Below are 243,793 nucleotides of genomic sequence, written 5' to 3' on the forward strand. Positions count from 1 at the left end.
CAGGTACATTGCTGCCCCAGAGTCCACCAGCGCTTGCCCCTGATGTTGGCCGTTTCTGGGTTTCTTCCAGCAGATGGTGATGGGAAGTGAGCTGCAGGTGGTTGCTCTGGGAAGAGCCTTGGTGCTCACCAGGGGGCTCCGAACCTCGGGCAAGCAGGGGGGGTTTCCCGACGGTTGTGGTTTGATTCAACGGTTGAGACAGATGGCGGTGAGGTGGTTTAGGCCTCCACAGTAATAGCACCCTGCTCTTTTTGTCACCTTTGTTCCTGGGAAGTGAGCGGAGGTCGTGCTCGGCTGACTTGCATGGGTTCTTCAGATACAAGGGGGGGGCGGAGCCCTAGGGGCGTTGGGCAGGCGCGCTGCGGGGGGCACAGTGGAAAGGGCCATGTCGGTGCCGCTCTTGGCTGCTCTCTGCGAGATGTTGGTCTATGGACGTGGCCAGCGCGATTCAGCGTGTTGCCCCAATCGCGATTCACCATCCCATCTTTCACCGCCTCCCGGAGAGTGCGGCGGGGAGGGCGGCGTTGGTCCACTCACTGTCGTTTGCCAGGGTACGGAATTCAATTGCGTAATCGCTCATGCTCAGACTTCGATGGTGTAATGACATGGCCCAGTGTCTCCTGCATGGTTGCAGTGTCTGCTGCGTCAGTAGAGTGCCAGCTCTTATGGTCACTGTGCGAGTTCGGGGACACATTCGCAGGCATGCTTGGAGCAAGGGGACAATTTGTCATATAGGAGAGGACACTGGACGAGCTGAACAGAAGGACCGGAGGCGTTTGGTCAGTGAGAGGGAGGTGAGTTGGAATGAGAGTGTAACCGTGGAAGCGTGAGCGTTAGCGGGGAAGGAGACGAGGGAAGGAGGCTGGACGGGAGGACGTCTGGGAGGGCAGGAAGGTAGGGTAACATGGGAGATTGTTTTAACAAAATGGGCAGGCAGACTCAGGATTAATGGCGGGCGAAGGTCATAGTCATAATGTAGAATCTGTCAGGAGATTGTCGTCACAGAAGGGGCAGGCAAAGCTCGAGTTCAGGGACAGGCAAATGTCGTGGTTAACGATAATAATCAGTCGGGCGTGAGTAAATTAGTCTAGCGTCTTCTCGGGATCACCTGGCTTTTATACTCTGCGCTGCCCGCTCTCACTTTCGTTTCCTGGTCACTGTCTGGCGCTCTCTGGTGGGCTGGTGGTGTATTGGCCATGACATCCACCATTGTCATTGGCTGGGTGTCTTTAATAGCTATGTTAACTATCTATCATCTTTTTCCTGGAATCTAAAATACAAAGAAGATATTTCAGTAAAATAGGTTGATTTGATGACATTTAAAACAGATACTTGCTTTTGCTTGTGCCTGCTCTGTGCCTGCTCTATGCATTGATGATGTATTCTTATTATATACCAGTTCCTTTTGGCATAGCAAACACTTCACCTTAAACCATGAAAATGCTACATAAATAAAATTGTCATAAAATCTTGCACTAAGAAATAAGTTACAATAATAATTTACAGCTACATGCCTTATTGGGAGGAATCATTTCAAAATGTTCCCACAATATTTTTTCTTGTGTGTTGGTTGTGTCTGACACAATACAATCTCCAACAAAACCGCCCACAAAGCCCCAGTGGGATTCACCACCATTTATACAGGAAGCGACACTTGGGATGAAATGCTGACACAACAAACCGAGAGTTCATTTGTCATTGGTCATGTGGTTTTCTAGATAAACGATACACACCTCAAAGTGGGGCTTCAACTGCCATGGACACTTATACTCAATATGCACTTTGGAGCCTTGCCTTCAGATTGCCCATCACTACTGATTTGTGTTCATAGATTAAAAACGCCATACTCCTTTGAGCCATTCTGTAATTGGGTTTACCGGTAATGGCGAATAGTTCTGGGGTGTGGGGGTCAATGATTGTTGCTGATGCTGATGTTGCTGAAGCTGCGTTTAGAATATGCCCCCAAAAGGCCGCCTTTTATGCCGTCGAGTATCACACAGGACAGCATTCTGGCTGTGAGCCCCACATCTTCATGCTAGGATTAATACAAACAAAAAAGCTGCATTCTGGGGGTGCCAACTAAAATGCCTAGGGCTTAAAATGTGTTATTGCTGGCCTTACCGCCATTGTGTGCCTGAGAAGACACCTAACCCTCAGTGTCTAGGGGATCTAATGAATGAAGGGAGGAAAATTAATTAATATCATCCTGAATCAAGAAACAAGTGAAGATCTGCAGCTGTCATCACTTTGAAAGGCCACTGTGCTTGTGTAAGGTAATATGTTTCAGATTAAGGTAATCTGTGTTGTAGTCTCTGATGGAGTCTGTGATGAGACAGAGTCTGTGAAGTCCCCAGACTGTGTTTGAGCTCCTCTGTCAGGATGCAGACAAGTGCCTGAGGATCTTTGCTGAATTCCAGAGCTTCAATGGTGGGATCAACATTTGCTAGTGTCCTTTACTGCAGCCACAGTATAAATGAATTATTTCCTGAATTAGTTTAAGGGCTTCATTAAGTTGGAACTCTTTACACCATAATCAAATTTCCATTTGACTTACAGGGAACCCAGATGTGGTCAATGTTTTATATCAAATATAATATGTCAACAGATATGTTTAATGTTTTATTTTATGCTCTCTGACGCTTTCGAAGCTAAAATAGTAACAAGACTTAACTGCAGTTGCAGTTTACGGATGTCAATAGGTTTTACCAGTAGAGGGCAGTAATGCTTTTAATACGTTTCTGTTAAAGCATGAATTTATAAGGGTGGTGCAATCACAACATAAACAGCAGCAAGAACAACAGTAATATCAACAGTAAATATAATTACTGTTGCTATTACTGTTATTGTTCTTGCTGCTGTTTATGTTAATATATAATATTATAATATAATATAATAATATTACTAATCATAATTGACAGTTTAGAGTTCTTGGTTTCAAAGCCCCTTTGTTAATGTCACAACTTTTCTACTCCCCTGTCTTCATCATGTACTACCAGCAGAGTTTTTTTTGTATGTGAGTGTTCATTTTATGAAAGCTAAATCCCCCTTTGGCTCAGAGGCAGGGCTACAGGTCAGCTGCCAAATGTTCCACCTCTTCAACACTGCCTGACATTAGTCACCACGGCAGCTGATGCCCGCTGATGCTCTCTCCCTGTGGGTTAGCACCTTATTGTACCATCTGCCCACTTTCCCTGTTGCCACCACCAAGACTTAATCATTGACTCCTTTATTATAAAACTCCTGTAAACCCACTCTTCCTAGCTGTATCCGAAATAAACATGGAAAATAACCATATTAACTTCATTTGGATCAAGATGAACAATTACATGCACTGCTCTGATTTCATTATCAAATTCAAACAGACTGTTGCTGTTATTCAAGCAAAAAATACACAAGAGTGAAGGGATTCTGTGATGGCCTATTAATGCTCACCACTAAACTAAACAAATTGTAGTTTGAGGAATATGACAAGGTGCTGATATTGCTACCAAATATCCTAGATCTCAGTGTGATCAAGCGTCTGCAGGATGTACATGACCAACAGAATATTTTGCAATGACATCTTGTTAGATTCATTAAGACTGACATTAGTTGACTGATCTACCCGACTGCACTGATCCAAGACGAGGTAGACAAGTTTTTTGGGGGGGGGGGTGAAGTTCAGGTTGGGGGCTCCTCCTGAGGGGATGGTGGGTGGACATGCGACGGAGCCGTCCAGGGGGCTCTATTGTGCTCCGCCCCTTTGGAGGACCCAGCTCCGTCGCTGGGACAGGCAGGAAGAGGCAAAGCCCCCACATCGGCACCAGGGACGTGCAACAAGAGGGGCTGCATGTGCCCAGAAGGCATTAGCCTGGAGTGCCGTAAACTGTCGCCGGACGGTCCGAGACCACTCTTCCAGCGGGGATGTGCAGTGAGAGGGGCTGCATGATCCCAGAAGGCACCAGACAGGGGTGCCGTGAATGGTCCCTGGAGGCTCCGGGAGAAAAGTTCTGTGCTGTTCTGTTGGTCATGGGCTGTTAATTCCAGCAATTGTGGCAGATGTTTTTCTTGATACATGTTAAAATCTATATTTTTTTTGTTTTATTTTTTTGGAATGAATACTATCAAATTTTCATCTGATGACTTAAGCATGCTTTTTTGGCTATTTTCGCAAACACAAATTTTCACTCTACACACAAATTTAAAACTCCAAATCAGCAAAACATTGTATGTATTGCGCAAAAGCTAACAAATCTACCTTAACACAGACCATCATACGACCGCCTGATCCTTCAGCCAATTTATTACAACCGACTGCCTTCTCCTTTGGTCACTTTATTAAGACCATCTTGTCAATCAGCCACTTTACTATGAATGCTTGGTCCTGCGCCCAAGTGACTAAGTGACCGCTTTAGGGCTGCAACAACGAATCGATTGAATCGATAAAAATCGATAAAAATCGATTACTAAAAGAGTTGGCAACGAATTTCCTAATTGATTCGCTATGTCGCACGACGCGGAGACGTTTGATTATTAAAAAAAAAAACTTTACTTGAGCGCGGAGCGGAGTGAACACACTCGGTCTCTCTCGCGCCTCATAGACAGCGCGGAGCAAAAAAAAAAAAAAAAAAACAGGTAGAGGACAGATACATGGCAGAGGCAGAGAAATCTGCGCGAAAATATGCAAAAGCGACATGGCACGGAACGGGAGCACCACGGCAATGACCCTGCACCTGAAACGCAAACATGTTGGAGTGTTTGATGAGGAAGAAGAGAGTTCAGCAGCAGGTCACTACAGAATCCTACTTTTGTTCCGTTTTGAAGTGAGGAACGTAATGTCCCTGGTGCTGGTGTTTAACTCGCCGCGGAGGAGAACTAGACGGGGACTTACAGCGCCACCTACAGGTGTGGAGGGGGGATGAAACAACGTTCGGACTGTTCTCTGCGTCTCCGCGTGGACGACGGAGGGTGGTAGTAGCCTAGCTGGTAACACACTCGCCTATTGTGTCCCTGATCAAGACACTTAACCCTAAGTTGCTCCAGGGGGACTGTCCCTGTAAGTACTGATTATCGCTCTGGATAAGGGCGTCTGATAAATGCTGTAAATGTAAATGTTTACCCGTCATCCAGCTTGACAAGCATGACAAGTTAGCGTTAGCGCGTTAATAACAGTAGTAAAGCAGGGGTGCTATAGTTACTTTGCATTAAAAGACTAAAGACATGTTTTTATTCAGTAGCCTTTTTTGGACCATTCATTTTTCAATCTGTTGTCATGTATACCTACACTGCAAAAAAAAAAACCTTTCTTACCTAGTAATTTTGTCTCGTTTCCAGTCCAAATATCTAAAAAATCTTAAATCAAGATTACTAGACAAGAAAAATGGCATGAGAAAATTAAGTGATGCTTAAAACTTCGGTTTGAAATTATATCTCATTAAGATTAGTTTTCTTGCCCCATTGGCAGATAATTTTGCTTGTTTTAAACAAACAATCACTTAATTTTTAGATGTTTTATCAGAAAACAAGACATAATTTCTTATGCTATTTCATGCGTCTAGTAAATGTATCTTGATTTAAGATTTTTTTGAGATTTGGACAATCGGTACAAACTACTAAGTTAGAAAAGCATTTTTTGCAGTGTGTGTGTGTGTGTGTGTGTCAGTGTGAGAGTTTGTGAGTGTGTGCGTCTGTGAGTGTGCATCTGCAGTGTAGTGTAGAGAACAAGTTCTGACATTCAAACAAATCCTGTTAAATTTTCTGATTTGTATTGTTCTTTATTTTTTTATAAATTATTTATCGTTCTGGCAGCTCAGGTGGCACTTTATTTAAAAAAAAAGTCTATATTTGGCAGATGTAAAGCATACATGTGTGTTTTTTGTGTTAGTCAATTTTTATTTTATTTTATTATTATTATAACAGCTCAAGGAGCAACATGTTTGTGCACTTTCTAAAGATTCTGGTGCTGTTGTTGAATAAAGGGTTGGAAACGAATGCTTTTCTTTTTTTTTTTATCCGATTCTACGATTAATAAAAAAAAAAATAATCGACAGATTAATCGATTGTTAAAATAATCGTTAGTTGCAGCCCTAGACCGCTTAATGGGTAAAGCCCGTTCCTGCAGAAAAAACCTGGACAGGCCCATTAAAATTTCTTCTAGAATTTTGGTTTCTAGTTTATTCATGTATTCTTGTACTCACATACAACTGCAGCGAAAAAGTTTAGTATATAAAAAAAATATTTTACAGCATATCCAAATAATTTATTCTGCCTCAGCATCACACCTCTGTGCAGGGTGAAGTCACATGACTTCATCCATATCACATGCTATGTTCTCTCTTGCAAAAGCATGCCAAATCCAGCCCTGACAAGATTTCACTCCTATCTCATGATATGCTCCATTCATTGCTTGTATAGTATATTCCGAATATTGTTTTTATACAAAACACACAAATACATAGTACATTTACATTTTACATTTACATTTATGGCCTTATCCAGAGCGACTTACAATGTGCTTTCAAGATACCATCAATGAAGAGATCAATTCCGGTTCACTAGGACCCCCAACTATGAATACAATCTTTTTATTCACTCTGTTGTAGATTCTGTACACAAGTTCGACAATAAGAAAGTTACAAGTTAATCTAAATATTCTTTAAAGAGGAAGGTCTTGAGCTGTCCTTTGAAAATACTCAGTGACTGAGCTGTTCTGACCGCGAGGGGAAGTTCATTCCACCACCGAGGGGCCAAGACGGAGAAGAGTGTAGATGAATGTTTTCCTTTTACCTTAAGCAATGGAGGGACCAGGCGAGCAGTACTCGAGGCTCGGAGAATACGAGGTGCAGGTGCATGGGGCTACTCCATGTTTGGCTTTGTAGGCCAGCATCAGTATTTTGAATCTGATGCGTGCAGCTACTGGGAGCCAGTGGAGGGAACGTAGCAGAGGGGTGGTGTGGGAGAATTTGGGAAGGTTGGAGATCAGTCGTGCTGCTGCATTTTGTATGAGTTGTAGAGGTTGGATGGTACATAGTGGTAGACCAGCTAGAAGGGTCCAATAGTCCAGTCTTGAGATTACTAAGGACTGAACCAGTAGTTGGGTGACCTGGGTTGACAGATAAGGGTGGATTCGTCTGATATTGTAGAGAAGGAATCTACAGGAGTGGGAAAGGTTGCTGATGTGACCTCAGGAGAGAGCTGTGAGTTGTCCAGGTAAATATCAAGATCCTGATGTGGTGAAGAATCTGCTGGAATGAATATTAGTTCAGTTTTGGTGGGATTGAGTTGGAGGTGATGGGCTGCCATCCAAGACGAGATGTCGGTTGGACATGCAGAGATTTTGGAAGCAGCATGTAGATCAGCGGGACGAAAAGGAGAAGAGGAGTTGTGTATCATCCTCATAGCAGTGGTAGCATAATCCATGTGAGGAAATGACTTCAGTGATCTTGTGTAGAGGGAGAAAGATTACATTCCTTGGCCTTCCTTGTCCTCGTTGTCCTCCTCCTCTTACTCTCACTCCTCTGGGTCTGCCTGTTTCCAACGTTGGCATCTATTGCTCCAAAACAGAAAAACTCACCTGTTGCCCTTTTATAAAACTATGTGCACAGATATTTATATTTTACACAAGCTTACACAATCACAGGCTGGCTCCATGGCCTGAATGTGGGGCATATGGTGGTAGAGCTGAAGGTCATATACCTTCCATTACCATGCAGGTTTCCACTCCTGGTGGATATGATCATCCTCCCCAGCTCTTCCAGTGTCCACTCCCCGTACAACGACTTGTGTCCCCGCTCCAAGCATGTCTGCAAGTGCGTCCCCAAACTCGCTTATTGACATATAAGACCGTGCCATCATATGATACAATTTTTTCATAAGTGTGGTCATTGGGAAACCAGTGCTTCTTTTTGATAAGTAACCTCCCAAACCTTATCTGTGTGTAAGGTTGTCACGGCCAATGTACCACCTCCAGCCCACCAGAGGGAGCAAGATCAGCTGGGGAGACAGCGACCCGGAAGCAGAAGTGAGAACGGGCAGCACCCAGTATACCCATGCTGGGTATACTGCATACCATGCAACCCATGCTATGCTCCCTGGCCAACCCAATGCCTCCGGCCCAGAACTGCAGTAGCCATTCTCCCAAACCCAACCACGCCCATGTCCAAGCAAAATACTATGTTGACCATGCCCCTGAATAAAACCCCATCCATACCCAATGTAAAGACCAGATTCACCATGCCCACGTGCAGAAGCATGCCCATGTCCAACCCAGTACCATGTTAACCATGCCCCCATGAGTAACCATGACCAAGCCATGCCCATTGACCAAAGCCATGACCCTTGAACATGACTTAACCCATGTTCTTTCATCTGCCACGTTCTCCAAACAGCGCCTTCCCCTTCTTACCGGGGGTCTCAGACTGTTACCATTACCATAGCTCCCATCTTGCTCCACCCAGACCCCCAACTCCCTTTCATCATCAAAGTTGACACATCTAGTCGTTAGAGTACCAACGTACCACCTTAGAGCAGTACTGTCTCAATGCAATCCCCTAGACAATAAATTACACCCCTGAACCCTTTTTTTCCCAAAGACTCAACCCTGATGAGCAAAATTATGATGATGGAAACAGGGAACTCCTGGCCATAAAATTGCCACTGGAAGAATGGCACCTACATATCTACAAGAGGCATATCTACAAGATGCACGATGCCTCAATCCATACCAAGCAAGATAGGCCTTATTCTTCACATGCTTTGAGTTCACCGTGGCCTAGATCGCCAGCACCAAAAATGCTAAAGCTGATGCCCTGTCCTGCCGATATGTACCGGATGCTGAGGACAATCTGTCCTCCTCCATCCTCACACAGCCCTTCCTACTGGCACCCGTGCACTGGACCCTCATGCAAGATATTATCACCGACCACACACACCACCCCCCACCCTGAATAGTACCTCCCAAACTCACATATGTCTCACCCCATCTCTGTCCACGCGTCCTACAATGGGGGCATGACGCACCACTCTCCAGACACCCTGGACGTCAGCGCACCCTGACCAACATTCGCCAGATGACCCAGAGACCACAAGGCCTTCTCCTTCCTCTACATCCCCCCTGGTCCCATGTCTCCATCAATTTTGTCACCAGACTGCCACGATCCAGGGACATGACAACCATTATGGTCCTCTTCGACCGCTTTTCAAAGATGGCCTGGTTTGTTGCCCTTCCTGGACTTCCCACCACTGCCAAGACAGCCGACATCATCCTCCAGTAAGTGATACGACTGTTCGGGCCCCCAGTAGACCTCCTATCTGTCCAAGGCCTCCAGTTCATCGCCAGGCTCTGGCATTTCTGGGGACAACTGGGAGTGTCAGTCAGTCTGTCTTCTGGGTACCATCCCCAAACCAATGGCCAGACTGAGAGGATCAACCAGGAGATGGAAATGTACCTCCAATGCTACTGTTTGGCCCAACCCACGTTCCAACAACTACTCTTGGCGGAGTTCGCATGGAACCAACACTGTTACTTGGCCATGGGCATTCTCCCTTCGAGGTGGTCACAAGCCTCAAACCCACCTGGTTCCCCACATTCACGATCAAGGTGCCGGTGCCAGCAGTCAGCAGCCTACTCCACCAACTCCACAAGTTCTGGTTCCAAGTCCACTGGGCCCTCAACCGCACAGCCGAGAGCATGAAGCGACAGGTGGAATGCAGTTCAGGTGCCTGTCCTAGGAGGGGGGGGCTTTGTCATGGCCAACGTACCACCTCAAGCCCACCAGAGGGAGCAAGATCAGCCAGGGAGACAGCGACCTGGAAGCAGAAGTGAGAGCGGGCAGCGTGCAGTATAAACGTCAGGTGGCTAGGTGGAACACTGCCTGCTCTTTGTTCAATTTTATTCCCATACAACCCACGCTCCAGGACCGTCCTCAAGCCAGCTATCTCCTCTGCCCCAGTTCACCCCAGCCTCATCCTCTCGCCTCTTACCCCGCTGCTCCCCACGGAGCCAGAGTTCCCTCCCCGTCGCGCTGCAGCGTGTCCACTGCTCCACTCCCATTCCCACTCACCCTTCTGTCAACTCGCGCTTTGACAAAGGTGTTTAAGTATGTATAGTGGACCAGACATTCTGTGAAATTTTGTGCAGATCAGCAGAGGTGCTTTGCTCTTTGAGTGCAAAGCACTCAAAACACTATTTAGTGTTTTAGCAATTCAGAAAAACTGATGCACCAACACACAATGCACCAACTACACACTGATGGTATGAAAGGCTTTTGTTTTTTTTTCACACAGGGATTCAAATTTTAAGTATGAATGTTTACTCACACACAAGAAAACATATAATTTCATTGAAAGAAAGTTTTCACTAAAGTTCTATGGGTTCGGTCACAGAATTTCATCAACATTGCATGCAAGGTCTACTAGACCATGGCACCAGGGAAAATATTTCTTGGAGTACTTCAATCGGTTAAAGAATGGAGAGTATGGAGGTTGAGTATGGTGAAGAGTGGGTGATCTGTAAATCAGCCCTATGAAAACAAACATCAAACAAATAAAATGATGTACAAGCGTCTGTTCTGGTAAGTGAGTATAAGTCCAAGAATGTAATAATGTGTGCACTGTTATATGGGCTCAGGGTTGCAATTTCAGTTTTAAATGAACAGTATTGTTGTGTTACTAACAGTTACTATTGGTATGGTACTACTAAAAACTGTTAAGTAACTGTACCTACCGATTCTCAATTAAAAATGTTCTTATGATACTTGTTACAGTGAAACAGCATGGTTTAGGCTAAACCCATGTACCAGCTTCCCTCAGGGTCAGTCCATGGTTACATCAGTAATTCTATTTCTTCTTACCCTTTCTCATACCTCTTCACCTCCTTGGCCTCTTCCTCTAAATTCACCTCTAGCCTCTGTCCTGTTTTTAATTTTGCGAACTCAGTGAGTGATTAAACTATTTAACTATTAATGCTTTTAGAAATTGTGCTGTGTGCTGTTAGTGCTTGAAAATTCACAAAAGCCTGTAAAGGTCAGATTTTTATTTATTTCTTCAACTACAGTTTGACTACACTTGTGGCCATAAGTTTTGAGAATGACAAAAAATACTAGTTTTCAAAAACGTTGCTGCTTTCGTTTTTATTATGGCAATTTGCATGTACTCCAGAATGTTGAAGAGTAATCAGATGAATTGCAAAATCCATCTTTGCCATGAAAATAAACTTTATGCCAAGCAAACCAATTCCACTGCATTTCTGCTGCTCTCATTCATCATTGCGCTATATAAAAAAGGCTTCACAGGCAAGGATATTCCTGCTACATAGATTGCACCTAAATCAACCATTTAACGGATCAATAAAAACTTCAAGGACAGAGGGTCAAGTGTTGTGAAGAAGGCTTTAGAGTGCCCAACTCAAGTAAGTGCCAAGCAACTGATTCATTGACAGGATTGGGGTTCCAACAGTTCAGCGCTTGCTCAGGAATGGCAGCAGGCAGGTGTGAGTGCATCTGCATACACCGTGTGGTGAAGACTTTTGGAGGATGGCCTGGTGACAAGAAGGCCAGCAAAGAAACAACAAAAAAAACATCAAGGACAGATATTCTGCAAAATGTTCAGGGATTGGACTGCTGAGGACTGGGATAAAGTAATTTTCTCTGATGATGCCCCATTCCATTTGTTTGGGGCATCTGGAAAAATGATTGTCTGGAGGTGAGTGCTACCACAATTCCTGTCTCGTACCAACAATAAAGCATCCTGAGACCATTCATGTGTGTGACTGCTTTTCATCCAAGCAAGTGGGTGCCCTGAATAAAGAATGGTACCAAAATATCCTCCATCCTCTGACTTCTCACAACCATCCAAGAACAGCTTGGTGAAGAGCAATTCCTTTTCCAGCATGATGGAGCACTAATGCTAAAGTAATATCTAAGTGGCTCAGGGAACAAAACATTGAAATTTTGGGTCCATGACCAGGAAATTCCTAGGACCTTAATCCAACTGAGAATTGGATAAACAAAACCCCACAAATTCTGACAAACTCAAAACACTGATTATGAAGCTAAATCAGTCAGGATTTGGCCCAAAGTTCATTGACAGCATGCCAGGGCAAATGGCAGAGGTCTTGAAAAAAAGGGCCCACACCGCAAATATTGACTCATTGCATACATTTTATGTAATTGTCTGTAAAAGCCTTTGAAACTTATAAAATGTTTGAAATTATACTTCAATAGACAGAAACAACTGAAAAAAGATCTAAAATCACGAAGTAGCAAACTTTGTGAAAACTCGTATTTGTGTCATTCTGAAAACATTTAGTCACGACTCTACAATTAACTCTTTAAAACATAAAGAAATCAAGTATTACCATGCTCAGTACAAAAAGTGTGTTTATGTGTGTTGTGTGTGTTGTACAGCTTGTGTGTTTAAGATGCTTGTGCCTGCATGAGCATGAGCTGGTAAGATGTCTTCTGGAACAGGGCAGCTTTGGGAATAGGGTGAGGGGTTTTGTAGCATGTGTGTGCGTGTGTGTGTGTGTGTATGTGTACATGTGGAGAAGGGAAATAGGGAAATAGTTGCAGGACAGCAGGAGTAGTCTTCTGGAAGCCTCCAAGCGACTCCAAATAGATTTCCAGGCAAAACATATTTGCATACGCAAGACATCACTGAGAGCCACCCTGGTTGGCCGAGCATGTGTGCTGCAGACAGATGGAGCAGAGCTCTCCATCACCCAGCCTCCACCGCACTTCATGATTCATTGAACAGAACAGAAGAAACAATGTTTGATTGTGCAAGTGTAATAGATTTTTTTATTCCAAATTTTTGCTTTTTCTATGTGATATGATTAAAATGAATTCATAGTAATAAAACAATGAAAGTGTCTTTTTTCTTTTAGCTCAAAATAAAGAACTTAATACAGTACAGTCACAAGCATACAGACCCTAAGTTTTTTTTACATGATGAATAAATCTGTTTATTCATATACATAATGACAAAAATAAATTGCTATCCAAATATCTCTTCTTCCTCTGGCACCCTAAACATATTACCATTGAAGGAGAATGTTTTCTTTCACTCTGCTATATCATAATGTACCATGCCAAGTGCAAATTGTTATTTTTTTTATTGTTTGTAACAAATGTCATAAATAGTAGAACATTGACTACCAACAGACAGGAATGTTTCATTTAAATATTGTCCTTCTGAAAAAAACTTGTCCTGAATCAATGTTGTGAAAACGTAGAAAATATTGTAACTTTCTACACTGCAAGCCAGTGGTGGCCTCACGGGTAAGGAAACAGACTTGCAAGTTCAGTTCCCAAACTTCCAAGGTGCCACTGAGATCTGCTTGAGCAAGGTACTGTCCATGCACACTGCTCCTTAGGCGTCTCAGTTTCATATCTTTGTTTGCTCGTGTATCCTAATGATCCTAATGATCACTTTACCATCCATCTTGTAAGCAGTGTTTGGCCTAGTGGGTAAGGAAGCAGACCCGTAATTGGAAGGTTGCTGGTTCGAATCCTGAACCACTAAAGTGACACTGAGTAAATCTCATCTGGTTGCTCATCTGGTTTGCATCACTTATGAATAAGCATGTGTTTTAGTTAGTATTTTTGGGTCCCATACTTGTTTTTGTTTTTACAGTTATGTGTTTGTTTCTTAAAAATATTTCTTAAAATGTTTTGCATTTTGTCTTATAGAAAATGTGAACAACAAAGGGAAGGGAATAGGTGACTGGAACGCAAAACACAACCAAAGTGCAATAATAGTGCTTATGTTTACAGTGCAGGCAAGTGAAGCAAAACAACAAACCAAACCAAAGACTAGTGCTAATCAACAACCAACAGGAGGAACACTCCATACACACAACAGGGACATTATTTACAAAGGGAGAGAACACACAAGGAATAGGCAAAACTACTACAACACAGACAGAACTCCAAATCCCTTCACAAGAACGCAATAATCTCTGTCTGATTGTGTCATTCTGTCATGGCCATCAGCACGTCACCAGGGGACCCAGTGACGTCCCAGGGGAAGCCCGCCTAGACATGGTAGACAGCGGAAGCACTGAATTGGAAATGGAAAAGGCCAAGTTCAACCCATATAAAAACACAACAAGCCATGTATTCACTGCCTGTTCATTGTTTGCTTTACTTTAGTGCTGCTAGCCTTGTCCTTGCCCACATCCCTTGTCCTTGCAGTTTTGCCTGAACCACATTCTCGACGTGTAGATATGTGTATTTTCCCTCCTAGGACTCTGTCCTCACTTGGTAAGACATTGGAACAGAAAAAAGTTTTATCAAATAAAAAAAAAACTCTCTTATATCCTTACATATTAAACGTGTTCTCAGATCTCCACTCATATGCTCTCACAAGCATCTGTGAAGGTGTCAGGGCTTCTTGCACCCAATTTTTTTTGTCACACTTGCTGTGTGTGAAGTGTGACCTTTCCATGATGCACGGAAATTTCTTGTGTTTGTATGTATATATAAAATATCCACACACAAAGTCATACATGTTTTAACAGTAGTATTATAACTCACCTTGTGCTGTCCGGGCACATTGTGGTGTGTCAGTGTCTCCAAAGTAACAATTGATTTAAAATGTTATGATATGCTATGGTGTAGGCACGTTTGTTGGCACGTTGCTATTTCTAGGTTGCTTTTATGAACAACAAAAAACAAGTCTTTGAATGTGTTTGAATGAAACTTGACATGGACACAATAAAAGTGCTGAAAAGATAGATAGATAGATAGATAGATAGATAGATAGATAGATAGATAGATAGATAGATAGATAGATAGATAGATAGATAGATAGATAGATAGATACAAACAAACAGCGCACACACACAGAGAACACTCAACTTGTTTTACTTCATTGCACTGTGGCTTTTAGCGCTAAATCCCCTAGTTGCCCTCTTTCTCTCCTGTGAGCATATGAGAACTGCCAGGGCTGGCAGCCAGGGGGGAAGTTCATTAAATATTACAGACCTTTCAATGAAGAGAGATTATTCACTGTGGGAATGTTAAGCCTTAATGTGCCCCATAGACAAGAGACAAGAGGAAACCAATATCTACACGCACCAAATCAGAGCCTGCAAATACACACCAGCTTGTCACATGCAATCAAGACATGCTTATAGACACATGCATAATAACACACATTCACTGAAACTCATTAAAGGCTTTTGTTTTGTATTATGTGACTCTTGTATTAAGTTAAACTCTGCTCATTTTATGGTGGGTAGAATGAATATGATTATCACAAACATGTCTTAATGCCACTGGCCAGATGCACCTGATTTTGCCTTCTTTTGTTGGTGCAGGACATTTTTCCCTAGACTTATTTTGGGATGGATGACATTGTTATTACTTAGTAAAGGACAGGTAGGTCAAATCATCATGCCATGTGCCTTTTAGAGAGGAGTGGCTTTTGTCAGGCCACTCTACCATAAAGGCCTGATTGGTGGAGTGGATTAGAAATGGTTGATCTTCAAGATGGCTCTTCCATCTCAAGGAAAATACTGGAGCTCTGCCTTATTTCTAAATCTCTGAAGGTTCTAGTGAACAGGTCCTTTTGGGACCACGATACAGAAGCAAAAAGAACAGAATTCACCATAAACTGGACACGACTAGGTCTTCCCCACCAGATTTCAGACAGAGGAGTGAAAAGAATTATCATAAAAGTTGTCATAAGTTAAAGTTAAGTGATTGTCATACACTGCAGCATATCATACGGTGCACACAACAATATGTTTGCTCTGCTTTTAACCCGTCACCCTCAGTGAGCAGTGGGCAGCCCTGACAGGCACTAAGGGAGCAGTGTGTGGGGACGGTGCTTTGCTCAGTGGCACCTCAGTGGCACCTTGACGAATTGGAATTCGAACAATAGGTAGTGTACTCAACCATCATGGTCTGTATGCAGGCTCACCACACAAGACTCCTCCACATAGGACTGGGGGATTATAGTCTGGTCAGCATTTTTTATGAAAAATCTTCTGCCCTCAACCCAATTATGGCCATGAATCAAGGGTGGCCATCCAAACACACAGGTGATGCTACAAGACATCATACCTGAGCAATGCATGCGTTTCTCCATGCAGGAGTAGTCTTGAAGATTGTAAAAAAAGATTGTAGTGATGATAATACCACTGATAATCACCAACTTTTGTACAAACAATTAAATACATTTCAGTAAGTTTGTTAAATTTTATTACATTTTATTAAACATAATTTAATTTATGGACATGGAGTTCTTTGCCGGTCAATAACATTTAGAAATATATTTAGAAAATTTGTGATTTTGCAATGATTTTTTGTTGAGAATTACTTATTTTATTTCACTATATCAAATGAAAATGTACAAAAAGTTTCACTATTCATACGGTCATCAATGTGTTTAAAGAAAGTGATATCAACACAAACTTTTTTTCTATCAATACAGTCTCTGACAAAAGTCTTGTCGCTTATCTGTTTTGTAGAAACACCTGTAGAAACACGGACTTTTGATTAATCAATGGGTGTTAGAAATAGATAATCTGTAAAGCTAAAACCCTACCAAATGATGTTTAATACATTGAAATTAATTAGTTTCACTGAAAAAAGATTTATCATTTAATCAAGACAAACGTTTTGTCGCCTATACAGAAATTGAACAAATTTACCACAAATGCAAAAATATGCCAGCAAATTAAGTAGTGGTGCTGTGAGATCCAAATTTAATATCTTGTATGACTTCCATGAGCTTGAAGGACTGCATCCATGCGGTTTGGCAAAGATTCATACAATTTATTGATGAAGTCATCAGGAATAGCAAAGAAAGCAGTCTTGCATACCTTCCAGAGTTAATCAATATTCTTTGGTTTCATCTTTCATGCTTCCTCTTTCATCCTACCCCACACATGCTCAATGATGTTCATGTCTGGTGAGTGGGCTGGTCAGTCCTGGAGGAACTTTGATGTGGAGATGGAAGTATGTGATGGAGAATCATCCTGCTGCAGAATTTGGCCTCTTTTATGGTTGGGAATATAAAAGGTATCTAAGATATCTTGTATTTCAGACTATTTATGTTGCCTTCCACCCTGCAGATCTCTCGCACACCCCCATACTGGATGTAACCCCGAACCATGACTTCACAATTTTCTGGGTGAATCTCGGATCCATGCAGGCTCCAGTAGGACTCTGTGGTGTAATTCAACAGAAGATTCATTTGAAAAATCCAGCGTCCATCCTTTTAGCAGGCTGTGGGTCTTGCAAATGCCACACATTTTTTTCAATTGTCTTTTGTTTAGTGCTGTCTTCTGGGCACTGATTCGACCATGGAGGACAAAATCCGACAAACTGTTCTGGTTGACACAGGGACTTCAGGTGACCAGGTCTGGTGGAGCTCTGCTGCAGTGGAAAATGGGCTGGCCTTTGATTTTTGAGTCAACAAACGGTCCTCTCAAGCAGATGTCTTGCGGGGTCTGCCTGACCTGGGCTTGTCAAAGCTGTCTCCAGACTCTTAAAATCCTCTGTTTTTATTTTCTTATTTTTTATCCTCTGTTCTTGACGCTGAAACATATTGAAGGTGTCTACCACATCAGCAGTGGATCTGGTCTTCAGCCTCTTGATAATCAACACTTTAGTCTCAGGGTGAATCTTAGGCATGATTGCAGAGGTCTTGTTGCAGTTGATTGAAGGTCTAGTGTACTGGGGTTCTTTTTATACACACCTGAGAACTAATGGATCCATTATTAGTCACAAGTGAAGCTCAAATGACAAGGCGCTTATGTCTTTGCAAAAATTTACTCAATGGGCTTTACCAAACATTGAATATTAGAATAGTTTTTGACAGTTTTGTTTTTCACTGAAACATTATTACAAAAGTTGTTGGGAATAAAATGTTGATTAGAAATATATTTCACTTGAGGTCAATTTGTACACAAGCAACAAGACTTCTGTCAGGGACTGTATATAAATGGAGGAGGAGCAAACTAAAAGCAGGTGAATAGAAAAGCCTTAAAACAAGCGGTTACCAGGAACATGACAATTAGAGGTAAGGCAGTTTTATCGAAATAAATAATGGTAAATTTATGGTAATTGTATTGTGTAATTCTTTTTTTTTGTTGTTGTAGTGTGAGTAGTCTAAAACAGACCGACCTGCATTATGAAACTAAATAACTATAACACTTTACTCCACTGCATAAAGAGCAGACAAATACACACATGCATGCACACACACCAACAGAAACACACAGCACTCTCTGCCACTGGGCAAGGACTTGCCTGAAAGATTGAAAGCAATTAAAACTATCATCTGCAGTGGCTCAGGGCAACCCTGTAGCTGCAAGAGGAGCTGCCACTGTACATCAGTATCTCCAAGAGAAAGAGAGGGAGGGAGCAGGAGTGAACTGGGGAAGTGAACGTCTGTCCAAATTCACTTTTTTCTCCCCATGGCCAGTCCAGACTCTCATATCCCTAATCCCTCCATCATTCAAGGGAAGAAAAGAAACTGACAAAGTCAAGACCGGGATATATTGTCCAGAGAGACTACAAAAACAAAATAGGTTCATTAGTACACTGATGTGTGTGTGTGTTTGTAAGTGTATTTGTGAGGATGAGGGAGTGGATTGTACACTCTGTGACCAGCCTAACCCAACCTTACACCTGATGCCTCTGACTTTTTTTTTTTTAGCTGTAGCACCTCTCTCCTTTTCTTTACCGTATCAAACTCTCTGAGACTCTCCCTTAGATTACATTTCTCCCTCTCCCTCATTCTCCCTCTGTCAACTTCAGTTAGTATCTACATTATCTCTGTTAGTCTTCCTTTCTGTGCAGTCTTCCTTTCTGTGTGTGTGTGTGTGTGTGTGTGTTTGTGTGTGTGTGTGTGTGAGAATCTAAGTTTGTGACAGCTCTGCTTTCTCGTGCTGACAGGCTGATCTATGACCGGTAATGTGTGTGTCCGTCCCACCAGCAGTACCAGCCCAAGTTGCCCCAAACACGCCAACGTCAATCACTATCTTTGTATCCTGCGGCAACCAGACAGGGGGATACTGGGCATTAACCCTGTCAGATCATCACCACTCCTACCCTGACACAAACACACACACACATATACACACATGCAGGAAGCAGGGAAAGAGCAGCCACTGGATATGTCTGCATCCTCCACACATCATCACCAAGGCAATGGGCGAGACCCCCCTAGAGATCTCCATGTTGACAAGGGAAACAGAGATGCACACTGGGACCAAGACACCATGCGCCAGCTGTGCCCCCACAATATTCAAGGCTTAGCGTTCCCCCACCTGCCCACCCACTAACCCGTTTTAGGAGCATTAGTGACAGAACTGGTGTCTGCAGGTACCACACTGGCAGACAAACTACACTAAAACCAATCTGAAGGATTTGGTTCAGTGTCAGACACAACAGCCACCAGACAGAGAGGATTTTGCAGAACAGATGCACACAGACTCACAACTAACCTGTTTATAGGAAATTTACACAGACCAGAAAACTAGACAAAAATAGTGAAAACTCTTTCAAACGTATATGGCTTTATTTAAATAATTTTCCAACCCATATTCACTATACATCCATAAATGTTCTGGGGAAAACCAGAGTAGCATGGCTGAAAAGTGGGCAGTAATCAACAGAATGATGGGTGAATCTGATCTATTAAATGAAATATGCTTGAACTGGGAACTAATCAATCCCTCAAAAGTTCTATAATAAATATAGCTTTAGTATATAGGTTTTTGCTGATTTTAAAATCAAAATTCCCACAGTGAGTGTGTTTATAGGACATGGAGAAAGTGACAGACTGATATGTTTAGACACGATGCTCTGGAGGTCAGACTGTAGTAAATTATTGAAGGTTACTGATCTCTCCATAAACGGTTCTTTGTTCTGCCCATTACCATCCTGTCATATCCTCTCTGTCCTCATGCACACTCTCTTACCAATGACAGACATTCAGCACACACACACACACACACACACACACACACACACACACATACAATTTCATTGTCTTCTATTCCAGCTCACCCATACTCTCATGCACCAGGACAAATGCACTTTAGATGGAGACCACAGGGGAAGGGGGGTGGGGTTGGTCCTTAGCACTTAATTATGGCTCGTGTGAATGTCTGTAAGGAGCCATCAGCAAATCTGGAGACATCCTAAGGGCATATACTGCAAATGTTCATATATATATATATATGTACCCACTCTCTTCCTACTGACAGAGCATCTGGCAGGGAGTACAAACATAACCACCTCTAACATTTCTCCTGTAGTCTTTTAGCCAAGATCCAGGAGCCTTACTGTTATCCTCTCTTAATAAGTGACTGTAATATGTTCACATATTGTTTTTTAGGATCATTCAAATGGGTTGTGCCAATGGCTGGTTTGAAACAACAGACTACACATGTAGATGCATCTGGATATCTACCTGTGAATGACAAATATGAAAATGCATGGACACCAGAGGCACTGCTCTCCTCTCCTCTCCTCTCCTCGCCTCTCCTCTCCTCTCCTCTCCTCTCCTCTCCTCTCCTCTCCTCTCCTCTCCTCTCCTCTCCTCTCCTCTCCTCTCTCTGCCTGACTGCATGCCTGCCGGTCTCTCTCCGTGGTCTCGACAGCCGAGCTGGTCGTTGCCGTGAGCGATGAGGAACTGTCGCCTCTCATTAGCGTCTCGGCAGTGAGCAAGCTTCCTGTCTCTCTGCCTCCTTGCTTGTGGGGAGGAGTGAGGGTGGGGTTGTTCAGGGTTTGCTAGGGGAAAGGAGAAGGGGCGTGAAATCCCACCCCCCTTTACCCCAACACCATATACCCTCTGAGCTCCTCCTAAAGATCAGTGATTTGGTCAATTGGTCTGGCACATCTAATCCTATGTTAACACAGAGATCAACCAACCAACCATACTGACAGACAGCCTGTCACAAGAATATATGTGTGATCTATTAGGTTATCACTATAATGTACCACTATGCACCTGTTTCCATTACTCATAAGGTATGCGGCCATCAGTAATCACCTATAGTGCTCCAAAGAAGGACAAAAAGTGAATTTGTGACAGTAACAGCTGCGCATTATAAATTATCAATTTAATGTTGTTCTGGACAGAAATGTGTCAGAACACACATTGCAGTGCAGCTCTATAGTACTGTGTAACAGCAGACCATGTTGCCCACTGTCCACTACCAAAAGCTCCTACAAATGGGCACATGAGCATCGTAATTTGGACAATGACAGTGGAGCATTGATGTTTAAGACCAAATGATTTGCTAATTCAGTATGCAGTATTTATTTGGGGAAGAAAGGGCAGAAGGATGCAATATATAAACAATAACATTTACTTCTTATTTAACGTAAAATGGGATGGGATTGAACAGCCTCAAATCATCATTATAATAATCCATATTGATGTCACAAATGAATGCAAATCTCTGTTAGGATAACAATAAAAGCCATCTTAGGTGGTGTGATGCTCAGAACAAGAATGATTTCCTGTGTAACTCAACAATCAGATCCAACACAGTGTGGAATAAATATATTTCTACTATATTTTCTGCTTTCATCCAATGTTTCAGTAACACCTCCTGCGTCATTCCCTCTTTCCTCACCCAACTACTGATCACCTGCACTTGATCAGCACTGTCCTGCATTAAAAAAAGATGTTGATCCTGCCTCACAAATTGGAATGCTTCTTACATATAATTGCTTTTGGGGTCGCATTCCCCTGTTTATTTTGTGCGCCTTTTGTGCTTTTAAAACTCACAATGAAAGGCTTATTTTATTCACTCTTGGGTTCTCTATTTCCTTAAATTCAAAAAGTGATTTAACAATTCATTCACAATAATCTGGAAACACTCCAGAAAACATACTGCAAATATGCAGTTTACAATCTCAAGTCTTTAATGATGCAAAGTCAGCAACACCAGCTCCCACTCTCACCTGTTCCCAATCATCATTCCCATTCAACTCATCCCAAGCCACACCCATTCCTCATCCCTTGTAGCTGATTCTCACTCAACAAAAGGTCCTCCTGTGTCATTGTTCTTTGTCTGGTCTTGCGCTGGTCATGTACAGTTGTGTGTACGTGTTCCTAGTCAGCGTTCGACGGCCAAGTCGGTGCAGCTTTGTCAATGTTCTCTCCCCAGGTTGACGTTCTCCCTGTACCCCATTTGGTGTTTTAATTAATTCTGTATTTCACATTATCGTGTGTCTGCCTTCCCTACTTCCTGTACTAATACCTGAATGTCATTTGTCTCACTTTTGTGTATTTCAGTAACAACCCACTGAGCACATCTGATTTCAACGTTTGTTTGTATTGTGACAAATGAATCATCTTGATTTCTTGACCTCATAATTCCTACATTTATTTTTTTTAATTCCTGCTATTTCTTGTAACATTTAAACTTTAGTAATTCATACTTCAAAATATATAAAATGTGCTATAGGGACCAGCAAACTGGTTCAGACTGTCTGATGTTTTCCAGTCCTTTATTCTAGCCCCAAGGCATGGCTGTCTGTCATTTTACCAACCCAGTGGCCATACACAATCTGGTCCATCTGTCCAGTCCTGTCCATCAGTCAACCTTCCTCTCCCACTGTTTGCACAGCTACAAAAGTCAAACGTAATCTGTAAAAGCATTACGGAAAGTAAAGTGTAGAAACAGAAACTCACTGCTGATGAACATGTCCACTCTGCAGGATCAATATGTAACAACGACACAGAGTATATGAGTGACTGAACTTTCACATGTACTTTATAAGACCATTCAAATAGCTGGTTGTAGAGATAAGAGACTGCACATGTAAATGTATCTGGAATCTGTGAATCTCAAAACTTCAGCCAGAATGATTGGAGTATACGGCTTCACAGTGTGAACAAGATATTGGAAACAGGGAAAACTGAATTTAAACAGGATATTTAAATGTAGGCACTATTTCAACATGAACAAACTAAGTAAGTTAAGTAAGTAGGGTAAGTGAATGGGAAAAATCTAATTTCAAATGTGAAGATGCACAGACAACAGAAGTAACTGCAATTTATTAATGGAATAAACTCAGGAAACTGGTATCAATCGATTAAAAATATGCTGTATTTACCACACATTTTGACACAAAAACGCTGTGAAATGTGTCACATAGTATGGCTTGCATTTAAATATTTTCATCTGGTCATGCTTGATGCTGCAATTAGTTGCAATTATAAAAATGAATTTTAGCGTGTTAACATTTATATATTAATGTGTTACTTTTGACAGCCCTTATTATAATATAATATCATATATGTGAATATAATATATCACCAAATCACCAAATTAAGGTGTTCACTCTGATTTATGAGATGGTTGATGATTCTCCATGGCGTAAAGTTCATTCTTATGGAACTACAATTACTCAAATAGTCTCCACCCCTGGAAATGCTTCAATGAGTGGGGACCCCAACAATTTGTAACAGAAGACACAAAATGACACCCACTGGTTTGATCCCTACAGTTTATGTACAAATCCAGACATTATATCTGCAAGGTTACAAAAAGAGGACTGAGAGCACTGGGTCAAAAAAGACAAGAACTAAAACCAGAAAAAGAAATATCCCATAAAAATTTAGTGTAAGATGCTGTTTGTGTGTGTGTGTGTGTGTGTGTGTGTGTGTAGGAGTGTCCCTCTGGCTATGGCTTCCTGATGTGTTTGTTTGCTGGGGGCTGAGGGAGGGGGTCGGTTGAACATATGGTTCGCTAAAGCAGGACTTGTATGGTAAGAGCTGAGGGGGGTCTCTGCTGGGGGGAAGAGGGGTGCTGTCTCACTGCATAACTAACGCATGGCCAACCATCCTCGCACTCTCGTGTGCTCATTCTCGCTCTCCCTTGCTCCATCGCTCAGAGAGGGGCTAAAGCAGGTCGCTAGAGCCCAGCTGAGCCCAACACCACCACTACCAGTCAAACAAACACATACACAAAGAGGTGGCACCAAGTCAGTACAGAAGGAACAAAGCAGAACTCAGAATATGAACTGAGAGTTGGAATCCACATATACTTGCAGAGTGACACACACACACATATTCCCTGCAGGTGATTTTGTTGTCACACACATACATTCCCTGCAGGTTGTTTGGCTGAGGGATGCACACCCTGCAGGTCTGTGCTTTGATTGACAGTTCTCCTGATGCCATGCGACAGGAACGGCTGTTTCCCTTCACTTTCTGCTTCTCTGTGGGTCAGGTGTGTGTGTATTAGATAACAGCTGCCTCTCATCACTGTCACTCATGGCTTGTACATTGATGCCAAAGCTCATGGCTGTGTGTGTGTGTGTCTGAACTGAACTGTGTCTCAGGTCTCACTGTGTTATTTCAGTTTGGAGCACTTCCACAACTTGTCCACCATCACTATGATGATTCTGTGAGTGTATCAAAGCGGAACACTGGAAATGTCTGACACACGCGCACACACACACACACACACACACACACACACATACACACAGGGGTGACTTGACACTTGTCTGATTCTGTGAGTTTATCAAGGCGGAATGCTGTAAATGTCTTAAACACACATGCAGACACCCACACACACACGGGTGACTTGTCATTCCTAACTGGTATTATTTTGTGAGTGTATCAAGGAAGAATGTTCTTAATGTCTCTGACTCCTGATATCCGCTTCAAGGCTCCTAAGCGTGTGTGTGTGTGTGTGTGTGTGTGTGTGTGTGTGTGCGAGGTGGTGGGATTTTCTTTTACAAAAATATATTTTGTAAATATAATTTTAAAAATAATTAAAAAAAATTCTATAATGGTAATAGTTAACAAATCAGTATTGTGATGCATATGGGATATTCAGACAGTGGTTCCTGTATCAGAAAGCCTGTTTTCATTGAGCTTCTGTATGTTGCAGTGCCTGGTGGTACAAGGCTATGGTTGCATCAGCCAAGATGTTGGATTTAAAATAAACTGTGATTATCTCTTCCTGGAATTTGTCAGAATTCCTGCCTGGTCACATGAACAGAGAGTACACTCCCCAAATATTGACTTTAATTTATGAGAAGTATAAATGATTGACCGTGGTCCTCTCATTAACTTGCAATAATCTAGTCCCAATCTGTCTATACAAACCTTTTCTTGAACAGCACATCTTTTTGTATCTAACCTGCAATTAAACCCAAACAACATTAAATGTCAAAACGTATAACACAGACAGCAATTCATTCAAAACAGTAAATTGCTTTTTATTAACAGAAACATAATTTCAACCTAAACTACAACAAAATGTAAAGAAATTACATCAGTTTTAGCACAATACCAAGCCAGGTTGATAGCACTATTAAATCAATTACATCTCTAACCACAGAGATAGGGTGCAATTCATTGTTAAATTAAATATTGTGTTATATGGTAATTTGGTGTGAAAAAGTATGCCAGATTTACCAGATTTATTATTTTTTCCAAATATTAGTCACATTTAAATGATAATCCAAATAAATATTTGTCAAAACACAAGTAAACACCAAATGTGTTTTTAAGTGAAGGATTATATTATTAAGAGAAAAAAGAAAAATCAAACCTATATGACCTAGTGTGACAAAGTTCAACATAACTTTAACTGTGGTAGCCACTCCTGTACTCAATCAATAAATCACTTAAACAAGACCTGCTTGTGAGAGCCATTGACACAGTGAGTGCCATTATCCTTAAATGTCAAAAACATGGAACAGTGGTGAACCTTCCCAGGAGTGGTCTGCTGACTAAAATTATCCCAAGAGGTCACAAACCCCCCCGCAACTTCAGGCCAAGCTCAATGCTCATGAAAGAGACTGGGCAAAATGGCCTGCATTAGCGCCAACATGAAAACCACTGCTGAGCAAAAAGAACATATCGATCTTGCCAGAAAACATCTTGATGATCCCCAAGACTTTTGGTAAAATACTGATAAGATTTAGACAAAAGGATAAGACAAATACTGAATGCAGACTTTGGAGTGGCCTAGTCAAAGTCCTGACCTGAATCCTATTGAGATAAAAAGCCAGCTCATGCTCCAATGTGGCTGAACCACAACAATTCTGCAAAGATGAGTGGGACAAAATTCCCCCCACAGTTCTGTGAAAGACTCAAGTTATCGCAAATGCTTGATTGCAGTTGTTACTAATAATGATGGCCCAACCAGTTAATAGGTTAAGGGGGCAATTACTTTGTCACACATGTAGGTTTGGAATTCTTCCTTAATAATAAAACTGTTCACTTAAACACATTTTGTGTTTACTTATGTTATCTTTTGACTAATATTAACATTTATTGAAAAAAGTAAAAAATTTGAGAGTGTGGACACACTTTTTTTCCATCACTGAAAATATACAAACCTCTTTCCCAGGATGGGCTCCAGCTGCCACAATACATGCTGCTAATGAACTTTTTGGCCATGATACACACTCTTTTTCACTTTAATACTGTAGTAAAAATGCATCTTATAGATGGAACACAATTTACCTATAGCATAGAATGGAAAATGAGGAGTTCACTTAACATCCCACTTGAAGTGCATGTGAGCTTGGGATCCTGTAGGCAAGCTCTAGAGGGTTGCAGATTACTTAGGGATTGATGTGTATTTCTCTTTCCTTTGAAAACAGGGCAAATAGTGTAAAGAGAAAGGAAAAGAAGGAAGGGAGATATGCTAAATAATTAATACTAGCTGTGAGCGATATAAGTTTACTTAATGTGCCTTGCAGCACTAGCTAAGGGTACTGCTGTTAGCCTGCCCTCCTTGGGGTAACAAACGCACACTCTTACTTACTCACTGTAAGGAGGACATGAAGATCCCCCTGTGCAGAACAGCTGAGTGTTGATGGTGACAGGGATGAAGACACACAGTGGTTGCTGTTCAGAGGCAGACTCCATTTATTAAAATATATTTTTAAAAACTTCAATAAACACAGTTTTAAAAATATAAATAACAAATGTAAGTAAATCTCAAAAATCGGCAATAGAACTCCTCTCTCTTCTCATCTCAAACATTTGTCTAACAAACAATAAATCAATTACATTCACCAGAAACTTAAATTGTCATAATACACATAATGTACATTCATATTATAAATTAAATAATAAATTAAATTGCATTCCTAAAACATCAAATTAGATTTACTATGTCAACGGCATTTTTGTAAATTCTTAGCTCTGCCCCTTCCACAGAACCCAGGAACCATTTAAAACTCCCCACAGTCCCTTCCTATCCATAAACATTGGTTTGTTCTTGCCTGGTCGTTTCACATCACAACTGACCAAATGATTATTTAATTGGAACATTGCACACTGGTGAGGCAAGAACAATAAAATCAACACAAATAGTCACTTTTTTAGGGCTGATCAGAGTGTTGATCAGAGGCCCCAGCTCTGTTACACTCACACAGAAACATACATCTACTACTGGAAACATGCACACAGGCCTAAATACACCCTCAAACACACACACACCACCCAAACAGAAAAGTTACTCTTCACCTGGCTGCCCTTTACCTGAGAAAATTGGAATCCATTAAATGCTCTCTCATTCTTTATTTATTTATGAACAAATGTTCTGAAGGTAAAAGAACACAAAATATTCTGTGTGGAAGCTGTACAGCAAGTGATTTTTCTGAGCTGTGCTGTGTGTGACTCTGCATCTCTGTGTGTGCATGTGTGTATGTGAATGTACATCTCGAGCACAGCTGTATCGCTCCAGCGGATTCAACATGTCCCCATGCCTCAAGTGTGTGTATGTGTGTGTGTGTGTGTGTGTGTTTGATGGAGGGGGATACAAAAAGTGATAATGGAGGGGTGCTGTCATACACACAGCTGGTTGGCCAGCAGTTGCCTAATGCACCTCTGGTTCATGTTTAAGGGCGTTTTCCCTCGGAAACACTGATAGATGAAAAAACATCATCGTACACTATGTGCGGTGCCAGGCCACTGTTTTAAACATGCAGGTCACGTGACGCGACCGCAGGACCGCTGTTTAACAGCGGGAGTTCGCGCGCTGTGGTCGCGGAGGTGTAATCCCTCCATCTTCGGCAGCAGCGGGTCAGATCGCACATATAACTGGCGAGCTTGACATAAAACTGTACAAATTGTAAAACGTCTCTCTCTGTCTTGAAAAGTTTATGCAGGATAGGCGTAAACCATAAATAGTATTAATACGTTGCTTTCCGTTGTTCGGGTCACTCTATTCGTGTATTTTTCGGATTCGGCACTCTTTTTTCATGAAAATTACAATCAAGAAGAAAAAAATTCTCAAAATTGTAATTAGTGTAACGTGGGTTTTTCAACTTCTGTAAGCTGTAAGTCTGTTAATTATCTTTACTAATAACTGATAAGAACAGGACTGCGTAGTTTTAGTGTGTTTAGAGTAATAAGAGCGAGACGACCATTTATCTTGATTTAGTTTGCATTATCCGCAATTAAATCGAGTGTGTGCGTCGTTATCCTCCAATTGCAAGGTGGGACCTCCAGGATTGTACTGCCCAAAGGCGTCCCTCCCGGTCACTCGGTATGTGCCACTCTCTCATAGGCTCCAGAGAGCGCGCACAGAGACGCGCGCGCATTTAGCGGAACGCTCACCTCGCGCCCGACGCCAGCCGAGACACCACACGCGTTGGAGCGGCAGCCGCGCGCGATGCACAAGGTGAGTCCCGCTACACGCCGAATTCGTTCTGCTATTCATTTTTCTGCACTTGTAGTCTTATTCTGACGATGTTTAAACAATATTTTAATAGAAAAAATGGTTAAGTCACAAATACTTTTACAATTAGTTATGTATTTGTTTAGAATTGTATATTATAATATTTTCAGATTTTTGTCATTTGTTTCCTTATTTATGGTTTAATTTTATGACTCATTAAATTTACTTTATTTTGTACATTTATTTAAGTTCATTCCATGAATGTAATTATCAAAATTATTATTAGAAATTAGTTTTTTCAAACTCATTCAACTACAGCCAATCAAATATAATACCACAGTAATGAAAAAGATTTAATTTTAGAAGTCTGTGTATCTATACTGAACAAAATTAAATAAATGATCAGTAATCACACGACAGTCTGCGTAATACTAGGAGTTTAAAAGGATTTTATGGTTTAATTTTGGTTTCTGTACTCTTTCTTAGAATCCTTGTCAGAAATTCTGAACTTTCAATGAGCCGTGGAATACTTTACTGAATTACACACACTTAAGGAAAATAGACTGAAAAAACACACACATTCACTGAAGTTGCATGAACACTAGAGAACCATAGACATGTTAGTGGTCTTTTCAGCACAATGCCTCCGCCTTTCCATGCTGTCACATGCCTGTTGTCACACAGTTAGTCGATGCTTTTAGTGGGATGGTGGCATTTAATTGAGGTGATTGATCTTTAATTAAAAGCAATCCGTGGTCTGGCCGAGCGTGAACATAAAAGCTTGGGATGGGGCTTAAGGGCTTGGAGACAACCCTGCCTGTGTGTGTGTCTGTAGGTGGGGGTGAACACACATGGGGTCATAGCGCTAACAGTGTCCTGCAGTGAAATAAAAAGCTCTGCAAAAATAATATTTATCGATCAAGTATAAAAGCAGCTTTAGGGGCATCTTTATTTCTGATGTCATGTGGGACATGGCAGACTTTTTAAAATCTCAAAAAAGCAAATTATTCATAGTCACCTAGGCACATAACTGTAAAGCAGCAACTCATTCTGTCAGATGAGCCAAGAAACAAAACACACAGATGCACACACATAGACACATAGACCAGTGGGTGTGTACGGGTGCTGTAAGAGATGAAAGCGAAGTTGAAATCGGTTGCTGCTTCCCTTCCTCATCCTTGATCTGCTTCTAGGCCTGTATCACTCCATCCCGCCTGAGGAAGAGAAAGGAACACACTGCCTCACAGCAGGGCCTTTCCCTCTCTTTCGCTTGTACTTGCCCCTTCTCTCTATATTACCTTTACGTTCTCTTCCTCTCGCCCCAAGCCCTTTGCCAGAGGACAGGGGAGAAGAGTTTCTTTTTGAAAAAAAAACTTTCTCTAATTTGCGTTATTTTTAATTGTGTGCACATAAAATCATTTGTCATTGAAAAATTAGAAGCCACAGTTCAATACCTGTCATTAGACTAAATTCAAAACCCTTTTTATCCAATAAGATTTTTAGGTAAATGAATTTCACAATATTTGGAACAATGGCAAACGTTGTTTAGTCTTTTGCACGTAATTGTAGCCACTCTTGTAAATACAGTGTATTGAGTCCTGGACATTGATTGATGCTGACATGCGATGGGTACAACTGACAAAGACGTTTTATCTCCCGGGGCCACTGACTAATTACACCAACACAGGGGGTGGGGCCAGATAATTGGATTTCTAATGCTTTATATTCATATGACATTCTATGCCTGACAAATGCACATTTTCTGATTCTGAAATTCTGATATTCTGAAATTCTGATAGCTATTATTCTTTCCCCACTTTAATTATACACTTTAATTTTAAAGCTTTTATTTGTCCTTGATTTATCAATTTTGCTGTTATTTGAATTTATATTTACACACTTAGGTGAATAATAATTTAATTAAAAACATTTAAAACAATTAAAAAAACAAATGTTTTGAACAATAAAATAAATGTTATAAAAAATATATATTCGAAACATTGCTGTACAGAAGAAAAAAAAGAAATATAGTCCCAAACAGCAGTATTTCAGCGATGACCCATATCTTGCCACCATGGCACTAACGATGCCCTATGGGTGCAGTGCCAACTTCTCATTAATACGCACACACACGCATGGACGGTGCCAATAGCTGTTCTGCATGGGGCTATCCTAGAACCCAACACTGCACAGGTGCAGGGTCCCCAGGCCCCCTGTATACTTGGACACACACACACAATTCCTATGTGTCTAGTTCTGGAAATAATGAAGTCTGGCAGGTACATTGAGAATAGAGCTGAATTCCCCAAAGTCAAGCAATTAAACACACACACAAACATTTTAAAAGCTTTTTTAAAGCGATGTCAACTTACTATTGTTTTTTTCTCTTTACAGCTGCACTAGGGAAACCCAGCCCCAAACCAAAGACACCAGTTCACAGAAGCGACAATAAGTTCTAACACACCATCAGACAGAAAGATAATTCCTCTTTTACTATTCGTTGGCCATGTCAAAAGACGCCCACAGATGTAAGGTGAGTTCTGCGTGCAGTAAGCACAAAGAGCGCAAGCCCAAGAAACCCCACTACATACCCCGGCCCTGGGGCAAACCATACAACTACAAGTGTTTCCAGTGTCCTTTCACCTGCATGGAGAAGTCCCACCTTTATAACCACATGAAATACAGTCTGTGCAAGAACTCCCTCTCTCTGCTTATTGAGTCTGACTGGCCCTATAAGAAGGGAAACCTTCTCCATCCGGACCAGCTGAGGCTTCAGGGAGAGCTGGGCAGTCACTGCCCAACCAAGCACGATCCTGAGCGGTCAGCCATAGCTGGGCAGAGCCCTCCAACCTCAAGAACACCAGATGAGGAGAAGAAAGAGCCCAGTGTCAGAGATGTGCTAGAGAGAAAAGGAAGACTTGGCGAGTGCCTAGAGGAGGTAGAGAGTGGAACCAGAGATGAGGCAAAGCGCACAAAGCAGGAGGCAGATGTGGTGATGGCTGATGCCTTCTCATTAGACAAACAGATGCTGCGAGCGCACTCAATAGAGGCCAACAGCCAGCTGCGCCAGTATCGGATACCCAAGGCATGCCTATCCAGTCCTGCGCTACTGTCTGATCCATGGCGTCTGCTGGCCTATCCAACTCAGATTAAGACTAAAAGCGAAGGCCAGGCTGGAGAATTGCCGTGCTACCCTCCTCCACCTCTGGAACCCCCTGCCCTCAACCTCTCACTTCTGGGCCTCAGTTACCCCCTCACCCCTGGCCTGTTCTCCTACCTCAACCCTGCCTCTTCCAACGCTCAAGTCGCACCCCTGCCATACCTTGCCCATACCCATGCACATTTGCCCACCGACCACACCGTGCTTCCTCCCCGACTCTACTACCCCTTTTTGTGTGAGCACGCGCTCTCTGCATCCCCCAAAATGTTCAAATCCCCACAAAGTGGCAGCCAAGACCCGGCCTCAACGACCACCAAACCCAGTGTGTGGGGTCTTCATAAGGCTCAGTCCTCATCCAGTCAAGCTTCACCCTCAGCCTGGGTGTTCTCGGATAGCGCATCCCCTCAACCAGCACACGGCAGCGGGGACAGTCTGAAGGCCGCATGGGTACATGAGCAGACAGTCAAAAACTCACCAGCACCCCCAGAGCCTCTGGACGATTCACCTGAGAAGAATGCAGTGCTTGGGGGGATGTCTGTGGACCTGCTTGAAAACCTGCACAGGACCATGCCCAGCATGGCCACAGCAGACAGTCTGTTCCTACACAGGTAACAGATCATAACTGAGCAAGGCATGGCACTTTTTTCTTAAAAAACTGTTGTAGTAACCATGTCTGCCTTCTTTCTAAAGTTCTGCAGATGAGTGGTACGCTGACCGGAGGAGAGCCACGTCAGAGAGCCCCTCTGCGGAGGTGACCTCCTCGCCCCTCTCCAGCCAACGGAGGGAGTGGGAGGACCAGGAGAAGCAGAGGGATCTGCTGAAAGATCTCTTCAGTGCTCTGCAGGAGTACCGGCAGGCCGAACACAGGGCAGCAGCCATCTTGGCTCGGGACAGCGCACCAGCCCAGCTTTTGTGGGACCATCTGACCCAGATCCGCTCACAACTTTCACACATAACACAGGCGCTGCAGCAGAGCACCCCACTAGCTGAAGGACCCCTTGACCTGTCTGTCAAGAAAGACATGGGGACGGCAGCCTCATTGACACAGGCACAAATCATCTCAGGAGACACCCTGAAAGATGATGTGTGCAGCGTCACAGAAGAAATGGAAGAGGGAGAGATGGAGGAAGGAGAAGAAGAGATGGGGGACAGAGGGCGGGACCTGAAGGAGAAGAGGAAGTGCTCTTTAGATCTACTCATCAAACTGAACCAGACAGGCATTACCATGGTGAAGGCTGAAGGACTGTGGGCTGGTAGGACCACCAAATGTGAGGCAGACTCTAGTGTCCTGCTGTGTCCTAAACATGCACACGCACCCAACACACACACACCGCCAGCCAGTCACCCACACAGCCCCCTTACTGATCCCTGAAGCCAGCAAGAAACACATACACATACACTCACCCTCACACGCATCACAGTTCCACTTGCTATGAAGCCATTCGTCTCCTACCTACCATATGGGAGAGTATCATGACTCTGGCTTCCTGGAAACAGAAGTAGAGCCCATGTCACCCATTCTCAAGATGTGACAGAGATCAAGGAATCAGATCAGGAAATAAAACAACCTGTCTGTACTAGAACTGGATTGTAGATAAGCTTGAACTGATTTACACTATTTTATGTATTATGTAAGTACTTTAAATATGTATGCAATTATTTGATGAATAAAGATGCTTTATTCACCCTCCTCTTCACACATAAGCATTTACTTTACATGTTTACTGTCATGTTAAAATCTGCACTCAATCACACTCGTACACTATGTGTGTCTCACAGGTTTCTTGAATTGTTACACTGTGGTTGTATCTTCTCTTGTGCTCAGTTTAACTTCCATTCCCAAACAGAAATATGTTTTAGTGACATGCACAAATATTTGACTCTTGTTTCCAATAAGCCTTGTTTCCTGTTATACGGTATGTGTTACTGTATTAAAAAGTTTCAATAAAGAAAGCTCAGTTCTAACGCTGAAGATTTTTGGGGGTGGGGGGAGATGGCTGTGGAGAATCTGTGGAGACAGGTCGTGCTAAAGGAGAATTTCCTCCCAGAGCTAAATGGATGTCAACAGCTCTGCTGGGGGCTTGGGGTAAAGGTCAAAGCCACCAAACAGTAGTACAAAGGCAGGGTACCAGCAGCCTTTGACTCAACAGAAAGGAGTAAGACTTTTGTCCACATAGCACACAGCTGGTCCCTTTATTCACAACTCCAAAGGTTACCTGCCAAGTGCATTGTACAAGACACTGTCATTTACAGCCACAATGTGGTCAGCAGAAAGCAAGGGAACGTATGCTTCTTCTATGGCTTGTCATAACGGGAATGAAAGAGCATTTGACAATTGCAGCCTTTTGGCTGGCAATTACATTTTTAATCAGTCTCAAAATTACTTATGTGGATCCTGATTAGGTCCAAATGTATTTCTGATACGTGCATTTAAGATGAACCTTTAAATAAAAAGGTTTAGAAAAAAACAGTAGAAATTAAAACACGCATTGACAATAAATAATATTTATTATAAAACATTAATAAATATGTCAATATGTAGTCAAATTTTATGACCAAGCTGTGAATAAATTGATAGAGAAGCGAAAATATAGCATCATTTTATGTTTAAAATGTAATCTGCATAAAGGTATTTTTTCATTCAAAATAAACCAAAACTACACTTCTACTACATTCAGAACAATGCAAAGGATTTGTAGAGAACTATAGAATATGAAATGTACACACTACAAAAATTTAATATATTTTATATGTAAATGTTCAATATTCAAAATTGTGTTTATTGAAGTATAATAAAGTATAATTAAAATTTTGATTTCAGCCGCTCATCAATACTTTACTTTACTTTATTTAGCAGACGCTTTTATCCAAAGCGACTTACAAGAGGAATAGTTTTATTTCTTTAAAGTTGTTCACCACAGACACCCATACCATTCCACTGAATATATCTTTATTTATATTTAATAAATTAAAACAATATAAGCATGAATCAGCATAAACAGTCAAAAAATCATTGCACTGGCATAAGGAATCTAAGACTTAATAGGTCGCATAGATCTTTTTAAAAACAGAAATAAACTCTAAATGCAGAGACAGCATTTATACTTTTTTCTACTACTCTCTTACTCAACAAAAAGCCAATAGGCCCATTTTGTCCCTAACATTTTCTAAAAAACAGTACCAAAGGAAAATGTAAAATAAGAAAGAATGACAGCCCATTCATCATCATCCAGAAGCTCTTGTAATCTGTGGAATTTTCTTTCTGCTCGAATACAGCAGCCGTAGAGCAGTGTGGCATGCGCATACGCAACATTTAGGGTAAGGTTTGGTTTAGGCGTAGGGTTTGGTTTAGGCCTGTGGCTACCCGATTTTGACTGTGCATGTGCAATGGATAGTTTTAGGACTAGGGTTAGCTTTAGGACTAGCCTTAGGTTTAGGCAGTACCACAATGGCTTTTCAAATACACACGCTCACACGTGGGCAGTCCAAATTGTGTTTCCGGTACAAAATAGGTAGCGACAAGGCCTTACCATGGAGTATGCTTGTGCACACCTGCGCAGTCCAAATCGACTTCGGTAATGACTGGCCCAAAAAAAACACATAGATGACACAATGTTTTAAGATGATTTGAGAACGTGTGCCAGTGAAAGGCTAAATTTGGGAAAATGCAGGGTCAGTTCACCAGGTCATTCACAGTACTTGTACTTAAATGTATAGTTGAAGTGTTTTAATTTAATTTTCATGCAGGAACATAAAATGTATCCTGAAATTATTCAGTTTGTTTGTTGCAGCGAGTTGCACATTATTTTCTGGATTAGACACTATCTAATGAGTTTCACCATACTGCCATACTGATGACTGCAAACAGATTCTGGCACAGTTACCAGCTCCACTAATGACAGGACAAGGTATGGTGAGTCAAAACACTTTGAAATTCAGTGGGTAGTACCAATGCAACCCTAATTGATCTAATGACGTAATTTCAGATCGATTTTATATCTTCTAATGCTTTCCTAAGTCACAGACTTTTAACCGCTGTCCGGATTCGGCACAGGTGATGTGTCCACAGTCAATCCTGACAGAGCCCCCCCATCCAAGGGCTACGTCCTCAGAGCCCCAGCAGCACCATCAGTGGAGGCGGTGGGGCCGACGGCAACAAACACAGGGCTCCTGCCCTGCTGTGTCCTCCCCTTGGAGGACCTGGACCCTCTGTCTGGCTTCCCGGTGTGGTTCCGCATGGCGGCCCCGGTCCCTCGGGCTGGCTCCCCGACGTGGTCCCGCATGGTGGCCCCGGTCCCTCAGGCTGGCTCCCCGGCGTTGGCAGAGTTCGGAGGTGGGAGGAACAGTACACCACAGTACACCAAATCCTGAAATGACATTACAGTTATGTAAAGCTGTTCAAAACAGTTCACCTGTAAAATGATATCTAAAATGAGTTTAAATGTCATGAAGAAAAGACGTTCACAATGACCTCATTTGGACTAGAATTAGACCTGATACATAGCTCCTGTGGAGGATCAACAGAAGACATGCAAGAATGACCTGAAAAATGACATGTGTCATTGCACAGTGGCTGGGTCTTGTGAAGAATGTATTTTACATTCTAACTTTATTAGCTGATTTATTTATTTCATGTTGTGTGTTTAATTGATTAAAAATACATTTTATAAAATATGACATTTCGAAGTGCTATCACTAATCGTGAATTAATTATTCCTGGAAAATATAAATAAAACATGTTTAAATTAAATTTTGGGAATCTGCGTCTGTGTCAACCAGAACATACTTCCTTACTAAAATCTATAATATCTATAATATTTTATCATAATGTTGTACTATTTTACAATTGTAATATTTCATGATCAAAACTCCGAGGTCATATTTACGTAAATTCATTTTCAGATATGTAGAAAGATTTTTTTATACTATTTGTGTAATTTTAAGGTTGGACCTCCCCCAGTGGCTTCATGGTGAAATTACATATTGTGAAATGATATATTTAATTTCACCCAATACCAAAAAAGGTAAAATGCTGGGTAACATGTCAATAAATACACACAGAACACAATAATACAAAGTAACACTTTGCAAATGGTAAACCTAAAACAATATGGTTGTTCATTGTGGGTAACATTTTGCTGTTTGTTAGGTCTGCGAGCTGACGGGGTAAGGAAGCACAGAGGCAGGACATAATATAAACAATGATTTAATAATACACTGAAATAAAAACACAATGGTTGAAAACGGGAAATAAAGGGGATCAACATAAACTAGCCCGATTCCCAGAACTGAAAACACTACTTAACACAAACGCTTGAAATGTCCAAAATGAGTTCATGAAAATGCCAGAGGGCGGAAACACAGCAACTTATCAAACGCCGTCCTGATTGGGCACCCTCTCCAAGGGCTACATCCTCAGATCCCCAGCAGTACCATCAGTGGAGGCGGTGGGGCAGACGGCTGCAACCACAGGGCTCCTGTCTTGCAGTGTCCTCCCACTGGCAGACCCAGACCCTCAGGCTGGCTCCCTGACATTGTTCCGCATGGTGGCCTTGGTCCCTCCAACCTGCACACAGAAAACAGGGCTAACATTTCCGGGTACATGCAGGGCCGGACCCTCCGGCAACCGCATACTGCACCCCTGTCTAGTGTCCTCTGGGCACATGCAGCCGCTCTTGCTGCACGTCCCTGCTGGCAGAGTGGACAGCTTCTCTCCTTGCACTGCACAGGGAGGCAGTCTCGGACCCTCCGTCATCTGTTTACGGCACCCCTTTCTGGTGCCTTCTGAGCACATGCAGCCCCTCTCACTGCAAGTCCCCATTGGGAGTGCGACCAGCTTCTCTCCCTGCACTGCGCAGGGAGGAGGTTCTGGTCCATCCGGAGACCGTTCACTGCACCCCAGGACATAATATAAACAATGATTTATTAATACACTTTCCCAAAAATGGGAAATGGGGATCAACATAAATGATCCCACAGGCATGTGGCGATTGCCAGAACTCAATACACTACTTAACACTAAGGTCCAAAAAGAGGTCACGAAAATGTCGGAGCCACCAAAGGGCGAAAACACAGCGCCTTATCAAACATAGTCCTGATTTGGCACAGGTGCCGTCAATCCTGACACTGTTACTTTATTAATGCTGCAAAATTATGTGGTTGGCAGAAGCTGAATAGGCATGGCTCAAAATATTTCTGATAATAATCAAGATTTTTTTAGGCATTACAATTTTAGACACACAAATAAAATGACAATACTATAAAACTATTTATATCTTTATTTGTATATGAAAGAAAAATATGGAGCATGCATTTCAGAACCTGAACATGTTAAAACTTGACCGTAACATTTTTTACAGCCTTATGTCATTTGAAAAAATGTAGACATGGTTCGAGAGTGCTTTGCTTTGTTCAGCCAATCAGACAGCTCAGTATCAGTTGCATGAAGGTTGATAAATGACTACTGTAATATGTCTATCAGTTTTGGCAAATGTACATCTATTATTGATTTTCCACCCACAACTGGTCATCTCATAGGCTATTATGACATTAATGAAAACAAAATTAAGACAGTCTATCACAAAAATATGCACATTTTATCTGTGCATCTGCTTTAGAGGAAAATAAAATCCCAACAAATCCCAGTTAACATATATCTATGAATTCATCTTAAATTCACCACATTATCAGTACATCGCTCTCATCAATGCACACAGTTTCCTGTGTCTATCACAGATCCAAAACAGGCATAAACAGGTACAAGAACATTGACCACAGGACACAGGTTCTGGAGCTCAGCCACTGATGTGAGAAATTGGCAGGTAAAGAGATGGTGGGCTTTGGGGATGTAGATAGTGTTGTTGTCGTTGGTTGTGGCCTGCACAAAAAAAGTTTAGACAAACAAAAAAACAAAAGCAAAAAAGATTATTTCTGCTGCTAACATAAAGTGCAGCCGTTTCATTGTGAAAATAAGCAACCCTCACCCAAAAATGCCCATAAAACGTGTCTCAGCACAGATTGAGCATTTGGGCTGCCCTGTACATTTTTGTAGTGGTACATCACCCTCACATATGTAATTAAACCAATCTAGAGTCATTTGTGTGTTGAGAATTTGGCCTGCAGCGGTATAGAGCACTGATGCCAGAAGAACACAGCTTTACACTTCACAATTCTGAAAGAATGCATGCCACATATATAAGAAACAGCTGTTGTATCATTTACAAATAGTGTTTCATAAAATGTCTCACTTACGTGGGGAACAGAATGCAGCCACTGGGAGGTGGGGCCGACCATGTGTGGTTTAGCACAATGACTTTATCACAGTCACTTATGGTCTTCACATCCACCACTGAAAAGACCTCCAAGGGTGATATGAGCAGCTCCAGTTCATCAGGTAGGCATGCATATGTTTCCAGGTCAACCACAGAACATGTATAAATATTGAATAAGGTCCCCCCATCTGCACAGTTCTCTACAGCATCAGTCCTTTTTGTATTTGCTGAAGTGAACCTCCCAAAGCGCACCTTATCACCTACCGTAGCGTCGTATGATTTCTCTGTGCCACGGAAAACTGCACGGCAGTCAGAGCCATTGTTTAAGAGCCACATAGAATCCAGCAGCAGAAAGTCGAGAGATTTGAAGAAAAACTCAGTTTGGTAGAGACTCATGTTTCCACCTTTGCTTGCCACAAATTTGTTGAAGTTTTGTCGGAATATTCTTTTTGCATGTGAATAAGTCACAAGGGCTTCTGTGTGCTCTTCCAGTCCTCCGGGAAAGATGTTACATTTAATTTGAGTCCACTCAGCACTAAGCTCACTGTTGTTCTTCAGCTCCTCCTCAAGAAGGCCATTGGGACTAATGACTTTGGATAACATCTTCTCACGACATTCAGAGAAAGTGTAGTCCACTGCTGTGGGGGCCATGTCCATTTTTGCACAAGTCCCCTGGAGGAGAAGAACAACACCTCAATATGAATGAATACACATTGTTACAAATGTCAAAACTGTTCAAAACTGCAACAGAAAAAAAGAAAAAAAATTATAAAAAATATATCTTACCATGTATACCATGGCTGCAATAAACAGGATTGAGAAGAATACTGTATGCAAGCATCCCATTGTTTTGGCAATTCTGTTGACTGAAAATGAAAAGGTATGAAAAGGAAGAAAATGCTTGGTACATAAATCTGGATCTGTCTTATAAAGGATAAGATTTCAAACATTCATCACTTACCCTGCTAGTAGAATATTTCATGTAATGTTCCAGAAAGTAGGAATTCAGTAGATTGTCTTTATAGGAAATACACAGGACTTGAATCAGTCTTTTACAATACCAGTCTGTCTTATCTTGACAAGATGTAACATGCATGGGAGTGGATTTCCTCCCACAAATCCTCCGGAAATACGTCCACCAAAATTCTAAATGGACAAACCCTCTAATGCAAAAATATTGCATATGGTGTACCCGAAAACGTCAATTTAACCATACTAACTAAAATAAAAGAATTCAAAACAGATACTAAAACCAATGAAAGAGAATAAACATTCAATAAAAAAATCTAAAAAAATAAACAAATCTTTAAAAACATGTCTCACCCTGTTGAATTCAAACATTTATGTCCATTTAAAATATTATAATATACTGACACAAGGAAAAACATCTGGCAAAAAGGAGAATATGTAAAAGGCATGTTTGTACGAGCTTGATACAAAATGACTCACATATTTTACTTGCCTCAGTCTTCTTGGCAAGGTATTGGAAGTTGTTTCACTGTTGGTTGCTAGAGAAACAGGCAAGCCTTAACATATTACTGAAATCTGTGGGTTCTGTATCTGGTTCTAAAAGACCAGCTGTGACATTTTATCAACTGTATATTGAAAACATTGTCTGAGTTCTGGAGGAAACTTGAATTTATTGGACTATATGGGAGAGTAAAGTTACTCACTTAATCCCTTGATTTCATGCCTTTTAGAGAAGATCATCTGGTCAAGGTTTGCAATTCAGTCCCTGGGTCTGCAGAACAGAGCTTGTACAAAAGCTGATGTGATATTTCTTGTGCTTTTCTTCTCTTGAGCCCGTACCATATTTCCTGTTCCCCCTTTCTTAACCCTTTCACATTAAGAACAAGGAGGGGTGCTACTAGTGCTTCCTCTTTCACTCCCCTCTGTTTCCCCTCTCCCCTCCCCTCCCTTTGTGATTTTGAGTCATCCTAAGACCCAGGAACAACTCTTTAGGTATCTATAACTAGAAGGACAAAATAAAGAAAAAATTGTGATAACATAACCACATCAAACTCACATAATAGTTATTTATTGTAGTAGTTGAAGCACTTAAGTCAACTTCACTCTTACAGAAAATTATTAAAAAAAAAAAACATGTATAGGGTGATACTTATATGCATGATAAAAGTTACCATGTCATTCGTTTTCATTTTAATATGAGGCAGGCCTAATTTAATTAACAGAGCTTATGTTTTTAAATAACCCAGCCACTGGGGATGCAGGTGACTTTGGCACTTTTGCCAAATCAATCTAATAGATCAGCTGATCCACTGTGGCAAACCCTAATGGGAGCAGCTGGAAGATAACACGCTCATGTCTTAAATCTTAATAACAGTTTAATGTTTATTAACTGCCCTTTGGGACACAATAAAATAACAAGCTATTTTATTTTTATTGATGAAAAGTGATCAAATTATGTCAAATTTACTTTTAGGTCATAAATCGTAATCAGAAATCACTTACATCCTGATGTGTTTGCAATTCATGTATTACAATAAAGGACTCTAATAGATGTGGTTATCATTTTAAATATTAAAGTCTATAATATATTATAGTAGCACTCAGTCTTTATTTTTTTTAAATGAAGTAAAGGAGATTCTGTGAAGGATTTTCCTGTGGAGAAATGGAGCCCATTTGCTATCTAAAAGATCATACTTCCTCTAGACTATTTCCTTCCTTTCTCTCCCTTTCACAACTGATTGATGCAGTTCATTCGTTCTTTAGCTAGATAGTACGGGTGTATATACCAAACCTAAATAATAATTTATGGAGATAAAACATGTGGTGGATTGGTGCCGGAGCAACCTGACTCTCAATGTCACCAAGACCAAAGAGATGGTTGTCAATTTCAGGAAGAAATCGACTGTCCCCACCCCACCCACACATTGATGTTGAGATCATCAGCAGCATGAAGTTCCTGGTATGCACATGACAGACGACCTCTCCTGGAACATCAACACCACCTCCACCACCAAAAAATCCCAGCAACGTCTGCACTTCCTCAGGAAGCTGAAGAAGGCCAGCCTCCATCCTCCCATTCTCACATCATTCTACCGGGGAACCATTGAGAGTGTTCTCTGCTGCTACATCACTGTCTGCTACAGGAACTGCACTGTTTCTGAGCAGAAGGCCCTGCAGCGTATAGTGAAAAAAGCAGAGCGCATCATCAGTGTTCCACTTCCACCAGTTATTGTCCAGTTATATCCTGTTCAACCTGTTCATTGTAGAGAAAGATTTTTCTTTTCACCTATAACCTGTACACTATTTAAGTTTTAGTTAGTATAGTTTTGTTTAGTGTGTATATACATATATATTTTCTTTTGTGATTGCACTATGGGGGGGTCTGTGTGAAACATTATTTCAATGCACAGTATACCCTGTATGTGGAGGTGGTAGTAGCCTAGTGGGTAACACACTCGCCTATGAACCAGAAGACCAAGTTCAAAACCCACTTACTACCATTGTGTCCCTGAGCAAGAAACTTAACCCTATGTTACTCCAGGGGGACTGTCTCTGCGGTGCCCTTGTGTTGCTCAGGATTATCTAAGTGGACATGCTGTGTAGTCTGTAATCGAGGCTACCATTGGGGAGTCCACCTGCATTTCATGTAGAACTCCAGATATCTGGGCAGCACCTGTGTTTTTCCAGTGTTGATCTGGAGGTATGTTGTGACCGCAACAATTAACACAAATTCAGCCTATCTATGCAAATTATTTGCATTTACTACTTTTGTCACTGGAATGTTTTTGCAGTTTTGACCTATGATAGCACTATCACAGTGTCACTCAAACATAATCAGTTTCACTTGCATGTTACTGAACAAGGAGGCAGTGGGGGCCTAGCGGGTAGGGAGAAGGACTGGTAATCGGAAGGTTGCTGGAGTTAGTTCTGCTGTCTCCAGTGTACAAAGTTCTGGGTCAGTTTGCTATATTCCTTGTCATCCTCATCAGTGATGAGGCCGACTATTATAGTGTCATCAGAGAACTTTTGAGCCATTGGTGGAGTTGTAAGAGTCTGCAGTGTAGATGGTTGAGGAATGGCACCAGAGCCATTTCCTGCAGGGCCCCTATAATGCAGACCACCCTGTCTTACACATAGCCCTGAGTTCTCACATACTGTGGTTGGTTAGTGAGGTAGTCCAAGTCCCATGTGGTGTGGTGATGGTCCACCCCTGTCTGCTCAAGCTTGTCCCTCAGGATTGTGGGTATGATGGTGCTGAAGGCATTAAGCAGTCCCTCCAGGAATTTGCGATGTCGTGATCGCAACAATTAAGACAAATTCAGCCAATTTATGCAAATTACTTTTATTTATCACTTTTGTCACCGGAACGTTATACAGTTTTGACCTATGACAGCACTATCACAGTGTCACTCAAACATAATCAGTTTCAGTTCCATGTTACTGAACATGGAGGCAGTGGGGGCCTAGCAGGTAAGGACATGGAGCTGTAATTGGAAAGTTGCCGATTTGAATCCCAATCCACCACTGAGCAAAGTACCGTCTTAACACACTGCTCCCCGAGTGCCTGTCATGACTGCCCACTGCTCACTAAGGTGATGGGTTAAATTGCATAATTTGAATGTATTCATTTAAAAAATAATTACTTTCCATAGTAGAGGCATTGGTAGTAATTAGTTTTGAAAATGTCAAAGATAAACAAAATTGAATTGATTGCATTATTATTTTTGAGTATGGTCCCTCTTTTACCCCAAATGCTCCATTCACTTTAATGAAAATCTCAGATCCTTTCACTTTGTATGATTTCTAATTAATTCCTAATTAGCTAACAGTTATGGTACAGTTGCCGTTGAGTAATTTTGCCTATAGATGGCGGTGTTGGCCTTTGTGTGAGTGTTCTGTCGTTGAGAACACGACAGAACAGGAGTCTTCTTTTTTTTGTATTTGCTGAAGCACCGATGGAGAAGAAAGAAACAGTAGCAGCAATTTACTATATGTGTTGTGATGCCGTTTATTATATAAAGGACAATTAAATTAAAGGACAATTAAATTCAAAGGTCTGTCTCTGTACAGACATTTGTTTGCGATAGATTTTAGCAGCTGACAACTGAACAGCTAAAATATATTGTATTACACTCCTGCCCTCTCACAGACATATTAATTAAAGCACACTGATTAAAATGACATCAAACACTAACATTTCTGGTGATTAACCTTTTGGTGATATGTCTACACCCACATAAATGAGAACAGATATTACATGAAAGGTAATGTCATATACATTCAACAGGAGGGCAATCATGTCCAAAATGTCCTACATATTCCCAAAGGCTCCAAAACTCAGTGAGGTGAGATTAAGTGCAACAGATTAATTTTGGATGTGATAACTGAAATTACAACTGATTTCATGAGCAACGATAGCATAATGTAGGCTGGAGACTGTGTAGATTAAGGCTCTGTCGTCAAGTATTTGGTGATGGTAGCTCTTAGTGGTAACTGTTTGTTATTCTACAGATTCTTCCTCAGAGCTGTCCTCTTTGCTAACTTTAACTTTGCTATTTACGTCCTGGTTGTCCACCTCATCCAACCTTCTGTCTCTCATTTTCTTAATTTGTGAGTTGGTTATTTTCTATAAATGCTTTGTCTGTTTATAAATAAGTGTGGAAGTATTCTAGTGGGTAACACACTTGCCTATGAACCAGAAGATTTAGATTCAAATCCCACTACTGTTGTGTCCCTGTGCAAAGGATGCTGCCCATTCTTCTCAGTGCAAGGACAAAAGGGAAGTGGGCCCTTTCCAGCAAGTTTCAGGACCGTGTACAGTGACCGCACCTCAGGACCACGGACATTACCTCTACAGGCAAACTGATCTGTGGGGTGTATACATATACATTTTACATTTATGGAATTTGGCAGAAATTTACAAGTTAGTCTAAGTATTCTCTAAAGAAAAAAGTCTTAAGATGACATTTGAAAATATGCAGCGACTATGCTGACCTCAAGGGGAAGTTCATTCCACTACCTAGGGGCCAAGACAGAGTCTACATGAATGTCTTCCTTGTACCTTCAGTGGTGGAGAGACCAGGCAAGCACTATTGGAGCATTAGAGAGTGCGAGGTTTACATGTGTACAAAGTCACATGATGCAAATTACATAGTCATAAATAAAAGATTCCAATCCAATTTTGATTGAAAAATCCTAGTGAAGAATATATCTTACCACTGTGAGATCAATAACTGTATATCGGTCTGAGCCATCAACCCCAGGTTGGCCAGCACTGTCTCTCTAATATCCACATAGTCCCTGAGGATGAGGGACCACCAAGTTTTTGTAGTCCCTTGGATTAGTGTTGGAATGGGGTGTAGACGGCAGAGCTGTCTGCAAATGGCCTCCACCAGGCTGCAGGCACCAACTAAGAGATGAGTTGCAGGGTGCTACACATTTTTGCTACTTATGATATTAAGCACAAATGTGTTTAAAATGAGTCTTACTGTTGGAGTAACATGGAACTTATGCAAAAAGGAACTAAGCCCTTTCCTTGCTTGCATCAGGAATCACATTTGTTCTTAGACAAGAGGAGGTTGTAAAGGATGAGTCTGACATAAACCAGATGATCCAACGCTGGCCAGCGCTTTTCACTGAAAACCAGGTTTGTGGATGTGTCCTTTAATGTTTTTTTTTCTTATTTGTTTTACATACATCATGTTCAGAGAGTTTTATTTTATTTGCTTTCTTTCCCAGGACAGGAAGTTGTAAGATAGGAAATCCCAGGTCCATGGCATTTTGTGATTTTGTCTTTCGTGAGGGTCCCCGTCTGTATCTTTGTCAAGCTGTGACATCCCCCAAACAAGAGGTGTCAAAAGAGGTGTCTTGATGAGAAAGACGAGGCAGAGACATCAAAAGACCAATCCTGATTGGTCTGTGGGAACTTTTTGGGAGTCAAATGTATAAACTAATTTTCACTTGTGGGCTCTTCTTTTCTTGAGTCTCTTCTTTTCACTTCCTGCTCCATTGGGAGCTGGAGGGTATCTCCCCCAGTTTCTGAGTCTTGCTTTCTCTCCCTGTTTCTCTGCAGCTTGGCTCCTGGCTTTTCAACTCAACTTCCTGATAAATCCTGATAAAACCAGGATTTGTGACATTTTAGATTACCGGTACTACATTGAACATCATAAACAACGTAAACATACATGGCAGCAGTAATGATCTTGCTTTGTAAGAAACAGTAAAATCAAGTAAGAGTATTGCATTAACATGCTGCCCAGAGTGAAAAATTTGACAATAACTGATCAGGAATTGAAATTTGCACAGTTAAAATCTGAAATCCTTTCAGTTCATTTTCAGTATGATTAACATGTTTAAGATCATAGATGAAAATTGCACATCAGTTTCACATGGCGTTCCTATGTAAGCAGCAGGTTTGGTGATGTCCTTAACCATCTGGAGGCTAACCCTTCTGGTTAAGGATGTTATTGAGGTGGCCTCTGCACTCTAAAAAATGCTGGGTTGTTTTTTCAACCCAAATGCTGGGTTGAGTCTGTTGTTGGGTTGATTTAACCCAATTTGGGTTGAAAATCGGCCTTGATCTGTAACCCAGCGGTGCTGGGTTGGGAACGCGGACCTGAAAGAGAGCATGCATGTCACGTCAACTACCTGGGACATCAGCTCTCTACTTCTCTACATACAGTTTTGTAGAATTCAAATTATTTCAATGTAGCTTTGAAAAAGTAAACACCCACTTTCAACATATGCCAGTTTTTTTGCACTACTAGTTTTGTTTAAAGCCACTTTAAAATGCTTTGGAAAGGCAAGTACTATCTGCGAGAAGAGCACAGTTTTTTAAACATTACAGGCTAAAACATGGAACTTATGCAAAAAGGAACTAAGCCCTTTCCTTGCTTGCATCAGGAATCACATTTGTTCTTAGACAAGAGGAGGTTGTAAAGGATGAGTCTGACATAAACCAGATGATCCAACGCTGGCCAGCGCTTTTCACTGAAAACCAGGTTTGTGGATGTGTCCTTTAATGTTTTTTTTTCTTATTTGTTTTACATACATCATGTTCAGAGAGTTATAAATAACTCTGCCTGAATATCAAAACTGAGCATATTTAATATTTTTCAGGTTTACCTGGAGTTTAACAGGATTGTTGGTAGAAATTTTAAAGAAGAGTTCTTTGGTGTTCTTGATGGGTTGTGTCCAATTTTGATGGAAATTTCAAGAGGATAGGAAAGCAATTAGCTCACCTGCTACAACACAATGGTGGGATGATATTTCTGTTTTCTTCTCATAATGGTATTGATGGTTAGTTCAATACATAAACTTGTTCTCTTGTGGTATTTCTCTATATGGACAAATAAACTGATTTAAGATGTATTTCCTTTGTTCTACATTCAAGTGTGTTTTATACCACTTTGCAGAGCACAGAGCCAACAGCCATTAGATGCCTTGTCCTGAGAGGACTTCCAATAATTCTTGGAGATGACGCATCTATGTTCTTCAAGAGCAGTGAGTAAACCCTTTTAGGGCTGCAACAACGAATCAATTGAATCGATAAAAATCGATTACTAAAAGAGTTGACAACGAATTTCCTAATCGATTTGTTATGTCGTGCGACGCGGAGACGTTTGATTATTAAAAAAAAAACTTTATTTGAGCGCGGAGCGGAGTGAACACACTCGGTCTCTCTCGCGCACAGATGCTAGCAGAGTTTGGCGCCTCATAGACAGCGTGGAGCAAAAAAACTAAAAAAAAACAAGCGGAGGTAGAGGACAGATACATGGCGGAGGCAGAGAAATCTGCGCGAAAATATGCAAAAGCGACATGGCACGGCACGGGAGCACCACAGCAATGATCCAGCACCTGAAGCGCATGTTTCATGAGGAGGAAGGGAGTTCAGCAGCAGGGTAAGTCGCTACAGAATCCTACTTTTATTCTGTTTTGAAGTGAGGAACATAATGTTCCTGGTACTGGTGATTAACTTGGCGCGGAGGAGAACTAGACGGGGATGTACAGCGCCACCTACGGGTGTGGAGGGGGGATGAAACAGCGTTCGGACTGTTCTCCGCGTCTCCGCGTGGACGACTCACCTATTGTGTCCCTGAGTTGCTCTGTTGTGTCCCTGCTCTGGATAAGGGCGTCTGATAAATGCTGTAAATGTAAATGTTTGCCGGTCATCCAGCTTGACAGGCATGAGAAGTTAGCGTTAGCGCGTTAATAACAGTAGTAAAGCAGGGGTGCTATAGTTACTTTGCATTAAAAGACTAAAGACATGTTTTTATTCACTAGCCTTTTTTGGACCATTTATTTTTCAATCTGTTGTCATGTATAGCTACACTGCAAAATATATATATAAACACACAAAATAGCTTGTTTACGGTGCCTAAAATAAAATCACATTGAATTACAAAAATTATAATATTAGATAATTCTATACAGTTGATTGTAGACAAATTGCTGTTAACCTGAATATTCTCTTTTTGTCTTGTTTCTTGCACTATGTAGAGTCTATGGAGACTCCATGGACATCCCAGTGGGAATCCTCTATTATGAGGACAACAGTTCAGCAAGCCCAGCATTGCCATAACTCAACCCCTCAAGACTGGGCATCATACGAGAGGGCAACCTGGCAAGGGAAGCACTCACCAACCTACCTCAAGCAATGTGCCTCTTGTTTGGCTTAACCTACGCACTTCACCTGCAGCACCCAAAGTGCTTGAAAACACTTTTACCTTCATACAGCAGGCAATGTGAAATTAAGGTAGAAGTGAGCTACCTACAAAGGTTCAGAAGCTGAAGAATGAGCTAACAGGGTAATACACAATTATGCTTATAGCACAGCTCTTCATGCCTGATTGTTGCACAATTACTTTGCAGTGATTAGAGCAAATAGGCTTGCAACTAGACCTCTGCCTGTGATTCAGCCTGAGACTGAACTCTGGATTATCAAGAGGCTGAAGACCAGATCCACTGCTGATGTGGCAGACATGATGTTGCCTTCAACGTGTCTCAGTGTCAAGTACAGAGGATAAAAAATATATCTTTGAAGAGACTGAAGATGTTTTTGACAAGCCCAGGTCAGGCAGACCCTGCAAGACAACTGCTCGAGAGGACCGTCTGTTGGCTCCAAAATCCAAGTCCAGCCCATTTTCCACCACAGCAAGTCCCTGTGTCAACCAAAACAGTTTGTTGTATTCTGTCTCGAAATGGCCTCCATAGTCGAATCAGTGCCCAGAAGACAGCACTAAACAAAAGACAATTGAAAAACTGTGTGGCAGATGGATGTGGACAAAGTGTCAGAAGGTGGATTTTTCAGATGAATCGTCTGTTTAATTACACACAGTCATCGCAAATATTGCAGGAGACCTACCGGAACCTGCATGGACCCAAGATTCACCCAGAAAACATTGAAGTTTGGTGGCGGAAAAATCATGGTCTGGGGTTACATCCAGTATGGGGGTGTGCGAGGGTGTTCAGGGTAGAAGGCAACATAAATAGTCTGAAATACAAGAAATCTTAGCTACCTTTTATGTTCCAAACCATAAAAGAGGCCAAATTCTGCAGCAGGATTGTGCTCCATCACATACTTTCATCTCCATATCAAAGTCCCTCAAGGCGAAGAAGATCAAGATGCTTCAGGATTGGCCAGCCCAGTCACCAGACATGAACATCATATAGCATGTGTGGGGTAGGATGAAAGAGGAAGCATGGAAGACGAAACCAAAGAATATTGATTAACTCCTGGAGGCATGCAGGACTGCTTTCTTTGCTATTCCTGATGACTTCATCAATAAATTGTATGAATCTTTGCCAAACCGCATGCATGCAGTCATTCAAGCTCATGGAAGTCATACAAGGTATTAAATTTGGATCTCACAGCACCACTACTTAATTTGCTGACATATTTTGGCATTTGCAGTAAATGTCCCTGTGTCATGATCCGGACCGGCAGGGGTTACTCTGAATCCGTAGTTCGGACCGGAGTTTCATGTTAGTCTCGTGTTCACCTGGTGTATATTTATATAATTGTTTAAAGCTATCCTGTTCGTGTCTGTTCGCCGTTGGGTCATTGTGTGTGTAGTTTGTATTAAACCCCTGTCGTGTGAAATCGTGCGAATGCGTCCTCCTTCATCGCCATGTCCAGCCCACCCATGACAGAATCTGATCTGCGCCCCGCTGAGATTCAGAGATCCAGGGAGCCGTGGTTGGTCTGGAGGACGTCTGCCCCACAGTTCCATGTTCAAGGTTCTATGTATGGACGTCCCCCGACGCCGCCGTCTCGTCCGGATTCGCACCTCCAGTAATCGCCAGTTCCCCGCCATGATCCATGTCATGTCTTATCAGTTCCCCAAGCGTGAAAGACTCTACAAAAGCTACCGTGGGGTCGAGAGGATCTGTCACGCTGTCCATGTTCCCCCTGGCGATTCCGGAGGCGGGGAGTACCGACGAATCCATGTGACCGGACCTCGATGGCCTACGAAAGCTACCGTGGGGTTGAGGAGACCGGTTCAGTTGCTCCCGGCGTTAACCGAGACGAGGCGGCGAACTTTCCAGCGGGGCGTACCGGAGACTGACCGGAGTGACGGGTGCCTGCGGACGGCGGACAGGATGCCGGTCCCCCATGGACGAGCCGTGCTTTGGCCCGGGCATGATGCCGCCAGTGCAGGACAACCACCACTCGTCCTTATGGACTTCCTCCCCCCCTTTCATGGACCATTCCCTTTCAATTTCAAATTGAAATTCAAATTTTATTTGTCACATACATAGTCATACACGGTATGATATGTAGTGAAATGCTTTTTGCGACTACTACAGACCACAGTATTGCAAATGTTGCAAGTATACAATGAACCAATATGCAAATATTGCAAACATAACCAAATATTACACTTTTACATAAAATATGTGTAACTGGTAGGGTGAAGGTGTGCAAATGAGTTAAAGACAATGCTCCTCCTCATTCTCTCTGTGTTGAACTTCAGGGAGCGAAAGCGCTTCCTTGATCGCAACAGAGAGAAGAGTCCATTGTTGGGGTGGCTGAGGTCCTTCACTATCTTCCTGGCCCTGGTACAGCACCGTTTGCTGTATATATATTGAAGGTCAGGGAGCTTGGTACGGATGATCGAACCACCCTCTGTAGGGCTCGCCTGTCCTTCATGGTGCTGTTCCCGAGCCAGGTTGAGATATTTTTCATCAGGATGCTCTCTATGGTGCAGGAGTAGAAGTTCCTGAGCACCTTGGAGGGCAGTCTCTCAGGCGTCTGAGGTGGTAGAGACGCTGCTGGGCCTTTTTCACCACGGTGTTGATGTGACAGGACCATGACAGGTCCTGCGTGATGTTAACACTGAGGTAACGGAAGCTGTTCACTCTCTCCACTGGGCTCCTGTTGATGACAGGGGTCTGGTAGATCCTCTCCTGCTTTGACTGAAGTCCACTATTAACTCCTTTGTCTTGCTGATGTTCAGGTGGAGATTGTTCCTCTGGCACCAGTTCACCAGATTTCCAACCTCCTCCAGGTAGGCCGTCTCGTTGTTGTCAGAGATCAGGCCCACCACGACAGTGTCGTCAGCAAACTTGATGATGGTGGTGGAGTTAGTAGCAAACTTTCCAATCAGCAAACTTTCTTATACACATATACTGTATAATTGTTTGTAATTATTACGAGCAATGACATCAGTACAGGCATAAGTCAGTATATGTACTATGCTTTTACAAAATGGCAAAACCCCAGAGGTTGTGTGAGTACTTTTACTTAAAAATATACTTTATAGTAAATTTAAAAGTAAGTACTTAGGACTTAAGTAAGATTGTTGATGTTTCACTTCTACTTTTACTTGAGTACATATTTTCCAGGTTACTTGTACTTTTACTTAAGTACTAAGCTTCAGTACTTCCTCCACCACTGGGCAGGTGATGTGCTGTTGAAAATTCGGTGCTGCACGTTTGAGGCCTGCATTATTAAAATCTCCTGGCACAATAAGTCCACAATAAGTCCCGGTGCTGTGTTTGGTGCTGTGTGAACGCCTCCTGCAGTTCGCATAAGGCTTTCGGTGGGATGTAAGCGGCGCTGACAATGACTGATGTGAACTCCCGAGGAAGGTAAAAGGGACGACACTTGATGGACAATAGTTCCAGATTCGGTGAGCACGAGTGTGTGACCACGAGTGTATTGCACCAGTTGTTATTTTCCATCAAACACACTCCGCCTCCCTGTGTCTTCCCCGAGTCGCGTGTCCTGTCCATGCAGTGGACCGAGAAGAACTCGGCCGGCTGGATGGCGTGGTCCAGCACCGCTAGGTTCAGCCATGTCTCGGTGAAGCAGAGAAGGTTGCAGTCCCGGATGTCTCTCTGGAACTTTACCCTGGCCCTGAGGTCATCGAGCTTGTTCTCCAGTGACTGGACATTGGCGAGCAGGATGCTAGGCAGAGGTGTGCTGTGTGCAGGGGCCCTCAGCCTGTTTCTGACGCCGGCTCGTTTCCCCCGGGGGCCGCCGCTTCACGTTGCGTCCTTTGTTCTTCCTCAGGATTTCACTCGGCCAGCTAGGATCAAAAAGCAGTCAAAGTCTTCGAATTGTAAGTGCATTGTATACTAATAGAAACAAGAGTGTCTCTACTGTATTTAATGCATTCCATGGTGGTAGATTTGCCGGTGTAGGGTTGTTGAAAGAAGGTTTAAAACACAAAAACAAACTAAACTCGGTCGGTGCAGTCATGACGGCAGCTGACCTCACCGGCGCCATCCTTCATTGCCATGTCCAGCCCACCCGTGACACCCCGTGTATAGGCGACAAAACTTTTGTCTTGTAAAAATGTGAACTTTCTGTTTAGAATAAATAATAAATAAATTTTCAATGAAAGTTATTCATTTCCATGCATTAAACATAATTTGGTAGGGTTTTAGCTTTTCATATGAGCTATTTATAACACAAACTGATTAATTAAAAGTCAGGTTAAAAGCAGGTGTTTAAAAGCAAGACGTCATACCAATAGACTGTAAACAGCCAGACGGGCGATAGCACGGGGGGCATTTGGGGTGGTGGGGGAATCTGCCCCGTCAATGTCACACTGTGCAGCTGTAGGTGGGGGGCACCTGGGTGGTAGTAGTCTAGTGGGTAAGACATTCGCTTATGAACCAGAAGTCCCAGGTTCAACCCCACCATTGTGTCCCTGAGCAATACACTTAACCCTAAATTGCTCTAGGCGGACAGTTTGTGTAATTACTGATTTAAAGTCGCTCTGAATAAGGATGTCTGATAAATGCCATAAATGTAAATAGCAGCTGTGTTATGATGCCTTGTGACCACCCTCTAACCTTCTTCTCACATGTCCAAGACCCTCTGGACAATCCTGTATAGTCCAGCCTTTGTCGAGGACCTAGAGGCTGGGGGCATGTCAATTGTAGCTGACAGATGTGTAGTGGCATCCAGAGGAACAGCAGGCATGTAAAGAAGGGATCGGGGGAAGTGGGAGGCTGGTGGTAGACCGGCCTGGGGTGAGCAAAGCACCATCCCCACACACTGCTCCCTGGGTGCCTTTTTCTTTTCTTGGACAAATCATCTGCAACCTTGCACTAATACCAATTACAGGTTTACTGTACCCTGAAATGGTCTCCCTCTCTGTATTAGTCCTTTCTTTCTGATAGAGTTTTTTTTATAGTGGAGTTTTTCCTTGTGGGCAGAAGGGTCAAATGGGTCAACTGTAGGGCTATCAAAGATCTAAGATGTCTTATTTTTGTGTTCCCTTTTATTTCTTTTGAGCATTATATATCCTAAACACATTTTAGATAATAAAATGGGACATAGACATATACTGGCATGTGCATCCCTCATAGCTGGGTTAAATTGACAAACAAATGCATCTAAGAAAAAAATTTGTATATAAAGTACAGTTTAGACACATCTTTATTTCCATGACCATTTACATTGGTAGATTTGGTAGATAACAAAAAGTGGAGACCTGGCCTTCAGAGTCACCGGACCTGAACCCAATCGAGATGGTTTGGGGTGAGCTGGACCGCAGAGTGAAGGCAAAGGGGCTACAACTTCAAGACTGTTGGAAAAACCATTTCAGGTGACTACCTCTTGAAGCTCATCGAGAGAATGCCAAGAGTGTGCAAAGAAGTAATCAGAGCAATGGGTGGCTGTAAAGTACCTCAATTGTCCTTTTATGGGTTTGACATTTTTCTTGATATAAATATTAATATTATTATTGTATTCATTAATATTTTTCTATAATCTGGGTCGTTCATGTATTTGTGGTGTGTGTGTCCATGTGGTCTTGTGTTTTTTCCTGTAGTGGTGCTGTGGTTTGCGTGTCAGTTTGATTAATCATTATAATTACATGAACAATGTCAGTGTCAGTAGTAAAGAGTAAATCCACTGATGAGAGAGACTTATCTGAAGACTCTCCAACAGAAGAATTTTTTTTTCCTCACGCAAGAAATAGTCACTGGTTCTCGTGAGAGGCGATTCACTGAAAGATGCGTGAAGAAGAAGCTAAAAGACGTAAAAAGCATTCTTGGAAGCAAATTGCAAAGGAATGTAGGAAAACTCTAAAGAAATTCTGTTTGAAAGAGGATCTGGATAAAATAATTCAACTCATTCAACGTGGATTTGATAAATCAGAATTATGAGCCACTCCAGCGCAATTCAACTAACACTCCAGAGATTGTGCAAAAACTGGATGCTTGTAATACGCTGACAACTGAGAAATGTGATTTAGTCAGTAAACTGATGGAAGCATGTTTTATTCCTGGTACCTTTAAAACAGAGGTTGAAAAGGAAAGAGTGCGGGTGATTTTAAATAAAGAAGAATATCAATCTATCTTCGGCGTAACAAACACTGCAAGTGTCATCTCAGAAGAGCCTGCGGGGTTTGATAATGCATCTGCTGCTGACTCCAAAGCTTCCAGTAAACGAGCAGATGCAGAAGAGGGTCTTGCAGCTAAATTAGAACAAGCAAAGTCTATGCAGGAGATGCAAGATCAACAGATTAGAAACTCAACCAGATGATGGTTGAAATGAAGCTAGAAGAAGAGAAAACTATGCTGAAGAAAATGCAAGTAGACATGGATGTCAAGGTGGCTGCAGCTAGGGTTCGAACATATAATAAACTTGAAGGTGAAGTGGAGAATGTGGTTGGAGAGTTCTGCGAGACCGTTCCTGTTGTTGAACCCACTACAGTTATGAATTCAAGTAAACCAAGAAGCAGAGGAGTCACATTGTTACAGCCACAGGTATCATCGCAGAGCTCATCGGCCATCTTGGCTGAAGCAATTGCAAGTTCTTTAAGCTTACTTTGTCTTTCGGTTCCTGAACCTATGGTGTTTGCTGGTGATCCTTTGACGTTTGGTGATTTTAAGATGTCATTCCTAAATTTAATTAGCAGGAAATCTATCCCTGCCTGTGACAAGATGCTCTACTTGAAATGCTACCTTGTAGGAGAGGCACGTAAAGCTGTAGAAGGGTTCTTTTACCAAAGCTCTGAAGATGCATATGAGGGTGCCTGGGCTGTTTTAGAAGATCGGTGTCACGTTCCTAAGTCTAGGGGTCTCAGAAACGCAACAAGGGTGTGGAGAGGAGGAGGTCCACTGTTACACATGCAACCAAACAAATGATACAAACAGTGCTTTTATTTACAGTGTGCTAACAGGTTCAATAAGACAGAGGACTCAGGACAGCTAACCAACATCAAAACAGCCTAAAGGAAGGGATGGGATAACAGCAGGGATAACTAAAACACGTACAAGTTACCAAAAACGGCACATGACAGGCTAACAGCTAACAGGCTAACAACAAAGGGTCTATCACACAAAGCAACAAGAAACACGAATGAGATCCCCAACGGAGCTCCATGCAGATCTCCGTGGACCCTGGGGACCTCCCAAAAGCATAAGGGCCTAGCAGACCCTAGGGACCTCCCGAACACCATCTGAAGTCTCTTTAAATAGGTGGAGGTGACCAATGACAGATGGAGCTGGTAGGCCTCAACTCCTCCCAAGAGTCAACCTAAAAGGGACAGGACACAAAAAACACAGCCAGACACACAGAACACGTGGGAGCATACGTCCAGGGACGTAACAATCAGTATGGAAATCCATTTATTGAACAGAAAGCTTTCAGAGACAAGCTTATGAAATGGCCTAAGATTAATTCATACAATTCTCTTGCATTAAGAGAATTTGCAGATATCTTGAAAAGCTGTGTGGAAGCTATGCCTCATGTTAAAGGCCTGAGTATATTAAATGACTGCGAGGAACATCATAAGATGTTGAGAAAATTGCCATATTGGATCGTACAAAAATGGAGTAGGATTGTTGTAGGAGAACTTGACACAACAGAAGCATATCCAGCCTTCGACCGCTTCACAGAGTTTGTGTTTAAGGAAGCTCGTTTAGCCTGTAACCCCATCACTTCTACCTTCATTTTAAGTTCAAGAACAGCAGAGGAGAAGCTGCCTAAAAAGGCAAAGACCTTTAGCACAAGTGCTCAATCAAAAGATTACACATAAAAAACAAAAAAAAGAAGTGTGTCTTTATATAAGCCAAAGTAACCATGCCTCATATATAAGGATGAATTGCATGGCATTTCTAAATGCTCAGTCTGTGCTGCCAAGTCGATGGAAGATAAAAGGGCATTTATACATCAGAATTATCTTTGTTTTGGATGTTTGTGTAAAGGTCATTTCATTAAAGACTGCATGACCAGACATACCTGCGGGGTGTGTGGCCGTCGCCATCCAACCTGTTTGCACAAAGAGAGAGAGAAGAAACCTGGGGAAGCCGTAATGAAAGGTTCTGTTTCTGCAGAAAGGCAAGTGACCAAAGAAGTTCAAAAAGTTAACTCCCATGCGTTGATTCAAAAGGCGTCTGTTACTTCAAGTATTGTTCCTGTTTATTTGTCATCTGTGAATTAACCTGAAAAGGAAATTCTCACATATGCTCTTCTTGATACACATAGTGACTCAACATTTTGTCTTGCAAGACCTTGTTAGAGAGTTGGAGTTAGTTACTCAACCACTGCAGTTGAAACTCAGTACAATGACATCTGTAGACACTGTTATATCTAGACAAAGTGTTGGATGCTTGCAAGTTAGAAGTTTTTTTTCAGGAAATAATTACATTCTGTTTTTGGCAAGCATATACACATATTTTTATTCCAGTCGATAAATCTTGTGCACTAACAGCAGCTACAGCTATGCAGTGGTCTCATCTTAAACACCTTGCAAATGAACTGTCAGCACTCCGAGACTGTGATGTGGGACTGCTAATCAGATGTAACTGTCCTTCAGCTTTAGCTCCCCTTGAAGTCATCATTGGTCATGAAAATGAGCCGTTTGCACAGAAGACTGAGTTGGGATGGAGTATCATTGGAGCAGTAAACCCCCATCTGGATAGACAAGGAAACCACATGTTTGTGCACAGAGTTGCAGTGAAGGAAATTGCTGTTCCATCCACTACAGACATTTTGAGAGTTTTGCAGTCAGACTTCAGTGAAAGAAACTCTGAGGGCAAACTTGTCTCTCAAGATGACGTGCACTTTGGCCAATATTCGCCTTAATCATTTAAAGAGGAAGTTACAAGCTAATCAGCAGTTCCATGATCATTACAAGGCCTTTATGGAAGATGTGATCAATAATGGTGATGCAGAGCCAGTTCCAGAGGCAGCGGTGGGAGAGGTCCTTTGGTATATACCTCATCACGGTGTGTACCATCATAAGAAACCTGGCAGGCTAAGAGTTGTTTTTGATTGCTCAACTAAATTTCGTGGCATATCCTTAAATTTCACACAATTGTCAGGTCCTGACCCAATTAATTCACTGGTGGGAGTTCTCTGTCATTTCAGCAAAGAGGCAGTGGCCATTATCTGCAATATCGAAAGAATGTTCCATAAATTCTTTGTTACACCTGAGAATCGCAGCTTTTTAAGGTTTCTATAGTGGGAGCATGGAGATCTTGATTGTGAGCCTACAGAATATCAGATGGCAGTACATCCTTTTGGTGCTACTTCTTCTCCAGGATGTGCCAATTTTGGTTAAAGGTATTTGGCACAGCAAAACTCTGCAGGAGCCTTTGTGGCAAACAGTTCCTATGTGGATGATGGGCTAGTGAGTGTTCCTTCAATCCAAGAAGCCTCTGAGCTGATTGTTGAAGCGCAGCAGTTTTGTAAAGAAGGAGACTTAAGGCTCCATAAGTTCAAGTGAAATAAGAGAGAAGTTCTTGGCTGTGTGGCTATATCCGAAAGAGCGACAAGTGTTGAACGCCTTGACCTCAATCAAGATTCAGTGGTGGGCTGGGCATTTAGTGGCTAATAGTGGCTAATTGAAAGTGATCAATATAGTTTTGATGTAAACTTGAAAAACAAACCTGATACTCGTTGTGGCATTCTTTCAGTTATAGCCTCATTGTATGATCCGTTGGGGTTTGTCGCCCCATTTATTTTGAGTGTAAAATGTGTTCTTCAGGAGCTGTGTTGCAGGAGCATCAAATGGGATGAGCCACTTCCTGAGGACTAGAGTCCACGTTGGGAGGAATGGAAGACAGGTCTTGAAGGGCAGAGAGAAGTTTTAATCCCTAGATGCTACTATCCATCACACTTCGGCAAGAATGTGAGCGTCGAATTGCACCATTTTTCAGTCATTAGTACATTCATTTACATTTACAGCATTTATCAGATGCCCTTATCCAGAGCGACTTACAATCAGTAGTTTGAGCGACTTACAATCAGTAGTTACAGGGACAGTCCCCTGGAGCAACTTAGGGTTAAGTGTCTTGCTCAGGGACACAATGGTAGTAAGTGGGATTTGAACCTGGGTCTTCTGGTTCATAGGCGAGTGTGTTACCCGCTAGGCTACTACCACCCTAGTACCGTGGGATATGGTGCCTGTTCCTACCTTCGATACAAGAGTGACCACATCAAAGTACATTGCAGTTTCGGCATGGCTAAGGCAAGGATTGCATCATCAAAGGTCACAAGTATTCCTTGCTTAGAACTTTCAGCTGCTGTGATTGTGGCTCGTTTTTTTTTTTTTGTTCTTCTGGACAGTTCTTCTGGACAGATTCTCAAGTCACTCTAGCATATATCAACAATGAAGCACGACGGTTTCATGTGTTTGTAGCAAATCGTTTACAGCTAATAAGAGGGTGTTAGTAGCCTAATGGGTAACACACTCGCCTATGAACCAGAAGACCCAGGTTCAAATTCCACTTACTACCATTGTGTCCCTGAGCAAGACACTTAACCCTAAGTTGCTCCAGGGGGGGGACTGTCCCTGTAACTACTGATTGTAAGTCGCTCTGGATAAGGGGGTCTGATAAATGCCGTAAAAAAAAAAAAAGAAAAGAGACAACACTAACCCCAGCCAGTGGCATTATGTTGATACAGCAGAAAACCCAGCTGACTACTCCTCTAGGAACTGTGCATAAGAAATTCTATCAACCAATTGGTTATCAGGTCCTGAGTTCCTGTGGAGAGGGATACAACTTGATCTCTTGGTTTGTGACCCTGAGGTTAAAGCAGTCCAAACATTCGTGTCAAGAGGCACAGATATGCTCGATTGCCTGTGTAGATTTTCATCTTGGACAACACTCCTTAAGGTAGTCGCAAGAATTAAAAGACTGAACGAAAGTGTTTTACAGATGTTGTAACTGCTAAGGACTGTGAGAGTGCAGCTAAAGTTTTAATAAGGCTTGTCCAACATCAGTCATTCATCCAAGAGATGAAGACACTTGAAGCAGGACAAGGTTTGACCAGTTCCAGTCCTCTCTTCCATCTTGATCCATTCTTGAGCGAGGGTGTACTTCGTGTTGGTGAAAGATTAAAATTTGGGAAGTTGGGAGCATCTAATACCATTACAAATGTCTTAAACGCTACCATGGCCCAATGTGTTTGTAGGCTTGATGATGTGTGCCTTAGAACATTCTTTTACGAGGCCATGGCTATTGTTAACAGCTAAATGTTAACAGAACAGCTGAATGTTAACAGAAGAAATCCTTCAGGGAAACCAGTGGCAGTTGGGACGAGTGGTGGAAACGACTGTGGACAGTGATGCTCTGGTTCAAAGAGTTAGAGTATGAATGGGGGAACAGAAATCACTTAAATAGAATTCCCAATGTAAACCCTCAATTATAGAAAGACCAATACAAAAGCTAGTCCTGCTACTTGAAAGTGAATAGCTTTTTGTGCTTATTTGCACCTTTTTGTAGTTTTGTAGATGGTCCTTAGAATTTGGGAATCATGTATGGTTGTGAGAACATGACATGGCATGTAAAGGACCACAAATTGTGCTTTTATGGGTTTGACATTTTTCTTGATATAAATATTAATACTATTATTGAATTAATTCATATTTGTTAGAGTTGTACGCTGTTCCAACACTTATAAACCAGAGAAGAATGACATGAAGAAGTTGAGTTCTTTTACTTGCAAGGAGAGCGATCAGAGACGACCAATACAGCAGCCTCCAAAAAGCTCTGCCGTCTCTTCCGCTTCCTCTCTTTTTATTCAATAATAGGGCGGTACATTCATCACAGGATCACACCAAATAAGCTTATAATTTGCATGTAGGGTTGTCTCTTTGGTAGACGCTCCATCGCCAAGGTCTTCTTGTTTTTCTTGCTTCTCCGCAGCTGCAGGCCTCCTCTTATCAAGTCGCGATCATTCTGTTCTGCAAACAGCCTTTAGCCCACCAGTTTCTGAAGAGACTAATGATTCAATGTAGTGCGCATATTAAAAAGATTAATATAGTTTAATGCATGCGAGATATATATATATGTCAAAAGGATTAATAGAGTTTAATACATGTGGGATATATATGTCAAAAAGGTAGTAAAGGTTAATAGCATGATAACTTATATACATTTTCCAACAATATTTTTCTATAATGTTGATTGTTCATGTATTTTGTGATTGAGTGGTGTGTGTGTGTCCATGTGGTCTTGTGTTTTGTCCTGTGGTTGGTGCTGTGGTTTGCATGGGAGGAGTTTGATAATGCAGCCAGCAGATGTTGACTGTTAAGTGAGCTGTGCCATGTTCTGTTGTTCACTGGATTAGTTTGTTGCCCAGTTTGAGCTGCATGTGTATTGCCGAAGCTGGTCTTGGCCACTGGTACGATAACAGAGGAATTGGTTGTCATGCTGAATGTTTGCATACCTTGGTGAGTGCAGCGACGTATGTTTATTTTCATGATGTGTATTTGTAATTCTTATTTATGTGTATGGTTATGTGTATGTTTCTGTGTATTTTCATTTAGTTTTCATGGTGCTGTAAAGAAACAAAGACTGGATGAGATTTCAAGAATTTTTAATAAAGCAAAAAGAAATTAAGCATCTGTCGAGACTCACTTTGGAATCCAAGTTTTTTTTTTTAGTTATTTCACCTTTTTTTAAGTACATAACTCCACGTGTTCATTAATAGTTTGGCAGATTCTTACTGAATGAATCAAATGTAAATGGTCATGAAAATAAAGAAAATGTGAAGGTGTGTCCAAACGTTTGGCCTGTACTGTGTGCAATATATGTGTGGTCTCCAAGTGCCTGTATGACCTCCCACCTCTGGATATTTAGCCCCCATCACCCTTGATGAGCAGTGGGCAGCCATGAAAGACACCAGTGGAGCAGTGTGTGAGGACAGTGCTTCGGAGACTAGAACCAGCAACCTTCTGACACACACAGCTCAAAATAACTCCATGTAACTCAAAGTCAATCACACATCTGTGAAATCAGACTGTCCACTTAGGAAGCAACACTCATTGACAATCAATTTCACATGCTGTTGTTCAAATGGAATGGACAACGTGGAAATTACAGGAAATTAGCAAGACATCCCTGGGTGGTAGTAGCCTAGTGTGTAACACACTCGCCTATGAACCAGAAGACCCAGGTTCAAATCTCACTTACTGCCATTGTGTCCCTGAGCAAGACACTTAACCCTAAGTTGCTCCAGGGGGACTGTCCCTGTAACTACTGATTGTAAGTCGCTCTGGATAAGGGCGTCTGATAAATGCCGTAGAATGTAAAATGTAAATAAAGGAGTAATTCACAGACCAGTTCTGAGTTCCTATGCCTTCTAGCTGATGTGGTTCTCTCTCTCTCTCTGATTCATCAATGAAGAGAATACAACGATATCAAAATTCAAAAAATATTTATTGTATTTTTTTTTTTAAAACATTGTTTTCAAAAAGAATGTAAGCACAAGCAGATTGGACCACATAGGACTGGCGTTTCCCATCTGCATTCTGACATTTAAATATCTACATTTAAAATGGAAAGGATTCCCTGCATCACGTATTATTTTTCTGCTCACAATTAATATATCAGCTGTACTCCAGATCAACAAACTCACACAACTGTGTGATGAGAAAATCAATCCAAAAATTTTCCTTCAGAGTAGACAAACACTGATATTATGTAATCACCCATTTACTTAAAAGTACCAGTGAGGGCTGAAATACTATAGCAATCATTCTGCTTTATCTTTAGAGTAATAACATTAATGTAGGCACACTGTAGGATGAATGTTGGCTGGAGCATTGCATTCAGGAGAAAATTGGGAATTAAAAAGATAAAAGTGGTCAGTCATACAGTGAAGATGGTGTGGATTACAGAATCAGTGGAAATCTGGTTTCTCAGGGAAGGTGCAGCCAGCACGGCGGATAATGACGTTGGCGGCATAATGTCCTGCGTAGATACACTGATCCAAAGATTTATCCTGCACCAGTTCTGACAGGAAACCTGCAAAAAGGAATTTTAGCATTTTAAAAAAAGCATTTTAGTCCTCTCTAAACTAGAATTACAGATATTCAATTTTTTTTAATTCTCTTCATCTCTCTCACCCTAAGCTCTTTAACACTCAGCTGAAACTGATGACTAAGTAAATACACGTATTGCTCAATTACTGTCAGAGTGCAACAGAGGGCGAGAAAGATGGTTTGTGTGAAAGAATGATGTGATCACACACATACACACAAGTTAATATATTTACAGATGGTAATAATCATGTAACACATCGATCATAAATTGTTAATAATTTAACCATCTACAAACATTTATTTTCAGCTTACTCTCAATATGATCTAATTTACCTCTAATCAGGAAAAGCAATATTTCGTTAACTATTACACACACATCATTACACACGAATCAAATTCTATTTCTCCCAGTTATATTACACAAACTACCATCTACTTATCAGTTAAAGATGGCTATTTTTAGTAGAATGTCTCTGCAATTGTCAGCATTTCTAAGGCAATCAAAACACGTAACACTTAAAACATGTCACTCATACCGCCAACAAATGCATCCCCAGCACCGTTTGTGTCCACAATCTCACTTGGGTTCATCTTCACCACAGGGAATACTTCCACCTTTCCACCTGCAAAAAAAAATCAACAACAAAAAAGCCTTGCTTGATACGGACACAAATCACAAACACAATATTGGGCCAAGCAATTTCTTAAGACAATACTCGGAGTGTCGTCTATGAAAACTTTTTGAAACTTATGAAACTTTTTGGGCAAGATTGCATCCATCTCAACTGGGAGGACACAGCTCAGTTATCTAAAATCTGGTTTATAGCCTTAAAACCAAAAATTAAAACTCATCAAAGCTGAGACGAGGCAGCAGACAGACTGGCTAAACAGAGTGCCTGCCATTTTGTGCAGAGCCACCACGCACCTTGTACGCTATTTACTCTGTGTCCATAACGTACTCTCATAAAACAAGAGCTCCTGCAAGAAAAAGGAATATTAATAATAAAACACATAAATGTGCTGACGCTTGGCAACTTATGTCAGTGTCAGCAATGTATTAATCGTAAATGAACCACCTCCGATATCAGAATAGGACAATTAAATGTTAGATCTCTTATGCCTAAAGCACTGTGTTAATGAAATTATTACACACCAGGGGGTTGTTGTACTGTGCTTGACTGAAACTTGCTTAAAATCAGAATATCTTTGTCATTTTAATAAGTCGCTCAGTTGGAGAGGTATCTTAAATACTGTGTGTAATAGCATCAAACAAGTCAAGCAGGTACACGAATCTCGCTTAACTGAAAAAGGAGGTGGCGTCGCAGTAATTTACAATGATAAACTTGGGATCACACATAAACCTAGACTATTTTGAGATTGTTTATACAGAGTTTATCCCACTATTTTATTATTTACAGACACCCAGGACCTTACGACTTTATTTCCAACCTGGTTGTATCTTGCAACCAGGGAGGACATTTTGGAGACAATGATTTATTATTAAAAGAAACAAAAAACAGGCACAATGGCTGAAAAACACACACAAAAAAACTTAAAGCAACCTGAAGGCATGGGGCATAAGGCATGGAACACAAACACAAACTCGTGTAAGGAAAGGACCGTATCAATGTCGCAGCATCTACTGGGTGCTGCAGACCTGCTTTTCAGGGAGTCTTGATTAGGTGCCTTGCCACCGGCTGTGAGAGCTCAATGGTGTCACAGTATCTGTAGATGAAGTCTTAATTGTTCGCAACAAATGTTTTATTAATATCCTCCCATATTTATCAACACTGATCAACTCACCCTCAAACCCTGCTGAACTCGACAAAGCAACTAAAAGCCTAGAATTAACACTTTGTAATAAATTAGATAATGTAGCTCCAATCAAATAAAAAAAAAAGTTGATACTTTGGTATAACGATCAAATGTGCTCAATAAAACAGACCGTGCAGAAATTAGAACATTAATGATGTCAAACTAAATTGATTATATTTCACATAGCATGGATAGAGAGCATCCTCAACAATAGGAAATCTATTAGTGTGGCACAGTGAATCACTTTTTCCACATTTTGTTATGTTACAGCCTTATTTCAAAATGGATTAAATAATTAAATAATCACATGCATATGTATACATAAGCATTCACAGACTTTCCTCAATACTTTCTCTGGGCTGTGGCCTAGCAGTTAAGGAAGTGGCCCCGTAATCAGAAGGTTGTTGGTGTGAATCCCGATCTGTGAAGGTGCCACTGAGCAAAGCACATCCCCAGACACTGCTCCCCGGGTGCCTGACATGGCTGCCCACTGCTCACCAAGGGTGATGGGTTAAAAGCAGACGACACATTTCGTTGTGTGCACCGTGTGCTGTGCTGCAGCGTATCTCAATGACAATCACTTCACTTTCACTTCATATTACTGAAACGGATTACTGCAGAGAAAGGTTTTCCTCTGTCCAGAGGACCTCTGACAGAGTGAGCATTGGGTTCTTGGTCACCTCGTTGACTAAGGCCCTTCTCCCCCAATCACTCAATTTAGGGTGGCCAACCAGCTCTAGGAAGAGTCCTGGTGGTTTTGAACTTCTCCCACCTTTCATAAGCAGCTGACATTTTTCTGTAACCTGTGCCTCGAGACACTCCTGTCTCTGAGGTCTACAGACCATTTCTTTTGATTTCATGCTTGGTTTATGCTCTGACATGAACAGTCAATTGTGGGACCTTATATAGGCAATTGTGTGCCTTTCCAGAATTTTAATGGAAAATGCATTTAATTTATTTTAGAATAAATCTGCAACATAAACAGTGTGGAAAAAGGTATGCGCTAGTGTCACTATTGCACTTGCTTACCACATATTTCTGTACCATATACGTTTATGACATTTATCAGACTTACAATCTGTAGTTAGAGGGACAATCCCCCTTGAGATAGTTAGGGTTAAGTGTCTTGCTCAGGAACACAATGGTAAGCGGGATTGTAAACAGGTGTGTGGGGCAGTGGTGGCCTTGTGGTTAAGACATTGGACCCGTAATCATAAGGTTGCTGTTTCGAATCCGATCTGCCAAGGTGCCACTGAGGAAAGTACAGTCCCCACACACTGCTCCCCAGGCGCTTTCATGGTTGCACTGCTCACTAAGGGTGATGGGTTAAAAGCAGGGGACACATTTCGTTGTGTTCACCGTGTGCTGTGCTGTGTATCACAATGACAATCACTTCACTTTCACTTGGGGCCAATACCAAGAGACAACCTTTCTCAATGTGGCATCAATTTCAACATTGGCGCGCCTTCGGGTGGCAGGCAGTCAGATGTTGCTCGTGAACTTGTGTCTCAAAGTGTCATCAGAAGACTTGCATTTAGACACAGAACTCACTGGCAGAGTTCATGACAGACCCAGGAGTGGAGCCCCATGAGTGACAGACCGCAATGATGACCAGTACCTAAGGACCAGTACCTATGCACTCAGACATTGTTATGCAACTGCCACACAGTTGCATTAGTGGTACTAGGGTTTCCAGACAAACCAATCGCAACCGACTCCACCGCTTTGGCTTGAATGCCAGATGATCGTTGCAAGTGACTACAATGACACCGCTGTGAATGTCACAAGACCATGTGACCTGGATAATAAAGCAGTGGTCTACCGTCCTGTTCACTGATGAGTGTCGCATCAGCGTTGTTGGAGAAGGTGAGGTGAGTGATACACTGAGGTCAACATGGTTGGAGAGGAATTAGGGTCCCAAGGTGGTCTGCACCCTTGTAATGTATTTGGAACTTTTCAAGTGCAGAGAGCGTGCAAATCTATTTTTTCCAAATGTGAATGCATTGTCATGTATATTATTGTTTAAGCTATGCGAGCATGAAAAAAACTATTGGATGCTGTTCACATGCTCCCTGCATGGCAAAGTTATTCTTTGGGTGTTTTGCACTTTTTCAGTGCTATAAAAGACAAGCAAAAAAACCTAATGTAAAGCCATTTAATTGAGAATAGAGAACACACCATACTACATGATAAATTGCATTATATGCCTTTTTTAATTTTAGGTCTAAAAAGGACCTACTCACCCTTGAAAACAGTCAGGAGCATACAGGACTGAATATATTTGTGGATAATTAAGAGCTGTATTAGTATAACCCCTGCTTGAGAGAAGTAACGCTGTTTCTCCCTCACTTTTTTCACTTTTCTTCATCTTACCTTTGGCCATTACTGTGCCCTCCTTGCCCTGGGTGAAAACCACCACCCTCTGTCGCTTCTTGTTTTCCTTGGAAAGCTCCTGAGTCTTCTTGGCGATCTCCTCAATGCCTTTGGTCTGAATTGAAACAAACAGTGTTACATGCATTACTACACTCACATGTAAGTTCTCACCATGTCTTGGTTGGGAGACTGAGGTTAAATTCGGAGGTAAAAATATATGTATATATTTTTAATCGTGCCCATTTAACACTGCTGGTGTCTGCATGCAAAGCTTGTTTTAAGGTGGGATCCAAGCTCTGGATCCAGATACAGTATGTACACCAGCAATGTGCCACTGAGATGCCCTTGAGCAAGGTACAATCCCCACATGGCTGCCCACTGCTCACTGAGGGTTGTTGTGTGCACATTGTGCTGTGCTATGATATGCTGTGTATCACAAAGACACAAAAAACACTTTCAGAATTGATAGAAGGTAATAAACTAACTGTCTGTATTTACACTGTTCATTAAACATGAACTTTGCAATGCATTCTGTATCCAGGAAAGAGATTTTTTAAAAGCAGAATCACAAACTGCTACACAGCAATAGATTCCATATATTTAATATTGCATCTGTAAGATGGGAAATCCCAGGTCCATAGCATTTTGTATCTGTCAAAGTGAGACACCCCTCAAACAAAAGGTGTGAAAAGCGAGCAAATGGCTTGAGGTGTCATGGCGAGAAAGACAAGACAAAGACATCAAAGGGCAAATCCTGATTGGTCTGTGGGAACTTTTTCGGAGTCAAATGTATAAATTAATTTTCTTTTGTGGGCTGCTGGCTTCTCTTTTCCCCTACACTAGCTTTCTGTCCCTTTTCTTTCTCTTTCTCTTCCTGGGCCAGGCTGCTGATGTACTTAACAAAAAATGGAGACCTGGCCTCCACAGTCACCGGACCTAAACCCAATCGAGATGGTTTGGGGTGAGCTGGACCACAGACCACCTCTGGGAACTCCTTCAAGACTGTTGGAAAACCATTTCAGGTGACTCAAAAGGTTGTGCAACAAAATATTAAGTTAGGGGTACCATCATTTTTGTCCAGGCCTGTTTCATGAGTTTATTTTTTTAAATAATTCTGTTGAAGCATGGTTGAAAATCAATGTCTGACTTTCATTGGTTAAATTTCATAGAATTTTTATTTATTATTACTTTTGTCATATTAAAGTTATTTCTGTGACCATTGTGAGTTTTTCTTTCATTGACTGAAGGGTACCAACAATTTTGTCCACGTGTGTATATATATAATTATAATATCAAGATTATATTATATTACAGAGTAAAATGTCATATTGTTAAGACCAGCACTACAAAAGAAGGACTTTTACAACATTGAACATACAATGCATCCAAAAAGTATTCACAGCGCATGACCTTTTCCACATTTTGTTATGTTAGCAGTGGGCAAACTTCAGGCTCAGGGGCCACATTGACCTTTAAAATTTGTCATATGTATTTGTCATACATATCAGACATAAAAATAAAAAAAGTCAAGTTTTGTTTGTTCTCTCTAGTCAATAAGTAAAAAATAAGCATGTTTTGTCGTAGACTTCGGTTACTAGCTTGTACAAATAAAAAGCTCTTATTCTAGCCAGAAAGAGCACAGAGCGAGAGCATGTGGGCATGCACACAGCTTTTTTATTTAGTCAAGAATATATTGTTTATACATGTATTAACATCATGGTCAAAGCTGTCCCACAATCCAGACACTGTCTTCGTTTCTGGTGCAATAACAAAAAAACTGCATCTTTTGAGCTTCAGCATGGAGCGCCAGGCATGACAGGACGAGTTAAAATGAGAGCAGTCATAATTAAAACTTTATTTTGGCAATGCAATACCAATCTTCAGCAGGCCGGACTAAAAAGACCAACAGACCAGATATTTTGAAGTGAAGTGATTGTCACATGTGATACACAGCAGCACAGCACACGGTGCACACAGTGAAATTTGTCCTCTGCATTTAACCCATCACCCTGAGTGAGCAGTGGGCAGCCATGACAGGCGCCCGGGGAGCAGTGTGGGGGGACGGTGCTTTGCTCAGTGGCACCTCAGTGGCACCTTGGCGGATCGGGATTCGAACCGGCAACCTTCTGATTACGGGGCCGCTTCCTTAACCGCTAGGCCACCAGATATGGCCCCCAGGCCATAGTTTGCCCACCCCTGTTACAACCTTATTCTGAAATTGATTAAATGACAATGTCAAAAAAGTTTACTTGAGGTTTTGCCACATTTATTAATTATAACGAGCATGAATTAACTTGCACATTGGATCCGCTTCCTACAAGTTTCCTTACACAAGTAGCACCCAATGTTATAAATCCTATCCTTAAAATTATTAACTTGTCGCTTAGCACCGGCCACGTACCAAGTTCGTTGAAGGTAGCAGTCATTAGACCTCTGATTAAAAAGCCAGATCTTGATTGCAGTCAGCTTTCAAATTATAGACCAATATCCAATATATAGTCATAGCCCAGCAGCTGAGCGCATGCCTAGACAGCAACAATATCCATGAAGTATATAAATCGGTGCCTGTCCTAGGTCCGTTACTATTTTCCTTATACATGTTACCTTTAGGCGACATCCTTCACAAACACGGTATTAGCTTTCATTGCTATGCTGACGACACAGTTGTATTTATCAGCAATACCAGATGAGAAGCAGCAGCTGAACAGAATAGAAAATTGTCTGAAGGACATTAGACAGTGGATGCTCACCAACTTTCTTCTGTTAAACCCTGATAAGATGGAAGCTCTCGTAATTGGGTCTCAAACAGCCATAAGCTGGCTGACTACATCATAACTCTGGATAGCTTTTCTATCTCACCAAGTACTGAAGGATCTAGGTGTCCTCATTGATGCAGGTCTCTCATTCGATTCACATGTAGATAATATCACTAGGATAGCATTCTTTCACCTTAGGAATATTGCAAAAATAAGAAATATCATCTGAATGCACGATGCAGAAGAGTTGGTCCATGACTTTATTACATCAAGGTTAGATTACTGCTACGCACTACTGTCTGGATGCTCAAATAGGTGCATCAGTAAACTCCAGCTAGTTCAGAATGCTGCATCCAGAGTTCTAACTAGAACTACGAAATTTGACCAAATCCCCCCAGTCTTACAATCACTGCACTGGCTACCCAACAAATTTAGGATTGACTACAAAATCCTACTTTTGACCTATAAAGCTCTAAATGGTCTCACCCCACAGTACCTGAGTGAGCTTTCAGTTATTTACAACCCTCCACATCCCCTGCAATCAACGGGTGCGGGGTCACTACTGGTACCCAAAGTACAGACGGTCACAGCTGGGAGCAGATCCTTCTCCTTTAGAGCACCGCAGTTGTGGAACCGCTTGCTGGTCAGTGTTCGGAACTCAGACTCTAAACTTAAATCTAAACTGAAAACACATCTGTTTTCTCTGGCCTTCTGTTAAAGTCCCAGACACAGTGTCAATTAACTGCAAGTCTACAGTTCCCCTGTTAAGCACATACAATGTTAAATTCACAAGGACTTAGCATGAAATGAACCAGAGGGTCACCACAGCCACGGCCACCGTAACAACTACAGCTTCAGGGATTTTTCAAAAGGACCAGTAGCATCATAATGGACAAGTATTTTTCTGTTATTGGACAATCACAAACCCTGCACTGACACCACTTGCAGGCTCTATCTACCCTGGAGGGGAAAGATGATTAACCCCCAAAAGTTTTCCCATTAGGATTTTGTTGACATTTACTGCAGAGAACATAGGAAGCATTAAAAAAAATCAAATTTCCACAGGATGGAAGACAGTGGAGGAAATATTACACAATAGTTGTGAAGAACTTGATGTCCATAAATTACTGTAGGAATTCCTGACAAGTAATGGTTGAGTACTACATGTGACAACAATCTCCTATGTTCTCATAAAGTTTAAACTATGGCTATCTGGTTGCAAGATGGAAGAATTTTCTTACAAAAAGAAACCTGCCACGTGACCACTCCTGCAGTGAGACAGACAACCTCCTTGTTACTTTTCCTCCTGGTGACAAACAAATGGCCTCTCCAGGCATGTTTAAAGTTTCTATGGTTTCCCTCCTATTGCCTCCTGCATGACAGACAGTGCTGTCAGATTACTTTGGAAATTACCCTATTTAAAATGTAACAGTAGTGTAACTATTTCAATTACAATATAAAAGTAGATGAATCTATAATCAACTTATAATCACTGCTATAATAAACCTCTCCTCCATCTTGGTTTCAGAGCCAATTTGGCCGACGTCCTTATCCAGAGCAACTTACACATGCTATCAGGTTACAATCAATTAAGTAATCATTTCTGGTTCACCAAGACCCAAACTATGAATACAAATAATTTTATTCACTCTGTTATAGTTTTTCTTGCATAAGTCACTTCATAAGAATGTTAGTGTAAGTATTCTCTAAAGAGGAATGTCTTAATGCTTTGTTTATATTGTTGGTGCGACAACGCATCACAGCACACAAAGGTGAAAGATGTATCTTTAACCACAGTGTGCACAGAATCTCTATATGCCAATTGTATATTTATTCGGAGTTTTTTTCTTCTGATATTTCTTTACTTTATAATGGTAGAGGCTCACCTGTCATTGTGGATCTGCACTCTGATTTGGGTTCACGGCACACTTTCTAAGGTTGGGACTCATTTTCTAAGGTTCCAGAACTCTCCATTCATGCCAGTTATTGCCCTGGATGACATTTCGATGTCATTTGCAGTGTGATAATGGCACTCATCAGCAAAACTATTGAAGTGGAATAGTGCTACTACTGTAGAAACAATGCATTTCACATCAATGCTGGCATCAAATGGAAAACACAGGTAGCTGGCAATAGGTTCAATGGATGCAAAGTCAGTAAATTACTTGTCAAATTCAAATTTTCCTCATATCGTATCAAGCAGACAGTCTTTGCCCGGATTTGTGAGGAAAATTCCGCAGGTCAAAGCATTGCAGCCTCCTACCAGACAGGCGTTGTAGCCTGATTTTAAATGAATTCACAAAACATTAGATGCTCCTCCTTACCCTGCAACTCCAAATTAAGATCACTGAGAAGTTCAGTAAGATCTATCAGGAAAGCTGAACCCAAAAGGTTGTTCTCTAGCTGTGTATATTCATATTGGAAAGTTTCAGGAAATATTTTATTTCAGGCAGTGCCACAAACTATTGCTGGTTCCATCTGTTGTGTACAGGGGGACAACTGGCAATTAGCAACAAATTCCATGAACCTGTGCCACGTGCCACATTCATCAAATCAGTTGAAACTGGAGAGAAAAACCTCACGTGTCAATGTCATCTGCCATTCCCTCACATCGGTGTGAATCTGTGACTGCATGACTGCATGTCCATCCATGATCTTTTTATTTTTATTTTTTTATAGCCAGTGAACAGTGCACCTGCAGCCTCATATACAAATGCTTCCATAACAATTTCTCAGTCCTTGAAAACTTCACTTTACTTTACTTAGAAGACGCTTTATCCAAAGCGACTTACAAGAGGAAGACACCAGCAATTCTCATTTGGTTTCTATAGATTTGAGTTACAAATTTAATTTAATGTTTGACACGCAAACCGGGACCAGAACGAGAGAGACGTGTAGGAGGAAACGAGAGACCTCGGTGCGGTGGGACGCAGGGAGGCAGGTAAGTTCCTCCGCGTTAATCTGCGAACGGGGACGGCGCGAGCCGCAACACCACACTGATGTTGTCGTTCGCGTATTAAGACACAAGACAGGGCAGGACAGGGTGACAGGAAGGAGTTTGTGGATCAGGAGAACAGAGAGGACAGGTACGGTCTTACTGGGAGCGGGTTTTCGGAGCCGAGTCGAATGGCGTGCGTCATTCAATGACTGAGCAATTGGCAGCTGCTCTCCAGCCTAATATATAGGAGTCACGTTACCTCGTTTCCGTGTTACTCCCGGTCACATGATGGAATCATGTGACAATGTTACACTTATGGTGGGGGCAATCCCTCCCCAGCACTACATGCACTTCATTACAGGCCAAGACAAATCCACATCTTCCCAAGAGGCTTCATAAGATTCAATACATCACATATGTTCAGACTTGAATATCAATTTAGTGTGCAAGTGTGTGTATGTGTGTGACCCACTCACCTCAAATCCTTGCTCTTTGGCAAATGCAGCTGCCTCCTGTATTAAAAAGAACAAAAACAAAAACTGAATGCTGGCCTTCAGTCTCTTAAAGACAAGTGTGTAATGTGAGAAAAACATTTATTAAAAACATTACTGTAGACTTTTGAACTCAGATCAGAAAACATTACCAGACACAAACACAGCTCAAAATTCTAACCAGCTTTTATTTCTTATTAATGCAGAGAATTATGATGGCAGATGCTATGGGTCTTTGGTTGAGGAAAGACACATGCTGACTTCACCAGAAAGTGAAGTGAATGTCATTGTGATACACTGCAGCACAGCACACGAAATGTGTCCTCTGCTTTTAACCAGTCACCCTTAGTGAGCAGTGGACAGCCATGACAGGCACCCTGGAGCAGCGTGTGGGGACGTGTGGTGTGTGGCACTTCATTGGCACCTTACTGGATCAGGATTCAAACAGACAACCTTCTAATTACTGGGGCCCTTCCTTAACCACTTGGCCACCACTGTACCCACCCAAACAAATGTGGGTACAGCATGAACATCTGCGTAACCTACACTGTTAAAAAAAATATATAAAAAAGGGAACACTTAAACAACACAACTCAAAAGTCAATCCCAATTCTGTGAAATCAGTCCACTTAGGAAGCAACACTGATTGACAATCTGTTTCACATGCTGTTGCACAAATGGAAGAGACAGCAGGATGAACTTTTATCAATGAGCAATTATCATCCCCAAAAATTAACATCCCCAATAAAAGTGTGGTTCTGCAGGTGGTGACCACAGACCACATATCAGTTCCTATGCTTTCTGGCTGATGTGCTGGTCCCTTTTGAATGCTGCCGGTGCTTTCACTCTAGTGGTAGCATGAGACAGAGTCTACAACCCACACGAGTGGCTCAGGTAGCGCAGCTCATTCAGGATGGCACAAGCTGTGGCAAAATGATCTCCAGAAGGCCACAAATGCACAGGTCTCTGCTCTGCTCAGACTCCATGAGGGTGGTATGAGGGCCCGACGTCGAGAGGTGGGGTTGTGCCTACACCCAAACACCGTGCAGGACATTTGGCCCTGTGCTCCTCACAGATGAAAGCAGGTTCATACTGAGCACGTGTCAGATGTGACTTTGTCTGAATGCACCATGGAGAACGTTCTGGTTCTGCAACATCCTCCAACATGACCGGCAGTGGATCAGTAATGGTGTGGAGTGGCATGGGGGGGCAGACAGCCCTCGATGTGCTTGCCAGAGGTAGCCTGACATCCATTTGGTACGAAGATGAGATCCTCAGACCCCATGTGAGATCATATGCTGGTGTGGTTAATGCAAGACAATGCTAATCCTCATGTGGCTGGAGTGTCAGCAGTTCATGCAAGACGAAGGCATTGATGCTAAGGACTGGCCTGGCCGTTCCCCAGACCTGAATCCAATTGAGCACATCTGGGACATGTCGTCTCGTTCAATCCTTCAACGCCACGATGCACCACAGACTGTCCAGGAGTTGCAGATTCTTTAGCCCAGGTCTGGGAGGAGATCCCTCATGAGACCATCCATCACCTCATCAGGAGCATGCCCAGGCAAAAACATCTCAAGAATGATCAGGGGAAACAGGATGAACATGAGCTCGATTTTGAGCTACATGGCAAATGCTGTGAATACTTATGTGCTTTCAGTTTTTTATTTGTAATAAGAGGGTAAACTTTTTTCACGTTGTCATGGGGTGCTGTGAGTAGAATTCTGATTAGTAATTGAATCCATTCTGAAATAATGCTGTAACATAACAAAATGTGGAATAACTGATTCGTTATGAATACTTTCCGGATGCACTGTAGCTACAATTTCCTCATTTGGCTGAAATAACATCTTATATCAATCTCTGATAGTGAAATCCATCAGTGTAGGCACAAGTAATGAATGTGATATGATACAAAGCGTATATCTATGACACAAATTCCTAAACTGGGACTTCCATTGTTAATCTGGGCAGTAAACTCACATCCATATATTTGTAAATGAATTGGAGGTTTTAACATTTTCTCTGCATAATTCCTCTCCTCTGGTTTGCGCCAGGCACAGAAAAAGTTAAACAGTTCCGGTCTATTTGTACCCCCAACACACACACACACACACACACACACACACACACACACACACACACCAATGTTACTCACCGTCTCATTGCCAAAGAGTATGTCAACATAGGGCATAATCCTCATTAGTGGCTGCATAAAATATTGGCTAATGAAGGGTGCTGACAGGTTCAGGCAGAAGAGCTTGTTGTTCTCGCAGGCGTGCTTCGCCACCTTCAGAATGGACTCCTCTGACACAGTCAAGAAGAAGCCCTAAAGATATAAGTTTAAACAGTTTAAAATATATTTTAAATTGAGTTACCATCTATTCTTTCCACACTCATGAAGTCTCATGTAAAACCATGTCAATTGTACAAAGAACCAGACCAGTTGACCAAACTGGCAACCCCTAACCAGAGCAAAAGATGATAATTAGCACACAATGATCATTTTAAAATATAAAGAATTACTATATCGTTATAAAGGTCATTCAAATTAGAATAATCAGGATAGATGTTACTGGGGCAGAAAAACTTTCATGGCTGCACATCTAGATTATAAATGGGTTGTGGTTTCCATAACTCTGTTATCAAGACATATTTGGTGACTTCAATATATTAATACAATGGAGCAGTTGGATACCGAATTCTGACTGATAAACATTCACTTAAGCCATTTGATGAAAGGTACAGTCAGGTCCATAATACTGGGACAATTCTAATCATTTGCAAACATATACAGTTGATGCCAAAATTATTAGCCCCCTTATGAAATTAAACACTCCATATGAAACTAAATTTCTCCATAAAATTACCATTAACAACATGTATTTGTTATTTTAGAAAAAAAATATGGAATATGTTTAATTAATAAAATTTATTTATACACTGATTTGAATGAGACATCCAAAATTATTAGCCACAGGAGTTGTGAAGAAGGCTTCAGGGTACCCAAGAAAATCCAGGAGCATCTCCTAAATAGGATTCAGCTGTGGGACCTGGGGTGCAATCAGTGCAGAGCTTGCTCAGGAATTGCAGCAGACAGGTCTGAGTGAAACTGGCCGGTGTGAGGATTGTATTGGTGCATCTGGAAAAATTATTTTCCGAATCCAAGAACAGTTTGGTGAAGAACAATGACTTTTCCAGCACGATGGGGCACCGTGCCATAAGGCCAAAGGTGGCATGAAAAAGAAAACATTGAAATTTTGGGTCAATGCCTTGAAAGTCCCCAGACCTTAATCGAATTGAGAACTTGTGGTCAATCCTCAAGAGGTGGTTGAACAAACAAAAACCCACAAATTCTGACAAACTCCAAGCAATGATTACAAAAGAATGGGTAGCCAACAGTCAGAATTTGACAGTTGATTGGCAAGTTGATTGACAGCATGCCAGGGCAAATTGCAGAGGTCTTGAAAGAAAGGGACAACACTGCAAATATCTTTGTCTTAGCTTGAACTTGATTTAATTGTCAATAAAAGCATTTGAAACTTATGAAATGCCCGTAAGTATACTTCAATGCCCCAAAGAGACAACTGAAAAAAGATCTAAAAAGACTGAAGCAGCAAACTCTGTGAAAACCAGTCTTTCTTGTAACAGTTGGCAGCAGCAAGATTAGCCACCAGAGACCTGGGCGAAGAGATCAGTCAGGTAAAGGCATAGACAATTTCATCCACCCACACTAAATGTATTTAAATGCATTCACCACATCTTGCAACTTTTGGCCATGAATGTACTGTCTTATTTCTCAGCTCCAGGCTGATTTCCTTTGTCTTTGGTATGGTGAGTAAAGTGAAAGTGAAGTGATTGTCACATGTGATACACAGCAGCACAGCACACGGTGCACACAGTGAAATTTGTCCTCTGCATTTAACCCATCACCCCGAGTGAGCAGTGGGCAGCCATGACAGGCGCCCGGGGAGCAGTGTGTGGGGACGGTGCTTTGCTCAGTTGCACTTCAGTGGCACCTTGGCAGATCAGGATTCGAACCGGCAACCCTCTGATTACGGGGCCGCTTCCTTAACCGCTAGGCCACCACTGCCCCCACCACTGAGTAGTGTCATTGGAGTCTTTTTATTCTGAATGTTGTTACAGGGTATCTGCAGGTTTAAGGAGGCCAAATTTAAGTCTTCTAAAGAGTTTTTTAAGGCCACTTTCATAAAATTTAAGACTCATCAACTACATTTGTCCAATATTAATTGTATTTTACAATTAAACAAGTACAGTTTTTCTTAGCCGTTCAATGTTACCAGACTCATATTAACTGTACTGCAGCAAGCCACTAGGAGGCGACTGCGATATTTTTGGTTTCTGGTTTGGGAAAGAAAAAAAAATATTGCGATTACTAAATATTGTGATTTACAAGTGGCATTTTTCATATCAATAAAAAAAAATCACATAAAATTACAAATTACTAAATCTTCCATCGCTGCAAAATATATTTCCCAGAACTGCAGCTTAATAAAAATAAAGAAATCAATGAAAGGTACATTTAAAGAATTACAGTAGTATATAGGAACTGCTGGACAAAAATTGGATATTGTAGGTGCTGATACAAAACTGTCATGTTGCCTCGTGTTGTTGCATTTTTAACTTCAAGTTCACTGTCGCTGACTCCACTGTCCCAATCACCTCGCCTATTAATTTATTGAGCAGCTGGTCTCATTTTATTCAGTTGAAATAAATTAGAACTCAACTGTACAAACAGTTACAATTCCTACACTGTTCACCTGATTTGGATACAAATTAAAACAAAGTCTACAGTTAAAGCACATCTTGTTCATTTAATATAAAATCCATTGTGGTGGTATTTAGAGCCAAAAAGACTAGAACTGTGTTGATATCTCAATATTTATAGATCTGACTGTAGAATATGTCATTTCTGCCAAATGATAAGCTTACTAGCTTATTAAAAAAAAGAAAAAAAAAAGTTTTTTTGTCATCTTTCAGTGTTTCTGCTTGGGTCTTTGAAATCAGAATGAGGCTACTTACAGCTATGTAGAAGACCTTTGCTTTCTGCACCAGCTTCCAGTTCTCCTCCAGGTCCAGGTGCTTATCTTTCTTGTAACAGTTGGCAGCAGCAAGATTAGCCACTAGAGACCTGGGAGGAGAGATCAGTCAGGTAAACTTCTGGTTAAAGTCCATGTAGTCAAGATAGCAAAAAAATAAAAAATAATATTTTATATATACATAAAATCTATAAAATGGAATGGATGATAAAGGGGTGAAACTTTACTGCTCTCATGACTCAAGAGTCATATCAATGCATCTGTAATTAATGTATCATGATGCCTCCCATTAACTTTTCAACATAACTTCACATTATGTTTTTATATAGTCAGGCCTTGTTCACATCTAAACGACTGTTTTCTGCTAAATGTATGTTAAACAGTGATGAGTGTTAAACAATATCAAGCGATTGCCAGTGAAACACCAATCGAACAAAGCTACAAATGTGTATGGTATTTTAATTTCAAAATACCATACACCTTTCTGGAGCATAAAGTTGCATAGGGCCTTATGTACATAATAAGGACCTATTTCAAAATGATTCACAAAAGCTATGAGACGCAATTTCCCTGCTGCTAAAGCAGCCAAAATGTCAATTAGCAGTGCATCGGTCAATATGATAGTTATGTTCTTGCTAAAAACAATAAATCTTTATAGGACTGGAAAATTAAAGAAGCATTTGTTGAGTCTGCAGGTGCACACTTCGCTGGATTTAAAAATAAAACAGAGATCATGGATGGACATGCAGTTGGAGCACCGATACACACCAATGTGAGGAAATGGCAGAGGACATTCACACATGTGAGTTTTTCTCTCCAAGCTTGATGGGTCAACTGATTTAATTACTGATTGATGTGGCACAGCTTTAAGTGTTTATCAGTTTTTGAAGACCTTAGTGCCAAAGAAGAGCTTATGATCACTTTCATCGAATTTGTATCATATTACCACAACACCACGAGGAAGATGGTATGCTAGAGATGCTACAGACAGGCCTGCCAGGTGTGTTTTCACAGTGAACAGGTGCTGGTTTACCAGGACAGAGGTGAGATGGGCGGAGGACCCTCACATTATTCAATGCTCTTGTATGTTAAATGCTGAACGCTGACTGGCTGAGACAAATACCACTCCCATGATTCCCACTACACTACAATTCTAAAACATACAATGTTGTATACAATGTATATACCTTTCCAGTAAGGAATTTAAGATTTTAATGGAATTTTAAATAAATAACCAAACAGATAGATAAAGAATAAGAAGGACCTCCCAGGGGAACAAGGAACAACCAGGCTTGGATGTGAGAGAGAGAGGGGCGTACCCCTTAACCCCATACCACTTAACAAAATGTATAATGAATATTAGCTGAATTTAATGTTTAATGCACATTTACTCTTTTGGAGTCACAAAACTTGATTAGTGTTGAAACAGAGTTATAAAAGCCAGAGTTGTAAAAATCAAAGCATTTAAATTTAAGCATTAAATGTATGGATTTCTGGAATTTCTGACTAATGAGTAAAATATAAACACACGCGGTCTGAGCTTGGATTCAAAATCTTGGTGGTATGAAGCCACAATGCTAACCTGTGCAGGACTGCATATAATTCAGTTAATATTATTATGATTCATATTGTATGTATCTTTGTACTAACCGGTTATCTCCAGTGATGCAGGCAGCACAGGTACCCGTGGGCTCCTCACTCTGTTCGTAGTAGTAGGCATCCACGTGAACTTCCTCTGCTTTCTCCTTCAAGATTCCTCCAAAGTGGTCCTTACCAATGCAGCCAAAAAACGTGGCTGCCTTATGAGGCATCTGGATCATCCACTGCAGAGAGAGATAATTTCAACCTTTCTTAAGACTATAAACACTAAAGTCATTTACTAAGGCAGTATGATTAAAAAGCTGCTTAAAAAAAGCCTGATCCTGATCACAGTCAGCTTTCAAATTATAGACCGATATCAAAAAACTTAGAAAAAGTTGTAGCTCAGCAGCTGAGCGCATACCTAGACAGCAACAATATCCATGAAGTATATCAACTGGGATTTAGACCTCATCATAGCACTGAGACAGCGCAGGTTAAAGTGATTATTGACCTTCAGTTGGCCTCTGATCAGGGATGCATCTCGCTGCTTGTTCTGCTTGACCTGAGTGCAGCGTTTGACACTATTGATCACGCTATTCTCCTTGCCAGGTTAGAGAATGTTGTTGGGATTAAGGGAATAGCCCTTGTATGGTTCAGATCATATCTGACCAATCGGTATTAGTTTGTGGACACCAATGGTGATTCGTCTTCATATACAGGGAGTGCAGAATTATTAGGTAAATGAGTATTTTGTCCACATCATCCTCTTCATGCATGTTGTCTTACTCCAAGCTGTATAGGCTCGAAAGCCTACTACCAATTAAGCATATTAGGCGTTGTTCTTTAAAGAATATTTAGATTAAATTGTAATTTTCTTGTTGTCGAACTTTGTGTACAGAATCTACAACAGAGTGAATTAAATAGATGTATTCATAGTTGGGGTCCTAGTGAACCGGAATTGATCTCTTCATCGATGGTAACTTGAAAGCACGTTGTAAGTCGCTCTGGATAAGGGCGTCTGCCAAATGCCGTAAATGTAAATGTGCATCTCTGTAATGAGAAGGGGTGAGGTCTAATGACATCAACACCCTAGCATCCAAGATGGCGGCGCGTGCACACGCAGCGGCTTCTCTCTCTCCCGACCAAACAGCGTTTTCGTGTTTTTCGTCCTGTAAGTCGCAGTGTTTTTGTACGTCTTCGTCGCGTTTATCTGCCCTCAAGCGTTCATATAGCCGAACATTTTTGCTCGACGTCGGAAGAAACAAAGTTTTTAAGTTGAACTCTGTGGACACTGAAGAGCTGAATGGACTGGGTCTGCTCCGGAGGCCTACTCAATCACCGACCCCCACTCCTGCACCTCGCCCACAATGGAGGCGCCTCAAGCGGTGTGAGAGGAAGCAGAAGAGGGGTAAGCGCGGAGGTATCCGAGCTAGGCTAGCGGCTATCCCACACAAACCTGCTATCCCTTCCATCGTTCTGGCCAACGTTCGCTCATTGGAAAACAAACTGGACTACATCCGACTACTACGTTCATCCCAAAGGAACGTAAAGGACTGTTGTGTTTTTGTGTTCACGGAAACATGGCTCAGCGACAGTGTCCCGGACCGCGCCATTCAGCTCGACCAGCTGACATGCTATCGTGCCGACAGGGTCGTTGTCACGGGGGGTAAGACCCGCGGTGGCGGACTTTGTGTTTATACCAGTGACGCTTGGTGCCGCGATGCTGTTGTAGTCTGTAAATACTGCTCACCAGTGCTGGAAGTTATGGTTATTAAGTGCCGACCGTTCTACCTACCGAGGGAATATACAGCTGTACTGCTGTGTGCGGTGTACATCCCTCCCACCTCCAACAACAACAGGAGCGAGGCACTACATGAACTATACCAGCACATCAGTGAGCAGCAAACAGCCCACCCTGATGCTTTTCTCATTGTGGCGGGGGATTTCAATCATGCAGACTTAAAGAGCGTGTTTCCAAAAATACAGCAACACATTGACTTTCCAACACGGGGAAATAACACACTGGACCTTGTTTACACCACCCAGAGAGGAGCCTACAAAGCTTTTCCCCTCCCCCACCTCGGCGCCTCTGATCACATCTCTGTCATGCTAATGCCCTCTTACAGACCGCTGGTAAAAGTCAACAAACCGGTTCGTAAGCAGATAAAAGTGTGGCCAGAAGGGTCTTCAGAGGTGTTACAGGACTGCTTTAACACCACAGACTGGAATATGTTCAAACAGGCTGCCATTACAACAACACCATTGACCTCCAGGAGTACACAGAGACTGTTACAGCCTACATTAACAAATGCACTGAGGATGTAACAGTCACCAAAACCATCACTGTCCGTGCCAACCAAAAGCCATGGATGACAGGGGAGGTCTACAGACTGCTGAAAGCTCGGAACGCTGCCTTCAGAGTTGGAGACGAGGCGAGCCTGAAGACAGCCAGGACCAACCTTTCCCGTGGCATCAGAGAGGCAAAGAGACAGTACTCCAGAGAAATATCTAGTCGCTTCAAAGACAGCAGAGACACACGGAGCCTGTGGCGGGGCATACAAACCATCACGGATTACAAGCCCCCTCCACAGACCTGTGATAGCACCATCTCCCTGCTGAACGAGCTGAACACCTTTTTCGCTCGCTTTGAAGGGAAAAACAGCACCACAGCACAGAAGACCACACCCCCTCCTGGTGACCAGGTGTTGACTCTGTCCCCGGACAGTGTGAGGAGATCCCTCAGCAGGATCAACGCTCGCAAAGCTCCGGGCCCTGACAACATTCCTGGTCGTGTACTGAGGGACTGTGCAGTGGAACTCAATGATGTCTTCACAGACATCTTTAACATCTCACTCTCCCAGGCTGTCGTCCCCACCTGCTTCAAAGACACAACAATCATTCCGGTGCCAAAAAAGTCATCTCCTTCCTGCTTTAATGACTACCGTCCAATTGCACTTACCCCCATCCTCATGAAGTGCTTTGAATGGCTAGTCATGAAGCACATCAAGTCTGCCCCCCCCCCCCCCCTCACTGGACCCCTTCCAGTTTGCATATCGGCCCAACCGCTCAACCGATGATGCCATCTCCACTGCACTCCACTCAGTACTCACACATCTGGACAAAAAAGACTCATATGTTCGAATGCTGTTCATAGACTTCAGTTCAGCATTTAACACAATAATCCCACAACAGCTCACACAAAAACTGATCCAGCTGGGGCTCAACACCTCACTGTGTAACTGGCTGTTGGACTTCCTCACAGGAAGACCACAAGCAGTACGGGTTGGCAGTAGCACATCCAGCACCATCGTCCTTAACACGGGGGCTCCTCAGGGATGTGTGCTGAGCCCCCTTCTCTTCACTCTGCTGACCCACGACTGCACTCCGTCACACTGCTCCAACCTCTTCATCAAGATTGCGGATGACACGACTGTGGTGGGACTCATCAATAACAGGGATGAGTCTAACTACAGAAGCGAGGTGAGCCGCTTGGCCAAGTGGTGCGGAGACAACAATCTCTCCCTGAATGTGGAGAAGACGAAAGAGATTGTTGTTGACTTCAGGAGAGGAAACACTCAGCATGCTCCTCTGACCATCAACGGTGCATCTGTGGAGAGAGTGAGCAGCACCAAGTTCCTGGGTGTGCACATTACCGAGGATCTCTCCTGGACAAAAAACACCACTGCATTGGCCAAGAAAGCACAGCAGCGTCTTTACTTCCTCCGCAAACTTAGAAGAGCAAGAGCACCAGCCCCCATCATGCACACATTCTACCGAGGAACCATCGAGAGCATCCTGTCTAGCTGCATCACTGTGTGGTTTGGAGCCTGCAATGCGTCCTGCCAAAAAACTCTCCAACGCACAGTAAGAGCAGCTGAGAGAATCATCGGTGTCCCTCTCCCCTCCCTCCAAGACATCTACAGTACACGCCTCACCAAGAAAGCCCTCGGCATAGCAGCTGATCCCACCCACCCAATGCAAACCTTCTTCAGCCTGCTGCCATCAGGGAGGAGACTGCGGAGTCTCCAGGCCAGGACCAGCAGACTGAAGGACAGCTTCACCCATCAGGCGGTCAGGAAACTCAACTCCCTCCCGGCTCTGCCCCCACTCCCCTCACTCCCCTCTTCTGCTCCACAAACTTTCTGAACTCTAAATCACACAAACTGACCATGCACCAGTCACTCTGTGCAGCTCTGGTCTGCCATCTACCTCACTTTCACTTCGTCACTTTAAACTTAAAACTCTTTTGCACTATTGGTTTTTGCACTCTCCTGATGTTGCACTCTCCACCATATGCCCTTATTTGTATATGGTGTTTTTAAAATTGTATATTGTGCCTTTCTTTTTAAATTGTATTTATACTCTGTATTCGTTACTGTTACTGTTTTTGTACTTAATGTTATTTTTATGGGTCAGAGAGTAACGTAATTTCAATTCTCTGCATGTCCTGTACATGTGGCAGATGTGACAATAAAGTTGACTTGACTTGACCCTATAGCAGGTGTGCATAATTATTAGGCAACTTCCTTTCCTTTGGCAAACTGAGTCAAAAAAAGGACTTGACAGGCTCAGAAAAATCAAAAATAGTGAGATATCTTGCAGAGGGATGCAGCACTCTTAAAATTGCAAAGCTTCTGAAGCATGATCATCAAACAATCAAGCGTTTCATTCAAAATAGTCAACAGGGTCGCAAGAAGCGTGTGGAAAAACCAAGGCGCAAAATAACTGCCCATGATGGGATAAATACAAGATGGCGCCGGTGAGGTCGGCTGCCGTCGCGACTGCTCCGACCAAGTTTAGTTTGTTTTTGTTTTTTAAACCCTCTTTTAACAACCCTACACCGGCAAATCTACCACCATGCAACGCATTAAATACAGTAGAGACACTCTTGTTTCTATTAGTATACAATGCACTTACAATACGAAGACTTTGACTGCCTTACCGGATCCCAGCTGGCCGAGTGAAATCCTGAGAAAGAACAAAGGACGCGACGCGAAACGGCGGCCCCGGGGAAAACGAGCCGGCGTCAGGAACAGGCTGAGGGCCCGTGCACACAGCACACCTCTGCCTAGCATCCTGCTCGCCAACGTCCAGTCACTGGAGAACAAGCTCGATGACCTCAGGGCCAGGGTAAAGTTCCAGAGAGACATCCGGGACTGCAACCTCCTCTGCTTCACCGAGACATGGCTGAACCCAGCGGTGCCGGACCACGCCATCCAGCCGGCCGAGTTCTTCTCGGTCCACCGCATGGACAGGACACGCGACTCGGGGAAGACAAGGGGAGGCGGAGTGTGTTTGATGGTAAATAGGAACTGGTGTAATTCAATTTCTCCCCTCACACACTCGTACTCGCCGAATCTGGAACTACTGTCCATCAAGTGTCGTCCCTTTTACCTTCCTCGGGAGTTCACATCGGTCATCATCAGCGCCGCTTACATTCCGCCAAAAGCGGACACGGACACTAGCATAGGCGAACTGCAGGAGGCGCTCACACAGCACCAAACACAGCACCGGGACGCTGCGCTCATTGTGGCGGGAGATTTTAATAATGCCAGCCTCAAACGCGCAGCGCCGAATTTTCATCAGCACATCACCTGCCCCACCAGGGGCGAAAGGACACTGGACCATTGCTACACAACAATAAAGGACGGATACAGGGCACAATCTCGTCCACCATTTGGAAAATCCGACCACGCCGCCATCTTCCTCATGCCTAAATACAAACAAAGGCTTAAACAGGAAGTTCCGGTTCAGAGGGAGGTGGCACGCTGGACGGACCAATCGGTGGCCGCTCTTCAGGACGCACTGGAGGACGCAGACTGGGACATGTTCCAGAGTAGTTCCGGAAACATCAGTGAGTTTGCGGAAGCGGTTGTGAGTTTCATTGTGAAACTAACGGACGACACCGTTCAGAAAACGATCGTCAGAACGTTTCCCAACCAGAAGCCGTGGGTGGATAAAACCATCCGCGACGCTCTGAAATCTCGCACCGCGGCCTATAACGCGGGGCTCACTTCCGGGGACATGGAACCATACAAGGCTGCGTCATACAGCGTCAGGAAAGCGGTGAAGGAGGCGAAGCAGCGCTACGGGAAGAAACTGGAGTCACAACTCGAACAGAGTGACTCTAGGAGCCTGTGGCGGGGACTACGGACAATAACGGACTATAAAGCACCAACATCCGGTACGACGAACGCGGACATGTCTCTGGCAGACGAGCTAAATACGTTCTATGCTCGCTTCGAGGCTGCAGCTAAAGACGCTAGCGATGCTACGGCTAGCGGCTCCAACAGCTGCAGACGGGAGGACACTGCCAGCACCGAGAACGCGTTCGTCATCACCGAGCATGATGTGAGGAGAGCCTTCAAGAGAGTGAACACCAGGAAGGCAGCAGGACCAGACGGCATCTCGGGAAGAATCCTCAGAGCCTGCGCGGACCAGCTAGCACCTGTGTTTACAGAGATATTCAACCTCTCTCTATCTCAGTCGGTGATCCCCACATGCTTCAAGGAGTCCATCATCGTTCCGGTCCCCAAGAAAACCCATCCTGCCTCCCTCAACGACTACCGCCCTGTAGCCCTCACCTCAGTAGTGATGAAGATCTTTGAACGGCTGGTCAGAGACTTCATCATTTCTTCACTACCAGATACACTCGACCCACTACAGTTTGCATACCGTCCCAACCGGTCCACGGATGACGCCATATCACATCTCCTCCATACTGCACTCACCCACCTGGACACTCGGAAGGGAAATTATGTTAAAATGCTCTTCATTGACTACAGTTCAGCATTTAACACAATAATCCCTTCCACACTCACCACCAAGCTGGAGCACCTGGGACTCAGCTCATCTCTCTGTCAGTGGATCTCCAACTTCTTAACCGGGAGACCACAGGCAGTAAGGATGGGTGGACATGTCTCAGCTCTCAGCACTGGAGCCCCCCAGGGCTGTGTTTTGAGCCCCCTGCTGTACTCCCTGTACACCCATGACTGTACAGCCACTACTAACTCCACCACCATCATCAAGTTTGCTGACGACACTGTCGTGGTGGGCCTGATCTCTGACAACGATGAGACGGCCTACCTGGAGGAGGTTGGAAATCTGGCGAACTGGTGCCAGAGGAACAATCTCCACCTGAACGTCAGCAAGACAAAGGAGTTAATAGTGGACTTCAGTACAAAGCAGGAGAGGACCTACCAGACCCCTGTCATCAACAGGAGCCCAGTGGAGAGAGTGGACAGCTTCCGTTACCTCGGTGTTAACATCACGCAGGACCTGTCATGGTCCTGTCACATCAACACCGTGGTGAAAAAGGCCCGGCAGCGTCTCTACCACCTCAGACGCCTGAGAGACTTCAGACTGCCCTCCAAGGTGCTGAGGAACTTCTACTCCTGCACCATAGAGAGCATCCTGACGGGAAATATCTCAACCTGGTTCGGGAACAGCACCATGAAGGACAGGCGAGCCCTACAGAGGGTGGTTCGATCAGCCGAACGAATCATCCGTACCAAGCTCCCTGACCTTCAATCTATCTACAGCAAACGGTGCTGCACCAGGGCCAGGAAGATAGTGAAGGACCTCACCCACCCCAACAATGGACTCTTCTCTCTGCTGCGATCAGGGAAGCGCTTTCGCTCCCTGAAGTCCAACACAGAGAGAATGAGGAGGAGCTTCTTCCCGCAGGCTGTCCAAGCTCTCAACATCAAGAGTACATAGAACTCATGCACTTCACCTCTAATCACTCCGGACTCTTTTGCACAAAACTTTGCACAAAACCACTTTGCACATAATCACTTTGCCCTTACTGCTCTTTCTTTTATGGCTTTTATGGCTCTTTCTTCTTCCTTAAACATTGTAAAAAACTGTAACTCATTTGCACACCTTCACCCTACCAGTTACACATATTTTATGTTAAAGACGTAAAAGTGTAATACTTGGTTATGTTTGCAATATTTGCATATTGGTTCACTGTTTACTTGCAACATTTGCAATACTGTGGTCTGTAGCAGTTGCAGAAAGCATTTCACTGCACATCATACCGTGTATGACTGTGTATGTGACAAATAAAATTTGAATTTGATGAACTGAGAAGAGTCAAGCGTGCAGCTGCCAAGATGCCACTTGCCACCAGTTTGGCCATATTTCAGAGCTGCAACATCACTGGAGTGCCCAAAAGCACAAGGTGTGCAATACTCAGAGACATGGCCAAGGTAAGAAAGGCTGAAAGACGACCACCACTGAACAAGACACACAAGCTGAAACGTCAAGACTGGGCCAAGAAATATCTCAAGACTGACTTTTCTAAGGTTTTATGGACTGATGAAATGAGAGTGAGCCTTGATGGGCCCGTGGCTGGAGTACTGGTTTGGGCTGGTATCATCAAAGATGAGCTTGTGGGGCCTTTTCGGGTTGAGGATGGAGTCAAGCTCAACTCCCAGTCCTACTGCCAGTTTCTGGAAGACACCTTCTTCAAGCAGTGGTACAGGAAGAAGTCTGCATCCTTCAAGAAAAACATGATTTTCATGCAGGACAATGCTCAATCACACGCGTCCAAGTACAAGAAAGGGTATAAAAGAAGAAAAACTAATGACATGGCCTCCTTGTTCACCTGATCTAAACCCCATTGAGAACCTGTGGTCCATCATCAAATGGAGTTGGTCCATGACTTTATTACATCATGGTTAGATTACTGCTACACACTACTGTCTGGATGCTCAAGTAGGTGCATCAGTAAACTCCAGCTAGTTCAGAATGCTGCAGCCAGAGTTCTAACTAGAAATAGGACATTTGACCACATTACCCCAGTCTTACAATCACTGCATTGACTTTTAGTTATTTACGACCCTCCACGTCCCCTGCAATCAACGGGTGCGGGGTCACTACTGGTACCCAAAGTACAGAAGGTCACAGCTGGGAGCAGATCCTTCTCCTATAGAGCTCCGCAGTTGTGGAACGGCTTGCCATTCAGTGTTTGGGACTCAGTCTCAGTGTTTAAATCTAAACTGAAAACACATCTGTGTCAATTATTAAGTCCCTCTGTTAAGCACAGACAGTGTTAAATTCACGTTACTTAGGTGGTCCTAGTTAGGGTACCAGGCCACTGTAGCACCAATATACCACTATAACCACATATTTCAGTATCAGTCGTACAATGCCACCGTTTGCCACTGCTTCTCTTTGTTTTCTTCAGGCCTGTATGCTAGAGTGGCCAGACGGAAGCTACTCCTTAGTAAAAGTCACATGGAAGCCCACCTTTGCCAAAAGGCACCTGAATGACTCTCAGACTAAATTTCAAAACTACAATGGTCTTTGGTGTGAATACCAGGTGTCACTTTGGAGGAACCCAGTCACTGCTCATCACCAGACCAAAACCAACCCTTCAGTGAAGCATGATTGTTTTTCAGCAGCAGGAACTGGGAGACTAGTCAGGATCAAGGGAAAGATGATTGCAGCAATGTACAAAGACCTCTTGGATGGAAACCTTCTCCAGAGTGCTCTTGAACACAGACTGGAGGTGACGGTTCGTCTTTCAGCAGGACAACAAAGACTTGGCTTCAGGATAACTCTGTGAATGTCCTTGAGTGGCCCACACCTTAAGATCTTAAAATGGCTGTCCAGCAACACTTTTTATTCAACCTAGGATAGGTGTGCCAAGCATTATTCAAAAATACTTCAGGCATCAATTGTGCATTGACAAAGTACTGCACAAAGGATGGAAATACTTTTGTGCATGTGATCTCATTTTGGTTTGGAGCGTACAGCGGTTTGTACAGCCCCAAGCAGCACAAGAGTGAGGCATTTTTATGCACTTCTCTCCATAGACATGTATATGCTTCAAGTCACAGCAGAGCCCATCGCAATATGGCGGCGACGTTGACGTACGATGCAGCGCGTCATGCGGCGTCTAACCATATGTCTCTGAATCAAAAGTCATGTGACCAAACACGTCACATCCGACTGAAGTGAGACTTCAGTCAGCTCCAAAACTTTGAGGATGAGAGAATGGATCGGATATGTTGCCGATCCCATCCATGTACTAATCATTTAAATCCCTTTTTGCGTTCATGTAATCGCACAGACTGACATCGCGATTACGATTGCGATTAGATTAATCGTGCAGCACTAGTACATATGTACACTTACTTATATTCTATATATACAAATAATTAACAATTATTTTATTTTTACAATACACATCAACTGTTTTTTCTAGGATTATCTATTGGTATACTGAACTTTTTTATTTTACACAGTCTGCATATTGTCTATGCTATTGTTTTTTGCTGCCCATTTTGCTGTACTGTCCACTTTCTGCAATGACAATATAAATTTCCCACTTATGGGACAAATAAAGCATAATCTTATCATATTTCTTATCTTAGTTTGTGTGTATTTGGTTGATGGTTTAAGATCATTTATATAGCACTAGTTGGTTTAACTACATATATCACTAAATAAATACACATTTATTTAGTGGTTTTCTGCTGCAATCTAAAAAAAAAATTAAGGTTGGCTTCTGCTTACAATGTGTAAAAGTGGAAACTAAACCAACTCCTTTAAATGAGCAATGGAATGAGCAATGGAAAAAAAACCCTCTGCAGTGTTGGAAAAAATGGATCATAGAATGCTGCAAAATAGCATTTTTCAGCTTCAAATTTCCGGCTAATTATGATCTTTGTAAATTAGAAGCGCTTTGTTTTTGGGGAGGCAAGGGAGGTGCTGATAAAAGGTAAACAAACCTGGGCCACTTTAATTGAATTCAGGGTGGAGCCTCCGGCATGATACTCAACTTTATACTTCTTCACCATCTCATCAAACCTGAAACAGGAAAAACGTTTAATTCAGACACCACAATACCTACTTCAATATTACACCTGAGCCCAACATCCCCAGTACTGCTTCACACTGGCAGCACTGTAAACAGGAAACTCACAAACTGTAAATAGAAATAGGCTAACCCCATGTCACACAAATGTGTGTGTGCTTTAGTATAGATTCTTACGCTATAGTTATAAATCAAGCACACATCATACACATACCATGTAGGAGTGTATCTATATATCTTTGCATACATGAGTATATCTTTTTTATTTGTGATTTTTGATCAAGAGCAGGGAGCAACAATGGCCTTAGAATGCTTAGGTGCTGATCCAAATTTGTCGTGTTGCCTTGTGTTGTATGTTCACCCGACTCCATATCCATTCCCACCTGGGCTGTCGTCACGTAAGACATACGAGTTATAAAATGTGCATGTTTTCAAATGGAGCAGCACTGTGGTGCGGGGTGGGTGTGACTTTGAATGGTGAACAAAAACAGAGTGAGAACTGAGGTGTGGTGTTCGGATAAAATATGCTCCCTGCAATAATAAATACTCTGTATAAATCACCACCTGCCATGGAAAAACAGGAGTTAGCCCCCCAGTTTTATATATGTTGGTTATGCAGTGACAATCAACTGACAAACAAGGCCAAGATTTCCAAATCAAATCAAATTCCTATTTTCAAACTTGTGTGAGCTGGTGGCATCTATTTAGGGGTATAATTTAGGGATTAATACCTTGTTTGGCATATGACGTGTGGTTGAATATGAAATGGCAAAGTGTTTGCAGTTTTTGATTAAAACAAAAAAAGTGGTTCACTTACAAGTCTTTGAATAGCAGACTGAAATATTTGCCTGGTGAAAGCTAAAAACAAGACAAATGTCATTCCCAGCCAGGGAATAAAGCTTGGAGCCCATGTGGCACAAAACAGGTGGCTATTGAGATTCTTGCCAGTTCTGAGGCATGAAAGAATTGAATATCCTGACAGTTCAGTGCAACTCTTGAGGAAGTTATTTGAACTAGTCTGTGCAACTAGCCTTGCAAAATCTCAAGATTGCTGACATGAAAGCTCTGATTGAGAAGAATATAGAAATCAGTGCTTATCAGTGTCAAGGCAGCTTGTTCAGACCACAGATGAAACTATCTGAGTGAACCAGCCTTTGTTCAAAAATTATGGTGGCACCAAAGGACAATTTGATAACTTTGGACTAAACACAATCAACTCACAATCAATTGTCACATATAAGTTTATGAAACTAAATATGCAAATGGAATGCTTTTATTACTGTCATATGCCAAAGAAATAACTACAGATGGGGCAAATTGCATCTATCATTGTTAAAAGTGAAAAACAGCTGTGATTCTATTTCTCTGGGAAAAATATGACAACTGGGTGCCTGAACTTGACATTTATGAACTTGACAAATGAACTTGACATTTATTATCAGGCAATCTGATTAGCAAAAAACTTTGACAAACTTTAATTATTTTCCATTTTGCTTTTATCACAAAAGTGTCAGGTTGTTCCACCCACTTGTGCATGTAAAAAAGATCAGGAGTGATCAGATGAAATCACCCATTACCAGACTAGAGGTGATAGGTGTTTCATCAAACCAGAGGATGTTGAGGGAATTGTCACAGATTCAGATACACCTGAATCACCTGGTTCCATGGAGTGTTCTTCCTGTGAGGCATATGCTGTACCATGGCACAGAATGCAAACCAACCTTATGCTTGCCCGATGTGAAAAGAAAAAGACTGAAACCTTAAGGGAGAAGGGAACTGATTTGCACTGTTGTCAATTATCTACTTGGGAAGGACCAAGGAAGGCCTGGGAGAGCCAAAATTAAGGAACACTGCCAATTGTTGAGCAGTTCATTCCCCGACATGATATCTTCATTAAACTAAAGTTGTCGGAACTGGATATGATGCTCAGTTCATCCAACTTGAAAACTAGGGCTGCAACTAACGATTATTTTAATAATCGATTAATCTGTCGATTTTTTTTAATTAATTGTAGAATAGGATAAAAAACAAAACAAAACAAAACAAGAAAAGCATTCATTTCCAACCCTTTATTCAAAAACAGAACCAAAATCTTTAGAAAGTGCACAAACATGTTGCTCCTTGAGCTGTAATAATAATAATAATAATAAAATAAAAATTGACATGCTTTACAAAAAAAACACATGCTTTACATCTGCCAAATATAGACTTTTTAAAAAATAAAGTGCCACCAGAGCTGCCAGAACGATAAATAATTTGTAAAAAAATAAAGTACAAATCAGAAAATTTAACAGGATTTGTTTGAATGTCAGAACTTGTTCTCTACTCTACACTGCAGATGCACACACTCACAAACTCTCACACTGACACACACACACACTTTTCTAACTTAGTAGTTTTGTCCTGATTTCAGTCCAAATCTCTAAAAAATCTTAAATAAAGATACATTTACTAGACACATGAAATATCATAAGAAATGATGTCTTGTTTTCTGATAAAACATCTCTGAATTAAGTGATTGTTTGTTTAAAACAAGCAAAATTATCTGCCAATGGGGTAAGAAAACTAATCTGCAGTTTTTGCAGTGTAGCTGTACATGACAACAGATTGAAAAATGAATGGTCCAAAAAAGGCTAGTGAATAAAAACTTTTAAAGTCTTTAGTCTTTTAATGCAAAGTAACTATAGCACCCCTGCTTTACTACTGTTATTAACGCGCTAATGCTAACTTGTCATGCCTGTCAAGCTGGATGACGGGTAAACATTTACATTTACAGCATTTATCAGACGCCTTTATCCAGAGCGACTTACAATCAGTAGTTACAGGGACAGTCCCCCTGGAGCAACTTAGGGTTAAGTGTCCTGCTCAGGGACACAATAGGCGAGTTGTCCACGTGGAGACGCAGAGAACAGTCCGAACGCCGTTTCATCCCCCCTCCACACCTGTAGGTGGCGCTGTAAGTCCCCGTCTAGTTCTCCTCCGCGGTGAGTTAAACACCAGCACCAGGGACATTAGGTTCCTCACTTCAAAACGGAACAAAAGTAGGATTCTGTAGTGACTTCCCCTGCTGCTGAACTCCCTTCCTCCTCCTCAAACACGCGTTTCAGGTGCTGGATCATTGCCGTGGTGCTCCCGTGCCGTGCCATGTCGCTTTTGCATATTTTCGCGCAGATTTCTGTGCCTCCGCCATGTATCTGTCCTCTACCGCCGCTCGTATTTTTTTATTTTTGCTCCGCACTGTCTATGAGGCGCCAAACTCTGCTAGTATCTGTGCGCGAGAGAGACCGAGTGTGTTCACTCAAAATAAAGTTTTTTTTTTTTTTTATAATCAAACGTCTCCGCGTCGCGCGACATAACGAATCGATTAGGAAATTCGTTGCCAACTCTTTTAGTAATCTATTTTTTTATCGATTCAATCGATTCGTTGTTGCAGCCCTATTGAACAGAGTTGAACATGTTTGGAGGCCCTTAACCTTTGGCTCAACCAAAAGTCTAACCAATCAGATCTATATGGTTGTGTGCAGTATCAGCCAGCTTTTGAGAATACAACTAAGCTAAAATCCACTCCAGAAGAAATTAAACTGCCTTCAAGAACAATCATTTTAGAGTCTGAAAATTGATGGCCAAAACATATTGCATCCACCGAGCTGCAAATCAACAATGGAGGCCCAGTTAACATGTTAAAATAAGAATGAAAATTCTATTTGAGGCAGTCCATCTGTTTGATCACACTTGCACCCATTTTGGCTTTCCAGCACAAACCAAACTTGTCAAGGGAAAAAAAGATGATCAGGAACTTCTTGTATTCCAAAGAGATACCAATTCATGGTGCTAATCCTGTAAATTGTAAATTTACATTGCCCATGTTGCTAAACATTAGGATCTGATTCCATTTTTAGAATTTTCAGCAAATTTGCCATGACAGGTATATCACACTCTCATATAGCCAGTACCTCACACAACTGTGTACATTGTATGTTTGTTGCACAATGTTTCAGAAAAAAAATGTAATCTATGGGAATTTCTTCCCAAAGTATTTGGTACATGCTTTCAAATTTATAGTATTTTCTAAGGTTAATTTTTGTAAACTGTGTATGATTTTTTTTTAAAATGTTTTACAGCTAATTTTACCTGACAGGTGAAGATTGAAGAGTCAATTTGATATTCAACTGAAAGCTGACAATTGCGACCGTGGTTTTAAAAGATGATTGTGGAAGCCTGATGCAGAAAAAGTAAAAAAAAAAAAAGTATACTCTTACTATTTCTGTATACTGTGATATTACAGGAAGTATTTGTAAATATACTAGAGCATGTACTGTAGAAGCATGGAAAAATCAATTTTGAATTAACAGAAGTATTTGTTACCAGAGAATATACTGTAAAAGTACAGAAATGTCAACACAAAGTGTTTGTGAGTATACCAGATGATATACTGTAAAATTCCAGATATATAAGTAGTAAGGTAAATAAACATATAAAAATATGTTAAATTACAGGAAAATGTCCATTAATTTAACAAAAAATGTACTGGCAGAAAACTCCCGGAACATTATCAGTTTTTTTCTGCAATGAATTTAAAAAAGAAGAAAAAGTGAACCTTTAAAACTGTGTTGTTAAATGCGATGCCGTAGAAAAATGTGGTGCACCTAAAGTTAGGCACCCCAGTGCAACAAGTTAGTCTAAAGCCCTGATTGGCAAAAACACTATTTGTACTCAACGAGGTCAGATCTTGCATGAAGTTCCAGGTCTAGGAAGATTGTCAGTGATCTTGGATTTATTTCATTTTCTAATAATTGCTCCAACAGTTGATCTCTTCTCACCAAGCTACTTGCCTATTGTTGATTTGCACATCTGCAAAAGACAAGAATGAGCCAATCATGTCCCTGTCCTTAGACAGCTTCCTGGTCTTGGCCATGGTTAGAGGTTGAAGTCTGACTGTTTGAAGGAGTGGACTAATGTTTAAAAAAAAAAAAAAAAAAAAAAAATATTCTCAGATACTAGTCAGTACTATAAATTTGTATTGATTTTGTATCCATATCTATTAGCACTTGAATCTCTTTTCACAGAAATTAGGCCTTATCAGGGCTCTTTGTTTTTGTAAACTCAAAATCTATAGAAATCGAATGAGAATTGCTGGTGTCTTCCTCCTGTAAGTCGCTTTGGATAAAAGCGTCTGCAAAATAAACTTAAGTCAAGTAAAGTAAAGAAATCGGCAGCAGACTGCAACATTTTTCAACAGGCATTGCACCGGGCAGCCCTTCCCCCAGCTAAATCAATACTGTTGAAGTAAGTTAAATATAAGAATGGCCGTGTGTATCTAATTGCACATAGCACATATATTTTGCACTTCTGCGGCATGAGAAGAGGGGAGGCTCTTCTGTTATTTATTCATTTTATTCGTTTATCTTTTATCTATTTATTCTTTTCTTTAAGTAATACCAACATTAGTATCAGCATCGAGTTCAATGTTTGGCCTAGAAAAGGGGTATTCAACTAAAATTTAAAAAGGTCCAATTAGAAATGATTTTTAGAAACACCAAGTCCAGAAGATCGTAACTATTTAGAGTGATATATTTCAGCTTCTTGTCATTCATTGACAACCTCTCCATCAGTAAATTTTGTGTTGACCCAAAATCCAAGCAACTCTAAGGGAACACTCATGAGCACATTGTTGGGCAGTGAATGTGTGACTCAGGATCCTGGCTGAGTGGTCAAATTGGACTCTGAGACTGCATATTTTCTGTGATCGCACTTCAGATTTGAGTGGGTATGTTTCTTCAAAACTTTAATGATTTGTCATGCTGTTTATAAGTGCGGTTTCTGAACAGATGAGACACACTGGTTTAGAGCTCCCAGTGCAAAGAATAAAAAGAAAAGGGTCTGTCCATTCCAGATAAAATGCTCTATTTTCGCAGTAGACTTTTCTTTCTTTTTTTTTTTAACCAGTGACAATTTTCCTGTATTTTTCCCTCTCTCAGTCTCACCAGTCTTTTCATTACTTCGGCTCAGTCGTCTGTATCTCCCATGTCTGTTTCTCTTGCTTTCTCTCACTCAGTTGTTAGTCATTTGTTTTCTTGTTATTGATATTTTTCTGTTTCTTTCTTAAATGCAAGGGGCACATTTATCTTGAAGGTCAAATGACAAAAACTTGCTGGGAAAATAGGGGGTAAAAAAAACAAAAAACAACTTACAGTTCTTTGTGCTTCTCTTCAGCCAGGATTTGGTCATTCTCTTTGAGTCCATACCTGTGAAAAAATAAATAGCAATTTACCCATCTTCACACTAGCAATAATGGAAACATTAGTTTGTCATAATAGACTTAGAACACCCCACACACACTTACCTTCTTTATTCATGGTGAGGAGCAGCACAAGTGTTGAAACAAAAAATATTTATTAAGAAACAAAAAGCAAAACACTTGTTTCCATTTGAACCATTGCGTTTGAACGGTGCACTGGGGTGAGCCGTGGTGAAAGTAATCACAGCACAGCACATGGTGCACACAACAAAATGTGTCCTCTGCTTTTAACCAATCACCCTTGGTGAGCAGTGGGCAGTCATGGCAGGTGCCCGGGGAGCAGTGTGCAGGGATGGTGCTTTACTCAGTGGCACCTTGGCGGACCGGGATTCGAACCGGCAACCTTCTGATTACGGGGCCACTTCCTTAACCGCTAGGCCAAAAAAAGGTTGATACGTTTTTGCTTACATCTCGCTCTTTTGCAAGAAAGTCTCACATTTTTGCATGTGAGACTTTCAGTTACGCTGCTTGTTTTTACAATTTCACTGCTTGCTTTTCCATTTTAAGTTTACGCTGCCTGAGGACTCGGTTGGACTTTTGGCACAGTTTCTGCACCAACTGGACTTTGATGATCTTGAGTCTCTGAAGAAGAGGACATGAAGGCCCTGGTGCTCAGTTTCATCAAGCGGCTGGAATGTCGATTATATTCTCTAAGTCTCCCACAATGCAGCAGTCTTTCTTGAACAAGGCATGGCTGCTACTGCGTCATCTTTGGCAGACCTGTCGACATGCCAGGAGAACCAGTCACCTGTGCCTCTGATGAAACCTAACATCAAAAATGCTAATGAGGCATGGCCATGATGAGTCACAGGAAAATTGAGGTTTGGAACATGTTCAGAAATTAACTTGTTAGCATGATAATGAAACAGGATGGGGCCACAATGAGTCAAATGTTTGTCATTAATCTTAGATGTAAAATGTGACCATTGTTGCTCTGTAAAACGAATTGGCTTCAATTGGTCTCAAATGGACACATTTCATTGTGTGTTCACAATGATGACAAATCACTTCACTTTGCACCTGTCACCAATGAGAAAACAATTTGTGACAAGGAGGATTATCGCTCTTTTGCGTGGGTTCGAGATCTGTTTGTGTGCACAGCAAACAAGCTCCTGCCCTCTTTCGTCATTCTGGGCAGCATTCATGCAGGAATATCTGAACTCTGTGACGTCGCATATTTGTGTGAGGCAGGATTCTGAAAAATGACTGCACTCAAAACTAAATAACTGAATCGTGCACAAATCAAGGATGATTTGAGTTTATATTTATTAAACATTGAGCCAAGAATTGAGGATCTTTGCAAGGCAAAGCAGGCTCAAGTCTCACATTAACATCACCTACCTGCAAGCTTCTGTAAAAAATGCAAATGATGCCTACTATTAGGCCTAGTAATAATAACAACAATAAAGCACAAATTAATATCAGAGGTCTGGTGCCAATTCCCAATTATAGCAACAGCATAGTAACGATAATAGGCCTATACTGATGATAATAACAACAACAAATCATGTAACCTCATATAATTATATAGCAATAGCCTAGTAATGATGATAGGCCTACTACTACTCATAATAATAATAATAATAATGTCTGCAAGCTCACATTAGAAGTCTAGTGCTATTGCCAAATATAACAATATCCTAGTAAGAATAATAGGCCTTCCTACCACTACTGATGACATTATAATAATAATAATAATGATAATAATAATAAAGTTGGCCTAAAAGTAATAGCCTAGGGCTATCTATCTATCTATCTATTGTTATGTCCTGGTATTTTTGGTGTGTTTCTGTTCTGTGTTTGTGTTGTGTTTGCGGGATACCTGGTGATTGCAAATTCAGCCCACCTGTTCCTGCTGTGGACAGCCAGAATAAAAGGAGCCTCAGTTTTCTTTTTCGGGGCTGCGCTTGCCGTGCCATCCACCCCGCCCACCTCCCCAGCATTTTTCCGATTGCATCACTTCCGGTTTCCCCTGCGCTTCCCCTAGGAGGCGACGCAACGTGTTGTGTCTGTCTGCTTTTTAGTGTTTGTCTGTTTTCCCGTTTTGTTTGTTATTATTCATTGTAATTTGTTTCATATGTATTTATTCTTTATTTATATATTTATTTGTTAATAAAATGCTTGTTAAATTTCTCCATTTTGTCTTAGTAGGTTTTTGCTTTTGTCATTTCTTTTGTTATGGGTTGGAACCCTAGGCGCGTAACAAAATTGGTGACTTTGTCTGGAATTTGTTCTCTGTTTTTCTCTCAGGGATATTTTTGTTTCTCTCCGGGACATCTGTTTTTTTTTTTTTTTGGGAAGACACGCATTCGGCGTTCATTGGGAACCCCGGTAAATTAGCCGTCTCCAGCCGGATTTTCGTAATCCCTCCATCGGAGCGCATTTGTTGTTTCGTGTTTGGGGATTTTATTTGGGTGGTGTTTTGAAGAGTAAACCCGGGGGAAGCTTCGCGGTTTGTCTTCTGACTGACCGCAAACCTTCAATTGGTAATGCTCTTTGAAAAAGAGAAGGTTTATTTAGTGGGATGGAGTTAGGCAGGCTTAGGGATCAGAGTTCCCACACCCACACGCATACGTTGTTGCGGCAACAGGTGGTGGAAAAAGTTCACGTTTCGCTCCGTTCGGATCCTTATTTTTTTGGTGCTGCATATCGTTCCACCCGCATCTCTTGGTAACATGTCGTTGGCAAACGAGTTCGTTCAGAGCCCTTCGTACGAACTTCTGTTGCGTTGCACCAAAGAGAAGTTGTTGCAAATTGCAGAAAATTACACTATTGAATTAACGAGCAAGGATAAAAATTTGAAGGAGTCTGTTTCGAGTAGTAGAACGGGGTTTATTGGGCATAAATGTCATTGTGGCACAGACCGATGGTACGGTGTCTCCGCAATCTGCAGCCGGTAGAGTCTCTGAAGTTGAATTAAAGATGCAGGAGTATTCATTTCAGGAACAACAGATGCAATATGAAGCAGCCAAGTGGAGATCTGAACGTGACAGCCGTGCTGTCAAAAATGAGTTGCAAATTTGTAAATTGGAGATTGAATATGAAGTAAAACGGCTGGAGTATGAGGAACGCGAGAGGGAGCGGAACCGGGAAAATAAAATCCAGCGCGAAAGGGAAGAGCGGGACTTTGATTTAAAGAAATTAAAATTAGAATTGTCCACTAGAAAAGACGCTGTGGTTCCAGCGGTTGTAGGTGTTTCCCCAGTCTCTGTTCTACCTCCTGGCTCGGTGTCTCCTCCTCACCTCCCTCCTGTTTACCCAACTTCTTCTGATCCAGGGGATCATGGGTATGATGTGTCATGTAATATTTGTCTCGTCCCTCCGTTCAATGAACGAGAGGTCGAGAAGTATTTTTGAGAGGGTTGCCATTACATTAAAATGGCCAACTGGTGTCTGGAGTCTCTTACTACAATGTGTGTTGTCGGGTAAAGCTCAAGATGTTTATTGTGCCCTTACAGTTGAGCAGAGTTTGGACTACAATACTGTTAAATCTGCAATTTTAAATGCTTTTGAACTAGTACCTGAAACATACAGACAAAAATTCCGTCGACTGAGGAAGAATAAAAGAATTACGTATGTTTAATTTGCACGTGAGAAGGAGAACCTGTTTTATGACTACGGCGTACCTCAATGATTTGTCTACCTGGTCTGAACATGTGCTCCACACTGTGTTTGACCGTTTGTGTAAAGTTTCGCTCATCCTAAACTTGGCGAAGTGTGAGTTTGCTAAAGCAACTGTGAGTTACTTAGGTAAACAAGTTGGTCAGGGACAAGTTCATCCCCCTGCAGCTAAACTAGTAGCCATCTCTGACTTTCCCGTACCAACCACTCAGCGAGAGCTGCATAGGTTCCTTTGGATTATTGGGTAAAACTTCCTTGATGTTGTGTTGCCACTGACGAATCTGCGCCGTAAAACTGCCTTTGTTTGGTCCACAGATGGCCAGAAGGTATTTGAACATGTCAAAGCATTGCTTTGTAGTGCTCCAGTTCTTGCTTCTCCAAACTTTAACCTCCCATTCACACTGGAGGTAGATGCAAGTGTCACGGCCGGACCTGTGCCATTTGATATTTATTAGTACTCAAACTCAATTGTTTTACTTTAGTAATCACACAAGATATGGAAGAAAAATGCTAAGTCCCATCTCCTTGCTTGACCTCTCCCTTATCTGACCAATGACCATCCGTGCCCAGTGACACATAGCTTGTTTTATTGATAAAAACACCAAGCTAAAGTATCTGCAGAGCCTTAGCTTCAACCTAAATCCTTTACCATGTTAGTAAAGCCTTGTCCATTTTTTTCTTTTCTTTCTGGTTTATTGGGTTTTGGATTGTTCGATTTTGTTGCATGTGCTTTCATCAAGATTCTGTCCGTTACATGGATATGTCACACGTAAATAGGTATATTTAGTGGGTGTTGAAAACATTAAATTGAATAAACACTGCACTGCACCAGTACTGGAGGCTCTCAGTTTTTGGGTATTGATCTCTTCAAGATCAAAAATAACTGCTTCCTAGTATTTTATTTGTGTTTGTTTATTTATTTATTATGTAAATCTTATCACATCTTACCAGAAAAAAATATTGGTAGTATGCTCAATAATAAGGAAAAAGCTAGCAATTTTCACACAAAAATTCATTTTCAGATTCACTGAGTAACATGTTTCCCATTGTTCTGCAAAGCCTGTAATCCAGTTTGCTTCAATCCAAAGTAAATAGTGTTGTTTATAGAAGTGGACTATGACTTGTTTTGACAGGCAGGAGCCCTTCGATCTAAATGCGTTTGCAACCAAAAGTAATAGAAATCTAACAAGAGGCTGTGCCTCTATGATTGAAGAATAGACAGATGTAGCATACTTAGCACTCTATTCAAGACATTTATCTGTGTAAATGTTACTCCATTGTTTCTCAACCACAAAATTGCAGATCATCTATTCAAAAAGTGCAAAGGTCACTACTGACCCCAAGGGTCACACAGATTTGGACCAGAGAATGCTGAACAGTCTTTCCTATCTGTTTAAAAAATGGAATAGAGGATTTCAGCAACCATGCATCATTCAGCTTTTGGGTACAACATTTAGATCAAAGGGACAAGTCTTAAATGAAACCATTTGAGTAGATAAACATATCTCTTCAGGATGCAGTATCTTTTAGTAAATTTTAGGGCCAGTAATAATGAGGATTGGCATTCAGAGAATTAAAACTCACTTTTACTTCTTGAGGTACACACTGGTACTATTAGTCAAGGCAGGCCACTTCTAGCTGTTTTGCATGCTAACTACAGTAAATATTTGCATTAATCAGTGTTGTACTTTTAAGTAAAAAGTAGAGGTGTGAACCTTCGCTGATCTCACGATTCAATTACAATTATCAATGAATCACAATGCATCCCATACATTTTCTACATGGTCCGATGATATTTTCAAATACAAGAGTTAAGATCTCGTTCACCTGTGTAGACACTGGGATTTGCAACAAAGTACATAAAAGTGGTCTGTGTTCAGTCCCCTGATGCCACAAACACAGAAAGAAAGCTCGCCCACTTGGATTGTATTGGTCGCACAAAAACATGTGACAGCACCAAGCAGCCAAAGTTCAAAGTTCAACAAATGACTGCGGTGCCACAACAAGGCCACCGGGTGCTGCGCTCTGCAACGTGAAACCTCTACTTTGAGCAGCACTTTAACAGACTATGAGAGTGAGAGATGGTAAACAATTGGTGGCATGATTGAATGGGAGCAGACAGTGAGAATAGAATTGTTTTAAATTCAGATTCTAGAATGGCACCATTGTAACCAGAGGGCTATGTGTGAGTGATAAGGCTCATCCAAATACTTGCATACAATAGTTGGTATGCAACACATGTGACACACGGGGCACCATTTTCTCCAACAGTGAAGTTTTTTCTGTTATCAACTAATTCCAGTGTTATACAAAAAACATTAAACAGAGCTTATAAAAGGTAATGCCCTTGTGACTTACTTCTCAAGGAAAATTGTATCCACCACAGCAATGATATCCAGAAGGGGGTTTCCCATTCCAAAAAGGGCATTTTCACTAAAAGAAAAACAAAAAAACAGAAAGAAGGAAAAAAAAACAAAAAAAACATTATAATCGGGCAATAACAACTATAAAACAAGACAATTGTGGCTCCACTAAAATGTCTGTGGTTTAATGTAGAAGAAAATATCATTCCACAAAACTTAGTCATGTTCTAAATAAAATTGTTGTGTCATAAAGCTACAGACAGTCCTATGCCTCTGTTGATGACGCCTCTGGCATCAGCAGATGTGGCTGTTTATTTTTTACAAAAAACAGTTGAAGTTTTGCTTGAAGACATCTAATCATTGATTGATGTGTACGCAAACTTTAAAAAAATATATAAACTCTCAGAATGAGAACAGATTTAAAACACACAAAATAGAGATGCACATTGAAAAACAAACATTTCATTTCTGAGCAAAATGACCTGTCTAGCTATTCTGAGTGATCCAGAAGTTATTATTGAACAAAGCAGTCTCCACAAAACATTGGAAAGAAAAGAAGAAATACCAAACAGATATGAACAAAAGTTATACCATAAATTCTGGACTGGTCTCCTGAAATTTGTTTTAAGAAAAAAATGTACATAAATAAGTTGCACCGGTCTATATTAACAGAACGAGATGTTGCTAGAATTTTTTTTTTCAAAACTTTTCATTTAAATAATTATAGCAATATCCACAACTACATACTATCATGGGATGACTGATATGGCACATGTGTAGACAAAGTGAAGACTGTCGACAACTCTGAAGGGCTGTAGCTGGCTGAACGTTGCTGCTTGACTTGGTGTGAGAAGATTAAAACAGCGGCTGCAAAGGCCGTGGCCTCCCGGTAACATGGCATTGACGATCGCCACAAAGCGTGACCCTGTTCGTGGGCAGCAGCAGCAGGGACTTGGCAAAAAAATCAGTACCATGGGTTACCTTTTTATTCGTCTTGATTTGTGAGGCCTGGCAACTGTGTTTGTCCAAGACAAAGGCAACATAGGCAAGACAAGGTACTTTCCATACTTCCTGGAACTAGAATATTTATAAATTTTTCTTTAAACCAGCTTCACTCTGAGCAGCGCAGTGCAAAAAATAAAAACACACCAGCTTCATCCCTTCTTAGAGTCGTCTCACAATTCGATTACGGTTATCAATGCATTGCGATGAATCCCATAAATGTTCTACATTGTCACATGACTACACCTTAAACCAAACCCATTACATAAAGCCACAAACTCCAGAAAAAAACGCCTGGTTTAGACGTCCGTGGTGTCAGATGAGTGCGGACTGAACACAAACAATTTTTCTGCTCATTGGAGAAAATCTAAAGACACTTTCAAAGCCAGTTTCAACAAATATCAACTTTGACCGCGGTGCGAGAACAATGCTGCAGAGTGTGGCACTGTACTCTGATCAGGCAGCCACAGTCATTACAAGCCATACTTTTTAATGTGAATGTTTATGCAGCTACCAGAAAATCACCAAGCAGCATCATTATGAAAGATAATCGATTATTTTCTGCACTGTACTGATGCAAATTGATCCATGTCTGCATAACGATGCATTGATTATACGATTCATTTCAACACCCCTACTTCTCCTCCTGCACACTCACACGTCCGCCACCACTGGAGACCCTCAATATCTCACAATACCACAATTTAATGCAACAGGCTCAACTCATAACATGGGAGTAGCAGTCCAGAGGGGCACGCAGTGGCTGTGTACATGTCTTTGGCGAAGATGAACAAGAGGAATATCATAATATAACGTATGATACATGATACATACGGTCATTGAAAAGGCACCAATATTTTACTTCAGTTTTTGTCCAAGGTTTCAAGAGTCACCTTTTTGCAATAGTGTCCTTACGTACCACAGTGTATTGTACATACCACGGTACACCAAACTCCAATAACAAAGTGATTAATGAAACATCAACCAATAAATTAAGTGCTGTTAGGGTACAGCACTTCAGAGATACTCCATCTAAAGGAGTATAAAAGATCACATACCCTGCACCAGGCATGACAACACCGGTCGCTTCACCAGTTCAGGCAAAAGGAATCGACCGAACACTCAGTCCCCTGGCTGCTGGGCTCGACCAGTGGAGGAGGAGCAGTTGTCTAGACGCGCTTTCTAGGCTCAGTTACGCGACATTTGGACAAAAGGTGCAGAGCAAAGAACGTGTACTGCGGTTATGTAGAGGTTTACTTTCCAGATCGGTCGATTATTAAATACATTTGAATGGAACTAATAAGAGCGGACACCCCCAGTTTTACGCTGTTCCCGCCTCTGGTGAAAACGCGGTGACATTGACTCGCGGCGCCAGTGGACGAAGGACAAGCGACCCGTCTCTGTAATGCCTGTTTGTTTTCCGACCTGCTAACCTTGAGCAGCAGATCATTCTGACTGAAGATCCGCCATCGTTGCGCACCGGACACTACTTTACACCAGGAGTTTACATATACAAACAGTTTCTTTGCTGGAAGATAAACTGACGTTAAAAATAAGTTCATTTTAATACTATTGCAGGGGGGCAACGATGCAACAGCTGTAGAGCCTGTAACCTTTGACCTGTGTGTAAACAACATGTAGACATCAGCACGTGCCTGGTGAATGGGACTGAGAAACATCTGCATTAGCGATTAAAAACCCGTACACGCACCTGACTTCTTGCTGCTGATGATCGAGTTTAATTCTCTTGGCTTTGGGCTCACCTGCAGCCATGGTTTCCGTTACCGGCCACGTTTCAAACTAAACTACACATGCCAAAAACAACAGGGGCCAGGTAGCTGTCCCCGCAGCATGCCTTATCAAAAATCACACACTCCACGAACACGTCAGGCGCAAAATGTGTACAATTGTCTTATACATTAATATCTCGATGACAAAAATATATTCAAATTAGATTCGAGTTGCATTAACATTAATTAAGTCATTAATCATGTACATGAAACCAGCAGGCGCACACGGGGCGGCTATTGTAAAGTTCCGTTTTCGCACATTTTTAAAAGGGGAGCAGCCGCTGCTGGCAATCGTTCCAGGTAATTTTCACTTTAGTTACTACTTTTCAATACATGTTAAGGACTTAATATGTGCTGCTGTATTTCCTCCGCACAGCCGCAGTCAGATCCGAATGTTTCAACGTTTTTCCGGTTCAGTTTGATTTGAGGAATGCTGCTTACTTCTGGCGTTAGGCAGAGGGCACTTTAGAAACTTCAGTTTTCAGCAGAAACCACAAAACAGATCGACCAAGTGTCATCCCTGTATAAAAATATAATCACCTTGCATTTGAAATATGTTATGCAGTATTCAATCCATAGTGCTGAAAATAATGTGCATGTTTGTGGGTAAAACATTGTGAGACATTGTTATCTAAACAAATTATTATTAGTTCTACAGTAGAGTTTTGCTATTATGCAATGTATCATTGAAACCCTGAAGTGTACCAGTTTAACCTATGCAAATATTTTAAAAATCTGATTGGAAAATGCACACATGAAAATGTTATTGATTTAAAATCATAGGGTAATCTAATAAGATATTACTCTTTATTGAGAAACCAAATGTGGTATAATATGAATTGTGTGATATTGATAGGTGTCTTTTTCCTTACTTCCTAGGCTTCACCATGATCCACAGTTTATTCCTCATTAACTCGAGCAGTGACATATTCCTGGAGAAACACTGGAAAAGCGTTATCAGCCGCTCAGTCTGTGATTACTTTTTTGAGGTTCAGGAGAAAGCAGGGGAGGCAGAAAATGTGCCTCCAGTGATACACGCCGGCCATCACTACCTAATCAACATATATCGTGAGAAGATCTTCTTTGTGTCTGTGATTCAGTCAGAGGTTCCCCCATTGTTTGTCATTGAGTTTCTGCATCATGTTGCAGAAACATTTCAGGTAGGTCACATGTTCTGGTAGGTTATATCTGTTAATATTTATGTAAAAAGTCTTATTCAAATCTCATTAGTAACTGTTCAGTCTGTGTGTGGAGGTTGTCTGACTGGAGCTTAATCTGTTTAGGATTATTTTGGGGAATGCTCAGAATCTGCTATCAAGGACAATGTAGTGATAGTTTACGAGCTGCTGGAGGAAATGCTGGACAATGGATTCCCTCTGGCCACAGAGTCCAACATCTTGAAGGAACTTATCAAACCACCAAATATCCTGCGATCAGTGGTCAACTCCATTACAGGTAAGGACGTTTGGGACAACATCTGAAAACTGTGACCATTTCACAAATAATATTTAACGTACAGTATCTTACAAAAGTGAATACACCCCACATATTTTTGTAAATATTTATTTGGGATAACACTGAATATATGACATTTTGATACAAGCTAGAGTAGTAGGGGTAGGGGGAGGAGTCATGGCACTGAACTGAGCACACGCTCAACTGAGCTCAGAGAGCTCCTGGTACAGTTCCTGAAAATTCTTCTTTAACTTCACAAATAGTGATATTTAACAATTTTGGAGAATTATCAACATATTATGTGCAATAATGTTGCCTAAGAAGGCACAACACAAACCAACTTTTCTACGAATGTGGAAGATGATGCCTCGGCTGCTAGCAACCAGGCTAATTCAGGAGGTAATGCTATCCCCAAGTCACAAGTGGAAGAAGATTCTGGAAAGGCCTATAATATGGATATAATCCGATTGTTGATGGGATCAGAAACGTTTTTTCCCCAAAAATTGATGTGGTCTTGAAAGCAATTGAGGTGTTCATGACTGAACAGCGCGCATGGATGAAGTAGATGTGAGAATTAGCAATGTAGAAGATGCAGTCAGCACAAGAATGTAGCACTAGCAAAAAAAAAAAAGTAACACTGCTCACAAACAAACTTGACAAGCTTGAAAACCATTTGCGCAGATCCATCTTGCGATTATTTAACATGCCAGAGAAAATGGAAGGAAATAATGCAGTAGCGTTTTTGAAGAAATGGCTCCCAGAGGCACTGGGACCTACCACATTCCCGATTTCACTCCATATTAAAATAGCGCACAGGTTGCCTGGCCGGGCACAACACAATAATCCTAACACCCCACAAGTCGTCATAGCAAAGTTTTTAAACTTTCAGGATAAAGTTTGGGTGATGAGAGCAGCCAGGGCCAAAGGCAAAATTACTGGCGGCGATTGGGAGATTTTGTTCTTTCCAGATCTATTAAGGGAGCTACACCAAAGAAGAAGACACAGTAAAACAGCTGAGACTGATGCTGCTATGGAATAATTTCGAGTGACATCCGTTGCACACTGATTGATTAAAAGCAGAGGACACATTTTGTTGTGTTCACCAAGTGCTGTGCTGTGTATCATAATGACAATCCCTTGTTTACATTGGATCGGTGTGTGCAAGTAATTCCACTCCAAAATCAAGGGGAGGGTGACAGGGCTGTCTTATTCAGAGAGACCGCTCTAGAGGATGTGTTTATGGCAGAACTTGTGTTTTTTTTGTGTTATTGGTGTTTTTGTTTTAATACAAGTTGTTTTGAAAATATTCTTAGAATACCAGCATTCTTTCTAAAGGATCAGATTACCTCTAATGCAGAATTTAAACAACAAGGAGAATTACCAGGCTTAAACACCTTAAGGCTTACTTACTTACTTAGTGGTTACATTGTGAAAGTGTGAAGGAGATGGCCAGTCAGAGTGTTTGCATCCTGTTTCTCCTCCCTCCTCCTCTCCTCCCAAAATCCATTATTTTTTTTGAGAATTAGTTTTTGCTCTTGGCCAACCTCCATGGCAGAATACTGGCTGGTGATTTAAATTATACGTTAGACCCTAAAATGGATCACTCCTCAGGGACAGATATGCCTCATTTACAATCTTGAAATATATAAAGGAACTAAAAGGAACCCAAAATTTAAACAATAGTCATGTTATCACCATCATTTAAAACCCACACTTCAATAGATTAAGAAATAATCGCCTCACCTTTGTTGCCTAGTGTCACTAACTGTGGATATGATAGTATTGTTTTTTCGGAGCATACCTTTGTCTAAATATTTTATAATGTGGTACAATTAAATAGAAAAACTCCTAATTGGTGCCTACACCCTTAATGGTTACAAGAGTCTATAAAAGGTTTTAGTCCTGTAGTTTGTGACTGCCTGGATTCCATGCCACAAATCTATGTTCAACCAACTATGAATCCCAAATTTCTATATGTCTTTAAAGTCTTGAATGTTTTTTTGGGCTAGACCGATGAGGTCCACAATGTTTTGGTTTTCTAATCATGTTTGGATGTCCTGGTTAGATATTGAAAAACACTGCATGGAAGGTTTGGCACTGAAAATCTATTTATACTCTGCAATCCTTAAATACTAATCTGTTTGTGAAACCTCCATCATACTCTGACACAAATGTTAGACACCCCATCTGGATTGTCCTTTTTTTTTACCCCCAATCTGGGGTAATAGCTAATAGCTTATCCCTGCAAATAATGACAGGGGGTTTAGAATATGGTCAACTTAAGTCATTTAATGAGTTGAAGGCAAGGTTTGATATACCTCAGAAACACTTCAAGTATCTACAACTTTTCTAGAAGTTTTAAATTGGCTCAAAGAATTCATTACAACAACCTATTTTTCCATCCTAGAAACATATATTACAAATTATTGTTTTGACAAAGGACCGATCTCTCAGTTCTATAACATGGATGTCGAGAAGCATTAGGATAATTCAATTAGTAATAGAAGAGTGTGAATATATGATTTACAAGATTTCACCCATAGATTGTAGCCAAATTTGTTTGAAAACACATGCCCAAACTATCAATACAAGATTGAGAGTGTTACAATTTAACTGGAAAATGTACATTACCCCTGCAAAATTAAATACATTTAATACCAATATATCTGACACCTGTTATAAGTGTAACATTTATCAGGGCTCACTATACCACTAGTTGTGGAAGTGTGGAAAAATTTGAAGGTTTGGGGCTCAGTGTTTCTCGGGTCGCATCTTCTGAGTTGATGAGGGAATTGTGTGGGGACCGTACCTTACTCATGGGTACCTCATTGGATTTGAACCTGCAACCTAGGTGGATAACACTGTCACGTCCCTGTCTAGGGGTCAGGAAACATGACAACAAACGAGGAGAATGTGTGCAGTGGGAAGACACAGATATCAGGCCCAAGTGAAATATTGTGCTTTTATTTACAGTGAGTAGTGAACAACCAACCAAACCTAAAGTGCTATATACAACAACTACACAACAATTCACAGGAGGACAACACACCATGAAAGGAGAGACAATACAAATACACAACAAAGCCACAACTAACCACACTAATCACTCTAACACACAACAAAGGCTTCTTCATCTCTAACACAATCCAAAACTCTCCTCTTGCATCCTCCTCCTCCGGCTCCACAACAATGAGCCCTGAATGGTGGCTGGAATGGTCCTTAAGTAGTTCTCTGTCCTGTGCGTTGATTGGCTGCCAGTTGACAAGCAGACAGCCTTAAAGAGAAACACGCACAACACAGAGCACTCCAAGCGATTCTACGGCCTAAAGGACGTAACAAACACACTTTCCTATGAACCAGAAGACCCAGGTTCAAATCCCACTTACTATCATTGTATCCCTGAGCGAGACACTTAACCCTAAGATTCTCCTGGGGGACTGATTGTAAGTTGCTTCAAGGGCTTCTGATGAATGTAAATGTTACCTTCCAGTTATGAATCTGCTTCCTTACACCCTAGGCCACCACTGCTCAGTAATCCATGACCTTGGTCTGCTTGTCTTCAGCAAACTGCCTTTCTTGTGCATCATTTTTAGAAGATGCTTCCTTCTTCGACTGTAGCCATGCAGAACCATTTGATTTAGTGTGTAGCAACTGGTCTGATGACTGAAAGGCTAACCACTATTTTCAAAAGACGACATCTTGATATGATACTGAGGATGAGCTCTCTTCTTTGATGGACCATGGCAAGTCCTGTTCTTGGCAAGACCATGGCAAGAACCCCTCCTGTTGAACCACCGTATGGTCTTGGCCACCGTGCTGCAGCTGAGTTTGGGGGAGTTTTTCTTATAGCATAGGCCGTGTCTATGTAGAGCAATAATTCTTTGCCATGAGCAGGGCTCTAGAGTTCAACCAATTTGGTCACAGATGCCACCTAATTTATCAGGGGTGAAACAAAAATTTATTGGAAGTTTGTATATTTGTCAAAACGTCAACGTGTGTCACGTTGTCATTATGGGATGATGTGTATAGAATTCTGAGAGAAAATATCTGGAATAAGACTGTAACAAAATGTGGAAAATACTTCTGAATGGTTTCTGGATGTAATGTATGTGTGTTTAGTTATTTCAAGGGGACAGCAAATTTACACTTTTACAAGCTGTACACTACTTGTATCAAAGTGTCATAAAATATTTACAAAAATGGGGGGGGTGTACTTTAATTAAACCTAATTAAAAATACTTTAATTAAATATATGTATTTTTTTTCTCAGGCAGTTGTAATGTAGGTGAGACATTACCAACTGGCCAGCTGTCCACCATCCCTTGGAGGAGGGCAGGGGTGAAGTATACCAATAATGAGGCCTACTTTGACGTTGTGGAGGAGATCGATGCAATCCTGGATAAAACTGGTGAAGTTTTTACACCATGTTCAAGATTAGTTCTCAGACACACATTTATTTGCTTGTACATTGAATAACACAGACGCAGTTATACACTCAGCATACAAACACCGTTCAACAGCCGTCAACATTATTCCCTCACCACTTTTATGTAATTTGCTGGGTATCTAATTGGGAACCCAGTTAAAATATATATATATTTTTTTTCTGGCAACAATTACATCAGAACTATATTATCACTTTCTCTGTCCTCAGCTTCACTTTTGTGCATTCTTGCTGCATCAGCATTCTCAATCCATTGCTTCATGTTTCATGAATCAAGAATGTTGATGCAGCAAGAATGCACAAAAGTGAAGCTGAGGACCGAGAAAGTGAAATTTGAACAGACTTTCTGATGTAATTGAATGGTGTTGATGACATAATTTCTGTGAATCCCTGCTCAATTATATAAACCGCTCTTATCCCGCCACTCTCATCCTCATTTGCATTTAAAGCTACAGATACAGAAATGGTGTTTCCTGGGGAAATCTCATTGTGGGACTGGATAATGTGGCTGTAATTCTGCACCAAGGCTGAATTTCGGAAAGACACTTCAGATACAGTATTAGGAGACCACTAAGACCTAATGTCAGGGGGGTCATGTCAATTACTATTGTACTATCACTCATTGACTTGTCATTTTAGATAAGAAATTAGCAGAGGATAAACCCATTGTCACACATATGTCCATCTCGAGGCAGCATATGAGCTATTTTGTTATACACAGAGTTTAAAGAACGTCTGTCTGAAAATCTAAAGAATGGCATGTTGTCACTCAACTTTGATGAAGCAACGCACAAAGATTTGAATAAAATACTTAATATACTGGTCTAATTTGATATACCAGAATCTATCAAGCGGAGCAAACCAATGGACCCCCCTCTTGACTATAATTATGATCAGGGTTATGCACAGGTTTTTTATATAGTGGTCTGGGCCCAACAAGTTATGTGTTAAATGTGTAGCATAGGCCTACAACCCCTGCTCATCTAAAAAAAATGTTTATGTACAGGAATATTTTTCACTATCAGTCCTGTGGACATGAATGCCTGTGAGTGTATGGGCACTAGGGGTGTTGAAATAAATTGTATAATCGATGCATCGTGATGCAGATGTGGACAATTCTGTATCGATGCAGTGCAGAACATAAATGATTATATCATAATGACATGGCGATTTTTCATTTATTTATTTATTTATTTGCCAGTGGCATAAAAATTCTGATTAAAATGTAATGCTGATAGTGACTGTGGCTGCCTGATCTAAGTACAGCACCGCTCCGCATAAGACTTTCATGCTGAATGCTTCTCCAGAGATCTGCAACATGACATTATTGTTTTACCGGGTGTTTAGATAAACCACACATGTTTTTTTCGCTGAGTCCCCCAGTGAACTTAGCACGTGCCACATTCAGTCTGAAAGTGGCTTTAGATTTTCTCCAATGAGCAGATAAATGGTCTGTGTTCAGTCTGCACTCATCTGGCGCCATGGATGTCTGAACCAGGCATTGTGTCTTCAGTTTGTAACGGGTTTGGGTTGGTGTGTAGAGGAAACTCTGGTAAAGCATGCAGAAAAAGGAGGCCCGCCGAGAAGAAAGTTTCTATCAAGCTCTATTCATTATGTTTACAGCAGTTCCACCACGCCCGGCCAAATGTCAGTAACCACTTGTACATAAGACAGGGACATTACACGAACCAAACGCTACTGCTTTTATGTAATACCAAAATGAAATAATAAAAGGACCACATGACCAGTCTACTGGATTGGTGGTGAGTTGATCTGCAGCAGGATCGGGGCAGATGACTAACTCCGCACACAGCACAAAATTTAAATGCTCTTACAGTGTACATTTAAAGAAGAACTATTAGTATGTATGACTGTTACTACGTGAGCATGGACTGAACAGTGACAGTTTTTATGCTCAATGTAGCATATCAAAGTATTGAGTATTGTGTTTATAACGTTTTGTGTGTTTAAGAACTGGCTGCAGAATTTTGAACAAGTTGGAGAGTATTTAGTGAAACAGCAGAGCAACCAGAAAAGATGTTAAAAATGCATTACTAATTTTTCTGCATCAGTGATGTAAAAAGTCTGCATAGAATTGGTTTTTACCTACCCAGAACCTGCCTCCTTTTTGAGGGTGTACTGCCATGTGCCACAGCCTTTAGCACATATTGAAAAATAAGGGCAAATTCCAGCCAGGTTATCAAGTTAATTAATCTGTTCATTCTGTAGAGTAGAAACAAAGTGCAGTCACTGCACGAATTACAAACAAATTAGTCATAAAGCAGAAGTCCGAGCCACTATGACTAAATATCTTCATCAACAAACCTTTTAAATGAAATGCAGAGAGGTGACGTAACATAAATGCTGGTCGTGTGACTACTTTTCGGTTGCACTGTATAATCACAGCTTATCACTTTTTCCACATTTATGTTATGTTACAGCGTTATTCCAAAATTGATTAAATTATTTTTTTCCTCTTAGAACTCTACATTAAACACCCCATAATGACAACTAAAATAAAGTTCATTAAAAATAAAAAGCTGAGAAAGCACATGAACATAAATATTCACAGCCTTTGCTCAATACTTTGTCAATGCGCCTAAAGTCTTTTTGAACATGATGCCACAAGCTTAGCACACCTATCCTTGGTGGCAGTGGTGGCCTAGCGGTTGGTGAGGTGCCCCGTGATCAAGGTGCCACTGCGACCCCGATCTGACAAGCACCGTCCCCACACACTGCTTCCCGAGAGCCTGTCATGGCTGGCCACTGCTCACTAAGCAGAGGACACATTTTGTTGTGTGCACCGTGTGCTGTGCCGCAGTGTATCACAATGTAAATCATTTCACTTTCACTTTTCACTTACCCATTCCTGTCCTCTCAAGGTCCATCAGGTTGAATAAGAAGCATTGGTGCACAACCATTTAAGATCTCTCCAGTGATGTTCTATCAATTTAAATTCTGTGTTTTGGCTGGGCCACTCAAGAAGTTGTCCTGAAGCCACTCCTTTGATAACTTGGCTGTGTGCTTAGTCTAGGGTAGTTGCCATGCTGAAAGATGAACCGTTGCCCTAGTTCAAGTTCAAGAGCTCTTTGCAGCTGGTTTCCATTCAGGATTTCACTGTACATTGCTACAGTCATCCTTCCCTCTGTCCTGACTAGTCTCCCAGTTCCTGCTGGTGCATGATTCTGCCACCACAATGCTTCACTGTAGGGATGGTATTAACCTGGAGATGAGCAGTGCCTGGTTTACTCCAAGAGATGTCTGGCATTCACACCAAAGAGTTCAATCTTTGTCTCATCAGACCAGAGAAGTTTGTTTCTGATGGTGTGGGAGTCCTTCAGGTGCCTTTTAGTAAACTCCAGGTGTGCTGCCATGTGTTTTACTAAGCACTAATCAAGGATGATCAGAGGAAACCGAAGGCACCTGAGCTCAATTTTGAACTTCAAAGCAAACGCTGTGAATACTTAAATATGTGTGAATTTTTTATAAAATTGCCAAAACCTTAAGTAAACTTTTTTCCCCCCACATGGTGTAGATGTGACATTATTTCCTCTCATCTAATAATTTTTTTTCTGCAGTACTTCTGTTTTCTATACAAGGAATCTGCGGATTCTTAAAATGTCTTAAGTCTAAAGTTTGATTGAATTAAGGACTTAAATATCGATATACATCACTAGTAATCCTTAAATCCAGAGTTAAAGGTCTTAAAAATACAGCACACCAAATACATTTATTTACTATTATTAACCTAAATAATTTGCTGTATTTCTAATGTATGTTGAGATGTGCATGGGATATGAATTAGCAGAACCGCTTATGGAGCTAGAGGGCTAAATTCTGCACTTGCGGACATTTTCTTAGAGTTCGAATTTTCCATATTTAAATTTTTTTCTTTGACATTACTCAATAAGGAATTGCCTAGTGATGAGGGAAGTATGTCCCATTTGATTATTATTATTTTTTTTTTTCTAAAGCAAATTAAGCATTCAATCTGTTAGTAATCCACTTGTCACAGTATGCTACTCACTTCCGGTTTCACAAATGCAGTGCCACACAATTGATTGTGCGATTTATATTATATTTATATTATGAGACCATGGACTGACAATATATTATGTCAGTTTACCAACTGATTTAATTGACTAGACCGGCTGCTCAGTCTCACTACAGTTTGTTAACAGTTTCAGGGTTGAGCTGTAAATCAACATCTAGAACTTCTAGTTGAGCTCCGCCAGTAAATGAGCATTGAGCAAACACAATTTTCTCGTAGTAACCCCTTAGTGGCTTGCTGCAGTACAGTTATTATAGACAAAGGTTAAAAAACACCAATTTGGAAGGAAACCGTATACAGGGAGTGCAGAACTATTTTTGAGGAATAATTTTATTATTGAACAACAACCATGTTCTCAATGAACCCAAAAAAATATCAAAGCTGAATGTTTTTGGAAGTAGTTTTTAGTTGGTTTTTATTTTTTAGCTATGTTAGGGGGATATCTGTGTGTGCAGGTGACTATTACTGTGCATAATTATTAGGCAACTTAACAAAAAACAAATATATACCCATTTCAAAAACAAATCAGCAACCAATATAGCCACCTTTCTTTGCAAGGACACTCAAAAGCCTGCCATCCATGGATTTCTGTCAGTGTTTTGATCTGTTCACCATCAACATTGCGTGCAGCAGCAACCACAGCCTCCCAGACACTGTTCAGAGAGGTGTACTGTTTTCGCTCCTTGTAAATCTCACATTTGATGATGGACGACAGGTTCTCAATGGGGTTCAGATCAGGTGAACAAGGAGGCCATGTCATTAGTTTTTCTCAGCCACGCTGTGGAGTACTTGGACGCGTGTGATGGAGCATTGTCCTGCATGAAAATCATGTTTTTCTTGAAGGATGCAGACTTCTTCCTGTACCACTGCTTGAAGAAGGTGTCTTCCAGAAACTGGCAGTAGGACTGGGAGTTGAGCTTGACTCCATCCTCAACCCGAAAAGGCCCCACAAGCTCATCTTTGATGATGCCAGCCCAAACCAGTACTCCACCTCCACCTTGCTGGTGTCTGAGTCGGACTGGAGCTCTCTGCCCTTTACCAATCCAGCCACGGGCCCATCCAGACTCACTCTCATTTCATCAGTCCATAAAACATTAGAAAAATCAGTCTTGAGATATTTCATGGCCCAGTCTTGACGTTTCAGCTTGTGTGTCTTGTTCAGTGGTGATCGTCTTTCAGCCTTTCTTACCTTGGCCATGTCTTTGAGTATTGCACACCTTGTGCTTTTGGGCACTCCAGTGATGTTGCAGCTCTGAAATATGGCCAAACTCTGGTGTCAAGTGGCATCTTGGCAGCTGCACGCTTGACTTTTCTCAGTTCATGGGCAGTTATTTCCTTGGTTTTTCCACACGCTTCTTGCAACCCTGTTGACTATTTTGAATGAAACGCTTGATTGTTTGATGATCATGCTTCAGAAGCTTTGCAATTTTAAGAGTGCTGCATCCCTCTGCAAGATATCTCACTATTTTTTACTTTTCTGAGCCTGTCAAGTCCTTCTTTTGACACATTTTGCCAGAGGAAAGGAAGTTGCCTAATAATTATGCACACCTGATATAGGGTGTTGATGTCATTAGACCACACCCCTTCTCATTACAGAGATGCACATCACCTAATATGCTTAATTGGTAGTAGGCTTTCGAGCCTATACAGCTTGGAGTAAGACAACATGCATGAAGAGGATGATGTGGACAAAATACTCATTTGCCTAATAATTCTGAACTCCCTGTATATAAAATAAAAATATATTACTTGAGATAAAATACCATTAATATTTGATTTTTAGAAGTGCATCTGGCCCTCAGTGTCTGCCAAGAAACTCTTGCCCTTCGACAGATGTAGACAAATGTAGTCTCCTATGCGGTCGCACAGATGACTGCAGGTCTGAGTGGAGATTTCAGATAGCAGAAGTTAGCAGATTGGCTGGGAGAAAATAATGAAACAATCTTTGGAAGCACGGGGTGCAAGGGGAAAAGAAAACAAATATATGGTTGAATATCATGGAACAAATCAGAGCATTTTGCATGTCTGGAATGGATTCAGAGTATTCTTGAGTCTATAAGCTAACAATAATATAATAATAAATATAACCTTGTTATACCTTGACTAAAAGAAAATCTTTTTTTTTTTTGTCTGTTTTACTAGGTACTTGTACTATATTAACTATATTAACATGATTTTGATGCGTGAATGGTTTTCCACCCATGGTGAATCCCCTTCATAATGGGATGGGCTTTAGGCCTCTGACCCTGATAAAGATTATAGATAATGAGTGAGTGAGTGCATTGAAATGTCCTTTGCTCTGTAAATATTGTTTGCAGGATCAGTTGTTTTTGCCGAAATCCAGGGTGTGATAGATGCCTGTGTGAACCTCACTGGGATGCCAGACCTCACACTCTCATTCATGGTAAGAACTGATTAAATTTAATGGCACAAACATTGAACTTTTGCTGGAAATAAAGATGAAAAGCTAATCAGTTTTAGTTATTCTGTGTCAAAAGTTGTCTCACTCTTTTTGTCTTAAATTTTGAATAAAACTAATTTAATCAGAAATCAGTGTGATCACAGTTCAAGAACTGTGAATAGATTTAACATTAGGACCTTAGATTGTAACTGAAATAGTTCACAAGAGAGGGAGTGGACAAGGGAGTGAAAAAATCTGTTCTTACAACAAAGACTCATCAAAGAAGTAAACATACAACCCACATTTGATCGTAAAACATTGCAAAAGAGGCAAGACACCACTTAGGAATCGCTGCTTGATAAAAAGAACATTGCTTTATGCCTGAAGTTTGCGAAAGGGCACATGAGTACTTTACGGCTGTATCGGTAAATGTTTTGTGCATTGATTAGGCTAAAATGGCAGCAAATGTGAGTGTCTGTACATCAGGTGTAGACGTTGGGTGATGCAACAAGACAATGACCCAAAATATCAAAGTCAGTTTTTTTTTTATTCAAGTTCAAGTGACCTTTAGTCATCTCTTCTATATATTGTGCAGATATACAGAGAGACGAGAAGACGTGGCTCCAGTTTACAGTGCAACATAAAAGTAGACAACAGAAAAACAGAAAACCGATGCGTCACATGAAATACAATATATAAATATAGGATACAGAATATACAATTTAGCTAAAAATGTAGTGTTAAAAAGTGACCAGTGATATATACATGTTTAGACTGTGCAAATAAACAACAGTAGTGATAGTACAGTTATTGGTTTCAGTGCAACAAGAAGAGGTAGTCCGTATAGCAGCGTGTGCATATTTGCAGCAATGAGGTATAAAGTGCAGAGGTGCAACAGAGTTAGTCCACAGTGCGAGTGTGTGTGGGGGGAAGTATGAGTGCAGTTAATGTGTTCAGGAGCCTGATGGCTTGTGGGAAGAAGCTATCACGCATCCTGGAGGATCGAGACCTGATGCTGTGGTAACGTCTGCCGGATGGGAGGAGTGTAAAAAGTCCATGTGATGGATGTGAGGGGTCAAGCACGATGCAGGAGGCTCTTCTGATGCAGCGCTTATAGAAGATGTCCTGCAGTGGCGGAAGAGACGCTCCGATGATGTTACCAGCTGCTTTGATGATCCTTTGAAGCTGCCTGATATCGGCAACAGTGCTGTTATCGAACCAGGTGGAGATGCAGCTGGTCAGGACACTCTCTATGGTGCCCCTGTAAAACGCGGTGAGGGTGGGAGGGGGCAGGTTGGCTCGCTTCAGCCGTCTCAGAAAGTGGAGATGCTGCTGGGCCTTTTTGGTAATGGAGGTGATGTTGGTGGTCCAAGTGAGATTGTCTGAGATGTGGACTCCCAGGAACTTGGTGTCTTTTACAGTCTCAACCGTGGAGCCGTGGATGCTGAGTGGGGTGTGTGTGGGGCGAGTTCTCCTGAAGTCGACGATCATTTCCTTTGTTTTGTCCACATTCAGCAACAGGTTGTTCTCACTGCACCAGGCAGCCAGCTGCTGTACCTCATCTCTGTAAGCCGACTCATCGTTGTTACTGATGAGCCCCACCACGGTCGTGTCATCGGCGAATTTGATGATGTGGTTCGAGCTGTGCTGGGCGGTGCAGTCGTGAGTCAGGAGTGTGAACAGAAGTGGACTGAGAACGCAGCCCTGAGGGGCTCCGGTACTCAGCTTGATGGTGCTGGAAACGTTCTCGCCGATTCGGACGGACTGAGGTCTCTCTGACAGGAAATCCAGTATCCAATTACAGAGTGAGGTACTCAGTCCCAGCTCGCTCAGTTTCACACACAGTCTCTGGGGGATGATTGTGTTGAATGCTGAACTAAAGTCTATGACAGCAATCTAACATAAGTCTTTATTGTCCAAGTGTGAGAGGGAAAGGTGAAGTGCAGTGGATATCGCGTCCTCAGTTGACCTGTTTGTGCGATAAGCAAACTGCAGAGGGTCCAGTGAGTGAGGGAGGTTGCTTTTCACCTGTGCCATGACAAGTCTCTCAAAGCACTTCATGGTGATGGGGGTCAGAGCGATGGGCCGGTAGTCATTCAGGCAGGAAACTGAAGATTTCTTCGGCACTGGGATGATGGTGGTGGACTTGAAGCACGCTGGGACGATCATCTGGCTCAGCGAAGTGTTGAAGATGTCTGTGAACACCTCGGCTAGCTGATCAGTGCAGTCTCTCAGCACACGACCAGGAATGTTGTCTGGACCTGCAGCTTTTCGTGGGTCAACCTTGGCGAGGGTTCTCCTCACATCGGCTGCAGGCAGAGTGATGGTCTGGTCGGTGATGGGAGGCATGGCTTTCGTCGTGTGCGTGTTGTTCAGTGTATCGAGTTCAGTGTATCGAACCGTGCATAGAACTTGTTCCTCTCCTCGGGGAGTGTGGCATCCCTGTACAGCTGCTTGGTGCTGGCCTGTACTGAGTGACAGCCTGGATGCCCTGCCACAAACTGCGAGTGTCTTTTGTGTTGTTTTGTGTTGATTCTGAATCTTTTTTGCGTGCGCTCTCTTTGCTTGGCGTATAGAGCGAGAGAGGTTAGCCCTCGCTGTTCTGAGGGCAGCTTTACTTCCGGACCAGAAAGCAGCATCTCTCTCTCTCAGCAGAGCACGCACCTGTGGTGTGAACCAGGGCTTCTTGTTGGCTCTGGTGGTGATGTTCTTTAGGACTGCAACATCCTCTATGCATTTGGTGATGTAACAAGTCACAGATTCCGCAAACTCGTCCAGGTTAACGCAGCCGTTGTACGTCGCCGCCTCTCTAAAAATATTCCAGTCCGTGCACTCGAAACAGTCCTGGAGTGCTGAGACGGCTCCACTGGGCCAGACTCTGATGGTCTTCCTGGCAGGTCTTGTGCGTTTCAGCAGTGTTGAGTATGCAGGCAGCAACATCACTGTGGCGTGGTCTGAGGAACCGATGTGTGGGCGCACTGCCGCTTTGTAGGCACCACGCACGTTGGTGTACACTTTATCCAGGCAGTTCTCCCCTCTGGTAGCAAAGTCCACATGTTGATGGAATTTGGGGAACACTGACTTCAAGTTTGCGTGGTTAAAATCGCCGGCAATGATGAGAAATCCATCCGGGTGCGTGGTCTGGAGCTTGCTGATAGCCTCGTACAGTTCAGCTAGCACCAGATTAGCATTAGCGCTAGGCGGCAGGTACACGGCTACGATTAGCACCACGGGGAATTCTCTCGGCAGGTAAAACGGCGGCACTTTATGATAAGAAACTCTACATGTGGTGAGTCCTTACCTGAATGTGAAAGTGAAGTGATTGTCATTGTGATAAACAGCACTGAAAGGCACCCAGAGAGAAGTGTGTGGGGACGGTGCTTTGCTCAATGGCACCTTGGCGGATTGGGATTCAAAACGGCAACCTTCTGATTACAGGGCCGTTCCTTAACCAATAGGCCACCGCTGCCCCAAAAAGAGCAGCAAAGCACGAGCTAGCCAGGAGTCAAACCTTGAATCTTCAGATCCATAGTCAGACACATTATACATTGAGTCCCTGGCTCCTAAAGGTTTGGCAGCGGTGGGATGTCTTCAGAAACACTTTTGGACTGGCCAAGTCAGAACCCAGACCACAACCTAAGAAATGTTCTGCAATGACTATGAATAGACAAGAGCTAAAGCAGTTCTGCCAAGAAGAATGGACTATGATTCCTATTGAACAAAGTGTAGCTACAGAAAGCACCTGGTTAAGGTTGTCGATGCTAAGGTTCAACCAGTTATTAATTCCAAGGGTTTACATACTTTTTCCACTAGCAGTATGAGTTGTTTATGATTGTTCTCAATGAAGACATTTTTTTATTTTAGGCTTTATAATAGGGTTTGCTAAAAATTTAATTCTTCAGTATACTTCACTTCTCATAATTATTACACGTATCTATTGGTAAGTAATCTCAGTAAACCATAGAGACGTATATGTGATTTTGGGCTATATACAGTACATATGTGTTTTTTTTTTATTTTCATGACCATTTACATTGGTAGATTCACACTGAAGGCATCAAAACTATGAATGAACACATGTGGAGTTATACACTTAACAAAAAAAGGTGAAAAAAATGAAAACATGTTTTATATTCTATTTTTTTCTAAAACTAGATTACTGGTTTTCCAACAGTCTTGAAGAAGTTCCCAGAGCTGTTTAGCACTTGTTGGCCCCTTTGCCTTCACTCTGCGGTCCAGCTCACCCCAAACCATCTCAATTGGGTTCAGGCCCGGTGACTGTGGAGGCCAGGTCTCCACTTTTTGTTAAGTACATAACTCCAAATGTGTTCATTCATTTTGACGCCTTCAGTGAGAATCTACCAATGAAGAATACACATTAAATCTACCATAATGAAGAATACACATTGAATGAGAAGATGTCAAAACTTTTGGCCTGAACTGTATAAAATAAATGTTGTATTTTCGGATCATGACTGTCATGAATACTATGTTACGGAATAGTTGTACCTGTCACACAATCCTTTTTTTATTTGAAATTACCAAGCTATTGTTTTGTGAAACACTTGACTGTTTGAAGTTCATGATTAGCTCCTGTTCTGAAAACAGACTTCTCTTTAGAATCCTCGACTCCTGGATGATGTGAGTTTTCACCCATGTGTTCGCTTCAAACGCTGGGAGTCTGAGAGGGTTCTCTCCTTTATTCCTCCTGATGGAAACTTCCGGCTCCTCTCTTACCATGTTAGTGCACAGAAGTAAGTATATGGGAGTCTCCCTGTAACAGGAATGACTTTTTATTTCTTTGTGCTGGAATTCAGGCCCTACTGAGAATAATCTGTGCTTTCGTTGCGACATACTTGCTGACATAACTTTGTTTTGGATGAATTTTGTTGTACTGTATTTTATTTACTTCCTGTTTTTCTCTTCTCAGTCTAGTTGCCATTCCTATTTATGTAAAGCAGAACATCAGTTTCTTTGAGACTGGCTCTTCAGGACGGCTAGACATCACAGTGGGCCCTAAACAGACAATGGGCAAGACTGTGGAGGCTGTTTTTGTTACAATAAACATGCCCAAAGTTGTCCTAAGTGCCAATCTGACAGCAACCCAGGGAAACTATACCTACAACCCAGTCACCAAGGTAAAGATCCATATCAAAAGAACATGAAAATGCAAAATAAATTGGCTGAACAAGAATAATATTTATTTATTTTAAATTAGAAAAATAACAATAATGAAAACTAAAATGAAAATATAAGTTGTATAAAAATAAACTATATAAAATGCCAATAATCAATGCAATAAATGAACTACATTACATCTACATTATTGTATCATGCCATTGCTTGAATCAGTTCTTTTTACACATAGTAACACACATCCTCATAGACAGTGCATATTATAGCGTATAATGCAACCTCCAGATCGTTTGTTAAAAAAAAACAAAAACAAAACACCTGTGGGCAGAATAGTGTTCTATACCTGTGTGGAGTGCAGGATGAGTCCCTACAGCCAAAAGTTTTGACAATGACAAATTTTTCTGCTTCATTGTTTTTAGATCTTTTTATCAGTTGTTTCTGTGGTGTATTGAAGTATAATTCTAATTTAGTATAATTATAATGTTATTAGTTTCAAATGCTGTTATTGACAATTAAGTTTATGCAAAGAATCAATGCAGTGTTGCAGCCCTGTGTTGCAATTCATGCTGGCATGCTGTTAATCAACTTCTTTGCCAGTTCCAGACTGATTGAAACCCATTCCTGCATAATCAGTGTTTAGAATTGGTCAGAATTTGTGGGGATTTTTTTGTCTACCTGCCTCTTGAGGATTGCAGTTCTCGATTAATGTTTAAGGAGTTTCCTGGCCATGGACCCCAAATTTCAGTGTTTAATGTCACTTTGGCCTTGTGGCTTTTTTACCATGTGATAAGGTTTGATCTTCTTTCAGAATATACAGAGGCAGCAACGTCTATCGGCAGGGGTGCGGTATTTAAACTGCGTATGGGGCTATTGATTAATTTTTCATTTATTTACTATCAGACATGATATTGAGTTTTTTTTTTTATATATATGTTTGTTTATGTGAATGGCATTGGAATTGTGTTTTGTTCATGTAGTTTTGATTTTGGTGTGCCTTTAGTCGAGATTCTCCATGTTAAGATGAAATGCGATATGTATGAATTTATACATGTTTATGGGTGTTAACATTTTGTTTAATGTGCTGTCTATGGGCGCAGGGGCCTTAGCTTTGAAGTTTAATTAGTGTTGCACCCATTACTAGAAAGGAAGGAAATGTGAGGGGAAAGGAAAAGGTTGTAACATTAGGTTTGTTTTGTGTCTTCTATGTTACGTCTTATTTTGACTGGTATATGTAATTGTACTGTATGACCTTCCTTTTTCTTTTACCCTTTCATGTGCTGTGCTGAATCATGAATTATGCATTTCAGTTAATGAATGAAAACTTTTGTTATAAAACTAACATTAACAATGCTAACGGGCTGAGGACATGATGAATCGTGAAATTTGGTCATGTTTAGGACATGTGATTTGTCTTTGTTGGAAAACTGAAAGTGTGACCGTTGTTGCTCTGTAAAATGAATTGGCTTCAATTAGAGTATGGAGGGTGAAAAAGAGTAGTGGAGGATAGGGGGATGAGTAGAAAGAGGTTAAATGTGGTTAAATTGGTTGAATAGGTGATATATGTGGTGACTGGATGGCTGAAAGTGTGACTGTTGTTGCTCTGTAAAATGCATGGGAGTGAATGGGAGGATGGAGTGATATATAAAAGGAGGGGTTTGGGTGAAAAAGGAAAATTAAATTGGCCTTTCATGAAGGTGTATATTTTATTCAATTTGTGGGCATGGAACTGCTTTCAATATGGGGAGACTTGGAATGTCTCCAATACTCCACACTCTTTTGAGAATCGCAATAGCATTCGGAGACAACAACAAGAATGGCAGTCCATTTCACATTAACTGCTCTAAAGTCTGGGATTATTTCACCCTAGATAAGGCTAAGAAAAAACTATTTGCAAGTTTGATGAAGTGAGAAAGGAAGTTAAGATGTTCCTCACAGAGCCAGCAATATCCAGAAAGGAAGACCCTCTTTGATGGTGGAATGAAAATGAAGTGTGTTTTCCCACACTGTTGAACCTGGCAATATATTGTGCATCTACCCTATCAGAGTGAATCTGCTCTACATCGTCTCTGTCAGAAGAGAGGAAATCTGACCTGAGGCCACGTTGAAATGCTGACATTCCTTAGTATGTCTGTGAAGGTTCTCAGTCATCCAGGTCATGCTTGTCTCAAAACTGGCAACTGGACTTGTTATGGATCCTTGACAATGTTTTGCCCTTCCATTCCAGAGGGCTTTCTCAAGTCTGACGGACTGGCAGGAGCAGCAGGTTTATAAACCATGTGGAATCCCACCTTCAGGATTCCACATGGTTTATAAACCTGCTGCTCCTGCCAGTTGTTCCACTTCTGGGATGTCCATCTCCCTGGCTTTTCATCTATGTTAATGAGACTACTTGAGCCAGAGTGTGAACGACTTTGAAACCTCCTGGGTACAGTTGAAAGAACTGCATTGTACGGGGCTGATAGATTAAGTTTAAGGCCACCTCCTCTGTTTTAATAAGGGTTATTCAATCTTGCAGTAAACTGCTTCTCTCACACCTCGTTTGAAGCAATCATCCTCCCGGTCCAAAATTCTAACTTCATTGTCTTCAAACGAGTGGCTTTTGCCCTTCAGATGTAGGAGGACTGCTGAGTCCTGTCCTGATGTCCTGCATATACCACATTGCTCTGTTTGTGTCTGGGTGTTTTGTCCTTGGGGTGAACCAGTTTCTGTCTCAGAGTGTTGCCTGGTTTGAAATTAACGAGGATGTTGTGTTTGTTAAAAATCCTCCTGAGCTTTTCAGACAACCCTGCAAAATTAGGAATATCAACATTTTTATGTTTGTTCTGTTCCCTGTTGCAGTTGCAGCAGTGCTCTTATTGGATCTTCTCCTGGATTTCATAAATTCCCAGTTCGGATATCTATATGTTCTGATTGACTCCTTGATATGCTTGTGTTCTTTCTCCTTTCCCTCTGTTCTAGTGGGATTTTTTTCTGCCTGGTGGTGTAGGGTTCTGATTACTCCCAGTTTGTGTTCCAGAGTGTGGTGGAAGTCAAACAGCAAGTACTGATTTGTATGTGTGGAATAGAAGGGCGAAACCTTGTGAAGGATCCATAATAAGTCCAGTTGCCAGTGAAATAAACTTTTTTGGGATTCCTTAGTATGAATAAACTGATTTTGAAATAGCCTTACAACTGTGTCCTTCAAAAATGTATTAAAATAAGTCTTTGCATGAAGTATCATTCTTGTCTTTATTATTTGCCGCAATATTTAAATAACCTTATGGTAAATGTAAAAGCTGGTAGCTAAATAGGGGCCATTTAATAATTGTACAATTAATAATTGAATGAGTCAGAATGTACATTCTGGAATATGGATGATATTAAGCTGTATCATTATTGGTTTCTTTTTAACTTAGACCCTCGTATGGGATATTGGGAAGCTGAGTCAACAGAAGCTGCCCAACCTGAAAGGTAGTCTGACCCTGCAGTGTGGAGCTCCTAAACCAGAGGAGAGCCCCAGCCTGAACATTGACCTCAAAATCCAGCAGCTTGCTATCTCAGGTAGGAATGTATGTAGCAATGTAGAACTTGCCTCTTTAACTGCATTAGTACATACTTAAGTACATACTTGTGATGTAAAAACCACAATAAGTAATTCCCTGAATTCACTGTGACTTATACAGGGCTGATAGCATTTATGTGCCTTGCCAGATTTCTGGCATACCGACGTGGCTGCAAAATAAATAAAGATATATTGGGTTCTCCTGCTGATCTCACACGTGATCTGAAAAATAGGGAAGGGGAGACCTTGGAGCTAGATGGCAAAATTATGCACTTGCTAGTGGATGTGTTCTGAGAGTGGGATTTCTATTTATATAAAACTTTTCTCTGATGTTACTGAATCAGGAACAGCCTAGTGAGGAGGGAAATTTTTTTTTTCCAAAATCATATGAAACAAGCCTTTAATTTGTCAGTAATCCACCGGTCATGGCACGCTGTGCACATCTGGGTTCACAATTGTGCGAATGCATGATATTATGTGTATTTGGACTGAAGCGACAATATATTATGTAATTCTCACAAACTTTACAACTAACTAAACTGAGATCTGCTCAGTCTCTCTCAGTATGTTAACTGCATGTTCCGGATTGGAGTTTGGTAACACAGGTTAGAGCTGTAAATTAATTTCTATAATTTAATTTTTGCTTACATGGTAAATGAGCGGTCAGCAAACACAAACTTCTGGTCTTTAGTGCCTTTTTTTCTCCAAATGATTTGTAAATTTGTTTCAGTGATTGGTTAAAGGTTTTTGCATTTTGTAAATAAATGTATTAAATGTTAATCTCTGCCAGCCTCATCAGGGGATGGTGAACACATAAACAACATATATAAAACTCTGGGGCTAACTCCTGTTCTTCCAGGTGGTGAGCCAAATAAATACAGAGTATGTATTATTGCAGAGGGTTTATTACTTTTTCAACATGACAAATTTGTACCTAAAACCTGAAATTTCCTATTTATATCCAGCAGTTCCTTCATACTACTAAAAGTGTGTTGCATATATGGCACCCCCACTCTGCTCACCTCCCAGGCATCACCCCTGCTTATAAGTTATGCAGTTCAGTAGACAAACAAACAAATCTGTAAGCAGGCTAATAGAAACACTCAAGATGGTTGTATACTTGTGCACACTCTTAAACTAATAATTAAAAAACAACATTCAGTCTTCTTAATAGTTTGTCCAAAACTAACTTTATTTTGGTTAAGACTTTCTCTACTTTCTTCTTTTTAGCTTCAGCTTTCTACCAGACAGTTCAAGATGTAGTAGCCTAGTGGGTTACACACTCACGTATTAACTAGAAGACCTGGGATCAAACCCTACTTTACTACCATTGTGTCCCTGAGCAAGACACTCTAATGGGACTCTCTCTGTAACTACTGATAGTAAGTTGCTCTGCATAAGGGTGTCTGATAAATGCCGTAAATGCAAGATTTTGGCCAAAGAGTGGATTGCATTTGGAACTGTTCAGAATTTCTGCAAGCTAAAGAAAAGCAACACCAAACATACACTATCACCATGGGTATTTACATTTAAGGCATTTGGCAGATGCCCTTATCCACACCGACTTACAACGTGCTTCCATGTTACAATTAATGAAGTGATCAATTCTGGTTCACTAGGACCCCCAACTATGAATACAATATTTTTATTCACTCTGTTGTAGTTTCTATACATAAAACAGACAATAAGAAGGTTACAAGTTTATCTAAATATTCTATAAAGAGGAAGGTCTTGAGCTGCCGTTTGAAAATGCTCAGTGACTGAGCTGTTCTGACCTCAAGTGGAAGTTAATTCCACCACTGAGGGGCCAAGACAGAGAAGAGTCTAGATGAGTGTCCTTTTACCTTCAGAGATGGAGGGACCAGGTGAGCAGTACTGGAGGCTCGGAGTATACAAGGTGCAGTGCGAGGTGTAATAAGGGCTGTGAGGGAGGATGGTGCTACTCCATGTTTGACTTTGTAGGCCAGCATCAGTATTTTTAATCTGATGCGTACATCTACTGGGAGCCAGTGGAGGGAATGTAGCAGAGGGGTGGTGTGGGAGAATTTGGGAAGGTTGAAGATCAGTCGTGCTGCTGCATTCTGTATTAGTTGTAGAGGTCGGATGGTACATAGAGGTAGACCAGCTAGAAGGGAGTTACAGTAATCGTTAGATTACTAAGGACTGAACCAGTAGCTGGGTGGCCTGTGTTGATAGATAAGGACGGCTTTGTCTGATATTGTAGAGATGGAATCTACAGGAGTGGGAAAGATTGCTGATGTGAGTCGAGAAGGAGAGTTGGTTGTCTATTGTTACTCCAAGGTTGCGGGCTGTTGTAGAAGGCGAGACCAGTGAGTTGTCTAGGTAAATAGCAAGATCCTGATGTTGTGAAGAATCTACTGGAATGAATATTAGTTCAGATTTGGTGGGATTGATAATCCATGTGAGTATGATGTTCTGTTAGTGATATTAAGTGTAGAAGCCATTTATAATCACTTTGGGTATGGTGTTCTTTTGTGGATTTGGGGGATTGTATTGCACAAACCCCATTAGGTTGTATTGCACTGGATGCTACATGTGTATACAGTGGGTATGGAAAGTATTCAGACTTAAAATTTTCACTTTGTGTTAAATTGCAGGCACTTGCTAAAACCATGTCACTGAGCAAAGCACCGTCCCCAAACACTGCTCCCCAAGCGCCTGTCATGGCTGCCCACTGCTCACTAAGGGTGATTTGAAGACAATCACTTCTTTTCCATTTCAACTGTGTGCTTAGGGTCATTGTCTGGTTGGACAGTCTGAGGTCCTGGTTTTCGTACTTTTCTACCTGTACTTGCATTCATGTCTGTGAAGATTCTCAGTCACCAGATGAATTTGTCTGAAAGTTGAATCATGGCAACTGGACTTTCTTTCTATAAGGTAGAGACGTTTCATTCTGCATCCACAGAAATTTGTCAATCTGAGGGAAGTTGGCTTGTGCCCAAAGTGATCTTCAGCCAGTTCCTTTGACCTCATGATTCTCATTTGCACTGACATGCATTATGAGCTATAAGGTCTTATATAGACAGGTATGTGGCTATCCTAATTTATAACCAGAAGAAATGGACAGCACCTGAGTTAAATATATAAGTGTCACAGCAAAGGGTCTGAATAACCAGAACCATGTGATATTTCAGTTTTTCTTTGTTAATAAATCTGCTAAAATATCAACAATTCAGTTTTTTTTCTGTCAGTATGGCATGCTGTGTGTACATTAATGAGGAAAAAACTTAAATGGCTGCAATATAACAAAGAGTTTAAGGGGGTTTGAATACTTTCTGTACCCTCTGTATTTATAATGACCTGCACCTGAGTAAATGGTGTAGATGGTGGAAGAAACACAGTTCTTACTCATAAATTGTAGCCTGGATGTTTTTTGTATATCCAATGCTGTGCAGTCCTGATACCTTTCAATAATGCAATCCCTCTGATGCTTAATAAGCTCTATTGGCAAATATGGCTTTCGATGTAGCAAAACTGTTTAAAAGTAAGGAAAATCTTACTAGGATCCTACTCCGCTGTATTTGGGGTTAACTGATGTGGGGCGTGTATCAAGAACACTGAATGCTCTAATAAAAAGGTGCTGCAACAAGGTATTAGTTTAAGGGTGTGCACAGGGTTGTGTCAGCCTTGTTATTCCATTGAATTCTATAAGTCACATTAAAATTATGAAATCTTTGGAAATTGTTTATTGTTTTTTGTTTACACAAATCGGGCTTTTCTAGCGGGTGTGCACATTTTTTGTATCCACTGTATGTCTGAATATAGTTACCAATGTAAATACTTGGCAATCTATACACCTTTCAAATGTGTCTTGTCTGTGTACTAACATGTCCTCACTCTGCTCCTCTCACAGGACTGAAGGTGAATCGGTTGGACATGTATGGGGAGAAGTACAAGCCTTTTAAAGGTGTCAAGTATGTCTCAAAAGCTGGAAAGTTTCAGGTCCGAACATAAGTGTATTTCCCGGATATTAACATTTAGTAGTGCTTAATGTATATTTGATTTGAAATTTCTCTTAAGGGAAAGGGACTTTTGGAAGTTTGCTCAGTTCATTTTCATGGTCAGGTTATAGCTAATACATCAGCTCAAATCAGTCATTGTCACCATGGTGCTTTTCACTAGTGTGATTGTGTCCATGTCCATGAAGTGACTGCCATTTTGCATAATGCTTATAGTACTCTAATTACATTCTTACTGAAGAAAGCACACATATAACGCATATTATTTTAAAAATAATGTGTATTAAAATATACACCTTGATTTAAGAGATTTTTTTCCCCCAGAGGTACGACTTGCCTGAGTGTATGGCAATTACTATTTGGTTGTATATATTTACAAACAAAGAGAACTCACATTTAAAGTGTTGAAAAAATAAAATGATTAGTGTCCGTTGTGTTATTTGGTCAATTTTAGTTATGTTCTCTTATTTTGGAAGAATTTTTAAAAATAATTTTAATAGGCCTCATTTATCAATCTAGCACCCTAGAAAACCGGATGTATGATCATTTCTATGTCCATTTTGTAATTTTATTTGATTTGTTATAATTATTCACTGAAAGCAAGGGGTTAAATTGATTAAACCAATTGATCAATCAAAAAAAATCTGAAAATGTCTCACTTTATAGTAAAGTAAAACCAGGTTTTTGTCAGAATATTGGAGACAGTGCAGGTACCATGGCGGAGGTAAAAAGTTATATAAAAAAACAAATCAATCAGAATTCATATCAAATCAGAAACAATGTATTGCTCTAGATTAAGCAATGAAATCTGTCTAGATCCATGCAAAACACATAAAAAGAGACTGTATATAAAGACATAGTAAAGCACGCTACGCTTGCTTGTGAATCGCAAAAAAATGTATATTTAGTTTTTGTTTAAATAGACAAACAACATGGAAAAGGAGAAAAAGGACAACAACTAGATTTATATCAACAACATTTATTTCTTATATATCCCTTAATCACATACAGTATGTCTCAACAGGCTTTGACAGGCCCTACAGTTGACACCCACCACACTTGACCCTTTTGCAAACAAGCAAAAACTACACTTAAAAAAAGTCTAGCAGAAAGAAAGGAAGAAATCTTGGGAAGGAGTAATACAGCGAGGGACCCAGTTCCAGGGTAGAGTGAGCCTGCAAATGGTGTCAGTGCAAGGTCGGTGATGATTTGTCCAAGGAAGAAAAAAGAAAAGGGCAGAGTAGGTCTTAGTCCTTTGGCATGGTCTAACATGCATGTACATTATAATGCTATGGGTCCATTTGAAGATCCCTGAAGCTTTAATCCTTATGGTGGTGATGGCTGTGGTACATTTCGTGCTGAGTCATATCACCAGCAGCTCATTGCCAGTGACTAGGATCCCTCTGGTGGTCTCTTCATTAAACTCTGGAGGTGGTCTTGGCACTTGATTCAGTGCCTCAGAGAGAACAAACAGAAACAGCGGCAGATGGTGGCATTGTAGAACTGGTACAGAAATATGTGGTGAAAGTGGTACACAGTGCTGGATTTTGCTATGGGCAATATGGGCGGTTGCCCAGGGCAGCATCGTGGTGGGGGCAGCATCACAGGCATTGGCAATTTTTTGGGTTGTGGTTATAGTTCAGAGAAACTTACTAATGAGCGAACTTTAATAATGTTTTAAATCTGTATATGATGATTTATCTCTGTCCCCACTTAACATCCTGAACTATTAGAAATGTTATCAAGTGTTACCTGTCTGGGCCAACACTGTTAAATCCTGATAAGACAGGAGCTCTTGTACTTGGACCTCATGCAGCCTCACTTAAGCTGTCTGACTAAATCATCATTCTGGACCGCCTTTCTATCTCACCAAGTGCAGAATTAAAGGATCTACAGTGGGTACAGAAATTATTCAGACCCCCTTAAATTTTACTCTTCACTATATTGCAGTCATTTTCTAAAATCATTTAAGTGAATTTCTTTCGTCATTAAATGTACACACAGCACCCCATATTAACAGGGAAAAACATTTATCATTTTTGCAGATTTATTATGAAAGAAAAACTGAAATATCACATGGTCCTTAGTATTCAAACCCTTTGCTCATTATTTAGTAAAAACACTCTTTTGATCTAATAAAGCCATGAGTCTATTAGGGAAATAAGCAACACGTTTTTCACACCTGTATTTGGGGATCCTCTGCTATTCCTTCCTGCAGATCCTCACCAGTTGTGGCTGGTTTGGATGGTAATGTTGGTGGACAGCCATTTTTAGGTCTTTCCAGAGATGCCCAATTGGGTTTAAGTCAGGGCTCTGGCTGCGCCATGAGTTGTTGTGAAGCCACTTCATTATTTTAGTTGTGTTAGACAGGTAATGAGCAGTGCCTGGTTTTCTCCACTCATACTGCTTAGATTTAAGGCCAGAATGGTCTGTGTGTGTCTCATCAGACCAGAGAATATCTATTCTCACCATCTTTGAGTCCTTCTGTTTTTTTTTTTTTGTTTTGTTTTTTTTTTTTAAAGCGACGCTTCTGTCGGGCTGCCGTAAAGCCCTGACTGGTGGAGGGCTGCATTGATTGTTGACTTTCTACAACTTTCTCCCATCTCCTGACTGTTTACCGGACGGCCAGCTCTAGGAAGGGTTCTGATCATCCCAAACATCTTGCATTTAAGGATTATGGAGGCCACTGTGCTCTGAGGAACTTTAAGTGCATCAGATTTTTTTTGTAACCATGGCCAGATCAGTACCTTGCCACAACTCTGTCTCTTAGCTTTTTAGCCAGTTCCTTTGTCCTCAATATTCTCATTTGCTTTTACATGCATTTTGAGCTGTTCGGTCTTATATGTGGCTTTCCTAATCAAGTCCAATCAGTATAATCAAACACAGCTGCACTCGAAGGTGTGGAACCATCTCAAGGATGGTCAGAAGAAGTGGACAGCACCTGAGTTAAATATATGAGTGTCACAGCAAAGGGTCTGAATACCTATGAGCATATGATATTACTTTGTAAAAAATATGCAAAAGTGTCAACAATTCTTTTTTTTTTTTTACAATATGGGGTGCTGTGTGTTTATTAATAGGGAAAAATGAACTTTTTATCATTTGATCATTTGATTATTTTAGCAAATAGCTGCAATATAATAGAGTGAAACATTTAAGGGGGTCTGAATACTTTCTGAACCCACTGTAGGTGTCCTTATTGAGGCAGGTCTCCCACTCGATTCACATGTAGATAATATCATTAAGATAGCAATCATGCTTCGGGACTTGGGCACACATGCAGACGGAACAGGACTTGGATGAATAGCAGTACAGATGAGCGTGGAGTGGCAGCATTTGGATTGCAGAAGGGACAGTAGATGAAGGAGAATTGGGCTGTGAGTGGGAGCACACTGGAGAACGAGGAGGGGCATAGTTCAGCACCTTGGCGGGAGCCCAGGAACACGGTAATGAAGTGGAGACTTGGGTTACCATGGTGTAGTTGTAGATGAAGGCTGAAGGCTTGAGAATTGTCAGAGAGCAGTCGGATGGTCGGGGAAAGAGCGGTTGTTCGGTAGCGTCAGTATCCATACCTTTATTACATCAAGGTTAGATTACTAAATAGTGTCTGGAGGTTCTAGTAGGTGCAGGAGTAATCACCAGCTAGTTTGAGAATGCCGAAGAGTACCAGAAAATACTACCACATGAACCCGACCCTACAATCACTGCACTGGCAGTGCATAAAATTTAGGATGGACTACAAAATTCTCTTCCTTCCTACTTTATCCTATAAAGCACCTCCAGAGTCCAATGATAAGCCCATTGAGACATTTTGGGCTATACAAAAATAAATTGTTGTTCTAATGTGTTTTCTAGATTTTTTTTTGCCATGATGCTCCACTGAACTGATAACAATTAGCAGTTTTCAAAGTCATCATAATTTTGGTACTTAAGAAGTTAAATAAAAGGCAGCTTGCACTGAAATCTAATAAGCAATCTACACATACACATGTTCTCTCTGTCTCATTCTATTGTTTGTGAGCTTCTGTCAAGTGCACGATTACACCCTACTGTCTCTTGTGCATGCTCTTATTTGCTTGCACTAGTTTCCAGGATATTTTTTTCAATTTACGGGCATCAGGGAGCTCCTGGAACATATGGGAGACTTGGGATGTCTGCAATACACCACACTTGCTCTAATGTCTGGGACCATTTCATCCTATATAAGGCAAAGAAAACATTTATTCACAACAATGAAATGGTGATAAAGAAAGTTAAGATGTTCTTTACAGAGCCAGCAATGTCCAAATAGGAAGATCCTCTCAGATGGTATAAATGATGAATAAACTGTGGTTGAAATATTTTGCCCAGTTTTCTTGGCAAAATTGTATTAAAATATGATTTTAAGTGAAGTATCTTTCTTGCCTTAATATTTGCTACATGTAAAGGTTGGTAGAATAATAATAGATAATGCCCTGTTGAAAACTGATGAAATTCTACAGCCAATATCAAATACAATATCAATCTCCCAAGCTTTAAACAATGCATTAAAAGGAGCAAAAGATGAATGTTAGTTTAATGTTTTCATTCATTTGTTCTTATTCATTTTTAATTGCAACCACATATTCCTGATGGTGAAAAACACATAGATTATGAACATTTTGTAATGTAAGATGGTGAGTGCAAATGATTAATTTTATTGTCCTGCAGACAGGTCTGATAACAACAAAACAGACAAATTCAGACTTGTATCAGGAAATTAGACATTAGATATCAGAAAGAGACACAGAAAAGTACTAACTAAAAACAGACAAACATAGAAGTCATGACAGTTACAAGACATTGCAACAGATGTGAAACAGCAGGTATGGGGCAGGTGAACACTGGATAGGGTTACGTGGGCACATGACAATTATTTATAAACTTTAACTGCAGAGGTTTTTTAATAGACACATTGTATAGGTTCACCATACTTCATTTTGATTATATGATGCAAACTGAATCAGTGGCAAGCAGTCCGTGAAAAGTTCTTTTCAAACATTTTACAACCCCATCAGCAGACAGGACATACCCATAATGCTTGTGGCATGAATCTCTACAGCAGAAGTGATATACAGTCATGTGTAAGGTGACACACCCAGTTAAATCACCCAGTCAGCTGTTTTAACAGAAGAAACATAAGCAAGATAAGTTCTCCACCAAAAAAGGTAAACTGAAAAGAACACTATAACAAACATAAATGAGGTTTAGACCAAACAACTGACCTGCCCAAACGACACATAAGGGGGATTTTTAAGTTGGTTGATCAGACCACCAGGAAAGAAAATAAAGTGTTTACAAGACATTAAAACAAAAAACAAGGCAGTTTCAAAACAATAAAAAGAAAGTGAATACTGTAAAACAAAAAGATTAACAATCGAGGACAAGCTCAAATCATTCAGCAAATAAAACTTAGATCTGCCAAATGCCATAAATGTAAATGTAATGTAAAATTTCTTTCCCCCAACATAAGGGGTTTAGTGGCAGCTCCTGAAGGACTCTTATTTGCTGTGTGGTGTAGATGTGAAATTGTGTGGCTGAAGAGGAATTTCTCTTAAATTGTCTCTTTAAAACTAATAATTTAATACAAAGTATTTAGACAAATATTCACATATAGTTGTGCCACAAATAAACAAGAGGACAGATATTTGTACCCTTGTGTTGTGAAATACACATTTGTAATGATTCTAATTTAATGTTACTGTTATATATTATAATAATAATTTCATACAGTATATACATCCAGATATATTTCATGAGTACTTGAGCTTTGTACAGTATGCTTAGCTCTGCAAAACCCATTTTACAGAGCAGACTACATGTAACTGCCAGTAATTTATGTATTACTATGAAGGATTTATGTGTGCCTGTTATGTTTGATTTATGTTATTTGTATTTTTGTTACCAAATTTATTTGGTTGATTTGCTGTACATATTAATGAACTTTGTTCCTGACTCTGTTGTATTAAGCATGCTGTTTCCTTTGGACATGAAGAGAAAAGAAAAAGGAAGAAAAGGACCTTTTAAGTTCAATATATGTAAAGCGGGTGTTCTAATCATTTTGTTGATTACTATATGTGAACAGTTCAACTGTGGATATGAGCGAAGAGGAGGTTGTGTGAAAGAATAAATCCATCTTTACACTTCTCTCACAAAATTAGGTCTGTGAACACTATAATCTATATCATCTAAGCCAAAGACAATCCCCATATTCTACCGGGGGACCACTGAGAGTGTTCTCTGCTGCTACATCACTGTCTAGTACGGGAACTGGACTGTCGCTGAACAGAAGGCCCTGTAGCTAATAGTGAAGACCTCAGAGTGCATCATCATGGTTCCACTTCCACCCAACTCTCAGTTCTACGAGAAACACTGTATCTGTCAAGCTCGCAACATTGTGAAGGACTCACCACCCCTTACATGCTCTGTTCTCTTTCCTACCATCTGGCAGATGGCTGTGCAGCACCAGAACTGTAACTGCCAGACACTGCAAGAGCTTCTTCTCACAAGCAGTCAGAGCTCTCAATGCACTGCCATCACCAAAACATTTTAAACCCAACAATCAATACACTTCCAGCCTCATGCACCTCCTAACATTCTGCCCACTTTGCAATCTTTCTTTTACGATTGCACAATGGATTAAGGTCTGTGTGAAACAGTATTTCAATACACGGTATACTGTGTATACTGTTGTACTGACAATAAATCTCTATTGAATCTTGAATAAAGATGGAATCAAACAAGATTCAAATCACATTTTTGGTGTGTGCATTTAAATTATTTTCAAATGGAGCCACATGGCAGCCACACTCGCTAACACAATGTACCTGTATTGGGGTGAGAGAGAAAAATATTTACTGTCAGTCTACAGGGTTTTGATATGTTTAAATTTTTAATATGCATTATAGCAACCATCTGCAAATACATGGCAACAAAGCAATTTGAAAATACTTTTAATTACAGTACAGTTTAAGTAAGGTTTATATTATTTTTAAATAATTCAGCTTTGTTTGTTGTTTGTTTCTTCTTGATCTGAGCAGGCTGGTTCAGACATTTTTTGTATTTTCTGAAGGCACAGCACTTCTTTGAATCATCCTGCTGATCATCACACTGAGGTGGACCCTTCTTTCTTGCTGCTTGTAGAACCAAACCTCTCTGTCTCCTGAATGCATGCACCTGGCAACAACAGTTGACATTACCTATCCCAGTGATTTCACTGTCAGCTGCTAAAACAAAACCGGGCTGTTGTCTTGAGAAATCAATTGAATTGTTGTGCTCCAGGTGCAAAGTAAGGCTAAGTGCAAGTTCGCTATCAGAATGATAAAGTGTCTTGGTTATGGTTGAGATGTTGTGCTGTGCTGGACTGTAACAAGTTGAAGTGTTCTAGAATGCAGAAGCAGGGTGTGAGATCAGAAGGTGAGAGCTGTCAAACATCCCAATGGGTTCCTACTTTTTAAAATTTTGTTAGGGTGACCAGATGTCCTCTGCCCCAGAGTCTGAGTCTGACCGTATTTTTAGAATTGTCTGCCACGCTGCAGGACGCACTCAATGACATCGATTGCGGGCCTGCGCAGATTACATCAATGATAGGAGGAGGTATCAATGATCTTAGTTAGCATGCTTGGTAATGAAATGCCCAAAAAATTAGCATCACACTCTTCCCGAAACAGAAACCATGGGATGACAGACCAATCTGCCCTGCAGTGAATGCCCGGACCACTGCTTATAATGCTGGTCGGCAAGAAATACAGAAAGGAGTGGGAGTCTGTACCTGAATTTAAAGGATAGCTGAAGCCAGTACCTGGGGATGACTGCCAAGCATACCGTGCATACTGCAAATCAGATATGCTTGCAAAAATATACAGCAAAGCATATAAATAAATCAAAACCATATAACCCTGCAAAGCAGTCTACATTACCACAGCTAGTTAGGAAAGTGGATAACTGCAAAAGTGCAGAAGCTAATATGGCAATGGCCATTGTGGAACATTGTTCACTGCTAGCATGTGACCATTTAGGTATCGCTTGCAAAGCTGCTGTGAGAGAAATTGGAAAGCAAAGTGTTTAATGTGAAAGAAGAGTGTGTCTTAAATGTTTCTCATCCAGAGCCAGGGAAACAGATTCGTCAATCTTTGGGTCTGACAGTCTTATCTCTGAAGGAATGTGTGAGATTGTGTTCTGTACTGGCACCAACAGACACAAAGATAAACATCAGTGCTTCACTGACTATATACACATCACTGTGTTCAGACCTTTGGAGATTCTTATAGCGAGTCTTCACATGTGCACATGTAAATAAAGCCTGACTAAATTCATTTACCTGTTTCTCATTGTGGCTCCTCAGACGCTCGGTGATGGAAATAATTTCCACGACACTGCCTCTTCAGATTCTGTTGCAGCAATAAACTTCCATATGCATCGCACCAAAAGCTTTTGAACAATCTGGTTAACCTCTTATTATCAGTTTGCAGCAGAGATTGATGTTCTAAAGGATGCCATTTATGGTCATCTTAGTCCAGCACCATATCTTGGTCACCTTTTTGAAAGTACACTGTCCCAGCTCAGTCTTGCCATAGAGGATGAAAAGGTAATTTGAAGACGATGCATCAATTATGTCATTGCTCTAAGCAAGGAACTGCAAGCAAGGCTCCCAGACAATCTCGAAATCTTACATGGCTCTATTCAGTGTTAAGGAAACACTGAAGCACAATAAAAGCAACACTGAAATTATAAATGTAGCTGAGCTACTGGGGTACAAGCCCCAGACAATTGACAAAATAGTTTCCCAATGGAGAAACATACATTTGATGAGTTGGGAATCAACTGTTTTGGAGTGAAGTATATAACTACACAGATGCTTCTTGGTCAATACCATTTGAAGAACAGCACTGGCTGCCCTTTCACTGCCACACTCAAATGTAGAGGTTGAACAGCTGTTCATCCAAATGAGCGTGGTGAAGTCAAATTTAAGAAACATTTACATTTACAGCATTAATCAGACGCCCTTATCCAGAGCGACTTACAATCAGTAGTTACAGGGACAGTCCCCCTGGGTTAAGGGTTATTTAGGGTTAAGGGACACAATGGTAATAAGTGGGATTTGAACCTGGGTCTTCTGATCCGTAGGCGAGTGTGTTACCCCTAGGCTACTACTACAGCCTTATTCCACCCAGACTGTTACTAGAAACAGAAACAGACTGTCACTGCACACTCTTAATTCCATACTCCTTGTTCGGTATGCACTGAAGCTGTCTGGTTAAACTTTTACCAGCATAAGCTACCCTATGACATACTACAACAGTTTGGCACCACTGCAGCATACAGTTTTAAAGCTACACCATCCTCTTCTGCTGATACCAGCTCAGTGACAAAGCAGCTGGACAGTGAAGACGAAGATGATATCCTTTCTAATCTGTGAATCATCGAAATGGAAATCAAAGAATGTTAAAAAGAGTAAGTACACTGTGATTGTTTAAAAGGATGTAACTGTTTGTTGTCAGTGTTATATTTAAAAAATATATATATTATCAAACAGAGTTTATATTACTTTTACAAATAGTCAACTATATTTTTATACAAAAATATAGTTATGGCTAAACAGACATATTTCAAATAATGTTTTTGCTGAGATGGCCAGTCAATTTGAGAAAACATGAATTATTTTGTATACTTAATATATTTTGTATGACGTCATCACGCAAAGTAATGTGTAAATAAGAACCTATTTATTGTGCATCTGGATGTAATGTTTTAATATAATACAATACATGGTGCGTGACACTTGTCAGATACTACGTGATGACGTCACTGATATGCAAATTGATATGTGACCACTATCTTCAACGAGTTCCTTGCACACGTGGGGACCATGAGAGACTAAACAAGCTCATCATCTCCTCATCCATACCAAGTAACATTGACCCCCTGCAGTTCACCTATTGTCCCAACAGGTCAACAGAGGATGCCATCTCCCATGTCCTGCACTCCACTCTCTGGCCCAACCAGTTATTTAGTTTATGGGCCAATCACCATTATCCAGAGCAATTTAAGTGTCTTTCTCAGGGACACAATGGTAGTGAGTGGGATTTGAACCTGGGCCTTCTGGTTCATAGGCGAGTGTGTTGCCCATTAGGCTACTACCACTAGGATGTGAACCCACAACCTTCTGATTACGGGTCCGCTTCCTTACCCACTAAGCCAACACTTTCCCTAAATGTGTCCTCTGCATTTCACCCATCACCCTTAGTGAGCAGTTTTGTTTTTGAATGTCAGAAATGTATATTTGTGAATGTGGAGATGTTATATTGGTTTCACTGGTAAAAATAAATAATTGAAATGGGTATATATTTGTTTTTTGTTAAGTTGCCTAATAATTATGCACAGTAATAGTCACCTGCACACACAGATATCCCCCTAAAATAGCTAAAAATAAAAACAAACTAAAAACTACTTCCAAAAACATTCAGCTTTGATATTAATGAATTTTTGGGTTCATTGAGAACATGGTTGTTCAATAATAAAATTATTCCTCAAAAATACAACTTGCCTAATAATTCTGCACTCCCTGTATTTATATTTGTTTGATGATCTGAAACATTTAATTTTATAACTTGGAAAAAAGTGAAACATTTGTGAGGGGACAAACCCTTTTTTCACACCACTGTGGATGTATAATCAGTATCTATTGCTAGGCTGAATAAGCAATAATCATGATCATGTTAACTGGCTGCTGCTGAGAGCATAACTGCTACAAACCGAACTCACTACACAGACTTCTGAGCACCTATAACTCACATTCACAAACAACTCACTTTATTATGTCCTCTTTTTATAGATTTATTATGGTATGTGGTATGTCAGACTATTAATTTACTACCCTATACAAGGGACAGATTCAATCTGCACTTCTGAGATCCAAAAGAAGTTAATACATTTTATACTGGCAAATAGTCAATGTACGTGAATACATACCATTCCATTTTGCCTTGGGTGTCACAGGCTGGTCTTCTCTGAAACAACAAAAAAGGCAAAATTGTCCAAAGCTATAATGCATATTCCAGCGCACCCTCATCCATGCACTGCATCAGCTGTACCTCAGAGCCTTCAGCTTCACTTTGTGCGTTGTGTTCTCACAGCTCTTTACGGCATCTTCCAGGGACATTCCCATGGTGCACTTGCCGCAGATGTATAGGATCTTGTCATTTGGTTGAATACTGCCCTCTTCGCTTGCGGGGGAATTAGGCACCACCTCCACCACATAGATGCCCTGCCACTTGCTGCCGATGCCCCCAGTCAGTTTGATCCCTATGGTGACAGATACACAGTTCTGTATCACAAAATCTTCCCAATTCCAACAACCCAGCATTCCCCTCACCAAGCTGTCCACTGGGTGTTTTGTGCAGAATGATGTCGGGCAGGCATTCTGGAGGGGGAGGAGCAATGAGGTTCTGTACAGCACGTCCGAGAACCATATTGAGGTGTTTTGAGGACGAACGCAGGATGCTCATAGCCACGTCATCTGACACCAAGGTCACATTGCATCCATTCACCTGCAGACAGACCAGTGTTCATGTGTTTACACGTGCAATGTATTATATGTCTTTTACTTTTTTTAAGTATGCAGGTGAAATCCTGTTTGTGTTTTATTATTTTGATGACCCCCTCGTGCTTTATGTCCCAGCCGGTCACAGCATAAGCAGGGTTGGGCTAATACATATATTGATTGCACGTATATCTGGGGTGGGGTTATAAAAACTGGTTCACTTCTCACTTTTCTTCATTCACCTTTTGTTATTTCTGCTTTTAAGAAATTACAGTTTGGACATTGTGGTAACATTCCAATATTTATATATTATTCTGTGTGTGTCCATGTGTTTGTATGTACATACCATGATTAATCTATCACCTGCTCTCAACCTTCCATCGGCCTTGGCTGGGTTGTCCACAATGTCCTGGACATAGTAGCAGCCGTCTATCCTGCTGCGAGTGATGGTGAAGCCAAAACTGCCACTCCAAGACTTGGTGAGTCTAACATTCAGTTCAAATTCCTTCAGCACATCCTAAAGGCACACAAAATGCATGCAGTATACTATATAATATATTACATATATCTGCAACTCATATTAGCCTGTATTGTCAGTCAGAATAGAGAACTGAGTTAAGGAGACAAAGCATATATTTACAGTGCATCTAGAAAGTATTCACAGTTTTCATATTTGTTACAGCCTTATTCCAAAATTCTATATAAGGTTTCAAAAATTAAAAACTGAGAAAATCACATGTACATAAGTATAAGGGTGGTAGTAGCCTGGTGGGTAACACACTCGCCTATGAACCAGAAGACCCAGGTTCAAATCCCGCTTACTACCATTGTGTCCCTGAGCAAGACACTTAACCCTAAGTTGCTCAAGGGAGACTGTCCCTGTAACTACTGGTTGTAAGTCGCTCTGGATAAGGGCGTCTGATAAATTCCGTAAATGTATTCAAAGCCTTTACTCAATGCACCTTTGGTGCAGTACAGCCTCTTTTTGAATATGATGCCACAAGCTTGGCACACCTATCCTTGGCTAGTTTTGCCCTTTCCTCTTTGCAGCATTCTCAATCTCCATCAGGTTGGATGGGAAGCATCTCTGAACAGCCATTTTAAACTCTCTGTGGAGATGTTCAATTCTGAATCTGACTGGGCCACTCAATGACATTCACAGAGTTGTCCTGAAGCCACTCCTTTGATATCTTGGCTTGGTTGTTATCCTGCTGAAAGGTGAACCATCCCCACAGTATGATGTTGCCACCACCATGCTTCACTGTAGGGATGGTATTGGCCTTTTTTTGTAAAGTGATTGTCATTGTGATACACTGCTACACAGCACATGAAATGTGTCCTCTGCTTTTAGCCAATCACCCTTAGTTTAATCTTTGAGAATTTTATTTCTCTTGATCTTAGTCCTTCAGATGCCTTTTGGCAAACCCCAGGCATTTTGGCAAATCATGGCCAATCCATTTTTTTCCAAGAAAGATGCAGAAACATCTCAAAGATGATCATGTACATTCTCAGTTTATTTTTATAATTTGCCAAAACCTCAATTTAATTTTTTTAATTATATGGGTGTTGCATGTAGAATTCTGAAATGCAGATGCATTGTGAATTTTAAGTTACGTAAAAAATATTTTAATGTAAATCAAAGGGTGTGTAAAAAAGCATAAACTGTATGAAAAGTTACATCTGAACACGATGGAGTGCAGAGTCCAGACTGGTTGAAGTTAATTCAGAAACTAAAAAAACATTTGCTGAATTTTTTGCTGAATTTTTCAATGATTTGCATGCATGTTCAATGAAGTGACGATTCTAAATTCTGCAACTCTAGAATGAGAGTAATAAAATTGCATGACAAATTTTTCATATCTACACTCTATTCCTCGTTTTAATATTTTACGTTGCCTACTAGTATATGGCTGAATTACTCCCAAAATTACTTCTACTTTGTTATAATACTTACTGTTCAACATTCAGTAGTCAATTCGCCAATTGAGTTATTGTACAGGTGGCATCCTAACATGGTTGTACTGAGCTCCTCAGAACAAGCCATTCTTTCACATAAACTGTCTATTATAAACTATACATAACATAAACGTGTTACCTAAATTTAAGTTTGAAATCCACTTTTTAAAAATGTTCAGAGGAACAAATAATTAATTATACACTGTAACCACTATGCATCGTACTCAATGTTAGCTGTAACCATTGATTTCTCACCTTCCTTGGGTCCTCATCCTCTTCATCCTCCACTTCCTGAGGTGGCTGCAGCCAGCCTTCAGTCGGAGTGTGAGGAAGGAGTGTGGGTGAGGAGGGATGGGCAGGGGGCTGAACAGGGCTTGAGACTGAGGCAACGGCAAGGTAATCTTCAGTGGCCAGGAAAGCCAGGCCATTCGATACCATGCAGTAGGTGGAGCTGTTTGCATCATGTTTTGTGTCACTGCACACAGATTAGAGTGTCATCAACATACATAATTCAAACTGGCAATCTTTTGATTACGGGTCCTTTCCTTACCCGCTAGGCCACCACTGCCTCTGGGATTTCCAAAAGACAACATACAACTTAAACAAGAGAGTTTCCCTATAAACAGCGAGAGGTCTGGATATCGATCCCCAAAAAAATTAATAACATCAATTATAACTGTTGTATATGCACAAAAAAACGACCTAAAAGATCCATACGCCTCTTCCTACACATATGTTGCAATCTATAGAAACAAACTGGACTGCAGAATTTGTGCATATTTATGTGTTGCTACCCCCAACAGTTGTCAGGAAAACATGAAAAAAAGGAAAAAAGCAAAAAAGGCCATGTCTTGCATTTGTGGCTGCCACGCTAAGACCATGAAATGCACAGAAACAACGAACCCCTCTGCACAAAATGACATATTGGTTGCTTCGTTGGGGACCAGGGGACGCCCACAATTTGTGACAAAACTATTAAAAATGTGAAAAAATTTGGTTTCTTAGAATTTACGATGACAGGGTTCACCGCACACACACAACTTTCATATAAATGGCTTTTCGTTCCTCACGGTTTGACATATGGCTTGGCTCGGTCGGATTTACGGTCTGCACGCAATTCCCCAAAAAGTGTTTTCGGAACGAATTTATTATCCTAGTCCAAAATTTGACTTCTTTGGACGTCCAGATGGTTTAACATACAAAGAAGTTTTTGATGTTGTCTCGTAGATCTTGCCAAGTGATTAATGCCAAGCTATTAGTGCTTAAACAGGGTCATTTGCCCATTAGAATGCATTGAATGCTAATTTTAGCATTGGTAGCATTTGTAAAATGGGGCCCCTTTTCAGTGGTACTGCTACTGTGTCATTGCCAGCAAAGGGGGCCCTACAAGAGGTACTGATACAGCAGCAGCCACAGCACTGTAATTCAATGGAATCTTAAACCAGCAGCTTCATTAGGATGCCAATCAGCCACATTATTAAGACCCCCGGTCCCTTGGCCGCTTTAGTAGGGACGACCTGTCCTTCGGCCACTTTTTAAGGACGCCCAGTCCTTCAGTCACTTTATTAGGGACGCCCTGTCTTTCGGCCACTTCATTAGGGACGCCCTGTCCTTTGGCCACTTTATTAGGGATGCCTGGTCCTTCGGCCACTAACATGCTACGCCTTGAGCTAACATGCTAAGTTTTCGACATTCTCCAAATGTCACCAAATTTAACATGACTCATCTTGGCCACGCTCCTGTTAGCATATTTAATGTTAGTATGCTAGCATTAGCATGCTAACATGCTAATTTTTAAACAAGCTCCAAACATCACCAAATTTACCGTGATGCATCTGGGCCACGCCCTGTTAGGCTTTTTGATGTTAGCATGCTAGTATTAGAATGCTAACATGCTAATTTTTAAACAAGCTCCAAACGTCACCAAATTTAACGTGACGCATCTTGGTCACGCCTTGTTAGCAGTTCACAGCTGAGACCAGCTCAAGAGGTTATGCCCGCGCTCCTACGAAAAACGCCTGGACCTCTGGAATTTTGGTCTCTAATTATTATTATTATTGCAGGTTTAGGGCATTTTTGAGACATTTCCAATGCCCAGGTTTGCACAGTCATTAGGAATTAGGGCCACAAGGGCCTCCAGAAATAATGGGTCCTGGGAGTCACCAGGTGTCACGCTTATGGACTTACGGGGGAAGGAAGCGCAGAGGTCTGACATGCTGGGAACGGGGTTTTATTAACAAATAAACAATAAATACAAATAAACAGCTGCGCGGTGGCCGAAAACAATTTAACTACAATAAAGAACGTAAACTTGCCCGCAGGCGTGTGCCGATTGCCAGAACTCAAAAACATAAAGACATTCACTCAGGGAAGTCAAGTTCAGAATGAGTTCACGAAAATGCCGGAGACTTCGAAGGGGCGGAAGTCTCTGGCATTTAAGCGCTGTCAGGATTGGCCACCGGTGTTGAGCTCAGCTGCAGTCAATCCTGACACCAGGGGCTTGACTGTGCCCTCTGAAGCGTGCCCTATGTGCAGCGTATGTGCAGTTGCACATACTTTCATGTATCAACATCAAATTTAATGGCCATGTACATCTTCTTAGGATGAACATTTTCCCCAATAACACCCATTAAATCCATACAACAAGAAGTGAGATAAAATTGATTGTTTAACGTACCCATCCAAGGCAAATGAAACAAGGATCCAAGACGGCTTGTTGGAATTGCTATAAAATTGGCAATTATAAAGACAAGATGCAAAAGTTTTTGATAACTCGAACAGTCTTGAAATGGCAAGGTAACAAAATTACATATAATTTGACTGTGAATAAAAAATATTTTTGTGCAGTAACCATGTACTGTCACTTCAATGCATCTCATCGGACTCCTAAATCTAGGTAAGTCTTTTGCCTTACCTGGGTTTTATGCTTTGCTTCATTTGTCACTCTCAGGTATATGTATAAAATAATTCTAATGCCAAAGAAGTCAACATGCCTCAGAGATTACCGGTCCATAGCACTCACACCCATCATTACAAAGTGCTTTGAGAAGCTGATTCTGAAGCACATGAAGACCCAACTTCCACAGAATCTGGACCCACTTCAGTTCGCCTGCTGACGAACCACTCCACAACCCTCTCCCACCTCAACAAAAAAACACTTAAGCCAGAATGCTATTTATTGACTTCAGCTCGGCATTGAATACTGTCATCCCTCAGAAGCTGCCGAGGAAGTTTTACATTCTGTGAATAAGCTCTCCACTCTGCAGCTGGCAGCTGGATCTTCCTAACAGACAGGCCCCAGTCTGTGTATTAAGGAAATAACACCTCCAAGATCCTCAGACTGAGCACAGGTTCCCCACAGAGATGCGTGCTCAGCCTACTGCTGTTCACTCTGCTGACACACAACTGTGCTGCACAGTACAGTTTGAACCACATCATCAAATTTGCAAATGACACAACAGTAGTGATAATCACCAACAATGATGAGTCTGCTTACAGAGAGGAGATAAAACATCTGGTGGATTGGTGCTGGAGCAACAACCTGACTCTCAATGTCACCAAGGACTAAGAGATGGTTGTCAACTTCAGAAAGAAACCGACTGTCCCCACCTCACTGAACATCGTTGTATCTGCTGTTGTGATCGTCAGCAGCATAGACAACCTCTCCTGGAGCTTCAACACACAATCCAAGAAGGCCCAGCAACTTCTGCATGTTTTCTCTACCGGTATGCTATTCTGACACAGTATGCTGATCTGGCGGCGCAAGGAGTACTGGACAGTCAGCTGCAAGGTGGAGAGAAGAAACCTAGGTCCCTGGGTTCTGACTCTGGGCCACCCCGGAATCCCACCCCACTTTTCAAACCCCCAGAGTGCAGAGAAAAATCACTGTAATGATCGCTCCTATGCATGCTGAAATGCAGATGTCGATGTTTAGATGCATCAGTTGGCCAGTTGTTATATCATCCACCACCGCATTATGAAAGTTTCCAGCTGTATCAGCTCCGGTCTTTCCCATAGTGGTGGAGAGGTTGTAATGGAGGAAACTTATTGTACTGACAGAACTGCTTTTTATAAATAATGAGTTTAGATCATGCATATCTGTAATTGATTGTTAATTGTTTGATTAATTGTAATCTACAATGCATTCAGAAAGTATTCACAGTGCATCACTATTCCCACATTTTCTTATGTTACTGCCATATTTCAAAATAAATTCAATTCAATTTTTGACAGAATTCTACACACAACACCCCATAATCACAACATGAAAAAAGTATTCTTGATGTTTTAGCAAATTTATAAAAAACAAAAAACTGAGAAATCACTGAATATACATATGTATACATGGATTTTGCTCAGTACTTTGTCGATGCTCCTTTGGCAGCTATTACAGCCTCAGGTCTTTTTGAATATGTTGCCACAAGCTCGGCACACCTATCCTTGGCCATTTTCTACCATTCGTCTTTGCAGCACCTCTCAAGCTCCATCAGGCTTGATGGGAAGCGTCTGTGAACAGCCATTTTAAGATCTCTTCAGAGATTAAAGTTTGGGCTCTGGCTGGGCCACTCAAGGACATTAACAGAGTTATCCTGAAGCCACTCATTTGATATCTTGGCTGTGTGCTTACGGTCATTGAAAGATGAAGTGTCGCCCCAGTTTAAGATCTTATTCTTTTTCTCTGCCACTTTTTCTCACTGCAACTAATCCCACAGTTTTACGTACATTCAGGAAGTTTATATTTTGTAGATATGTCCTTATAAGCAATATGACATTCCACTTTCTCATTATAATTTTTTGAATATTATATTTTTCCCATTGACATAACATGGGGCCATTTTTGAATGGCTGTTATTTTGTCTGTTCATTTGAATTGAATTAAACATGCAAGCAGTATGGAGCAATATCCAATTTGTGCTCTTGCCATGTGTTAATCACTACTGCTAAATGCTAATCGGTCATATATTGTTATATTCAGCAATTTATTACATTTCTTGGAATTATTTCAATTGCCCTTGATGGATCAATATACTCACCACCCAGTTTAACATATTGTAGCGCCAGGAGTCAGAAGGAGTAGACAGCTCATCCAAATGGAATAAATGCAATCTGGGAACCACGCATAATTCCTCGACGTTACATAGACCCCCTTCAAAGGTCAACCGTCCCAGTGACCCATTATACCATCTGCAACCATCTTATCAGTCTCCCAACAGTAATAACATCATCCTTTTTTTTCTTAACTGAAACAATGAACCCTTCTCCATTGTCCAAACTGTAATAATTCCAAAAAGTGTTAATTCAGTCCGCCTCCTGCCGGCTGTGTTTCTACCCCGTTTCCGTCTCCAGTGTCGCTGCTGCCGGAGGGGCTGGCGTGCTTGGTACGGAGTTGATAACCAGTTCTCTGGCCCGGTCGGGCGTCAACCGATTGCAATATACGACAACAGTGCGTTGTCCAGGTCCGGTTCGCACCCGGTACACCACCTCGGATAATTTCTTCAAGATTGTATATGTCCCCTGCCATTGCCCACACAATTTGGGGCAGAGCTCCTCTTTGCATTTGGGCTTGTACATCCAAACTCATGTCCCCTCCTCCAGGGGCATTCCCTGGCACCGGATGTCATTGGCACGTTTCTGCCGACCGCTGGCGGCCTGTTGATGACTCCGAGTTAGGTGATGAACTGCTTCCATTCGTCGCCGTAGCTCCTGCACATACTCTGGGACTGATGCCGCCTCAATTTCTGGCTCAGATTCCGAAGACCGAGATGGACATGTCATTTATCTTGATACGATGCTTCTCTCTGGCAAGACGCAGGATATTTGCACAGTCCTGGTAGTAGTGGAAGCGGCCCACGAAGACGGGAGGTGGATTCCCCTTGCCTGGGCACTGGAAGAAGAGATCTGTGTGCCCTGTCCAGCAGTGGCGCTTCTTTCATCTCAAAAGTTTGCTGAAGTAGTGTCGAAACGAAAGTTGTGGAGCAGATCTGAGCCTCAGGAACTCCTATTATCCTGATGTTGTTCCTCCTGGATCTGGCCTCCGCATTTTCGCACTTATTTTGCAACATTTCAGTCAGTGATATAAGGCGACCTACTTCTTTCTGCAGACGTGTATTATCGTCAGTGCATGACGAGAGGCTTTCTTCCATATTGCTCACTTTAATGTCCAGACAACTCGGTAGTAATAGTCTCCCTGTATTCCTTCAGCTTGGACCTGACCGCTCGTATGTCCGATTTAATAGAGGCTAACTCACTCTCCTCATGCCCAAACTTTGGTTTTTAAGGCATCGACCAAATCCACTCGCAGCACGGACAGAAGTTCAGCTTTAAAAGACTTGTGTTAGTCCCTAATGTGGCTGCGTCCGTTCCCGCCGTAGGTCTCGTAGTCGGAAGGGTAGTTTGTCTTCCTCTGGATGATTTACGAGCCGGATTATATATGTGCAGATTCCTTTCAGACCAAAGCACAACCGACAGTTCACCTATGAAATATGCCTAAAATGGTACTATTCAAAACATGCTCAGCGGAGCTCCATAGCATAGCTTAGTGAGCAGTGGGCCATGACAGGTGCCTGGGGAGCAGTGTGTGGGGACAGTGCTTTGCTCAGTGGCACCACAGTGGCACCTTGATGGATCAGGATTCGAACCGACAACATTCTGATTATGGGGCTGCTTCCAAAACCGCTTAGCCACCACTGATTGATAGTCTTAATTCAGAAGACACCTTTTGTTGTGTGCACTGTGGTGGGGCTATACATGGCTTTTGACTATTTTTTGCATTTAACCCATCTCAGTTAGTGAGTGATTATTACATGAAACATGCTATGTTTCTTTAAATTCAGCATTCAAGTTCAAAGTTCACTTTGACATTGGAGACCCCTTTACTATTATCATTTACCATTAAACATTATTTGCACTTACATTTACCTCCACTTATTTTTTATTTTAATCCATGAATCTATTTTATTGTCAGTGCAGGAACATTTACCCACTTTTTAATATTTTACATGAAAGGTAATAGACTTTTACCTTTATTACACTCGCAATGAGGCTGTGCAGTGAGACTGTGCAGTTACAAGCAATAAAGCAGTTGGGACTGATTGTTGTGTTGTTCTGTATTTTTGCACATCAAAAAACACATTTCAGCCAACTTGAATTTCATAACATGAAGTTCACGTTTATCTAGTTTATAATAAATTTGCAACATATGGGGTGTTGTGTGTAGAAAAAATGCATTTAATGCATTTGGGAATAACATAACAAAATGTTGAAAAAGAGATGCACTGTGAATACTTTATGGATGCACTGTACGGGTCAAATTTGCACATGACCTGAGCACAGTTTCTGTGGGAGACAGAATTCTGTCTGGGTTCTGAGGCAATCAAATCATTTATTCCCCTATAAATGTTTGTTGTTACCTGGTTAATGTCGGACTGGCACAATTGTTGTCTGTGTTGCTTTCTCCTGGCTCTTGTGGTACAACTGATTGTGGAGCTCTGGTGACTTCAGTCAACTCTGTCCCCTCAACATGCTCATGACCTCCAGCTTCACTGCTGGACTCAGGCGATGATGGGGATGAAGGGCCAGCAGATGGATCACTGTCACTGCCAGCTTGAAACTCTGGAGGTCGCACTCTGGCCAGATTCATCATCTCATCCTTCTCTTGACTATCTAGTTTTGCAGTGTTCTCCAACTTTGCTATGTTTTCCAGCATCTTCCGTTTCTTCTCCTCCACTTTTAGCAGAAGCAGCTGGCTGAAGTCATGGGAGATGTTGGTCATCCTGAGATCTAGTGATCTGGACCTCATTTCTCGGGCATTTGAGGGACTCTGGTACATAAAGATTAGAGAGAGAATCCATTTGGAGTGAGACTAATGTATACTTTTGTTGGCTGTGGGCTCATTTGTGCATGTCTAGAAGCACAGTATTGTTTAAATGCAGTAAGTTTAAATGCAATTAAAATAAATTGCCTACACACTATTTTTGTTTCTTGCTCCTGTTTCTTCTTTTTGCATGTTGAACCTCTTCTTACAACCTTGTTAGAATCACCAGCACAAAATGCAAATACTTGTGATCTTTCCCTAGTCTCAATATTTAGTTTCAGGGTTTTATTTTATATATTAGCTTAAAATGATGCTCAAGAAATATAAAAAATATATTATATATTATAAAATTACAAGGACGTTTATAACTTACTAGACGCTTATAAAAAATTCTGTTATTTCTAAACAAAATTAATCTATTAATTCTAAATTACAGCTTGGTCACTTTAGTTTGAAATATTTGAATGAGACTACAATAACAATTTCTAAACTTTTCCCATCTTTGACCTATAACCTTTAATTACAGCCTGTAGTCTTCTTGGGTAGGAGTTTATTAATGTGGCACATGATGACTTGGCTGTATCGCCGACTCTTCTTTGCAAAAGCATTCCAATGCAACCACAAAGCATAATGCTTTAACTTGAACCAGTTCCTGTAGCTCTGTCAGTGTTGCTGTAGATCTCTTGACACCCTAACCATTTTTTATATTGTGTTTTCATCAAGTTTAGGGGGAATGTCCAGTTTTTGGCAACTTCACTGTTCCATATTTTCCCTAATTTATGATTACTCCTGTCACTGTGTTCCATGGTATATCCAACTGTGTGTGGCTTTGCATTACATTTTTGAGTCATGGCTTTTGCTGTTGCAGACAACTGAGTAAAAATAAAGCTGAAATTTATTTAGAGTTAATCAGAGTCTCTTTAATTGATAACAGGTTAGATAAGATTAGATTGAAGGCTGAATTTAGGTTGAGGGTCTTATGCAATCACACTCTGATTAGGAATTGGTATCCTTTAATTCTATTTCCAGTGATGGTCAATCTGCAATTGGCCCCAAATCTCTGTTTGCAACATCCATAAGGATCCCTTTTTGTAATAATATGTGTATATATGTCCTCTAGTTTCTAAATGTTGTTCACATGCAGTGTTTGTGGATGTATGTTCTCACCAGAGAGCTTGTGTCCAGATCTGGGAGCATGCCTTGTGCTGGTCGACAGATGGAAAGTTGGACCTCCACCGGAGATCCTCTAAGGAGATGGAGAACTTTCTGAATGACCAAAAAAGGAGTAGTTTAGAGAATTACGTGAGGGATTTAGAGTGCTCAAAATTTTGTAGGCTAAAACTACCTCTGTGGTATTGCATTTATAATGTATAAGTATAATGTATCACCAATATAGCTGTCTGCCTAAAATACTACATAGTATTTGATGTTTAGTACAGCTATCAAGCACACTTCAATATATGAATTAACATTATTATTACCGATCAATTTAATAAAGACAATATAATAAGAGTGACAACAAGATTGGATTTCAGGCCTCATGTTATAACATGCTATTGTATTATAACAGTGTTATAATACACTGCTATTTTAAATATTTAATATTCAAGACCACATAATAATGTGAGGAAGTTGAGGAAGTTAAATTAAATCGATATAATCAACTTATAATCACTGCTGTAATCAACCTCCTCCATCTTGATTTCAGAGTTGCTTTAATGCTTTATTTCAATTGGTTGTGCAACAATGCATCACATCACACATTGATCACAGTGTGTGAAGAAGGTCGCACCGCTTTCTCAAAATCGTGTTAACCAGAACTACATGTTGCACTGAGGAACAAAGCTTTCACTGGATGCTGTTCAGTCTGAAACTGCCTAATGAAGTCCAGCATATAAGTAAACTGACTCAAGGCATTGAGTGGGACCTGGGCGTGGTTCAGGTTCATTTAGTGGTTACATGGTCGAGCCCTTGATTAGTCCACACCTCCCACATGCTTTCCATAATTGCCCTGTGATCCCACGTCCCTACAATTTAGCCGCTGTCTATTCTTGTCTGTGTTATTTCTCTTTACCAATTATTTTGTTTTTCTTACAATTTGCAATATCTGACACCTTAATGAGGAAAAACAAGTTGCATCAGTAAAATGGTTAGATGTGATCTTCAAATGTATTTGTTGCTTGATTGTCACATCAATAATCTCTTGTACAGTTGAGGCCAAAATTATTAGCCCCCCTTATGAAATTAGACACGACTTCTCCATGCAGATTTCTCGATGAAAATGATCATTAACATGTTATTTTAGAAACAAAGTCTATAACTATCCAACCTTACGTTTATATCGATAATTTTTGAAAAAGTCGTAGCCCAGCAGCTGAGCACGTACCTAGACAGCAACAATATTCATGAAGTATATCAATCGGAATTTAGACCTCATCATGGTTAAAGTGGTTAATGACCTGCTGTTGACCCTGATCAGGACGACATCTTGCTGCTTGTCCTGCTTGATCTGAATGCAGCATTTGACACTATTGATCATGTTATTCTCCTTGACAGGTTACAGAATGTTTTTGAGATTAAGGGAATAGCCCTTGTATGGTTCAGATCATATCTGACCGTTCGGTATCAGTTTTTGGACATTATTGGTGATTCATTCTTCACATAGTAAAGTAGAGTTTGGTGTTCCACAAGGTTCTGTCCTAGGTCTGTTGCTATTTTTCCTATACATGTTACCTATAGGTGACATCGTTCGCAAACACGGTATTATCTTTCATTGCTATGCTGACGACACACACTGTTGTGTCTATCAGCAATGTCAAACGAGAGGCAGCCGCTGAACTGAATAGAGAATTGTCTGAAGGATATTAGACAGTGGATGCTCACCAACTTTCTTCTGGAAAACCCTGATAAGACAGAAGCTCTCGTACTTGGGTCTCAAGCAGCCAGACATGAGCTGGCTGACTACATCATAACTCTGGATACCCTTTCTTTCTCACCAAGTACTGAAGTAAAAAATCTAGGTGTCCTCATTGATGCAGGCCTCTCATTAGATTTGCATGTAGATAATACCACTAGGATAGCATTTTTTCACCTTAGAAATATTGCAAAAATAAGAAATATAATCTAAATGCACAATGTAGAAAAGTTGGTCCATTCCATTATTAAATCAAGATTTGATTACTACAATGCATTACTGTCTGTATACTCTAGTAGGTGCATGAGTAAACTTCAGCTAGTTCAGAATGCTGCAGTTCTAACTAGAACTAGGAAATTTGACCACATCACTCCAGTCTTATAATCACTAAACTGGCTACACATCAAATTGACTACAAAATCCTACTTTTGACCTATAAAGCTCTAAATGGTCTCACCCCACAGTACTGTTTGTGTTTTTTTGTTTAGTTATTTACGACCTGCCATGCCCCCTGCGATCAATGGGTGCAGGGTCACTACTGGTACCCAAAGTACAGAAGGTCATATCTGGGAGAAGATCCTTCTCATATAGAGCTCCGCAGTTGTGGAACAGATTGTCGTTCAGTGTTCGGGACTCAGACACCGTCTCAGTGTTTAAATCTAAACTGTTAAAGTCCCAGACACAGTGTCAATTATTAAAATGAAGTGATTGTCACTTGTGATACACAGCAGCACCGCACACGGTGCACACAGTGAAATTTGTCCTCTGCATTTAACCCATCACCCTGAGTGAGCAGTGGGCAGCCATGACATTTATAGCATTTATCAGACGCCCTTATCCAGAGCGACTTACAATCAGTAGTATAGGGACAGTCTCCCTGGAGCAATTTAGGATTAAGTGTCTTGCTCAGGGACACAATGGTAGTAAGCGGGATTCGAACCCGGGTCTTCTGGTTCATAGGCGAGTGTTTTACCCACTAGGCTACTACCACCCTAGTGGTAGACAGGCACCTGGGGAGCAGTGTGTGGGGGACGGTGCATTGCTCAGTGGTTTCTCTCTCCTAGAGTTTTTTTTGTGTGTGGAGTTTTTCCTTGTGTGCAGAAGGGTCAAGTGTGGGGGGATATAACAGCCAGTGATTTTGGGCTATATAAGAAATAAATGTTGTTGAACATGCTGCATTCGAGTGATGTGATGCCCATGACAAGTAAGTAAATGCTTTTGTGAACATTATTTATTTGTAAGTGTACATTGTGTACCTCACCACAAATTGTGTACCTCACCACAAATTAGCCACCTGTTAGCATGTGGCCACTGAAATGCTTACCATGTACTTGCTAGCCACATGTTTTCACATTGAAAATACAATCTTGTTTTTCAGTGTAACTTTTAATGTACAACTTCTGTGGCCATAGACAGTTGGCATAATGCCTCAGAATAGGATTTACAGCTATCTGAAGTTTGCTGAAAAGTCTGAAACTAGCCAAGGAATGTCTGCTTTGTACAACAAGAGTAATTGTATTGGTGGAAAACTATCCAGCATTGCGAAAAGGTAATTATTGGCCCAGTGTACAAATGGGTTAATAGTGTTAAGAAACACGTTTTTCTTCCTCCATTTGTGGTGCCCCCTGGATGGCACCAATATTGCCTTAGCCACGTGGGCCCTGAGATCCAGTTTAGTTTTGACCAAAGCACAGACTTCCAAAACACATCTTTACCTTTCAAATGTTCAAGGGCAAACCTCAGTCAGGCTCTAATGTGACACTCTTCAAGTAAAGGGGTTATTCTGGGTAAGATTCCAGAATAGAGGTGTTGAAATTAGACGGTAGACTGTGGTGGCCTGATCCACAGAATACAGCGCCACTCCGGGTAGTAGTTCTTGAACAGTGATTAAATGTGATTTGTCATATTTCAGGTTATTTGTTTCCTACACACTCCATAATCACATAGTTTTTATGCCTTTATGTTGGATATTTAGGTCACTAGTTCTAATTGATCAAAGGATTGGAAAAGGCATACCCAATTGTCCCCTAACCTCTTCAAGCTAACCAAACAGGATAAAAGCTTTTTTGACAATGCTAGGTAGTTTTTACTCTTGCTGTACACAGCAGACATTTCTTGGCTAGGAATGTTCCATTGATGCACTTCACAAAGTTAAAACACTAGGTTCTAGACACAGTTTTATGTCTGGTGTGATCGCATACCAATATTTTTACACATTTAAAAATATATATTTTAAATCAAAATGATGGCCCCAGAGTCAACTTCTATGCTTCTATGCAGTGTGTCACATAGCAAACAGGTGACAAGTACCTGATGAGGTGCAACTGAGATAATGCATGCTAACGTACTTTCCAGAATACGTACTTTTCCAGAAAGGTACTTTTCTAGCATCACTAAAATGTATTGTACTCAAGTAAATAATGTTCACAAAATCAGTTACTTACATGTCATGGGCAACATTGCATTGCTCGTTTGTAGCATGTTCCCCATAATCCATAATGCAAAAAACAGCCTGTGGAAGCCAGAACCTCTGCCAAAGAAATGCAAGTGCCTCCTACACGTTCTATAATGGAATTGGGTGAAACGCACCGTGTTGTTTGTATTTAGTAAACTAAATATTTAGTTATAGAAATCCCTTGTTTGGGTTACTTGAGCTCAATATAGAACTTTGTGGTAAAGTAATGGTAAATCGTGGCATTTGGTGGTCAGGGATCTACACTTTTGCAGGTGCTGGGAGTGTTGGGAATGAATGTCATTAGTAAATGTTACCAAGATTTGTTTGGCAACCATGGCCCTTCGCTGTTTGATTTACCTTTGGTTACAAAGGCCCATGGTCAGTTGTTGCAAGTGTTGCAGCAGTGCCATAAGGCTGTGATGTATCCGGTCCCCTAAGGAGTTGGGAAAGTGAGAGTATGGGGTTGAGATGCATGCTTGGCTTCCATTGCCACGTATTGAGGAATTCCTGGATGTGCTTTCTGGGGCTCGTTGGTTTTCCACTATGGATCTAGCCAATGGGAACAATCAGACGGCAGTTACTGAACAGGTTAAGGCCTTCTTAACCTGTAAAGGTGGGAGTTATTGATTCATAGTTCGGATTTTAGTTTTGCTTGTATTTAATATTACTGGTTCGCCTTGTTTATGGATTTGCATTTGCCTTCATTTTGATTTGGCACCAGCCTTAATTTATTTGTTTTGGGGGTTTTCTTTTCCCCAGACACCATTTGTTATTTTGATTGAAAGATTGTTTTACTTTTGTTTCTTTATTTGCTTCGAGTTTATTTTGTGTTTTATGTTCATTGGTGTTTCAGTGTGCATATGTGTATATCTTGCAGTGATTTGTCTCAAACAAGAGATGGAGATTTAAGTTTGTGTTGTGTTTATTCTGTTTGTGTGTTTTTAGTACATATTATATTAAGCGCATTTTTGTAGTAGTTTTTAGGTGATCTTTAATTCACTTACATGTGCTTTTAGGATTTGTTTTATGTTCTTTATTGAGTGTTAATAAAGTGTGCTCTGTATCACAATAATATAAACTATAGTAGGACGTGAGTGGCTTTTAATTCATTTGCTGATTTCTCTGCAGTCGCTGCATGTATCTGGATGTAGCTAGAATAGTTCTATAAAGTTTGGCACTTGTGTATTGTGAAATGCACTTGTAGTTAGTTTTTTTTTGTATACATTGTGAATAAACTGACTACTGTTTAGGCACCGGTGCTTACACCAGGGGGGCACTGCACAAAGAGATTAAGCGCACATAACTATTCACAGCAACAGATATTTTAAGTATTTGCATGCCATTGTATAAGGTCAGGTAAATGAAATGTACCTGGTACGACATGCCATTTAGTAATACCCCATTGACAGCCAGGATGACATCTCCTTCCTGCAGAACACCAGACTCTTGAGCTGGCTGGCCGGGGAACAGCCTCTTAATGCGAACCACACTGAAGGGAGGAGACCGCAACTCACAGATCAGGAAACTGAAACCCAGGCTGTTCATATTCTTCATCAGGGTCACCTCCAGGGTGTTCCCTATTGGCAGGAAACAAGAACCCCATAATGTCTAATGTAACCATGTCACAGCTTTTATATTACAGAACATCTGCAGCACAGAATATTAACACACACTGTAGTGCACCCCAGTGGACAATCACCTAATGGTGGTGTAAGGGTCTGTGTGGCTCTATGATGCCCAGAGATATGTTGAAAGCATTAGGCTCCTGGCAGGGTCTCCCATGTCAAACTGGTCTAAGGTTAATGGATGGCCCAAATAGCCAATAAGTATGCCTAGTAAATGTACCCTGCCTGGTATGGAGCTATGAGCACAGACCCCTGGAGTCAGCAGGATGAAGGATGGGGGACGATGAAGTGTCAAGCTTTTGCAAGACAGACTGGACTGAGTGGACTGGAACTTGTCACGCCATTGTGTGAACACACAGTCAGAAGACAATATAGAAAGGGCGGTGAACCCAATTGTAGAGTAGCGCAAAATTGGGAGGTGAATGTTGACTGTACTATATACAAATATGAAAGAACAACACCACCCACTTGTGTTCACGTTGAGATTGCGCTTAGTAGAAATGAGAAACAGACTGTCTGGGAGCTGAGTGTTGTTGAGCTGATGTGCTGAAGGGTGAGTAGAGTTGAGTAGCAGGTCTACCACCAGTAGAGGATAGTTGAGTGCCAAGTTGATGTTACTCATGCAAAAATAAACTCAATAACTCAAAACTAAAACTCAGGAAAGAAAACTGGTTTTGGGAATGTCCATCTCTCTCTCCCCCTTTACTCTTTCTTCTCATTTTTATTTTCTCTGTAACCTTGGTACATTTTTACATTCAATATTCACATGTAACTGCAATAATTATTTACCGGTGTTAATAAATTAGAAACTGTTGATTTTTAACCTCTATTGTGCCATGCCTCTTTCTGCCAGGTAACATCAAGTTGGCGTTGGTTCAGCAATGAAGGAGGCATAAAGTTTAAGAAAAAGGCTTTTAGAGCACTGTTCACCAGAAGGGTTCACCAGATTCAACTGAAAGGTGCCAACAGTGCAAAAAGTCTACAACTAAGGCAGTTGCAAAAGCTAAGACATGAGACGAGTTTTTACTTGGAAAATGAGAGGGGTTTTGACTTAGAAGTATGAAAATTCAGTCTGCATTTGACTTGTGGATGTGAAGAAGACTCTCAGTGTGTGGTAGGTAGGATGTGTGTTTGATAGGATCTACAGGAATATTTCATGTAAAAAAAAAAATTTAAAAAGCGAAGTGATTGTCACATGTGATACACAGCAGCACAGCACACAGTGCACACAGTGAAATTTAACCCATCACCATTAGTGAACAGTGGGCAGCCATGACAGGCACCCGGGGAGCAGTGTGTGGGGACGGTGCTTTGCTCAGTGACACCTCAGTTGCACCTTGGCAGATCGTGCCCCATGGTGTTTTGTCCCTGTATAAATGAAGTATACTTGCCATTAAATCAAGTATTTGTCTTGTCACTACTGTTCTTGGTTTTCAGGGATACGATATCAAGATGCAGCCAAGAATTGAAGGAACTGTGGTTTCAGGATCTGGAGGCTACATCCCTGCTATCTGCAGAGGATTCTTTATAATGACCACAACTGACCATTGGCCTTCAGTGCACACACAAACGATTTGCAGCTGACTGTGAAATAGCTGGGGTGAGAATCAGAAGCAATGGGTCTCTCCTACAATTGGCCAAAATCAGGCTTGTTTGCAGGGTTGCTGGAGTTTATCTCCTTGATCGAATGAGGACTGAGCTCAATCTGGAAGAGGCTCAGAATTGCTGCTGTGCATTGAGACGAGGCAGCTGAGGATTGGCCTTATAATTGTGGTTGCTTTGATGGAAAGTGACAGAAGTGACATCTGAATGAATCTGAATTGAAATCAGAAACACTCAAACACACCATTTCTACTCACCATCAGACACAAAGTAATACTCCTTTGCCTTGGCAAGCAACGACAATGTCTCACTGACATTGGTGCGAGGTGAGGTTGATGAGCAGCATAAGGATGAAGAGAGGCGGTGCTCCATGGAAGAAGAGGGACTGGAGTTGTCCAACTGCACCCGCTCCAGAAGCAGTGTCACCACCTCACACATAACAAAACACACAATCAACACACATAAAATGGTGGTAGTACTATCCTAGTGGGTTAGACACTCACCTATCAACCAGAAGACCACAAAGTCACTGCTTCAAGCCCCACCATTATGTCCCTGAGCAAGACAGTTAACCCTGAGTGTCTCCGGGGGGACTGTACATATACTGTAACTACTGATTGTAAGATGCTCTGGATAAGGGCGTCTGAAATTCCATAAATCAGGAAATATTTTACATTTACATTTAAATGTAACAAATATACACAGATAAACATAAAGCTGCTGTAGCTGCTTGGAGGAGGACACGGGCTAGCATGGTCTGCAGCGTCATAGAACACAGCAAGATGTCAGAAGGCAAAGTGCAGCAGTTATCACGACCAGCATTAAATTTTTCAGCTCTTCTGTGGGATCAGACCAGACATGCTCAATTGAGACCTCTCTGTGAGCTCACAGAATCATTATTTTCTTAATCACAGTATGTTAATGTATTTATAGCACGGGACACAAAAAAAATCGATTGAAGTCTTATTCTGTTGTATATCACTGCTTTCCTACAGCTGTCAATGAACTTTCAAAGGGGTCTTATGGGGCTGGATTTGACTTTATTTCCAGAGCAACCACATTAAAATATTGAAATGCTTGCATAGATGTAATTCCATTAGTCATTATTAAAAAATGTTCCTTCCCCTTCAGCACTTTACTTAACACTGCATTCCTTTCATACCCCTGTTTAAATGCTTGAGAACAGAGCAGTGGAGAACACTAGATAAAAGTAGAGTAATGTAACACAGACGAGGAGTTGGGGGGGTGATAAAGAGCAGCAAGATGGGTCTGTGGGGGCAGGACTCACCTCTCCTGTGCTCTTCAGACATTCAACAGCCTGTCGATGGGTTGCACTTCTCACATTTGCCCCATTCACCTCAAGTAGTCGATCGCCTGTTACAAAACACACCCTAGTAAAGTGAGCTTGCATTGCAAATATGAATACATTTATTACATATTATTACATTTTGAAAGTTAAAGTGAAGTGATTATCAGTGTGATACACTGCAGCACACTGCCCCAAATGTTCCCAATTTTCTTGGATTTGTCAAAATAAATTATTGTTAATTTACAAACTGATAAATGATTATGTATTAATAATGAATTTTCAGTCATGGTTACCTGTCTGTATGCGTCCATCAAGATCAGCTGAGCCGCCTGGCAACAAACTCTTTATGTAGGTTCCTCCGTGTCGTGTACTGGTGCCCACACCACCCTGCAAAATAAAGATTAACATTTATTTACATAAAAAAACAACAGGCACAGCAAAAAATTTTTTTGTTACATTTACAGCATTTATCAGATGCCCTTATCCACAAACTTACAGTCAGTAGTTAAAGGGACAGTTGCCTTGGAGACACTCGTGTTTTCGTGTTTGTGTTTTGCTCAGGGACACAATGGTAGTAAGTGGGTTTGACGTTATGGTTTTTTTGGTTCATAGGTTGGTTTGGTACCCACTAGGCTACTACTGTTTTGTTTTTATTTTTTACACATTGTGCGGGTTCTCACCGCCACACTAATGCCCAGACTTCCATTTCTCTTCAACAGCTCCACAGTCAGCAGTTCCCCTTCCCTCAGGCTGTAGCTGGAGGACCATTGAGACCAGCCATCCTGAGACACAAACACTTGCAGTGAAATACAACAGACAAAACTCACATTCCAAACATTCTGAATAGAAACATACATTAAAAAATACACCTGTACCTGTGCATCCAGGATGCGAACCACAGGTATGTGCAGACATTTCCCCACCTTCGGGGCAGTTAGTGCATCCTCCAGCTCCTCCATCCCAGGATGGAACTCTGAGCTCAATGTTGTCTGGGAGTCATAGCTCCGCTCCAACACCACACCCAGAGAGACCTTTCTGTTTCTCCGGTCCACTGGAGGTCAAATCAAAGCATAAGTATGGGCAGGCCCATCCAACAAATATCAGCAGACAGTGACAACATGTAAAAATTAAGCATATGTATTGTCGCAACTCATACATTTGGGCTGAGAGACAATAAGCTCCACCTCGTCAGGACTGTTCTGTAGGATTGATGCTGCGATGTTAAACGTCACACCCTCCAGACTGGTCTTATTCAGAGAGATCAATCTTCCTCCTAACATACACATATACAAATAAAGTCTTTTGCAATGAGCAATGAGGTTAAAGGTCCCATGACATGAAAATTTCACATTTTTAGATTATTTAACATTAATACAAGTTCCCCTAACCTGTCTATGGTCATGCAGTGGCTAGAAATAGCAATAGGTCTAAAGAGTGCTTTGGTCATTCTGCTTCGTTGTTCAGAGAGCAGCAGCTGAGGTGGCCGGATCTGGAATTTAGCCCTTTATTTCATCCCCTTAACTCATCCCCAAACACAAAAAGGGCATTTATTAAGGAAATCTCATAGTGCCACTGGCTCAAAGTGGCTGTAATTCTGCACCAAGGCTGAATTTTGTAAAGAGACTTCAGGTACAGACCTATATAAATGCAAAAAAAAAATGTCACGGGACTTTTAGCACCACCCACACCCAACATGAACAGCAGCCCTGAACTCCACTAGACCTTATTCTGTGGAACATCAGAAAGACATCAGAAAACAAAGATGAAAGTGGTAATGCACCCGGTTTGTTAGTCAGGCATAAAGACACTTTCAGTTAAAATTGCAGGGTATTATTACCCAAACAATGAACATCACACAGAGCCAAATTCAGTGTGTGGGGAGAGCACCTTGCTCAGTGGCTCCTCAGTGGCACCTTAGCAGTTTGGGACTTAAACCCGCAACCTTTCGATTACAAGTCCAATTCCTTACCTGCTAGGCCACCACTGTCCCTAACAACTGACCTACTCTCTACACAAAGAAACAAAGGGAACATGTATGGAGGGATGAAAAGAAGCAGTGGAGGATAGGGGGGTGAATGGAAAGAGGTTAAATGTAATCAGATTAACTGAATTGGCTAAAGTTGGTGAAAAGGTCAAATGTGTGGTGGTTAGAAGGCTGAAAGTGTGACTATTGTTGCTGTGTAAAATGAATGGGAGTGAATGGAGGGATGAAAAAAGATTGCCACAACAAATCGACTCATGTGATGGCCCTGACACTGTACTCTGTACTCCCCATTAATTGACTACTTGGGACCATGTGATATTTCAGTTTTTTTTTGTTAAAAATGTCAACAATTCTGTAAGTTTTTTCTTATGCATAGAAATTAGTACATGTTTTTATAACATCTAAACTGGACTACTGTAACCCTCTGTTGTAGATCAAAGGAATCCAAAACTGATTGCATCTAAATCTTTTTGATGATTAATTGTTGAAAATCTTTACAATTTTATGTAGAGGAATATTCTGGAATATACTCTCTACATCTTTACTTCTGAGAACCTCTGCCTTTTCATGATGTTCTGTTTATTCCCAGTCATATTATTGACCGGCTATTACGGGCCTACTTAGTTGCAAATCTTCCTCCAACTGTTTCTATTAGTACCACTTATTTTTTTGTGTTTTGTTGTACTTGTTGCTGCTATCAAAATCTATGTTTCCTACTGTGTATTGGGTGAAATTGAAAATCATTAAATTCCATTTAAATATTTTATATTGTCCTAAATGTTGTAATACACAAAACAAATGTGTGATAGAATAAAAAAAAGAAAGACATTACCTGGTCTGATTCGTCCATCTTTGTCAGCAGGCCCATCAGGTACAATAGAGGCAATAAAAATTCCCAGATCCAGCTTCCCAGTGTTGTCCTGTCCTACAATTATAAACCCTGCAGTGCACAAATATTTCAATGCAATTTCAAAATCACAAATTTGTAAAATTTAAGAAAAATGTTACATATGACACAGCATGGGGCTTTTTTGCTAGTGTAAGGTAAAGGCTATCGTATGCCACTCTGGGCATGCTCAGGACAACATACACTAGCCTTTACCTGCACTAGGGTTTGCAGAGAACTCATGGCAAGAACATTTGCTGATTCTGTCAGCACAGTGTCCTAAGCATGAAGGCGCTACCAGGAGACAGGCCAGTACATCAGGAGACGTGGAGGAGGCCGTAATTAGGGCCCTATGATTTCCATGAACTGGAGAACGTGGACAGTATCCAACATTCATTATGCAAGTTGGCACCAATTTTTTTCTGTATTCCCCTCAATGTTTTTTTAGTTGATAAATGTTAAGGTCAAATGTGATGCACTTTTATTTTACCAAAGTTCTTTGCATAAAACATGTAGATGGTTTACAAACAGAAAATGCCCAAGCACTTTGTTGAACAGTGATTAAATATGATTTGTTATATTGCAGTTTTTTTAGGTAAATTGTAAGGTTCCTGGCATGACCAGCCTGTCATAACAGGGGACATCCTGCCACCTCAGAAGATCCACAACAACCAGGAAATGTAACCAGAAGGCCCACTCACTCCTGGAGGAAGCAGAAGTGTTCCTTAGGTTTTTGGATATATATGGATGTATCATGACAATACATGTGTGTTTAGTCTCATTCTCATTGGCTTAATGTCCCGTCACATAAATTAAACGGATCTAACATGTAACAAATATTATAGTGCTAAACCCAAACCATAGCTACATCAAAGGTCTCCAACACTTGCAGGGGTCGTTGTGTGACAACCAAAGTGATCCAGATTGAGGATACAAAAGGGTAGGTAACGTGCCACTCAGGGGGTCACTGCATTCAGTTTCTCCCACACATGCTGTGGTTATTAAGAATTCTGCTACCTGTTTTTTTATCCAGTGCTGTGTGTAGCATCTGTTGGGTATGTTGGATTGATTTTCTATCATTCTATCTTGTAATCTCCAGTCTTATTATCGAAAATTCTGTCAACTAAAGTTGTTGGTCATAGGGGGAACATTCTGATCATATGGCAACAGGCTGGAGTGATGTATGTTTAAAGAATTTCTTGATCCTATAGTGCGTAAGCAGGAATTTTGTGTGAACCATAGACAGTTCCTTCCATCCTGCCCCTGGTGTGATCAGCCAGTAAGTCGGTGCAAATCTGCATGGTAGAAAGTTATTTTATTAACTATACTTGATTTATTAACTGCCCATTGTTTGGCTGATCAAGACTCAATAAGTCTTTTGTTTCTCCTAACCTTTTAAATTATCCAGTCCCTATTGTCCTTTTCATTCCAACTACCTGTTTAAGTGAATTATCTTGGTAGCTACATTGAAGTCAGATAATACAGGTCTAGAATGATTTATCTGGTTGATAAGTAGATTAACCCTCTATAATTGTTATTTCATTTAGAATAAAAAAAATGTTAAATTCTTCACCATCATATCAGATTCCGTCACTGGGCTGGTAGATGGGTTTTACAAAATAAATACATTTATAATGGAAATTAGGAAAAAATAAAACTGATTTCATAGGGCCCTACATAGGAGGGCAGCAACCCAGCAGCAGGTCCGCTACCTTTTTCTTTGTGCAAGGAGGAACAGGAGAAGCAATGCCAGAGGCCTGCAAAATGGCATCCAGCAGGCCACAAATGTGCATGTCTCTGCTCAGACGGTCAGAAACAGATTCCATGAGAGTGGTATGAGGGCCCGACGGGTTGTGCTTACAGCCCAATACAGTACAGTACGTTTGGCATTTTTGCCAGAGATCACAAAGATTAGTAAATTAGCCACTGGCACCCTGTGCTCTTCACAGAAGAAACACCATGGAGAATGTTCTGCTGCCTGCAACATGCTCAAGCATGACTGGTTTGTCATTTGGTCAGTAATGGTGTGGGGTAGCATTTCTTTGGGGGACTGCACAGCCCTTCATGTGCTCACCAGAGGTAACCTGACTGCCATTAGGATCAGATGAGATTGTCAGAGTCCTTTTGAGGCCATATGCTGGTGCTGTTGGCCCTGGGATACTCCTAATTCAAGACGAAGGCATTGATGCTACAGCCTGGCCCGCTCGTTCCCCAGACCTGAATCCAATTGAGCATATCATGCTCTGTCCACCAATGCCACTTTGCACCACAGACCTTTAGTCCAGGTCTGGGAGGAGATTTCTCAGCACGTGGAGGCCACACACACTACTGAGCCTCATTTGACTTGTTTTAAAGACATTACATTAAAGTTGGATCAGCCTTTCCCACTCCTTCAATCATCCTGGCCAGTCCAGTGGGTTTTGAGGAGCTGTTATTTTCTATCAACCAGGGCAGATCCTAATCCAATCAGCACAAGACCTGTTATCATGGTCCCGAATAGGTAGATATCCTCAATGTCCTCCACAGAAAGAGCTGCAAGGCACGCTATTCAACTGTCCATGACGTACCCTGCTGCATACGTTTCAGAAGGACTCTCAGGTTCCCCCGCACCTGAATTTCTCTTCAACAAGATGGTGTCAATCGCATTGAGATCAAATCTATGATTTTTCTCTTTTCAGAGAGCAGGGCTGGGAAAGTCTATCAAGGTAGACAAGACGAAGGAGCAAGCAGTAAACAGGGGAGGGAGGGAGAGAGAGAGAAAAGATGCTTCTGTCTCTGTCGAGAGCAAAGAGAGTAGCAGTCGTTGGAGATAATGTTTAAGGGGAGGGATGGGAAATTCTCTGGCCAGCCCGGAGAAAGGAGACAAATTTCACATCTGATCGTCTGAGCTGCCGCTCTCTGAACGGCAAAACAAAATGGCCAAATCACTCTTTACACCTTCTAGCTACTGAAGTCGACAAAAGACAGGCTAGGGGAACTTAAATTTAAATCATCTCACAAAGTTAAAATTTTCACGATAGGGGATCTTTATAACAGCAAGGGTTCTTCATATCCTAAGGAAACCCACCACTGCTCCTGCAGATACCAACAATTACAGACCAGTTTCTATTGTCTCATTTCTTTCTAAAGTCCTTGAGCGCTGAGTCTAAAATGAGCTATCACTTAATCTCTCTCAGAACAACCTCCTGGATCCCAACCAGTATCGCTTCAGAGTAGGTCATTCTACTGAGACAGCCATTCTGCCTGTTTTTGAGGTAGCCAGATGAGCAAAACTCTCATCCATTCTTGCATTACTTGACCTCTATGCAGAATTTGGTGCAGTTAATCACAAGACTCTCTATTCTTTCTTGAATTTGGGGCTCAGCATGACAGTGGTTTGCTTCCTACCTTGATGAGCAGCCTTACCAAATGACATAGAAAGGATCTATGTCTTTTTCACAGACTCTCTACTGGTGTCCCTCAGGGCTCAGTACTTCGTTATATCCTTTTCTCCCTCTACAAGAGATCACTTGGTGAGGTAATTTGTTATACTGAGGTAGGGGTTATACTACCACTGCTATGCTAACTGACTTTCCATCCTGGATGGCAGCCCATCATATAAAGCTAAATCCAACCAAGACTGAACTAATATTCATTCCAGAAGATTTCACATAAAAATCGTTCTATTTGCCTCACAGAATCTGCAACTGTACATATTGGAGTAACTATAGTCAACCAACTCTCCTTCTCGACTCATATTACCAATCTTTCCTGCTTATGTAGATTTGTGCTCTACATTATCAGCCAGATTTTATCTATGAACACAGTACACCTAGATACTCGTTCAGCACCTAGTAATCTCACAACTAGATTACTGTAACTCTTCTTACGACCTGTTTATTTATTTTTTTTGGTGTGTTTCTGTTCTGTATTTGTGTTGTGTTTGCAGGATGCTTGGTGATTGCAAGCCCACCTGTTCCTGCTGTGGACAGCCAGAATTAAAGGAGCCTCAGTTTTCTTTTCGGGGCTGCGCTTGCCATGCCATCCATCCCTAGCATTTCCCAATAGCATCAATCCCGGTTTCCCCTGCGCTTCCCCTAGGATCTTGTTGTGTCTGCCTGCTTGTCTGTGTTTCTTTGTTTTTTCTCTTTTTACTTGTTTTGGTTGTCGTTATTCGTTGTAATTCGCTTTTTATGTATTTCTTCTTTATTTATTAGTTTTTTGACTACTTTGGCTCAAGCTGCTGTTTGTGCTGATCAGTACAGGGAGTGCAGAATTATTAGGCAAATGAGTATTTTGTCCACATCATCCTCTTCATGCATGTTGTCTTACTCCAAGCTGTATAGGCTCGAAAGCCTACTACCAATTAAGCATATTAGGTGATGTGCATCTCTGTAATGAGAAGGGGTGTGGTCTAATGACATCAACACCCTATATCAGGTGTGCATAATTATTAGGCAACTTCCTTTCCTTTGGCAAAATGGGTCAAAAGAAGGACTTGACAGGCTCAGAAAATTAAAAAATAGTGAGATATCTTGCAGAGGGATGCAGCACTCTTAAAATTGCAAAGCTTCTGAAGCGTGATCATCGAACAATCAAGCATTTCATTCAAAATAGTCAACAGGGTCGCAAGAAGCGTGTGGAAAAACCAAGGCGCAAAATAACTGCCCATGAACTGAGAAAAGTCAAGCGTGCAGCTGCCAAGATGCCACTTGACACCAGTTTGGCCATATTTCAGAACTGCAACATCACTGGAGTGCCCAAAAGCACAAGGTGTGCAATACTCAGAGACATGGCCAAGGTAAGAAAGGCTGAAAGACGACCACCACTGAACAAGACACACAAGCTGAAACGTCAAGACTGGGCCAAGAAATATCTCAAGACTGATTTTTCTAAGGTTTTATGGACTGATGAAATGAGAGTGAGTCTTGATGGGCCAGATGGATGGATTGGTAAAGGGCAGAGAGCTCCAGTCCGACTCAGACGCCAGCAAGGTGGAGGTGGAGTACTGGTTTGGGCTGGTATCATCAAAGATGAGCTTGTGGGGCCAGTTTCTGGAAGACACCTTCTTCAAGCAGTGGTACAGGAAGAAGTCTGCATCCTTCAAGAAAAACATGCAGGACAATGCTCCATCACACGCGTCCACGTACTCCACAGCGTGGCTGGCAAGAAAGGGTATAAAAGAAGAAAAACTAATGACATGGCCTCCTTGTTCACCTGATCTGAACCCCATTGTGAACCTGTGGTCCATCATCAAATGTGAGATTTACAAGGAGGGAAAACAGTACACCTCTCTGAACAGTGTCTGGGAGGCTGTGGTTGCTGCTGCACGCAATGTTGATGGTGAGCAGATCAAAACACTGACAGAATCCATGGATGGCAGGCTTTTGAGTGACCTTGCAAAGAAAGGTGGCTATATTGGTCGCTGATTTGTTTTTGTTTTGTTTTTGAATGTCAGAAATTTATATTTGTGAATGTGGAGATGTTATATTGGTTTCACTGGTAAAAATAAATAATTGAAATGGGTATATATTTGTTTTTTTTGTTAAGTTGCCTAATAATTATGCACAGTAATAGTCACCTGCACACACAGATATCCCCCTATAGCTAAAATAGCTAAAAAATAAAAACAAACTAAAAACTACTTCCAAAAACATTCAGCTTTGATATTAATGAGTTTTTTGGGTTCATTGAGAACATGGTTGTTGTTCAATAATAAAATTATTCCTCAAAAATACAACTTGCCTAATAATTCTCCACTCCCTGTATGCTCTGACACACAAAAGTGTTTTCGTTCCATTCTCTTCATCTCCCTCACGCTGTGTTCGCATGTCACCTTCCAGCACGAAACAGAGCTGGAGAAATTCCCGACTTCCCCCTTGCGGGTGTTTTTATTGCCATGAGCTGGGTCGTTTAATTGATGCCATTCCTTATTTACAGAAAAAGAATCGCTCCCAAAGAAAGTTGGGCTAGTGCACACTTCGATTTTGGAGAACATTCACAATGAAATTGATCCTGGCTATGAGCCATTTATTTTAAAGGGAGTGGTGTCACTTACTGGCCGTGTGGAAGATGACGTAGCTATTAAAATTCTCTGCGATACTGGTGCCGCACAATCTTTAATCCTAGATTCTGTTCTCCCCTTCTCTATGGAGAGTTGCTGTGATTCTGACGTTCTGGTGCAGGGGATTGAAACGGGGTTCGCTAGAGTCCCGTTGCACACTATACACTTAAAAATCGAGTTGGTCTCTGGTGTCTTCAGGTTTGCGTTTTTTTTCTCGGCTTCCAGTCAAAGGGGTTTCATTTCTGATGGGGAATGATGTTGCTCGAGGAAAGGTCCTTCCGGTTCCAGAAGTAGTAGAGATTTTGATGCGCCTTTCGGATGTGGACTCAAGTCTTGCTTCAGCCTTTCCTACATGTGTCGATACTCAAGCTCAAACCCATAATTATCAAGATGCATTCGGGTTATCTGACACTTTTATGTTGTTCGACCCTTCGCCTGCGAGATCGGAAACTGCCTCTTCTGCCCATACACCTGAGGCAATCTCCACATCTGGTGGTGCTGCAGCTCCTGATGAAGTGCTGCTGAGCCTAAATAAGGTGTAATTGCTGATGAACAAAAGTCAGATTCTTTTCTGGCCCAGTGCTTTACTGCTGCTGCCAAATAAGGAGATGTAGTTAACACATCAGCATCAGTTTACTGGGAAGATGTTTTGTTAATGTGGAAGTGGACTCCACCACACAGTGAAGATTTGGATGGAATGCGGTTATTCAGCTTGTGGTTCCTGCTAAATTTAAAGGTCAGTTACTGGCCGACCATGACTTTGCAGTTTATTTGGGTGTAAATCAGACATACCAGTTCTTATTCTCCTTGACCTATCTGCTGCATTTGACACTGTTAATCACAAGACTCTCTTGGCAATCCTGAAGAGGCTTGGAATTCGGGGCTCAGCATGGCAGTGGTTTGCTTCCTACCTTAATGAGCGATCTTACCAAGTGACTTGGAAAGGATCCACCTCTACCTCACGTAGACTCTCCACTGGTGTCCCTCAAGGCTCGGTGCTAGGTCCTCTCCTTTTCTCCCTCTACACGAGATCACTTGGTGAGGTCATTTCCTCACATGGATTATCCTACCACTGCTATGCTGACGACACACAGCTCCTCTTCTCCTTTCCTCCCTCTGATCTTCATGCTGCTTCCAAAATCTCTGCATGTCTAACCGACATCTCGTCTTGGATGGCAGCCCATCACCTCCAACTCAATCCCACCAAAACTGAACTAATATTCATTCCAGCAGATTCTTCACCACATCAGGATCTTGCTATTTACCTAGACAACTCGCAGCTCTCTCCTTCTGCAACAGCCCGCAACCTTGGCATAACAATAGACAACCATCTCTCCTTCTCAACTCACATCAGCAATCTTTCCCGCTCATGTAGATTCCTTCTCTACAATATCAGACGAATCCGCCCTTACCTGTCAACCCAGGCCACCCAACTACTGGTTCAGTCCTTAGTAATCTCACGACTGGACTACTGCAACTCCCTTCTAGCTGGTCTACCACTATGTACCATCCGACCTCTTCAACTCATACAAAATGCAGCAGCACGACTGATCTTCAACCTTCCCAAATTCTCCCATACCACCCCTCTGCTACGTTCCCTTCACTGGCTCCCAGTAGCTGCACGCATCAGGTTCAAAATACTGATGCTGGCCTACAAAGCCAAACATGGAGCAGCACCATCCTACCTCACAGCCCTTATTACACCCCGCACTGCACCTCGTTTACTCCGAGCCTCCAGTACTGCTCGCCTGGTCCCTCCATCTCTGAAGGTAAAAGGAAAACATTCATCTAGACTCTTCTCCATCTTGGCCCCTGGGTGGTGGAATGAACTTCCCCTTGAGGTCAGAACAGCTCAGTCACTGAGCACCTTCAAACGACAGCTCAAGACCTTCCTCTTTAAAGAATATTTAGATTAAATTGTAATTTTCTTGTTGTCGAACTTTGTGTACAGAATCTACAACAGAGTGAATTAAATAGATGTATTCATAGTTGGGGTCCTAGTGAACCCTAGGGCCCTAGTAAATGTAAATACCACCGTATTTAACGGCACTTCTTTTGGCCAGGTTTAAAGTCCAACATTGTTAAATACTGTTGGCCATGCCATCGCTGTCAAGTAGCAGGAAATCAGGTGATTTGTGAGCTGCAATATGACATGCGAACCGGGACCAGAATGAGAGAGGCGTGTAGGAGGAGACGAGAGACCTCGGTGCAGGGGGACGCGCGGAGGCAGGTAAGTTCCGCCGCGTAACTCTGCGAACGCAGATGGCGCGAGCCGCAACACCACGCTGATGTGGTCGTTCGCGTTTAAGGCACAAAGACAGAACAGGGAGACAGGAAGGAGTTCAGGTTTCGGGATGACAGATAATACTGGAACGAGCTTACTTGGCTTGAGGGTTTCTGACGACGGGTGTCATTCAATGACCGAGCAGCCGGCAGCTGCTCTCTCGTCAATTTATAGGAGACACGTTACCTCGTTTCCGCGTTGCTCCTAGTTGCATGATGGAATCATGTGACACAATATGCTATCCTGCTATGTTCACTCTAATTTTATATCATGCCTATTTAAGGAAGTGTTGAGTGAGTTGTCCATTAGGCATGTTCTGTCTAGTGCTTATCATCCTGAGTCTCAAGGAGTCTTGGAAAGATTTCATTCAGCTGTATTCGCCATTCACCGGTTCCGTTCTCCCCATCATGCTGTTGCTGCAGCTCTCTCTCTCCTGCCTACATCCCCAACACCCCAGGGGGTCACCACTGCCCCAGTCAATCTAGCATGTTTGTGCATGAGTTTTCCCGCAGGAACTCTGATATTAACTGATGGAGCAGGGCCTCAATCGCCTTTGAATACAATATATCGTTCAGCCCTATTCTGCATACACTTCTAGACTTCCAAGCTTTATTATCATGATTTCTTTAAAGGATCTGGACAACCTAGTCTCTTTGTAAACTGTCAATGAACTGTCCTTGTGTGAGTCAATATAGAGGATGTTATTTCGGCTCCACAGATCAGCTGTTCAGACTTGAGAGCTACTCAACTCACCAAAGCCAAGTTCGGGATCCTTCTTCAAGGTGACACAGATGATCTCTCTTTCTGGGGGGGGTTGGGTGGGTGTGTCTGAGGAACAGAGCATTTCACAGCAGCATACATATAGTGTATTCTTGTGGGAAAGGTGGCGAAAGCAGAGCTGAATACATTAAAAGATGCTCACTGCAGGCAGAGAAAGTGACAGAGACAGCCTCCGAGTCCTGCTTCTGCAGAGACTCTCCAGATGGGGCACAGTGCAGCATCTTTGGACTGCTGTAGTGCAGACATATACACATTGGTTAAACACATATGGAAATGAGAAATTAGAATAATATCATAAACTCACTACATTTAACTGCTTATTCCTATGCAGGGCAGGCACCCATCCAGGGTGGGGGGCTAGCATACCTCAGAGCTCACACACACCTCATTCACATACATCGAGTCACCAGATCACCTAGCATGCATGCCTTTAGATGACTGGAGCAAACAGGATACCCCATAGGCAACCCACACCAACATGGGTAAACTCCACACACATAAGAGCCAGGGTTCAAACTCACAACCTTGGAGGTGTAACCTCTACAACACCATGCAATTTACTCATAAATTCTAAAAATATTTTTCAGTAATATGTCTAGTTTTTGTTTAGATGTAATTAAAATATAATTGAACCTTTTACCCTCTGCTTCCTATTCCATTTATTTCATAATAAATTTGTTTATGATATAGTCATCTGTAAGTCAAGACTAGTGGTTGTGGCTGAAGCAGTAGTTAAGAGGTAAACCTAATAACATTAAAGTTGCTCCAGCAGGCTTTTAGTATACAGCAGTGCTATATCAACTCATGAATAAGTGCAAATGTCTCTCTGTGAAAGTGTGTAAATACCTGCTGCCCTGTCTCTGTTCTCTCTGGTCTCGAAACTGGGTCTCCATCTTGGCTGTCAGGTCATCACATGACTTGCTGATGGATTGACGTGGCATTGTATTCAGGCCAACATTGTTCAGAACCACCTCAGAACATGACATTTGCTTAAGCTGTGGGTGCTGTGGTGAGAATTTATCCAGGATCTCATCTGGCAAACCAATGATGTGGAGAGAGGTTAGAATCCTGTTTGAGTGTTCAGGTCCAGACAGGGTACTTAACAGAACAAACTAATTTTATTGTCTAATTTAGCAATCTGTCATCAAATACCATGATCATAATTTACAAATATTGTTGTCCTGGACTTAAATTATATAACTTAATTATATATTATTTATTGTAATTTAATTTTAAATAAAAATATAAATTCTGAATAAAATATATATTCATATAACAATATTCCTCCTAGTCAAAATGAGTTTGAAATTGTAATATTACCATAAACATAGATAAAGCAATATTACACACAATGACATTTAAGTAAATAAAAATTTAAACTAGACAAGCTGTAAAATTAAACAACAATCAATACAATTACAGAAACTGTGATGTTTTTGTGGGAAAAAATACATATTCCTGTGCATGTAGGAAGACTTCAACAGAGGTATGGAGATGAAATATCCAGTAGTTGTGAAGTGAAGTGATTGTCATTGTGAAACACAGCACAGCACACGTGCACACAACAAAATGTGTCCTCTGCTTTTAACCCATCACCCTTGGCTAGCAGTGGGCAGCCGTGAAAGGCACCCACGGAACAGTGTGTGGAGACTGTACTCTGCTCAGCAGCACCTTGGCGGTTCAGGGTTGTGTGCAGTGTGTCAGTAGGTATGGTAATTCCACATCCGTCTGCACTGGCTACCAGCTAAGTTTTGAATCACTTATAAAATCCTCCTTCTAACCTACTTCTAACCTCCTTCTAAATGCCATGCCATTGCCACAGCCCCTCAACCTCTCTACAGACACAGGACTACGCTCCATTCCATACACCAGGTTGTGCATCTTTGGTGATATACCCTTCAGTGCTGCTGGTCCTGCTCTTTGAAATTCAAGAGCCAACTGAAGATTTACTCATTCTATAAGGCCTCCAGGCCTTAACAGGTTTATTTTAAACAACCTTGAGCTCCTTGAAAGGCAACAAATTCCTATTAATGCAAATTGTTTCTAGAGAGACTCAGGGTTAAGTGCCTTGTTCAGAGAGACAATGGTAGTAAAGTTGGGGTTAAGTGGAATTTGTGGTATTCTGGTTCATAGGCAAGTATCTTAGCTACTAGAATTCTACCACCCTTATACATTCTTCCCTACACAAGGGTCTTAAAAACTCCCTGGACAATTCTCCCATCTCTCCTTCTGTCACTGCAAGCAACCATGGGGAAACCATGGACAATTCCAAATCTTCAATAAAGATCTTCAAATGTTAAAAACGTTCCTTTTCAGGAAATAAAAAACATGTAAGTCACTGAAAAGAAGCGTCTGCCAACTGCTGAAATTGTAAATAAATTAGGTAACCCTGTCACATGTAACTCGTTAATCCTCAATATTGGTGGCCAAGAAAAAGATAAGATGTTGCATAAAGCTTGAGTTGCCTACCTGATGTGAGAGTGTGTGTGAGCTGACGCGAGTTCATCTCGCTGTGGAACTTGTGTTGGGCAGAACAGAGGTTGAGCAAGTACTGTGCAATCTTTGAGGTCTCAGTGACAAATGAATGTTTCTTCCCGCTGGGCCCACACTCGATGGTGATCTTTCGCCTCTGTGGAAAACACAACTCTTGAATCAATCCATACAACAGTTTGATGAGTAAAAATTTTGCCTGATGATGGACAACAGGAGCACAATCAGATTCTGGCCTAAAACTGATTTTCTGGTAAATGAGAAAAACATAAAACACTGGTTTATTGTCAGTAAAACAGTATACCATGTATTGAAATAATGTTTCACACAGACCCCCCCCCATAGTGCAATCATAAAAGAAAAAATATATATGTATAAACTAGAGGTGGGCATAGATTAATTTTCTTAATCTAGATTAATCTCACTGTAATCTAGATTAATCTAGAGTAGGCAAAATTAATCTAGATTAATCTAGAGTAGGCAAAATTAATCTATATTAATCTATATTCTACATTAATCTAGATTAATCTAGATTAAAATGGCTCATTTGAATTCTGCCGAAGGCATTCAGAATATGTGTGCTACCCAAATAATGACTAAAAGTAGGTCTTTGAGAACGGGTTTCTCAATTAGACCAGGGGCTCATCTCCTGTTTCCAAAATGCATCACAAACTGCTTGAGAAAACTGTTCTACTATGATAATTGGTGATGAAAATAAATTATGTTCAATAAGATGTACTTGTGTTTACCAACTGTTTATTCAGTTAAATAGCTGCATGTTACCACGTCACGTTTGATGTGGTAATTTCACAGTTCGAAGACTCGTTCTTGCCCCCTACAGTGCAATTCGGCTAGGTATACAGCTGCGCTAAAATAGCATGGTGAAAGTAATCATAGTATAGCGGTTCTTCTTCTGCGTTGTGTAACTTTTTGATTTCGTTTCTTGAACCACAAATGATGAGCTGACACCCAAGAGATTTTCTGTGCAAAGTGTATTCTGTACAAAAAGCAAGGTCGCGTCAGAACATCGTGTCACACACGTCTTTCTGCACCTCTCTCTACAATATACAGTATTAAAAGAACATAAAAAAATATTCACAAAATAACACACATGCAAAATATTCCTAATATGTGCATAAATTTAAATGAAAGAAATAACTCACAGCTCACGCCATGTGTCCAAGAGACCTGAACCGGGTCTCAAAAACAAAATAAAAGTCTTTAGAAAAAAAGAAAGTAAAAGACACAAGAAAGAAGAAATATACTTATAATTGTAGTGTAACCATTTAACTCCGACACATTAGCTTGCATAGTATAGACCCAGCTCCCAACCCAACTTTGTGAATAGATTATCGGAGATATTTTTTTTATCGCCCGATAAGAGTCTCACGTTAACGCAGCACGTTAACGCCGATAACGGCCCACCACTAGTATAAACACACTAAACAAACTATACTAGCTTAAATATTGTACGTGTTTTTTTACACGAGAAAAGTTGAACTTTTCTGTAAAATGAACAGGTCGAACAGGACAACTGGACATCATGCAGGATGCTTGTAAGTGGATATGTTGGATATTTCAAATAAGACACACAAGATGTATATATATATATATATATATATATATATATATACACACACACACACACACACACACACACACACACACACACACACTAAACAAACTATACTAGTTGGTTTTGAGGCAGGTAGGTACCACAGCTGAACTCAGCGATGTGTTGAAGATATCTGTGAAGATGTCTGCAAGCTGGTCAGCACACTCCCGTAGCACTCGACCAGGAATATTGTCTGGTCCTGCTGCTTTCCGTGGGTTGACTCTGCATAGGGTCATCCTGACATTTCCCGTGGAAAGACAGAGGACCTGGACATTGGGAGAGGGAGTCGTTTTCCTGGGTGGCTCTCTGATCTCTGCCTCAAACCATGCAAAGAAGCTCAACCAACAGGGAGGGGTCGCTGCTGCAGGCCTGATGTGTTGGCTTGGATAGCCTGTGATGGTCTGGATCCCCTGCCACATGCGCTGTGTGTCATTTTAAGACATAAAGTGGCTTGTTGATTTTCTCTGTGTAAGATCGCTATGGTGTTGCCGTGGTGTTGCCATGGTCCGCTCGCTTGGAGCCTGGAGGATGCCATGTCTCTCCAGTGTGTATTCATCAGACTTGGTTAGATGGTGATTTCCATGGTTGATAAGTTGTAGACTATTGTAGAGGAGTTTATTCGTGGTTCTGATGGTCATAACACGACACCACTCACAAAATTTTATAAAAAGTGTACTATGGTCAGGACCCGGTGAGGCCGCCGCGACCTAGCACACCGCCATCTTGGTCCATTAAGTGCTTAAACAGGAGCTGGCATCTTGTCTAGTGTCCTGAAGGCACACACCCCTCACGTGCTACAGGTTTATGTTGATCTGTTGCCCAGGGGCCACTGGAGTCCTGATCAATCCAAGCTGGGGCTAATTATTGTGATTGATTAGGACTTTTAAATGCAGTTAGGCAGCATCCAGTATGAGCTGCTACAGGCCGGGTTGTGTTCTCCTTCTGAGGGGGTGGGCGGGACAGTGACAGGGCTGGACTCCCAGGTTGCCGGAATGGGTGTTGTCCTCAGGGTGGCAGATGGTGCCAGCCAAGAGGGGCAGGGAGTGGGCCTGCTCATCCCAAAGGGCACAGATGTCTCTAGATACACTGGAGGGAGGGACGTGCATAGGCAGGGCTGAACGATTTATGCTGAACGATCTGAGCTGAGGCCAATTACGCGTGATTGATCAGGACTACATAAATGCAGTTAGGCAGTATCCAGTATATGGAATTTTAGGTCCACGGCCAGGAAATCCAATTGTGGCCAATCCTCAAGAGGCGGGTGGACACACAAGAAACCACTAATTCTGACTAACTCCAAGCACTGATTAAGAAGGAATGGGTTGCCATCAATCAGGTTTTGGCCCAGAAGTTGATTGACAGCATGTCAGGGTGAATTGCAGAGGTCTTGAAAAAAAGGGCCAACACTTTGCATAAACTTGATGAAATTGTCAATGAAAGGGTTTGAAAATAATTACAAGCATTGTATAAATCACAATGAGGTGCAGCTGGAGACACACCTGGCACCAATCTGCATGGCGGTTATAAGGCTTGGCTGCAACATTTTTATGTGGACCGTGCAACTGTTGTTTTAGTTGTTTTCAGTTCTGGCTGTAAAAACCCAGGAGAACAGAGCAAAAAACTCTCTCTCTACACACAAAAGCACTGTATTCAAACCACTCCAACTTGATGTTACCTGGCATACAGAGGCATGACACAATAGAGGTTAAAATGATGAGCAGTTTCTAATTTAACAACACCAGTAAATTATCATTGCAGTTACATGTGAATATTGTATGTAAAAAGGTACCAATGTTACAGAGAAAACCAAAATGAGAGCCAGGAGGAAAAGATAGAATAAGACAGTACAGCCAGAACCAAGCTTCAGAGACATCACCTGATCCAGGAGAAAAATGAGAGGAGAGAGAAGACTCGACAACCGGAAAATCCGGTTTCAATGGAAAAACAGCTGAGAAAGAAAAAAAGTCAACTCCCCCACACGTAAACAGATTTTTATACACCTGTCCTATAGGAAGCTGTCACAGACCAATCAGAACCTGACCTGTTGTTTCTGACTTTTACCTTTAGCGATGGAGGGATCAGGCGAGCAGTACTGGAGCCTTGGAGTATAAGAGGTGCAGTGCGAGGTGTAATAAGGGCTGTGAGGTAGGATGGTGCTACTCCATGTTTGGCTTTGTAGGCCAGCATCAGTATTTTGAATCTGATGCGTGCAGCTACTGGGAGCCAGTGGAGGGAGCGTAGCAGATGCGTGGTGTGGGAGAATTTGGGAAGGTTGAAGGTTGAAGATTAGTCATGCTGCTGCATTTTGTATTAGTTGTAGAGGTCGGATGGTACATAGTGGTAGACCAGCTAGAAGGGAGTTGCAGTAATCCAGTCTTGAGATTACTAAGGATTGAACCAGTAGTTGGGTGGCCTGGGTTGACAGATAAGGGCGGATTCATCTGATATTGTAGAGAAGGAATCTACATGAGCGGGAAAGATTGCTGATGTGAGTCGAGAAGGAGAGTTGGTTGTCTATTGTTACGCCAAGGTTGCGGGCTGTTGCAGAAGGAGAAAGCTGCGAGTTGTCTAGGTAAATAGCAAGATCCTGATGTGGTTCAGTTTTGGTGGGATTGAGTTGGAGGTGATGGGCTGCCATCCAAGACGAGATTAGACATGCAGAGGTTAGACATGCAGAGATTTTGGAAGCAGCATGTAGATCAGAGGGAGGAAAGGAGAAGAGTTGTGTGTCGTCAGTATAGCAGTGGTAGGATAATCCATGTGAGGAAATGACCTCACCAAGTGATCTCGTGTAGAGGGAGAAAAGGAGAGGACCAAGCACTGAGCCTTGAGGGACACCAGGGGAGAGTCTACGTGAGGTAGAGGTGGATCCTTTCCAAGTCACTTGGTAAGATCGCTCATCAAGGTAGGAAGCAAACCACTGCCATGCTGAGCCCTGAATTCCAAGCCTCTTCAGGAATGACAAGAGAGTCTTGTGGTTAACGGTGTCAAATGCTGCAGAGAGGTCAAGGAGAATAAGTACAGATGACAGTTTTGCCAATCTGGCTGCATGTAGCTGCTCGGTAACCGCCAGAATGGCAGTCTCAGTGGAATGAGCTGTTCTGAAGCCAGACTGGTTAGGATCCAGGAGGTTGTTCTGTGATAGATGGAGTGATAGCTGGTTGTAGACACAGCTCTCAAGGATTTTGGATAGAAATGAGAGGAGGGAAACTGGTCTGTAATTGTTAATGTCTGTAGGATCAGCAGTCGGTTTCTTTAGGATTGGAAGAACCCTGGCTGGTTTAAAGGCGGATGGTACATGGAAAGTGATATGATCCCGACGTGATACATAGCCCCCCCCTTCATGGGTCATCCATCCCAGTGACCCACCATCCCAAGGTCCTTCCCCGCAGCCATCTAACTGTCTCCCAACAGTAATAACATCATTCATTTTTTAACTAAAACAATGAACATTATTGAACCTGACAGCACTGCATTGTTCAGGTCCGATTGGCACCCGGTACACCACCTCTGATAATTTCTTTAAGATCGTACACGGCCCCTGCCATTGCCCACTTTTTGCGTATGGGGTTGTACATCCAAACTCGCATGCCCTCCTCCAGGGGCATTCCTTGGCACCAGGTGTCATAGGCATGTTTCTGCTCACCGCTGGCAGCCTGTTGGTGTTTCCGAGTCAGGTGATGAACTGCTTCCAATCATTTCCATAGCTCTTTCACGTACCCTGGGAGCAAGCCTCAATTTCTGGCTCTGGTGGCTTGCCGAATGCCTGGTCAGCCAGTGCTTGAATCTCCCGTCCAAACAAGAGCATTGCAGGGGTAAATCCTGTTCAATCTTGGACTGCCGAACGTTACACCCACAACACCTGTGGCAAGTACTTGTCCCAGTCTTTTTACAGTCAGCTGGGTTGTCCGAGTCAGATTAAAACGCTCGACGAGTCCGTTGCTCTGAGAGTGAAGTGGTTTAGTGTGGGTTTTTTTTTTATTTGCAGCCGGCGACAGACTTCTTCTAGCACCACAACCTCAAAGTTGTGAACTTGGTTACTGTGCAGCTCCTCAGGGGCCTCAAAATGGCAACAAAGTTCCTCAGTTAATTTATCCGCAGTAGTGGCCACACTCTGGTCCAGAACCGCGTATGCCTCGGCCCACATTGTGAAGTAATCCATAGCCACAAGGTTGCCGGACTCAGTAACTGGGAATAGTCCTAGCTCCACTCTCCATGGGGGCACTCGTAGGGAAACAGATTTAGCGGGGCTTGTCCCCGGTCAGAACGTCCTTTCTTTGCAGGACAGGCATCACAGCAGTGAACAAATAACTCCACGTCTCGTCTGCAACCCAGCCTTTAGAACCACTGGCGCAGGCGCTTGTGCGTTTTGACACCAATATTTGGCCAGTGCACACTCTATTACACTCGTTCTCTCAATTTTCTTAAAATTAAAAGCTGCCACAGGATCTGCCCCGGCACCACGCTCTCCCAGTGCCGATACAGTAGATCATCACGCACCACCAGACTGTCCCACTGAGAGCAGTAAGATTTCACACTTGCAGTGACTCAATACATCTCGCCACTTGGCCTTCCAGTTCTCTGAAACTCATCAGCCACGTCAATGCCGCATGGTCGGTGCATAGCCCAGCTACCATGGCTAACAGCTCTCTGCGTGCAATAATTTTGTTCCGTCTTGCTTAACCGCCTGCTGTATTAGGCCACCACCTTCTCCTCTCCCCCCCAGAGCTTAGAGAGCACAGCTCCAATCCCTTTGTCACTGGCGTCGGTATCTACAAAAAAACGGGGCTGAGGGATCAGAGGGTGTGAGTACTGAAGCTGTGGTCAGTGCCAGTGTCAGCTTCTCGAATGCTGCCGCGCACACTTCCGTCGACTCAAAAACTGTCCTCTTCTGTTTGTCTCTGTCTGTGTGTGTGCATGGCATTTGTGTCTGTATGCTGCATGGAACGATGCAAAACGCGTCAGAGGGGACGTGCGGAGACAGGACCCACACCTTCCAGGAAGGATCGGCCCTGATGTGTGCAGGTTGGATGGTCCGGGGCTGCCATGAAGGACCACGCCGGGGTTCCAGCCCGAGGGACCGGGGCCGCCATGCCGGACTGCGTCAGGGAGGGGGGGCTCTGTCAGGATTGATGGCACCTGGACACATCACCTGTGCCCAATCCGGACAGCTTTTAAAAGCCTGTGGATCCACCCCTCTGCAGCGACAGAATTTTCGTGAACTCTTTGGTGATCTTGTGTGTGGTTTTGTACCTGGCACCCTTTTGAGTTCTGGCAACCGCCACATGCCTGCTTGCTAGTTTTTTCCCTTGTTTAGGTTTCACATTTTTCGGCCACCGAGCCGCGTTTATTTGTGTTCCTTAATAAATCCATGTTCCAAGTATGTCCCGCCTCTGTGCTTCCTTCCCCTGTCAGCTCGCCGGCGTGACACTACAATACATCATATTTGGGTTCATGAAATTAATTACACTTTATATATATATTTTTTGTACCATTGTTTGCTGATCTGTTTTCTGTTCAATTTTATTTGTGTTTGCTCATGTTTGCAGTTCATGTTGGGTTATGTGTTATATATTTCATTGTGTTTATTTACGATGCACCTGGTCCCAGGGGAACAATTTTTAATTTGAACTTTGCACTGAATGAACAACATATGCATAAAGTGATAATGAAAAAAAAAACACTCTTGACAACTAGTATAAGGCTTCTTACTCACCACATCTCCCTCACACTTCTTTTCATTTTCTGTACTCACACTTGTTGAGATGCTGTCAGTCTCAGACCAGTAGAAGCACCGGTTGATGAAACGTGTGCTGTTCATCACGTCGAACACTATCAGGCCTTTAGAACACACCCCCAGTAAAAGGTCCCCAGATACTGTCTTCCTGTCTCTCCCCACACGGTGGAACAGCACACCATACTCTGGCAACTGCTGTGCAAACTGGAACAAACACAAATAGATATGGTACATATAGAAAAACTCACAGATAGTCAGTAGTCAACAATCACCCCTTCATATTTCCTGTCACGTTTCCGAACATCTCCAGAAATTCTGGTCCTAAGTTTTGTGTTTGCTTTATCCTGTGATTCCCTGATTATCCCGATTGTTTGCATCTGTTTGCATCTATTGTCCTCCATCATTTCCACTTGGAGCTGTGTGTGTTTATGTTTCTTTTATAAACGCTTATGATATGAGTAGCCATTTCATTCAGTTGTTGCTAGAACTTCAGTGACTGTGTACTTCAAGCTCTTTGGCATTATCTCAGGAGGAACCGGGCGGGGCATTTGAATACAATAGAATAGTCTTCGAGCAATGGGTTGGTAACTGTGGGATCAGGATCAGGGTCAGGAAACATCAAGCACAAACAGTAGCAGGTCAAAATGAAAGTGAAAGTGAAGTGATTGTCATTGTGATACACTCGGGGAGCAGTACTTTGCTCAGTTGCACCTTGGCATCTTGGGAATCGAACTGGCAACCTTCTGATTACGGGGCCGCTTCCTTAAGCCGCCACCACTGCCCCAAAGAGGGTCAGCGTGAGGAGAGGCAAGCAGCAAAAGAGGTTAATCACTACTGAAGAGCGGGCGAGGAGCTAAGGTTGTGGCCAGATGTATATAGCGGGTTTCTACTTCGTCCTCGCCTGCTCCCGGGTGGATGGCCCTGTGGACGGTTGGGCACCTCCTGCAGGCGGAGCAATGGCACTGGGGTTGTAACAGGCATCCATTTCAGGAATCCATTTTATAGGTCCATTTACACATGATTTGGAAGAAGGGCATTTAGCCCAACTGTGCACCATTGGCTAGGTCTTCCTTTTTGTCATGTTGATGAAGTGCATATGGGTGAGATGGTTAGAGTGTTTACTTACATTTGGCTTTGTGATCTACACATATGCAGATGCACAAGCGTCCAAACTACATTACATACATTCCCCTACCTATCTTCTGCAACAGAAAATGTAATTTCTACTGTAGGCAGAATGCCATGAGATTGCAGCAGGTTGCTGCATTGACGTGGACTATGCAGTAGGTGTTGGGGTCGCCCGGGTTGCGGGTGGAACCAGTTAATACGTGCAGGGAAGACGACCTGCTCATCCCAACACTCTGACCAGACCAGATCCACTTCAGTGTTTGTCAGCATCAAGTACAGAGGATCAAAAAGATCTGAAGAGACTGGAGATGTTTTTGACAAGCCCAGGTCAGGCAGACCCCGCAAGACAACTGCTTGAGAGGACCGTTTGTTGGCTCAAAATTCCAAGGCCAGACAATTTTCCACTGCAGCAGAGCTCCACGAGACCTTATTCACTTGAAGTCCCACCAGTGTCAACCACAGCAGTTTGTCAGATTCTGTCTCAAAATGGCCTCCATGGTCGAATCAGTGCCCAGAAGCCAGCACTAAACAAAAGATAATTGAAACAACGTGTTTCATATGCCAAGGCCTATAAGCCTGCTATATATAATATAAGCCTGCTAAAAGGATGGACGCTGGAAAAGTGCCAGAAGGTGGATTTTTTCAGATATATCTTGCAGGAGACCTACTGGAGCCAGCATGGATCCGAGATTCACCCATAAAACAGTGAAGTTTGGTGGCGGAAAAATCATGGCCTGGGGTTATATCCAGTATGGGGGCGTGCGAGAGATCTGCAGGGTGAAAGGCAACATAAATCATCTGAAATACCAAGAAATCTTAGCTACCTTTTATATTCCCAACCATAAAATAGGCCAAATTCTGCAGCAGGATGGTGCTCCATCACATACTTCCATCTCCACATCAAAGTACCTCAAGGCGAAAGAGATCTAGGTGCTCCAGAATTGGCCAACCCAGTCACCAGACATGAACATAATTGAGCATGTGTGGGGTAGGATGAAAGAGGAAGCGTGGAAGATGAAACCAAAGAATATTGATGAACTCTGGGAGGCATGCAAGACTGCTTTCTTTGCTATTCCTGATGACTTCATAAATAAATTGTATGAATCCTTGCCAAACGGCATGGATGCAGCCCTTCAAGCTTATACAAGATATTAAATTTGGATCTCACAGCACCACTACTTAATTTGCTGACATATTTTTCTTTGTTCAATTTTCAAAGTTTGTTCAATTTCTTAGGGGACAAAACTTTTGTCTTGATTAAATGATAAATCTTTTTTCAGTGAAACTAATTCATTTCAATGCCTTAATTATTTGGTAGAGTTTTCTAACACCAATTCATTAATTAAAAGTCAAGTTAATAGCAGGTGTTTCTACAAAATACAGAAACGACAAGACTTTTGTCAGGGACTGTATTTCTGTTTAAACTTTAATTGTTTATATTGTGTCTTTACATTGCAGAATACATTTTCGAATATCCAAATAAATGTCAATAAAAAATTAGAGAGAACTGGAGTATTTTGTATATAGTAGTATTAGTGTATTCACATACTGGCCATCTGTACTAGTCTATACTCCACCACTTCCAGGTACTGATAGTTTGATTCAGATTCATAAGCTAAATGATATTTGGGGTAAACATGAGAGAATGGAAATCAGAAAAAAAGAAGAGACTGAACTGCACCTTCAGAAACTCTGTCTCTGCCTCCTCTGGAAGCATCTGTGCATTATTGGCATGTAACCGTAGCAGCTCTTCTTTAAATGATGGCAGCACCATCTTCTCCAGGATCTTCTTAGAAACATAGTGCTCCACCTGGAAGTAGTTTTTACCATACACCTGCAGCAACAGCAAAATACACCTCATGAGAAATTGTGTAACAGGTGAAATTAATATTTCAGTGGAACAAACACTGGGTTGTGTAAGTGTAGAATTCCTTGTGTAGTGAAAAAGGTCAGTGCACAGCATTGTCCTGCATGTTTTATTTATTTATTTGTTTATTTTGCTGTGTGTGTTCTTTGTCCACTGTGAATCAATCTGAAGATTAAAGAAAGCTTTTTCTTTGTTGAGTCTGCAGCCCCAGTAGCCCAGCAGGGAGTGGCTGACCTCAGGCATGTAGTCCCCGAACTCCGCCTGCAGCGCCAGAGCGCTGAGGAAGAGGGCGGTATCATTGTTACACTGCAGTCTGTCCTCCAGTATGTCCTTCCTCAGCTGCAAGTAGTACTGATGGCGTGTCAGCCTGTGCCTTTCAGGTCAAACACACACACACACACACACACACACACACACACACACACACACATCACACATCTTCATCACTTAGATTCGTACAACATACTATTATCACATATGAAACATGAAAATGGGCAAGACATACAGAATAAAAGAGACGTCATCTGGAAAAAACTTCACTCGGAGGTAGAGAGTAAACGGCGTTGTGGGCAGTTTCTTCCAGCTGTCAGGAGCAACCTTGGAGATTTTCATCTCAGAGTCCAGAAAGAAGAACTCCCCATCTGTAGAAATCCGTAGGTTATTAAATTCACCCACAAAAACAAAAAGCCTCTATCAGAGATAGAAAATTCAGATTACCATCGATGAAGGCCAGGCCAAAATAGAAATGCTCCACCAGGTTGGCGTGTGCCACCACCATGTCAAAGACATCTCTGCCTTTGGAATTTATGTCACATTTGACCGCGACACTCTGGTCATTTGGCAGAACCACATACACTTCCCTCTGAGAAGCACATGATTTTCCTTTCTTTGACTAGAAGCAATGGATACAAATTGATGTCACTTCATGTTATAAATACATATGTTACATCTATATGAGATATATGTGCGAGTATATTAAATGTAAATATTAAAATGAAGAAAGAAATTGATAAAAATTGAAGGTAATTTTTACCACAATAGAACCAGGCAGCTCCAGAACATGCACAGCCTCATCCACCATCCTGGCAAACTCTGGACCCAGAGTCTAAAAAAAGCATGAAAACACGACAGTGAGAGAAGCAGACAGAAAAGGAAAGGTAGAGGAGAGAAAGAGATGAGGAAGGAGGAGTGACAGAGACCTTGGCTCTGCGCTGGCTGGCCAGGCTGGTGCAGGATTGGCTGACGCTGATGGAGGGGCTGAGGGGTCCGGTGGTGGAGTGGAGCTGGCTGCTGAGGTAGGGACGGTGGGAGAGCCAGCAGCTGCTGCCTTGCTGCCGCAACCCGGGAACAATCCTGCACAAACACATGCACACACACCACCTCAGACAGCAGAAGTGTGTCTGCCCCAGAACTGATAGCCTGTTTGTGTGTGTGTGTGTGTGTGTGTGTGGAGTCACTGCTGATTGGTGCAGAAGGGTGTATACTCTGCTCACCTATGAGGAAGACTCTGGTAACAGTGGGGCGGGGAGAACGTCCCCTTAGGGGCCGAAACCCTATGCTGGCACAAGCCACCTACATAAATACACACATGCGCCCACATATACACACAATCACACAGACACAACGATAATTATTTAGACACACCTCAATATAATTTACATATGTAGCATACACACACACGCACAAACTAATAAAAAGTATTGAAGTATTGGATAATTTATTATTATGTTAAAAATGCATAAAAAAATTGGTAGATTACAAAACAAAACTTGAGAGGTAATGCTACATACATACATAGATAATCAAGAATCTACACACCCTGTGCTATGAACACACACTTTTTATACACACACACCTTTCTGTATGTCAGAGTCTGAAGACAGTCGCCGCAGATGCCTGGATGCTTTGTTTTCCTCATTGTATAAAGTGTAAATTCCACATTTTCCTATCCAAGCAAAGAACACAGAGACCCATTTAGGCACACATGCAAAACGATACAAATTTTACCATGAGAAATGAGGATTGAAATAGTTAAAAAAGATTAAAATCAAAGATGCACCAACTGTTAACTAAAATAGCAGAATATAGTGAGAAATTAAAATTAATAACTTCATTATAATTTATTAAGAAATCTATAGGAAAAATAGGTAAAAAAAAAAAAATCAAAATCGAAATCAAAAATCAAGTAAATAATTAATTCAATAATAAAAATAACTGGAAGCTATAACAGTCGTATTCATTGAACATACTCCTTTAAATGCACATGGCACTATGCTGTGCAGATTGACCCTTCATCAACCAAGCTCTTGTGGTCTCTTTTAATACTTCATTTTATATTACATATTGTAGCGAGGGGTGTGGATGGGGAGTAAAGAGAGTTGAGACGTTCTGCCATGCTTGTATTTATTAAACACTGAACAGCAGTATGCACTCACGTCAGATCACAGTACAACCCAGTTCTAAACTCCTCCCCTATCCAAAACATGAACTCACTAATCCCACTAGCATTCACCCAGAAAGGTGTGTCAACCTCTCCCTGAACGCCTTGGAGGAGGGCAAATGTAAATGAACCCAGCCCTATTGCCTGTCAACACTACATAACAGAACACAGCACCCTCGCTGTCACCAGTCCCCCACTTCAAAGTCCGCATACCACCTTGGTGCCCGGCGTCTTCTCCCCGAATGCTGGCCAGTAGTCACTTTTGGGGTTGCCTCGGCCAGACGCCCTGCCCCGGCTCTCCTACTGCTGCTGCCACCAAAGTCCCCTCATCTAGTCCACTGTCCCTTGGACTTGGCCGATGAACCACATCCTCCAGCTATGGTGTCAGCCGGTCCCGGTGAAGCACCATTTGTTTGTTTGCCCTTGTCTTCACCCAATACACCACATGACAGCCATGTAAGCCCCACACATGGTCTCTCCCAGCTCGATGTTAGCTTCGGGCAACATCCTCTCCTTCACTTTGGGTTGTACACCCACACTCGCTTGCCCGGCTAGAACCCGCGTCCCTTGGCTCGGAGGTCATAGGCTCTTTTCTGCCTGACCCTGGCCTGCCCCAGATGTTCGCGGGCTAACTCATGTACTGCCTCCATCTGTTGTTGTACAGCCACCACGTAATCCATGCTTGGGGTGCTGGGCAGTGTGTCATCCGGAGGCAGCCCACACATCAGGTCAGTTGGTGTCAGCAGCTCCATGCCCAGCATGAGGGCAGCCGGGGTGCACCCTGTCGAATCCTGTACCGCGCTCCGGTATGCCAGGAGTAATAATGGCACATGCTCATGTCAATCCTGTTGGTGCTGGCCGATGAGCATGGCCAGCAACAGTACTGCACCCAGTCCTGCTTAGCTTGCATCCGTGTCCAGGATGAAACCCCTCTCTGGGTCAGGAAGTGCCAACACCGGTGCTTCAGTCAGTGCTGTTTTCAGCTGGTTGAAGGCGGCTTGGCACTCATCGCCCCACCCGAAACGCTGACCTTTTTCAGTAATACGATGCAGAGGACGAGCAATGCTGGCAAACCCTTTGATGAAGCGTCAGTAGTAGGAAGCTAATCCTAAAAAACTGCGCACCTGCAGCACGGTTGTCGGTACCGGCCAACCTCGAACTGTCTCCACCTTCGCTGTGTCGGTGCGTATTCCCCCAGGCCCCACTACATGTCCCAGGAATTCGTTTTCCCGGCAGAGCAGCTTGCACTTCTTGTGGTTTAGCGAGAGTTGTGCCTGCTCCACTCGCTGGAACACCAACCTCAAGTTCACCAGTGCCGTCCCGTAGTCAGTCGCATGCACCAAGAGGTCATCCAGGTACACAATGTAGGTGAAAGATGGTACTGCCTCCAGGACCCTCTCCAATTTACCTCTCAAAAGTAGCCGGGCTGTTACAAAGGCCAATGGGCACACCACAAACTCGTAGAGGCCTCAGCCTACCGTGAAGGCCGTCTTCTGGCGTGCCTCCGGGGCCAATGGCGAGCTGAACCAGGTGGATTGGGAAAGGCTATCCAGGGCCTCATCAATGCGGGGAAGCAGGTATGAGTCCTTCTTCGTCACCGCATTCAGCCGCCTGTAGTCTATACAGAAACGCACTGGCCCATCTTTTTTCTTAACTAGTTCCACCGGTGAAGCCCAAGGGCTCTGGGACGGCTGAATGATGCCCGCTGCCAACATCTCCTTAATCTTGTTGTCTGCCTCATCCCTCAGTGACAGTGGGAGGCGTCGTGCTCTCTGCCGGATGGGTACAGCATCCCCCGTATTGATCCCATGCTCCGCCAAGCTTGTACGGCTGCAGCCTCTATACTTCACTGCAAACAGATGACTAAACTCACATACAAGGGCCTTCAATCCAGCCAATTCTTCTGGTTCCAGCCCCTCCGAGCTCCACTCTAACAGCTGGGAGAGGACCTCTCTGAGCTCCGGCTCTAGATCACCCCATCAGTCATCTGGTCTTGCAAGCTTCCCTTCCCCAGCCTGTGTTCTTGTGGTCCTGTTAGCTGGACAGGCCTCTTCATGACCCAGTGTGGAGTCAGGGCCAATGTATGTCCCCCCCACTCGTAAACAGGGCACGGCTGGGCATATTTCCACCCCCCGTCTGGCCAGGGCATCAAACCCCAGGATACAGTCATCAGTAATGTCAGCCACAAAGAAGCACTGTTCACATGTGGCAGTCCCCACTCAAAGCTCTACCACCTGCTGACCTTGCATGTCCACCATCTGACCCGTCACCGTCTCCAGCCAGGTGGAGGTGGACCGCCACTGATTCTTGTGCGGTATAACACAAGAAGGCCACCACTTCTTTACCGTCCAGCTGGCATGGGACTTGGAGCTGAGACCTCCCACAACCCGCACCACTTCAGGGGCTGTTGTTCCCCGGGCTGGTGACGCTACTTCTACACCGGCCCACTGTCGTCTTGTGGTGGCAGTACACCACAATATGCCCTGGTCTCTTGCAGTGCCTGCAGATCACATCACGGAAGGCCCTGGTTGCCTCCATCTCTCCATAATCCTCCTCACTCCGGCCTTCATCCATGACCACTCGGACTAGCATTCAGGGAGGTGCTCCGCCCAACACCACCTCAATATCTTCTGTAAGGCTTCTGGTAATGATTTGGGCTGTCTCAGGCGTGTCTGCTGTTGTAGCTTTATTGACCATACGGCCCTCAGAAATGCATCAAGTGTTAAGATGGCCCTGGCCACCTCTGGGAGCTCTTTATAAGCTGTACTCACCAGCCACTCAACATCTGCCACCAAGGGTCCTAGCTTCTCTCCAGCCTGTCTCTCCCAATGATGCAACTGCTCCTTGACCCGCATTGGCCACTCCCACTCATCAAAGCACCATTCCAACGAGGCCACCAATCTTGCCCAGGTCACCTCACCCTCGGCCAGGTCTATTAGTGCCTGGAGGGCAGATCCCTCTAGTGCCGTGGTGAGCGGCACTGTCTTTACGCTCTCACTCCAGCCCGCCACCAACGCTATCAACTCAAACTGCCACTTGTATGCTACCCAGGAGCTCTTTCTGTCGTATCGCTGCACCTTTGACAGTGTCGATATTCCAATACGAGGAGTCAGCAACCAGTTGCATTGATCCTAAATTCTTGAACAAGGCCCTGAGATGATCTAACTATATAATGCCTACTTTGGAGGTCATACATTACAAATTACCAAATGCTAGAATCTTTACCTTAGTGGATGCCCGAGATTAATTTTTCCAGTGCGAACTATATTTCAAGAGCAGCCTAAAGACTACATTTTGAACCCCTTGGGGGAGGGCACGGTGGCTCAAACTGCCTTTGGATGTATCAGTGGCGCCCTAGGTGTATCAGAGGAAGCAATATGAACTTCATGCAGGACTGAATGCAGAAGACATTGGGCCTGAAGAAGCTACAGTTCATGGTCAGTGACGTCCTGTTTCATGGACATATTCTCTGAAGCCCGACCCGGAGAAGGTGATGGCCATAAAGGACATGCAAACCCATCAGATGCCAAAGGCGTGCAGTGCTTCACCACATCTATCAAGCATCTGTAGTAGTAGCAGGTGGACTTCCTGAATCAGGTAACCTAGCCGAACAAGACTGACAGGCATCTGGAACAAATAAAGTCTGCAATCACTAAACTCCACAGTTCTTGTAGGGTGGCCAGATGTGAAGAACAAAACACATCTTGCTGCCATAGAATATTGGCCATACAGAGATTAACACAGAAAGGCATCATATTCGGAGGGCAGAAAGTAATAATTACAAAATCACTGTGGCCTGAAATGCTCAAGTGGATACACTCAAGTCACATAGGAGGGGCACACATGCTACAGACATGTACGAGACACTTTACTGGCCCAACATGCAGGCATAACAAGTCTTTATGAGTACCTGTTGAACCTGCAGTGAACATGCTCACAATTAGCAAAAAGAGACCATGCTCTCACATGACCTGCCCACCAGGCCGTGGCAAATTCTGAGCATGGACCTCTTCAACCACAGGCAAAATTACTATTCACTCATAGTAGACCATTACTCAGACTTCTGGGAAATTGAGCCCATTCTTGACCTGATGAGTGAGACAGTAATCAAGCATTGCAAAGTGCAGTTTGCCCAACATGGTCAACCTGAAAGGGTCATCACAGATAATGGTCCACAGTTTACCCAGCAGTTCACACGTTTTGCTTCTGATGGAGTTAACCTCCTCTCCACAGCCCCTAAGGCCAATGGCAAGGCAGACTCAGCTGTCAAGATCGCAAAGATGCTGTTGCACAAAGCAGCACATTATGGTGATGATCCCTGAAAAGCCATCCTGCACTGTCGTAACACCTCAACTGAAAACATGGATAGCAGCCAAGCACAGCACCTCATGTGTTACGTCCTGGTCTAGGTCAGGAACGTGAACAATTAGAGGGAGAGAAATGCCACAAACATTTGAACGAGGTCATTTTAATAAAACAAAACAGTACAAGTCACGCCTTGAAACACAGTCAGGCCACGAAAAAGCACAGGTTCGACTAATGGGAACAGAAATTTGTATGCACTGAGATCAAACCTGGTGGATGTAGACGACAGCCTCTACAGATGTAACTGGGTCAACCTTCACCTGGTTGAGGCATCGGAACGGGATGCCCACGAAATGTCAGAGCCTGAGGCAATTTGTGCACCAGTTAGCCCTGCAGGAGGCTATTGAGTTCATTTCGAAAAGGATGATGTTATGGTCTAGGTACTTCAGTGTTGTTGTCTATCAGTTAGCCTGGTTTCTGTATGACGTAAGGAGATCATTTTTCAATTCGTGGCACACAGCGTGACATAGACACATGCCTCAGCCCACCATGCTCTGAAGCAGTTAGGTCAGCCTGAGCAGTCTTTTATGTCCTTTGCCAGCTCCGTAGATACATTCCCAATTCTGTCTTTAGTGTGTCCCCAACAGTACGAGCCCTAATATGCCCAATAAGAATCCTTACAGAAACAAAAGGGCTTTGAAATTTGCATATTTATTGTATTATAGTTATTTTAGGTATTATTAACATCTGCATAGTAAAAGACATAAAAAGCTGCATTTAAAGAAACAGCGGTTAGTCTGGGTAGGATATAGTGGAAATTGTTCTGTTCTCACGGACAGAGCATTGTGTGTTGTTTGTACCATGAAGTCGCTTCCGAATCATCTGACTCCTGCTGCCTAGTTGACTGCCACCATCAGAGAGGGATGCGCTTTCCACCTGTACACATGCACACACACAACCACACACACACAGACACACATCTTTCAGCAAACTGAGAGGTAGTTATGGAGACACATTATGTCATAATGTGTATTACATTGCTCTATTTTTTCACTGTATGTGTTACTGATCTGTTTGTTGCTGCCTGTTACTGAAAGGCAACGGGAACATGAGACCAGTAAATTTACTGCTGAATGTAATTTATAGAAGCATAATGCTTTTTCAGCGTTTAATTTTCTGCATTTTACTCGGGTTTGGCTTGTGCAGAAAAAGAGTGGTCAAAGTCCACTGAGCCAAACCCGTGTGGAAAACATGAAAAACGGTTACATCCACTCTTTTCTGACTGCAGCATGGACATTTTGAAACATTGGATTGTTTTAGAATATGACATGGCCCTAATGTGTCTGTTGCTCAAAACACAGGGAGTTTGTGAATGCCTGGTTGCACTGGTGCTACTTCACCCCTCCACTGCAGCAAGATCTCTTAGTGTCACAGGAAGGAGTCGAGACAAGGGATCGAGCATGTGTAGGTGAAAATGAAACCCCAGTTGTGGAGAAGCGCAAGAAGGCAGGTGAATCTCCGTCGAGTAAATCTGGGAACGTGTAACCAGTGTGAGCTGCAACATCCATGGATGTTGACGTTTGTGGAAACAGGCAAGACAAGGGACAGGAAACAGGCAGCAGGATAGAGGAGAAAGGATATCAGCAACTGGAAGGATATCAGCAACTGGAGGCAGCCATCTTGCCATTTTATAGGAGTCGCGATGTGTGATATGTGAAGTCTGCTGTGTAAAGTGACAGGTAAAACTCACATGGTCCTGAAGGAGGTCCTCCACCAGCTGACTGATGAGGCGGCCTGGGGGCGGTAGCAGGGCATCACTGTGGTGCAGCTGACAAGCTTCCAGGGTGCTGGTGAGGTTCGGGCGGCGATGGGCAAGATCCTCACACATGCCCAACAACAGACTGTTTAGAGCGTCACTTAACTGGATGGGCTGTGGGAACATGACACACAAATACAGTGCACTCACACAAACTTTCAAGGCCATAAAATTGATTTCACACTCCACACAATTATGTTACATGCAATCACATTCAATCACAGCATACACTAGTGTTCCAGTACCTGATCCTGGGGCAAATGGTAGTCTACGGACCAGTACAGTGTCATTCCCAAAGAGTACACAGCCACCTACAAACAAACAGAGAGAGATGTTATATCTTTTAATAAATGTATTTATTTTCTCTCTTGTCTAATATATAATATTTTGTATAATTTGGTATCCACAAATCATTTAGATGAAAAGTCTCAAAATACATGCATGCCATTATTCTGCATGTGTAAAATATGAATCATTGTGCAAGTGATTCTTGTATTTAGCTTTGTAATAAAGAAATTTAAGTTCTGAATATGGCCAGAAAGTTGCAATAAGACAGCTTCTTGTGTTGTCAGTTTGAAATAACATTAATAAAATTCAATCACAGACTGTTTTCCATTTATAATTTCATAATTGGGAAAATTGAAAGTGAAGTGTAAGTGATTGTTTTTCATTATCATACATTATTATTCATGCAGCATAGCACACAGTTCACACAAGGGTTTCTGTAGGTTTAAGGAAGGCAGTGGTGTCCTTGGGGGTAAGAAAGCTGAATCAGAAGGTTGCTGGTTCGAATCCTGATCCACCAAGGTACCACTGAGCAAAGCACCAACAACATTTCACTGTGTGCACTGGGTGCTGTGCTGTGGTGTATTCTATAAATAAAAGTGATCACTTTCACTTAAAACTTTTTTAAGCCCACTTTCATCAAATTTAAGACCCTACATCTGGGTTGTCAACATTAATTTGTTCAAGTGCAAGAGTTATTCTTGACAGACACTGAGGGCCAGATGCTCTTCTAATAATAAAATATTATGTTACTCATACAAATTTGTTGTGTTGTCTTGTATTGTTGCAGTTTTAACTAGAAAAGGGATGTTTGTGAACAAACTTCACTTTTGGCTTGCAAAGCGGTAAAAGAGATGAGAGGAAGAAAGGATGAGTTATTGTTAAATTAGTTAATTCCGTGGAATGCATGAAATTGATGAAAAGATGAAAGGGGAGATTGGAATTATTGTTAAATTAGTTCATTTTGTTAAATGGGTGAAACTGTAAAAAGTTAAGAAATGTGAAAAAGAAATATTTGTTCTTGAATTGTTGTTAAATATGTTAATCACATGTAGAATGTATATTTTAATGGCTTATCATGTGAAAGTACAATACTTTCCATGTAATGGTAAAGTAGATAGAGTTTACTGATTCAGACTTTATCAGATAAATTGTTGATCATTTTTAATCATATTAAATGGTTAAAAATGAAAATAGAGGGAAATTCATTCATTGTACATGCTTAAGGATACTTTGGATTAAAAAGCAGGCATGTAATATTACTGTGGTATTATGAAGATTTGGGAAAATAATTAAGTATAATAGGAAACCATATAATAATGTTTTCTATTATTGAGCAGGCTAGAATGTTTTGGTTGAGTCTATCCCGGATCTGATTAAGACCCTGGGTTGATTTCTGAATTCTCTTGGGATGAAGATGCCTGTGCCCAGAAATAAACCTATTCTTGGACTGAAGAACTTAATTTCTTGAATCACTTGAATCATCCATCAAATAAGTGACTGAAGACCAAAATACAAATTTGAAAAAAAGCTCAATATTTTTTGGTTTATTTTGCTTTGATGGCTTATGGTTGTTATCATTGACTGTTGTATTGTATATCATTTATTTTTCACTTAAAAATAATAATTTCTCTTGCAGAATCTGTCTCCATCCACTTCATTCTGTCCCACTCTATTGTAATCCTATTGAACCAAGCAACTGGTCCATATTTCTCTCTATATATTACATCAACAAGGCTTACACAATCACTGAAACAAATTTACAAGCAGCGAATCATACAGAAAGTGTTTATAAAAAAATGTTTATATATATGGAAAACTATATGTTTTCCCTTTTTTGGTCTTTTAATTTTCCCACATGTAATGCTCGGCCACAGTGGTGGCCAAAAAAATCATTTCATTTTTCTTGTGTCACAGGAGTGGAGTTGACTTCCCTTTGCCTGTTTCCCTTTGCCACCTCTCCTCTGTCCCAGGCTGACTCCTGAGTGGTGTTATGAGTGTTGTTTTGATTTCAAAATTAAATATATGTGGAACAACTCTGCACATGTGTCCTCCCCTTTCTGTGTTGTTAAACATTGGTAATTACAAAATTTTGCTAAATTTACAAGATTTTGTAACAACTTCTCAGCCATCTACCATTGGTTTGTTGTTTAACTATTTTTCAGTAAAAGCTGCTTTTCTGAATGCCATGCAGGCTGCATTTATCCTTAATTCAGTTATGTGATGGTGTATGTTAGACCAGTAAATTTGGGCTCAATTTCTATCATTTCAGTCGGGTTCAGATAAGGTTGAGTTTGTGCAGTAAATGGTCAGCAAACACAAACTTCTGCTCTATAGTATCTATTCTTTCCATACAATTCAAGGCCTGTAAATTTGGTTCTGTGATTGGTAAAAGTATTTTGCAGGTTGTAAAGTAGTTTTTATTAAATGTCTGTTTTTTTAGTTTTAAAACATATAGGACAAATGAAAAGTAATAAAGAGCAAATGCAGTAAGCAACTTTCAGTTATTTAACCAGTTTCCATCTATATATCAAATACCATTTCCCTATTAATCTAATCACAACCCAAATTCCTGATAAGTTGGGACGTTGATTTGAAATAAAATGAAAACTGAACGATTTTCAAAAACACATGAACAACAAAAAAAACACAGATAAGACAACAAATTTCCAAACTGTGAAAGGCCAGTGGTCTGATAAGTGGTGAATCTGGAACTGGGGTTCTGTGGTTTGTCCTTGATGTGGCAGTTCATGCGTGTGTTGATGGGGTTCTGCATGTTATGTGATGAGAGCGTGCACCTGCGGGCTGTGTGTCCTGTGAGGTGCCCGACCCTGTTGGTAGTGTAGTCACCCTCCCTCCTCGTAGATCCTGTGGCTGGTCTGCCTTGGGGGCACTTTCCGCTCTGAGTGCTGGGTTTGGCCCCCTGATGGGATTCCCTTTTCATGTCTTTGCTCTGCGGGGGATATAGTCACAGCTGATCCAGCTGTGGCTCTGCCCATTGACCAAGAGTACCCAAAACACTGAGTGCTGGGCATGCCCCCTTGCACCTGCAGCCCACACTATAAACGGGCTCTTGCAACTGGGAATTCTCCTTTATCCACTAAATGAGCTAATTTCAAATTTGATGGATACTACAGAAAACTGTTTTTGGCGGGACAAGTCATCTCATGGGGAGTGGGCACTGGAAGAGCTGGGGAGGATGGCCGGAGGCGCTTGGCCTGAGGCCGCACCGCAGCATGGTGGGAGGGGAACTCTGGCTCCGTGTGGAGCAGCGGTGAAGGAGGCAGGGAGATCAGGCTGGGGTGACTGTGATAAAGTTAAAATTGACTTGGGTTCTTTAAGTCAACACTTAACAGCAGCAAAAAAAGTAATGGCCAAAAAAATTAAAGATGGTCAGAGGCTCTCTAATCTGAGAAATAGTCCAAATTTTAAATTTCTTGTTGATAATCACAGGCTCTGTAAAAGTTATGTTTTGGAAGGAACTAGGAATGCTGAAAGGTATACAAAGGTTTTAGAGCAACATATGCCACCCTCCAGACAACGTCCTTGTGTATTTCAGGAGGAAAATACAAAAATCACATACTGCAGCTCTTACAACAACGTAGAGAATATAATTGAGTGAAAAATACATCAAAGACAACCACAAGCTCTTCAACAGATGAAAACCAACGTCAGGAAAGATGGCAAAAAATTCCAGCACCAAAATCATAAAATTGATGCCCAGATTTTTTCTGAAAAAAGAGGAGATGCTACAAAATGCTAACATGCCCCTGTAACAACTTTTTTGAGATATGTAGCAAGCATCACTTTGTTGAAACATTTATTATGTTATCTGTGTTCTGTTGTGAAATAAATATTGGCTTATGTGATTTGAAAGTCTTTTTGTGTTCATTTAATTCTAATTTGAAGAAAATTCCCAGCTTTTTTGGAATTCCGGTTGTAAAAAACGATCAGTCTGGCATGAATGTCAGAAAGAGTAGTGTATGTGTGTATAAGACCTTCTCAATAGCGCATTTTGTGGACAGCTGCCGTCCCTGCAGCATCTCTGGGGCAGTGAACATGGACACAGCGTCTGACAAGGCACAGTTTTTAAATGCCAACATGCCAGTTCCAGACAGCAACATGGAGCTTGGGGTGATGATGCTACCTTGAGCTGAAAATACATTAAACATGCACACATATAGTATACGACAACAAATACTGCAAATGTCCTGACATAAGATAGCTTTTGAAAAACACTTGAAAAGAGGGTGGGTTGACAAATATTCAGGCCAATCCAGCATTTGATTCTGTCACTGTCACTCCATACTCTGTACCTTTGTAGGCAAGGCCCAGCAGAGACTCAGCAGCCCCTAGCAGAAGGGACCAGACCTCATCCTCCACCAGAGGACCTCCCCTTGCTTCCAGCACTTCTGCCAGGGTCACAAATGTTCTGCTCATCCCTTACTCAACACACACTGCTTAGACCAGGAAAGAAAGACCATTAAAGAAAGCTAGAAGAAAATGCAAATATAAATCATATTCAAATAAAATTAATTGTGACTTAGGAAACAAGCCATTCTCACATGCACAATGACCTTTGTGCCAGTTTACACATCTAGCGCTAGGGCTCATAGTCTGAAGAAAAGCAGGAAGTGTAATTTAATTAGGGATGACCAGGGATCCAGGGATGACCAGATTAAAGCCTGGGGTGAATCCTCTATATGCACAATAACATGAACACCTTTAAGAACTAATTCATACTTCAGCACGTAGAGTTTGGGAAGTTATGTCCATGTTGTGTTAAAGGTTTCAGTTCATATACTGCAATACATGCGGTAATTAATAAATATTCTGCAGCATTTGGAACAATGACATTATTCAGCACGACCTGGTTATCAAAGGGAATCAAGACTTATAATTTAATTCAGGTTACTTTGTCTACAAGTCCAAGGATAATATGAGAAGCCATGATTACAATATAATTAGTAATAATTCACATTAACATTCACATAAATTTACTTATTAATTAGAAACATTTAGAACCTGATCTGAGAACAGACCTGGGGAAGATGGATATAAGCCTTTAGAGTATTTTTTTTTATTTAAGTCATAAACTGTATCATATTTAGATTTCATTCTGTTCATTGAATCCAGGTGATATCAGAAAATAATTAAGTAGTGAATTTTTTAAGTAGTGATTTTACAGTTTTACCAATGACCCAATCACACCCCATAAATATTTAAGTATATTATTAAAAACTTTGCATAAACATAGAGTACTACTTAGAAGACATACATACCTTCTGGCTATTGGTTGGGACTGTGCTGCAATCCTGTCATTTACAATCCTGTCATTTACAAAAAACACGGCCATGAACATCCTTCCAAAATAGATTTTTTCATTAGAGAGACGTCCTGCAGAAATCCGTTTGTTACACAGTTTAAACTGCTGTGCTTTGTTTTAAAATGCATAAGACGTTCATGCACGCAGCTAGACTGACCCTATTCTTAGAGCACTGCAATAAAACCTCAATTGGATTACAGGAACAGTTAAGAGGTGACAGGACTTCTGATCACATGACCCTTTACTCCAGACATTACTAATCAATGACAATATATATGGACTTATATGTACCTCAACTGTTGGGATGCAATTTAATTAATAATTTATTAATTATTCATTATGACCTTCTTGGCATGTAGTAAGGTAATAATGAATATTGGCAGATGTTAGGACTGATTGTAGGGCTTGGAGAGGAGGAAAACAACTGACACTGACTACATCCTGGACTCCTCCAACCCTACAACTGTAGGACTTATTATTATATCATCCCCAACCCTGCACTGACACCATTTGCAGGTTCACTCTACCCTGGAAGGGGGTCCCTCTCTGTATCACTCCTTCCCAAGGTTTCTTCCTTTCTTTTTTTCTCTCTCCTAGAGTTTTTTTGTGTGGAGTTTTTCCTTGTGTGCAGAAGGGTCAAGTGTGGGGGGTGTCAACTGTAGGGCCTGTCAAAGCCCATTGAGACATACTGTATGTGATTTTGGGCTATATAAGAAATAAATGTTGTTGTTGTTGTTGTTGCTTCTGGCTATTGTTCAGGTATGGCTCCTTGACCAATGGTCAGAGGTTTCTGAAATTATTTGCATAATTTGTGGTGTTGTCAGCCAGTTGAGGAGGAGATAAGGAGTGAGGATTTATTTACTAAAACAGCGGGGTATTGCAGTGCAATAATATTTGCTATTTTTACAGGTCAGTCAAACCACAGAAAACATGAAGAAGAGATGGAATTAATCTCTATAATGTCCGTAATGTCCGTCTTCTCTAAATATGTATTTTATTCTTTTGTATCTTTATTGGCTACTTAGTTGCACCCTAGTTGTGGCAATGATTTCATTATATGGGTGTCTGTATTGTTGGTATCATGTTTAGAACAGAAATATATTAATAAAATCTAAAATTGTTCTTATGCAGACACAATTGCAATTGCAAACACTCGACACTAAAACACTAATGAATATGTGAGATTTTAATGAATAAATGAAACACTGTGGCCTGAAAACTGAACACAAAATGAAAAGGAAACAGAGTAGTAGAAACAGTGTCAATGGACCAAGTGCCACAAAGGTTTGGAGTGAAGGGCACTGCCAGGTAGGCATAGCTTTGCCATGACCATAACTCCAGATGGCAGCCTGCAGGGGGTAGCAAAAGCAGCCAGGATGGATGTCGAGCCCAAGATCTCCATATAGAGATTGAGCAACACTAACATTAGGCGGAGACCACACCCCTGAGAGAGGAGAAACAGATTTTTAATAACAGGTGCAGCTGGTGCAGACCGAATCCCCACACAAATGTGCATTGCCTTGCTGGATAAAGAGGTGTGATACTAACATTCAAAACTCACTCTTTACACTTTGCGCTTTTTCTACAGTCACTCATGAGCAAGATGTGTCAGCAAACACAATGATTTTGACCACAGATGTTATGGGTTTTTTTAAATGAACCAGAAAAGCAGCTACAGACTGCCTGTGGATGTTAGCACAGTGCCCAGGAAGGTGGTGTTCTACAGGTACTCCTGCACACATATGTCCTAAATTTTTGGAGAAGATTGCTGCGTTTCTTCTAGATAAAACATTCTTATCTCCAGCAACTAACCTAACTCCCAACAAGAGCATATTAGAATGATGGAGGCTGAGGACACTGCGGACAGACCCTTGGATATCGAATTGATTGCCTCTGGTCCAATTAATACTGCAGAGATTGGAGTTCAGGAAGGCACTTGCTACAGAGCGGCAGAGGCAGGTGTCTTTGTGCTGCTTTTACCAGAAAATAGAAAGCTCCTGTGGCAGTGTAGGGTGGTAGCCTAGTGGGTAACACACTCGCCTATGAACCAGAAGACCCAGGTTCAAATGCCACTTACTACCTAAGTTGCTCCAGGGGGACTGTCCCTGTAATTACTGATTGTATGTGGCTCTGGATAAGGGCGTCTGATAAATGCTGTAAATGTAAGTATTTAGTTTGAAGTTCAGGATCTTTTCGTTTTCTGGACAAGGTTGTTGTCTGCCTCCATCAGTGTGATTGTCACCCTTAGTGAGCAGTGGTCAGCCATGAAAGGCACCCGGGGAGCCATGTGTGGGGTGCTTTGTTCAATGGCACCAAACTGGATTCGAACTGGCAACCTTCTGATTACGGGGCTGCTTCCTTAACCGCTAGGCCACCACTGTGGTCGGAGCTATCATCTGCAAATCTATAATGATTTTTCAGTCATGGGTGATGTTCTGGAGGTGTTTGAAGACCAGCCACTCATACCACTTCATGTGTGATTTCACATAGCTGCTCAAAATCAAATATAACAAATAATAGCATGTAGTCCTATAAATTTAGTGCTATAAATTAGATTAAATTAGAGCAAGCCTAATCTTGTTTATCGTTTATCGGTTTATGAATAAAAGCAGCAATGACATTTGTGCATCACGTTGCATTTGCATTTGTTGTCAGTGTTACATTTATTTGTAAGTCCTAAAATATATTTGTGAATCTTGTTACATTAGTTGTTGAATCAAGAAATATATTCGTGATTTTTTTTTTTTTACTTTGATCATTGGAATTACAGCATGAGCATGAGCAATAACAATTTTCTCAAATGAATTTTTAAACTAAACTATCTCCATACCAAACTTCCTCAGCCTCCTCAGAACTACAGCTGCCGTTGAGCCTTTTACATTTATGGCATTTGCCAGATGCATAATCCAGAGCCACATACAATGTGCTTTCATGTCACCATCAATGTAGTTATCAGTTCTGGTTCACTAGGCCTCAAACCATAAACATAATAATTTATTTCACTCTGTTGTAGTTTCTCTTGCATTAGACAAACTATAAGAAAGCCACAAGTTAGTCTTGTTAGTCAAGTTAGTCTTTTCACAGGGTTTCACATCAGGAATCAATTGCGGGGGAATCTAGGATAAAACCATGTGTGCGCTGGTTTGATTTTTAATAATCAGCGACAAGCAGCCAGTTTCAGACACATAAAAACCAGGACGTAAAGAGTCAACAAATAAGAGGTCGTTTTAAAGCATCTTCACATCTATACCTTCCAAGATAAGTGGAATGCTGAACTGGCAATTTTGGTGTTTTTGGGATAGAAAACACAAATAAAAAACTAATTTCATTTTAGCACAGGGATATCAATTTGTCATGATCCGGACCGGCAGGGGTGACTCCAGGTCCGGAGTTCGGCCCGGAGTTTCATGTTTGTTTCGTGTAATGTTCCCTGATCGTGTTCACCTGTTGTATATTTATATAATTGAATAAAGTTATCCGGTTCGTGTCTGTTCTCCGTCGGGTCAACTGCGTGTTGATGTTCCCTTGTCATGTGTAGTTTGTATTAAGCCCCTGTCGTGTGAAGTCATGCGTATGCGTCCTCCTTGATCGCCATGTCCAGCCCAACGTGACACAATTATAAATGTGTTTGTCTTAAAATGATACACATGTGTACCAGGTTTGGGGCATGTAGGTTAAACTGTCTTTCCACTGCAGGAAAAAAACATGTACGCCGGGTTTGCAATGTCAGCATTAAATCACTGTTCAACATATGATAAAGTCCTTATCAGTACTTCAAATGGAACTTCTTGACAAAGTCATGCCCAAATTTCAGTATTTGTGGTGATGCTGGCTGAAGGAGGGCTGCAGGCCAAGTGCAGTCAGTTTGTGGGTGAGTTTGTGGGCGATGACCATGTTCAGGCAGAGCTGTAATCAACAAAGAGTATGACAGTGTTGTAGGAGTAAACGGCAACTGAGGAGTCGCCGATTTCTGTGGAACACCTGTGCTCGATTTCTGTGGAACACCAGTACCCTCCCACGGCACTCCAACAAGCTTCGTGCCTGCAGACGTGGCATCTGCAATTCCCTCCTCCAGACAGTGAGACATGTTGCACCCCCAGGGAATCTCGAAATAATTCTCCACATAGCTCTGCTAAATGTCAGATCGCTAGCCAACAAAATGCTCCTGCTGAACAACTTTTTTACCTCCTATGACCTTGATTTTATGCTTCTGACTGAGACCTGGCTCTGGACTGGTGAAAATGCTCCATTTTTTGGAAGTTTTTATCATAGGTTGCCATAAGGTATGATTACTTTTTAATTGCTGGGCATTTTAATATTCATGTCTTTTGTCAGACAAAGCCTATGGTGAGCGATTTCTAAATCTTATTGACTATTTTAATGTTGTGCAGTCTGTGGCTTGCTCGACTCATGAAAAAGGACACACACTGGACCTTGTGTTATCGTACAGACCATATGGCTGTACTTTTCTCTATCTCTTTTCCCAATTTTAGAGCTAAAACCTGTTTCTACATGTCAAATATGCAGAGTAACTCCACAGACACCAACACTTTTATGTTCAATATCTTGTAATGAGAATGAAAATCCTTCCTCTAGTACTGAGCTGCTTTTAAATCACTTCAGTTCCCTCTGCACAAATGTTATGGACTCTGTTGCACCGCTCAGACACAAGCGTGCTAAAACGTTGTCTGAATGATGGCAAAATAACTCTCTCTTTGTCCTACGACGTCCTACAGAGAGTAAGTGGAAAAAGGACAGGTCTAAAGATATTCTCAATGATTGTCTCTCCCTCTACCTCTACGCAAGATAAATGCACAGTCTGCCTGTCTGCTCACTGGCAAGCAAAAGTGTGACCACATTTCCCAGATTCTGGCCTCACTTTATTGGTTACCTGTGAAGTTCAGGATAGAGTTTAAGATCTCGCTAATTTTTTTTAAAGCTCTTAACGGGTCAGTACCTCTGTGACCATCTCCACATCTACAGTCCAGCAAGACAACTTCAGTCATCTGACCAGCTGCTCTTGACCATCCCTAGGTCTAAGCTAAAGACTCAAGGAGATAGGGCATGGATAGGGTCTGGCATGTTAGATCTGCTCCCACTCTAAAGGTTTTTAAGACAGAGTTAAAAACTCTCCTTTTCTCTGCAGCTTTTATTTACAACTGGGTAAGGAGTGATGTTTATTGTTATTTTTGCAACTTTTATGTCCTATGGTTATGTTTTATTGCTTTATGTCCTGCTTTTATGCTTTTATTATTTTATGTTTTTAATGTTTTATGCTTACTTGCATTTATTCTTAGCTGTCCATTTTATGTAAACATTACCTTGTACAGCACCTTGGTCAACTGGTTGTTTATAGGTGCTCTATAAATAAACTGAACAAGAACTTTGTTTTTTTAGTAGTAGATGGAACAGTGAAGGGCATCTGAATGGTGTCTGATGTTGACCTGTTTGGCCGGTAGGCATACATCAGGGGCTCTGGGATGTTTCTCACCAAGGAACTTTGTGTCTTGACAATCACCACACAAAATTTGTCGATGTTCAGTGGAGAGTGGTTCTCTTTTCTGTTCTCTTTTGTAGTAAACAATCATCACTTTCATTTTGTTCATGTTTAGAAACAGATTGTTTCACAGATTATTGCACCTCTTCTCTGTAGGCTGACTCATCATTCTTGCTGATGAGACCCACCACAGTCGTGTCATTGGTGAACTTGATGATGTGGTTGGAGCTGTGCCTTGCTGCAAAGTCAGCAGGGTGAACAGCATTGGGTTTAACACACAGCCCTGATTAGCTGTAGTACTCAGTGTGGTAGTGCTGGAGATGCTGTTCCCGATCCGGACAGACGATGGTCTCTCAGTCAGGAAGTCCAAGATCCACTTGCAGAGGGAGGTGTTCAGGCCCAGAAGGCTCAGATTCTCAATCAGGTGCTCAGGAACAAAGATGCTGAATGCTGAACTGAAGTCTATGAATTTGTGTGTATGTGTCCTTATTGTCCAGGTGGGTGAGGGTCAGATGCAGGGTGGTGGCGATGGTGGCATCCGTGTAGTGGTTCAGACAATAGGCAAATTGCAGTGGGTCCAGGGTGGAGGGCAGCAAGGTCTTCATGTGCTTGCCTCTATCATGATTGGCGTAAAATTAAAAACATTTCATTGGCCACTTTTTAAAGCAGGTGACATTGCCTAACAATTACACACCTATTTTCAAACACTCAGTTTTGGTTAAAATATTAGTATTCATCAATGAGCAAGTTAAAGAATCAGTTTTATCAAAACATCAGTCTGGTTTCACAAGCACTTCTGCTATAAATGTTCTAAAGGATATAGCCTGTGATAGGAAACATTGTGTGTATCTGTGTATTGATCTGTATAAGGCATTTGACACAATTGACCACAACATATTAGTGTATAGGCTTGAAAGTGTGCAAATGTCTCAGCAGTCAGTGGTTTGGCTTATTGGCTGCCCCAACGATCACAATTTGTGCCAGTCTGTAAAGGTGTCCTAGTACTCAGACCACATTTATTCACTCTATGTATAATGTGTGGGAGAGAATGTCCAACTCGCATTTTTCTATTTTCCATACATTACTAATTTACTAATTAGTAATGGATGGAAAATATTTACCAAATCTACTCTTACTTATTCTCCAATTAGTCTGATAATAGACTGTAAACACATTAATCAGACACAAAATCCAGAGTGCCTTATTACAGGGACAGTCCCCCCTGGAGACACTCAGGGTGTGTGTCTTGCTCAGGGACACAATGGCAGTTAGTGGGTTTTGAACCAGGGACTTTATAGGCGAGTGTCCTACCCACTAGGCTACTACTGCAAGGATAGCTTTATCAATATTGAGGAGACCAAATTCCAACTCTATGAAGGAATTTATATGTTTTCTATAGGAAACTATGTGGGAGTATTTGTTTGTGTGTGTGTGGAGTGAACCATGCTTTGAGTATGAGGTGTTTCAGTTTATGTTTTGAATTTGTTCCAGAGACAGTACTATTGAATGACAAAAAGAGTGTAATATTTAATATACAATTTAATTCTTTCTTTGAAATGTGTATTTCATATTTTTCTAATCTTATTTGCTTCAACTAATCTGTAGTGTATTAAACTACATTTACAGTATTCCTTTTACCATCGTACTTAATTCCACTCTAATTCTCTGTAATATTCTTCCATTGCTTGAAATAGAATAAATCATGTTAAAATTTTTAATGGAAGTTTCCCAATTTTAATGAAACCAGGACTTTACCTATTATAATATTTAGTATTCAGGTCACATGCAATAAACAGTGCAAAATGACAGTACATTATGATGCAGGCGAAGGGCAGAATCATATTCCACCTGGCCCACAAGGTGGTGCCATATCTCTGTTAACCTTCAAATTTATCTATTGAACGTTACAGCTGTAATAGCCCGAATACACAGCTTTTTTAAAGCCCAGCTTTCTATGTGTGCACTACGAGCGCTACACTAAGAGGGAAAGGAAATGTGTGGGGAAATTAACAGATTTAAAACATAATTGCGAGAGGCAGATACATCACCTCACGATAGTGGCCGAGATTTGCAAACCAAACTAACGTTAAACAAAAATAATTTACAACACGCAAGACTTACATCATACAGAAAAGATAGCATTACAGCTGTAATCTCTGTATCCTAGTTTGTTTCCTTCTCCTGCTTCGGTTGTCTCTCCAGTCCTTGTTGCATTTCTGTTATGCTGTTTTTGTTTTATGTTCTCATTATTTAAAAAGATGACTTGCAGTTGTACCTTGTGCTTTCTCTAGAATGGGACAGAAAAACTGAGCGTCACACAGCATGCACCTACTCAAAGATAAGAGAAAAGGGTGATGAGTGTAAAGATTTTAAGTGTGTAGGCTTCCAATGTGAGGCAGGACATGAGGATTTCCAGTTAGTTTGCTAATGTGTTATGGTGTGATAGCAGTGTGTTCCTGAGTCTGTACTTTTAATAACAATAAACCGACCTTCCTACGAAAACCTTTCCTGTCCCACTCATTAATACTACACCAGCAACATTCCACACAAGCTCATCAGCCTACCCAGAGCTTAATAAACCATCTCGGAACTGCTCAACTAGCCAGATTCCGACGATGAGGACAAATGAATCACTGGAGAGAAATCAAATAATGTCACAGAAGTATAATGGCTTTGGAGAGATGATTGCTGGTGAGGAGTTCTGGTCACATCCATGGACTGAGGGACATTGGAAGGACATTGACACAAAAGGGATTTATGAAACACGCTTTCCAGTGGCCCTTCTTCTGTATATAACAAGGTCTAATCATTCCCACTCAGCAAGTTTCAGCTGATTAGGCCCTGTTAATCAGCCGTGTGCATAGCAGCTGCACGAGGCCAGGCCCTGGCCATTACAGTACCCCCCCTGAAGGGCCCTACTCCGAGGAGGCCCAGTCTCAGACCGCCCTGAGACCACAGGGAGGTGCCTTCAGAGCACGTGCAGGAGCAGTGTCGGTGGACCCCTCCCAGCTCAACCCCTCTTTAGTCCGTTGGGAGGAGCAGGCCCTCTTCCAGTCGTCAGTCCAGTTGCCAGTCGTGGCTGCAAGCTCTTGCCTACCTGCAGTCTATTTGTTGCTGAGCCCCCCCTTGAGGAGGACCCAGGCCTGTGCCTGATCGACCCTCCACACCAGCTATCTGAGGTTCCAGCCCCGTCGTTTCCCTGACCCCTCCTCAGGGTTCTGATCAGCAACGCCACCTGGGGGATGAGAAGACATGGGATAGCTGATAGATGGCATGGCACAACCGCAGATATCGGCAGAGAGCAAGATGCTGCACTGCTGATGGTGGTGTGAGTGCAGTGATGATAGTAGGCAACCCCTGTGGACTCCTCTGGCGCGCCAGGTGGTGGTGGAAGGCGTAAGCAGGGAGTAGGTACAGGTGGTTGCCAGGAGGGGACAATTCTCTGCTGTGGACTGGAGTGCTGGGACAGTGCTTCTGGCCTGCGGGGGGAACATCTGCGCAAAGGGGGAATGAGTTTACTATTAATGCAGGACAGGTGGGGTTACCTCAAGGCAGAATCAGGCCAGTGACAACTCGTTGCATTCTTCACCCAGCTCCCCACTCCATCTCACCACGAAACCCTGAGGTCCTCGTCACATGGGTCCACACCGCACTGGAAACGATCCAATGGCTGAGGGAGGAAGGAAACGCAAGCAAAGGACATAGACACAAAAAGGTATTTATTAAACAAGAACAGCACGAGGGTCAAAAAGGGAGAGAGTATAATAATAAACTAATCTCACCCTTTTGCCAGGAACTGAAACTAAACACATCAGGTAAGGTTCAAGGTCTAGGTTAATGTTGCCATGTTTTCCAGTAGCTTCTCTTATCTACTGTATATAACAGGGCCAAATTGTTCCCATTCAACGAGCTTCAGTTGAGAATGATTAGGCCCTGTTAATTAGCCGTGTGCATGGAGTAACCACATTTACTACCATTGTGTCCCTGAGTGAGATATGCAAATATCACTCATGGGATAAATAAAAACGAACTGTATTTAATAAAATACACATGCAAATGTTTTATGCTATTAAAAATGCTATAAACTAAATTAAAAATGCATTCAAAAACAAAATGCAGGGAATTTCATTTTACCAACAGCCTCCGTTCTTTCAAATTTGCCAGCATCCATTCATTAAAATATGCTTGCTCACAGTTTTTGAAGAAACTCTGCTGGTGACCACAGATCTTTTTTTGTAGGCTTCCTCAAATCATTCCTTTTCTACATGTAGGGAACCAATAGCATCACTTCCAGATAACAGGAGTCCAGGATGCAACAGCCATACTTGGCAATAGCAGGGAAATATGAAAGGAGGGAGTCTGGTGCAGGCATGCAGGGATCCGCCTGTTCATCCTACTTGTAGTTGGCCTCCATGCAAGGCCGGTTCTCAACAGGTATGTATGAGGGGGCGCATCGGCAGAAAATAAGTAGGGATGGGGATGGGGTGTTCAGCGTATAAGTGTTTTTGTAATCTATTTGGATTGCACTTTGTCATGAAGGTAGAGCTTCTGCTGGTGTAACTCTTAGGGTAACAGAGACACAAACCCCCTGACCAAAAATCTAATAAATGATTTCTCATCAGATTATAACAACTAAAAACATGACATTTACCTTAATTTGAAGACTAATATCAAATACACTACTCACAATAAGTTAGGGATATTATGAGAGACTTAGATGGGTGGTAATAGCCTAGTGGGTAACACACTCGCCTATGAACCAGAAGACCCAGGTTCAAATCCCACTTACATCCATTGTGTCCCTGAGCAAGACACTTAACCCTAAGTTGCTCCAGGGGGACTGTCCCTGTAACTACTGATTGTAAGTCGCTCTGTATAAGGGCGTCTTATATACTGCAAATGTAAATGTAGTGGATGTCATACATGTGGCGTTTGTTTCATTTCAGACATTTTTGGGATAGGGAAGCAACTGTATTGGGGTGATAGACACACCTCATTTTTTTTCCATACAATGGTCTTATTGTGTACAATACAAAGAGACAACCTTTTTCAATGTTTCATCAATCTGTGGGTATAAAACACTGGTATCAGTATGTCATTCCAAGTTCATCATTCAAACAGCCAAGGACAAGCAGTGTCACCTGGCCATGGCGTGCCTTCGGGTCGGTGGCAGGCAGTCAGATGCTGCTTGTGAACTTGGTGCTTCTCAAAGTGTCATCAGCAGACTTGCATCAAGACACAGAACTACTGGCAGAATTCATGACAGGCCCAGGAGTGGAGCCCCACGAGTGACAGACCACAATGATCAACAGTACCTAAGGACCTATGCACTCATACATCATTATGCAACACCCACACAGCTGCAGGCCCGTTTACGAGATACGAGGGGTACTAGGGTTTCCAGACAAACCATTTGCAACCAACTCCACCGCTTTGGCTTGAATGCCAGATGACCATTTACATACATTTACATTTACAGCATTTATCAGACGCCCTTATCTAAAGCATTAAAATACCACCAGTGACTTACCTTCATGCCCCCATCCCCCGCCTATCTACATGATTTGCTCACATGGACATTGTAGGAGCCCTTGTGGTGGATATGAATCTACATGAACACCCTGACCGACCTGAAGCTACACGGTCTGTGTATTTTCCTTGCTTGGACCACTTGTAGTAGGTCCTGCCGACCAGGAACATCCCTGAAGAACTGCAGATCTGGGAGATACTAATACCCAACCTTCTATTCATCACACTCTACTCCTTGTTGCTCTAATCCAAAATATCCTACACCAAATATATCCCAGGTGGAACAGTAACCGTTTCATCTGTCAATGGTGCTAATGTTCTGAATATTTGATCTCCATATTATGACTTGTGCCAGATCATCTCCACCCTGCATAGTCACAGCCCTGACCCAAAGTGAAAACAGACGGAGCGACCTGTAAGCGTGTGTGTGTGCGCATGCGTGTTCTGTATATATAATTCCACAGGCGGAGAGGTGTATAGAAGGCAGGAGGAGAAAAAGAAAAGAATATATGAGGTTTGACCACTAACTGAATGTAATATCTGTGTTTCCAGTGGAAAGAAGACCAGATTCATAAGAGACAGCCTGAAATATTTCACGTGCGGGTTTCTTTCATGTGCACACGCAGAAGCCAACAGACAAACCAACAGCAAGTGAGTAGCATTTTCAGCTGGGGCCCTGAAGCATGTGTGTGTGTGCATGTATTAACTTTGTGAACATTCAACAAGTAATGTTGTGTCCATGTTGGAGCCACGGTTGCTGCTCAGCGTTCCTGACACTCCCTTAATGTCTTCACTGGTGTGTGTGTGTGTGTGTGTGTGTGTGTGTGTGTGTATCCATATCAAGGACATCAGCATTTTTTAACAGCAAATGCTTTACATTACACAACATGACTTGTGGATGAAGACAAACATTAAAGCTGTTCAGTTGAAAAGTGCATTTCGTTTCTAAATGAGATGAGGAAGGAAGTGTAAGTTTAACAGACCACCACCTCACAGCTTAAACCTTGACTGCATTATTTGAAGGGCAGGATTGAGGTTTTCAGGATTCAGGATTTGTTATGTTACTGTCTTACTCCAATTTGTTTTCCTCAGAATTCTACACACAATACCCAATGTGACAATGTAAAAAAGGTTTACTTGAGGTTGATAAATTTATTAAAAATAAAGAAAAGAATAAAGAACTTAGTGTACTTAAATAACACATAAACGCTCAAAATTGAGCTCAGGTGCATCCTGTCTCCCCTGATCATCCTTGAGATTTTTTGCATTCTTAATTAGCCTCAACCTGTGGAGAAACAGTGTATTGGACATGATTTATATAACGTCCCACAGTTGACAGTTCATGTCAGAGCACAAACCAAGCACGAAATCAAAGGAATTGTCTATAGACCTCTGAGACAGGATTGTCTCAAGGCACAAATCTTTACAGGCACAAAGTTTACAGAAACATTTCTGCTGCTTTTAAGGTCCCAATGAGCACAGTGGCCTACATCAGCCATAACTGGAAGAAGTTCAAAACAAGCAGAACTCTTCTAGCCACCTAAACTGAGTGATCAGGGGTGAAGGGCCTTAGTCAGGAAGGTGACCAAGAACATGATGATCACTCTCTCTTCTTTTAGAAGAACAACGACTTTTGCAGCAATCCACCAATCAGGCCTGTATGATAGAGTGGCCAAACAAAAGCCACTTCTTAGTAAAAGGCACCTGAAGGACTCTCAGACCATGAGATACAAAATTCTCTTGTCTAATGAGACAAAGATTGCACTTTTTCATGTGAATGCCAGGCTTCATGTTTGGAGGTAACCAGGCACTGCTCATCACCAGGCCAATACCACCCCTACTGTAAAAGCATGGTGGTGGCAGCATCATGCTGTAGGGATGCTGGGGTGATGATTCATCTTTCAGTAGGACAACAACTTGAATCTGATTGAACATGTCTGGGGGGATCTTAATATGGCTTCCCATTCAAAGTGATGGTGCCTGAGAGGTGCTGCAAAGAGGAATGGGCAAAAACTGGCTATAGATTGGTGTGCCAAACTTGTGGTATCATATTTTAAATGATTTAAAGTGAAGTGATTGTCACACAGCAGCACAGCACACAGTGTACACAGTGAAATTTGTCCTCTGCATTTAACCCATCACCCTGAGTGAGCAGTGGGCAGCCATGACAGGCGCCCGGGGAGCAGTGTGTGGGGACGGTGCTTTTGCTCAGTGGCACCTCAGTGGTACCTTGGCAGATCAGGATTCGAACCAGCAACCTTCTGATTACGGGGCCGCTTCCTTAACCACTAGGCCACCACTGCCCCATTTGGCTCTAATTTGCCAAAACCTCAAGTAAAGTTTTTTCACATTGTCATTATGGGGTGTTGTGTGTAGAATTCTGAGGGGGAAATCAATTTTGGAATAAGGCTGGTATAATTTAAAATGTAAAACATGTAAAGCTGAAAATTAGGAAAAATTAATGTGCTGTGAATACTTTCCAGATGCACTGTAATCAGAACAATGCATTGTGGTCATGTTGGTCATCTCTTGTGAGAGGGTTGCATCATGTTCCATTCCTTCATGGCATAACATTATTTTCGACAGATCTTCAAAAGACACTGTTGTGTGTGACCTGTTTGTATTTGATGATGACTGCTCCATCCCAAGGTGAGATAACATCAGGGTAGTAAGGCAGCATAGAGGCTGTAAATGATGAAGAGGCTGTTGATTGGTGGAGGGGTGAAAAGACTGTTGATTGGTGGAGGAATGAAGACTCTTTTGATTGGTGGAGGGGTGAAGAGGCTGCTGATTGCTGGTGGGACCTGGCAGGTGCTACACCATGTGGGGCATGTAAAGCTCTTGTCAACCCCTGCTGGTGTTGGAGTTCTGTTCACAGCAAAATCTGTATGGACTTCCTGTCATATGTAAATTTTATATGTGATCATTTGAAATGATGCTGCATTTGTAAAAAGGAATGAATATCTGTTCATTTCAGCTGTTTGGTTCTAGTCAAAGATGTCTGTCTTTTTTATCCATGTGTAGATGTTGTAGAGATGAGGAGAAGGTGGGGAGGGGAGCTGTGTGACGGGGTTTGGTTTCACTGCATTTCAAGGGGAGGTGACTGCGGCATTTCTGTTTTTCAGCGCTCCCCTTGCTAGCCCTGCTGTTAGCTCTGTGGTTCAAGGATTGGAGGATGGAGAAAAGGGGGGAGGGACGACCAAGTTCTGTTCCTTCTGTTCCTCCATCCTCCACCATCCCCCATTTGTCTTGTTGAAATTTCCATAATAATCAAGCTGATTCTCTCCAGCCTGCTTTCTGTCTCTGACGGTCCCTCATACCCCTTGCTGTCCCTCACCATCACTAACTGACTTTCACCGTCCTTGGCCATCCCTGACTGTCCCTTACCATCTCTGTCCCTGACTGTCCCTCCTGTCCCTGACTGTATATGACCACCCCTCACCGTCCCTCACGGTCTCTGACCATCTGTCATTGTCCCTCACCATCTTTGACTGTTCCTCTTTGTCCCTGACCGTCCATGACTGTCCCTCACAATCCCTGACTGTTCCTGCATGTTGAGCCTCTGCAGTGCTTGTTGTGATCTGATGGTTGGAATGACATTGTGTGTGTGTGTGTGTGTGTGTGTGTGAGAGTGACACTTTCACGCACACACATACTGCATCCAGAGGGCGTGTGTGTGTGTGTGTGGATAGATGTTTTTATGGTTACTGAGGTTTAATGTGGTTTACTGAGGATTCGGCGTGAAAGGTGCTCATGTTTCTTTTTCTGTAATTATCTCCTGTCTTTCTCTCATTACAGACTCCTCCTCCTCCGCCCCCCTCCGTTCTCTTCCCTCCCCTACCTCCAGCCCCCCTTCCTATGCTCAGTTCGGTGTGCGTCTCCTCTTTCAAAGGGCGTAAGGGTGGGAACAAGTCGGCTAACAAAGCATGTTACAGCGCAGACATGACTTGTCGTCCGGAAAGCGAGAAAATCGTCGTCAACTGCGGGGGCGTCCGGCACGAGACGTACCGCAGTACCCTGAAGACGCTGCCGGGGACCCGCCTGTCGTGGCTCACCGAGCCGGACGCCTACAGTAACTTCGACTACGACCCCAGGTCAGACGAGTTCTTCTTCGACCGACACCCATCCGTCTTTTCCTTTATTCTCAACTACTACCGCACCGGCAAGCTGCACTGTCCCAACGACGTGTGTGGCCCGCTGTTCGAGGAGGAGCTCGCCTTCTGGGGCATCGACGAGACGGACGTGGAGGCGTGCTGCTGGATGAACTACCGACAGCACCGCGACGCCGAGGAGGCGCTGGACAGCTTCGAGAACCCCGAGCCTTTCGCGCCCGACGACGATCACGTAGTCACGGGGGGAGCGGACGGGGACTTGAAAAGACTATGTCTGCAGGAGGACGCCAGGAAGGTTGGCTGGTGGCGCCTGTGGCAGCCGAAGATCTGGGCCCTGTTTGAAGACCCCTACTCCTCCAAATACGCTCGGGTAAGAAAATTGTGGAGCCCACTGTGGCTGGACTAGTAAATGCCTCATGCATGCACCTGTCCATATGCTGTATCATGTCCTGATGCGAGGTTGATGTCATAAATAATGCAGGACTGTTGAGATGGGTATGTGGCAGGTTTGTGTGTTAATTGGGGTTAGATTCTTGTATGTTTTCTGCTGCCAGGTTTTATCTTCCTGCTTTTCACTGTGTGTGTGTGTGCGTGCCTGCGTGCGCGCCTTCATATCTGCATCCTGTCACTGATCTGAAGACAAGGAGGGAGGGGGAAAATGTTCTTTCAAAAAGAACTGCTAGGCCACCACTGCCCCAATTTAGGCCACCACTGCATTTGATGGTCATGCAGTTTCTGTGCCTGAAAGACCAAGACAAGGGAAGAGGAGAGGAAGCACATCTCTGGTTCAGTTCTACTCTGGGAAATCCAGTCAGCTTCAGACTGCTGATGGATTATTTTCTGCTTTGGTCTTTTGATCACTCTGAAATGTCAGTTCAGTTTCATAAATAGAATCTGCAGGCATTGTATCACAATGACAATCACTTCACTTCACAAATGTTTTTTGTTTTTTTTGGTGCCGGCTTTGGTGCCTTGGGCAAGTAAAAGCTCTGTGGACTGAATTGTGTGGATGGCTGTAGAGGACACAACAGTGTGTGTGGGCACAAGCTGGTAGACCCTCAGTCGTTCAGCCTGGTGCTGGTCTGTTAGAGTAGATGTTGTGTGTCTGCATGTATGAAGTCTGCACTTCTGTAGATATTGTGTGTGTTAATATCTACAGACATTTATTTAGCTTTTTATTTAGCAGCATAACCAAATAAACACGCAACTTTCCATGCAAATTCCTTTCCAAGACAATAAGCTTCATATTTTTTAAAGTAGGCCTGTTCTTCTGTTAATCAAATGTCCCCACCATGAATGGAAGTTTTCTGTAAAACTGTGGATTAACAGAAAACTGCACTCTGCTCAGTCAGAGTGTCAGTTAGACTGTAAATAGACTGTATTCTTCATATAACATAAGAAACATTTTTGTTGGTTTAGATTTTTTCCCCTCTTTTGTATGTCGTGCAGTTAAAATCATCTCAGTAATTTGAAACATGATGGATACAGAAAATGATTGATACATCAACGAGTTACACACACTTATACACACTTTCTTGAACTAGTTTGGTTGTTGACTTATTTAAATTAATCATAATTAAACAATAAGAACAAACACATTCATTATGTTTTTTTTGTATAAAGTATCAGATCAGTATCGTCAATTCCAACCTTTACTTTACTTTATTTTGCAGACGCCTTTATCCAAAGCGACTTACAAGAGGAAGACACCATCAATTCTCGTTCGATTTCTATAGATTTTGAGTTTACAAAACTAAGAGCCCTGATTAGGCCTAACTTGTCAGCAAAGAGCATGCTCGGAGATTGTTAAATGCTTGACGAAGAAAAAATTATAATATATACCAACCTGAATGTACACACAGCACACCATATTGACAGAAAAACACAGAACTGTCGACATTCTCATTTACTCTGACACTGTCCATTTCTTCTGATCATGGTAAGGAAGGAAAAGAAATGGACCCATAATCAGAAGGATGCAGATTCAAATACTGAAGTGCCACTGTTGTCCCCACAAAACATCTAGTGAAGCTTGTGCATGTTTTTAAAGCCACAAAACTGGTAATCTTATTGCTAATTGTTAAAAACTGAAAAAAGTTTTTAACTTTCACTCTGCGGTGTGATCTGTTTTCAGGTAGTTGCTTTTCATTCAGAGCTGACAATAAAAGGAATCTGGTTTATTCTCAGTACTGATCTGGCTGGAGGAAAAGTTATTGAAAACCCCATGACACTGCAATTGTTGGTTGAGCTGGGTGGAGAGCTTGTTCCTATTTTCCCACCGTCTAAGTGAAACAGACTTGTGTGAAACAGACTTTCTGCCTCGGACCCTGTTATTCCATGTGCAGCGCTGTGGACATGCAATGTTGTCGCTGTCCAGTGCAACTAGTTCTGAAAATGTGATATCCCTGGCCGTGGATAAACCGCTCATTTTGCAGGAACAACTAAAGGATTTTAATTTTGGATAAGTGACAGCCATCCGTTCTTATCAAGGAGAACTTAACTGCACATCTGGTGGCATTTAATGTTGGTGATTTGGTATGGAATTCTGTGTATCAGTTAGTGTTCTGGTTAATGTTAAGTTCCAGTCACAGCTTTTATCTTTAGGACATGATAATGTTTTTTCAGGGCACATAGGAGTGGCAAAAACATACAATCGTATCTTGCATCACTTACTACATCTTATGGCCTAGATTGAAATCGGATGTTACTAAGCATTGTAGATTGTGCCACATCTGTCAATTGGCAGGAAAACCCAACCAGTCAATCCCACCTGCACCACTTTGTCCTGTGCTTGTTTTAATGGAACCTTTTTCAAAAATCATCTTAAATTATGTAGGTCAGCTGGGGTAACAAATACTTGTTGACTTTAATTAGCAATGCCACACACTTTCCAGAAGCAGTCCCGTAAATATGATTTATAAGGTCAGTAGAAATAACATTTACATTTTACGGCATTTATCAGATGCCCTTATCCAGAGCGACTTTCAATCAGTAGTTACAGGGACAGTCCCCCTGGAGCAATTTAGGGTTAAGTGTCTTGCTCAGGGACACAATGGTAGTAAGTGGGATTTGAACCTGGGTCTTCTGGATCATAGGCGAGTGTGTTACCCACTAGGCTACTACCACCCAAATAAGTGAAACTATTGGGTAAATTGGTAATTGCACATGGATTGAAGCTATTCTTTAGTCTGTTAGTTTTGCACTTGATGGATCTGAACCTTTTACCAGAGGGCAGTATGTTGAATGGTGGTTAGGATGGAGGTGGTCTTTTATGATTGCCCTGGCTCTGGAGAGACATCTAGAGCTGGCAATGGAGTCCAGGGAGTAGAGTGGGAAGCCGATCACCTTCTCTGCTGTTCTAGTGACCCTCTGGAGTCTCTTCTTGTCTGCTACTGTACAACCAGCATACCACACGGGGATGGTGTGCACCAGCACACTCTTGATTGTGGCTCAGTAGAAGGACACCAGCAGGTTGGTCTGCACCCTGTTCCATCACAGGACCCTTGGGAAATGGAGGCGCTGCTGGGCTTTCTTCACTAGGGCAGTTGTGTTTGTAGACCAAGACAGATCCTCGGAAATGTGGGTCCCGAGGAACTTGAAGGAGGACACTCTCTCCACATAATCAACTTTCATGGAGAGGGGAGGGGGGATCAGTTTTGTCTTACGGAAGTACATGACCACTTCCTTGGTTTTCCTGGGGTTTAGGGTTAGGTTGTTGTAGTCACACCATTTTGTCAGACGCTGGACCTCATCTCTGTAGGCAGTGTCGTCATCACGAGTGATCAACCAGGGTGGTGTCATCTGCGAATTTGATGATGGTGTTGCAGGGATGCGTGGGGGTGCAGTCACTGGTGTATAGGAGAGAGCTCAGCACACATCCCTGTTGTGAGCCAGTGCTGAGTAACAGAATGGATGATATTTGGTGACCGACCTTGTCAGATTGTGGCCGGTCAGTAAGGAAGTTTTTAATCCATGCACATGTAGCGGGGGGGGGTGGGTGGGTTAACCAACTTGGCTATAAGGATGTCTGGGATGATTGCATTAAGAACTAAAGTCGATGAAGAACATTCTTACTGAAGTTCTGGGATTCTTTAGGTGATTCAGAGCGGAGTGGAGGGCAGTGGGGGGAGGCAGTCCTTTATATGCATGCAAAGTTCACTTAAACTGACGACTGTCAAATTGCTTTTGTCTGTAAAATCTTTGCAGTGCCCCGGTTCTAACTGCTCCTGACTTCCAGTGTCCTATTAAACTGGAGGTGGATGCAAGTACTTTTGGAGCTGTAGCTATGTTGTTGCATTAAGATGCATGTTGGATTGATCACCCCATATGCTTCTTCTTAAAAAAATTACATAATTTTGAAGTTTACATCGGTTGGTATTGATCACAAAATAAAATGAATCGATTATTCTGGAAAAAGAGGGTCACCCCTTATAGCGTACGATACCCTAAAGTCCACGGCTGCTTCCAGATTGCATTACGCAATTCCTGTCATTGCGGACCCTAGCTGCAGCAGAGGAAATCAAGCTGTAACAGACAGTAAATGACATCATAGCTAGTTATAATGACCTTTGTGAGATTACAGGTTGATTAGTTAATTGCATAATTACAGACATGCCTATGGTCACCATTGTTTTTGACATGCTTTATGTCTGTGAGCCTTGATTCTATTGCATAATTAGGCGGCCTTATGCTGGCTTTTGGACTAGATGCCTGATGCTGCTAATCTTCAGGGGTATGTAGGATACAGGATGGATATAGCCTACTAACAGTGTTTTTGTTTTTTGTTCTGAGTACGGAGATCTCTATTCTTGTGTGTGTGTGTGTGTGTGTGTGTGTGTGTGTGTGTGTGTGTGTGTGTGTGTGTGTGTTTTTGTTGTTTTTTTCATGCAAGACCTTTTATATACATTTTTTTCTCACTTGTAAATATTAGCACATTTTATTTTTGATGACTTATTATTTTTGGTCTCGGCTAGGCTGCGTGGATCCAGATACGTGCTTGAATAATCACTAAATCATCTGACTCAAATTCAGCGTATCGAACTGAAACTAATTAAATGTAATTAAATTTGAAATTCTCTACCTCAGTTGTGATTTCTACATCTTCTAACATCTTCTTCCACCTCCCGTTCCTTCAAGTTCAAGTTTAGCAGTCTGATTTATCAAGTCGGACATGTGCTATGCACTGATTGGCACAGGTATTTCTGTTTCATGAATCGTACTTGAAACTTTGCCATATCTTGATTTGTCCACTGTGATATACACTCATTTTTATAAATGAGACCCATTATGATTACAGATGAATTCTATTGGAATTTCCATCATAGAAAAAGGTTATTTTATCGTCTTTATTTTATTTTTACACCCCTTGACACCTAAAATTGCCCATGTGCTAGTATGTTCCTTGTGTGTAGCATTGTAAAATTAGTGCACTGGGTCCTCACTAAGAACAACTCTTGTGTGTGTTGGTGTGTGAAGGTCGCATGGAGTTTTCAGGAACACTGTCAGATGTGCTTGACAAATCTGAGCTGGCGGTATGGAGCCACTGAACAATCTGAACTGTGCCAACACAGCAGAAACTGTTATATATTTATAGCCCCCAGTTCAACAATGCTAGGCACTTTTTTGATGACATTGTCCGCTTTCTGTTCAAGACACTTAACCTTAGGAAGCTGCTGATGCTGGTTTTAGATTCCAAATTGACAGGCGGGGCAGAAACAGCCCAATAGCAGCCAGTTTATTACTGAGGTGATTGTCATTGTGAAACAATGCTGCACAGCACATAGTTCACATAACAAAATGTGTCTGCATTTAACCCACTACCTTAGTGAGCAGTGGGCAGCTATGAAAGGTGCCTTGGAGCAGTGTGTGGGTATGGTACCTTGCTCAGTGGCACCTTGGCAGTTCGAGATTCAAACCGGCAATCTCTGATTATGTGTCCGCTTCCTTACCCACTATGCCTCCACTACCCTCAAAGGATGCATTGAGTGAGGGATGTTCCAGTTGTGTTGGTTGGAATAAATCAGAAGCCAGACAAGACAGGGAATTCTGAAATTCTACAGCTACAACCTGTAATAAATCTGCAGCTGCCACATTTACTGTTCATATCGTCTAGTGAAAGTGAAGTGATTGTCATTATGATGCACCGCTAGCACAGCACACGGTGCACACATCAAAATGTGTTCTCTGCATTTAACCCATCACATTAGTGAGGGTGACTAAGCAGCAACATCAGGAAAAGGAACAGTTGGAAGAGATGTGGCTTTCATGAAGAGAACAGAACAACTGTAAAATTCCAGCATGTTTATGTTTAAATATATTTTCCTACCAATTTGCTGCATATTTATTTGTTTGTTTATTTAGGACATTTAAGCAACTGTATTCCTTGGGTTGACTGGTAATAAAGACTTGATATGCGATATTGTGGTATGGTGGTAGTAGCCTAGTGGGTAACGCACTCGCCTATGAACCAGAAGACTCAGGTTCAAATTCCACTTACTACCATTGTGTCCCTTAGCAAGACACTTAACCCTAAGTTGCTCCGGGGGGGACTGTCCCTGTAACTACTGATTGTAAGGCGCTCTGGATAAGGGCATCTGATAAATGCTGTAAATTTAAAGATTTTATGATATTATATCCACACAAACACACATACACATCCTTCACAGGGCATATAAAAAAGTGACTGTGATGCGGGTGTTCTCTACAGGCCTGCATCAGATGGGACATTGCGAAATTATAACAGTACTGATCTGCCAATTCCATATATTGTTATGAATATAATATAATATTTTAGCCATAACTGATAACAGTGGTGTATATAAGACCCTTAACCCTGAGAGTCTCCAGGGGGACTTTCCCTAGCACCACTGATTTTAAGTATCTGTAGATAAAGACATCTGATAAATACTGTAATTGTAAACAGTGCAGAGACTTAAACCTCAGGATCTGCCACTGAGGGGGTATGTGTTTGTGTGTGGTGTCAGAACAGATGCTGTGTGTTAGGTACACCCTGTCTTTTCTCTCTTGTTCTCCCACACCTGACCGTCTCCCACTGACCTTCAGTTTTCCGCAGTGTCCCTTGCTGCATCAGGTGACCTAAGGGGGTTTGGTATGTCCCACTGTTCTTTCCGCTGTAACTCTGTGAGGGGTGTAAGATGCTGAGAGAGCATGTGAAGTCCAGGTTGGGACAGGATGTGGCAAGTCATGTTTATCATGTTGATTTGATTAGATTTTTCTTTGGTGTGGTGTTCTGCCTCCATCCTTCTCTCTCCTGCATGGATGTGTGGGTTGGGAACTCATAGAGAAAGGAAGGGAATTATTTTTTTTTCTGAAACTGCAAGAGAGGTGCTTGTGGGTGAAGTGTGGGGGGGGAGATAATTCTGAGGTCACAGTAGCCGGGTTGTATGGGTCAACTCAAACATTACAATAAAAAAAATAAAGCCAAAATCAAAGTATCCAAAATTGTGAAATTGAGTAACAATTCCTTGTTAACAAACTGTGCTTTTTGTTCTTTCTACAGCAAACATAAATCATATCAATTGTCCTAACAGTGGCCTCAATCATCCATAAGTGGAAGAAATTCAAAACCACCAGGAATCTTCTTAGAGCTGGCCGGCGATCTAAACTGAGCTATAAGGGGAGAATGGCCTTAGTCAGGAAGGTGATCAAGTACTCGATGTGAACAGAGAACCTTCTAAAAGGACAACCATCTCTCTACCATCTCTCTATGTTAGGATGGCCAGATAGAAGCCACTACTTATAGTTTGCTGAAAGGCACATGAAGGACTCTCAAACCATAAGAAATAAAAATCTCTGTTGTTTGGTTTGAATGCCAGGCTTCATGTTATGAGGAAAGCAAGAACCGCTCATCACCAGGCCAATACCATTCCTACAGTGAATCATGGTGGTGGTAGCATCATGCTGTGGGAATGTTTTTCAGATGCAGTAACTGGTGGAATAGTCTGGATAGACTAATTTCATTATAATTTTCATTATACCAAGGTATTATATTATACCAAGGTATTATCTCTGACATTTTCCTTCTGAAGGAAGCAACTTAATCTAACATAGTTCGCAGTGTTAATTCCAGGCATTTAGATGCTTGGTCGAGGGGTCTGAGGGTGAGTCACCAGATTTATCAGCAGTGATAAATCTGGTAGGGTATTAATAAACCTCTGCACTGTGCTTGATGTCATTGTCCGTTTGTCTCTATAGTGCGGGAAGTTGCGTCTAAAACATATTTTAGAAGTGATAAGGAAATGATCAGACATTATCACAGGAACTTATTAAGTTTCCTGTTTCTTGTAGGAGCTCTTGTTTTAGAAGCGTGAGGTAAAGTGTCAATACAGTCCCTGACAAAAGTCTTGTTGCTTGCGTACAAATTGACCTTAAGTGCCGCTGAAATATATTTCTAATCAAGATTTTTTTTACAAGAAATGTTTTATTTTTTTGTAGTAATGTTTCAGTGCAAAACAAAACTGTTAAAGTATTCTAATATTCAAAGCATGGTAAAGCCCATTGAGTCAATTTTTGCAAAGACATAAGTGTTGTCGCCTTGTCATATGAGCTTCACCTGTGACTATTAATGGATCAATTATGTCTCAGGTGTGTATAAAAAGAACCGCAGTACACTAGACCTTCACATCAACTGCAACTAGACCTCTGCAAACATGCCTAAGATTCACCCTGAGACTAAAATGTTGATTATCAAGAGGCTGAAGACCAGATCCACTGCTGATGTGACAGACACCTTCAGACTGGAGACGTTTTTGACAAGCCCAAGTCAGGCAAACACCCCCAAGCCAACTGCTTGAGGGGACAATTTGTTGGCTCAAAAATCCAAGGCCAGACCTGGTCAGATTCTGTCTTGAAATGGCCTCCATGGTCGAATCAGTGTCCAGAAGCCAGCACTAAACAAAAGGCATTTGCCAAGGCCCACAGCCTGCTAAAAGGATGGATGCTGGAAAAGTGGCAGAAGGTGTATTTCGTTCAGATGAATCTTCTGTTGAATTACACCACAGTCGGCGCAAATATTGCAGGAGACCTACTGGAGTCCGCATGGATCCGAGATTCACCAGAAAAGAAAAAAATGTATACCTCTACTACAACATCTTTATGAACTAAGGGCCTGGCTGTCCTATAACTTTTTAAGATGTAATGATAAGACCAAGGTAATGGTCTTTGGGTGTCCCACTGAGACACTAAACCTACTGTTAGGCTCTTTAACTCTAGTGACTTTGGGCCTAATATATAGGTTGGGCCATTTATATGGATACACCTTAATAAAATGCGAATGGTTGGTGATATTAACGTCCTGTTTGTGGCACATTAGTATATGTGAGGGGGCAAACTTTTCAAGATTGGTGGTGACCATAGTGGCCATTTTGAAGTCGGCTATCTTGGATCCAACTTTTGTTTTTCAATAGGAAGAGGGTCATGTGACACATCAAATTTTTTGGTAATTTCACAAGAAAAACAATGGTGTGCTTAGTTTTAACGTATTCTTTTGTGAGTTATTTACAAGTTTCTGACCACCTTATAAAATGTGTCCAATGTCACCAACCATTCCCATTTTATTAAGGTGAATCCATATAAATGTCCCACCCTGTATAATTTAGGGGTACAAGTGCACCAAAACTGAGGTACATCCTGAATCATGGAGGTCAGCTTCGGTCAAGTACATCTTTGTTATACAAACAAAAAAAGCGGCTGTCTATACTGTTGTAGCCTATAATAAAAAAGGATAATCTTTTTTATACATTTGAAGAAATATGAACTAAAAATAAAATACATATAGTTATTTTAAAATAAAATATTAACTGTTCATTTTTGTCACTGGTACCAACATCTATCGGGTAGGGCTTGTGTGACGGACATCAGTCAGCTTTGAACTTTATTTATTTCATTTCCAAAAGATGTTACATCATGTTATTAGTAAAAAAAGACAATTCTGTAATTTCAGCCCTACAATGAGGCTGAGTTCTGTGGGAAAACAACAAAATAATTAATAAATATTCCAAACAAATTGTTCTGTAATAGTATATTTATTTAACAACAACAACAACATTATTTATTTATTATATAGTTTAAAGTCACATACAGTGTGTTTCAATGATCTTTGCCAGGCCCTACAGCTGACACCCCCCACATAATGACCCTTACTTTACACCATGAAGAACTCCCATAAAAAATGCAGGGAGGGAAAAAGAAGAGAGAAAATGTCCAACAGGTCCATGTTTGGAGGTACTGGACAGTGCAGAATAGGTCCAGTGTCATGGTCTACACTGCATGTCATTTATAATGCTACTGAACTATTTGAAGATCCCTATTGGTGGCTGTGGTGAGCCTCTGGTACATTTCAAGCTGGTTCCTCCAGGATCTGGGGATGGTAGTAGCCTAGGGGTAACACACTCGCCTATGAACCAGAAGACCCGGGTTCAAGTCCCGCTTACTACCATTGTGTCCCTGAGCAAGACACTTAACCCTAAGTTGCTCCAGGGGGACTGTCCCTGTAACTACTGATTGTAAGTCGCTCTGGATAAGGGCGTCTGATAAATGCCGTAAATGTAAATCTAGAACCAGATTAGACTCGGGTGGCTGGGACTGAGTTATGGTAGATTCCTGTGGACATGTCCAGTGCAACAATAACTCTGGTGTTCTAGGATAGCCTTGATGAGATGAGCATCATAGTTTCTGTGTGTTTTAACTGTTACTGTATGGAATGCTTGGCTTTAAACATGTGTCTTTGGCCTGGACCTTAATATTGACACTGCATCTACTGAGTTCCGAATATTAGCAGGAATGCTGTTCAAAACCAGGGGAGCTCTGTAGCAGAAAGCTTGTCCACCTGTTGCAAATGTGTTAATTCTCGGTACCAGTAAAAACCTGGATTCTCATGTCGGGCTTTGTTTACAAGTTACTCCAGTAATCAGAGACCAGCCTATGTTTTTGTATGTCAATGTAAGAATTTTGTCTTGAAAGCATGCAGTCACACAAATGTTGGTCATGCGATTCTCGAAAGACAGATGCCATTCCATACCAACTTTATTTATAAAGCACTTAAACATAGTCTTGGGACCCAAAGGGCTGTACAGAGTATTGAGCATTAAAAAAAAACTATATGTAGATTAAAATAAAATATACAGGATAAGAATTTATAATACTGGCTACAAAGCCAAACATGGAGTAGCACCATCCTACCTCACAGCCCTTATTACACCTCGCACTGCACCTTGTATACTCCGAGCCTCCAGTACTGCTCACCTTGTCCCCCCATCGCTAAAAGTAAAAGGAAGACACTCATCTAGACTCTTCTCCATCTTGGCCCCTCAGTGGTGGAATGAACTTCCCCTTGAGGTCAGAACGGCTCAGTCACTGAGTATCAAGACCTTCCTCTTTAGAGAATATTTAGATTAACTTCTTATTGTCTAACTTGTGTACAGAATATGCAACAAGAGTGAATAAAATGATTGTATTCATAGTTGGGGGTCCTAATGAACCAGAACTGCTCACTCCATCGATGGTAACTTGAAAGTACGTTGTAAGTTGCTCTTGATAAGGGCGTCTGCCAAACGCCTTAACTGTAAATAATAATAAAATAAATAAAGCACAATCACATAAAACAATTTAAAATTGACATCTTACAGAGTCAAAAGCCAAGGAGAAAAGATGAGTTTTCAGGAGTGATTTAAAAACTGAGAGTGAGGAAGCCTGTCTAACATACAAGGGCAAGTCATTTCAGTCTCTGTGCTGCAGCAGCAATATCACAGTCCCCTTTTATGCTTATGCTAAGATTTAGGAACACTAAGGAGCAACAGTTGATCTTAGAGGCCAGGAGGGTGTGTAAGGTTGTAAAAGCTGTGAGAGGTATGGAGTAGCAAGACCATTCAGAGCCTTAAAAGCAAATAAAAGAATTAAAAAATGAATAAACAGGTAACCAATGAAGCATTGCTAAAACCAGTAAAATGTGGTCATGCTTTCATGTGCCAGTTAGAAGATACGCAGCATGATATACGATCCACCAACCCCCATGTAGATGCATTGCAATAATCTATACGGTAGGTAATGAAAGCATGGATTACGGTTGCAAAGTTCTGCTTGGAGAGAATTAGCTTAATTTTACTCAATTGTCTCAACTGGAAGAAGCTAGATTTTACGACTGCCATAATTTGGCATAATTTTCCAGTAAGGGGCCTTTAGACTCATTTCTCAATTTTTTTTTTTTAGGATAATCAGATACTTGTCTGATGAGGTGAGTAAACCTCAGAAGATCAAAGGCAACAGATACATAAACCACTAATAAAGGCTAAACTATTAAATCTGCATAAGAATATAAGTATATTAGCAAGTGTCTAGAGGGCTAGAGCGGGAGGAGATGGGGAGAGAAGCACTGCAGTGGAGGTAAAGTAGGTCATTGAGCAGAGGAGCCATACACACACTGGGCGGAGTGCATGTTGAGAGTGATACAGGGAGAGCAAAGAGGAATTAAAAAGTCAACCCCATTCTGTGCGTGTGTGGATGCTTTTTTCGACATCACTGGTCACTGTGACCCCTCTATGACCCCTATGACCCCTCCCTCCTTTGACATCTAAATTGGGTGGTTTTTGTAATAACTAAAGTGAAAGTGAAAGTGATTGTCACACGTGATACACAGCAGCACAGCACACAGTGCACACAGTGAAATTTGTCTAATAAGTATTTATTGGAACCAGTTTCGTTAAAATGATTAAATTGTTCAGGATATTGGTCACATTAAAGGTGTGAAAGTGTTTAATTATGTCCTCAATTTTCTCAACAGTGTATTTCTAGAGTACTTGGCTCTGTGTTTATGTAGAGGTTTTTTGTTTTGTTTTTTAACCCTGTGACTTCTTTTCTTATTTTCCTTTTCTCCAGTATGTGGCATTTGGGTCTCTCCTCTTCATCCTCATTTCCATCTCAACGTTCTGCATGGAGACGCATGAGGCCTTCAACACCATTTACAACCGCACAGAAAACGTCACTGTGGGAAATGTGACCCGTGAGGAGGTGGTGTTCGAAGTGGTGACAGACAGCTGGCTGACTTATGTGGAGGGTGTGTGTGTGATCTGGTTCACCATCGAGGTCTTCACACGGGTCATCTTTTGTCCAGACAAGGTTGAGTTCTTCAAGAGCTCCCTCAACATCATCGACTTTGTGGCCATCCTGCCCTTCTACCTGGAGGTGGGCCTGAGTGGCTTGTCCTCCAAGGCAGCCAAGGACGTTCTGGGCTTCCTACGTGTTGTCCGCTTCGTTCGAATCCTGCGAATCTTCAAGCTGACTCGACATTTTGTAGGTCTGAGGGTCCTGGGCCATACACTGCGTGCTAGTACCAATGAGTTCCTGCTGCTCATCATCTTCCTTGCACTGGGTGTGCTCATCTTTGCCACTATGATCTACTATGCCGAACGCATTGGAGCTGACCCCAATGACCCAACAGCAAGCGCCCATACCACCTTCAAAAACATCCCCATTGGTTTCTGGTGGGCCGTGGTCACCATGACAACACTGGGCTACGGGGACATGTACCCAGAGACCTGGTCAGGCATGTTGGTTGGTGCCCTTTGTGCCTTGGCAGGTGTACTAACCATCGCCATGCCAGTTCCTGTCATTGTCAACAACTTTGGTATGTACTACTCTCTGGCAATGGCCAAGCAGAAGTTACCCAAGAAGAAGAACAAACACATTCCAAGAGCTCCACAGCCTGGCTCACCCAATTACTGCAAACCAGATGCACTTGCCATGGCAACCGCCTCACCACAAGGAATTCTGGGAAACGTCTTAGGTGGGGTGATGGGCTCAGGCGTTGTTGGAAGAGACTGCCCACTGGCTCAGGAGGAGATTATTGAGATAAACAGAGGTATGTAACTGCCGGTAAATCTCAGGTGAGTTTGGGGTAAAACTGGAGTCATCAGTGAGAATTCAGGTGGCTCTAGAAGGGAGAGAAGATCATTTCAGGGATAAAAACATGGTTACACTGATTCTATGCTAGAAAACTAAAATTGGAAATCTTGAGTTGTAGACCAGTTATTTGGGGTCTCATGTAAATCCTGATATGACGTTAAGGCAGGAGCGTGTGAGTGAATGGTGCCACCAGTAATACTGAGGACTTGTGACAGCAGGACAGCAGCATTCACCTTCCACAACCTTCCTCTCTTTTTATCTCCTTCCCTTTCCCCCTCCACTTTACCTTTTTATTTCCTCCATTCTGCTTGTCCATTTAGAACTGTGTAACATCCTGCATGCAGAGCAGTGTCCTGTGTGTGTGTGTTTGCTTGATGATCTGTTTTCTCTCTTCATCTGTAGCAGGTATCTCACTCTTTTTCTGTTCTTTTCTTTCCCCTCTCCACATTCTTGCATCCTTCCTTTAACACTTCCATCTTCTTTCTCAATTCTACCTTTTACTTACTTAACTTCCTGCTTCTCCTCCATCTTTTCCTTGTGTTCTCATCTCTCAGACTCAAAGCAAAATGGTGACACTGCAAACGCAGCCCTGGCCAACGAGGACTGCCCGACCATCGACCAGGTGCTGAGTCCAGAGGAGCGCAGTCCAGCCAGCCATGCCCACAAGCGTTACCAGCTGGACCATGCCTGTTTCCTTCTGAATACGCGCGAGTTCCACACACCGGACTCAAACGTGAGGAAAGGTGAGCATCTGCATAGCTGCCATGTGGACATGGTCCTGCTCAGTAGCTTCATCAACAGCTACATCCTCGTCTCCTCAGAAACAGGTTTCATCCAGTGTTCCCCTCTTCCTATCCCTCACTTGTCCTTCCGATCTAAATTTCATCAATAACTGGACCATCACAGGAAGGCTGTAAATCACAGCAGAAAACAGTCACATGAACCAGCATCACACACACACACTCACAGAAGACTGCTCCTAACACCTGACATTAGATAATTCTGCATGTTCCATCCGATTTCTGTTTAGGAGATGTGTTGTAGATTAAATTATGATGATGAAACTCTGCTGTGTTGATGACGGGACCTTGTCTCATGTGCTCTGGTTTGTCTCTCTCTGTAGGTTGTGTCATATCACGCGTTTGTATGTAGGCTTCTTCATTCATACCTAATACACTTTGCCCAGTGTGTGAGCTCTGTACTTTGTGTGTTGTGTTGTTGTGTTGCTTATTGTGTTCTGTCCTTTTCTGTCTCTCTTGCTCGTGACCTTTGACTCTGGGGAACTGTTTGAAAATCTCCCCTCTGTCAGCAGGTCTGTGTCACCAGTGTCAGAGGTTGTGTGAGTTGTACTGTGCCGCGCCTATCAGTCTTGGCTAGGTTCTACTCACCCAACCTCCTCACACCAGGCTTAGCGTGGTATGAAGCGATCAGGCTTTTGCCACTTTTGTGCATATGTTTGTGTTTGTGAAGCAAACTCTGACCTGCTGACTGACATATTGACAGACTACTGGAGATACTGGACTGACTGATTGACAGATAACCTCTCGAGGGGAAGGTAAGACAGCCTAAATACTTTCAGTTTTGTTAAAATAATACCTAGCTCACCCGCTTTAAAACACAATGGAGTGTGTGGGGCATCAGTGTCTCAACCAAGAAACGGGTAAAACCTGCCTAAAATATTTTAGAAATATAATTGTATAAAATACAATAAAATTGTAGTCTTGCTGAGCCACCAAACTGAAGACCACTTCAGTCAATCAAGAAACGGGTAAAACCTGCCTAAAAATTTTTAGAAATATAATTGTATAAAATACAATAAAATTGTAGTCTTGCTGAGCCACCAAACTGAAGACCACTGGCATGTTGGCCTTCAGGCAGGTCCAGCATCCCCTCTGAGTGTAAAGCAGGATCGTAGCTCCTCCTACTTTTTGGCCTAAAGGGACATTTGCTCTTTTTTTTCTTTTCTTTCTTTTGCAGTTTCTGTTCCGTTCTTCTGCTTGTCCTGTGGATTTTGTTGCAGTGCAGAGTACATAAGTTAAAAATAATTTTGTCAGTTATTATTGGTAGACATTTTATCTGAACTTGTGTGTGTGTGAGTGGTGGCATTGCAATGAATGTTCCTACCTGTGTCATTGAGCCCTAATCTGTCTGTGAAATCTCACATTAATAATCTCATTGAATTTCATTCATTAAATATTGATAAAATTCCGAATATATTTTTCCCTTACTGCACTTTTTAGGTCCACAAATAGCCCACAGTCTGTCATAGATTGTCAGCTTAGTAAAGTCAGTTCATCATCTATAACCATCCATGCCCCAAATCTTAACAAATACAGGTGTGCCCTGCATTTAAGGAAGCTAAAATTTCTGGCCAGCATGTGACATCATAAAATATATTATGTGTGTTTTAGTTATTTAAAATGTGAGATACAAATGGCTTATACACTACAGGCCAAAGGTTTGGACACACCTTCTCATTCATTGTTTTTTCTTTATTTTCATGACCATTTACATTGTTAGATTCTCAATGAAGGCATCAAAACTATGAATGAACACATGTGGAGCTAACTTTTGGCCTGTACTGTATATAATGTGTTTTTATTCACACGATTGGTTTGACAATAAATATTGATAATTTACAAATTTTCACTCTACAAACACTTCGTCTGAAGTTTCATGAATTAGACCCATTGAGAGCAGATGGAATATGCTTTCTTCTTTCTGTTAAAGCTTCTTCTTATGAATGAAAATATCTGCTGTCCCCTTTCATCAGACTAATTTACTGTAGTGTTCTGGCATTCTGTATGACTTTTTAGCCTCTGTCTATGTGACAACCTCCCTTGCAAATATTTGATCCAGGGCATTGTGCATTTTACACATTTTGGTGAGTGGAATCACTCAACTGATGAACAAATCCTGAAATCAATTGCAGGAAACACAAACTGATTCTATAAATACTCATTGATCTGCAGTGGTGAATGCTGATTTATATCATATATTCTGTAGCCTTCTGTAGCCTTTATGAGGTCAATTTACATGAGTGACCCTAATAGCAGAACAAGATACACTGCACTCTTAAAACCTGGTTTGAATATTTACATTTACCCATCATATTTTCTTTTTCAATATCTGCCTATATGTTATTCATCCTCTCTTCTGTGTTTAATTGAATCTCATTCTCCATCCCATTCCCAGGCCGCCATTGCAGTGCAAACATATCTAATATGTGACTGTAGGTAGGTACTTAATCCCACAATCTGTTTCATGTCTGCCTGTAGTTAGGATTGTAATCCCACCATTTTACATATGTGATTTGATAGTAGGTATTTGCTTGATGATTGACTGACTATTTTAATCGTGCAGTGTATGTCTAAGTATGTCCAGTAGTCTCTGCTCTGTGTTTTATTTGTGACTTTTAGATATAAAAAAAGATATATATCATATGGTTCAGATATTCTCTATTCAGATAAACCATTCCGGTTTTGGGGCGACTAACCAGGAAGCCATAGTGGCAGCAATCTTGAAAACCTTAGCTAAATGGGAATGTTCAAACTTATTTTACTGCTGTATACAAAGAAATATCAAAAATATCTTCTATTTTATATATAAATACACACACACACACACACATATATTATGAAAAGAAAACTTTTCATAATAGTAACTATTGCTACTTCTACTGCTATCAGAAAATTAAAAAGATAATTGAGATAAAAAATACAATTTACCGGGTAAGGAAACTAAATGAAGATAATTATATTTAAAAGTGCAAATAAAAAATTTAATCCTTGAATTGAGAATATCTGAACTATATGATATCCTGGAAACTGACAAGATACCTGGATCAAAACTTGAGCTAAACCAAAAGCTTTGGGAAACTTCCCCAATGTTCTAGATTGTGGTCATAAACTGCAAAAAAAGGGGGAGATTGTCTTTCCACGCTCCTACTACATGAAACAAGTGACTGAAATTTTTTTGCTTTATAGATTAAATAGATTTTCCTCCTCTTGACCGATCATGGTTTTCACCTTGAGAAACTGAATCCAGTAGATCCCCATCTCCCCTGGTCTCTCTACCACATGCGATTGGCAATTTCCTCATTGACTATTCGGACCCCTGCTATTTTTACTCTCCTTAATAGAGTTTGATTATGACAATTATATTTTACAGTGTGCTAGACCCACTGTCTGAGGTTAATAATGCACATTTTTGCCATTTCATTGATGAACGAGCGTTAATAATGTGAAGTCAGTGCTTTTTTATGTGCCATAGCGCCACCTAGGGGCCGATGTTGCTGCAATTTGGCTCTCTTACTTGGAACACACATGCAAGATGCAACTCTTTTTTTTTGGTGGCCACAGTCCACGTGGTTCTTGAGTAATTACTGATTCTGCAAACTGTGTAAAATCACACAGATTTGTGATTTATTATTTACAAAAAGGCTCTTGCGCTTCAAATGACACCAAATTTGTGCATGTGGGTCAAAAAGTTGGTTTAGCAAATTAGTAAAACATTCAATATGGCGGAAATTGATGGGTGTGGTCTCATGAGCTGCAGCTCAAGCCAAGAATCACTGCACAACAAAGTTTTAAGGCAGAAAAATAATATTAAGAATCCAATGAACAGCTGTAGGGTCTGTCTGCCTGTGTTCAATACTTTCCTCCTGTCATTTCATTTTATTACACATAACTCAATTTATGGACATCTGTGGCTTGATTTCTTGCATGTGTGGATTGGTTGTGCGGATTTGGTTGTTACCAGTAGTCGAGTTGTAAAAACAAATTAGGGGGGATGGTGAAATTATCATGCCTGTATGCATTCAAAACGAGCAGATATGCATTTGAGTATGAAAGAATGAATGCGTGTAAGAAGGTACAGTGATCAGCCAAAACATTGTAACAAGTGACGTGATTGTCTGCTTGCATGCTGCATTGAAATGGGATACTGCAGTGGCCACTTGTCCAACAATTGTCCAACTGTATTCTATTATTGATGTGGGCATACCAGGGATGAGTGTGGAGAACAAAGATGAAAAAAAATGAAAGCAAACTAAACCAAACCAAACAGGGGCCATCACCTACCACAGACACACTGTCCTTTTTAGTTTTGTGTGTGTGTCTGTGTGTGTATGCTTGTGTTAGACAAACACACTCAGTTGGATCTGTTATATAAAAGAACTTCATTAATACTGCAGAATGCTGCACTTGCGGAGCTGAGAAAGTAGAAACCAGTTAATCTGGCTGTTTTTTGATTGAGTTAGTATTTGTAATAGAGACATTTTTTTTTTTAACATGCCTGGCATCTTACCACTGTGGCATTACAGAATGCAGGACCGCTACGAAGCACTGCCAACATGCAAGGTGGGGGGCAACAGTGACTGGGGAATAACGTTATCCCATTCTGCTCAATGACTACCTTTGGCAATCTGGGTGAGAGGATGGCGCAGTGGCAGCATGCGCTGTTGAATAGCCCCAAGCCTGCATCAAGCCATGTGAGAGTTTGTGGGGGAACATGTCAGGACGAGGATGGGATGGTGGCAAAGATTCATTGATTGCCCATGGGAGGAAGACAGGCACATTAGAGTATAGTACTGCAGCGAAGAAGGTGACTGGTGTGATCCAAATGCAATAAGGGCTCCGTCACCAGGTCACTTGCTGTGGCATCCTCAACCCTACACCCGCACTTCTCTACATTAACTTGGTTACATCCACTACTCCCCTTGGAAAGCTGGACCGGTGCTAAGCACGGCCAATGTCAAGGAAGACTGGGTGAATCCAGGCTAATTCAGACTGCAGGAATAAGAGTCCACAAGTCTTGCCCTTACCCCAGTTGTCTCCGCATCAGATTGCTCCACAAAGGATGCCAGGAATGGATCCGACTGATCCTCCTTCCCCCTCTCTCAGGGGGCACACTGAGAATCCAGACCATAGTGTGGAGACCACTGACCCAGCAGCACCAGCCCAAAGCTGGGATTGCATGTCCTCCAGGTTCCCCTTTATCTAGACATTTTTAAGGGGCACATTATGGGCTGGGGACTCCAGCAGTGGGGTCTAATCACGGAGGAGAAGGGGGCTGGAGCTTGGTAGGGCAACATGGCCCACCTTCTGAGGTGCTGAGTTAGGAGGTCCCCAACCAGTCAGAGGGGACATGCAGGCCTATGTGTTCCCTGAAATGCTGAATGGGCCAAGCCAGGACAGGACTGGCGAGGTCCACAAACCTCCAGGCAGGCCGACCTGGGACAGGGCTGGCAAGGTCCACAAACCTCCAGGCGGGCCGACCTGGGACAGGACTGGCAAGGACCACAAACCTCCAGGCGGGCCGACCTGCAACAGGTCCGGTGAGGGAAGCCACATGAGGGTCTGGGTCTGTCTGTGCCATGGCCACCAGAGAAGGTGAACCCTGAGAGGACACCAAGGCAGGCAAAACAGGAGTCCTGTGTCTGTTCTGGGGCACCTCAATTTTACGGCCATTGAGGGGGGCTCTGTGATTGCTGGCAGTCCTGGGTCAGCCAATTACATGCACGCACAGATTCTAATCACCGCCAGTTTACACTTGTTTGGTGTGGGTGATTAGAACCCTGTGCTAGTTTGTCCCTCACCCCCATTTCCTGCATTACCGCATTGTTATTTCCATGTGGGCTACGTGCTGTCTTTTACATTCTCTTTGCTTTCCTGGTTTCTTTTGTATTTATATTTTTTTCCTCCTTCACTTATGTGATATTTAAATCTTCCCTGGTTGTTCACGAGTCAATATATTGACTTAACAATTACTGTTCATCGTTCGATATTTATTTATTTTTGTCTGTGATTTTTCTTAGCCTTGGTTGTATACGGTGTTACTGTATTGTGGCGAGTTGTCATCACGATGAGAAGAAAGGAGACACTTCAGTAATCTTGCCAGGAACAGAAATTGCTTTTTATTTGCAATGGTTCCAGCTGGTGGCATCAACAGACACTTCTACTAGTCAAGCCCAACTGGAAGCGGGAATGCAGCACTTCTTCCCACCTGTAATCCAAGACCTGGTCGCCAGGCACAAAGTCCACGCTGCGGCTCCGCGAGTCATACCCTCATTTTGGTTTCAGCATGGCTTCCCCCTTGTGGATAATCTGACAAAAATAAGACTAAAATGCACAGAGTATTAGTCGACTGAAAGTTGACTAGACTAAAATGAATATAGATGTGAATAAGACTAATAATAACTAAAATGACAGCTTGACACAAAGACTAGACTAAAATTAAAACAAGCCGCCAAAGCAACTATATTGTATACAACCTGGATTCTCAATTATTTCCAACCTAAGGCTGACCTGACAAAGAGGGAGGGAAAACGGGGAATAAGATCTTTATTGAAAGACTTTACTCGAATATTGTGTCAGGACAGTCAAAAAGAGCCAAACATTTCTCTCGTTGATCAATTTTCCTCCTGACTGTTATACAGACTAGCACGACACTATTGTTCCACTCCTGCTTTGTAAAACCTTGAGTTGTCAGGGACTACATTTTAATGTGTGCACTAAATCTTGTTAAGTAACTTAAATATTTATACAATATACATACAAAAATCATACATTCTGATTGCTCCAGCCAGGGTCCCTGACAACAACCAAGCTTGTGTGTTCCTGCTGCTTTACCCTGGTTTCACCATGATTAAGCCCCCATAATGTAAAACCACCAGCTAAATGGCAACAGTCTGTGTGTGATTGATTTGGAAATAATGTATGACATCTCATAACTCACAATTTCTTATTATGTCCTCTGTCTGTCTGTCTGTTTCTGTCTGTCTGTCTGTTTGTCTCTGTATGTGCCTGCTATCAAATTGTATTGCTTCTTGTTAATCTGGCTGAACTTTTTTCTGTGTGTGCTCCATTCTATGGATTTTTTTCAATCTCCAAACCCAATATAACTTCCTTCCATCACAATCTATATCACATTGAACCAATTAAAACATATTTATAAAATAATATTTTTAATAAAAACTAACTCTGTCAACTCAATTAATAATTCAATTGTTCAACCAATATTCCTCATTTAGTTGTTAATGAGAAATCTCGCAGCCTGAACAACATTTCAGGAATGGCGGGTTCTTTACACCTTGCCCCAATCACAAATGCGCCCTTTGACCCCTATGAGACCCCAGGACCACTGCAGCGCTGCCGCTCCCCTATCCCCTCTATTTTCTAGCTGGAAGAGCAGAGTATAGCAGGAAGTGGCAAGTGAAGTCATGTTAATGCACAGTAAAGCATGTTAACCTTGTAAGTATCCGCTAAAGGTAATAAAATAGGATAAAGACACATAGATGTGGCATCAAACAGAAAATAAAATGAAAGTGGAGAATAAGTATCAGCCTGACATAATAAGTTAACTAATATACATGTGTGTGGAACTGTTTTCTGTCCTATTAACTAGAACAGATCAGTTTTCTCCACAAAAAACTATTCAAGCCACATATTCACTTGCAAAAATTGTACAAGCTTCAGTGTTAGTCTAATTAAGATATCTAGTGTGTTACTTATACTATTCCTTAGACAGAATTACTAACATGGTCAAATTAACATGCATGTGTAGATTATTAATTATAGCGCACAATATACAGTTACATATGCAGTGCATATTTTAAAGCCATAGAAATATACTGTACATTCCTTGCACTGTTTCAATAGTCAACAGTGGATAATAAACTTTTAATAACTTTCTTTCTCATTGCAGCTCACCCTCACGTAAACAAAATTGAATTATAATTGAAGTTGAAAAATCTTTATTGGCAAAAAATACATGCATTGGTGTCCTTCAAAACAATTAATTTATATTTAATTTGTATTAATGTGGTCATTTCTGTTTTTTTTTTTTTTTTTTCTACCCTCATCTTATGACCACTATAACATATTACGAATGATTAAATAGATAATGGGTCAGTAACATTTTCATTTTCACTGTGCTATAACTCATTTTCATTCGTAATGTTACCACACATGTAGCCCACACATGTAGCACACAAATTTTCTTTATAGCTTTTCACAATAGATGTTTTATATATAAATGATGTTTCATGTATTTTGTGAGACTCAAAGGGTGTCAGTGTTCCTGAAAAACTACATCCCTTTTGTTTTAAATATAATATTATTTGTGATTACAAAGTGCTTCCAGAGCCATAAAAGAACCGCTTTAGATGAGCCATTTTTGGTCTTTCAGGCCACATGCTTACCACTGCTGATAATAATAAGTATATGTATTTTAAAAATGAAACAGAGTTTGTTTATGAATCATTGAACTACTACTGTTTAGTTTTAGATCTTTTTCAGGGTCCCAGTATAGAGGTCCACATTGATTTTACTGTATAAATATATATTATTTGATTTGTTTTTTTTCCTTGTGAATGTCACTGATTTCTGGTGAAAATTGTAGTTAGATCTTTAGATCTGTGTTAATTTTCTGTGATTATGTGGTATGTGTCCACATCTGTACTGTACTGTAACTGTAGTTCAAATCTGTAAAAACTTTGTTTTAAAATGTAGAGAAGATTGAACTCAACCCAACTCAGAGTGAATTCCAGTACCTGCCAGACTGGACACTCTGGAGAACAGAAACTCTTTGCCCTCTGTGAGGTGATTCCAACAACACGCTCACATTTTGTAAATGCAGCTAGATTTACGTAGCTATCACTTGTCTGCATGTACATGTACACAAATGTATCTATACCTCTGCACGTCCATTAAATGATCTGATGCTCATACTCATGGGTTTCATTTTGATTGATGTGCTCTAAGAATCATTGCAGAGTGTATTAATCCCCACTGATGTTCTGATCTTATGTGGTGTCTGGTTTTATCTGTGCTTGTCATGGCGGCATGGTACAGGGAAGGACACATTCACACAGCTTCACAAATGCAGAGTTTTATTACATAAAACAGGTACACACAGCAGAACGGGACACAGATTAAGGACCCGACAGGGAAGCAATACAAGAATCTGACTTTTAAACACTCATTAGCTGCACACACTCATTAGAGTGCCCCGTCCAGAGTCAGTCTTATGTACATTTGAGAATATATATCATATTCAGGCAGATTCATTGTGACAAATGTCAGGACAATGTCACCTTTCATAAAATCTGTCAGCAGGAAGATCCCAGTAAATGTTGAGTTCTGTCAGGAGACATCGGCTGCAGCTCAACTCCATTTGTCTCACAAGGATTGAGTCCAGCCGGCTGCCATTTCACTCTGAGTTTAAGAGAAGGTCTGTTGCTTGACTTTAATCAGGTGTGTTAAATGTGCATCTTCACTGAAGCAAGTTGGGAAGTTCATAACCACATTGGATTTTAGCATGATATGGTTCATTTTTATTAAATGTTATAGCTGTGGTCAGATGACTTGTTAACAGGCTTGCTTTTTTTCTCTTCTCTTCCAGTGTTAAGTTTCTAGCATTCAGCAGTTGTCTAGCTATGAGGAGGTTTAATCCACTGTTGGGAGGCGTCACCCAGATGAATGCGGAAGTGGCAAAAAAAAAAAAAAAATCTGAATCTTCAGGATGCCAGCTCATCACATGGCAACCATAGCAACCTCAGCGAAGTCTAGGACAATCTTCTGTTACTAGGCGGACTGACTGTGGGGAAGATGATTACAAAGAAAATACAAGAAAAACATTCCATGACATGAACAGGGAACCATAAACTATGTAGCATCTCTGCTAATGCATGACAGCATTGTTGGCAGAGAAAACAAATATTGTATTTTTGCACAGACTGATTTTAATTATGTACATATTAAAAGTTTTTAAATCAAAAAAGCAAGAAAATGTTGAATATTAAAATGAGGCTGAGCTCTGAATTCTCAGCCTATGCTCCTCAGTCTTCCTTTAATTACTATTAGATGCCCAATTCCCTTAGCCAATTCTGAGTGCATTACCAAACACCCTGTCTTCTCTAGTTCCTGGATTAGTGGGGGATGAAACTAATGCAGCCAAAGGGTGAAAAAAAAAACTGTAGCGTAGGTATGTTTATATTAGAGAAACTTCAAATTACTTTAAATTGAAGTGCATGCCAGGGTGTGGAAAGGACTCAATTTTCCACAGGCAGGGAGTGGGTCCATGATGTAAGGAAGGGATGGGATTCTCTTCCATTCTCTGCACTGGGACTGATTAAAATGATGGCATTTGAATAAAGAGAAGTGAACTCTGCAGGACCAGACACTGCCACTCAATGGGATAAGAGAGATGACAAGGGGAATTGCACAGAGGTTTTAAAAATGGAGATGTATATATTTTGGTGTCGTTTTTTTTGTTTACAAGCATGAATTCCCTGCATGACTGTATTTCCTGCAAGCCTGGAGTGGAAGAAATGGAGCTAGAAATACATATTTAAGGGAAAAAAATATTTTAAAAATGACACAAAAAACATGCAATTAATAAGTAAGAAAATATATTTAAAGAGCTATATTTTGTTTTTAAGTAGTAAAATGTTTTAATTATTGAACAATGTTTATGACTGCCAGACAAAAGCCGAATTATGTTCTATTGAGCAAATTTACAATCCTGCCCTATCTCCTGTCCCCCATTTCATGTGACACTGTTGTTAACAGCTTGTTCTGATGCATTTCTGAGCCTCATGTATCCGTACACATCTTCCTCCTTCACCTCATCCTCACTTGCAAGACGCCAAGGAGATTTTCATGTCCTGGGCAAGGATTTAAGACATATCACTAGCGGCACCAGACATCCAGTTTGGGTGTGGTGCAGTACCTCCACTGGAGGAACATTCCTGTAGACTAGCTCTGGGATCACTGTGCTTTAAAATGGAACAGAAAAGTCTTCCTTAAAAGACTTGTGTGTGTGTTGAAACTGCATTGACCAATCAGAAAAGTCCAGCCTCCTCTGTTCTTTTGCTAAGCAGCCTGCCCCACCTTCAACTGTTGCACAATTCACATGATCTAGCTGGAGGAGAACAGATGCACTCAAAGCCTGATTACTGGACAAGTACACTGTTACAGCCTGGATGAAGGAGCATGGGATTAGATGTTAGGTGGTGGCAGTGATACACATACAATGCTGTTTGAAAAGAAACACTCAGTGCGGTTTGTTGTGTTTTGATGTATTCTACCTGCCTGCCTGTCAATGCAGTGATCAGACCCTTTGGTTCTCTTCCTCTGTTTAGAGCTTTTGAGTTCCATACTTGAACTATGCATATGCAATCTGGCATATGCATGTAAATACATGATCAGATATTATGTGTTAATACTAATGAAATAATATGTTGTGCTACACCCTTCTGTACTTCTGTGTCTGTGTGTGAATAGTCAAATCCTGCATGTGTGGAGCACAGCATTTCTTCATTCATATCTGATCATAAGCATATCATCAAAACAACATAACAGCCATTTCACCAGTCCTCGAAACAGAAATGTGATTGCAACATGAACCTGGCACTTTAGATCCAGCATAAACTTAAACAAATCTGTATTTGAGTACACTCTGTTAGTTCTCTGTCTGCATGACAAGCACACTGCCATACAATGCAAGGAGCACCAGGGGAAGAGGGTTACTGTGTCACTATGCTGGAATTTATTTTTTGACATGTTAAAAACACCAGTTATTAATGGAGATATGTTCATTTCAAGTGAATGTTTTATCTTTTCTATTTTTGTAAATAAAAGCTACAAATAAACATATCAGTAAAGTGTATGCAGTGTCACCTTCTGAAAACTGAGGAGTATTTTTAAGTGAAATGATTATGATGCACAGCAAGCACAGCACACAATGAAATGTGTCCTGTGCACATCACCCGTGGTGAGTAGTGGGCAGCCATGACAGGTGCCCGGGGAGTAGTGTGTGGGGATGGTACTTTGCTCAGAGGCACCTGCGGTGGAGGATTTCCTGAAGATTTGATCAATAAACTCAAGCAACAGCAAACCATGGTTGACAGTTCTCTTTACTGCAATATGCAAAAAAAAAAGACAACAGCCATCCAGTCAACAGATCTGTGTCCCGCACATCGGGGCTTTCGCTCTTATACATTTCTTTAGTTTAGTTACAATGTGTCAGGGGCTTGTTTAAATGATTCACACTCACTCCCAAGATTCGTGTTGACTTCGCTCAGGGAGGTTCCAGCTCAGGGAGAGATGCTGTCTCCTCTGTGTGCATGTGTGCTTAAGCATATCAGTTCATAATACATTTCTATAACTTCAGTTTACAAATAAGTGTTCAAAATATAACATGCATATATGTATACTGCTTATGTGGTTATATAAGTCTCCAACAAATATCTTGTCTGTGCTCCTTCACGCACACACACACAGAGTTAGAACCATAGTAAAAAAAAAAAAAGTTTAAGTGTGCAAGTTCAGTGAATTTAATCGCACATCTTTTACCATAATACAGTTCCTGGCTGCTGGCCGTCCCAGTAAAAGTTCTCACAATTAAACATTGTGCAACCAGCTTGTGATAGTTGGGCATACCAACCCTCCTCATAATTTGTTAGGCCTTAGCTGGGCCTTGCTAGTGTAACAGATGCACATCAGTTGGTGTCAAAAAGGAGGTTTTATCTCTGTGGGAACACAGCAGGGTACAGTCTGTGGCGTTCACACGCGTCTCGGCCCTCCTCTCATCCCCTCTCTGCTCCCGCAGCACACTGAGTCAACTGCCTAACAATACAACTCATGAAATAAAATGAAATAAAATACATAAAATAACCCACCACATGCATTCCAACAGTAATTCAGTCATTAATAGTACAACTATTTACAGTTGTATCCAACAGTGACATTAAATGACAGTAAAACAGAAATACAGTAGTTCACTCTTGTCGCGGTTTCTGCTAACACGTGGCAGCGAATAAAGTTTTTTCCTCTTTTTTTTT

At 41.7% G+C, this 243,793-nt stretch overlaps 6 protein-coding genes across 27 annotated transcripts; 3 read left to right on the forward strand and 3 right to left on the reverse strand.

Annotated features, from left to right (window-relative positions):
- Positions 1 to 28,211: 28,211 nt before the first annotated feature.
- Positions 28,212 to 33,661, forward strand: prr35 (proline rich 35). 2 transcript variants are annotated; one of them, XM_028969940.1, is made up of 4 exons: positions 28,212 to 28,268; positions 28,428 to 28,612; positions 31,004 to 32,377; positions 32,460 to 33,661. In XM_028969940.1, exons 3-4 carry the CDS (start codon positions 31,116 to 31,118, stop codon positions 33,139 to 33,141), a joined length of 1,944 nt encoding a protein of 647 aa, XP_028825773.1. In that variant the 5' UTR covers positions 28,212 to 28,268; positions 28,428 to 28,612; positions 31,004 to 31,115; the 3' UTR covers positions 33,142 to 33,661. The 2 variants fall into 2 exon arrangements, with proteins under 2 accessions (XP_028825773.1, XP_028825772.1); XM_028969939.1 differs by having other exon boundaries at positions 28,246 to 28,612.
- Positions 33,662 to 38,027: 4,366 nt separating this feature from the next.
- LOC114784386 (T-cell ecto-ADP-ribosyltransferase 2-like) lies at positions 38,028 to 40,919 on the reverse strand. 2 transcript variants are annotated; one of them, XM_028969740.1, is made up of 6 exons: positions 40,714 to 40,919; positions 40,503 to 40,548; positions 40,002 to 40,057; positions 39,827 to 39,906; positions 39,021 to 39,712; positions 38,028 to 38,646 (listed from the first exon to the last, which is right to left on the reverse strand). In XM_028969740.1, the coding sequence occupies exons 4-6, from the start codon at positions 39,884 to 39,886 to the stop codon at positions 38,499 to 38,501; spliced, it is 900 nt and encodes a 299-aa protein (XP_028825573.1). In that variant the 5' UTR covers positions 39,887 to 39,906; positions 40,002 to 40,057; positions 40,503 to 40,548; positions 40,714 to 40,919; the 3' UTR covers positions 38,028 to 38,498. The 2 variants fall into 2 exon arrangements, with proteins under 2 accessions (XP_028825573.1, XP_028825571.1); XM_028969738.1 differs by having other exon boundaries at positions 40,490 to 40,548.
- Positions 40,920 to 62,124: 21,205 nt separating this feature from the next.
- Positions 62,125 to 105,699, reverse strand: LOC114769647 (adenosine kinase-like). Of its 3 annotated transcripts, none has more exons than XM_028962844.1 (11): positions 105,586 to 105,647; positions 102,868 to 102,942; positions 96,782 to 96,835; positions 90,505 to 90,583; positions 79,832 to 80,004; positions 78,165 to 78,273; positions 75,280 to 75,450; positions 73,107 to 73,142; positions 66,937 to 67,051; positions 63,285 to 63,371; positions 62,125 to 62,731 (listed from the first exon to the last, which is right to left on the reverse strand). In XM_028962844.1, exons 1-11 carry the CDS (start codon positions 105,645 to 105,647, stop codon positions 62,607 to 62,609), a joined length of 1,086 nt encoding a protein of 361 aa, XP_028818677.1. In that variant the 3' UTR covers positions 62,125 to 62,606. The 3 variants fall into 3 exon arrangements, with proteins under 3 accessions (XP_028818677.1, XP_028818683.1, XP_028818692.1); XM_028962859.1 differs by lacking the exon at positions 105,586 to 105,647 and adding an exon at positions 104,933 to 105,482 and having other exon boundaries at positions 62,607 to 62,731; XM_028962850.1 differs by lacking the exon at positions 73,107 to 73,142 and having other exon boundaries at positions 105,586 to 105,699.
- Positions 103,807 to 131,624, forward strand: ap3m1 (adaptor related protein complex 3 subunit mu 1). 3 transcript variants are annotated; one of them, XM_028962824.1, is made up of 9 exons: positions 103,807 to 103,927; positions 106,544 to 106,824; positions 106,948 to 107,119; positions 111,390 to 111,527; positions 117,933 to 118,018; positions 122,636 to 122,769; positions 122,946 to 123,153; positions 126,547 to 126,691; positions 130,567 to 131,624. In XM_028962824.1, exons 2-9 carry the CDS (start codon positions 106,552 to 106,554, stop codon positions 130,665 to 130,667), a joined length of 1,257 nt encoding a protein of 418 aa, XP_028818657.1. In that variant the 5' UTR covers positions 103,807 to 103,927; positions 106,544 to 106,551; the 3' UTR covers positions 130,668 to 131,624. The 3 variants fall into 3 exon arrangements, with proteins under 3 accessions (XP_028818657.1, XP_028818665.1, XP_028818651.1); XM_028962832.1 differs by lacking the exon at positions 103,807 to 103,927 and adding an exon at positions 104,988 to 105,088; XM_028962818.1 differs by lacking the exon at positions 103,807 to 103,927 and adding an exon at positions 105,896 to 105,964.
- A 3,704-nt stretch (positions 131,625 to 135,328) lies between these two features.
- On the reverse strand, positions 135,329 to 201,053 carry LOC114774023 (tyrosine-protein phosphatase non-receptor type 13-like). Of its 4 annotated transcripts, XM_028966050.1 has the most exons (36): positions 200,849 to 201,053; positions 199,883 to 200,023; positions 199,565 to 199,719; positions 195,527 to 195,592; positions 195,216 to 195,395; positions 194,326 to 194,401; positions 188,576 to 188,665; positions 188,214 to 188,292; positions 187,920 to 188,073; positions 187,754 to 187,825; positions 187,438 to 187,612; positions 187,226 to 187,361; positions 186,955 to 187,093; positions 186,535 to 186,687; positions 183,744 to 183,929; positions 176,353 to 176,512; positions 174,730 to 174,916; positions 174,026 to 174,114; positions 173,857 to 173,931; positions 164,723 to 164,830; positions 163,063 to 163,179; positions 162,782 to 162,957; positions 162,587 to 162,688; positions 162,200 to 162,293; positions 161,886 to 161,971; positions 160,855 to 161,026; positions 158,742 to 158,947; positions 153,169 to 153,267; positions 151,598 to 152,007; positions 144,444 to 144,663; positions 142,579 to 142,749; positions 142,065 to 142,239; positions 141,784 to 141,994; positions 141,662 to 141,699; positions 139,011 to 139,080; positions 137,808 to 137,866 (listed from the first exon to the last, which is right to left on the reverse strand). In XM_028966050.1, the coding sequence occupies exons 2-35, from the start codon at positions 200,004 to 200,006 to the stop codon at positions 139,031 to 139,033; spliced, it is 4,731 nt and encodes a 1,576-aa protein (XP_028821883.1). In that variant the 5' UTR covers positions 200,007 to 200,023; positions 200,849 to 201,053; the 3' UTR covers positions 137,808 to 137,866; positions 139,011 to 139,030. The 4 variants fall into 4 exon arrangements, with proteins under 4 accessions (XP_028821880.1, XP_028821884.1, XP_028821882.1 ...); XM_028966047.1 differs by lacking the exon at positions 139,011 to 139,080 and having other exon boundaries at positions 135,329 to 137,866; XM_028966051.1 differs by having other exon boundaries at positions 135,329 to 140,102.
- A 13,736-nt stretch (positions 201,054 to 214,789) lies between these two features.
- LOC114778324 (potassium voltage-gated channel subfamily C member 1-like) lies at positions 214,790 to 242,619 on the forward strand. Of its 13 annotated transcripts, XR_003746316.1 has the most exons (8): positions 214,790 to 214,824; positions 215,717 to 216,400; positions 228,922 to 229,903; positions 230,502 to 230,690; positions 231,071 to 231,091; positions 231,451 to 231,502; positions 233,143 to 233,183; positions 237,980 to 238,072. XR_003746316.1 is itself a non-coding variant. In XM_028967110.1 (7 exons), the coding sequence occupies exons 1-6, from the start codon at positions 214,807 to 214,809 to the stop codon at positions 233,175 to 233,177; spliced, it is 1,929 nt and encodes a 642-aa protein (XP_028822943.1). In that variant the 5' UTR covers positions 214,790 to 214,806; the 3' UTR covers positions 233,178 to 233,183; positions 237,980 to 238,104. The 13 variants fall into 13 exon arrangements, 8 of the variants coding, with proteins under 8 accessions (XP_028822943.1, XP_028822944.1, XP_028822940.1 ...); XR_003746317.1 differs by lacking the exon at positions 231,071 to 231,091; XM_028967110.1 differs by lacking the exon at positions 231,451 to 231,502 and having other exon boundaries at positions 237,980 to 238,104.
- Positions 242,620 to 243,793: the final 1,174 nt, after the last annotated feature.

Source organism: Denticeps clupeoides, chromosome 2 (genome assembly GCF_900700375.1).
Source record: "Denticeps clupeoides chromosome 2, fDenClu1.1, whole genome shotgun sequence".
NCBI classification, from domain to species: Eukaryota; Metazoa; Chordata; class Actinopteri; order Clupeiformes; family Denticipitidae; genus Denticeps; species Denticeps clupeoides.

What these genes read in the sequence shown, in the direction of transcription:
- prr35 (XM_028969940.1), top strand. Translation starts at nt 31,116, where the DNA reads ATGTCAAAAGACGCCCACAGATGTAAGGTGAGTTCTGCGTGCAGTAAG. An exon ending in GACAGTCTGTTCCTACACAG is followed by an intron (nt 32,378 to 32,459) that starts GTAACAGATCAT and finishes TTCTTTCTAAAG; the next exon opens with TTCTGCAGATGAGTGGTACG.
- LOC114784386 (XM_028969740.1), bottom strand. Translation starts at nt 39,886, where the DNA reads ATGGGATGCTTGCATACAGTATTCTTCTCAATCCTGTTTATTGCAGCC. An exon ending in TTGCAGCCATGGTATACATG is followed by an intron (nt 39,713 to 39,826) that starts GTAAGATATATT and finishes CTTCTCCTCCAG; the next exon opens with GGGACTTGTGCAAAAATGGA. An exon ending in GGCTGCATTCTGTTCCCCAC is followed by an intron (nt 38,647 to 39,020) that starts GTAAGTGAGACA and finishes TTTTTTGTGCAG; the next exon opens with GCCACAACCAACGACAACAA.
- LOC114769647 (XM_028962844.1), bottom strand. Translation starts at nt 105,647, where the DNA reads ATGGCTGCAGGTGAGCCCAAAGCCAAGAGAATTAAACTCGATCATCAG. An exon ending in TACTCTTTGGCAATGAGACG is followed by an intron (nt 73,143 to 75,279) that starts GTGAGTAACATT and finishes TTTTTAATACAG; the next exon opens with GAGGCAGCTGCATTTGCCAA. An exon ending in TGGGGATGCATTTGTTGGCG is followed by an intron (nt 62,732 to 63,284) that starts GTATGAGTGACA and finishes TCCTTTTTGCAG; the next exon opens with GTTTCCTGTCAGAACTGGTG.
- ap3m1 (XM_028962824.1), top strand. Translation starts at nt 106,552, where the DNA reads ATGATCCACAGTTTATTCCTCATTAACTCGAGCAGTGACATATTCCTG. An exon ending in TGCAATCCTGGATAAAACTG is followed by an intron (nt 111,528 to 117,932) that starts GTGAAGTTTTTA and finishes TATTGTTTGCAG; the next exon opens with GATCAGTTGTTTTTGCCGAA. An exon ending in CCTACAACCCAGTCACCAAG is followed by an intron (nt 123,154 to 126,546) that starts GTAAAGATCCAT and finishes TTTTTAACTTAG; the next exon opens with ACCCTCGTATGGGATATTGG.
- LOC114774023 (XM_028966047.1), bottom strand. Translation starts at nt 200,006, where the DNA reads ATGAGCAGAACATTTGTGACCCTGGCAGAAGTGCTGGAAGCAAGGGGA. An exon ending in GCTGGGCCTTGCCTACAAAG is followed by an intron (nt 199,720 to 199,882) that starts GTACAGAGTATG and finishes ATGTATTTTCAG; the next exon opens with CTCAAGGTAGCATCATCACC. An exon ending in TTCGCATCCTGGATGCACAG is followed by an intron (nt 162,689 to 162,781) that starts GTACAGGTGTAT and finishes TTTGTGTCTCAG; the next exon opens with GATGGCTGGTCTCAATGGTC.
- LOC114778324 (XM_028967107.1), top strand. An exon ending in ACTCCTCCAAATACGCTCGG is followed by an intron (nt 216,401 to 228,921) that starts GTAAGAAAATTG and finishes CCTTTTCTCCAG; the next exon opens with TATGTGGCATTTGGGTCTCT. An exon ending in GGACTCAAACGTGAGGAAAG is followed by an intron (nt 230,691 to 231,070) that starts GTGAGCATCTGC and finishes CTCTCTCTGTAG; the next exon opens with GTTGTGTCATATCACGCGTT.